The 284,801-nt window shown below is 51.1% G+C and overlaps 10 protein-coding genes and 1 pseudogene across 10 annotated transcripts; 5 read left to right on the top strand and 6 right to left on the bottom strand.

Annotated features, from left to right (window-relative positions):
* Positions 1 to 25,823: 25,823 nt before the first annotated feature.
* Positions 25,824 to 32,827, bottom strand: LOC135998337 (olfactory receptor 14A16-like). Its single transcript, XM_065651481.1, has 2 exons — positions 31,897 to 32,827; positions 25,824 to 26,437 (listed from the first exon to the last, which is right to left on the bottom strand). The coding sequence occupies exons 1-2, from the start codon at positions 32,825 to 32,827 to the stop codon at positions 25,824 to 25,826; spliced, it is 1,545 nt and encodes a 514-aa protein (XP_065507553.1).
* Positions 32,828 to 45,027: 12,200 nt separating this feature from the next.
* Positions 45,028 to 45,975, top strand: LOC135998571 (olfactory receptor 6E1-like). The gene has a single exon (XM_065651809.1). It carries the CDS (start codon positions 45,028 to 45,030, stop codon positions 45,973 to 45,975), a length of 948 nt encoding a protein of 315 aa, XP_065507881.1.
* Positions 45,976 to 58,304: 12,329 nt separating this feature from the next.
* LOC135998336 (ciliary microtubule associated protein 1A-like) lies at positions 58,305 to 61,265 on the bottom strand. Its single transcript, XM_065651480.1, has 3 exons — positions 61,163 to 61,265; positions 60,203 to 60,304; positions 58,305 to 58,465 (listed from the first exon to the last, which is right to left on the bottom strand). Exons 1-3 carry the CDS (start codon positions 61,212 to 61,214, stop codon positions 58,305 to 58,307), a joined length of 315 nt encoding a protein of 104 aa, XP_065507552.1. The 5' UTR covers positions 61,215 to 61,265.
* A 15,260-nt stretch (positions 61,266 to 76,525) lies between these two features.
* LOC135998385 (ciliary microtubule associated protein 1A-like) lies at positions 76,526 to 252,143 on the bottom strand (annotated as a pseudogene).
* LOC135998328 (olfactory receptor 6E1-like) lies at positions 100,462 to 101,055 on the bottom strand. Its single transcript, XM_065651472.1, has one exon. It carries the CDS (start codon positions 101,053 to 101,055, stop codon positions 100,462 to 100,464), a length of 594 nt encoding a protein of 197 aa, XP_065507544.1.
* On the bottom strand, positions 119,029 to 121,778 carry LOC135998382 (olfactory receptor 14A16-like). Its single transcript, XM_065651550.1, has 2 exons — positions 120,985 to 121,778; positions 119,029 to 119,191 (listed from the first exon to the last, which is right to left on the bottom strand). Exons 1-2 carry the CDS (start codon positions 121,776 to 121,778, stop codon positions 119,029 to 119,031), a joined length of 957 nt encoding a protein of 318 aa, XP_065507622.1.
* Positions 141,500 to 142,426, top strand: LOC135998383 (olfactory receptor 14A16-like). Its single transcript, XM_065651551.1, has one exon. It carries the CDS (start codon positions 141,500 to 141,502, stop codon positions 142,424 to 142,426), a length of 927 nt encoding a protein of 308 aa, XP_065507623.1.
* On the top strand, positions 174,336 to 175,298 carry LOC135998380 (olfactory receptor 14A16-like). The gene has a single exon (XM_065651548.1). It carries the CDS (start codon positions 174,336 to 174,338, stop codon positions 175,296 to 175,298), a length of 963 nt encoding a protein of 320 aa, XP_065507620.1.
* On the top strand, positions 210,502 to 211,416 carry LOC135998327 (olfactory receptor 14J1-like). The gene has a single exon (XM_065651470.1). It carries the CDS (start codon positions 210,502 to 210,504, stop codon positions 211,414 to 211,416), a length of 915 nt encoding a protein of 304 aa, XP_065507542.1.
* Positions 214,325 to 224,720, bottom strand: LOC135998553 (olfactory receptor 14A16-like). Its single transcript, XM_065651781.1, has 3 exons — positions 223,790 to 224,720; positions 217,690 to 218,327; positions 214,325 to 214,453 (listed from the first exon to the last, which is right to left on the bottom strand). The coding sequence occupies exons 1-3, from the start codon at positions 224,718 to 224,720 to the stop codon at positions 214,325 to 214,327; spliced, it is 1,698 nt and encodes a 565-aa protein (XP_065507853.1).
* Positions 235,897 to 236,844, top strand: LOC135998381 (olfactory receptor 6E1-like). Its single transcript, XM_065651549.1, has one exon. The coding sequence runs from the start codon at positions 235,897 to 235,899 to the stop codon at positions 236,842 to 236,844; it is 948 nt and encodes a 315-aa protein (XP_065507621.1).
* Positions 252,144 to 284,801: the final 32,658 nt, after the last annotated feature.

Raw genomic sequence — 284,801 nt, 5'->3', positions numbered from 1 at the left:
CAAAGGGCATCAATGGGGACAATAGTCATCAATGGGGACAATGCGCATCAATGGGCACCAATGGGGACAGTGGACATCAATGGACATCAATGGGGACAATGGACATCAATGGGGACAATGAGAATCAATGGGGACAGTGGACATCAATGGACATCAATGGGGACAATGGGAATCAATGGGGAAAATTGGCATCAATGGGGACAGTGGACATCAGTGGACATCAATGGGGACAATGGATATCAATGGACATCAATGGGGACAGTGGGCATCAATGATTATCAATGGGCATCAATGGAGATCAATGGGGACAAGGGACATCAATGGCGAAAATGGGCATCAATGGGCAACAATAGACATCATTGGAGATTAATGGGGAAAATGGACATCAATGGGGACAATGGGCATCAAAGGGGACAATGAGTATCAATGGACATCAATGGGCATCAATGGGCATCAATGGACATCCATGGGGACAATGGACATCAATGGCCATCAGTGGAGACAAGAGACATCAATGGGGACAATGGGCATCACTGGGGCAATGTGCATCAGTGGGGACATTGGGCACCAATGGGCATCCAATGGGCATCAATGGACATCAATGAGGACAATGGGTATCAATGGGCATCAATGGGGACAATGTGGTCACTGGGCATCAATGGGCCTCAACAAACATCAATGGGTATCAATGGGGACAATGGGCATCGATGGGGACAATAGGCATTAATGGGCATCAATGGGGACAAGGGACATCAATGGGCATTAATGGACATCGATGGGCATCAATGGAGACAAGGGCATCAATGGGCATCATTGGCCACAATAGTCATCAATGGGGACATTGGGCATCAATGGGGACAATTGGCATCAAGGTGCAAATGGACATCAATGGACTTCATTGGGGACAATGGACATCAGTGGGCATCAATGGACATCAATGGGGACAATGGACATGAATGGGGACAATGGGCATCAATGGGAATCAATGGGGACAAGGGACATGAATGGGCATCAATGGACATCAATGGGCATCAATGGCTACAAGGGACATCAATGGGCATCAGTGGGCATGAATGGACATCAATGGACATCAATGGGCATCAATGGGCATCAATGGAGATCAATGGGGACAATGGGGACAATGGGCATCAGTGGGGACAACGGGCATCAATGGGGAAAATGGCCATCAATGGGAAAATGGGCATCAATGGGGACAATAAGCATCAATGGGGAATATGGGCACCAATGGGCATCAATGGGCATTAATGAACATCAATGGGGATAATTGGCATCACTGGGCATCAATGGGCATCAATGGAGATCAATGGGGACAATGGACATCAACGGGCATCAATGGACATCAATGGGGACAGTGGGGACAAGGGGCATTAATGGGCATCCTTGGTTACAATAGACATCAATGGAGTCAATGGGCATCAATGGGGACAATTGGCATCAGGGGGGCAATAAACATCAATGGACATCACTGGGGACAATGGGCATCAATGGGGAAACCTGGCATCAAAGGGGACAATGGAGATCAATGGACATCAATTGGCATCAATGGAGGTCAATGGACATCAATGGAGACAATGGACATCAATGGGCATCAATGGACACCTATGGGGTAAATGGTCATCAATGGGGAATATGGGCATCAATGGGGACAATCAGCATCGATGGGGACAATGGATATCACTGGACATCAATGGGGACAATGGGCATCAATGGGCATCAATGGGCATCTAATGGGGAGACTGGATATCAATGGGCATCAATGGGCATCAATGGACATCAATGGGCATCAATGGGGACGATTGGCATTAAGGGACATCAATGGGGACGATTTGCATTAAGGGACATCAATGGGGACAATGGACATCTCTGGGGACAATGGGCAGCAATAGGCTTCAATGGGCATCAGTGGGCATGAATGGACATCAATGGGGACAATGGACATCAATGAGCATCAATGAGCAGCTGTGGGCATGAATGGACTTCAATGGGCACAATGGGGATCAATGGGGACGATGGACATCAATGGGGACAATGGGCATCAATGGGCATCAAGGGACAACAATGGAGATCAAAGGGCATCAACGGACATCTAATGGGGACAATGGACATCAATGGGCATCAATGAGCATCAATGGACATCAATGGGGAAAATTGGCATTGATGGGGACAATGGGCATCAATGGGAATCAATGGGGACAAGGGACATGAATGGGCATCAATGAACATCAATGGGCATCAATAGGGACAAAGAGACATCAATGGGGACGATGGGCATCAATGGACATCAATGGGGACAATGGGCATCTAATGGGGACACTGGATATCAACGGGCATCATTGGGCATCAATGGGCATCAATGGGCACCAGTAGACATGAATGGGGACAATGAACATCAATTGGGACAATGGGCATCAATGGATATTAATGGGGAAAATGGGCCTCAATGTGAAAATGGGCATCAGTGGGGACGATAGGCATTAATGGGAATCAGTGGAGACAATGGGCATCAATGGGCATCAATGGACATCAATAGGGACAATGGGCATCAATGGGGACAATGGGCACCAGTGGGCATCAGTGGGCATGAATGGACATCAATGGACATCAATGGACATCAGTGGGCTTCAATGGGGACATTGGGCATCATTGCCATCAATGGACATCAATGGGGACAATAGGCATCAATGGACATCAATGGGGACAGTGGGCATCAATGGGCATCAATGGGCGTCAATGAACATCAATGGGGACAATGGAGACATTGGACATCAATGGGCATCAATGGACATTAATGTCGACAATGGGCATCAATGGGGACACTGGACATCAGCGGGCATCGATGGGCATCGATGGGCATCAGTGGACATCAATGGGGACAATGGACAGCAATGGGGACAATGGGCATCAATGGACATCAATGGGGACAATAGGCCTCAATGGGGACAATTGGCGTCAATGGGGACAATGGGCATCAACGGACATCAATGGGGGACAATGGGCATCCATGGACATCAATGGCGATAATGGACATCAATGGGCATCATGGACGTCAGTGGACATCAATGGGAACAATGGGCATCAATGGCACATCAATGGCACATTGTTGGGGACAATGGGCATCAATGGAACAAGGGACATCAATGGACATCAACGGACATCAACGGGAACATTGGACATCACTGGCACATCATTGGGCACAATGGGTCTCATTGGGCCTCAATGGACATCAGTGGACATAAATGGGGACAATGGACATTAATGGGGGATGGGAGGGACCCAGGAGTCTGCGAGGAACCCAGGTATGCCCCAAGGGAGCAGGAGTTCTGGTGGGACCCAGGAGTGCCCCAAGGCATCAGGAGTTAGGGGGGGAGCCAGGAGTGTCCCAAGAAACCCAGGAGCGTGGGAGAGACCCCGGAGTTCGGGAAGGTCCCAGGAGTGCCCCAAGGGATGCAGAAGTTCACGAAGGACCCAGCTGTGCCTCAAGGGACCAAGGAGTTCAGGGGTGACTCAGGAATACTCCAGGGACCCAGGAATGCCCCAAGGGACAAAGGAGTCCGGGAGTGACCCAGGAATGCCCCAAGGGACCCAGGAGTCCAGGAGGGATCCAGCAGTGCCCCAGGGGACCCAGGAGTTTGGGGGCGACCCAGGAGTTCCCCAAGGGACCGAGGAATGTCCCAAGGGACCCAGGAGTGCCCCAAGGCACCCAGGAGTGCGGGGGGGGGGGACCCAGGAGTGCCCCAGGGACCCAGGAGTGCCCCAAGGGACCCAGGAATTCAGGGGAACCCAGGAGTTCGGGGGGGACCCAGGAGTACCCTAAGGGACCCAGGAGTCCGGGAGGGAACCAGGAGTTAATGGAGGGACCCAGGGGTTTGGGAGGGAACCAGGAATTCGGGAGAGACCCAGGAGTGCCCCCGGGACCCAGGAGTTTAGGAGGGAACCAGGAGTTCGGGAGGGACCCAGGAGTCCCCCAGGGACCCAGGAGTTCAGGAGGGGACCCAGGAGCTTGGGAGGGGACCCAGGAGTTCCAGAAGGGACCCAGGAGTTAGAGAAGGGACCCAGGAGTTCGGGAGGGACCCAGGAGTGCCCCCGGGACACAGGAGTTCAGGAAGGACCCAGGAGTTCGGGAGGGATCCAAGAGTTCGGGAGGGACCCAGGAGTTTAGGAGGGAACCAGGAGTTTGGGAGGGACCCAGGAGTTTGGGAGGGGACCCAGGAGTTCGGGAGGGACCTAGGAGTTTGGGAAGGGACCCAGGAGTGCCCCACGGACCCAGGAGTGCCTCAGGGACCCAGGAGTTCAGGAGGGACCCAGGAGTGCCCCAGGGACCCAGGAGTTCAGGAGGGGACCCAGGAGTTCCAGAAGGGACCCAGGAGTTCAGGAAGGGACCTAGGAGTTCTGGCAGGACCCAGGAGTTCAGGAGGGACCCAGGAGTTCGGGAAGGACCCAGGAGTTTAGGAGGGAACCAGGAGTTCGGGAAGGGACCCAGGAGTTCAGGGGGGCACCCAGGCGTCCAAGGGTAACCCAGATAGGGGACCCAGGCATCTGGTAAGGTCTCAAATAAGAGGACCCAGGAATCCGGGAGGGACCGAAATAGGGGACCCAGGCATCCGGAGGTGATCTATATAGGGGACCCAGGCATCTGGGGGTGACCCATTTACAGGACCCAGGTGTCTGGGAGGAACCCAAATAGGGGACCCAGGAGTCCGGGAGGACCTGAAATGGTCGACCCAGGCGTCTGGGGGGACCCAAACAGGGGACCCAGGTGTCCGGGACAGATCAGAATATGGGACCCAGGCGTCTGGGAGAGACCCAAATAGGGGAGCCAAATAGAGCACCCAGGCATCCAGGAGGCACCCAAAGAGGGGACCCAGGCGTCCGGGAGGGACCCAAATAGGGGACTCAGGTGTCCTGGCGGGACCCAGATAGGGGACCCAGGCACTTGGGAGAGACCCAAATAGGGGACCCAGGCATCTGGGGGAACCCCAATCATGGCACCCACACGTCCGGGAGGAACCGAAGTAGGGGACCCAGGCATCCAGGGAGAAACAAAATAGGTGACCCAGGTGCCCAGGAGGGACCCAAACAGGGGACCCAGGCGTCTGGGAGGGACAGAAATAGGGGACCCAGGTGTCCTGTGGGAACCCGAATAGGGGACCCAGGCGTCCGGGGGGACACAAAGAGGGGACCCAGGTGTCCGGGAGGGACTGAAATAGGGGACCCAGGTGCCTGGGGTAAAAACAAAATAGGGGACCCAGGCGTCCAGGGGAGACCCGAATAGGGGACCCAGGCATCTGGGGGGGAATCAAATAGGGGACCCAGGTGTCTGGGGGGATCCCAATTATGGGACCCGGGTGTCCGGGAGGGGTCAGAATAGGGGACCCAGGTGCCTGGGGGGACCCAAATCTGGGACCCAGGCGTCCGGGAGGGATTCATGCACAGAAGCTTGTCTGTTTATACGCGACCACGTAAACACGTCCGCTCACCCAGACTAAAACAAACCACTTTGCCTGTGTGTGAACACACAAGTTTATCCCCAGACATTTGCACACGCAGACACATGAGCATTCACACGTGTAGCCACAGAACCGTCAAATAAAGCTCCCTGTTCAGCTTTGGGGTTGGGGTCCAGAATCAGGGCTCGGGTTGGCGTTGGGGTTTGGGTTCAACTTCATGTTCTGGTTCTGGTTCAAGTTCAGGTTGGTGTTGGGGTTTGGGTTCAGGGTACGGGATATGGACGGACTCTGCCGGGCCTTTCTGGGCTTTGTCGTGCCCTTGTCAGGCTTTGTGGAGCTCAGTCGATCTGTGTCAGGCTTGTCTGGCTTTGTGGAGATCTGTCAGCCCTTGTTGGGCTCCGTCGGTTCCTGTTGGGCTTTGTTGGGCTTAGTCGGGCCCTGTTGGGCTTAGTCCGGCTCTGTTGGGATCTGTCGGGCTTTGTCAGGACCTGACAGGCTTTTTCGGGATTCGCAGAGTTCTGTTGGGCTGTGTCGAGCTCTGTTGGGCCCTGTTGGGCCTTTTCAAGCTCTGTTGAGCTCTGTTGGACCTTGTCAGGCTCTGTTTGGCCTTGCTGGGCCCTGTTGGGCTTTTCTGGTCTTTGTTGGGATGTGTCGGACTCTGTGGGGCCCTGTCGGGCTTTTCTGGGCTTTGTTGGGGTTTGTTGGGCTCTGTCTAGCCTTGACGGGCTCTGTAAATGATTGGCTTCGGGACTGGTGCTACAGACAGGGCTTTGAGTTCTTTGATAACGGCTGGTTTTATAAGACACCAGTCCAGTCAGTGATATGTGGGAAAGGTTTATCCCACAGGGGTAAAAGGATGCTGGGACAGGAATTAGCAGGGCTCATTTGGAGGGCTTTAAACTAGATTTGAAGGGGGATGGGGTTGTAGCTGGGCTTGCATCAGTGGGGCAGCATGCTGGAATCAATAAAGACCAGGAGGGCCCCCACACCCCTAGGGTGAAATCGGTGTACTCGGCTCGCTCCCTGAAGTGCCTGTACACCAATGCGCGCAGCATGGGGAATAAGCAGGAGGAGTTAGAAACCTGCGTTCAGTCAGGAGATTATGATCTGGTGGCATTAACAGAGACATGGTGGGCCTGCTCACATGACTGGAATGTGGTCATGGATGGCTATGTCCTTTTCAGGAAAGACAGGCCAGCCAAGCGTGGTGGTGGAGTTGCTCTTTATGTGAGAGAGCAACTACAATGTATAGAGTACTGTCCAGGTGCGGTTGAGGAGCAAGTTGAGAGTCTGTGGGTGAGAATTAAGGAGCAGGCTGGCAGGGGTGACACTGTTGTGGGAGTCTATTACAGGCCACCAGATCAGAGTGAGTATGTTGATGAGGCCTTCTACAGGCAGCTGAGCGTGGCCTCACAGTCACAGGCTCTGGTTGTTATGGGGGATTTTAACTACCCTGATGTTTGCTGGAAGGACTACTCAGCCAGCCAGCCTCAGTCTAGGAGGTTCCTCCAGTGCATTGACGATAACTTTCTGATGCAAATGGTGGAGGAGCCGACTAGGAGAGGTGCGCTGCTGGATCTCGTCCTCACTAACAAGGAGGGTCTGGTTGAAGCAGTAAAGGTTGGGGGCTGCCTTGGTTGCAGTGACCATGAGATGGTGGAGTTCAGAATCTCATGTGGTGGGAGCAGAATACCGAGCAGAATTGCAACCCTGGACTTCAGCAGGGCCAACTTTGGCCTTTTCAAACAATTGCTGGAGGAAATCCCGTGGGCAAGGCTGCTGGAAGGTAAAGGGGCCCAAGATAGTTGGTTAACATTCAGGGACTGCTTCTACCAAGCTCAAGATCAGAGCATCCCGACACATAGGAAGTCAAGGAGGGGAGCCAGGAGACCTGTGTGGTTAAACAGGGAACTGCTGGGCAAGCTCAAGTGGAAGAGGAGGGTTTACAAATCATGGAAGGAGGGGCTGGCCACTTGGGAAGAATATAAGGCTGTTGTCAGAGGATGTAGGGAGGCAACTAGGAAAGCTAAGGCCTCCTTAGAGTTAAACCTGGCGAGAGGGGTCAAGGACAACAGGAAGAGCTTCTTCAAATACATGGCAGATAAAACTAACACCAGAGGCAATGTAGGCCCACTGATGAACGGGGTGGGTGCCCTGGTGACAGAAGATACAGAGAAGGCAGAATTACTGAATGCCTTCTTTGTCTCTGTCTACTCTGCTGGAGGCTGTCCTGAGGAGCCCCATACCCCTGAGGCCCCAGAGGAAGTCAGGGCAATGGAGGAGTCTGCCTCAGTTGATGAGGACTGGGTTAGGGAGCAGTTGAGCAATCTGGACATCCATAAATCCATGGGTCCAGATGGGATGCACCCGTGGGTGCTGAGGGAGCTGGCTGAAGTCATTGCTGGACCACTCTCCATCATCTTTGCCAGGTCTTGGGAAACGGGAGAGGTGCCTGAGGACTGGAGGAAAGCAAATGTCACTCCGGTCTTCAAAAAGGGCAAGAAGGAGGACCCGGGCAACTATAGACCGGTCAGCCTCACCTCCATCCCTGGGAAAGTGATGGAACACCTTATCCTTGGTGCCATCTTAAGACATATCAAGGCTAAGAGGGTCATCAGGGGCAGTCAACATGGCTTCACCAAGGGGAAGTCGTGTTTGACCAACCACATAGCCTTTTATGAAGACGTAACAAGGTGGATTGACGATGGCAGAGCAGTGGATGTGGTCTACCTTGACTTCAGCAAAGCATTTGACACCGTCTCCCACAGCATCCTCACGGCAAAACTGAGGAAGTGTGGTCTGGATGATCGGGTAGTGAGGTGGACTGCAAACTGGCTGAAGGAGAGAAGCCAGAGAGTTGTGATCAATGGAGCAGAGTCTGGTTGGAGGCCTGTATCTAGTGGAGTGCCTCAAGGGTCAGTTCTGGGACCAATACTATTCAATATATTCATCAATGACTTGGATGAGGGAATTGAGTGTACTATCAGTAAGTTTGCTGATGACACCAAGCTGGGAGGGGTGGCTGACACGCCAGAGAGCTGTGCTGCCATCCAGCGAGATCTGGACATGCTGGAGAGTTGGGCGGGGAAAAATTTAATGAAATATAACAAGGGAAAATGTAGAGTCTTGCATCTGGGCAGGAACAACCCCAGGTTCCAGTACAGGTTGGGGAATGACCTATTAGAGAGCAGTGTAGAGGAAAGGGACCTGGGGGTCCTGGTGGGCAGCAGGATGACCATGAGCCAGCACTGTGCCCTTGTGGCCAAGAAGGCCAATGGCATTCTGGGGTGTATTAGAAGGGGGGTGGTTAGTAGGTCGAGAGAGGTTCTCCCTCCCCTCTACTCTGCCCTGGTGAGACCTCATCTGGAATATTGTGTCCAGTTCTGGGCCCCTCAGTTCAAGAAGGATAGGGAACTGCTGGAGAGAGTCCAGCGCAGGGCCACAAAGATGATTAAGGGAGTGGAGCATCTCCCTTATGAGGAAAGGCTGAGGGAGCTGGGGCTCTTTAGCTTGGAGAAGAGGAGACTGAGGGGTGACCTCATCAATGTTTATAAATTTATAAAGGTTGGGTGTCACGAGGATGGAGCCAGGCTCTTCTCGGTGACAACCAACAGTAAGACAAGGGGTAATGGGTTCAAGCTGGAACACAAGAGGTTCCACTTAAATTTGAGAAGAAACTTCTTCTCAGTGAGGGTGACGGAACACTGGAACAGGTTGCCCAGGGAGGTTGTGGAGTCTCCTTCTCTGGAGACATTCAAAACCCGCCTGGACGCCTTCCTGTGTAACCTCACCTAGGTGTTCCTGCCCTGGCAGGAGGATTGGACTAGATGATCTTTCGAGGTCCCTTCCAATCCCTAACATTCTGTGATTCTGTTACCTTCGCCAGTCATGATCCCTAAAGATTGGAACTTATTGATAATTGACCAGAAGGATTGCTTTTTCACGATTCCATTACATCCTGAAGATCATGAAAAATTTGCGTTTACAGTACCCTCTATCAATAAAACAGAGCCAGCGAAACGTTATCATTGGGTAGTTCTACCTCAAGGTATGAAAAATTCACCAACAATGTGTCAGCCATTTGTTGCTTGGGTTTTAGAACCCGTATGGAAACAGTTGAAACAGTTACTGATATATCGTTATATGGATGAAATACTGATAGCCGGAAAGGACATGAATGCTGAAGAAATCTTGAAAACTCTATTGCCATGCTTAGAGGCTAAGGGGCGTAAGACTGCACTCAAAAAGAGTCAAAAAATTGCTCCATGGAATTACCTGGGATGGGTTATCACTGTGCCTCAAGTAAAATCACAAAAAATTACCCTGAACGCAGAAATTAAAACACTGAATGACGCTCAAAAGTTGATAGGAGACATCCAATGGATAAGAAATCTCTGTGGGATTACCAATGAGGATTTAGATCCGTTAATCCCACTCCTCTCAACTAGCAATAATGCAGAGGAGAAACGGCAATTAACAGATAGTCAAAATTTAGCGTTGCAACACATACTAGACAAGACTTCGATGTCCAAGGCACATTGCTATATTCCAGAACTAGATATTCAGCTCATAATAATCCAGGGAGAAAGGGGTAAGAATCATTCATTTGCCATAATGGCCCAAAGGAATACAAAAGAAAAGGATCCTTTAAAGATACTCGAATGGATATTCCTACTCTTCAGACAAAAGAAATCTATTGTTACCCGACTTGAACTTTATGCTCAGATAATCATGAAAGGTCATTCACAATTGCTAGAGATAGCAGATCAAGACCCGAGCTCTATCACCTTTCCACTAGTACAGTCCTACTTGGAATGGGCATTAAGGCATTCACAGGCCATACAGGTGGCACTATCTGAATTTGCAGGACTAATTAACGATGTATATCCAGCACACAAACTATTCTCCTTTTTATGTAATAATGTTTTTAATACCTTTCCAACCAGGTCTGAAACGCCAGTGCCTGGGTTGATGGTTTTTACGGATGCTAGCAGAAATAGCAAGAGAGCTGCTATAACCTGGAGAGAAAATGATAAATGGGTTGACAAAATTACTCCTGGTAATGTAAATGACTCCTTACAAACATTAGAGCTGAAAGCTGTAGTATGGGTGTTTGCGAAATGGTCTTCTAGTCCTGTAAATATCGTATCAGATTCCTTGTATGTTGTAGGCATAGTACAACGCATAGAAAGTTCAGTCTTAAAGGAAGTTAGTAATCCAGTTCTATTTTCACTGTTCCAGGAGTTATTACAGTATTTGAATCTAAGCCACTCAATATTACCAGGAGGTCTAACGGAAGGTAATGACAGCGCAGATAGGCTTGTTGCTCCACTATGGACTGGGCCTCCGATAAATCACTTTGAACAGGCTAAGTTATCTCATGCTTTCTTTCACCAGCGTTCCAAAGTGCTTTCACAGGAATTCTCAATTTCCATTACGGATGCTCAGGGAATTGTACAATCCTGTCCTGATTGCCAAAAAATAGTATTTGGTGTATGTCTCGGAGTCAATCCCCGAGGTTTATTACCTCTCCAATTATGGCAGATGGATGTCACTTATGTCCCAGAGTTTCGAAGACTAAAATACGTGCATGTAACTATCGATACTTATTCTTTAGCCATGTGGGCGACTCCTCTGACAGGAGAAACTGCTTTGCAGTCTTGGGTGTACCTCATGTAATAAAAACTGGCAATGGACCTGCCTGTACTTCCCATACTTCTGCAGACTTCTGTAAGTTATGGGGTATTAGGCATCACACTGGTATTCCACACTCACCAACTGGTCAGGCAATTGTAGAACGTGCACACCGGACACTTAAGAATCTCCTTATCAAACAAAAACCAGGGGAAATTGGCATATCCCCACCAGAGAGAATATGGAAAGCACTATATGTTCTTAATTTTTTGCGATTGGCAGGAAATGCTGATAACCCTCCTATGGTCATTCACAACAGTGCATTAGGTAATGAATTGTCTGTATGAAAAGCTGCAAGAATCAAGGTCATGTGCAAAGATCTAAATACAGGTCAATGGAGTGGACCTGCTGACGTACAAGTAACTGGCAGAGGATATATGTGTGTCATCACAGAATCTGGCCCTAAGTGGATTCCTGCCTGCTGGGTAGAGCCGTGGAAGCCTCCTACAGAAGTGAATGGGAGGAATATCATACTTGACAACTCAGAAGATTGCGGTAACAAGAGCAAGTAGTCAAGTTTGTCCTATCTGTTATGCTTGTAGTCTGTTTTCACAGGTAGTCAACATGTTTATCTAAATCACTCGATTGTAACAGCTGTAGTGCTTGTTATTGTACTTTGTATTTTTAAGTGTTTCTCCTATATGATAAATAGTGTCATCAAAAGAGTGTGGACAGTCCAAGGGAAGAAAGGGGGAATTGTGGCAATGTACTTGTCCGAACAAGGACATTACAACAGCCTCGTGGACTATCCACCAAGCCTTGCTGCTCGAGGAGACACAAAGGCGGGAGCTGGCAGAAAGCAGGTAACTGCTACAATGCAAAGCAGTTAACTGCAACCATGTATAGATGGGGACAACAGACAGGAGGAGCTGGAAACCATTGTGCAGCACAAAAACTACCATCTAGCTGCCATCACAGAAACATGGTGGAATGACTCTCACATCTGGAGTGCTCTCACAATTGGATGGCTATAAACACTTTAGAGGGGACAGGTGAGGAAGGAGAGGAGGTGGGGTAGCCATGTATGTTAGGGACTGTTTTGATCGTCTGGAGCATGATGAGGGTAAAAATAGGGTTGAATGTTTATGGGTTAGAATCAGGGGAGGGCATCCTGGTGGGAGTCTGTTACAGGCCAGCCAACCACCCCACCAGGATGAAGAGGCAGGTGAAATATTCTGCAGGGGCTGGGAGAAGTCTCCTGATCACAAGCCCTTGTTCTTACTGGAGACTTCAACCTACCAGATGTCTTCTGGAAATACAGCACAACAGAGAGGAAGCAGTCTAGGAGGCTCTTGCAGTGCATGGAAGGCAATTCCTGACATGGCTGGTCAGTGAGCCAACTAGGGAAGGCATCCAGTGCAACTGTGGTTTGTGAGCAGAGAGGGACTCACTGGCAACATGTCGACTGGAGGTCGCCTTGGGCATAGTAACCATGAAAAGACCAACTTTTCCATCCTTGGAGCAAGTAGAAGGGTGGTCAGCAGAACCGCTACCTTGGACTTCCAAAGGGCAGACTTGGACCTGTTCAGAAGGCTGGTTGGCAGAGTTCCCTTGGAGACAGTCCTGAAGGACAAAGTAGGCCAGAAAAGCTGCTCTCTGTTCAAGGTGATCTTAGAGGTGCAGGAGCAGCTGTACTGGAAGGCAAGATGGTGGGGAAGAAGGCCGGCCTGGCTGAATAGAGAGCTGAGGCTGGAACTTAGGAGTAAAAACAGAACTTCTAACATTTGGAAGGAGGGGCAGGCTACTCCACAGGAATGTGGAACAGGCTGCCCAGGGCAGTGGTGGAGCTGCCATCCCTGGAGGTGATTAAAAGGCGTGTGTTGCCAGTTGCACTTTCCCCCCCCATGCCCTGAAAACTGATGTGGCAGTTGCACATCCCCCTCTCAGAACTGGGGCCTTCAATGGGGCAGCTAATGTCTCTCTTGGTGGAGACCCAGAGTTGGTGGGCAGGGCAATCAGCAGAGGAGGAGCCAAGAGCGCCCACAGCCCAGAGAAGCTGAGAAGCTTCTCAAATGCCCACAGTCAGGGGCGGGGGGGCACAGAGAAGCTTCTGGAATGCCCACAGCCAGATCTAAACAGACTATAAATGTGGTTCCCGTGGGAGATCCCCTTTGTGTGGTCTGCTCGGAGCTGCAGGTCTGCCATGCTGCCCGAGTCCCTCCCCTTAGACCGAGAAGCCGACTAAGGTAACCTCCCGGGATGGGGAGCGCCTCACCTCCGCGTGTGGGTGAGTGACAAACTACTGTATATATGCTTTAATAAGTCCTCGCCTGGTAGGCAACTGTAAATTCCTCGTCTGGGACAGACGAGTGTAAATTCCTTGCCTGGCAGGCAAGTGTAAGTCCTGGCTGCAATAGGCTAGTGTTTATCTCTTATGGGCAAAACGGGGCAGAGAGGGCTCTGGTTTTGTTTTCTTGTGAGTGCATGTATGCACGCTGTGGATCCTCATTACTCTTAGTTCGCTGCACCCCAAATAATCTCCTAACCTAATATCCGAACCTGTATCTTATGTTATTGGAGTGCCAACTAATTGTATTAGCCCTGTTTCTAATCAGTTTATCAGCGGTACTTTTCTGGCCAGAATAAAGTTTGTTTTGGACCTTGTTGGCCGCCTAAACTTATTTTGGGGTGCCTCTGTGACAAGGCATTTAGACGAGGTTCATAGGGACATCAATGAGTCCTAGAGTTAGGTTATGGTTGGACTTAATAATTCTGAGGGTCTCTTCCAGCTGAAATTATTCTATAATTCTATTAACGAATCAAATTCAGGGCAGTTATTCCCTTTAATGCCAATTACAGGCCTGTATTGTTACGTGAAGTGCCAAGCTCTCACACACCCCTACATGCATTTGGCAGGGACAGCGATGGTCCTGTCCGGGGCAGCCATCCCCATTCACAGTGAGTGTGGGACAGACACCCCAGACAGCACTGCAGACAGATTCGGTGCCTTTGCTCAAGAAACTCCTTGCCACCTCTGAAGCGTCACAAGATCTGTCCCTTTTCTATCCAGTAGATGTAGGGCAGCCCATGAATAGGAAGCACATCGCACTAGGACGTCCATGCGCATAGCTACACTTCCAAATTTCCATTTATTCTTTTCGCCAACCTGTACTCACTCCCTTGATAATACCATCAAGGAAAAGACAAACCATTTTCACATTGGGCCTGTCAGCAGCACCTTGTCTTTCCTAGAGATCAGTGACACGTCTGCCCAAGTACCTCAGGGGCAGTAGAGACACAACTGACAAAACACACATTTCCTTCCAGGTCTGTCATTCCCAGCCCTGTTTCTCTCTGGCCTTGGGGACAGCAGGGCTTGCTCACTCTCCTGTTGCCCAGTTTCAGCCCTAACTTTCCATTTGTCAAGCACTGTGACATTTCTCTGCTCTGAAGTCAAACCTTTGCACACATGGGGACCTGGATTCTTGGTACCAACCAGATTTCCCTAAGACAAGTCAGAGCTTGGCCAGGTGCTACAGCTGAGGTGCCACAGCCCAACTGTGCACTGATGCCCTCAGCCAAGGGCACAGCCAGGACAAGCTGCAGCCTGTGCTGTTTGACACCCATGGAGTCACCGCCAAGGCATGGTGGGACAAGTCACACAGCTTGGGGTGCTGCAATGGGTGGGTACAGGCTTTTCAGGAGAGATGAGCTGGAAGGGTCAGCAGTGGGATTCCCTCAGAGTGAAGAAGTTGCTTGGATGTATGGAGCTCCTTTATGTGGCGAGTGACAAGATGAGTTTTCCCTTGTGAGTGAGGGCACTAATGACAAAGCCCTGGGGCTGTGGGGGCACATGGCCATGCCCCCAGCAATCTGGTGCCAGCACAAGTGGGGCACTGCAGTCAGGGAGAGGCACCAGGGTAAGGAGGAGAAAGCAGCACTGAAAGACTGTGCTAGGGAAATTGGAAATTATTTCCTTTTTCTTGAATAAACTCTTGATGGAACCCTGCTACTGCTGCCATTTTAGTGGCCTCTTTCTGGGCTCAGGAGAGTTCCTGGAGGCTGAGGCCCCTTTTCTTTAGGGGGCAGCGGGGGCTCCCCGGGCAAGTGGTGTCTGACCTCGTTGGAATTGGAGGGACTGCGGCTGCAGCAGTGCAGGGAGAGTCCAGACCTGGAGAAACTTTGGGGTTCCACCATCAGGAATCTCTTAAATTTTAAAAGGAGAAGTGGCCAGTCCTATATCAGGCCAGGAGAATAACCCCATCCATCAGGACAGAGCAGGACCTGACACGCTGAGCAGTGACCCTGAGGAGAAGGGCCTGGGCACTACAAGGGCCGCCACACAAGCCCGTCCTGCACGCTCACCATGAACAAGGCAGCTGCACACGGGGCTGCATGAGGAGGAGCGTGGGGACCCAGACACCTGGAGTTCTCATCCCATTCGGTTCAGCACTGGTGTGACCCCACACACACGGGTGTGTGCCAGTGTGCGGCTCCCAGTTGGAGTAGTGGGGAGGAACTGGAGAGTGTAGGGCTCTGCCAAGGCAGGCTTCAGGACCTTGTGCACATGGTGTGGGATGCTGAGGGACCTGGGCTGCTTTGGCCGAGCAGCACTGGGGAGGCTGCAGCAGTGTAGGAGTAGCCTGAAGGTGCTCCAATGGTGGTTTCAGAGATGGTGGAGGTTTTCTTCATAGTGGGAAAGAGCATGAGAAAGAAATAACGCAACAAAGTGCAGCTGGGGAGGTCCAGGCTGGACATGAGCAGAAAGGAACGTGACTGGAAGGGAAGTGCTGTGGTGGAGCAGGTCACCCAGAGGGAGTCTGCATCAGCCCGAGGCTTTGTGCTTCAAGGAACAGCTGGGGAGGACAGAGAGACATCAGCAAAGGAAGGAAGATGCTCAGACAAGAGCAAGGTGGAGTAGCAGGGGGAATGTCTCCAGCCTGCAGGGAAAGAGGTGCAGGGGATGCCACAGCATAGGACAGGCTGTCGTGGAGATGATCAAGGGATGTAAAGAGGCTGAAAGCCCCACCAGACATGAGCTCCTTCTCCCCTTGGCTATGGCTGTTGTCTCCCGCTCTGATGCCCATGAGGAGACAGCTTGTCCTTACAGCACAGGGGCCTCATGGCCTCCTTGTCCCCAGCCAGGAACCTGGGAGGTGTCAGACCATACTCCTGCCCTTGGCCTTGCACAGCCTCACATCACACTGTCCCAGGAAGAGCCCTGGGCAACGTGGGAAGGACAGGATCTGCCTTCCCAGGGCTGGGGATCAGGGCTTCGCCCTTTGGTTAATGAAACACATCCAGGTTTACTGATCGTCAGAGAGACCTTCACCTTGCTTTTCCTGACCTGTCATCTCTAATCAGACCTTGGGGTCAGTTCCTCAGTAGTGTTCCTCAGGGGGACCCAGTAACATTACAAGAAACTTTGGAGTTTGAATATGACTTGGACTTCTTGAGAGGTTTCTTCAACTTCCTCCAGGGTCTGAGGTTCATGGACTCAGCACCAAACCCACCAGAGGGGTCATTAAAGTGCCTTGGGCTGCTCCTGCGCTGCTGAGCTGGGCTGGGCTCCTGGGACAGAGGGAGCTCATGGCAAGCGGCAGCGCTGCAGAGAGACAGCTCTGCCCAGGAGCAGCTCCTCTGCAAAGCGCAGCAGGGCTGAGGGCTCTGCCTGGGGATCTCAGGGAGACCAGCAAGGCAGAGAGAGCTTAAAGGTGGTCAGGATTGGGAGCATGACTGAGAGCTCACTGGAGGAGAAATCTTTGCAGCCCTTCACCCGGTAAGTCTCTGGGTGCAGGGCAATGCAGCTGTAGCTCGTGGAGACATCTCCTAGAGTTTGCACAGGCACAGCTTGTGGGATCTGGAAGGAGGGGGCTCTTGTCAGGCAATTTTGAACAGCTGTGAAGCCATGTGAGCACCCAGGGGTGCCCAGGGCTGTCCTGCAGAGCAGGGTCCCTGCACCCCAGGGCTGTGCTGGGACAGGGACTCTGCCGCCTGCCAGGGTCAGCGCTCAGCCTGCCCGGGAGATCCCCACGGTGCTGTGGGGAGAAGCTGTGGGGGGAAGGAGCCACCCCTATGCGGGTAGGAAAGGTGCTTCTGCTGTGGAGAGGGTGCTGTGTGGGTCAGGGCTGCTCACAGCTCCAGATCACCCCCAGGATTTTTCCAAGTGGATGCCTCAAGGAGAAGATCAATGCAAGGATTAGCAGACAGATAAGGAGCTTTCCTGAGCCTGTCTTTTCAGTTTCCTGTCTCAAGGGGCTGGGGGTGCAGGAAAGGATAAAATGAAAATGAGCCCTCCTGCTCAAACAAGTCACTGATACTGCTGAACTGCAACTCTGAGTGATCAGTGCATCTGACAGAAGCCTCATAACATTCCTTCGGCGACTCCTCTGCCTGTGGACAGCACATGCATCACCTTTGCCGGACCCATCAGCCTTAGTCTGACCTGTCCTGTTTTCCAACCTGCAAACAGGAAGGTGCCCCCAGGCAGTGCCCTGTGAACAGGCAGGATCTGTAGTGCCAGGGTGAGGGCACAGACGGTGGGATGGCGTCTGTGAGTGCTGACAGGGAAGAGACATGGACAGGGAAACATCATTAGGACACTTGGCTGTCTGCTTGAGGTTTCCTTGCAAGCTGTGAGCTGCCCACCAGGATGCAAACCTGTCCTACGGCATCCTTGTGTTATCTGAAATCCCCATGGAGAAGTTCAGAGCTGCTGTGACCGAGAAAATGCTGTTCGGTTTGTGAAATGTGTCAAGTGTATCCTGGGCTAAATGTGGGGACCTGAGACCTTGGGAAAAGGTGAGACATGTCGTGGTCTGAGGTGGGTCCCCCTGTTCTCAGCAGTGCCCGGTGGCTTTTCAGGGTAACATGGCAGTGTGATCAGCCTCCATCTCAGAAAGGTGCCAGCCCAGGGCAGCTGGAGCAAGACAGAGGGACAGAGCAGCTGCCCTCACTCTGCACTGACCCACAGGCATCCTCTGGTCTCGCAGGACTCGCTCTGTTCTCCCTGAGTGCAGTAGAAATGCTGAGGGTTTCTGACACCCAACAACACTCTCCAGGGCAGTTGCAGGAGTGGACTAGATGATCTTTCGAGGTCCCTTCCGATCCCTGACATTCTGTGATTCTGTGAAGCTGTAAAAATCCCAAACATTTCAAACTTCATTCTACCGTCCTGTTTCATTCTGGTGACGGTGCAGATGCTGACAGGCCCTTCTTCACCAGCAGCAGTTTCAGATGGCAACTTTGAACCCCAGGATGGCCCCTGCCCCCCGTTCCCATGACCCCCTGCTGCAGAGCAGGGCTGACTCCTGGGCAGCCAGTGGGCACAGGCCCTGCTCCTCACGGCACCTCCAGCCAGCACCACCCGGGGCTCAGCCACGGACCCGAAGGAAGGTCTGGAAAAGGACAAGGGGGTGTGGAGCAGGGGAGGGTGTATGCGAAATAGCTTTGATTTTGCTCACAGAAATCTCCCCCATCTTGTCACTGCCTTTTCTTCTTGTGACAGTGCCCCATGCCCATGGGCAGCAAATGTCCAACAGGAGCTCCATCACCCAGTTCCTCCTCCTGGCGTTCACAGACACACGGGAGCTGCAGCTCTTGCACTTCTGGCTCTTCCTGGGCATCTACCTGGCTGCCCTCCTGGGCAACGGCCTCATCATCACCACCATAGCCTGTGACCAGCACCTCCACACCCCCATGTACTTCTTTCTCCTCAACCCCTCCCTCCTCGACCTGGGCTCCATCTCCACCACTGTTCCTAAATCTACGACCAATTGCCTCTGGGACACCAGGGCCATCTCATATCCAGCATGTGCTGTACAGCTCTTTCTGTTTCTCTTATTAACTTCAGCAGAGTATTTTCTTCTCACCATCATGTCCTATGACCGTTAGGTTGCCATCTGCAAACCCCTGCACTACGGGACCCTCCTGGGCAGCAGAGCTTCTGTCCACATGGCAGCAGCTGCCTGGGCCAGTGGGTTTCTCAATGCTCTGCTGCACACGGCCAATACATTTTCACTGCCACTGTGCCAGGGCAATGCCCTGGACCAGTTCTGTGAAATCCCCCAGATCCTCAAGCTCTCCTGCTCAGGTGCCTACCTCAGGGAATCTGGGCTTATTGTTGTTGGTGTCTGTTTCTTCTTTTCATGTTTTGTTTTCATTGTGCTGTCCTATGTGCAGATCTTCAGGGCCATGCTGAGGATCCCCTCTGAGCAGGGCCGGCACAAAGTCTTTTCCACGTGCCTCCCTCACCTGGCCGTGGTCACTCTGTTTTTGATCACTGCCATTTTTTCCCACCTGAAGCCCCCCTCCATTTCCTCCCCATCCCTGAACCTGGTGGTGTCTGTTCTGTACTCGGTGGTCCCTCCAGCAGTGAACCCCCTCATCTACAGCATGAGGAACCAGGAGCTCAAGGATGCTCTGTGGAACCTATTTGCATAGTCACTACTTCAGATTAATTAGGTGCCCATTATCCCACTAGAGCACCCACAGTATCTCAGAACTATCCAGGAATGACTGTTCTTCATGTGTGTCTTTATTTTTCCTTAGTGCTCTTCTTCAGATGTTTGTTTTTTGGTTTATACCTATGGTAACATTATTGTTGCCCTCCTGCTTGTCTTTTCTTGACACAAAGACGATGTGTACATATGGAGCCAGACTCCCTGTTCAGATAAAATCTATTAATAAACCAGTAGAAAATTGTCTGTCTCAGCTCCCAGATCTTCACATGTCCTCTGGATGCAGGAGGGCTTCAGGAGGCAAATGTCCAGCTACCCTGTGGAGGAGCAGCCCCATTGGCCCTTGGGGTATCCCCTGGCTTCCTCAGTGCTCGCTCTCACTCTCTGGCACCTGTGAGTCAGGGCTGCTGCTTCCCTGGAGCCATGGCCAAAGACAGCAGCAGGATGCAGCCTTTTCAGTGCTGGTCTCTCCCCACATGCACATTGTCCTGCCAGGCCCTTGGATTTGTGCCACGCCTGAGGTCCAGTGGAACTTGTGACAGGCCTGTTTTCCCTACAGTGGCATCCCTGTGGCTGCAGGCGGGAGCAGGCCATGGGAACCACTTTGTCAGATCTCATCTCTGTGCAAGAACCAACATAACTAAAAGGACTCCTCAGGACAGGGCCAGAAGGCTGGACGCCTCTTCCAAAGCTGGCATCAGGAATACACCCAAGTCCCTCAAAAGGACTTATGCTTTTTTGCTCTTCTTGATCAATTGGTCATGACAATTTGAGAGCTCCACCCTCCTTGGTCATGTGGCCACTCAGACTGCAACTGCTTCTCTGCTTGTTGCTCTCTAACCTTCAGGGGGGCTTGATACAGGGAATTAACTGATTAACACTTAACTAATTAATACTTAGACAACTAACACTTAGAACCCTTAACCCACATTACAAATGCCTAGCTTTTATTAGACTTGTGTAAGAGAAACAAAAGTTTATTGACGACTTTACAGGCCTTGCAGGGAGACAAAATCTTGGGTGCATCCTTGGGTGAATTAGATAACCGAAACTTGGGCACAGGACAGGAGATATGTCAGTTCTAACCAACTCAGCAGTCTGAGTTCCAGCCAACTCATCACACCAGGCCAGAGGTGAATGTGTACAAAGAAGATGACCCCGGTTCATGATCACTGCGCAGGCGCAACCAGGAGGGGCCAAAGGTGGAGACTGTGGAAATGATTTCCCGGAACTCATTGTAATAAGAACCGCCTTCTTGGGGACAGATTATGAATATGTATAGGCGTTCCTAGAACTTTCATGAATATGTAACACTTTACAGTATTTAACTAAGCTCACAGCTACTGGGAATTTGCACTCATCTTTGGTGAAAATTATTTCCCCGTGTGTCCAGCGCTGAAATAAACATACCTGCTTTACAATCTTACAGGTTGTAAGGTCATTCTCCGCACATCAGGCTGATGGCAGATGCCATCCTGGAGAGGAATTGGGAGCTGCCAGGAGAGCTCATGGGACCTCCAGGGACATTGTCTGAATCTGGGTGGGCAGTGAGTGGCATTTCCTAAAATGAGTGAGCATTCAAGGTAATGTCTCCCAGAGGAAAAGGTGAACCTGAAGAGCCCATGGGCTAACAAGGATCTGCAATGTCAGGAGAGGCTGTGATACACAACAGACAAAGTGACATTAGAGTGGACAATGGTTGAGAACACTGTATTTGAAAGCCCAAAGGCTGGATCTAGTGCAGCCTCCCCTGCCCTTTGTGCCATTAGAGTCACCCCATGATCCTGCCCAGCCTTGTCCTTGGCTCCTGAGCCCTCTGGGAAGATGGAAAGGGCTCAGCAGCAGTGATCCTGATCCAGCTGGGTCTGCTTCCCACCCCGACCAGCATGGCCAGTGCAGAGTCACCCCATGGCCCCAGGGCACCACAGCCCCTCACTGTGCAGAGCAGCATCACCAGCCCAGGGCTCTGCAGGGAGCACAGGGAGGGAACCAAGACCAGCCAGGCCAGCCTGGACACCCTCACCTGGGGAAGGGGATGTCCCTGGAGAAGAGCAAGGGAGCATTTCTGTGCCTGCAGGGAGGAGTCCAGGAGAAAGAGAAACCTCTTTCTGCAGACAGTCTTTTGGGGCTGGCTGCTCTGCTGCTGGAGCAGGACTCTTGTTCTGGCCTGGGGAGAGGGGCTGGCACTGAGGGGCACAGGCCGTCTGTGCTGGGAATCTCCTGGAGATGACACCAGGAGTGCTGGATTTTCACTGGTCTCCATGTCCTTGTGCCATGTCCAGCTCCAGCCCTGGGGCTGTGGGGGAGGCTGAGACCCGTCTGTGCCCCCCGCAGCTGCTGTGCCCTTCAGAGGGCCTGGGGCTGTGGGGTGAATGCCCAGAGCTCTGCAGCCCCCTGCACTGGGCACGGCTGAGCACACAAAGATGCTGAAGGGAGTGGAGCATCTCCCGTGTGAGGAAAGGCTGAGGGAGCTGGGGCTCTTGAGCTTGGAGAGGAGGAGTCTGAGGGGTGACTCATTCATGGTGATCAATATGGAAAGGGTGAGTGTCAGGAGGATGGAGCCAGGCTCTTCTTGGTGACAACCAATAAGACAAGGGGCCACGGGTACAAACTGGAACACAGGAGGTTCCACTTAAGGATGAGAAGAAATTTCTTCCCAGTGAGGGTGCCAGAGCCTGGACCAGGCTGGCCAGGGAGGTTGTGGAGTCTCCTTCTCTGCAGACATTCCAACCTGCCTGGACACCTTCCTGTGTAACCTCATCTGGGTGTTCCTGCTCCGGCGGGGGATTGGACTGGATGAGCTTTCAAGGTCCCTTCCAATCCCTGACATTCCACATGCAAGTGGAATGAAGCTGCATCGGGGGAAGTTCTGGTTGGACATCAGGAAAGGTCTACTCACTGAGAGGGTGGTCAGTCACTGGAACAGGCTCCCCAGGGAAGTGGTCATGGCACCAACTCTGGCAGAGTTCAAGAAGCACCTGCAGGATGCTCTTAATTTCGTGGGTTAGTTTTAAGTCTTCCTGCAAGTATCAGGGAGTTGGACTCAGTGATCATTATGGGTCCCTTCCAACTGGAGATGTTCTAGGATTCTGTGATCTTCAAGCTCAAGAGCAGTCCATGCCAGACCCATTTGTGTGTGTGTGTTTGCCTGTTTCTGGGGTGAACGGGAAGATGAGCAGATCCAAGATAAACTTCTGGATAGACTGCAAATCCAAGACCTGCTCTGGGAGGAATCTAAACCCTATATGTGTCATATGGATGTATATTTTCCACTAAAACAGCCAACCATAGAGAGACATGACAGAGTTGGGGAGGTGAGGAGCAAGGTTGTCCATACAGTGAAGGAGCACAAGGACACTGCTTTTCCTACTAGTCCTCACAGCGTTAGGAGACACTCTGCATCAATAGTTTTTCATCAAATGCGATAATTCAATAGTTCCAATAAAATGTCTGTGGAATTTCTATCCTGCCAAAGTATGAATTTTCAGAATGTGTAGGAACTGTGGGAGATGAAACATTGACATTTCCCTCTGCTCGCATTGCCAGAACTATGTTCATCATGCTGTGTGTTTAATCTCCCTGATCTTCCAGAATCTACCTGTCCTTTTTCAACCCACCATGTCTGAACTCCTCTCTTCAGAAGCCTGTCTGGACATTTGCAATTTCCATTATTCTCCAGAGGTTCTTCCTCCTCTTTGCTCATTCAGAGCCTCTCACCCTGCTTTGAGCTTCAGGCAGGTAAAGCTGAATTGTCTTTCAGCCATCACTCTCATACTCCCTGTAGGCAACTCTTCAATTGTGGTGATGGACCTCACTGGACACTACTTAATTTAACCATAGAACTGAGAAAGATCGTTAAGTTCTATTGTGCTTTTGGGGTTTTTTCCCCCCTTTTTTGTTTCCTCTAATTAAAAAAGTCCCTCTGTGCCTGTCTACATCCAGTTCTCTAAGGAAAGCATGAAGTAATTCCTGCAAAGAAGCTGTAACAATCAGGTGCAAACTTCAGTGGAGAATCTGATGTAAAGAAATGTGATGCAAATCCCAGGGGGCCAATGAGCAAAAACAGGGAGTTTATGGAGCTGATTATAGATTTCCTAACTAACAATTTGAGTAGAGAAACATTCTTCACAGGAACTGCTCTGTTTATGTTGACACCTGTTATGTCTCCTCATCTGCCTCTTTTTTTTCTTTCTTTTTCTCTTTTTTTTTTTTCCTTGTTCCTCCACCTATTCTGTCTTCCAAAACCTTTCCAAGGGAAAGAGTATAGAGTAACTCAGGTTTAAAGAGAGCCCTGAACATCATCTTGTCTCACTCTCCTACTCAGGGCAGGGTGAACCAGGTGAGGTTGTCCAAGGCCTCTGCTCAGCTTTGCACCATCCACAAAGGAGCTGAAGGTTCACTGCGTCACATCATACAGGGGGAGAACCAAGACATTCAACAGTGCTGGCCCAAGTGCTGGTCACTGAGGGATTCCACTGGCAACTGGTTCTATGGGGCACTTTGTACCACTGCTGACATTTGGGCTTCATCATCCAGCCAGCTTCCCAGCCAGCATCCACTTCTTTAACCCAGAGAGCAGTGATCAGATTATAAGGACATCACGAGGTCTAAGGCTTTGCAGAATTCCACATACACAACATTCCCTTCTTTCCCTGCCCATTTGGGTTCAGCAATCCCTTCCTTGTTTTCTAAGTGCTTGGACACAGCTGCAGGAAGACTTGTCCCATCCCCTTCCCAGGGATGGAGGTCGGCTGGCCAGCCCCTAATTCTCCCAATACTTGTTCCTGCCCTTCTCGAAGACAGGTTTGACAACTGCCTCTTCCAAGGACCTCAGAACCTCTCTGATTGCTCTGGCACATTCGAGACCACAGCCCAGGATCATTGGTAAGGATGACGTAGCAGACAGGAGCATGTGAGATTAATCTGCCTGGGCCAGTGGGGTTTGTTCCTGGAGTCACACACAGAAATGTCACAGTTCTGTCAGGTGTCCACATCTGAGCTGGCCTCATGGACTCCTTATGCACCAAGGGATCTTCAGAGACGGAGTCTGTCCCTTTTATGCACAGGGCCAGGAGTCACAGTGTCCCTCTGGCCTCCTGTTGCCACTCCAAAGGGACGGGAGGCACCTCAGCACTGTGATGTGTCACCCTGCTCTGCACTCATCTGAGATGTCCCATGTCATGAGGAATGGACACAGGGACATCATTGGTTAAAGGAAGCACATCCCAGTGCTGCATTTAGGCAGTTTCCACGGGATGTTACTCCCAACGAGAAATGACCTTGAGACCCTGTCTGTCCCACAGGCCATCATGGAACCTCCAGGAATAACTGATGGTGTTTGTGCTCACTCAGGTTCATCTCATCTCATGTACACGATGTGTGTGCTCACATCTCATCTGTACAATGAAACATGGACTGCTGACCTGCGCCTTCAGTGTCTTTCCATGGAGGGACAAAGAACCTCTCTGAGCTGGGGTGAGAGGCCAGGGCTGGAAATGGAGATTGTGAGGGATTAGTCCATGATGATTGGGGCAAATTCCACAGGGTGTCCAGTGCACAGGGGCACAGCCCAGACCCTGCTCTGCTGTACGTGCAGGTCTCTGGCAGGAGGCCTGGCTGTGAGAGGACACTGCTGTGTGCTCAGCCCTGTACACACACACTGTTTAGCTGTACCCTGGTGTTTGCATCTGTGGCCACTTTCATGGGCATATTCTTGAGGGAAGCCTTGTGAGAAGACCTAAACCATCAGGCCCTGCCCTGAGGAGATCACCTTTCTTTCTGGAAAGGCTGTTCTGAGGCCAGCTCTGTCACACAAGTGCCCATTGCCTGGCCCTGCCTGTGCTCACAGGACTGACACACAGCAGGACGGTGACCAAGCTGCCAGAGCACTCAGGCCTTGCACCAACACAAGGGATGAGAAGGAGAGTGTGGGAGTGGAACGAGAACAGCTCTGGAAGACCAAGAGCTGGTGCTCCATGGCAGTGCTGCCAGGCTGGACTCTTTTCCCCTCCTCCCACGCACACGGGAACTGCAGGTCCAAACAGGCCTTGGAGGAAAGATGTCATGAGTTGCTGCAGAGTCCTTTATTTTGGTTAAACACATAGACAGCACAGCTCTTCATTTACAAATCCACTCCATGAAAAAAACTGGACAGAGAAATAGAAATGAGATTAAAATATTTAAAAAATTTTGAAACAAAAACAACGAAGGAAGAGAGCCAGAGCATGCAATGAGTTACATTGTAACTGTTATGCACAAGAAGCTAATCAGTTTGTTGCTTCAGAAAAGCTCCAGTCATGAGTTTCCACAGGGAATCCTTGAGTTCCTTGTTCCTCATGCTGTAGATAAGGGGATTCACAAATGGAGGCACCACCGAGTACAGAACAGACACCAGCAGATCCAGGGATGGGGAGGAGATGGAGGGAGGCTTTAGGTTGTTAAATATTGCAGTGGTCAAAACCAAGGAGACCACGGCCAGGTGAAGGAGGCACATGGAAAAGGCTTTGTGCTGTCCCTGCTCAGAGGGGATCTTCAGCACGGCCCTGAAGATCTGCACATAGGACAGCACAATGAACACAAAACATATAAAGAATACAGAGGCACCAAATATAACAAGCCAAACTTCCCTGAGGTAGGCATCTGAGCAGGAGAGCTTGAGGATCTGGGGGATTTCACAGAAGAACTGGTCCGGGGCATTGCCTTTGCACAGTGGCAGTGAAAATGTATTGGCCGTGTGCAGCAGAGCAGTGAGAAACCCAGTGCCCCAGGCAGCTGCTGCCATGTGGACACAAGTTCTGCTGCCCAGGAGGGACCCGTAGTGCAGGGGTTTGCAAGTGGCATAGGACATGACGGTGAGAAGACAGTACTCTGCAGAAGCTAAAAAGAGAAACAAAGATCTGTGCAGCACATCCTGCAGAGGAGATGGCCCTAGTATCCCAGAGGGAATTGGCCATGGACTTGGGGACAATGGTGGAGATGGAGCCCAGGTCGAGGAGGGAGAGGTTGAGGAGGAAGAAGTACATGGGGGTGTGGAGGTGCTGGTCACAGGCTATGGTGGTGATGATGAGGCCGTTGCCCAGGAGGGCAGCCAGGTAGATGCCCAGGAAGAGCCAGAAGTGCAAGAGCTGCAGCTCCCGTGTGTCTGTGAACGCCAGGAGGAGGAACTGGGTGATGGAGCTCCTGTTGGACATTTGCTGCCCATGGGCGTGGGCACTGTCACAAGAAGAAAAGACAGTGACAAGTTAGGGGAGACTACTCTGGGTAAAATCAAAGCCATTTCTCATACACCCTCCCCTGCTCCACACCACCTTGTCCTTTTCCAGACCTTCCTTCGGGTCTGTGGCTGAGCCCTGGGTGGCGCTGGCTGCAAATAGCTGGAAACATTTGAGTTGCCACAGGTGGTGCAAGGTACATACAGGTAACTTCAGGCTCTAATTGAGAAGTTCATAAAGAGGGCAACAGCTTGGAGATCATACATGAGCCTGGTAAGAAATTCCACTGGACAAGTGAAATAACAACTGATTTCCAAACTAAGGCCAAAGGAACCTTTTCCTACTCGTTATGTTCATGGCAGTTGATAGAGTTATTCATAAGAACAATTGCTGTCCTATACCATAGGGACAGCTTGATCTCTCTCTTGTCCACCAAATGAATTTACAAGCTCTGCAGTGACTACACTGGCAGTTGTCCCATGTTCAGCCCCACATGGCCTCACAGAATTCAGGGCAGGTGCTCAATTTCATGTTCAAATTGAAGCCCACAGAGCTACATGAGATGCCAAGGCTGGCATGGACCACACAGGACCTATAGGAAAGCAGTTCTCATTCATGGTGGCTGAGTCACAGGTGCTCCAGCTGCATTGCAGAGAGTACAGTTTGCTGCTTTTGGGCTGTTGCCTGATGCCTTCAGAGGCATCAGGCATCAACTGCCATCATAGAATCATTTTGTTTGGAAAAGACCCTCAAGATCATTGAGTCTAACCATAGAGGCAAGGCCTGTCCCTCCTCTGCTCAATAGCTTCAGGCATTGCATGCACAAGCAGCACATCAACAGGGATCTTTACTCACTCTCTTGATGATACAATCAATGAAAAGAGCAATAATTTTCACAGTGTGCCTGGATACATCTTCTCTTCAAGGGCAACAACCTCCAGGCCCAGCAATGGTGCATATCACAACTCAACTGAAAGGCAAATGCAACCATAACTAAGATGAGCTGCTGCTGCATCATGAACAGTTAAAGAGGAAAAAGAGAGAAGTAGGACCACTGCTGAATTTAGTAGGAATAGGTGTAGATAGACTATGAACTCTTTGCCTCAGTTACCATCAGCAAGGTCTCCCAGGTCTTTGAGGTTTCAGGCAGGACTCTGGAGGACAACAACCAGCAGCAGATGACGGTGAAGCCAGGTGTTACGTGAGCAAACTACACCCTTACCAGTCCATGGGACTGAAGGGTTTGTAGTCAAGGGTGTTTATCCCCAGGAGGTGCTGGTCTGTTATGATTCCAGTAAGGAAGACAGTCAGACTCTGTGAGGTATCTTTTAAATTGTTGTGCATTAGGTATGACACTATAAGGTGAGTATCACCAAGGCAATCTTATGTCCTTTTAGTTGGTGGGAACCCCAGGAGGTGTCCCATCGAATGGGCTTTTCACTTGAATGCAGTAAACCGTGCACACCCCATCCATAGAAGACAGTCTCCTTTTTTGGTAGTTCAAGCTCCTGTAGGACTTTCTTACAGTACGTAGTGGGAGCTGCCTGCAGGGTCTTGTGTGACAAGGAGTTGCTGAGCTTGTCCTGTGGCCAGGTGACCTGTGCATTCAGCACAGGTGTGAAGGCCATGCTGTACGTGCAGCCCAGGACTAACTGATGTATGATGTTGTTCTGGTCAGGATCACTGCCCAGGTTTCCTTGTGAGGCGTCTGCGCTCCACCCTGGTGCCACAGCTGAGGTGCTGCAGCCAACATGTGCACTGCCTGGAGGAGCCCCATGCCTTGTCACAGCACTGTGATGTTTTGGATTAAATGACATGTGGTAGGACAGCTTGTTGAGCTGGGATGCTGCAGTGGAGGGATACAGGCTCTGCTGGAGGGAGTGCAGGGAGGATGAGGACAGCGGATGCCCCATGTGTGAAGAGGCAGCTCAGTTATATGGAGTTCCTCAATGAGATGGGTAACACGTTAAGTTAGCTTGATGTGAGTGAGGCAAGGAGGAGAACTCCGTAATGGTGACACTGTCTCAGCAGTTATAAACTACTTGATCAGAGAGAGCAGGCAGAAAAAGTCTTGTGTTGGCAACCAGAAGAAGTCTCCAGGTTAATGAACGGGCTCCTGTGGGTGACTGTAAGTGGCCTGGGACTCACTGGCCAGGGAAAGCAACAGGATGACAATGGTGTGGAGGATTTTGAGGGGACTCCTTAGCAGAGCTGCCAGGTGGGCCAACAAGGGTGGTGCTCACCTGGACCTGGCCCTGGCCAACAAGGAAGAGGTGGTCAGGGATGTGATGACCAGAGTCAGCCTTGGTTGTCATAACCAGGACATAGTGGGGTCCCAGGTGCCAAAGGGCAGTGAGTGAGGCCAGCCGCAGAGCACAGGTCAGTGGACTCATGGGGAGGAGTCTTTGATGTACTTGGGAGACACATACAAGTAATAAAGGAGATCTATCAGGAGATCGGATAGACCTTATAGGACAGCTTCCTTCAAGGACAAGAATGACCTCTCCAAATACCTTTGAAAAGAAGGAACCATCTCAGGAGGCTGCTTGTCTGAACTGACTGAGCTCTGGGGCAAAAAGGCAACATGCAGCAGGTGGAAGCAGTGGAAGCTGCAAAGGAGGAATTTAGAAACCTTGCCCCAGAACATAGGGACAATGCCAAAGCTCCCACAGTCTCGATCGTTGCAGGGGTGGGTAGTGGAAGCAAAATGAGCTGATAGAGGCTTGAAGGGTGATGCAGAATGAGTCACACCCTGCCTGGAGGCCTGTAAGCAGTGGGCGCTGCAGAGGTTTGCATCTTGACTGCGTGGCTCAGCCTAAGAGATGGGGAATGCTCCCTGCTGGGGGTGACTGTGCCAGTCCATCCGCATGGGTCTAGGAGGTGCAGACTCTACTGGAAGACATTCCTGTAACCCAAATAGGTTGGGATTCATGCAGAACTGGCTAGTAAAAATCACGCCTTTTATTCACTTTGCCTCTTTGCTTTGACATCTTCCGACTTTGACTTTTTGTGGTTTAACTCCAACTGGCAACTAAGCCCCACACAGCCGCTCACTCACTTCCCCAAGTAAGATGGGGGAGAGAATCAGAGGGATGAAAGTGAGAAAAATCATGGGTTATGATAAAGGCAGTTTAACAGGTATGGCAAAGTATAAGTGTGTGTGGGGTGACTGGGAGTTTGCTGTTGCGGGAACCGGGAGATGCCCAGAGAGGTGTCATGGCTGGGAGGCTGATTTCGAGGTCACTTGTTTTGCAACCTGACTGAATTGCACCAGTCAGGTGCTGTGACATCACCAAGCATGTCACAAACCCCAACATGACACAGATGACAGCTCAGGGATGGGGGAGCTGGGTAAAACCAACAGTGTGGCTGTTGCTTGGAGGTCACCTCGTGACAGCAATCTGATTGGCTAGGAGCAGGCTGGCATCATGAGGCCATCAAAAACACCAGATGTGAAGGCTGCAGGCCCTGGTCAGGCCCTGCCTTGGAGTGGAGACACCTGCATATCAAATGGGAACACATGGGACATGGCATGAGAAACTGGGATGTGACAGAGAACCGTGAGAGAAGGGACGAGGAGTACTGGCAGCACTACGTCTCCCCACTGAGTCTCACCAGTGGCTGAAGAGCAGAGATGTGAGAAGAGGCCAAAATGCATGCAGAACTGAAGGGGAGCACTGGGGAGCTTCTGGGTCATCAAGTCTTGCAAGGCAGCAGCACCAGCAGAATCCCTCAGTGATGCCATTGAAGGCCCAGATGACCTTGACAATGGCATCCCAACTACCACATGATGGTACAAATGAAACAAACCTGGGACCATTGAAGAAAAAGTAATTGGTGGCAGTTGTTAATTGGGGAGGGGACTGGGGCACGGAAAGGGATGGACCCGGGTGGACTGGCAGGAAGAAGCCTGTGAATGGGGAGAGAAGAGGGGTGCAAGGGGCCAGCTGCAGCTGGGAAGGGGCTGCTTGGTGCTGATCTGTCCAAATCCTGGGCCTGATCAACATGGTGTGTCCTGCCCTTTTAGTACACTCTGCTCCTCTATTAGCTGTGTGAGCTCATTAGTGTGTGTGTGACTGTATGTCCATGCTTTTCTGTCCAGCTGCAAGGGGGGCTGGCTGGAAGAGGAGGACACCAGGATGGGGAGAGACCCAAAGCTGAAGGTGCCAAGTGGGGAACAGCTCCAAGAGTGGGTAGGACACCTGGGCAGAGCCAAAACTCAGTCCCACACTGGAGGGACCGTGGGGGTGTGTGCCCATGGGTAAGTGTGGCAGAGGATGAACAGACCATTCATGACCTTCCCACCAGATCAGCCTGAGAAAGGAACCAGATGGGGACAGGATGTGGTCCCTGGGGCTGTGTGTTCTGTGTTTGGTGTGGTGGCTGCAAAGGTGCTGTTCTCTGTTGGTCTGTGTGTGGTTGGGGACGTCCATCTATTTTTCCTTGCAAATACTGGTATTTAGCACTTTCCATCTGGGTGATTCCACCTTTGATGATCTCTCCCTTAGTGGGGCTTCAGTCACCGCTTGCCCTAGGCACACACTGTCCCCATAGAACCCTCCAAAGCTCACCAGGAAGTTCCAGGTTACATTTCTGGAGAACTTCTTCTGCACTGTCATATCTGAGAAAGCCCTCAGGATGTACCTCACTGACCATTCACCATCTCCACAGTCACCACACACCAATGGGTGACTCCAAAATCCAACGCCCTTGGTTGCCAAGACATACCAAAGGGACCATGAGATTTTCTCGTTGAATTCCAAGGGCAAATTGGCCCATTTGGGGTGAAATTCCTTGGGTCTGTTGTTGACATCAGCTTTGGAAGAAGAGACCAAACATCAGTCAGTGCACTGGTGGGATCCCACTTTATTTCAGAGATGCTAGAAGAGTGTCAGCTCTGGCCCAGGAAAAAGCACACTTTTAGATCAGATCCTGGTTAGACAGAGCATGTACATTTCTCAAGATAAGTAAGAAGGATTCAAACATTATGTAGAAAAATAATTAAAATTAAAATGAACACCAAGATTAACTAAAAAGAAAAATAAAAGATAAAATGGCAAACAAAGGACAAACCTTCAATAGGGCACCATGGGATTCATTCCTAAGGAGCGATGGAAAACTTACCACTATTGAGAACCACCTGTGCAGTGACTTTGCTGATGGACTCCTTCAGCTCCTGGTTCCTCATGCTGTAGATGAGGGGGTTCACTGCTGAAGGCACCAAAGAGTACAGAACTGCCACCCCCAGATCCATGGAAGGAGAGGAGATGGAGGGGGGCTTCAGGTGGGCAAACATACCAGTGCTGACAAACAGGGAGACCACGGCCAGGTGAGGGAGGCACGTGGAAAAGGCTTTGTGCCGTCCCTGCTCAGAGGGGATCCTCAGCACGGCCCTGAAGATCTGCACATAGGACAGCACAATGAACACAAAACACCCAAATCCTATTAAGAGACTAAACACAAGAAAGACAACCTCAGTGAGGTAGGCATCTAAGCAGGAGAGCTTGAGGATCTGGGGGATTTCACAGAAGAACTGGTCCAGGGCATTGCCCTTGCACAGTGGTAGTGAAAATGTATTGGCCATGTGCAGCAGAGCATTGAGAAACCCAGTGGCCCAGGCAGCTGCTGCCATGTGGACACAAGTTCTGCTGCCCAGGAGGGACCCGTAGTGCAGAGGTTTGCAGATGGCAATGTAGCGGTCGTAGGACATGACTGTGAGGAGACAATACTCTGCTGAAATGAAAAAGAAAAACAGAAAGACTTGGGCAGCACATCCCATATAGGAAATGGCCCTGGTGTCCCAGAGGGAATTTGCCATGGACTTGGGGACAATGGTGGAGATGGAGCCCAGGTCGAGGAGGGAGAGGTTGAGGAGGAAGAAGTACATGGGGGTGTGGAGGTGCTGGTCACAGGCTATGGTGGTGATGATGAGGCCGTTGCCCAGGAGGGCAGCCAGATAGATGCCCAGGAAGAGCCAGAAGTGCAAGAGCTGCAGCTCCCGTGTGTCTGTGAACGCCAGGAGGAGGAACTGGGTGATGGAGCTCCTGTTGGACATTTGCTGCCCATGGGCGTGGGCACTGTCACAAGAAGAAAAGACAGTGACAAGTTAGGGGAGACTACTCTGGGTAAAATCAAAGCCATTTCTCATACACCCTCCCCTGCTCCACACCCCTTCTCCTTTTCCAGACCTTCCTTCGGGTCTGTGGCTGAGCCCTGGGTGGCGCTGGCTGGAGGTGCCGTGAGGAGCAGGGCCTGTGCCCACTGGCTGCCCAGGAGTCAGCCCCGCTCTGCAGCAGGGGTCATGGGAACGGGGGGCAGGGGACGGACCTGGGGTTCAAAGTTGCCATCTGAAACTGCTGCTGGTGAAGAAGGGCCTGTCAGCATCTGCACCGTCACCAGAATGAAACAGGATGGTAAAATGAAATTTGAAATGTTTGGGATTTTTACAGCTTCACAGAATCACAGAATGTCAGGGATCGGAAGGGACCTCGAAAGATCATCTAGTCCACTCCTGCAACTGCCCTGGAGAGTGTTGTTGGGTGTCAGAAACCCTCAGCATTTCTGCTGCACTCAGGGAGAACAGAGCGAGTCCTGCGAGACCAGAGGAGGCCTGTGGGTCAGTGCAGAGTGAGGGCAGCTGCTCTGTCCCTCTGTCTTGCTCCAGCTGCCCTGGGCTGGCACCTTCCTGAGATGGAGGCTGATTACACTGCCACATTACCCTGAAAAACCACCGGGCACTGCTGAGAACAGGGGGACCCACCTCAGACCACAACATGTCTCACCTTTTCCCAAGGTCTCAGTACCTCACGTTTAGCCCAGGACACACTTGACACATTTCACAAACCCAACAGCATTTTCTTGGTCACAGCAGCTCTGCACTTCTCCATGGGTCTTTCAGATACACAAAGATGCTGTAGGACAGGTTTGCATCCTGGTGGGCAGCTCACAGCTTGGAAGGAAACTCCCAGGAGATATCCAAGTGTCCTAATGCTGGCATTTGTTTCAGGGAGACTCAGCTCATTCCCCAGCCCCACAGACTGCATTGCCCGCAGCCCCACAGGGCAGAGGAAAGATGGGACACGTGTTCCCATGGACACAGCTGCAGGAAAGGACCCACAAGATCAGGCTGTGACTCTGCAGCTGAAACTCCCATCCCCAGAGAGCCTGACAGCAAGAACCAGATCACAACAACAGTGACCCAGAGCAGTGCAGCAAGAAGGAAACTGCGGTGAGGGTGGGTGTGAGAGAGGTCAGGGCAGAGGCAGCCGGGCACTCAGACAGTGTCACCCTTCCCCAGCTGTGCAGCCACCTCCCACACACCAACATTGCCGGGCAGCTGCTCTCAGCCCCTGTGCTCTGCAGAGGGAACTGGAGCTCTGGCTGCACAGGAGCTGGTTCATGCCTTGGAGCCCCCAGCCCTGAGGGCGGAGGCTTTGCTGGGTGGGAGAGGAGGCGAGGGGGCTGCTCAGAGGAGGGATCTGCACTGGGGGGATCATACAGAGATTTCTGATTTCTCCCTTTCACAACATTTCGGGTTTTATTTTCCTCTCCTTCCCAGATCATATCCTTGCTGCCAGGAGATTTTCCTCCTGGGAGGTGTTTCCCTGTCCATGTCTCTTCCCTGTCAGCACTCACAGACCCCATCCCACCCTCTGTGCCTGCACCCTGGCCCTACAGATCCTGCCTGTTCATAGGGCACTGCCTGGGAGCATCTTCCTGTTTGCAGGTTGGAAAACAGGACAGGTCAGACTAAGGCTGATGGGTCCGGCAAAGGTGATGCAGGTGCTGTCCACAGGCAGAGTCGTCACCGAAGGAATGTTATGAGACTTCTGGCAGATGCACTGATCACTCAGAGTTGCAGTTCAGCAGTATCAGTGACTTGTTTGAGCAGGAGGGCTCATTTTCATTTTATCCTTTCCTGCACCCCCACCCCCTTGGGACAGGAAACTGAAAAGACAGGCTTAGGAAAGCTCCTTAACTGTCTGCTAATCCTTGCATTGATCTTTTCCTTGAGGCATCCACTTGCAAAAATCCTGGGGGTGATCTGGAGCTGTAAGCAGCCCTGACGCACAGAGCACCCACTCCACAGCAGAAGCACCTTTCCTAGCCACATAGGGGTGGCTCCTTCCCCCCACAGCTTCTCCCCACAGCACCGTGGGGATCTCCCGGGCAGGCTGAGCACTGACCCTGGCAGGCGGCAGAGTCCCTGCCCCGGCACAGCCCTGGGGTGCAGGGACCCTGCTCTGCAGGACAGCCCTGGGCACCCCTGGGTGCTCACCCGGCTTCACAGCTGTTCAAAATTGCCTGACAAGAGCCCCCTCCTTCCAGATCCCACAAGCTGTGCCTGTCCAAGCTCTAGGAGATGCCTCCACGAGCTACAGCTGCATTGCCCTGCACCCAGAGACTTACCGGGTGAAGGGCTGCAAAGATTTCTCCTCCAGTGAGCTCTCAGTCATGCTCCCAATCCTGACCACCTTTAAGCTCTCTCTGCCTTGCTGGTCTCCCTGAGATCCCCAGGCAGAGCCCTCTGCCCTGCTGTGCTTTGCAGAGGAGCTGCTCCTGGGCAGAGCTGTCTCTCTGCAGCGCTGCCGCTTGCCATGAGCTCCCTCTGTCCCAGGAGCCCAGCCCAGCTCAGCAGCACAGGAGCAGCCCAAGGCACTTTAATGAACCCTCTGGTGGGTTTGGTGCTGAGTCCATGAACCTCAGACCGTGGAGGAAGTTGAAGAAAGCTGTCAAGAAGTCCAAGTCAGATTCAAACTCCAAAGTTTCTTGTAATGTTACTACTGAGGAACTGACCCCAGGGTCTGGTTAGAGATGACAGGTCAGGAAAAGCAAGGTGAAGGTCTCTCTGACGATCAGTAAACCTGGATGTGTTTCATTAACCAAAGGGCCAAGCCCTGACCCACAGCCCTGGGAAGGCAGATCCTGTCCCCTTCACGTTGCCCAGGGCTCTTCCTGGGACAGTGTGATGTGGGGCTGTGCAAGGCCAAGGACAGGACTATGGTCCAACACCTGCCAGGTTCCTGGCTGGGGACAAGGAGGCCATGAGGCCCCTGTGCTGTAAGGACAAGCTGTCTCCTCATGGGCATCAGAGCGGGAGACAACAGCCATAGCCAAGGGGAGAAGGAGCTCCAGCTGTTAGTGTTCACATGCAGATGGTTTATCCTGATGAGAGTGTCTATCCCAAGATAACAGCATGAGGAGTTACAGGACACTACGAATATCACCTGCAGGAGAAACTGTGGGGTCTTGGGGCTCTGGTGCTCATGATGCCAGAGGTCTGGACTTAGAGGCGAAGTTTCCCTTCATGTGGGACAGCAGCAGGAATACGTGGAGCTCTGCCTGGGGACAGAGAATATCAGCTGAAAGTTGAGGAGTCAGCATGAGACGGCAGAACAACATGGGCAGTGTTCTGGTGGGTGGACATCAGCTACTGACTCACTGATGAGGAAGAGGAATTAGATGAGGCCTCCTTCAGACAAATGAAAGAAGCCTCATGTTTCCAGGGCTGTGTCCTCATGGCAGACCTAAGATATCCCAATATTTGCAAGGTACCAGCCATCCAGGAGGGGTCTGGAGCTCATTGACAACATCTTCCTGACACAGGTGGCTGAGGAGTCAGTGAGGTGAGGTGCCCTGTGGGACTTCACACTTGCAAACCAGAAAGAGTTGGTCAGGAATGTTACAGTCAGGGATGAGAATACACCCAATACAGGGTGACAATGTGTCGGGTGTTACAAACTACTTGATCATGGAGAAGAAATGGAAAAGATCTTCTGTCAGCAACCTGAGGAAGTCTCAAGTCAATGAGCAGGTTCCTATGCTGAACTGTATTGCCCTGGCATTCACTGGCCAGGGAAAGCAGCAGGTGCCAACAGTCCAGAGGATCTTGGGTCAACTTCTTAACATGGCTGCCTGGTGGGCAAACAAGGGTGAGGCTCACCTGGATCTGGAACTGGCAAATAAGAAAGAGCTGGTGAGGAATGTGAACATCAATGTCCACCTTGGCTGTTGTGACCAGGAAACAGTGGGGTCCCAGGTACCAGAGGGGAGGGAGGAAGGCCAGCAGCAGAGCACAGGCTGGTGGGCTCCAGAGGAGAAGACACTGATGTAACTGGGGGGGCTGATAGATGTGGTGCCATGGGAAGCAGCTCTGTAGGGTGAAGGAGCTCAGGAAATCTGACAGGCCTTACTGGACAGCCTGCTCCAAGCACAAGAATGATCTCTCCGAGTACCCATGAAAAGAAGCATTTATTTTGTGAGGAATTTAGAAGCCTTGGCCATGGATGTGGGGATGATGCCAAATATGCCCTGGACTTGATACCTGCAGGGGAGGCTGAGGGCAGCAAGATGAGCTGACACAGATTCCTTACAGTAAAGAATAGACAGGGTGAACATCAGAATCAGACAGGACTGAGGTACTTCATGGCTTCTTTGCCTCCACCTTCACCAGCAAGGTCTCATAGGCCGTTGTTCCTGAAGGAGTCTGGAGAACACCCAGGAGTGGATGGGGCTCAAGTCAGGGGTTACATTAGCAAACTCGGACACCACTACAGAAAAGGAGGTGGGTCACTTGACCAGCTCCCTGAACACAAGTATGGCTGTGCTGTGGCACCTGAAAATCCCAGGAACATCCACTTCCTGGTCCAGAGGAATGTGATTCCTCTTGAGGTGTCCTGGCCTGTCTCCTCACTCAAGTGGTGCTTTAGGCACCACTTCTCTGACACGTTCAGTCTTTATCAGGAGATGCTCCAGATCCATATGAATCGGAGACTGCTAATACCAGTGAGGGTGAGCAGGGAAGGAAATAGAGGAAATTTGGCTTTATTGCTCTATATTATGGAAATGCTCCCTGTTTTTCTACAGTCCTGAAATCTCTCTAATCATCCACATCAGACTTGAAGACTATAGGAAAGTGATGCACAGAGGCTTGGCTTCTCAGGGCGTTTTAGATGTTGATGAGCCCTCTGCTGCCATGTTCCTGAACCGCAGCTACTGAAAGAGTGAAGAAAAGAAGTGAAAGGAAGAGGCAAACCCCAAGTCATGAGAGAGTTTGGGGTCCCACGAAGAGCCATCACTGACAGAGCTGCGAAGGAAACAACCGGTCGAGGTCCCTGTCCCTGGAGGATGGTGAGGCAAAAACTTGGAGACGCTGGTTACAGGTGATGAAGTCAATGTGGAGCTTGCTCTGATGCCATGTCAGCCCCTCATGTTTGTTCATCATCAGAATGGCTGAGCCTCAACCCCCAAGGTTAGGCAAAGGAGACCTTTTCTCTCCAATGTTTCTCAAGGCTCTGCCTGTGGTCATTGTGAGTGTATTTGTGTTTTGGGTGGTGGGTTTGGTGCCAAGTGCTCTTACTTAAACCATAAGGCTCTGGTTTTCTGGCGAGCTGGTAATGCCTGCCAGTTCCTCCAAACCTCTCCACCTTCTTTCATAGACCTGGCAATGGTCCTCAATCACCTGAGCTCTCCCAGTCCCAAACTTGCTTGAATCCTCAATTTGGGTCCATACCCTGGCACTCCAGGAGGTTGATGCATCCTCCAGGCTCATGGATGTTTCCTGAGGTTCATCCAAGTGTGAAGGGTGAAAAGCTGGAAGTGTGCAAGCTCAGCTCATGGGCCATGACTGAGTACAGCCCCCCCCCAGCAGCAGCCATTCCTCATCTCTCAGGCACAGCCATGCCCACAGCATGCAAATGTCACGGCCATATATGATCAGCCCAAGAGAGACCTGCCTTCCCTCCATATTCCCAGGAAAATCTTCCTCCTATTCCTCCTCCACCTGCAGACATCAACTGTTTTACATTTCTGGGCTCAGACGTGGTTTTAAGGATTCACTAAAACCATCAGCCAGAACCTTGTTTCTCCCTGTCATCCCCTGACTGTCTCCCACACCCACACATGGCCAGTCACTGCTGCTCAGGACCTCCCACTCTTCAGAGTGGTTCTTCCTGGTGTTTATTGTAAACTTCCTCGCTCCACACAGCTTGTGGGATCTGTATGGAGGGGGCTCTTCTCAGGCAATGTTGAACAGCTGTGAAGCTGGGTGAGCACCCAGGGGTGCCCAGGGCTGTCCTGCAGAGCAGCGTCCCTGCACCCCAGGGCTGTGCCGGGGCAGGGACTCTGCCGCCTGCCAGGGGAGATCCCCACGGTGCTGTGGGGAGAAGCTGTGGGGGGAAGGAGCCACCCCTATCAGGGCAGGAACGGAGCTTCTGCTGTGGAGAGGGTGCTGTGTGCGTCAGGGCTGCTCACAGCTCCAGATCACCCCCAGGATTTTTGCAAGTGGATGCCGCAAGGAGAAGACCAATATAAGGATTACCAGACAGATAAGGAGCTTTCCTGAGCCTGTCTTTTCAGTTTCCTATCCCAAGGGTTGGGGATTGCAGGAGAGGATGAAATGAAAATGAGGTCTCATGCTTATACAAGTCACTGAGACTCCTGAACTGCAACTCTGAGTGGTCAGTGTGTCTGCCAGAAGCCTCATACCATCCCTTCAGCCGCTCCTCTGCCTGTGGACAGCACCTGCATCACCTTTGCCGGACCCATCAGCCTTAGTCTGACCTGTCCTGTTTTCCAACCTGCAAACAGGAAGATGCTCCCAGGCAGTGCCCTATGAACAGGCAGGATCTGTAGGGCCAGGGTGCAGGCACAGAGGGTGGGATGGGGTCTGTGAGTGCTGACAGGGAAGAGACATGGACAGGGAAACACCTCCCAGGAGAAAAATCTCCTGGCAGCAAGGATATGATCTGGGAAGGAGAGGAAAATAAAACCCGAAATGTTGTGAAAGGGAGAAATCAGAAATCTCTGTATGATCCCCCCAGTGCAGATCCCTCCTCGGAGCAGCCCCCTCGCCTCCTCTCCCACCCAGCAAAGCCTCTGCCCTCAGGGCTGGGGGCTCCAAGGCATGAAGCAGCTCCTGTGCAGCCAGAGCTCCAGTTCCCTCTGCAGAGCACAGGGGCTGAGAGCAGCTGCCCGGCAATGTTGGTGTGTGGGAGGTGGCTGCACAGCTGGGGAAGGGTGACACTGTCTGAGTGCCCGGCTGCCTCTGCCCTGACCTCTCTCACACCCACCCTCACCGCAGTTTCCTTCTTGCTGCACTGCTCTGGGTCACTGTTGTGATCTGGTTCTTGCTGTCAGGCTCTCTGGGGATGGGAGTTTCAGCTGCAGAGTCACAGCCTGATCTTGTGGGTCCTTTCCTGCAGCTGTGTCCATGGGAACGTGTGTCCCATCTTTCCTCTGACCTGTAGGGCTGCGGGCAATGCAGTCTGTGGGGCTGGGGAATGAGCTGAGTCTCCCTGAAACAAATGCCAGCATTAGGACACTTGACGATCTCCTTGAGGTTTCCTTCCAAGCTGTGAGCTGCCCACCAGGATGCAAACCTGTCCTACAGCATCTTTGTGTATCTGAAAGCCCCATGGAGAAGTGCAGAGCTGCTGTGACCAAGAAAATGCTGTTAGGTTTGTGAAATGTGTCAAGTGTGTCCTGGGCTAAACGTGAGGTGCTGAGACCTTGGGAAAGGGTGAAACATGTTGTTGTCTAAGGTGGGTCGCTCTGCTCTCAGTAGTGCCTGGTGGCTTTTCAGGGTAACGTGGCAGTGTGATCAGCCTCCATCTCAGAAAGGTGCCAGCCCAGGGCAGCTGGAGCAACACAGAGGGACAGAGCAGCTGCCCTCACTCTGCACTGACCCACAGGCATCCTCTGGTCTCGCAGGACTCGCTCTGTTCTCCCTGAGTGCAACAGAAATGCTGAGGGTTTCTGACACCCAACAACACTCTCCAGGGGAGATGGGGGACGGATGTAAAAAACACAGAACTCTTAAACTGCCTTGCCGCTTCCCATTCCGTTGCACTGGCAGTGCAGATGCTGACAGGCCTTTCTGTATTGGCAGTGGTTTCATCTGAGAAAGCTGAACACCAGGACTGATCCGTGCCCCTACTCAGGTCTGCAGGGTCAGATTGATTTATCAAGAGCCCATGGGCAAAGGCCTTGCATCTTGCATCAAAGAAGGCTCTGGCCATGGAGCTGAAGGAATATGCCCTGGAAAAAGAAAAGGGTCTGTGACAGGTGGAGAGTCTGTGCAAAATGGCTTTCATTTTATTTGGACAAGTCTCACCTAACTTGTCACTGCCTTTTCCTCCTATGACAGTGCCCCATGTGAGAGGAAGCAAATGTCCAACAGCAGCTCCATCACCCAGTTCCTCCTCCTGCCGTTCACAGACACACGGGAGCTGCAGCTCTTGCACTTCTGGCTCTTCCTGGGCATCTACCTGGCTGCCCTGCTGGGCAACGGCCTCATCATCACCACCGTAGCCTGTGACCAGCACCTCCACACCCCCATGTACTTCTTCCTGCTCAACCTCGCCCTCCTCGACCTGGGCTCCATCTCCACCATTGTCCCCAAATCCATGGCCAGTTCCCTCTGGGACATCAGGGCCATGTCCTACCCAGGATGTGCTGCCCAGCTCTTTTTTTTTTTCCTCTTTGATCACAGCAGAGTTTTCTCTCCTTACCATCGTGGCCTACGACCGCTATGTTGTCATCTGCAAACCCCTACACTACGGGACCCTCCTGGGCAGCAGAGCTTGTGTCCACATGGCAGCAGCTGCCTGGGGCACTGGGTTTCTCAGTGCTCTGCTGCACATGGGCAATATATTTTCACTGCCACTGTGCAGGGGTAATGCCTTGGACCAGTTCTTCTGTGAAATCCCCCAGATCCTCAAGCTCTCCTGCTCAGAAGCCTACCTCAGGGAAGTCAGACATCTTGTGATTTGTGTCTGTTTAGTATTTGGGTGTTTTGTGTTCATTGTGCTGTCCTATGTGCAGATCTTCAGGGCCGTGCTGAGGATCCCCTCTGAGCAGGGACAGCACAAAGCCTTTTCCACATGTGTCCCTCACCTGGCTGTGGTCTCCCTGTTTGTCAACACTGGTGTGTTTGCCTACCTGAAGCCCCCCTCCATTTCCTCACCAAGCCTGGACCTGCTGGTGTCTGTTCTGTACTCGGTGGTGCCTCCAGCAGTGAACCCCGTCATCTACAGCATGAGGAACCAGGAGCTGAAGGATGCTGTGTGGAAAATGATAACTGGAAGCTTTTCTGAAGCAATAAACTGATTATCTTCTTATGCATAACAGATATAATGCAACTCATTGCATGCTCTGGCTCTCTTCCTTTGTTGTTTTTAACTTTTTAAAATATTTTAATCTCATTTCTATTTCTCCGTCCGTTTTTCTCATGGAGTGGATGTGTAAAGGAAGAGCTGCGCTCTCTGTGTGATTAACCAAAATAAAGGGCCCTGCAGCAACGTTTTGTTTTATTTTCATAAGATCTTTCCTCCAAGGCCTGTTTGGAGCTGCATGGACAGTTCCTGTGCATGGGTGGAGGGAAAGGAGTCCAGAACAGCAGCAGTGCCAGGGAGCACCAGTGCTTGGCCTTCCAGAGCTGTTCTCATTTCACTTCTCCACCCTCCTTCTGATCCCTTGTGTTGGTGCAAGGCCTGAGTGCTCTGGCAGCTTGGTCACCGTCCTGCTGTGTGTCAGTCCTGTGAGCGCAGGCAGGGACAGGCAATGGGCACTTGTGTGACAGAGCTGGCCTCAGAACAGCCTTTCCAGAAAGAAAGGTGTTCTCCTATGGGCAGGGCCTGATGGTTTATATCTTCTTGCAAAGTTTCTCTCAAGCATATGCCTACAAAAGTGGCCTGCAGTTGCAAACACCAGGGTACAGCTGAACAGTGTGTGTGTGCAGGGCTGGGCACACAGCAATGTCCTCTCACAGCCAGGCCTCCTGCCAGAGACCTGCAGGACCAGCAGAGCAGGGTGTGGGCTGTGCCCCTGTGCACTGGACACCCTGTGGAAGCTGCCCCAGGGCAATTGTCATGAACTGGCCCCTCACAACCTCCATTTCCAGCCCTGGCCTCTCACCCCAGCTCAGAGAGGTTCTTTGTCCCTCCATGGAATGACACTGAATGACTAGGTCAGCAGTCCATGTTTCATTGTACAGATAAGATATGAGCACTCACATCATGTACGTGAGGTGAGATGAACTCGAGTGAGCACAAACACTATCAGGTATTCCTGGAGGTTCCATGATGGCCCGTGGGGCAGACAGGGTCTCGAGGTCATTTCTCGTTGGGAGTAACATCCCATGGAAACTGCCTAAATGCAGCACTGGGATGTGCTTCCTTTAACCAATGTCCCTGTGTCCATTCCTCATGACGTGGGACATCTCAGATGAGTGCAGAGCAGGGTGACACACCACAGGGCTGAGGTGCCTCCTGTTCCTTTGGAGTGGCAACAGGAGGCCAGAGGGACACTGTGACTCCTGGCCCTGTGCATAAAAGGGACAGACTCCGTCTCTGAAGATCCCTGGGTGCATAAGGAGTCCATGAGGCCAGCTCAGATGTGGACACCTGACAGAACCGTGACATTTCTGTGTGTGACTCCAGGAACTAACCCCACTGGCCCAGGCAGATTAATCTCACATGCTCCTGTCTGCTATGTCATCCTTACCAATGATTCTGGACTGTGGTCTCGAATGTGCCAGAGCAATCAGAGAGGTTCTGAGGTCCTTGGAAAAGTCAGTTGTCAAACCTGTCTTCGAGAAAGGCAGGAACAAGTACTGGGAGAATTAGCGGCTGGCCAGCCGACCTCCATCCCTGGGAAGGGGATGGGACAAGTCTTCCTGCAGCCGTGTCCAGGCACTTGGAAAACAAGGAAGGGATTGCTGAACCCAAATGGGCAGGGAAAGAAGGGAATGTTGTGTACCTGGAATTTTGCAAAGCCTTTGACCTGGTTTCTCATTATGTCCTTATAATCCGATTAATGCTCTCTGGGCTAAAGAAGTGGATGCTGGCTGGGAAGCTGGCTGGATGATGAAGTCCAAATGTCAGCAGTGGTACAAAGTGCCCCATAGAACCAGTTACCAGTGGAATCCCTCAGTGACCAGCACTTGGGCCAGCACTGTTGAATGTCTTTGTTCTCCCCCTGTATGATGTGACGCAGTGAACCTTCAGCTCCTTTGTGGATGACAGCAGAGGCTGGGCAGAGGCCTTGGACAACCTCACCTGGTTCACCCTGCCCTGAGCAGGAGAATGAGACAAGGTGGTGTTCAAGGCTCACTTCAAACCTGACTTACTCTATTATTCTTTTCCTTGGAGAGGTTTTGGAAGACAGAATTGGTGGAGGGACGAAAGAAAACCAAAAAAAACCCCAAAACATGCAGACGAGGAGACATAAAAGGTGACAACATAAACAGAGCAGTGCCGGTGAATAATGTTTCTTTACTCAAATTTTTCGGAGAAAATCTATAATCAGCTCCCCAAATTCCCTGTTCTGCTCTTTGGCCCCCAGAGAGTTACATCACATTTCTTTACATCTGATTCTACGCTGAAGTTTGCACCTGATTGTTACAGCTTCTTTGCAGGAATTACTTCATGCTTTCCTTAGAGATCTGGATGTAAACAGGCACAGAGGGACTTTTTTAATTAGAGGGAAAAAAAAAAGGAGAAAAAAAAGGGTCAGGCCATTTGATAGTAATAACAATGAGCAACTGTTTGGAAGCAGCTGCATTTCAGTGCAGATGGGTGTCAGATGAGACTGTGTGGAACCATAACAAATTTCAGTCATTATTTAGAGTACTAAAGAAGATGAGTTATACTTGGTCCCTATTCCAGCCTCCTCTCCCCTTTCCTGAAGAAACAGAGAGCACGAAGCTGTGGAAGAAAGCAGGGGACTACGAAAGAGAGGCTTGATACTGCTTATTCTGAAATCGATAGTTACTCAGGGATTCCTAATCAAAAAAGGCAAGTACTGAAAAGCAGAAAGAAAAGCTTTCAACCTGCATTTGATTTGATTTGACTTGATTTGATTTGATAGTTTAGCATTTGTGCAATAGAAGGGATGACTTAGCCACATAGGTGTGACAGATGTTTGCAACAGGTCTGAACGAATTTGGAATTTGCCAGGAATGGGATAAAATAGCTAACAGACTTTAAAATCCCCTGTTATGAAGAAAGAATTCTTTATGAGTGCTTGAAAAATGTTGAAAGACGACAACAAATTCTCTGAGAACTCCAACTGAAATTTGATACAGAAAAATCAGGGTATGAGAAATGCTTGAAGTCCTCTATCTGTGTACTAGAGGAAGACTGCAAGAAAGGAAAGAAGCAGAGAAGGTTTTGGAGGGCTTTTCTCCCAGACTGTGAATTATCACACTTGGTTTTTGCCGTGTTCCTGTCTCGGCATGACAAAACAAAATTCAACATGGGACCAGAAAATAGAACTGAAGTTACTGAGTTCATCCTGGAGGGTTTCTCAGGGCTTGACCAAAGACTACAGCTCGTACTCTCCCTGATCTTTCTGCTCATATACCTGACAACAGTGATGGGGAACGCTACCATCATTTTCCTCGTGTATGCAGATCACCGCCTTCAAACCCCCATGTACTTTTTCATTGGCAATCTGGCCTTCCTGGAAATCTGGTTTACATCCTCCACAAGCATCAAGTTGGTTGTGATCCTGGGTTCTGGTAGGAGAACAATCTCACTAAGCAGCTGCTTTGCCCAATCCTATTTCTATTTTGCCCTGGGCTGTACAGAGTGTGTTCTACTTGTTGTCATGTCCTTTGACCGCTATGTTGCCATCTGCCAACCTTTGCATTATACTGCCATCATGAAGCCTCAGCTCTGCATCCACCTGGTTGTTGCTGCTTGGGTCACAGGCTTCGCATTCTTGAGTTACCGCCTGGTCATCCTCTCCCAGCTGACCTTCTGTGGCTCAAATGAGATCCATCACTTTTTCTGTGACAACTCCCCCTTATTCAAACTGTCCTGCTCTGACACCAGCCTGCTTTGGAAAATAGACTCTGTTTTCTTATCCTTTGTCATTCTGGGTTCCTTATGTTTAACTCTGGCATTTTACCTGTGCATCCTTTTCTGTATTCTACATCTTCCAGCAGCCTCTGGGAGGAAAAAAGCTTTTTCTACGTGTTCTTCCCATCTCACCACCTTGGGAATTGCATATGGGAGCTGCATTGCTCTCTACCTGTGTCCTTCGAAAGATGTTTCCTTGGAGAACAGCAGAATTGTAGCGTTGCTGAACACCGTCTTGTACCCATTCTTAAATCCCTTCATCTACAGTCTCAGAAACAAGACTGTGATACTGGCCCTGAATGAAGCCATTGCCTGTATAACAACACAGCTTTTCCCTTAATCATGAGGCATTTCTGGACAGAAATTCCAGTGATCTGCTATCATATGTTAAATAATACCAATGCATATGTATGTAACCTCCAGAGATACCTCAGGAGATTTATAGAATCACAGAATCCTTTCAGTTGGAAGAGACCCTCAGGATCATCGAGTACAACCATAACCCAACTCTAGCACTAACCCATGTCCCTAAGAACCTTGTCTAAACACCTTTTAAACCCCTCCAGGGATGGTGACTCCACCACTGCCCTGGGCAGCCTGTTCCAATGCCCGACAACCCTTTCCAGGAAGAATTTTTTCCTAATATCCAATCTAAACCTCCCCTGGCACAACTTGAGGCCATTTCCTCTTGTCCTATCTCATTGGATTGTGTTAAGTGATAAGAAGCTCCTCTGCACACACAAAGAAGGCACTAACAATGGCAGTAGGAGTAAGTCAGCTAATATCCTGCCCCGACTGCTCCCAGCACCATCACTCGGGAGCCACCAGCTCATGACGAGCCCATCTCCAAAACCAAGAAGAGCACAGAGGCTCATTGGCAAGTGGGAAACCAAATTACAGGCTCCTGAGGACTAAACATCTTGTCCCAAGGCTGCCCTGGGAGAGCCATCAGCCTTGTTGTCCAGGTGTGAAGCCCATCAAGTGGATTACCTGAGAGTAGCTCTCTGGATCACCATTTAGACTAACGGGATTGTTGCCTAGAGGTGCAGGACACATTAGGAGATGCAGGGGAAGAACGTTTTTGGATTACACAGGACTTATCATGGGAAGTTTGGGGAAGGACCCCAACCAGTGCAATCTGTCCTGTCTTCTCATTAAACTTAATTTCTAAGTCTTTGCTATGTGAGTAAATCTCTTCTTTGCGTGAATGTGTAAGTGTAGCAACTGGAGCAGGACCAGGGGTCAGACAGCCCGTATGTCATTGGTGCCAGCAACTGAGAGACCAGAGTGACTGGACATAAGATTGTGTGTGCATGTGTGTGACTGGGGGGGTCTGTACCAGTATCTGGAATGGGGCTGCAGCCCTGGGGGCTCATGGGTCCTGGTATCTGCAACTGGCAAGGCCGGTGTCCTGGGGAGGCTACTGAGCAGACTGAGTGTTTGAGCCCAGGATCAACCCTGTACAGGTATATGTGTAAAACAGACTAGACTAGACTAGACTAGAAGAGTTCAGTCGGAAGGGACCTACAATGATCATCTAGTTCAAATACCTGACCCATTCAGGGCTGACCAAAAGATAAATCATGGTACCAAGGGCACTGTCCAAGTGTCTCTTAAACACTGACAGGCTTGGGGCATTGACCACCCCTCTAGGAAGCTTGTTCCAGTTTTTGACCAGCCTTGATAAAGAGATGTTTCCTAATAACCAGTCTAAACCTCCCCTGGCCAAGCTTTGAACCATTCCCACATGTCCTATCACTGGACACCAGGGAGAAGATCTCAGCACCTCTCTGTCCATGTCCCCTCCTCAGGAAGCTGTAGAAAGCAATGAGGTCACTCCTCAGCCTCCTTTTCCCCAAACTAGAGAAGCCCAGAGTCCTCAGCTGCTCGTCAGAGGACAATCCTTCCAGCCCTTTCACCAATTTTGTTGCTCTGCTCTGGATGCATTCAAGGGCCTTCACATCCTTGTTGTAATAACATGTGAGGCCCAGAACCGCACACAGCCCTCAAGGTGAGGCCGCACCAACACTGAATACAGCAGCATAGTCACCTCTTTTGACCACATGGCCATGCTGTGTTTGATGCACCCCAGGATGTGGTTTACCATCTTGGCTGCTGGGGGACAGTGTTGGCTCCTATTGACCCTGTGGCCAACCATCATCACACCAGATCCCTCTCTGCAGAGCTGCTCTCCAGCCACTCTCTCCCAATCTACACTTGCACTCAGTGTTACTCTATCCCAGGTGAACGATCCAGCACTTAGACTTGTTCAATTTCATGCCAAGTGCCGGCTCCTGCAGTTGGGTCACAACAGCCCCATGCAACGCTACAGGCTCAAGGAAGAGTGGCTGGAAATCTGCCCAATGGAAAAGGACCTGGACGTATTGATTGACAGCCATCTGAACATGAGTCAGCATGTGCCCAGGTGGCCAAGAAGGCCAGCAACATCCTGGCGTGCAACAGCAATAGTCTGGGCAGCAGGACCAGGCAAGTGATCATACTCCTGTTCTCGGAACTGGTGAGGCTGCACCTCAAATCCTGTGTGTGGTTTTGGGCCCCACACTACAAGACAGACCTTGAGATGCTGGAGTGAGTTCAGAGAAGGGCAACAAAGCTGTTGAGGGGTCTGGAGAACAAGTCAGATAGGGAGCAGTTGAGGGAACTGGGACTGTGTAGCCTGGAGAACAGGAGGCTGAAGGGAGACCTTACCACTGTCTACAACTGCCTGAAAAGAGGTTGTAGCATAGAGGGTGTTGGTCTCTTTTCCTAAGTAGAAAGTGATAGGACAAGAGGAAATGGCCTCAAGTTGCACCCAGGAAGGTTCAGTTTGCATATTAGGAAAAATTTTTTCACGGAATAGATTGTCAGGCATTGGAACAGGCTGTCCAAGTATTGGTTGAGTCACCATCCCTGAAGGTGTTTAAAAGACATATATATGAGGTTCTTAGGGACATGCTTTAGTGCCAGAGTTGGGTTAATGGCTGGATAAGATGATCTTGAGGGTCTCTTCCAACCTAAATGATTATATGATCTCATTGGGATGAGAAACATCATGGGGCAGCTCACCCATACAGAGTACCAGTATGGATGTACGGATGGATGGATGGATGGATGGATGCACGGATGCACAGGTGCGTGGTAGGATGGTCAGATAGATGGATTGGGACAGAGAGGAGGATCAGACTCCCTATCAGCCCAAGGGCTGGGACCAGCTATGGCATGAGGGAACCCAGGACAGTCCCCCTTTGTCCCCTGCTCTTGTTTCCAAGAGATCCTTTACACCCATTGCTGGCAGCCCTCCTGTGCCAGCCCCTCTCACCAGCACAAGACTCCTGGCACAGGAGCTCTTCATGCTGCTCCTGCTACCGCAGTGACAGAGCCGCCAGCCCTGAGCTGTGGAATGCAGAAATAGGTTTCTGTTGGTCATTTATTCCCCTGTTGAAGCACAGAGCACTGGGAGCAGGCTGTGGTGCCTGAAAACCACAGCAAGGCAGTCCAAGGCAGATCACTGAAGGTCCTTCACCATTTCCAGGAACACTGGGCACCCACAGATGAACACTCGAACCAGCACCATGACATAACGTGTTGCCTCATGTCCTCCCCTGAGCACATGAAAAACCCAAGCACAGCAGCATGGCCTTGTGGGGGAAATTTATTCAGGCTGACCACAACTTTGGAAGAAGAGCCCAAGCTCCAAATACAGAAAGTGAGGAAATCCCCTTTTACGGGGTGTTTCAAAAAGATGGACCCAATTTCAGAGATACAGTGATTTCAAAATGGGTCCATCTTTTTGAATCACTCTGTATTACAGAGATGTGACACAGAACGTCGTGGTCTCAGAAACAGGTAAACAGGCCTCTGAATCTGAGAGGCTGGCTTCATGCCTCTGGAGAAGTGCCACGGATGAAGAAATTCCTTGACAAACATGGCTATCACAGATAAAATGCTCAACACAAAGGAGGTTCCTGAGATGAACTGGAAATCACTTCTGAAGAGACATGGGTAACTTATTGCTGCTGACAGAAGAATGATTGAATCACCTTCTTCAGTGCCACTTTCAGCTCCTGGTTCCTCATGCTGTAGATGAGGGGGTTCACTGCTGGAGGTACCAGTGAGTACAGAAAAGAGACCACCAGGTCCAGGCTTGGTGAGGAAATGGAGAGGGGCTTCAGGTAGGCAAACACACCAGTGTTGACAAACAGGGAGACCACAGCCAGGTGAGGGACACATGTGGAAAAGGCTTTGTGCTGTCCCTGCTCAGAGGGGATCCTCAGCACCGCCCTGAAGATCTGCACATAGGACAGCACAATGAACACAAAACACCCAAATGCTAAAGAGACACTAAGCACAATAAGCCCAGCTTCCCTGAAGTAAGAGAAGCAGGAGAGCTTGAGGATCTGGGGGATTTCACAGAAGGTCCACAGCATTGCCCTTGCACAGTGGCAGTGAAAATGTATTGGCCGTGTGCAGCAGAGCATTAAGAAACTCAGTGACCCAGGCAGCTGCTGCCATGTGGACACAAGCTCTGCTGCCCAGGAGGGTCCCGTAGTGCAGCGGTTTGCAGATGGCAAAGTAGCGGTTGTAGGACATGATGGTGAAAAGGGCACACTCTGCTGAAATCGCAAAGAGAAAGACCTGGGCAGCACATCCTGCATAGGAGATGGCCCTGGTGTCCCAGAGGGAACTGGCCATGGATTTGGGGACAATGGTGGAGATGGAGCCCAGGTCAAGGAGGGAAAGGTTGGGGAGGAAGAAGTACATGGGGGTGTGGAGGTGCTGGTCACAGGCTATGGTGGTGATGACGAGGCCGTTGCCCAGGAGGGCAGCCAGGTAGATGCCCAGGAAGAGCCAGAAGTGCAAGAGCTGCAGCTCCCGTGTGTCTGTGAACGCCAGGAGGAGGAACTGGGTGATGGAGCTTCTGTTGGACATTTGGTTCCTCTGGGCATGGGGCACTGTCCAAGGAGTACCTCAAGGGCCAGGGCTTTTGTGCTGGTCTGGGGAGATGGGATGGCATGGAGGGGCTGAGGACCCCTCAGGATATCCCGGAAAGGAGAGCAAAGGACACAGGTGCCTCCTTTTCCTTTTGCCATGCGTGTTCACCCACCTCCAGGGCTGACCGCTTTCTGACCCCCAGGAGCTGCTGTGCCCTTCAGAAGGGCAGAGGCTGTGGTGTGACTGCCCAGAGCACCTGAAATGGGCACTGGTGTGGGACCAGCCCCGACTGGGCTTTGCTGGGGAGAGGGTGTTGATGGTGGAGAGAGGGCAGGGGAGGTGGGAGAGACTCCAGGGAGCTGGGCTGGGCTGGAAAGTACCTGGGAGAGAAAAACATCAGCCTGTATCTCGTGCTGCATGGCCATGCAGCGTGAAGACTCACACCAGGGGTTGCGGTGCAGAGCCAGGGCTTGTGGGAGGGATCAATATCATGCAGGTGCAGGAGAGAGGAGGCTGCTCTGTGACCTTGGTGGCATGGACAGACCAGGAAGGTGGCCCAGGGCCTTCGTCACCCCCCAGCCACTGGCCACCTCTCATGGGCCATTTCCAGCACTGGCTGCTCAGCCCAGGTTTACGGGTGAGGTTCCCTGTGAGGCCATCTCCATCCTCCTGCTGCGCTCAGGGCCCGTCTCAGGGAATGGCCAGCCCTGCCCAGCCTCTCTCCTGGCCCACACCCTGGCAGACCCTGGAGCAGGGCTGTCTGTGAACCCCACAGCTGGCACGGCCTCTCCAGGAGCTTGGAGAGGCTGCCACACAGGAAGGCCATGGGGTGAGAAAGCACCAAGGACTATGTGGGCATCACACTGGGAGACAGTTCCCCACCCCAAATGCACCCTGTCCTGTGCTGTGCCTGCACCGTGGGGCTGTGGGACCATGTGTGGGGCAGCAGGGCTGGGCTGTCACAGCACAGGGTGCAGACAGGGGCCACAAAGCAGCTGCCAGGGGTGACAGCAAGGACAAGTACAGACAAGGAGTTCATGTGCATCACCTTTGCTGTGCAGGGATGACTTTGGGAAGGGCAAAGCTCACCTGGAGTTGGTGGCTGCAAGAAAAGAGACCACTGCATCAGAGACCAAGGCAGAACAAGGGAAATGCGGGGCTGTTACTGGGTGGGGAGGGAAATTTAATAACAGCAGAGAGTGATGCTGGTACTGAGGGACTCAACATCTTCTGTGCCTGGGGCTTTACTGGAACACCCACCCAGGCCTCTGTGCTCAGTGAAGGGGTTCAAGGAGGAGAGCACATCTTGGCAGGAACCTCAGGAAGCCCCAGTAGGACAAACAGCAGTGTCTGCCCCTGCAGGGGGCTCACCCTGGCAATGGCACAGGCTGGGGCTGCCTGGCTGCGAGCAGCTCTGTGGGAAAGGTCTGGGTGGGCAGGGAGCTGGGCAGGAGGCAGCGTGTGCCCTGGTGCAAGGGAGGCCAGGAGCACCCTGGGCTGTGCCACCAGGAGCACGGCCAGGAGATGGAGGGAAGGGATTCTCTGGAATACTCCATCCAGATCTCAGATCCCAATTCAGGAAAGATATTGGCAAGCTGGAGTGGGTTGAGCAAAGGGCCCTGAGGACAGCCAGAGACTGGAGCACTTTGCCTGTGGGGAGAGGCTGAGGGAGCCGGGCTTGTCCATGCCAGAGAAGGGAAGGCTGACAGGGACCTCATCACAGCCTGCCAGTGCCAACGAGGAGGTGATGGAGAATGCAGAGCCAGGCTCTTCACTCTAGCGCATTGCAGAAGGACAAAAAACAATGGGTGGAAGGTGAAAGAGGTGAGGTTCAGCCAGGACATAAGGAAAAGTTTTTTCCCTAGAACGGGGGTGTCAAATTCACTTTCACCGGGGGCCACATCTGCCTCACGGTTGCCTTGAAAGGGACGAATGTAATTTTAGGACTGTATATATACAACTATTCCTACATTTATAGAGTCTTAAAATTACAGTTGGCTCTTTGAAGGCAACCGTGAGGCTGATGTAGTCCCGGTGTAAATGAGTTTGACACCCTTGCCCTAGGAGCTCAGCCAAGTGCTGCCTCGGGTCACCCAGAGAGGCTGAGCAGCCTCTGTCCTTGCAGGTTTTCAATCTCTGATTGAATCAGGGCTTGAACACCTTGGTGTGACCCAGTTTGTGACAGGTTGGACTGCAGACTCCCGAGGGCCCTTCAACCTCACTTCTCATGTGATCCCATTGTGATGTTGGGCTCTGCTTCTAACTGGTCAGTGCAGATGATTATGGGCCATGAATCCACCTGTGCTGTAGGTGACCATCTAAACCAACATCTCAACCAGTGAACCAGTCAACGCCTCAGTGTGACTCGCTCTGGGCAAAGTGTGAAGAGTCCTTGGCAGGGAGGGTTTAGAGGGCATGGGGCGCTATACAAGACATAAAATGATCTTGGCTTAATGCCTGTAGGCCCATCAGATGTCGGCTGATGTCAATGAAAATTAAAATAAGAACTGAAGACAAAGATTCAAAGCAAAGAAAGATGTCAACATACTTTTTTTTTAAAAAAAAATCTTTGAGAGGTTTTTTTTTCTTCAAAAAGGAAAGTGTTTTCCAGAAATAGAAATGGATATGACACACATGTCTTCAGCTACACGGATAAGCTTTTTACGTATTACTTTTTTACATATAAAAAAAAAATGTCAAAAAGTGAATTACCGGGAAGCGTACTAAGGGGAGGAGAACATCGGTCTTCCCCTGTACTTCTATTACCAACACTCTATTATTTCATCTCCCTTGTCATTCAGGAGTTTCCAACACTCCTGATTCAAGGTCCATGCCAAAGGAAAAATTTCAGCAGACTGTCTGCACACACACCCTTCCCAGCACTCTCAGGTTTTCTCCTCCGCTTCCTCTTTGGTCATTCAGTTGCCTCTCAACTGTTTGGTTTCTGCTTTGAGCTTCAGGGAGTTACAAACTTGCCCCATCCTTCAGAGCTCTAATTAACATGGCAGTCAGCACATTATTTGTGTTTATATCTATCCTTTCCTAACTCTGCCTAAAACAATTCTTGTGTGGACATCCCTTGTGGATGGTGGACCTCATCAGATCCAGCTTAGACAGTTGTGGAAAGTGTTTTACTCTATTAAATTGTGTTGTGTTTACTTGTTGGCATTGAAGAGAAACCTTTCTGTGCCTGAGTGCAGCCAGGTCTCTAAGGCGAGCAGGTGGGAGCTGGTGCAGAGGAGCTGCACCATCCACCTGCAGCCCTCAGTGGAGAAGTCTGATGTGAGGAAAAGTGATGCAAGTCCCACGTGGCCAAGGAGGGAACTGGCAGACTGGGGGGGGAGGGATGAGGAGCAAGGTTGTCCATACAGTGTCCGACCTTAAGGGACAGCTTCTCCTGCCTGTCCCGGTGTATTCAGGTGACCTTCTGGATCAATGCCCAGTGTAGAATGCTGCTGTCACTTCTTCTATGAAATCAAGAATGATAGAAAGTACCACTGAAAGAAAAAACCCTCCCTTATGAAATCTTCTTTGAAATCTTCATCACGAAGTAACCCACTGAAACCTCTCCAATTAGTTGTACAAGTCTTGAAGACTTGAAGAAAATGACAGGAAAAGACATGGCTCATTAGGGCTTTTTGTATTTTAATGAGCCCCATGGCGTATTTGGTGCTGAGTCCATGAACCTCAGATACCAAGAGTAGACTGAAGAATCTCCTCAAGAAGTCCAAGTCAGAAGCAAACTCCAAAGTTACTTGAAGCATTAATGGGTCCCACTGAGGCCATTACTGACAAAGCCTCCCCAAGGACTCGTTGGAGCAGATAATTGGAGACTGTGATTACATCAGGCAAAGGCAAAGTGCAGCAGCTCTGATGCTGAGAAAACCCTTGGTTTGTTTGATGAAGGAGGATGGTCAAACCTTGAACTCCTGCCCCTACAAAGGGAGATCCTGTCCCTCACGTGTGTCTCAGGGCTCTTCCTGGGGATGTGGGGAGTGTGATGACAAGTGAAGGACAATGGTGTGACACCTCCCAACCTCTCTTGGGGAGGCGCAAGGAGCAATGAGGCCCCATGGCCATGACAATGATGAGTCTTCTCTTAGGCCTCAGTGGCAGGGACATCAGCCATAGCCAAGGGGACAAAGACCTTGGGCCGTCCAGGGACATTCAGCCTCACCCTTGGCCATCTCCACCACAGGCCGTTCTACACTGTCCCAGGCCTGTGGCTGTTTCCCCGCAGGCTGCAGACACTCCATGTGCTTCCCCACCTTGTTCTCACCCCAGTATTTCCCCTCCTGTGCTGCTGTCTCTCCATCCTCCCCAGCTGCTCCTTGAAACACAAAGCCATGGCTGATCCAGACTCCTCTGAATGACCACAGCACTATGCTCACAATGACATTTCTTTATCCTCAGCTCCACTCTGGACCTCCAGAGCTGCAGTTTTTTATGGCTTTCCTTTCTCATGCTGTTTCCCACCACCAAAAAGAGTGTCAGCATCTTGGAAAGTGATTTTCAAGATTTCCCGAGCTACTACTATTCTTCCCTGCCATGCTTTTACCCCAGCCAGCAACTAAGACCATGATAGTTGGTCACATACTTCCTCCACCCCTCCAAAGGGGGACAGGGGAGAGAAGTGAAAGGGAAGGGACAAACTTGTGGGTTGAGAAAAAACAGTTTAATAAGACAACAATGTAATAATAAACTACTACTACTAATATACTAATACTAGAGTGCCTTTCTTATGTGAAGGGACTGAGAGAGCTGGGTCTGTTCAGTGTGGAGAAGGCTGAGAGATGATCTCATCAATGTTTATAAATATCTTAAGGATGGATGTCAAGAGCATGGGACCAGACTCATTTCAGTGATGCCCAACGACAGGATGACAGGCAACAGGCACTGAAACACAGGAGGTTCCATCTGAATATGAGGAAAAATTTCTCTGCTTTGAGGGTGACAGACAATGGAGCAGGCTGCCCAGAGAGGTTCTGGAGTCTCCTTCTCTAGAGACATTCAAACCCACTTGGACACTTCCTGTGAAATCCACTCTAGATGATCCTACTTTAGCAGGTGGGTTGGATTAGATGATCTCCAGAGGTCCCTTCCAACTGAAACCATTCTGTGATTCTGAGTACAAACCCACAGTGAGATGCCCCAATTTACTCAGTTGGATGCCTTCCCTTGGCAGAACTAAAGGAGATCCATTCCTGACCCTCCCTGGGTGTCCTGACTAATGATGGGACAATGAAACGGTGATTTCTGGACCTAACTCTAGTTTTGACAGGTGAAATGATATAGCTGGAAAGAAGTGGAATGCCTTCTTTGCCTCAGTCTTTTACAGTCAAACCAGTTGTGCTCCAGGTACACTTCCCCCTGAGCCAGAAAACAGGGACAGGGAGCAGAATGTAGTCCAATAATCCGAGGGGAAATGGTTGGTGACCTGTTACACCACTTAGACACACACAAGTCTATGGGGGCAGATGGGATCCATCCAAGGCTGCTGAGGGAGACTGCAGACGTGATCACTAAGCCACTTTCAATTGTGTATCAGCAAGCCTGGCTAACCAAGGAGGTCCCAGTTGACTGGAAGTTGGTGAATGTGATGCCCGTCTACAAGAAGGGTCAGAAGGAGGATCCAGTGAATTACAGGCCTGTCAATCTGCCCTCGGTGCCAGGGAAGGTCATGGAACAGACCATTCTGAGTGACATCACATGGCACACACAGGACAACCAAGCGATCAGGCCCAGTCAGCATGGGTTTATGAAAGGCAGGTCCTGCTTGACCAACCTGATCTCCTGTGACAAGGTGACCTGCTTACTCGATGAGGGAGAGGCTGAGGATGCTGTGTACTTGGACTTCAGTAAAACCTTTGACACCATATCCCACAGCATCTCCTAGAGAAGCTGCAGCTCATGGCCTGGATGGTGTACCGGCGATGGATAAAGAACTGGCTGGAGGGCTGGGCCCAAAGAGTTGTGGTGAACGGAGCCAAATCCAGTCGGTGGCCGGACACAAGTGGTGTCCCCAGGGCTCAATATTGAGGCCAGTTCTGTTTAATCTCTTTATCAATGATCTGGATGAGGGGATTGAGTGCACCCTCAATATGTTTGCAGATGACACCATGCTGGGTGTGAGCGTTGATCTGCTGGACGGTAGGAAGGCTCTAAAAAGGGATCTGGACTGGCTGGATGGTTGGGCTGAGGCCAGTTGTCTGAGGTTCAACAAGGCCAATCGCAGGGTCCTGCACTTGGGTCGCAACAACCCCAGGCAGCGCTACAGGCTTGGGGAAGAGCAGCTGGAAAGCTGCCCAGCAGAAAAGGACCTGGGGGTGTTGATTGACAGCAGCTGAATATGAGCCAGGGTGTGCCCAGGTGGAAAAAAGGCCACCAGCATCCTGGCTTGTATCAGGAATAGAGTGGGCAGCAGGACCAGGGCAGTGATCATCCCCCTGTGCTGGGCACCGGTGAAGCCAAACCTTGAGCCCTGGGGTCAGTTTTGGGCCCCTCACTATAGGAAAGACCTTGAGGTGCTAGAGAGAGTTCAGAGAAGGGCAATGGAGCTGCTGAAGACCCTGGAGCACAAGTGTGATGGGAGCGGCTGAGGGACCTGGGGCTGTTCAGCCTGGAGAACAGGAGGCTGCGGGGAGACCTTATCGCTCCCTGAACTGCCTGAAAGGAGGTTGGAGCATGGAGGGTGTTCGTCTCTTCTCCCAGGTAGCAAGTTATAGGACAAGAGGAAAAGGCCTCAAGTTGCACCAGGGGAGGTTTAGATTGGATATTAGGAAAAAAATTATTCACAGAAAGGGTTGTCAGGCATTGGAAGAGGCTGCCCAGGGAAGTGGGGGAGTCACCATCTCTGGAGGGGTTTAAAAGACATACAGATGAGGCTCTTACGGATATGGGTTAGTGCCAGACCTAGGCTATGGATGGAATTGATGATCTTGAGGGTCCTTTCCAACCAAAATGATTCTATGAATCTGTGATGGCAGATTTCAACTTTTCATTGCAACAGCTCAGCCTTGCAGCCGCTGTGACCTCCTAGCAGAGATTCCCTGGAGCTGGTCCCATCAGTTCTCGCCAGCTCTTCACACTGCCAGGTTGCCAAGGGACCAATCTCGAGCGCGATGGGAGTTCATGTGTAGAGCAGCAGAGCACCAGGGGGTTGTGATCATCACTGGGTATTCCCCAAGGGTTTTTAAATTCTGCAGGAATGTAAAGGATTTGGAAATGCCACAGCCCTTCTATTGCAAGTTGGTGGAGGTGTGGGCAGCCATTTTCCTCTGTGTGTTTTTATGACAACTGGATGTGAAATCCTGATCCTAAGTCGCTCAGAGCAGATGCCTGAAAGAAGGCGTTTGTTTTTCTGCCAGAAATATGTTTCAGGAATTGCTCTGAGGATTTTTCTCCTTCACCTTCATCTCCATTGCCAGCTCTCCACAATGACAATCAAGCCAAGTGAATTCAACCCGCAAGGACTAGGAGCAGAGATGAGGCTTATCCCAGAGCAGGAGGGAGATTCCCATGAGAGCTGATGCATCAGCAACACTGTAACTGTTAGAAAGCAAGGGACCGCGGTGGAGGCAGAGACTCCTGTCTCCTGCTGGAATGGCAGGAGAATCCTGTGGCCCTGACAGAAGGCACGGGCACTCTTGGGTTCTGCTCCTACTGCAGCCAAGGATGTGCTAAGAAAGGATCCTGCAGGCTTTGCAGCTCTTCTGCCATGAGGAGAGCAGAGCAGCTTCAGCTGCTGTTACAAAAAGGCGGAGAAGCAGAGCTCACCGTGGCGAAATCGGCACCGTAGTGATTCTGCTGATTCTTCCACCTCATGGAATCGCACGGGCTGGCAGCTGTGTGCACCGTGCTGGGGCCCAGCACCCTGGGCAACGTGTAGGTGCCTGGACCTGCAAGAGGAATGGGAAGAGAAGAAACCTCTGGGGCAGAGACAGGCACCCTGCAAAGGCTGCTGTGGCAGCTGCACGTCCCCCGGAGATCTGGAGCCTTCACTGGGGCAGTTGATGGCTCTTTAGCACCTTCTGTGCCCCACTGTGCCTGTCCCCGCATACGCACCAGAGTGGTACCAAGGTGCTGTCAGTCACATCCTCCCCTGCCCTGGGCAGGGTCACTTCACCTCCACCAGCTGGGGGGGCAGGAAGGGTGGGACCCTCAGTCAATTGACCGGGTTCTTAACGGGACCCTGAGTCGGTTGACAGGGTCCTCAACAAAGGAGGTGCCCAGAGTAGCTGCAAAGCTTCTGGACCATGTTGTAATGCCCACAGCCACATCTGACCACACTATAAAACGGGGTTCCCACAGAAGACCCCTTTGAGTGGTCTTCTCGGAGCTGCGGGTCTGTGAACTGAAGCCCTTTCCTTAGACTGGGATGCTGTCTAAGGAGACCTCCTGGGATTGAGAGTGCCTCAGCTCCTCGTTTGGTGAGTGGTTATTTACTGGATAGATCCTTGAATGAGTCCTTGTCTAACCAGGCAAGTGAGAGCCCTCGCCTAACCCAGGCGAGTGATTATTTCTTGTGGGTTCCCTGGAGTCAGAGGCCTCTGGTTTTGTTTCTTGTGACTGAATGCGTGCACGTTGTGCATCTTCATTATTCTTATGTTGTTGTAGCCCAACAATCCCCTCAACTGATATCTGAACCTGTATTTTATGTTGTTGCAGTGCTAACTAATTGTATAAACCCTGTTTCTATTTGGTGTATTTGCTACACTTTTCCGGCCAGAATAAAGTCTGGTTTGAACTTGTTGTCCGCCTAAAACTGACTTTGAGGTGCCTCTGTGACAGCTGCTCAGAGGAGCAGGAAGGATGTCTGCCCCCTTTCCCAATCCTTCCACCTTCAGCCACGCTGGGGCACTGTTGGCAGCTCCGAAACTGAGCTGTCAATGCTTCTGTGGGATGAGGTGAGTTTGGGCTGAAACTGCAAGAACCAGGGAGAAAAAATCCCTGAGGGGTTCACTGGAACTTCACAGCTCTGGTAAAACCATCCGCCCTCTGTACCCCTATTTCCTCAGAGCCAGCAGCACAGCTTGGGTGGGGGGAAAGGCACAGATCAGACCTTGGGGCTGAGACATGAGCACAAGCACCTGCCAAAGCAGCTGCAGCCAACCAGGAGCACTCCCCACTGCCTTCTACTGCACATGCAGGAAGCTTGTCAGGAAACAGCTGTGTCCTGCAGTGGAGGCTTTGAACTGGCCATGGTTAACAATCTGAGCAGCAGATTGTCAGTAGAGGATGCTTGAGCTGCAAGGGTGTGGCAGTGTTCTGACACTGGGCCTGTGAGAAACTACAAGAGTCAACGGTGGGGGAACAAGCGTTGGTGGAAAAACAAGAAGCAAGGACTGTACTGATTGATACATTAAGACCAGAGGGATTGATACAGGACTGATACATCAAGGACTTGGGGTAACTTGTGATAGATCAAGAAATGCTTTTCTGGTAGCAACTTTGGTAGGAACGCAAAATGTATCGCTTATGTAATGCCTAACTTAGCAAATCAGCAATGCCTGAGCAAGCATCCTAGCAAGTCTAAATACAAGCCTGAATTTGTCATAAATGTCTCTCATCGCACCTCACTGAGAGTCCGTGCCTCATACGCTACGCAAGGGTAGGCGTCTCCCTGCATCACTTACCTGGAGGGAGGTCGGTTTTGATGCCCCTGTGCCGGAAGGACATGGACTGCACAGGAGGGCACTTAAGGACGTGACTGTTGGACTTCTCAGGGCAGTAATCGCCTAGGGCAGAGGACAACAGCACAAAAGCAGTGAAGTTGTGGCCTTTTCTCTCAAGCCAAGGAGGCAATTTCAACACAGGCTGCTCTCCTTAACAGCTGCAGAAGTGCCGGCTGCTGGAAAACATCCACAGCTCATTGAAGGGGTGAGCTGAGCCTTTTGCACCCATCTAACTTTTGTGCCACTGTCGCAGGGAAAGGTGAAAACATCCTTGTCTTGTCTGAACAAACAGCTGGGCAAATGTTACTCACTTGGCCCAGGCATGAGCTCGGTGTTTATCTCGGGAAGTCCACCCATGGGAGAGGCTGGAGCCACGTACTCCCCATTCCTGGCCATGGAAGCTCCACGCAATATCGAGGACCTGGCGAGCAGCTGCCTTCTGCAGGAGGTTCTGCCCCTTGACAGGGGTAAGTGGGGGCTTTGAGGGGTTGTGGTTCAGGTAACCTATGAAGAACAGCATGTGAAAGGCCACCTGCAGGCCACTGCGTTCAAAGCTCCTTTGAAGCTGCAGGAGACTGAGCTGCCGAGCTCACAAAATTCCCGTCCTTTTTCCTCCAAGAGTAATAAAGGTGAGCTGTACTGTGCCTTGTAGTAACAAACAGTAAATCTCTAAGTATAAATGCTTCTACAACTGCATTGCTGAATTATCTTAAAAAGAAACGGGACCTCTTGACAGTCTGGTTCCAGTGATAATCATGGAGAAATAAAAACTAACAAACAAACAAACCTCACATGTACTGGGTTTGCGTGGGAAGGTTTTAGGAGCAGGGGGCTTCTGTGAGGAGGGGGAAAAAGGGAAACGGGTTTGTAGCTGATTTTACCATGGGTGTGCTCAACACACCACTCGGATCCTTGTTTTACCTGTTGTTCCTCGGACTGAGTATTTGGGTCCAGGGCTGGTGAACTGGGCCATGATGGGGACCAATGGGCCATGAGGTCTCCAAGTCCCCACCTGGGCTCCATCCATGCTGTGAGATGCTGATAAAGCCTGAGGAAAGAGCAGAAGAGCATCTTGGTACTTTGACCTGTGCCTTAGGAGTTTTCAATCACTCTTCAAATGATTGTGCCGTACAGTAATAGATTGAGCCTTGCATCGAACTTGGTTAACTCACGCTTTTACAACATCATATTAAAACCACTTTTGCTACTATCTTTGACAGGGGTTCTCTAAGCCATCTCAGTCACCCATTGGTGACATCCTGGTCCTGTACCATGTGAGTCCTGTCTCACCAGGGAATACCAATGCTCTTGATAAAGAACATTTTTTACTATGAGGTTGGTGAGACCCTGGAACAGGTTGCCCAGAGCAGTTGTGGATTCCTCATCACTGGATTCGCTCAAGGCCTGGGGATGCAAATCCCCTCAGGCACAACGGAGCTCACCCCTGATGCTGAACTAGGGCAGGGAAGGAGCAGTCTCAGGACTCCACCTGTCTCAGCCGTGGCCGTCGAAAGAGATGAGGATGACGATGTCTGCATCTGCTTCGTCTCTGTGGCACAGAGCGTGGCGAGCAGTGAGGGCAGCCAGAGATCTGGCAAGAAAGGTTGTGGTGTCAGCGGCCAGGGGACCCTGGGGACAGCCTGGGAGTGTCATGGAAACGCACTATGACATCGGGAGGCTGTGCTATTGCATCACCTGGCTGATCCAGGGCTGGGAATGTCCAGCCTGCAGGGCCAGACCTTCCTGAGATCTGCTTTCCTGCCTCAATGTGTATTTTCAGGGTGCACGTGACACACATCTGGAACGTCAGCAGAGAGCAGGGGAGCTTTCCAAAACCACCTGGTTTTTACGCTGTGCTTGCACTCAGTGACGGTGTTGACAAGTGACACAGTGGTCACAGAGCTCCGCTGGGGAGCAGAGGCTTTGCCTGCTGAGGCAAACCAACACTTCCAGATTCACTGCTCTAAGACTGTTAGAGGCGATTTGGGCTTCAATACCAGAACAAAAGCATTTCCATCACAGAACCTCAGCCACCACCTCTGTGATCGTCTTGGCGGGGACCCACAAACACCGTGTTGCAAAACACGTGACGGCTATAAGAAGTGTCCTGTCCTCCCGAAATAATTCTTTCCCTCATACCCTCAGGTTACTGCAGTAATAATTATATAACTGCATGAAGAAAATTAAGTCGCTTTCAGCCAAACCAAATGTGGACAGGCTGGAGAGGGTCCAGAGAAGGGCCACAGAGATGATCAAAGGACTGGGCAGCCGCCATACGAGCAAAGGCTGAGAGAACCGGGCTTGTTCAGCCTGGAGAAAAGGCGGCTCAGGGAGAGCTCAGCACCATGTTCCAGTGTTTGCAGGGTGGCTACAAAGATGGACACGCCCTTTGTACAAGGAGTCCCAGGGAAAAGACAAGGGCTGATGGGCACAAGCTACTCCTGGGGAGATCCGGACTGGACACAAGAAGGAAATTTTTCACCAGGAGAGCCATCAGCCATTGGAATAATCTCCCCAGGGAAGTGGTGAATTCCCCAAAATTGGACACTTTAAAGATTCAGGTGGACGGGATGCTGGGCCAGCTTGTCTAGACCGGGCTTGTGCCAGGAAAGGTTGGACCAGGTGATCCTTGTCCCTTCCAGCCTGGGCTTCTGTGATTCTATGAGACTGTCTGCACAGGTGTGCGTGTGTGTGCACGTCTGCAGGTATGTGAGCGTGTATGTGCACCTGTGTGTGTGTAGACATGCATGTGCATACACATCTGGTGCACGCAGATGTGTGTGTGGCTGCATCTGTATACACGTGTGGGTGTGTGTGAACATGCGTGTGTATGTGGACACGTGTGTGTGTACGTGGATGTGTACGTGCACCGGTGTGTGCGCCTGTGTGGGTGTGTGTGTATACCTGTGTGCATGTGTGCAGGAGGCTGTGTGTGCACACACGTGACTGTGTGTGGAACCAGGTCCCAGGAGCTGGGCTGGCACGGTGGTCTGTCACGGGGCATCCCACTGACCGGCATCCACATGTGGGACGGACACATCTGGGATGGACCACACCCGGGGGTTACAGGCTTCTCCAAAATCAGATTTCTCATTGACCCAAAACATGTCAGTGACTCGTTCACCTGAATAAAAGGCATTTGGGGTAGAGAAAACATGGGGTTCAACTCCTTTCAAAACACAGCACCTCCACGCTGACATGATGTCTCCAGCCAGATCCCTGTGTCCACCTACAAAGCAAACCCCCACTCCACGACCTGTAATGCTGTAATCTAAAAATAGTATGCTGTAGAAGTATAAATGCTGCAGTCTAAAAATAGTATGTTCAAGAAGTATAAAGGTTTCTGTGTGACTAACAATAAACGGCTCTCACGATGATCATATTGATCGTGTCATGAAGCCCATGCCCTCGCGTCAGTTGGCGCCCGAACAGGGACCCTCAGATGATCAATTCCAGTCTTGGGAGATAACGCTCGTCTAGGGGATCGAGGAAGCCGGCCGAATTTTCCTCACTGCCCCGGTGGGAAGCCTCGCCTCGGCCAGACGCCGTCAGAGGTGGGAAGTTGTGGCGGAGCTCTACACTGCTGGCGGTGAGAAGTTTTGCTTAACTGTGGAACGAGGAGCTGCCGCATGAAAAAAAAAAAGGTGCACACCGAATCTTCCGTTTTCGTTCAAGAAAGCGAAGCCGTTCAGTAGAACGAAGTCGCTCACGGAAGGCGTCCTGGGGAGCGAGAAAAGAAAAAAGAAAAGAAGAAGAATCTCGCCTATGTATTTCAGGTGAGCAGTCGGGGAGGAGATGGGGTTGAACAAAGAGCAGGAATCGGTTCTAAATCTCCTCCAACATATTCTCTCTAAGAGAGGACTTAAAATAGACTCCTCTGTTTTAAGAAAGGGTCTGGAAAAAAGGCCTGATTTCTGGTGTCGGTGTGGCTTTTGAACTGACTACTTGGGAAGCAATCAGGAAATCATTCTGGGAGGTAATTAGCTCTGGTGGCAAAGATGCTCGAGAGGCGAGTAAGTATGAGACGTTTTGGCGGCAGTTGTCTAACACGCTGCAAACTATGAAAGAGGAACAGAAAGCTGCTTTAGCTGTGTGTGCTGCTCTCAAACCCGAGCTGAAACCTCCCGTAGCATACCTCATCACCACGTCAATATTTTCAACTGATTTAAATCTCCCTCTGATCGGGCCAGTTCCTCTACCGAAAGTTAAAAAAGAGGGTGATTCGCAAGAAGGTGAGAGATGCCCGCCGCCTGAAATTGTGTTATCATCCGCGCCAGAGACAGAGGTTGGGGCGGCGGGGGGGGAGAATGTTGAATCTGTTGAAAGAAAAGACTTGCCTGCTGCAGCTGCACCAAAGGCAAAGGTTGCTCCTATTGTAGAAAAGGACTCAAAAGATTAAATTGGTGCCGTGACAGTGAGTTCAGATAGAGACTTGGGAAAAGGTGAAAGGTATTTTAGAACAGTAAAAAAACAGACAAACAAAAACAACAAAAAACCACCACCAACAAAAAACAAACAAACAAACAAACAAACCAAACCACCAACAAACCAAAAATGTGCACTGTTCCGAACCATTTTCTTGAAAAGTTAAAAGGAAAAGAAATATGTGTATGCGTTGCCCCGAGATCAGATAAAAATCCTGAAAGACTCAAGCAACATTAGACCTATGCAATGTAACAGCTATAGATAATTTAAAACCTTCTCCCCACTTTTCCCACTCGCGCTGCAAGCAGCCCTGTGCTTCCCGCCCTCCCTCCCTCTTCTCATGGTTTTTTACTTATGAGATGGGGTCAGAAATGACTGTTTGCAGTCGTGTTCCTAAGAAATCGGTACTGGGAGGTGTTTTAGAACATAGGAAAGCACTTGGAAATATGAGGAAGGAAGATCTTGTGAATTATTATAATCAGTGGTGGTTGCTGTGTAAGTTAGGTGAATGGGAAAAGTGGCCAGAGAATAGAACCTTGAAGTATAATACTTTGTTGCAAATAATGTTGTTTTTAAAGCAAGAAGAGCAGTTTTAAAAAAAAAAAAAAAAACACACACAAAAAACCAAAACAACAACAACAACAAAAACACTCTACAAGAGATCATTAAATCATTTCAGACAGTTTTACAGGTGGAATGCTTTGAACTTCAACAAGCTGGGAGAGAATTAACTGATAACACACAAGTCATAGAAAACTTATTGAGGTCTGCAAGACGTTTGCCTTATTAACCTGTTTTCTTTGTAGGTATCTGTTTAAGCATATTACAGTTTAATAAGTCTTTGCCTGTTGTATAATGGAGCAAGTTCACAGACTCATGAGAATCCGTTGACTCAAAATATGCATTTTTTGATTATACAGAAAACCGTGAGTAATTCAGGTTTTTTTACTGTGTGAATGTGAGGATAAGATTTTGTGTGTAACAGTTGTTACTTTTCTTTCTACCATGCTAGCTTTATTCCAACATCCAGACTTGCGCAACTCTGTGATAGGCTGTGTCTCATCTCGGTGTACTAAATTTGGCTCTTTTGTATGCACACCAAGTAAAGAATCCTGTTTTGGGATAACAGTTGTAGCACCTCAGATGAGACGCATATAAAAGCCTTGCCCAGTCCAGCTTGCTAGGGCAGCAGGGGGGCAGGTGCCGATTGGGCTCCAGCGCGCACTGACCTGTTTTGTCAGGGAGATCCAGCGGCAACCTCCACCTAGCTGAGCTGCAAGCAGTCCAAAGGTGCAATATTAAAATTGAGATATTGTCTTGAATAAGTGTAACTGTGATCCATCTGCATATTTGAACTTAGTGTTTGGTTTTCATATCTGAGCTCAGTATTTTAGTTTGTGTATATATATATTTAGTACCAAAGTAATTTTGTTTGGGGAGATAATTACAAAATGGGAACTGGTTCCGCTACTAAAATACAACCTTGATCCCCCTTAGGATGCATCCTTACACATTAGAGTAACTTTTGGGGAAATATTCTGATAAGAGAGAACTTGAAAGGGTATTGTACTCAAATGTGGCTTAAATGTGGAATTCTGGGTTTTAGTGCTACATAATGCAAAATATCCCAGGCCTGTGCTGTGTCAAGCTGCAAGATAAACTCAGCTCATTGTAACCCAGCAGTCCGGCAACTCCTCCTTAGCACCAGCGATTACACCACCTGCGCGGCCTTGGCTACACTGCTAAGCAGAGAAAGGGGGGCTTTATTCCCCCTCCTTGTTGTGGCACTGCGTTGCTTTTCGGCTTTGAATCAGGGGTTGTCGGTGCTGTTTCTTTTTGCTTCTGTCTTGCTTCTTAGGTTCTGGCACATCTGGGGAAAGAGCTCATCATTTTACCTCCTCGCATCCCCCCGCTACAGCAATGTTACTGTTTGAGAATTGTAATACTGCATGAAGCAGTCTGAGAGTGAAATTTAAAAGCCTCTCCAGCAGATCCATAGTTCTAATGAAGCTGGGAAATTAAACAAAAAACCTTTTTAATAGACTTTCTCTGTGGCAACTAGTTGTAAGAGACTTCTTATTAAATTCACCGTGATAGTTTTTGAAATTGTGAGAAAGAAAGAAAGGCCATTTTTTGAAACCAATAGAATGCCAAATTTGGAACAAAGTTTTTAACAGAAGAATTCTCATATTTGCCAGGAAGTCCTATACCTCAAGATTCGTTAAGTAAATTGTAAACTTAAATAATGTTTTCTGAGAATTCTGTTTAGTTGCATGTCCTACAAGAAGCTGCTTGGATGGTGCAGATCTGCTTGCTGCAAGTGAGAAATCTCCAAGGAAATTCTAGATGCTGTATTTCCACTACTATCGGCAGCCGAAGTATCGGTAAGGCCAAGACTACGCTGATAGAACTTAAACAGGACTTCGATCTGGTAGGGAAAAACAATATCCAGTAAATATGAAAGCCAAAATGGAGCTAGAGGCTTTGATGAACAAATTTATGACAACCTTATAAGCTAACTGCATTCGATTGGACTTGCATATTTGTCTATTTGTAGTTACAACACAAAAACAACCTGTGGCTATTGTGGGACAGTACGATGAGAATGCTAACAGCCTGATATACTGATTGTTACTAATAAAAAAAAAAAAAACACCAACAAAAAAACCCCAAAACAAATCACAAACTTTCAGTGCATTTGTTTTCCGTAATTGTTGTAATTTGTATTATTCTATTTTATTGTAAGTTGATTTGTAATGATAATTTATAACAGGAAAATGGCACATAGGGTATGATGATCCACAATGGACCAACAGAATGCCCCCTTTTGACTTTGGAGGCAAGAGGTGACTGCACCACCACTCCAAAGTAGCCTGTCAGATCATGACTCTGGTCGCAGGGTGGACTGTGTGGCAGTTGCACGTTCCCCTAAGATTTAGAGCCTTCAATGGGGCCGTTGATGGCTCTTTATTACCTGTCCCCAGGTCACATTCTCCCCGGTCTTGGGGCAGGGTGACTTCACCTCTACCGGCTGGTGGGACAGAAGGGGTGGGATCCTCGGTCAATTGACAGGGTCCTCAATAAGACGTGCCCAGAGCTATTTTGTAATACCCACAGCCACATCTGACTAGACTAGAAAACGGGGTTCCCGCCGAAGACGCCCTTTGAGTGATCTTCTCGGAGCTGCGGGTCTGTGAACTAGAGTCCTTCCCTTAGACAGGAACACCGTCTAAGGAGACTTCCTGGGGCCTCACCGCCTCATTTGGCTGGGCGATTATTTACTAGATATATCCTTGAATGAGCCCTTGCCTAATTTAGGCAAGTGATTGTTTATTGTGAGTACCCTGAAGTGAGAGGCCTCTAGTTTTGTTTCTTGTGAGTGACTACGTGCATGTTGTGGATCCTCATTATTCTTATGTTATTGTATTCAAATAATCTCCTTAACTGATATCTGAACCTGTATTTTATGTTATCAGAGTGCTAAATATATGTAATACCACTGAAATTGAATTCTAGTGCTTATGAGCAAAATCAAGTAAAACAACACTTCCAAAGAACAGTCTCAGATCATGTACAAGGCCTGCTTTAGGATTTAGCCGATGCCCTGAAAAACAAGTGCATAATTTAAGAACTAGTACTGTAAGACATAATGGTTAACATTATCTAATAGCATAAAATGACTAGACCCAAAAACTTGGGTTTTCAGGCCTCAATCTGCACATATGGATTTCTGTGGGAATTAGGACGGCTGAGAAATCTACTTTTACATGGATTAATAATAATGTCTGTGATTGTTGCTATATTGTTAAATGTGCGCTTGGTTTGCGCAAAAACAAAAAGGGGGAACTCTGGGAGATTTGAAGGATTTTTTAAGGATTTTCTTGAAAAGGATGGACATTATAGGGAACTGAACTGAACAGGCCTGTGAGGCCTATGTGAACAAGAGCTAAACAGCCTACGTGCCTTACTTGACTCCTCTGCAGCCTTGAGCGAGAACAAGATAAAGTGTGTCCAGTGAAGAAATCGAGTCAGCAAATCAACAATTTTGTATTGAAGTAATGCTGAATTTTAGAGTTCGTGCTAACTGTTAAGATCCAATCCCTTGTTAGTTTGCGGCACGTGAACAATAGCTATTAACCAATTACAGTCTATATATTCCCTGAAACCTCTTTTGGGGAGAAAAGCAATTTAACCTTACATCTGAAATGTTAGATGAATTAGTTACTGATGTTGATAGTATAAGGCATGCTACACTGCAAAATAGGGCTGCTGTTGATTTTTTGTTATTAGCTCAAGGACATGGGTGCAAAGATTTTGAAGGAATGTGCTGTTTGAACCTATCTGATCACTCCGAGTCCATTCACAAAAAATTACAAGACTTGCGAGACAACCTTCGAAAGATTACTATTGGTCACAGCTGGTTAGATTCACTCTTTCAAAATTGGGGCATCGGAGGATGGCTACTTGATCTAATTAAATCAATAGGTGTTGTGCTTCTAATGCTACTGGTACTCTTGATCACAATAACTTGTGTCATACAAATAGTATGCAAGTCAATTATGAACCTGATGAATTTGGCCTAGGTTGCTCAAAAACAAAAAGGGGGAAATGTTGCTGAGTTTTTACAGGACTTTGGTCATCCTAATGTGAACAACCCAGTGTTTCATAAATAGTAATTGTGTACTGTAAGCCAGGAATGTAGAAAAACAGCAGGAGGAGAGAAACTCCCTCACGCAGATGCACGGAGGAAAGCACCCAGGTCTGTGTGACCGCAATTATGTAACTGCAAGTTGCTTCCTGAACCACTTGCTTTTGCCAAATGGATAAGACTTCTACTGCTTGCTTTTGCTAAATAGATAAGGACCTGTTTTCTTGTAATTGACAATAATAATAATTGAGTAATGCTGTAATCTAAAAATAGTATGCTGTAGAAGTATAAATGCTGTAGTCTAAAAATAGTATGTTCAAGGAGTATAAAGGTTTCTGTGTGACTAACAATAAATGGCTCTCATGATGATCATATTGATCGTGTCATGAAGTCCATGCCCTCGCGCCAATGAGCCACCCAGCTGCCCACAACCCAGCGCTTCCGGACTCTGATCTTCTCCTTTCACCGCCTCCCCAAACCATTCCCTGGTTCCTTTGCCCAGACCGGGGGTACCGGCCCCACGCGTGTGCCACTCGTGCTGCTCTCACCTCTGCAGCTCCCGCAGCCGCTCCAGCTGGTGCTGCTGCTCCAGCGCACTCAGGCGCTGCTGGTGACGCGCCAGCAGCTCTGCCCGCTCCTGCTCCGCGTCCTGCCGCGGCCGCAGCAGCCGAGCCGCCCGCTGCTCCTTCTCCCGCCGCAGCAGCTGCTCCCGCTGCCCGGGGGTCTCCTGCACCTTCACAGAATCACAGAATCACAGAATGTCAGGGATTGGAAGGGACCTCGAAAGCTCATCCAGTGCAACCCCCCCGCCGGAGCAGGAACACCCAGATGAGGTTACACAGGAAGGTGTCCAGGCGGGTTTGAATGTCTGCAGAGAAGAAGACTCCACAACCTCCCTGGGCAGCCTGGGCCAGGGTTCTGTCACTCTCACTGAGAAGTTTCTTCTCAAATTTAAGTGGAACCTCCTGTGTTCCAGTTTGAACCCACTACCCCTTGTCTTACCACTGGCTGCCACCGAGAAGAGCCTGGCTCCATCCTCCTGACACCTTCGCCGAGGTCCTGCCCGGAGAGAGCCCCTGAGGGGTGACGGCACAGAGCTGTTGCTGTCATCACAACACCCGCACGCTGCACCCCGAGTGCGCAGAGGATCTGGGAACAGGACGCTGAGCTCGGGCTGCTCTGCAGTCGCAGCCCTGACCCCTCTGCTGCCGCCCAGTGCTGCCCTGGCTGGGGACGTGCTGGCCACGGCACCGGCCCCTCCTCCCGCTCACCCGCGGGACAGTGCTGGTGACAGCGGAGCCCACCCCGGCTCACCCCTGGGGCTCCTCTGCCCCACCAGCCCCAGCCCGCCCGCCCCAGGGATGGATGCGGGAAGCGCCTCACAGCTCCCAGCCCAGCTCCTCCCTGAGCCCGCCCCGACAGCCGCGCTCGGGGAATCCAGGGGCCGAGAGCTTCCCCCCCTGCACCTCCACCGGCTCCCACCGCCCGCCCGGGGGAACCGGGGCTGCTCGGCCCGTCACCCCCCGGCCGTGCCGAACTCCCGCCCGGCCCCGCCGCCGCACGGCGCGGCGCTCAGCCAGCCCGCCGCCCGCGTGAAGCGCGCCGCGCTCGGGGAAGGACCCGTTCCCATAGCGACAGGGGCTGCGCCGCGCGGGGCCGGCCTTGGAGAGCCCCAGCTGCCATAGCAACGGGGGTGTCCGCTGCGCGGCCTGACTAGAAATGGCCCCAGAGCCGCTCGGGCCGCTCCTGCCCGTGTCGCCCTCGCTCCTCTGTCCCCAGAGCGAATCCCCCTGAAGGGACCAGAGCGGCCCCGCTGTCCCTGCGGGGCTGGAGCAGCCGTGCAGCCCCTCTGCAAGCCGCTTGCTTACATCCGCATCCGGCTTTCATTTGGCTATTAAGCTTTCACGGGATGCACACCAATGGATCAGTTTGCGGATGGTTGCTGTAGGAAACAATTATTTTGCAAATACAATATGCTCCGGCAGGATCTCCCAGCAAAGCATATTTTAATAACGATTTTGCAAGACCGGGTGTTCTACCTAAAGGCAGGCACACCCAACAGGGCAGAAAGCCCCTGCTCATATCCCCCCAAAATCCCGGCCGCAGTTTCCCTCCCCTGCTCCCCATGGGTTGGTACTGCAGGGTTTACAGACCACCCCGACGCGTACAATACCCTTCCCCTTATCACCAGCTGCAAAGACACCGGGGACCCCAGACACCCCTGATGGAGACTCTGGAATAGCAAAGGTGGAATTCCGGCAAAGGGCGGGGTTATGGAAATGATTTAATGCATTAACTAAGCGCTAGAAACAAATGACTATGCAACAGGTATTTGTAATATATAACAAGAAGTGCAAAGCACGCGCACGCTCAATTAGAGGAGCAATCCTCCAAGCATCTGGCGCGCTGTAATAAAAGAGCTGCATCTAACACTTTCAAACCAGTGTTCAAGAGTCTTTTTGCTGAATTTTCGATATCAATACACACCGTCCTAAGTGAATAGCAGAACGTATCAGGGGATCACGTAAGGACACAGCACAACGCAGGTCCGTATTCTCACACTTGCGAGAGATGTCTCACCCCACTTTGGGCTCTGAGCTGGCAGCTGAAGGAAGGAAGGAAGGAAGTAAAAAGCCATGACGTACCCATGCGATGGCCCCAACTTTCAGCCCTGGAACCCAGCCGGAAAGCTGGGTACGCATCACGTCCAGCCACGTCTGCAAACAGACAGAACAGAGAAGCTCCCATGAAATAGTTCAATATACTTCTTTAGATCTGAATGGCAGTGAATGCAGTTCAACCACGGGATTGCTCCATGGCATCGGTGTCTCCCTTCCACTCCGGAGCGCTGTGAGGTTCCCGGGTGCCTGGGCCATGCCGGTCTAAAGCAAAGTAGGCATGGAGCTGCTAGGAGAAAGGACTCCCTGGAGCCCACACCAGGTCTCAACTCAAGCCCAACAAGCCCGCTGGCTTTGCAGCAGGCACTGGAAGCAGCGCAGGGTCAGAGAGGCTGGGAAAGAGCTTTGCAAGGCAGAGTGCCCCGGGGCACATCACTGCGCCTCACCCATTCCTTCTCTGCCCTTCCACACGTCTGAGCATAGGCCAAGAAAATATTAAGTTAAATTTCATATGAACAGCATATTTAAACCTGAAGGCTCACTCATTCAAGCGACAGACCTGGGGGATTGCCCTGAGGCTCCCAGACAAGATCCGGCTGGGAAGTCGGGTGGCCCTTTGCTCCAGGCACAGCTGTAATCAAGCACATTTCCATTAGATCTTGTCATCTACTTCTTTCTCAGTGACCTGCAGTGACTGGAGGGGGGGGTCAGGTAATGACATGGCACCCAGACGTGGGTGGAGATTCCCAAAGCTGCAGAGGAGCTGGGGTGACCTGTTTGCTGGCAGCTCTCAAAATGCTGTTTCCAGGCCATGTGCAACACCCTTCAAGGACAATCGTATGACCCCTCAGGGATTTCTGGCTGGGAGATCTCTACTGTGCACGAAAGAAGCCCACACGAAAGCACGGGAAGAAAAAACACTCATTCCCACATCTCATGGAGAAGAACCCGCTGGCCAGCGAGAGGCTGCAGCAGCCCCCTCTGTTCCCCAGGCTGTGTGTCCCACGGGGACCTGGGTTGCCCCAAGGAGAGCACTGCAGGGCAAGAGCAGGAGTGCTCCTGTTTTCCTAAGCAGACATCTCCCAAGGACAGACATCCCCGGGGCTGAAAGGCAGGATCCAGCTGGGAAGCGTCAGAGCCGCAGCCCCGAGCACGGCTGTGACCAGCCCGGGGATGAAGTGCTCCCGCAGGCTCTTGCCTGGCCCTGCGGTGCCGCTCCAGCCCCAACATGCAAGCTGGGGGAAGGCTGCCCCAGGGCAGGGTGGCACAGGGACAGCTCTAGGGACAGTTTCTCTCCTGGCAGCGTTGCTCCCGGCCCCACCTTTCAGCTGGAAAATGCCCCCACAGCAGCTGCAGCCCACTGGACCCCTCTGCGGGGCATCTGCCTCCCACTGCCCACGGAGCTGCCACGGCTCACCTGGCCCAGCCCGGCCCATGTTCTCCCAGCCCAGCCCCACCACAGCCCAGCCCCACTGTCACCCCCAGCTGCTGCCAGGCCTGGGTGCTGACCCTTGCTGCCCCCTACCTAATCCCCGTCCTGGCCACGGAGCAGCCCCGACGTCCTGGACTTGCAGGGCCACCAGGAGGAGGAAAAAGAGCAGAGTGGGGGTTACGGCCCCCTGTGCCTGGACCATGGCACTGCTGCTCCTGCTGCTGCTGCTGCCTCCGATGTTTCAGCCACTGCCACCAGTGCTGCCGCCGCCACCGCCAGCACTGCCGGAGCGGTGCCACGGCACAGCGCTGCACATCAGGACGTGACGCAGCACAGCTCTGTGGCCTCATAGCCCAAGGTGCAGCCCAAGATACAACAAGCCTTCTGGGCTGCAAGCACGCATTGCCGGCTCATGTCCAATCTTTCATCCCCCAGGGCTATTCCCTGGTTTGAGAATTTATCCTCCATGCACTCCAGGATGCTCCTGGATTGACTACAGCTCGCCATGCTACTTTTCCAGCAGGTGGCGGGGTGGTTGAAGTCCCCCAGCAGGACAAGAGCCTGCAGGCACAATGCCTCCTGCAGCTGGACTAAGAGGCTTCATCAATAGTCTCCCCCTGGTCAGGCGGCCTGTCGTACACACCATCCACATGGTTTCCTTTGTTGACTTGCTCTCTGATTCTTACCCACAAGAAGCTTTAACCTGCTCGTGGCTGTTCTTCAGAGACCAGCACCAGCGCTGATCTGCTGGGCAGCAGCATGGGGTGCCTCAGCCTGGTGTAGAGTCCATGCTCCAGTGCCAGCTCTGCTGGCCAAAGGTGTCGTTAGCTCCCCCACGTTGCACCACAGCTACAGGACAAGGAGAACTGCTGAGCTTCTCACCTCGCCAGCCAGAGAAACCTCCCTCCCTGACATGGAGCCACTCTGGCTCTGCCATTCCTGCTTCCAGCCTGCTTGGCCCCTTCTCATCCTCCATGAGGAGAGCTGAGGAGCTTCAGTTGCTGTTGCAAAAAAGCAGAGAAGCAGAGCTTCCCTGGTCACAAATTACCACCGCCGAGTGGTTACAACTGGAATTTCTCCTTCACATCAAAGCAAACATGCAGCTGAGCAGAGCCATCTGGGCTGAGCACCAGGACAGTGGAGGGGAGTGGAGCAGAGCTGCTTTGGCCAGGACAGAGTCCTTGTGCCCTTCTTTCCTTGGCTGTTTGGAACAGGCTTTTCCATGCAGCTCAGCTGCTGCAGGGAAGGGAAACAGCCTTCAGCATCTGGATGTGTTGGTCTGGGCTCTGAACAGTTTCCCCCTTCATCCAGGCTTGAGTGGCCTTTCCCCTTTCTTTGCAAAGGCAACTTTCAGGAATCCTTTTCCAATTTGTAATTCTTCTTTTTCCCTGACCATCTGAATTTGTCCAGGTCTTACATATCTGTTCTATATAAACATGTTTAAATATTTCCTATTAAGCTCTGGGGTTTAAAACTGAAACATGGAAGCCACAGGCACTTCAACCTCAGGTGAGATGTCTGGACTCCAGAGGTGCCTGAGGCACCGGATGTTCTCAAATGTCTTGAGCTTGGACCCGGACTTTGCTCTTCCCTTGGCCTGTGAATGCTGCCCTGTCCCATGGCCACCCCTGCCCTCTGGCCACCAGCAGAAGCCTGTGGGCACCGAGCCCCCTCCTCCTGCTCTGGGCAGTTCTCCACGCTCGTGTCTTGGGCTCCTGCTGCCTGTGTTTCCAGCTCGTGCCTGTGTTCCCAGGTTGTTCCTGTGTTTCCAGCTCCTGCCCGTGTTTCCAGGTTGTTCCTGTGTTTCCAACTCCTGCCCGTGTTTCCAGGTTGTTCCTGTGTTTCCAGGTTGTTTCCGTGTTTCCAGGTTGTTTCCATGTTCCCAGGTTTTTCCTGTGTTCCCAGGTTGTTTCCGTGTTTCCAGATTGTTCCTGTGTTTCCAGGTTGTTCCTGTGTTCCCAGGTTGTTTCCGTGTTTCCAGGTTGTGTGTTTCCAGGTTGTTCCTGTGTTTCCAGGTTGTTCCTGTGTTTCCAGGCTGTTCTTTGGTTCCCAGGTTGTTTCTGTGTTCCCATGTTGTGCCTGTGTTTCCAGGTTGTTTCTGTGTTCCCAGGTTGTTTCTGTGTTCCCAGGTTGTGCCTGTGTTTCCAGGTTGTTTCTGTGTTCCCAGATTGTTTCTGTGTTCCCAGATTGTTCCTGTTTTTCCAGGTTTTTCCTATGTTCTCAGGTTGTTCCTGTGTTTCCAGGTTGTTCCTGTGTTCCCAGGTTGTTCCTGTTTTTCCAGGTTGTTCCTGTGTTCCCAGATTGTGCCGGTGTTTCCAGGTTTGTGCAGGGTTTCTGGCGTTGGATGTTTTTGTGGGGCTGGAACAAAGGCTCCAAGGCACAAATCACCAATTTCCCCTGCAGACACTTGTCTGCATCTCCCAGCATGTATCCCAAGAGAAAGGTCCAACGAATGCAAACATGCTGCCTTTGACGAGCTGGTTCAGAGCAAGAGTACTTTGGGCAGCGTGTTGATTGAGCCTGGTCTGACATCTGAAACGTGGTGAAATGTTAAAGAACAGGCTAAAACGACATAAGATAAGCAACAAAAATAGAAGCGTTACTGTCCAACGTCAGAACTATCTAATTGTGGATCTGAGCCACATCATTGCAAACTTGCCTGTCAAAACATCCCTTGCCACCCAGGATAAATCCTTTCTGCATCACTATTTATCACCTTTTCCCATATGAATTAATGATTATTTTTCCTGAACTGTCCCCAGGATGCTCTGCTCTCTGCTGAGAGCATGCAGGGAAGGACCCAGCTGCTTTCGCGGTGCAGCGTTCACCTCCGATCGCTCTGTGTGGATTGTATCTGTCCTCAGCCAGGTACGCAGTGGGTTTCAGACGAGGAACAAGACTCCTCCAAGGAAAAGTGAGCAATCAGGATCCCAAGCCGGTTTTGCTGAAGGCAATTGGGAGAAAATGTGCAGGTCGAGCTTTCTGTGTTGCTTCCCCTTCCGATTTCAGTGCTCTCCTCTAGTCTGAATCTTGTAGGGGTTTTCCTGAGGCATAAAGACTAAACAGAGAAATCAGGTCTTCCTCACCCACAGAAACCCCCTCCCCATGTCTCAAGGGGAAGAAAAAAATCTTTGGGAGCACCTTGTTTTATTAAACGTGTATCAGACATCCAGTATCAGTGGAGTCGTGTCCAGTGAACAGCGCAGTCCAAACGTGGCTGCAGGTGCCTCAGGCTTGATCAGCATCCCCTGTGAGCAATAAAGGAGAAAACGGTGACCCCAGGCACTTGTTATCACTTGTCTGGGTGCCTGTTGCCCTGCATGTCTCCCTGGGCCCAGTGCCATTTCTGGACAGTCGCTCTGTGTCTCTCTCTGTCCCCTTTTGGTCAGGGCTGGCTGTGGGTGCAGCGGAGTTCAGCGTCCTGACCCAGCAGACTTGTCCTCAGCAACGGCCGTCTGCCAGAACAAGGGTGCCGATGTGCACTGGCCGCTTCTCATCGCACACCGCTGTATGTGTGCCTTGCAGCCTCCAGCTCGCTGCACCTATTACCGTGGCACGCTGCTGGAAACCTCAATTAGCAGAGCATTCAAGATGTCCCGATGCTGTTATTTATTGACATTCCCTTCTCGTTTTGGGGAGGAATGTGAACAAAGGAGAATAACAGCTTAGTAAGAGGTAAAAGACATCCCTTGAGTTTTTAGTTTTTTGGGTATTTTTGAGGACAGTAAATAAAAAATCTTGTTTTCAGCAGCAAATAGACTGAAAAGCTCATCAGAGCTGGTGTGAACAGCTTGTCACGCCAGTCCGACACTCTGCAGCTCTCAGCAGTGCCAGCGGAAGAGGACATGATTCGGGGCGGCTTTGGCAAAGCAGCGCAGGAGGAGAAGGCGGCTGCCTTACCCTTCCTGTGCCGTCCTCTGCCGGCCCTGGTTTGACAGTCTTGTCTGCAAGGTGAGTTCAGGTCCCCATGGAGTACCTGGGAGCTCTGCTTTTGAAAACATCCAATTCTGTCTTTGAGAACTGTGATGGCCTTGAGGCCTCCCTATTCTTTGCAAAACAAAGGCCTTATTAACAGTATATGTTATGCCTTAAACAGCTGGTTTTTTGCAATTTCTGACAGGAATAGATAAATGCTGCGGTAACGGAACTTCTGTTTGTTCCTCAAGGTCTTTGCAAAAAGAAGGAATAAATTTTTGAGATAAAAGCATGAATGGTGTTTTTTCCTTGAGACTTATCAAGGAAAAAGTCCTCATTCCTGATTGAGCTGGAATCAAGGCAGGTCATTCAGCGATCACTGAGAAATAACAATTCAACAGCTATCTGTAGAGCACAAAACGACTCACTTTTAGGCACTTTTGAGACCACCAAGCTATTTGCTGAAACACCCAACCTATTTCTGGAAAAATCTCCTTAATTAGCATGAAGAGCGAGCAGAGGGAAGAGACGAGCTGCCCTCTCCTGTCTCACAAGCAAATGGACCAAAGCATAACAGCTCCTCACTTGGGACACCGGCGTGTGTGCGGCATTATCGAAGTTTCATCGCATCCACCATCAAGAGAACTACAGAGATCACTGATGGATCAACTGACCTTTGGAGTGCTGAAATCTTACTTTTCCTCTGTTATCTTAATCTATCTCTCTTTCTCTCTTTCTAACTTTATTATGGGCACCTAAGAGTAATGTTGTTGTGAGTTTTGTTGTTGAAGTCTTGCTAAGATTTATGATATAGTTACAAACTTTTGCCAAGCCACTATTTGCTGTAATTTTTAGTAAATTTGTGATTTAATTGAATGCCTCGAGTAATTGTCATTATTCCAACTAACCGCAGAAATTATTCAAAAGTTAACACTGCCCTCACCTCACTGAGTCAGACGGGACGAGAGGGAGAGCCTGTTTGAAAGTTTTCACAGTTTGGGGACAGAGGCCAGCTGGGGGCTGGGGGCTGTTTGTGCCCCATGCCCTTGGCCTGGTGCTCACAGCTGGGAAGGGACTTTCCAAAATCCTGCCGGGAGGAGCCAGATGTGGCCACCCCCAGCACAGCCTCAGGGTCTGCTGCCAACCTGCCCTCAAATCATCTCTTCCCATTGCCCAGGAGTGACTGCGAGTGTTGCTGTTCTCCTTTGGGCAGTGTGGTGCTCACCAGGCACAGCCAGAGCTGTTCCTGTGCCAGGAGGAGACTTCACACAGAGCCTTGGCTGATGGTGACAGTTCCCACCAGCCGTCCAGCTCTGGAAGGTCCAGATGCCACAGAGGAGACACGGACCGGTTGTCACTTCTCTGGCAGGAACAGGATTGAACAGCAGTAGGGAGGCAGGACAAGAGGGTCCATGAGGTCAGAAAGCACATCAGACAGCTGGTACAGTCATGATGGCAGCAGAGGGAGAAGAGAAAGAGATGCAGTGACCTGGCTGGGACAATGCTTCTGACGTGACACCTGCCACACAAACACAGAGACAGGTACCTCACCACGTAATGCCGAGAGCAGAAGTTAGAACACATGAAGCACCATGGATCAGCTAGGAACCATCCAAATGATATGTGGGAAGGATGATATACCTGGTGACAGGAACATCATCTGCCAAAGGATGCAACAGGACAGCACTCGAAAATGAAAGATTAGATGATATGGAGCAGAAGCTGACCTAACAATATCAAAACTAAATACAAATTCTGGATGGTTGCCCGTGGATGTAACATGACACGCATAGAAGGCAACTGGACAGGGAGAATGAATAAATTGGCATAGTATGTGTGAAATGTCAACGATACATAGAATACACCCTCACAGTAGAAACAAAAGCTACACTATTTTTTTTAAAAATGCAGGACATTTATTATAAACATTCAGACAGCGAAAAGTTAGGGTTACCCTTCCCCTTAAAAATGTTCTTATTTCATGCAGGTATTTGATGGCATCAGTGTGGAAAGTTTTACTTTCCTTTTAGTCTCTATGGAGACAGACAGAAGCCTTGGTGGGTCCTGGAGCAGGTGGGAAAGGTGCCTGGGAGGGAGGAGAGCACGGGGAGATGGGGACAGAGGTGCAGACACAGCAAAGAGCCGGTGTTGGCAGTGAGGACACTCCTGCTGTGCAGGTGCTGCTGAGGTCACAGCCCCAGAGCAGTGACAGACATGAACGGGCCACTGGCTTGTGCTGGTCCCCGGTGGAGCAGAAATCCCCCTGCAGCCTCTGGAGCTCCACACGGGAGCAGTGTCGCCACCACAACGGTCCTTTCTCCTTCCCTTGTTCCACCCCATGGGCGTCAGGCTCAGGTCCCACACGATCCAACACATCCTCACCAACCACCGCTCCCCTGCCCACCCTTTGATGTCACACACACACAGTTGCCCTCAGTCCATGGGCCGCCCCTGTGAAACATCCATGAAATGTCACAACTCCCCGTTGAGCTCATGGAGTCCGTGGCTTTGGGCTCCGTCTGTTCCGTGGCCACTCCGGACAGCACAGCTGTCCGTTCCGTAGGGTCACGGGCACCAAACCCAGCTCGGGTGGGAACCAAGAGGGTCCCCTCGTGTTCAGGGCCCAAAGCGCCATCTGTAGCATCTGCCCGTCCTTTTGAGTGCCCAGAGCCTCCTTTTCGGGGCCCAAATCCTCACGTTTAGGGTCCCAATACCTTTTATCACCCATGGCCTCTGATCAGGGCCCACAGTTCCATTTTGAGGTGGAGCTCATTGCCTGGCAACAACCAACCAGAAGTCTATGGGGAGTCAGTGGACCCAGGACAGCCAATGGCATTTGAGGAGGCAGGGCAAGTCATGTGATTGATATGTAACCAGCCAATCAGACTTTGAGGCCTGCAGGAAAGGTGGCGAGAGCTGAACGAGCTGCGCAGCGTTCAGGGGCGGGCTGTGCTGGCTGAACCAATCATTACTAGCTGGAGAGGGGCACACAGATGATTGATAAGCAGACTGTCCAATCACTTGATGGGAGGAGCCAGGCGGAAATCCCAGACAGACAATCAGAGAAAACAGCGCCTCAGGGCAGGGTGGGTCCCAAACCAGGGCAGAGTGACAGCCCAGGCAGCCAATCCCAGGAAGCATCAGCCCAGGGCAGGAGACTGACAGCCCTCCCGACCAATGGCAGTGAAGAGTGACGTGAGCAGGAGGCGGCTCCGCGGGCGGCCAGGCCGAGCTCTGACATGGCGCCCGTCAGGCCTGCCCCGAGCTCGAGCAGCCCTGGCCCAGCCCCGGGGCCCCTTCCTCTCTGCCGCCCTCCCCGTCCCTCCTGTCCCCCTGGCCACCCCCATGTTCTAGACCCTGCGTCTCCATGGCAGCTACCCACTCACACAGTGAGTAACCCGGGCCATGCCGCTGGAACACAGCCATGGGCAATGCGGCTTCTCGCCACCACCGCCGACCTTGTCCGACCATTGTGGCCTCTGCTGTAGAGGCCCCACCAGACCCAGCACCCGCCATCCTGACAGGGGCTGAAGAGGCCCCAGCATCTAAGAAGCTTCATCTCTGCTCTGCCTCATGGATGGTGGGAAATGCCCCGTGGCGCTGGTTACAGCAATGGAAGTGGAGCCACTGGCAGCGCAGAGCCCAACGCATCGGGGCTGCTGAATCCTGGCAAGATATCGCTGCCCAGCTGGAGAACCTGCCTGTGAGAGTGCGCCACATAGAAGCTCATGTGCCCAAGAGTCGGTCACTGAAGAACCCGATCCAAACAACCAACGAGGGGATCGAGCTGCCCAGATTAAAGTGGCTGAGGTAGATCTGCACTGGCAAGATGAAGGTGAATTCTTTATGGCCCATTGGGCACACGGTGCCTCAGGTCGTCGAGGAAGGGATGCAACATATGGACGGGCTCGTGATTGAAGGGTGGACTCGACCATGGGCGCTGTTGCACAGGTTATTCACCATTGTGAAACATGCGCTACCATCAAGCAAGCCAAGAGGTCAAAGCCTGTGTGGTATGGGGGGCGATGACTGAAGTGTAAATACGGAGAGGCCTGGCAAATTGACTATATCACACTGCCACAAATCCGCCACGGCAAGAGCTCTGTGCTTACAAAGGTGGAACCACCACCGGATGGCTGGAAACATATGCCGTGCCCCACGGCACTGCCCGCAACACTGTCCTGGGCCTTGAAAAGCAAGTCCTGTGGCAACACAGCAGCCTGGAGAGAACTGAGCCAGACAGCGGGACTCATTTCTGGAACATCCTCATAGACCTTGGGCCAAGGAGCACGGCATTGAGTGGGTCTATAACATCCCTGTCATGCACCAGCCTCCGGGACAATGGAGCGGTGCAATGGACTGTTAGAGACTATGCTCAGAGCAATGTGTGGTGGAACTTTTAGAAACCGGGATTCAAATTTAGCACCCAGGTGCCCAGGGCTGAGCTGACCCTGTGATTACCAAAGGGACACCCTGCGTCTCTCTGCCCAAGCGCAGGATCACAGCGGGGCCCTTTGTGACCTCACATCATGACACCCACTGCCCTGCATGTGCTCAGCGCAGCTGTGGCCCCAGCCCACACTGTCCGACAGGACGGCGACTGGACAGGGCAGGAGCACGGAGCTGGCGAGAGACCCCGAGCGTAGTCCACGTCTTTCAGAGATTTAGCTAATCTTTTTGGTTGGAAGCGACCCTTAAGACCATCGAGTCCAGCCATATCCTAACTCTAGCTGCCCCTGGCAGACTCCCCTCTGCCCCTGGCAGACTTGTGCTGAAGACTCCCCAAGTGGAGCCCAGGTCTTTCCTGACTGCCACTGGCAGACCCCTGGCATTTCACCAAAGCTTCCCCCTTCCCCACCTATAACTCTCTGCTTGGACCCACAAAATGGCAGAGAAACATCTTAGCACCCCCAGGGTGGCCCTGGAGGAGGACAGGGCTCCTCAGGAGAGCAGATCTCCAGCGCAGCCCCAGGAGCTGTGCATGGCCCAGCAACTGGAGATGGGTGAGTGAGGGCCCCTGATTGGCTGGGCAGGGTGGGGGCCACCGAGCGCTCCCTGCTTGACACCAGGATCACGTTTCCCCACGGGCTGGCACGGGGGGTCCCACGGGTGGTGGTCATGATGCTGCCTGAATGCCAGGGCTGCTCCGAGCTGGGAGCCGGCCCCAGCACAGCCTCTGTGGGCAGAGGGGACCCAGCTCCTGCTCCAGGGCACGGGCAGCGAGAGGCAGCTGGGCAGGCAGGAGGCAGCCGCGTTGTGCGACAGGGACCTTTCCTGCCCGTCTGAAGTGAGTTCCTCACCCGCTGCACTGGGGGCTTTCCCCGTCCTGCCTGGGGTCCGCTGCGCACCCTCCAGCCCTGACACGCTGGGAGATGATCCAGTTCAAGACTCCTGAGGGAAAGGAAGGTTGCCCAAGCACAGAAGTCAGAGTGTGCATTTGTTACACTTTCGGCAAAGTGAGCAGGGGAACACACTATTTTCCAAAACTGTTCTTTGACCAGGAAATTTCAAGGGCAGCGTGAGGCTTCCCCCAGTGTTTCTGTGTTGGAGGATAGAGCTCATTTTCCTGGGTGCTCCTGTACAGAACTCCACTTTTAAATATGCTTTTGTGCAATAACATGGTCTCATCTCTCTTCCAATGTGGTTTCTTGGCAGTTGTGGCTGAGGGAATGGCTCCACCACAGAGGATCCTCTTTCCCCCGCAGAAGATTTGCATGGGCTGGCAGCACAGCCAGAGAGCTGGAGCAGGACTGCACAACCTGGGCAACACGTGCTTCCTCAACTCCGTCCTGCAGTGCCTGACATACACCCCCCCTCTGGCCAACCACCTGCTCTCTGGGGAGCACAGCCGGGCCTGTCAGTACTTTTGGGAACTTTTCCTTGTACATCTGTTGGGCACTGCCCAAGGGCTCCCAGAATCTGGAAGCTGATCAGCTGCCTGAGTTGGTGTTCTTTGAACACTCAAGCCTAGAAGCGGTTTGTACCTGGATGTGTTCATCTTCAGAAAGGCACCTGTTTCTAGCTGGGGCTCTTGGTCCCTATTCCTGCCAGTTAATCTCCTTTGCTTATTGCAGAGAAAGCTTCTGTCAGTTCAGCATCCCTCTGAAGAAAGTTTTCTGTGCACTTAAATGTCCCGGGCTTGTTGGGACATGGGCCCCTTGGGAGGAGTAGAGAATTCTTAGAACTTCTTAGGTTTCCCGTTGCTGCAGATATTTTGGAAACCTGAGGAGCTTCCCTCTCTCCCTCCCCATCTCCCTCCCTCTCCAGGTGGCCAGGAAGGCTTCTGCATGATGTGCAGAATGGAAGCGCATGTTAGACAGGTCCTGCGTTCCTCAGCCAGTGCCATCGAGCCTTGGGCTGTTGTTGATGTTCTCACACGTAAGTCAGTCCAGCTGCTGTGATATGTTTTACGTCATTCTTGTAGGAGAGTAGTAACTAGTCACTTCTTCTTTCTTAGAAATAGGAGAAAATTTCCAGCATGGCAGGCAGGAGGACGCCCACGAGTTCTTACGCTGCACCGTGGATGCCATGCAGAGAGCTTGTCTGAGCGGAAGCAGCAAGTAAGCACAAGCAAATTGTCTTTCCAGCATTCCCAAGCCCTTTGGACTCCTTGATGTCCTCCCCTCAAGGAAAACTATGCCCAGGGCTTCCAGACAAAGCCAGGCTCTTGGAGGAGATAACTCTCTGCCTTCCCATTGGTTTGCAGCTTGGACATCTCCTCTCAAGCAACTACGATCATCCATCAGATCTTTGAGGGCTTTCTGAGATCCAGAGGTACTTTTCCACAGCTATCGCTCTCCTTGGAATCGTCTGTGCCCTCCTGTCTGCCTGCGATAGCAGCTGATCGTGTGATTGGCGCAGGGGGTGTGAAGAGCGTAACCCGGCACAGTCCGTTGACTTCCCCTCTTGCTGAGCATTTCCATTTGCCTTCCAGTCACGTGCTGGAGCTGCCAAGCGGTTTCCAATTCCTACGAGGCCTTCCTGGATGTTCCTCTGGATATCAAAGTAAGAGGGTTTGTAATTGTGTTTCAAGATGTCCCAAGGCCACTGGAGCTTTCCAGAATCCACACAGTTGGCTTAAAAATGTATCCGACAAACACGAGAGAGCTTGGTGGTGGGCAGGAGGTGGAATGGACTGTGTTCTCCTGCAGAGGCCGTGGCAGCTGCACAGGCGCCCATGACCACCTCTGCACTGTGACGTACCCTCCTCCTTCTTCCCTTGCCCTCCCTCAACACCCATCTGGCTCCCAGTCTCATGGGGGGTGTTGCTTCTGTCACTGGTGACCCGCACACCATCATAGCTGAACTGTGCGGTGCCATGAAGAGGTGGCTCTAGACAGCGCCGGGAATCCCTGGGAAATGAGGGAGATGTTCATCATCACACCCTCTTTCTGCCTCCTTCTGGACACTGCTTGTGGGTTCACAGTGGGTCTCCTGAGTGTCATCAAGCTGTTTTTTTGCGTAAACTCCTCCTAAGTGTTTGGGCGAGGGCATTTCCCAGAGCTCAGGGCTCTCCCTTCTCACTCCTCCAGGCAGCCGCATCTGTCACTGCAGCTCTGGAGGACTTTGTGAAACCCGAGCACCTGGATGGTGAAAACTGCTTTAAATGTAGCAAGTAAGACGATTACTAATGACATATTAATACTAGATGCTGCGTGAAGGTGTCATCGAGCAGAAGTCATGTTTTCACATTGGTTTAAGGCACAGTAATGAGAGGCAGGGCTTTTAACATGGTCTCATGGTACTGAATAGCCTTAAAATAGCATCGGGATGTGTGAGACAGGAAAGGCTGTCTGGCCTTCGGGGGAAAAAATGGTACGTTTCAGCCCTTGGCTCTGTACTTGCTTGCAAGGTGTGACAAGATGACTGCCGCCTCCAAGAGGTTCACGGTCCATCGCGCACCCAAGGTTCTCACGGTGTGTTTGAAGAGGTTTGAAGCTTTCACCGGCAACAAGATCAGCAAGGTGTGTACACAACTGGAGGGCAATGTTCTCTTCCTGGAGCAGGATTCCCAAAGCCAGACGTTTTGTTCACAAGCTGCTCGTGTTGAGATTTTCATGTTCCCTTCTGGGGACAGTTCCCATGGGAAGACAAGCGTGTCCTCTGCTCCCACAGAGCTGCTTTGGCCCAGATCTGTTTCCTGCCACCCAGACCATGACTTCGGGAAGACCAAGTGTTGATGATTCCAAACGATGCATTTCTACACCTCTGGCCTTTAGCCTTGGAAGGCTGTGTCCTCAAGTGTTTCTGGATCATTGCTGAGCCCTCCTGGTCTCTCCGTAGGTTGTGGAGTATCCCCAGTACCTGGATCTTCGCCCGTACATGTCTCAGGCAGCCGGAGAACCACTCCTCTACTCCTTATATGCCGTCCTGGTGCATGGAGGTGGCAGCTGCCGTGCAGGACACTACTTCTGCTACATAAAGGTGAAAAGCAGCTTCCTTCTGAACAAGGGAAAAATGTATCCTGGGGAAAACCAACTTTCCCAGCTGTGTTACTGGCAGCCAAGGATCTGAGAGGAGAAGGTTTCCCCAGGGTCTGGATTGGATTTGTTTTGGAACACTCGTGGTTTGGCAGGTTTTGGCTTGTGTTTTTGTGGAGAAGCTGTGCCGTTCATCTCCAGATATCAACACTTCTCTTTGCAGGCCAGTGATGGACTGTGGTACCAGATGAACGACGAGACTGTGGTTCTTTGCGACATCGACATGGTTCTCAGGCAGCAAGCGTATTTACTGTTTTACATCAGGTAATCACAAGTTTTAAGCTGTGTTCAGAATACGTTTCCTTTTCCCGGCTTTGCTATTTTTCTTTTCATCCTCAGGAGTGTTTCTGTCATAGCTGACAATTACCACCTGCATCGTTCAGCCCAATCGAATTTCCCATTCGTGGTCTTAGTTACATATTCTCTCTGTCATATAAAGTGCTCCAAGAAAATGCCTGAACCCAGAGGAGGCTGCAAGAACAGCCCTCAGCAGAGATCCCTCTTTTTTCCCCAGGTGCTCTGATTTGAAAGCTGGACAAAGGGCTTCTTCCTCACCGGCACCATCACACGCCCGTTCCCTCCTCAGTCAGTGGGCAGCCGGCAGCAAGCAGGTGGGTTCTGTGGGACCACAGTGTCTGCCCTGTAGGACTAAGGTGGCTGTGGGGAGGTGGTCAGGGCACCAGATGGACAGTGGGTTTCTTTCAGGGATCTTGGCAGCGCTCTCTTTTCTCTCCCCCACAGCAGCTTTCTGCACAGTTGCAACACGGCTCCCTCTCCCAGCATCCCACCTGCATCCATCCCATTTGTCCTCCTTGGCCCCTCTGCAGCCTCCAGGAGCCTTTGGGAGGCCCTTAGTTGTCCCCTCACAGCTTCTGGAGGTTCCGCACTGGTGGGTCCTGTCAGGAGGAAAGGGCAGGAGCTTCTCACAGCTCTCTTTGCAGGACATGGCGGGGGGCATGGAGGACTCTGCAGAGGACAGCAGCTCCTCCGCACCAGCCAGCAGCAGCCAGCAAAGCCGGGCAGGTGCCCGGGAGGCAGCTGCGGGCCGGCTGTGGCCCATCTGGCCAGGCAGGATCACCAGCAGCTCCTCCGTGGGCTCCTGCTTGCGTCGCTTCTTCCACGGCTGTGTCAGGCTGGTGTCCAGAAGGAAAGCTGCGTGCCCGCTGCGCTGTCAACCCCACGACCGTGTGCCCCACACTGCGCGAGAGGACAGCAGCAAAGAGGAGCAGGGATTCAGCCCTTCTGCCCACTGCCAGGAGAACGGTGCCAGGGAGAGGGCCCGGAGCAGATCCCCGCAGTGGGGCAACGATCTCCGCAGCTGGGTTGTGGACACCGCGGACTACGAACATTCAGACGGGAGGAGGGGGAGAACCAGTCCCCTGAGCTGTGACCACACTCACAGGGATGAGGCAGCTCCAAGACCCTCCAGCAGCAGCTCCCAGTCTGTTCCTGCCCCCAGAGCTGCTCAGGAGCAAACCCGGCCAAGGCAGAGAGATCGGAGCAGATCCCCGCAGCGGGGCTATGATCTCCGCAGCCGGTTTGTGGAGATCACGGAGCAGCATCGCTCGGTGAGGAGGACACGGAGCTGGAGAACAAGTCCTCCATGCTGTGACCGAGCCCTAAGGGATGATGCAGCTCCAGGGCCCTCCAACAGCAGCTCCCAGTGTCCTTCCGCACCCAAAGCTGCTCAGGAACAAACTCAGCCAAGGCAGAGAGGTCGGAGCAGATCCCCACAGCGGTGCTATGATGTCCACAGCCAGTTTGTGGAGATCACGGACTGTGACCCCTCGGCACACAGGGGGAGGAGGAGGAGGAGAAGAAAGGCTTCAGTGCCCTGGAGTTACAAATCAGAAAAACAGCCAGTGGTGACTGAGGCAGATTGCAACCTGGGATGAGGGAGGACACAGTATGTGACACCTGCGATGCTGGAGAGGAGGAGGAAGAGTCCAGGAAGCGCCAAAGCTGCCCCAGCAGGGACCAAGCTGCCCCAAGGGCACCAGCAGCCAGTGCTGCCTCTGGCCAGGAAGATCTCAGAGAGCCCTTCCAGAGCCAGGGGCAGCTCTGCCGGCCGGCCCGCCTGCCCACAGGCCCCTCGAGGAGGAATTGCAACCTGCGTCCCACGGCTGGGATCGCTTCTCAGAAACACTCACTGGGCACCAGCAGGCAGAAAAGCCAAAGCCACAATTAAAATCAAACTCTTGTTGGCCTTACGTGTGTCATTTATGGGGTGTTTGCTTCTCTGTGGGTTTTGCATCAATTGGTGAAATCCCCATTGTGAGAAGTCTCTGTGATGGGGTTTTGAGAGCTGTGTGCTGCGTGTGCCCATCTTGCCGTCTCTTCTGTTTCAATGTGGAGATTGAGTTGTAAGGAGTCATTGAAGGAGGAATGTTGTTTTTGCAACTGATCTGGCACCTGACCCCAGCGGGGGGAGGACTGAGAGACATCAGATTATGAATCCTTAATGTAAAACAAAGTCTCTTTGAAATAATCCTGGAATGCAAACTGATTACTGTATTTAAAAAGTTAAGCTAAGTGATAGGGTAACTAAAGAGCTAGGAATCCATATTTTAATTAAATCAATAAGGTTAGAGGGTTGTTAGAATTAGGTAAACTGAGGCAGGTGTCGGGTAGTCTGTAAACCCTGCAGTACCCAACCAATGGGGAACAGGGGAGGGAATCTGCAGCCAGGATTTGGGGGGATATAAGCGGAGGCTTTTTGCCCTATTCTGTGTACCTACTTTTGGGTAGAACACCCGGTCTTGCAAAATCGTTAATAAAATATGCTTTGCTGAGACATCCTGCCCAGGTCTATTCTATTGGCAAGGTGATTGTTTCCTACAACAGGATGCAGCAGCAGAAGGGATGCAGGACAAGAGGGTCCATGAGGTCAGAAAGCACAGCAGACAGCTGGTACGTGGGGTCACGGGCACCAAACGCAGCTCGGGTTGGAACGGCCTGGGAGAACTTGCTGGTGAGGATGGAGGACAAGAGGACACAGAAATTCTCACTTCTTTCCTGATTGAATTCATCCGTGGCCACCCAGTGTCTTTGTTTCTTCTTTAACTGTTGCTGATGTAGTAACAGCTCATTATGGGGCCCTTGAATTGCCTTACAGATCTAGACTGAGTTTTGATCTGGCCTGTTGCTGTGCTTGGAGGCTGCTGTCCTTGAAGACCAGATGAACTAACTTCTGCCACCCTGCCTTGGCAGTTTATTCCATCCGTGTCACAGCTCTGTCTGCAACACTGACACCTCCAGCTCACCCAGTCAGGTCCCTGGCTGAGGACATTGCCTCACATCTGGGCTGAACCACCCCAGCTGTGGCACCAGGAAACCTCTGACCTGCCCCAAGGAAACCAGGTACCAAGTGTCCAAGAGCCCATGTGTGCAAAGGCTTTGCCTCAGAGCACAGACATGACATAGCCAAAGATTGCTGAATGTCTCTCTGGCCCTAGGAGTATAAACCCAGAACTCTCACTGGGAGAGAAATCTTCTCAGATATGAAGCCTGTGGCCACTGACCATTGCATCTGCAAACCGTGGTAGTATCTCAGAAAGCTAGGAAATCACAGAGCCTGCAAGAGATGTAAGTACAGCTCTCAGAGATTGTCTGATCAGAGGAGGAGGATGTGCTGCAGAGCAGGGATTGACTTCTGCACTGTCAGAGTGACAATATGTGAATGCTGCATTCTCCCAAGGATGGCTGTGGGGTGTAAATGTCAATGTGCAGACAGGGGTGCCCAGGGCTGTCCTGCAGAGCAGGGTCCCTGCACCCCAGGGCTGTGCCAGGGCAGGGACTCTGCCGCCTGCCAGGGTCAGCGCTCAGCCTGCCCGGGGAGATCCCTACAACACTGAGGAGAGAAGCTGTGGGGGGAAGGAGCGACCCCCGGGCAGGGCAGGGTCCTTCTGCTGCTTGGGTACACATTACTTTAAAGACAAAGAGCTTTCCCAAATCTGTCCTTTCAGTTTCCTGTTCCAAGACTGGGGGGAGTGAAGGGAGCGTAGGAAAGGATAAATGCAAAAGGAGCTTTCCAGTTTTAACAAGTCACTGAGACTCCTGAACTGCAAGTCTGAGTGACCAGCACATCTGCCAGAAGCCTCATAACATCCCCTCAGCCACTCCTCTGCCCATGGACAGCAGCAGCATCACATCTGCTGAACCCATCAGCCTTAGTCTGACCTGTCCTTTTTTCCAACCTGCAAACCTCTGCTCTCAGCAGTGCCTGGTGGCTTTTCAGGGTAACATGGGAGTGTGATCAGCCTCCATCTCAGAAGGGTGCCAGCCCAGGGCAGCTGGAGCAAGACAGAGGGACAAACCAGCTGCCCTCACTCTGCACTGACCCACAGGCATTCTCTTGCCTCATAGGACTTTCTCTGTTCTCCCTGAGTGCAGCAGAAATGCTGAGGGTTTCTGACACCCAGGAACACTCTCCAGGGGAATTGCAGGATTGGACTAGATGATCTTTCAAGGTCCGTTCCAATCCCTAACATTCTGTGATTCTGTGAAGCTGTAAAAAACCCAAACATTTCAAATTTCATTTTACCATCCTATTTCATTCTCGGTGATAGTGCAGATGCTGATGGGCCCTTCTTCACCAGCAGCAGTTTCAGATGGCAACTTTGAACCCCAGGATGGCCCCTGCCCCCCGTTCCCATGACCCCCTGCTGCAGAGCAGGGCTGACTCCTGGGCAGCCAGCGGGCACAGGCCCTGCTCCTCACGGCACCTCCAGCCAGCACCACCCAGGGCTCAGCCACGGAGCTGAAGGAAGGTCTGGAAAAGGACAAGGGGTGTGCAGCAGGGGAGGGTGTATGTGAAACAGCTTTGATTTTGCTCAGTCTCTCCTAACTTGTCACTGTCTTTTCCTCCTGTGACAGTCTCCATGCCCAGAGACAGCAAATGTCCAACAGCAGCTCCTTCGCCCAGTTCCTCCTCCTGCCGTTCACAGACACATGGGAGCTGCAGCTCTTGCACTTCTGGCTCTTCCTGGGCATCTACCTGGCTGCCCTCCTGGGCAACGGCCTCATCATCACCACCATAGCCTGTGACCAGCACCTCCACTCCCCCATGTACTTCTTCTTATTCAGTCTCTCCCTCCTCGACCTGGGCTCCATCTCCACCACTGTCCCCAAATCCATGGCAAATTCCCTCTGGGGTACCAGGGCCATTTCTTATATGGGATGTGCTGCCCAGGTCTTCTTTGTATGTTTCTTGATTGGTGCAGAGTATTCTCTTCTCACCATCATGTCCTACGACCGCTACGTTGCCATCTGCAAACCCCTGCACTACGGGACCCTCCTGGGCAGCAGAGCTTGTGTCCACATGGCAGCAGCTGCCTGGGCCAGTGGGTTTCTCAATGCTCTGCTGCACACGGACAAAACATTTTCACTGCCACTGTGCAAGGGCAATGCCCTGGACCAGTTCTTCTGTGAAATCCCCCAGATCCTCAAGCTCTCCTGTTCCAACACCTACCTCAGGGAAATTGGGCTTCTTGTTGTTGGTGCCTGTTTAATTTTTATGTCTTTTGTTTTCATTGTGCTGTCCTATGTGCAGATCTTCAGGGCTGTGCTGAGGATCCCCTCTGAGCAGGAACGGCACAAAGCCTTTTCTACCTGCCTTCCTCACCTGGCTGTGGTCTCCCTGTTTGTCACCACTGGTGCATTTGCCTACCTGAAGCCCCCCTCCATCTCCTCCCCATCCCTGGATCTGGTGGTGTCTGTTCTGTACTCTTTGGTGCCTCCAGCAGTGAACCCCCTCATCTACAGCATGAGGAACCAGGAGCTCAAGGATGCACTCAAGAAGCTGATTCAATCCGTCTTTCTGCAGCAATAAGCTGCCCATGTCTCTTCACAAGTGATTTCCCATCTATCTGGGGAACCTCCTGTGCCTTGGGAATTTCACCTGTGGTAATTCCATTGCTTTGGTAATATCTGCATGCACTCCACTTGTCCAGAGCTATGAATCCAGTCTGTGTGACACAAGGGTCTTGCACATGTGTTTGGTGTGATGGTACAGCTGGCCTATCATGTCACATCTCTGTAAGAAAAGGGGATTTTTTCGGTGCAATGTCTGGAGTTGGGCTCTTCTTCCAAAGCTGAGGTCAGGAACAGGCTGAAGAGATTGTCCCCGTGAGGCCGTGCTGCAGTGCTGGGGTTCTCCATGGGCTGAGGGGAGGAGGGCATGGGGTGATGTGTTCAGGAACAGACCTGAAGTGAGATTTCACTGGTGGCCTCTATGATCAGCCACTTCCAGCACAGGCTGCTCACTGCTGGTTCGTGGGTGAATTTTGCTGCTCGGCCGTTTTCATCCTCCTGCTGGGCCAGTGCCTGCACTGGGGGAGCTGATGGCCCTGCTCAATCTCTCTCCTCTTCCAGACTCTGGAGAAAGAATGTCTGCAAAATCCCACGTGGGAGGCAGATAGAGCTGGGTAGGTTCCAGGAGCTGGAAAAGGCTGTCTCAAGTAGAAGGAACAGAAGGAGGACAGAACACAAAGGGATGTCATGGAGATCATCCAAGGGAAACTGTTCCTCATGCCAAATACACCCTTTCCACTCCGCGCCTGCACGGTGGGTCCGTGGGACCATGTGTGGGCCAGCGGTGCTCGGCTGGCACAGAACAGGGCAGTGACAGAGGCCAGGAAGCAGCTGCCAGGGGGCGACCACCTGGTGTCTGCAAGAAAAGAGAAAGAGCTTCAGTTGCTATGTTAGAGCCTAAGACTGAACAAGGAAAATGCAGAGCTGCTGTTCAACGAGGACAGTGATCTAATAATAAACAGCAGACACCACTGGGACTGAGGGACTCAATGCCTTCTGTGCATGAGGCTTTGCTGAAAAGGACTCCCAGGCCCAATGAAGGGCTTCAAGGAGGAGAGCACGTCTTGGCAGGAACCTCAGGAAATCCCACAAGGACAAGTGCCAGTTTCTCCCCCTTTAGAGGACTCATGCTGGCAATGGCACAGGCTGGGGGCTGCCTGGCTGGGAGCAGCCCTGTGGGAAAGGTCTGTTTATGGTCAGACAATCAATGTCACCTGGATAGGTGCACTTTTTTGTATTTTTTATATATTAAAAAACATGGCAAAAGGGGCATGTCCAGGAAGTGTACTGGTGGCTGGAGAAGAAATATCTTCCCCTGTACTTGTATTACCACTACTTTATTATTTAATCTCCCTCGTATTCATCAGTTCCCACATCTCCCGATTAAAAGGCCATGTCTAAGGACATCTTTTCAGCAGACTGTCTGGACATAAGCCCTTCCCATTGCTCTCAGCCTTCCTCCTCTACTTGCTCTTTGCGCATTCAGTTACCATTCAACTGTTTGGTTTCTGCTTCGAGCTTCAGAGAGTTAGAAATTTTCAGATGTCTAATTAACTCTTCACTCAACACCTTAGTTATGTCTATAGTTAATCTTTCCTTTCTTTGTCTAAAACTGTTCTTGTACAGAGAAGTCTGATGTGAGGAAAGGTGATGCAAGTCTCTGGTGGCCAATGAGGGAACTGGCAGACTGGGGGTGGGGGGTGAGGAGCAAGGTTGTCCATACAGTGTCCAGCCTCAAGGGACTGTTCTCCTGCCTGTCCAGACGTCTTCAGGAGACCCTCTGGATCAATGTCCATTGTAGAATGCTGTTGTAACTTCTTCTATACGCTGAAAAATGATAGAAAATACCCTTGAAAGAAAAAACCCTCCTTTATGAAATCTTCTTTGAAATCTTCATCAGTAAGTGTCCCATTGAAACTTCTCCAATTAGTTCTACAAGTCTTGAATATTTGAAGAAAATTATGGAAAGAAACATGGCTTGTTAGGGCTTTCTGTGTTTTAATGAGCCCCATGGCATATTTGGTGCTGAGTCCATGAACCTCAGATAGCAAGGACAGACTGAAGAATCTCCTCAAGGAGTCCAAGTCAGAAGCAAACTCCAAAGTACCTTGAAGCATTAATGGGTCCCACTGACTGTTACTGACAAAGCTTCCCCAGGGGCTCGTTAGAGCAGATAATTGGAGGCTGTGGTTCCATCAGGCAAAGGCAAAGTGCAGCAGCTTTGATGCCGAGGAAACCCTTGATTTGTTTGATGAAGGAGAATGGCCAAGCCTTGAGCCCCTGCCCCTAGGAAGGGAGATCTTGTCCCTCACGTGTGTCTCAGGGCTCTTCCTGGGGACTTGGAGAGTGCAATACCCAGTGAAGGACAATGGCGTGACACTTCCTGGCCTCCCTGGGGGGTGCAAGGAGGCGATGGGGTGCCATGGCCATGACAACCATGTGTCTCCTCTTAGGCCTCAGTTGGCCGGGACACTAGCCATAGCCAAGGGGACAAAGACCTTGGGTCTTTCAGGGACATCCAGCATCATCCTGGGCCATCCCCACCACAGTCCATCCTACGCTCTCCCAGGCCTATGGCTGTTTCCCCACAGGCTGCAGACACCCCATGCGCTTCCCCACCTTGTTCTCACCCCAGTGTGTCCCCACCTGTGCTGCTGTCTCTCCATCCCCACCAGCTGTTCCTTGAAACACAAAGCCATGGCTGATCCAGAGTCACGTACTCCCCCAACTGACTGAGTGGGGTAAGGAAGATAACTGAAGGGGAGGGAGAAACCCATGGGTTCAGAAAAAGCATTTTAATAAGACAATAAAAATAGTATAATATAATATACTACTACTACTACTAACATACTACTACTACTACTACTATGTATAAAATAAAATAATAAAATAAAATAAAATAAAATAAAATAAAATAAAATAAAATAAATTTAAATTAAATTAAATTAAATTAAAAAATTAAGAGGAAATATAAAAAAAATCAAATTAAATTAAATTATGAAAACATACTCAGTACAATCCCTCATGTAACTCCAGTCACACAGAACAGCCAGTCCTGGAGAAGGGAGCACCTTAGTCCCAAACAGCCCATCTCAGCAAGACAGAGCAAAACGGCCCAAGGGCCAACTGCAAAATGGCAGAACAGCAAAAGGCTGAACTCACTCAAAACTCCCAACAGATCGAAACTTCCAAACAAAACTAAACAAAGTAGCTGGAAAACCTGAACTAGTGGAAGTAATTAGCCAGAAAAGTCAGCTCCAGCTTTATACTGAGCACGACACTAATTGTAGGTGTGGGAAGATAACAGAAGATTGGCAAGGAAGAGATCTGTAAATACACTTAAGTGACTGTACCTGGGGTATAGAAAAACGCAAATCACGCTCAACTTTGTTTAGCCTTGTGTGCTTCGCAAGTTGAACCTCTGCCTTTATATACTGAAGAACTGTGAAAGTCTTAAAAGCACCTTCTCAAACGTCCTTGAAATTCCTGCTCTATTGCAGGTCAATATCAAAGCAGTGTGGTGAACCGCACCTGCATGAATCCCTGAGATACAGGTGAAACCAGAAGGTCCAGGGATCCAGCCAGGACTGAGCTCTGCAGCACCTGCGCTCTTGCTGGTGTCACGTCTGCCCAGGTGCTTTTTTGGGGATCCCATAGTTAGCGAGGTAAAGAAAATAAATTACACTTCGCATTTCATCTGCGGTTTGTGGTTGTTCCTGTGACCTGCCTGTGTCAGCTCACACATTTGGCACGGTCAGCATCACCAGAAACAGCCATGCCATGGTTTGCAAAAAGGTCGGGGACTGGGACAGTCGTACTGGTGACTCCCTGTGTTCAGGGATGGCCCAGCACTGAGCGCTGGGCCCCCGTGGCCACTTTTCTGGATCAATTGGCTCTGCCACAGGCACAGCCTGAGATTGATGACGGGGCAGTGGTTACCCCGCAGGCAACTGAAATGGCTCTGCATGTGTTGCCATGGAAAGTAGCATTGGATTCTTCTCACGAGTTAGCCAGCAAATGGGTATGGTAATTATTTACCCATCTTAGAGCTCCTGAATGTGAAGTTCTCGCATAAAAACGTATCAAGGGTTGTGTGCAGGAGTTTTACCACCGTATGCTGAACCTGTCAAATCAGTGTCATCCCTCAGAACCTGGTGTGCAATGCAAAAAGGTATTAATTTGATGTGGCAGATGGGGATGGCTCATGCATTGCTTTTAGGATCCAGTCTGGACAGTGTAGCAGTAACAAGTGTCAAAATGCAGTTTTTGAGAGGAGCACCTGCCTCACTAAAACCCTGGACTACAGCAGCAGTGACAAATGCTACGAGTAATGTGGGTGCTCTAATAAATTCCTTGGGGGACATTTGGGCTGTAATTTTGGGACTCTCTGTTTGGGTAGTAAATCAAGGCAAGGTAGCAAAACCAAAAGGAATTACAGCATGGGTTATGGGGACACAAATGTAGAATGATCTTGTACAAGCTAGTATCCCACAGTCAGAAATAGATGGGATCAGAACATCAGAAATGCTTTGCCAACAGCAAAATTAATGCTTACGCAAAAAAGCTGAGCACACCTCGCCCCGTCACCAGCACTGTGCCCACTCCCACCTGCCAGCTCAATACAAGACCAGTTTGCCTTTACCTGGCAACAAAAGCAATATACTTTTCAAGTATTGCCTCAGCGATACACAGAATCATAGAATGTCTTGATTTGGAAAGGACCGACAGGATCATCGAGTCCAACTCCTGTTCCTGCACAGGACACCCAACAGTTCACACTGTGTGTCTGAGGACGTTGTCCAGTCTCTTCTTGAACACTGTCAGGTTGGGGCCGTGACACCTCCCTGGGGAGCCTGTTCCAGTGTCCAGCACCCTCTGGGTGAAGAACCTTTTCCTCATGTCCAGCTGACCCTCCCCTGGCACATCCTCCTGACATTCCCTCAGGTTCTGTCATGACATCCCCAGCTCTTCAAGCAATCTTGGATGAATCCCATCAGGCCTCATCGACTTGTAGGGATCCAGCTGGAGTAGCAGATCCAGTACAAGTTCCGGATCGTTTGGGAGTTTATCGCTCTTGCAGACGTGGTTTTCCAGCCCAGGTTTATAGGGGCCCACAAGTCCATCATCACTGTTGAAGACCAAGGTGAAGAAAGCATTAAACATCTCAGCTTCGTCTATGTCCCTGTTAATAAGGTGACCATGCTCATCAAGTAATGGGCCCAAGTTATTTCTAGTTTGCTTTTTGCCATTAATCTATTTTAAAAAGCTTTTTTATTGCCCTTCTCACTATTGAACAGCTTCAATTCTAATTGAACTTTGGCAGCATGAATTTCCTCCCTACAATAGCGAGCAGCATCTCTGTAGTCCCCCCACATTGCCTGACAAACCCAGTCAGTCCATTTGCCACCAAATGATAGTAGCCAATGTCGCACTCTGGTCAGGTACCATTTCTGTTTGCCATTATATTGCCGATCATGGCAGTGTCACAATAAGAAGCTGAAGTAGCTGTCAAATCACTGAAATTTCATTTACAGGACCAAGGCTGGGCAACTAATCCAATGAAAACACAGGGCCCTAGTGCTACTGTACTATTTTTAGGAATAGTTTGGCATGGACAGCTCAGAGAAATACCAAACAGTCCAGCAGTTTTCTGTACCAGCCACAGTAAAACAATTGCATGCCTTTGGGGGATTTTTAAGGTGTTGCAAAACTTTTATCCCCACATCTTCTGTGGAGGTGGATTCCACTTGTGAAGCGTTAATAGAAAAGCACAACAAAGTTGATACATTTAAGTCACAAAACACTAGGGAAGTAAATAATATGTCCTCTGCCGAGCTGCATGCTCAAGATCTAAATGTGCATATAGCTTGTGGACATCAATCAGCTTGTACTGCACGTGCAGGGAACATGGCTCACAATCAAACCCCTTTGCTATTATAGACTTGTAAAACCTGCGTGCATCTTTGTGCTACTTGTACTCAGGTACATTTAAGGGCATTATGTAGGCCATGGGGAAGGATAAAACGGGGTCAGTGGGCCTTGCATACCTGTCAGGTTGATTATATCGGCCTCCTACCCCCATCTAGGGGGTGGCAATATGTACACACTGCTGTGGATACAGTGTCAGGACTAACTACAGGGGAAATGGAATTATTCACACCAATGGATTGGAAAGTGGGACTGCAGCCTATTGACCTAGAAGTAAAAATTCCTATAACTCCAGAGAATGCTGTACAGTTCTGTACCCTGACTTCCGCTCTTATGTTACATCCTTCGCTAATATCACATTCTCGAGTTCTTGTATTTCAGGTATCTTCGGTGAACACCTGGGTTTTATCTAGAGGTGACAGCATTGGAACAATGTTATTGGTGTCACAGACCCAAGGTCTTACTGAAGTCCAATCTGAAAAAGTGCAGGCCATGACTTTCCAATATGTGTGGACAATTAACCCACAGCAGGTTGTTAAACCCAGAGTGATACCAGCTGAAGGAGCTGGAGCAGCAGCGTATGTACTACTGGAAGGTGACAACACTCCTGTTGATTAACTGAGATTTGTCCTGGTAAACTTAGATTTGTTCAGCCTCTACAGTATCCAAATCATTTGCCTTTAATGTTTAGGAGAAACTAACAGCTGCAGATCTCTTAATGATGTGCTTCATTGGCATGACAACCCTGGTAGCTGTATTACAGAATTGTGTTATGCTAAGGGATTATGACATTAATTTTCTTATTGTTGAGTAGGTAGTGGCTGCAAATGCTGCTTTGATTTTGAAGCCATGTGTTGCCTCAACATAGATGATGAACTAGCCAGGATGGAAGATGACATTTCACATCTTTGGGACTAATGCATTAAGTAGCGAGACGTGGACAGGCTGGAGAGTTGGGCAGGGAAAAGTTTAATGAAATGTAATGAGGGCAAGTGTAGAGTACTGCATCTGGGCAGGAACAGCCCCAGGTTGTGGTATAAGTTGGGAAACGACCTGTTAGAGAGCAGCGTAGGGGAAAGGGACCTGGGGGTCCTGGGGACAGCAGGATGACCATGAGCCAGCCCTGGGCCCTTGCGGCCAAGAAGGCCAATGGTACCTGGGGGGATTAGAAGGGGGGTGGTCAGTAGGTCAGAGAGGTTCTCCTGCCCCTCTACTCTGCCCTGGTGAGGCCGCATCTGGAATATTATGTCCAGTTCTGGGCCCCTCAGTCCAAGGACAGGGAACTGCTGGAGAGAGTCCAGCGCAGCCACGAAGATGCTGAAGGGAGTGGAGCATCTCCCGTGTGAGGAAAGGCTGAGGAGCTGGGGCTCTTTAGCTTGGAGAAGAGGAGACCGAAGGGTGACCTCATTAATGGTTATCAATATGGAAAGGGTGAGTGTCATGAGGATGGAGCCAGGCTCTTCTCAGTGACAACCAATGATAGGACAAGGGGCAATGGGTGCAAACCGGGACATAGGAGGTTCTACTTAAATATGAGAAGAAACTTCTTCACAGTGAGGGTGACAGAGCCTGGAATAGGCTGCCCAGGGAGGCTGTGGATTCTCCTTCTCTGCAGACATTCAAACCCGACTGGACGCCTTCTGTGTAACCTCATCTGGGTGTTCCTGCTCCGGCAGGGGGATTGGAGTGGATAATCTTTTGAGGTCCCTTCCAATCCCTGACAATCTTTGATTCTGTGATTCTGTGAAGTGAAACTATCTACTGATAATGCCTGGTCGAATGACTCATTTAATTCCTTGACAAGATGAATGGGACACCTGATTCAAAGCAGTATTGTAGCAAATTGTATGTTTTTCCCTTTTTCTGTATATGTTTATTGTGTTCCCCTGTAAATTGTTCTGTGCTACACCTCACAAGCCCAGATGAACAACTCTGGCTTTGCTGTCCCCAGCAGGAGCTGTCTCTTGAGTGAGGGGGTGGAATATGTGGGAATAATGCAAGAATGGGAAGGAGGAGAATTGTAAATATGCTCAAGCGACTGCAGCTGTGGTGTAGAAAAACACATAAATCACAAGTAGAACCTCAGTGTTTAGACAACAGGCCTGTGAAAAGAGTCATAAAGGCACCTTATCGTACATCCTTGAGATTCCTGCAGGCAAAGATCAAAGCAGTGTGGTAAACTGTGCCTGCATGAATCCTTATATGAAATTAGCAGGCTGGTTGATCTTCTACCGGGGCTGAATTCTGCAACACTCGCATCTCCAGTTGTCTGACCTTTGCCCAGGAGCTTAAGTGCTGTTTCAGGGATCCCCTGGTAGCGAGGTATCAAAAATAAATTTGCTCTTGGCAATTGCATTTGTGGCCTCTGGTTGTTCTTGTGACCTGCCTGCGTTGGCTCACACAGACAGGACAGACTGCAATGGTTGGGGTCCTTCCCCAAACTTCCCATTATAAGTCCTGTGCAATCCAAAAATATTCTTCCCCTGCATCGCATAATGTGTCCTACACCCCCAGGCAACTATTCTCCTAGTCCAAGTGATGATCCAGAGAGCTGCTCTCAGTGACTCTTCTTGATGGGTTTCACTCCTGGACGACGAGGCTGATGGCTCTCCCAGGATGGCCCCGGGACAAGAAGTTCATTCCTCAGAGCCTGTAATTTGGGTTCTCACTTGCCAATGAGCCTCTGTGCTCTTCTTGGTTTTGGAGATGGGCTCTTGATGAGCTGGTGGCTCTCCAGTGATGGGGCTGAGAGCAGCTGGGGCAGGGTATTAACTGAGTTACTTCTCCTGCCATTGTTAGTGCCTTCTTTGTGTGTGCAGGTGAGCTTCTTATCACTTAACACAATCGAACAAGAACATAAATCTCCTGAAGTATCTCTGTCTGGAGGTTACATACATATGCATTGGTATTATTTAACATATGATAGCAGATCACTGGAAGTGCTGTCCAGAAATGCCTCATGATTAGGGGAAAAGCTGTGCTCTTGTACGGGCAATGGCTTCATTCAGGGCCAGTATCACAGTCTTGTTCCTAAGACTGTAGATGAATGGATTTAAGAAGGGGTACAGAACGGTGTTCAGCAATGCTACAATGCTCTTAGTCTCCAAGGAAACATATTCTGAAGGACATGCATAGAGAACAATACAGCTCCCATATGCCATTGCCAAGGTGGTGAGATGGGAAGAACATACAGAAAAAGCTTTTTTCCTCCCAGAGGCTGTTGGAAGATGTAGAATACAGAAAAGGATGCACAGGTAAAATGCCAGAGTTAAATATAAGGAACCCAGAATGACAAAGGATAAGAAAACAGAGTCTGTTTTCCAAAGCATGCTAGTGTCAGAGCAGGACAGTTTGAATAAGGGGGAGTTGTCACAGAAAAAGTGGTGGATCTCATTTGAGCTACAGAAGGTCAGCTGGGAGAGGATGACCAGGTGGTAACTCAAGAATGTGAAGCCTGTGACCCAAGTAGCAACAACCAGGTGGATGCAGAGCTGAGGCTTCATGATGGCAGCATAACGCAAAGGTTGGCAGATGGCAACATAGCGGTCAAAGGACATGACAACAAGTAGAACACACTCTGTACAGCCCAGGGCAAAATAGAAATAGGATTGGGCAAAGCAGCTGCTTAGTGAGATTGTTCTCCTACCAGAACCCAGGATCACAACCAACTTGATGCTTGTGGAGGATGTAAACCAGATTTCCAGGAAGGCCAGATTGCCAATGAAAAAGTACATGGGGGTTTGAAGGCGGTGATCCGCATACACAAGGAAAATGATGATAGTGTTCCCCATCACTGTTGTCAGGTACATGAGCGCAAAGACCAAAGAGAGTAAGAGCTGTAGTCTTTGGTCAAGGCCTGAGAAACCCTCTAGGATGAACTCAGTAACTGCAGTTTCATTTTCTGGTCCCACGTTGAATTTCGGTTCGTCATGCCAAGACAGGAACATGGCAAAAAACAAGTGTGATAATTCCACAGTCTGGGAGAAAGGGTCTCCAAAACCTTCTCTGCTTCTTTCCTTTCTTGCAGTCTTCCTCTAGTACACAGATAGAGTACTTCAAGCATTTCTCATACCCTGATTTTTCTGTATCAAATTTCAGTTGGAGTTCTCAGAGAATTTGTTGTCTTCTTTCTACCTTTTTTAAACACTCGTAAAGAATTCTTCCTTCATGACAGAGGATTTTAAAGTCTGTTAGCTATTTTATCCCATTCCTGGCAAATTCCAAATTCATGCCGGTCTGTTGCAAACACCTGTCACACCTATGTGCCTAACTCATCTCTTCTATTGCACAAATGCCAAACTATTACAGCAAATCAAATCAAATCAAATCAAATCAAATCAAATCAAATCAAATCAAATCAAATGTATGTTGAAAGCTTTTCTTTCTACTTTTCAGTACTTGCCTTTTTGGACTAGGAATCCCTGAGTATCTATTGATTTCAGAATAGGCAGTATCAAGCATCTCTTTCGTAATCCCGTGCTTTCTTCCACAGCTTTGTGCTGTCTGTTTCTTCAGGAGAGGGGAGGGGAGGGCAGAATAGGGACCAAGTATAACTCATCTTCTTTAGCACTCTAAATAATGACTGAAATTTGTTATAGTTCCACACAGTCTCGTCTGACATCCATCTGCACCGAAATGCAGTTACTTCCAAACAGTTGCTCATTGCTATTACTATCAAATGTCCTGACTTAAACACAGACCAGGAAAATAGTGACTGGAAGAGATTCGTACCTTTTCTTTTGCGTGCCAGCTATAGTTTGGGAGGACCCAGCCTTGAGAGATTTCTCCTCTCTCCATTGATTATACAGGGAGCCTTGGGAAAACAAATTCTCACAGGCACCTGTTGTGAAGCAGGTGAAACTCACTATTCAAGTCTCAAATCTCCAATTCCTTAAGTTATTTTGTTTTTTAAATCAAACTACACATCTAGGAGAAAGAAAGACAAAAAACCCCCCACATATACAATAAAGACTGGTGTTTTTCCCTTCATCTTTACATTTGTTTTCAGACATAGAAAGGAGTAGAGCAGACGGCTCCAAAAACAGAATAATTCAAAATGCAAGGGGAGAAGAGGGAGAAGAGGAGATGGTGGGTTTGAGGTGATGAAACAAAGTTGTGTGGGTGTGCAACCAGAGCTCTTCAGTCATTAGTCACCTGGGTGGTCCAAGGACTTTCCCATCTCATTGTCCACAGAGACAACAGCAGAAACTGGTCTGAGACAATGGATCAACTTGAAACCAAGTGATTGAGTTCAGTCAACCTCCTTCAATATCAACCACCTCCAAAATAAGCAAAAATTAGTCACCTTCAAATTAAATGTTGGCCTGACTTGTGCGGGATTTCTCCAGGTGGGATTCCAGATAGTGCTGGAGACAGGCAGATCCTGCTGTGCCTGGGCCTGTTTCCTGTGCATAAAGGTAGTTTTTAACATCCTGGATGAAGAACCTGACTGTTTCAGAGATCCCTGTAGCAGTTTCTGCTGCAAAACTGAATAAAATTGAGTAAACAGTAATTACTTAACTTGCTTGCACATGCCAGAGAGGATGTGCAGGACAACAGGCTGGCTGAATTGTAAGAACTCAGCAGAACAGTTGTAAGGGGAGCCTCACTTGATCCAATTGAAGACACTCTTGCAAAGATCCTTGCAAAGGAGTCTCTTCCGATCTATGGTATTCCATAATTCAATTAATCTTTTCCTTAGAGAGCTCTTCAAAGAACAGGCAAGGAAGTAAAAGAGACAGAGGGAAAGAAGTAGAGATATAAAATGTGCCAATACAAATTGAGAAGATCCTCTGAACAGTGTTTCTCAACTCAAACCATTGGTAGGCAATGTGTTTTGGGAAATGGCTGCATAAAAACATTCACATAGAGATACAGTGTTTAATCAGCTTGCTGACACTTGCCCATGGTACTGTCAAAACAAACAAACTAACTAACTAACTGACTACGAAGAGTTTCATGAAAATTGGTTTAAAAATACTAGCAGTTGTGGAAAGGAAGACTTTTTCAGCTATTACACAGAAGCCTTTTCTGCAGAGGGCTCAACTATTTCCTAAAATCTACGTTCAGGGATTGATTCAGTTGTTTGCACAGAGGTGGCCACTACCACCAACATACCCTGGGGTAGCTGAAGCACCATGTGGGACTGGGAGAAGTCTCCCTGGACCTGTGGGAGCTGTGCTGGAGCATGAGCTGGTAGGCGTGAGCTGAGGTAGGGGACCTTAGGGGTGGTGCAGGGCTGCTGGGTGGGCTGAGCAGTGACCTCAGCAGCACAGCAGCCCATTGTGTCCCGTTGGATGCTGCTGTGAGGTCACTTCTGTCACAGAAACTGACTGACCAGCAGTGGGAAGGCAAATACGCAGAGGTCATGAAGGCCATCAGAAAGCTGCTCCCAAGATGATGACAGATTTGGGAAGGTCAAGGGGAACTGGGACAAGAAGGACTGGAGATTTGCGGGAGGAAAGAATGGCTTGGCCAACAGAGATAAAAGATTTGGAGGGTTTCAGGTAACGGTGATGCCGCCGTGACATTGACTGTGAAAACATTCATGTTAGGCACTTACCTGTGTTCTAAGCAGTAATCTTAAACTCTAAACTTACCCCTAAATGCTAGTCCTCATCCTGACAGTAATGCACTACTTTAAACCCAAAGCTCAAAATTTACCTCTAAGCCAAATCCCAAGCCTATAACCCCTTATTCTTAGTCTTACCCTTTTACTCACTTTAATCCCTACCCTGTATCCCTAGCCTTAAGATACCAGCCTTAACCTTAGGCCTCACCACAACCCTAAAAAAAAATATACCTCACAAAGCTAGCGCATACCCTTGACACTAACCACACACCTAAGCAGATTACCAGGTGCCTAAATCTTAACCCTGAACAGCGAGCTCTAATCCTTAATCCCTAAATTGAACACCTCATCCTCAAAGCTCTCATTGCCATGCTCAACCCCCATCACCTCCAACCCCTCTCCCTACCCTACTTAAGCAGTTTGGCCCCTTGGGGCAACCCAGGGTTATTCTGGAGCAGCCACGGGGCATCTGAAGAGGGATGTGAGGTTACAGGTGCCTGACCAGCTGTCAGGCCCAAGGAGGAGATGGATAGGATTGCTGGGACGAGGTCTATGGTGCTTCAGAGATTCATGGGCATGTGAGAGGCACATGGCTGTGATGGTGGCTGTGAGGTCACTTCCATCTGAGTACCTGGTAGGCCAGCTTCAGGCACATGACTGGTCTATGTGTGTGTCCTTGAAGCTGTGCCTAAGGAACTGATAGGCCACCAACATGTACCTAGCTTGAATGTTGTTTGCAAGGTCACTGCTGCGGTAGCATCTTGCAAGACTGGCATGGAGATGCATCTGGCAGTCAGAGAAAGACAACCAGCAGGTGCATGGGATTGGAGGGTGACAATCATTTTACTTTTATCTGCAGCAAGCACATGCCTTTGGTCTTTCCAGGATGCTGAAAGGCCAACAGCAGGCATGTGGCTTGGAAGATCATGGTGAGGATACTTCTTTCTGGTCAGCTGAGAGACCACGAGCAGGCGGATGGTCTGGGTCAAATACTTTAAGGGTGGATTCTGAGATCATGGAACTTTGCTTGACAATGGGAAAGAGCAGAAGAAAGAGAGAAACTGCTGCAAAGTGCTGCTTGAAATGTGGAGACGGGGCATGATGAGCTAAAAATGTCACTTGAAGGTTGCACTGTGGTGCAAGAGGTCACCCAGAGGGAGTCTGCAATCAGCCCATGGCTTTGTGTTTCACAGAACAGCCAGGGAGGGTGGAAAGACATCAGGGCAGTATGGAAATGCCATGGCGAGAGCAAGGTGGGGAAGAGATGGGTGTCTACAGCCATGGGGAAAGAGGGGCAGGTGTGGGACAGTGTAAGCCAGTCAGTGGTGGAGATGGCCAAGGGCTCTGGTGGGGCTGGAAGGCACCCACAGAACAGAGATGTTTGTCCACTTGGCCATGGCAGTTGTCTCTGCCACAGACCTGTGAGGAGACACGTCCTCATGGCACAGGGGCCTCATTGCAGCCTCACAGGGAAGTGTCAGGCTGTTGTTCTTCACTCAGTATCACACCCACATCCCAGTGCCCCAGGAAGAGCCACGCATGAGGGACAGGATCTGCCCTCCCAGGGGCTGGGCTGAGGACTTGGCCTTTCTGCCTCATAAATCAAACCAAAGGTTTTCTCAGCATCAGAACTGTCTGTATGTGACCTTTGCCTATCTGCCATCATGGCCTCCAAGTATCTGCTCAAACGACTCCATCAGGAGAGTTTGTTGGTAATTGCCATCAGTTGGGCCAGTTAATGCTCCGTGACACTTCGGCATTTGCTTCTGACTTTACGTCCTTGAGAGGTTTTTTCAGTCTCCTCTCAGTATCTGAGGTTCGTGGACTCAGCACCAAATGCACCATGGGGCTCATAAAAGTGAAGAAAGTCCTAAGGATCCGTGTGTGTGATTCATGATTCTTGAAAAGTCTTCAAGACTTGTACAGTAAATTAGAGAGGTTTTAGAAGTCTAGTTGAAGATTTCTATAAGCATTTAATATTTTTATTTTCATATTTAAGGATTTTTTTCATTACTTTTCAATTTATGGAAGAGGTGATACCAGCATTTTCTAATTGATATTGATCCAGACTGTCTCCTAAGGAGGTCTAGACAGATTGGAAAAGTGGTCCCTTGAGGTCTGACACTGTATGGACAATGTTGCTCCTCACCTCCCAACTCCACTATTCCTGTCATCGCACATCTGGGACTTACATCACTTTCCTTACATCAGACTTCTCTACTGAAGGCTGCAACTGGATGTTAAAGCCTCTTTCCACAAATTTTCACCTGCTCTCCTTAGAGAACTGGCTGCAAAAAGGCACAAAAAGGTTTTCCATGGTTTTGAACACACAAATTCAAATGTGATAAGATCATCAAAAAGATAAAACACAGGCCTCAGCTCTATGCCAAGTCCAAGCTGGCTCCAATGAGTTCCACCTTCCAGAAGGGAGAACTATGCAATAAATATTTTTGAGAGATAGATAGGAAATTATAAATATAAACACAATTAAAAGACATGGTGAATTTCTTCAGGCCAGGAGGAAATAACTGGAATGTGAGGGAGATGAAACACACAGAGTAAGAAGTAGAGTACTGGTGATGCAAAGACAAGGAAAAATCAATATTTCTTCTCCTGCTGTTAATACACATCCTGAAAAATTCTCAGTTAGAAATCACGGGAAAAGCTCAGACGTTTTACTGAATGTATTCAATAATTTCAGTTCATTTACAGATACATTTTTGAAAGTTCTCAGGATTGCAGTCACTGTCCAACCATGCACATGGAACCTGCAGTGAACCCCCTCATCTACAGCATGAGGAACCAGGAGCTCAAGGATGACCTGAGGAAACTGATTACTGGATTATTTTCTGAAGCTATAAACTGCCCATCATCTTCTGCAAATTGTTACAGGCCCAGCCTGTCTTCTGTATTTTTTGTCACTCCTTGTGGTTTTTCACATGTGATAATATTGTCATCCCCTTTCTACTTCACTGTATTCTTACTGAGAGGCTGTGTAAATGAGGAGCTGTGCTCTATGTGTGTTTAAACAAATTAAAAGGCCTTGCGGTAACTGTTTTTTCCTGAGATCCTTTCACCAAGGCCTGTTTGGAGCTGCAGGGACAGTTCCTGTGTGCACGGGAGGAGGGGAAGAGAGTCCAGCCTGGCAGCACTGCCAGGGAGCAGCAGCGCTTGGCCTTCCAGAGCTGTTCTCGTTCCACTGCCACACTCTCCTTCTCATCCCTTGTGTTGGTGCAAGACCTGAGAGCTCTGGCAGCTTGGTCACCATCCTGCTGTGTGTCAGTCCTGTGAGCGCAGGCAGGGACAGGCAATGGGAGGGGGATGGATGGGTGTGGTATTATGAGGTCAGTTGTGTCTCAGAAACTCATAATCCAGTAAGCAGCATGTGGCTGTGAAGGGGACCGTGAGGTCAGTTCTGTCTCTGGAGGTGACAGCCCAGCAGCAGGGACATGGCTGGGAAAGAACCTCTGCCAAAGTACCCACAGGCCCTACCCAGGAAGAGGCCTTGGAGACAGGTTGTCATGTCCATTCTGCCTGAGAACATGATGGGACAGCAGCAGGAACATGGTCATGTCTATCAGAGAAGCTGGAAGACCAGCAGCAGTCACGGGATTTAGATGATCATGGTGACGCTATTTCTCTCCAGTCAGGTAGAAGACCACAAGAAGCCTAACAGGTTGGGTTCCCTGCTTGAAGGGCTGTTTCTGAGATGGTTGAGCTTTCCTTGGTAGAGCAAAAAAGCAGGAGAAAGAAAAAAAAAAGTCACGAAGTGCAATTTTAAAGGTGGAGACAGGATATCAGGAGGAAGAAATGTCACTGGAAGGGCAGTGCTGTGGTGCAAGTGGTCACCCAGAGGGAGCTGGATCAGCCCACGGTTTGTGTTCCAAAGAACAGGCAGTGAGGGTGCAGACACATCAGTGAAGGGACAGAAATGCTGGCGTGAGAGCAGGTGGGGAGGCGAGATGGGTGTCTGCAGCCTGTAGGGAAAGAGGGGCAGGTGTAGGACCGTGTAGAACAGCCTGTGATGGAGATGGCAAAGGGCGCTGGCAAGGCTGGAAGGCACCAACAGAACCCAGGTCTCTGTCCCCTTGGCCATGGCAGTTGTCTCTGCCACTGAGGCCTAGGAGAAGACATGTCCTCATGGCACTGGTGCCTCGTTGCCTCCTTGCAGCCCCATGGGGAAGCTGGAAGTTGTTGTACCAGTGTTGTCCTTCCCTCTGCTTTGCACACCCACATCCCACAGTCCCAGGAAGAGCCCTGAGCCGTGTGTGAGGGACAGGATCCCCCTTCCCATTGCCTGGAGGTCATGGCTTGTCCTTTCTGCTTCAGAAAGCAAACCAAGGGGTTTCTCAGCATCAGAGCTGAAGATTAAAAGGAGACCTCATGGTGGCTACAGCCTCCTCACAAGGGGAGAAGGAAGGATAGGTACTGATGTCTTCTCTCTGGTGACCAGTGACAGAATCCGAGGGAATGGCAGGAAGATGTGCCAGGGGAGGGTCAGTTGGACATGAGGAAAAGGTTCACCCAGAGGGTGCTGGACACTGGAACAGGCTCCCCAGGGAGGTGTCATGGCCCCAAGCCTGATAGTGTTCAAGAAGAGACTGGACAACATCTTCAGACACACGGTGTGAACTGTGAGGTTGTCCTGTGCAGGGGCTGGAGTTGGACTCAATGATTCTGGAACACAGGAGGTTCCACTTAAATATGAGAAGAAAGTTCTTCACACTGAGGGTGACAGGGCCTGGACCAGGCTGCCCAGGGAGGTTGAGGAGTCTCCTTCTCTGCAGACATTCAAACCCGCCTGGTTCCTGCGTAACCTCATCTGGGTGTTCCTGCTCCAGCACAGGAATTGGACAGGATGATCTTTTGAGGTCCCTTCCAATCCCCAACATTCTGTGATTCTGTGATCCTTGTGGGTCCCTTCCAACTCAGGACATTCTATGATTCTATGAAATACTAGGTCAAAAGTCCACGTTTTCATTGTACAGATGAGGTGTAAACAGACACATCATGTGCATGTCCAATCTGTGCGTGTGGTGAGATGAACCCAAGGCAGTACAAATGCTCTCAGCTATTCCTTGGGGTGCCATAAAGGTCAGTGGGACAGAGATGGTGTTCAGGGCTCTCTTCCAACCTGCATTATTGTAGCATTCCATGAATCTTTTCCTTGGAGAGCTCTTTCAAGACAGAATAGACAGAGGAAGAAGGAAAAAAGAGACAGAAGCAGAGATATAAAATGCACCAGTGTAAATACAGCAGCTCCTCTGAGGAACGTTTCTCCACTCAAACCCTTGATAGGAAATCTATTAGATAAATAAGATGAAACCAGCTCAGTTTTACCTGCTTACACACTGGACCACAAGGAGGGTGATGGCTGGGTCTGATGTCATGTGCTCAGCTGTGTCTCAGGAACTTATAGTCCAGTAGCAAGCCAATGCCTGTGGAGGAGACTGTGAGGTCACTTGTGCCTCTGCAGGGGATAGGCCAACAGCAGGAACATGGCTGGGAAAGGACTGTGAGGTCACACATATGAGACGAGCAATCCGGGCCCAATCAGCATGGCTTTATGAAAGGCAAATCCTGCTTGACCAACCTGATCTCCTTCTATGACAAGGTGACCAGCTTAGCAGATGAGGGAAAGTCTGTCGTGGGGGAGTGAATCCACCACACAGGCTGTGGATGTTGTGTACTTAGACTTCAGTAAAGTCTTTGACACCGTATCCCACAGCATCTCCTGGAGAAGCTGCAGCTCATGGCCTGGATGGGTGTATCTGTGATGGGTAAAGAACTGGCTGGAGGGCCGGGCCCAAAGAGTTGTGGTGAACGGAGCCAAATGCATTTGGTGGCTGGTCATGAGTCGTGTTCCCCAGGTCTCAGTATTGGCGCCAGTTCTGTTTAATCTCTTTATCAGTGATCTGGATGAGGGGATTGAGGGCACCCTCAGTAAGTTTGCAAATGACACCAAATTGGGTGGGAGTGTTGATCTGCTGGAAGGTGGGAAGGCCATACAGAGGTATCTTGGCTGACTGAGGCCAATTGTATGAGGTTCAAGAAGGGCAAGTGCTGGGTGAGGCACTTGGTTCACAACAACCTCCTGTAACACTACAGGCTCAGGGAAGAGTGGCTGGAAAGCTGCTTGTTGGAAAAAAAAACCTGAGGGTGTTGATTGACAGTAGCTGAACATGAACCAGCGTGTGCCCAGGTGGCCAAAAAGGCCAATGTCCTCCTGGTGTCCACGAAGAATAGTGTAGTGCGCAGAACCGGGGCAGCGATCACCCCCTTGTACTTGGTGCTGGTGAGGCCACAACTCGAATCCTCAGTTCAGTTTTGGGTTCCTCACTGTAGGAAAGACCTTAAGGTGCTGGAGTGAGTGCAGAGGAGGGGACAAGGCTGTTGAGGGTCTGGAGCACAAGTCTTCTGAGGAGCAGCTGCGGGACCCAGGGGTGTTGAGCCTGGAGAAAATGAGACTGAGGGGAGACCTTTTCACTCTCTACAACTATCTGGAAAGAGGTTGTTGCATGGAGGGTGTTGTTCTTCTCCTGATTAGCAAGTGATAGGATGAGAGGAAATGGCCTCAAGTTGTGCCCGAGAAGGTTCAGATTGGATATTAGGAAACTTTTCTTCACGGAAAGGGTTGTCAGGCATTGGAACAGGATGCCAAGGGCAGTGGTGGAGTCACCATCCCTGGAGGTGTCTAAAAGATGTGTAGATGAGGTTCTTAGGGACATGGTTTAGTGCTAGAGTTAGGTTATGGTTGGACTCAATGATCTTAATGGTCTCTTCCAACTCAAATGATTCTATGATTCTATGCTTGAAGGGTTATTTCCCAAATGGTGGAGCTTTCCTTGGAGGTAGGAATCATAGAATCATAGAGAGTCTTGGAAGGGAGCTTCGAAGTTCATCTAGTCCAACCATCCTTCCATGAGCAGTGACATCTTCAACCAGATCAGGCTGCTCAGAGCCCCATGCAGCCTGGCCTGGGATGTCTCCAGGATGGGGCATCCACCACCTCTCAGGGCAAATGGTGCTGTTGTTTCATCACCCTCATTGTAAAAAATTTCTTTCTCCTGTCTGGCCTGAATCTCCCCTCTTTTACTTGAAAATCATCACCTCTTGTGCTATCACAACACGCCCGGCTAAAAAGTCTGTCCCCATCATTCTTATCGGTCTCTTTTCAGTACAGAAAGGTTGCAATAAGGTCTCCCTGGAGCCTTCTCTTCTCCAGGCTGAACTACACCAACTCTCCCAGCCTGTCCTCCCAGCAGAGCTGTTCCATCCCTCTGATCATCTTGGTGGCCCTGCTCTGGACCCTCTCCAACAGGTCCATATCTGTCCTGTACTGAGGGCTCCAGAGCTGGATGCAGGACTCCAGGTGGGCTCTCACCAGAGCAAGGCAGAGGGGCAGAATCCCCTGCCTTGACCTGCTGGTCATGCTCCTTTGGATGCAGCCCAAGATGTGTTTGGCCTTCTGGGCTGCAAGCACATCTTGCCGGCTCCTGTCCAGTCTTTCACCCACCAGTATCCACAAGTCCTCCTCGTCAGGGCTGCTCTACATCCCTTCATCCCCCAGCCTGTACTGATAGCAGGGGTTGCCCCAACCCAGGTGCAGTACCTTTCGTTTGGCCCTGTTGAACCTCTGGAGATTCACATGAACCCACTTCTCGAGCTTATCCAGGTCCCTCTGGATGGCCTTCTGTCCCACAGGCATGTCAGCAACACCGCTCAGTTTGGTATAAATCTACGAACTTGCTGAGGGTGCACTTGGTCCCACCATGTCATTGATGAAGATATTAAACAGTACTGATCCCACTATGGACCCCTGAGGGACACCACTTGTCACCAGTGGCCATCCAGACATTGTGCCATTGTGCTCTCTTGGTGTGAACAATGAGCCAGTTCCTCACCCATCAAACAGTCCAGCCATCAGATCAATATCTCTCCAATTCAGAGAGAAGGGTGTTGTGAGGGACCATGTCAAAGGCTTTACAGAAGTCCAGATAGATCTGACATCCATAGCCCTTGCTTTGTCCACTGATGTAGTTACCCCATCGTAGAAGGCCACTGGGTTAGTCAGGCAGGACTTGCCCTTGCTGAAGCCATGCTGGCTGTCTCAAATCACCTCCCTGTCCTCCTTGTGCCTCAGCAGAGCTTCTAGGAGGATCTGTTCCATGATCTTCCCAGGCACAGGTAAAAGGGTGACAGGTCAGTACTTTTCAGGGTCCTCCTTTCTACAGCAGAGAGAAACACTGCCACACAGCACAGCTTGGAACGTGGAGACTGGACATGAGGAGGAAGAAATGTCACTCAAAGGGTAGTGCTGTGGCATGAGAAATCATTCAGAAGGAGCATGAGATCAGTCTACCTCCTTGTGTTTCGAGGAACAGACCATGAGAGTGGAGACACATCAGTCAATGTATGGAAATACCAGGGTGAGAGCAAGGGGAGGAAGCGAGATGGGTATCTACAGCCTGCAGGGAAACAGAAGCAGCTGTGGGACAGTGTAGGACAACCTGTGGTGGAGATGGCAAAGGGCACTGGCAAGGCTGGATGTCGCCAAGAGAACCCAAGTCTTTGTCCCCTTGGCTACGGCAATCATCTCTGCCACCAAGGCCTATGAGGAGACATGTTGTCCTCAGGCACTGGGGGCACCTCATGGCCTCCTTGCACACCCCAGTAAGGCTGGGAACTGTCACACCATTGTCCTTCACTCAGCATCACACAGCCCACATCCCCCTGCCCCAGGAAGAGCCCTGGGCAATGTGTGAGGGACAGGATCTGCCTTCCCAGGGGCTGGGGGTCAGGCCTTGGCCTCTCTGCTTCATCAGACAAAACCAGGGTTTTCTCAGCACCTCAGCTGCCTGCACATTACCCTTTGTTTATCCGCCATCATGGCCTCCAATTCTCTGCTCTAACGAGTCCCTGGGGCGGCTTTGCTGGTAGTTGCCCTCAGTGGAACTCATTAATACTTCAAGGGACTTAGTACTTTTTTCTTCTGACTTTGACTTCTGGAGAGGTTTGTGCAATCTCCTCTCAGCACCTGAGGTTCAAGGACTCAGCACCAAATGCACCATGGGGCTCATTACACAGAAGAAAGCTCTAAGAAACTGTGTGTCTTCTTGTAATTTCCTTCTAGTCTTGTACAGTTAATTAGAGTGGTTTCCTAGTGTAGTTGCAGAGAATGATTTCAAAAACCTTCTAATAAAAATTACTTCTTTTTTTTTTTTATTTCGTAAAGGATATAGTTTATTTTTTTTCAGTGTGCAGAAGAGGTGATTGCAGCATTACCTGATATTGATCCAGGGCCTCTCCTAAGGAAGTCTGGACTGGTCAGAGAAGCTGTCCCTTGAGCTCTGACACAGTGTGGACAACCTTGCTCCTCGCCTCCCCAACCCCATCATTTCTCTCATTGGCCACCTGGGACTTGCATCCCTTTTCCTTACACCAGACTTCTCCACTGCAGTCTGACGCTGGATTCTCCAGCTCCTTTGCACCAGCTCCCACCTCCTCTCCTTGGAGACCTGGCTGCACACAGGCAAAGAGAGACTTTTCTTTACTTTTGAACAAACAAAACAAAACTGATAAGATTCATCATTAAAAGAAAACACACTCCTCAACTCTATGCCAAGGACAAACTGCCACTAATGAGGTTCACCTTCTCCGAGGCATAACCATGCAAGCAATGTTTTAGACAGAAAGGAAATTATAAAATAAACACAATAAAAGAGTTGGCTAAAGACAGAATTAGACAGACTACTGAAAGACAAGGAAGCTTTTAACTCCTTGAAGCTGAAAGCAGCAACTGGATTGTTGACAAATGTCTGAGTGATCAAACAGTAAGCGGAAGGGAAATCCAGAGAGCAATCGCAAGTACTTGTGTGCAGATCAGCTGCTGGAAATGTGGCTTCAGACATGGTCAGTTTAGTTAGGGCAGGAGAAAATACATGAAGGATGAGGGAGATCAGATGCACAGCCTAACAGAGAATACTGAGAAGGCAAATCTAGTGGAAGATCAGTAGTTCTCCTCTTGCTCTTAATGCACATCCTGAAAAGTCTCATTTTGATCTCATGGGAAAACACTGGTATTTAAAGTATTCAAAACAAAGAAAGGAGAATTACAACACCAACAAAGTTTGATGCTTAAAGTTGCAAGAAGACATTTCCTTCACTCTACATCTTTCACTTGTTTTCTTTTTCCGTCCAGTTTTAGAAAATGTTCTCTAGATTTCTATCCTATCAAAGCCTACAGCATTAAGAAACATAATCCTTGTGTCTTGCACAGAGTCGAAGGCACCAGAAAATCCACTGCCATGGACTGTCAATGCCACTTTTTACTCTTGGCACAGAGTCATGCTCGAAGCTGTTGGCCACTCTTGCCTGATGGAGGAAAGAAGGATGAAAAGCTTAATTGAACTGTTCTCTTTGTAGATGGTCATGTTGACAGTGATCTCAACAGATCTGTGTTATCTGTCTTTCTATGTGAGTATAAGGAAACATAAATATTTATGTAGAGGTATAGTAAAATGTATAATATATATAATATATATTATATATATATAATATATATAATATATATAATATATAATATAATATAATATAATATATAAAATGTATAGTAAAATGCATAGGTGCATCCAGTTACTCAGCAAAACACATTTCCTACCAGCACTCACAAAGGAAGAATCTTTCTTCTGAGAAATTGCAGTTTCGATACTGTCTTTGTCACTCCGTCCCCTGCCCCACTGGCCACTGGGACCAGGGTTCCCTCAGCTGCCTTCCTTGTGCTGACAATATCTTTGGAGAAGCCCTCCTGGGTGCCCCTGCCTTGCATGGCCGTTTCAGGCACTGCTCAGCATTGGCTTTGCTGGCTCCATCCCTGCACCCCCAGGCCAGGTGTCTGTCTGTCTCCTGGGCAGCCTGTTCTTCTCCAGCCTCCCTGCACGTCCTTCTGCTGTTTGGTCTCCTAAGTCAGAGGGTCCCTGTTCACCCATGCTGACCTCTTGCCAGGCCCTGCTCGACTCCCTGACCATCAGATTGGTTTCTTCCTGGGCTTTGAGGATGTTGTCCCTGAAGATCCAAGAGAGTTTATTTAACAGCCCCTTTGTTCTCCAGGAGAGCCCAAGGAGATCCTCAGCTAACTGAAATCAGCTCTCCTGCAGGACTGCACTGTTGTTCTGCAGTTGTCGTACTTCTCCACCATCTCATGGTCACTGCAGCCATGGCTGCCCTCATCCTTCAGATCCCCAGCCTGATCCACCTTGTCTGTGTGTTGGCAGTCGCACTTTCCTCCCACACATGCCCTGAGAACTGGTGTGGCAGTTGCACATCCCCCTCGAGTGAACTGGGGCCTTCAATGGGGCACTTAATGGCTCTCTTTGTGGAGACCCAGAGTCGCTGGGCAGGGTCATTAGCAGAGGAGGGGCCAAGAGTGCCCACAGCCCGGAGAAGCTGAGAAGCTTCTCGAAGGCCCATACTCGAGGGGGCGGGGTGTAGAGAAGCCGAGAAGCTTCTGGAATGCCCACAGTCAGATCTGAGCAGACTATAAATGGGGTTCCCGCCGGCAACTCCCTTTGTGTGGTCTCCTCGGAGCTGCGGGTCTGCCATGCTGCCGGAGTCCCTCCCCTTAGACGGAGAAGCTGTCTGAGGTAACCTCCCGGGATGGGGAGCGCCTCACCCCCGCATGTGGGTGAGTGAGAAGTTACTGAATATATGCTTTAGTAAGTCCTTGCCTGGTAGGCAAGTGTACCTTCCTCATCTGGGGCAGACGAGTGTAAATTCCTGGCTGCAGTAAGCTGGTGTTTATCTATTATAGGCAAAACGGGGCAAAGAGGGCTCTGGTTTGTTTTTCTTGTGAGTGCGTATATGCACGCTGTGGATCCTCATTCTTATTTTGCTGCACCCCAAATAATTTCCTAACCTAATATCCGAACCTTTATCTTATGTTATCGGAGTGCTAGTCTGCCTAAACTTATATTTGGGATGCCTCCATGACAGTCTGTCAGTAAGAGACCAGCCCTAGTCAGCTCGTCCAGTGTTTGTCTCAAAATGCTGTCTTCCACACCCTGCAGGAATCTCCTGGGTTTCTTGTGCCCAGCCCTGCTGCCCTCCCAGCAGACCAAGAGATGGTCCAACTTGCCATGTAATCCAGGACCTGTGACCATGAAGCTCCCTCCAAGGCAAGGCTCTGTGCACACCAGGCTCCCCTCTGCACAGAGCTCATCTCCACCTCCTCATCCACCCGCCTGCCTTCCTGAGGAGCCCTGCCCATGCATGACTGCCCTCCCACCACTGAGCTGTCCCACCAGGGCTCTGCAGTCCCCATGGGGAGTACATTGCTGCCTGCCCAGCAGAAAGGGCAGTGCTGGGTAGGAAAGAGGAGAGGCAGGCAAAGGGGCAATGTCTGGGAGGCTGGCTGTGAGGTGACCCCTGGTGCCAGAAGAGGATGATGCAAGGTGAGGCATCATGGGAGGGAGGTAGATTTTGAAGTCACATCTTTGGAAACAACCCAACTGGGCATGTGGTGAGACAGGCCTGGTGATGTTACCTGGATGCTGGAAAACACACCCAGCAGTGCTGAGAGCTTGGGAGACGGGAGATGCAGGAGAAGGGGAAGATGACATGGCTGGAGGTGGGTTGTGATGCCACTTCTATTGCGCTTACTTGGGGTAGATGTAGGCAAATCCAACATGTCTGGATTATTACTTGTGAGGTCACCCCATGACAGCAATGTGATTGGCCAGAGGTAGGCAGGTATCATGCGGTCATCAAGGACACCAGACAGGAAGGCTGCAGAAAGATGAGTGAGGCCCTGTGCTGGGGTGAAACCACCTGTACATGCCATGTGAAACTGTGGGACATGCATGAGAAGCCGAGGGATGTAAGAAGAGACCAGCAGTATGGGCAGCTCCGTGTGTCCCAGTTGGGCCTCACAGGTGGCTGCAGATGTGACCAGGTTGGCCAAACTGCACAGAGGGGAGCACTGGGGACTGTCTGGGCAGTCAAGTCTTGCAAGGCCATCAGTGCCTGGAGGAGCAACCAGTGATGCCACTGAAGTCCCAGAGGACCAAGGCAAAGGAATCCAAAGTATCAAATTTGAGTGCAAGTGGAGAAAACCTGAGCCCACTGGGGAAAAAGTAACTGATGATGGTTGGTTATGAATTGGGGAGGAGACTGGGGCAGAGAAATTTGGATCGTCGAAGAAGCAGCCTGTGGAATAGTGGGGAGGAGGGGGATTCAAGGGACCAGCTGCCCGTGGGGAGGTGACTGGTCAGTGCTGGTCTGGCCAAACGCCTGCCTGATCACCATGGTCTGTCCTGCTTATTAGACTGGTTTCATTAGGGGTAGAGTTACTTATCTTCATAGCAAGCTGTATGAGTCCATTTTACATTTGTGATGGAAACAGTGTTGGTCCCACCCCAATGTTTCAGTTATTGCTGAGCAGTGCTTGCACAGTATCAAGGGTTTTTCTGCTTCTCACACCAAACCCACCAGCATGTGGGTTGGAGGTGCACAAGAAATTGGGAGGGGACATGGCTGGGACAGGTGAACCAAATGGACCAAAGGTGTGTTCCACAACATATGATACCATGGTCAACAATAAAATCTGGGAGAAGAAAGGAGGGGAGGACATTTGGAGTGATGGCATTTGTCTTCCCAAGTAACTGTTATATGTGATGGAGCCCGGCTTTTCTGAGGATAGTTGAACATCCTCCTCCTGATTCCTTGGTTTTCTTTGATTACATGCATAGATTTTGCTTTACCTGTAAAACTGTCTTTATCTCAACCCACAAAGTTTTCTTTTGTGTTTCTGATCCTCCACGTCATCCTGCTGTGGGGCAGTGAGTGACAGACTATGTGGTGCTGAGCTGTCTGTCAGGGTTAAACTACAAAACTAATTAAACTCTGCTCCTGGCTCCTTGCTGTGTGAGTGGGCTCACTATTGTGTGTGCGTTTGGGTGTGATGGCACGTACACACCTTCTTGGTCAATTCTAAGTGAGGCTAGCAAGGAGGAGGAGGACCCAAGGATCTGGAGAAACCCAGGGTTGGAATGTCCAAGTGGGTAATATCTCTGAGTCTGGGCTGACCCAAACCCCAGGTCCACACTGGAGGGACCACAGGGGTGTGTGAAACTGCAAGTAAGTTCTACCTGGGATGTACAGACCACTCACTCAACCTTCACACCAGATCAGTCTGAGAGGGGGAACAGGACAGGGTCAGTTCTGTTGCTCATGGTTGTTTAAGTGCTGCTGTTGGTGTGGTGGCTGTGAAGGTGCTGTTGCCTGTTGGAGCTGGTCAGTGTCAGATGGTCTGTGTCCATCTTTGTTTCCCTGCAGATACCTGCATTTAGTGCTTTCCCTTTGCTTGACTCCACCTTGGGCGATGTCTCACTCTGTGGGGTCCTGTCACTGCCCACCTCAGGCAAACCCGGTCCGTGTGTATCTCATGGGCTCTCCAGGCGGCTCCAGATTCCTCTCCGGGAGTATTGTCCTCTGGCCCATCATGCACTGGGACAGCCCAGTCTGACTGTATCTCATGACCACTCCCCATCTCCACTGTCAACAGACAACAAGGGTTGTGTCTTAAATCACACCTTTGTTGTCTGTCAGCTACCAACATGACAACGAGCTTTTTCCTCAGGCCCTTTTGAGTGAAAATCCCGGGTCTGTTGTTGAAAGCAGCTTTGGAAGAACAACCAAATCTTGAGGAACTGCACTCTGGACATGTAATTTTATTACAGAAATGCTAGGAGAGAGTCAGCGCTGACATGGTGTTAGAAAAGTACTTACAGAGGTTTCAGGTGTTTTCAAATCATGCTGGGTTCATTTCTCATGACAGTAAGCTGAATACAAATAATTATACAGAAAAATAATAACTACAAATAACAATACAGTTAATGCTAAAAAAAAAAAAAAGGATAAAATAATAAATGGGGTACAGGCCTGCAGTGGGATATATCAGATATTATTTGTGGAGAGTGATGGGAAGTTTTTCAGTATTGACAGACACCCATGAAATCCCTTTCCTAATGGAGTCCTTGAGCTCCTGGGTCCTCATGCTGTAGATGAGGGGGTTCACTGCTGGAGGCACCACTGAGTACAGAACAGACACCACCAGGTCCAGGGAAGGAGAGGAGATGGAATGGGGCTTCAGGTGGGAAAACGTGGCAGTGCTGACATACAGGGAGAACACGGCCAGGTGAGGGAGGCAGGTAGAAAAGGCTTTGTGCCGTCCCTGCTCAGAGGGGATCCTCAGCACGGCCCTGAAGATCTGCACAATGAACACATTAGCAAAGATTTTAAACCTGATGCTTCGTGGTCGCTGTGGCCAAGGGAGCCACCAGCTGCCACTTCTCCCACAAGACCCTCTCTGTTAGTGAGAATCAAATGTAGGAAGGCACCTTTCCTGGTCGGCTCCCTTAGTACCTGCAAAAAGAAGTTATCGTCCAGATGCTTTAGGAATCTTCTGGACCTGTTGGTGCCAGCTGTGTGATATTCCTACTTGACATCTGGCAAGTTGAAATCCCCCATAAGGACAAGGGCAGATGACTTGGAGGCTTCGCTTAGTTCCTTGAAGAATATCTCATCAGTGTCGTCATTGTGGCTGGATGGCCTGTAGTCGACTTCCATTACGACATCTGCTTTATTTGTCTGACCCTTAGTCCTTACCCAGCCAGAGGCTCTCAGCTTTGCCATCGCCAACTGCCAGCTCCATGCATTCCAACCCCTCCACTGCATACAGTGCCAGCCCCTGGCCTCAAGCTATACACTGTTTATTTTCCTCTCCCGGGCACTTTCCAGCTCAGCACAGCCCCTCCCCAGCTCTCCCCACAGCCCATTTCTCTCCAGCCCAGCCCAGCAGAGCAGCCCAGTCTGGGCTGGCCCCACGGCCGTGCCCAGCCCAGGGGGCTGCAGAGCTCTGGGCACTCAGCCCACAGCCCCAGCCCCTCTGAAGGGCACAGCAGCTGCTGGGGGCAGAGAAGAGGGTCATTCTCCCCATCAGCCCCAGGGCTGGGCTCAGCCATGGCATGAGGAGAGGGAGGCCATTGTCTCCCTGTGTCTGCTGCTCTTGTTTCAGAGGGATCCTTATTGCCCAATTGTGGCAGCCTCACTGTGTCAGTCACTCACCTGAGCACAAGACTTGTGACCTGGAGGCTCTCCAGGACTCTCCTGCTGCACCAGTGACAGAACAGCCTGCTTGAACTCATGCATGCAGAAACAGGTCTGCTCTCCTCCAGGGATGTCATCTTGGGGATGGCCCTGAGGTGGCGATGCTGCTCTGCCAGGCAGTTGTGCCCAAAAGCCACAGAGAGACAGTCCCAGTTATACCCCTGCCGATCGTGCACCATTTCCATTGGCACTGGGCACCCACACGTGAAGGCTCATTCCAGGCCCATTCCCGAACACATCTTCCCATGTCCTCCTGCCCTGAGCCCAGGCCGAAATCCAGCACATCAGAAGGCTCAGAGGGGCTATTTCTTAAGCCTGTTCCTGACCTTCACTTTTGAAGAAGAGCCCAACCTGCAGACACCAGCACCGAGTAAGTCCATTTTATTGCACATATGTGACACAGGAGGCCATCTGTAACATCATCCCAGAAAAAAAAAAAACCAAAAACAAAACAGAGGACGTGGCTCAGACAAGGGTGGGTTCATGCTTCTGGGAAACTGGAGTGGATGTAGACAACCCTGGACAAAAAGAAGTATCATAGATAAAATTTAAACAACATAGGAAGTTCAAAAATAAATTGGAAATAATTTCTGAAAAGACACAAACAGCTTATACGTGCTGAGAAAAAAATTATTGAATCAACATCCTCAGTGCATCTTTGAGCTCCTGGTTCCTCATGCTGTAGATGAGGGGATTCACTGCTGGAGGTACCACTGAGTACAGAACAGACACCAACAGGTCGAGCAATGGGAAGGAGATGGAGCGGGGCTTCAGGTAGGCAAACATGATAGTGCTGACAAACAGGGAGACCACGGCCAGGTGAGGGAGGCACGTGGAAAAGGCTTTGTGCCGCCCCTGCTCAGAGGGGATCCTCAGTACGGCCCTGAAGATCTGCACATAGGATAGCACAATGAACACAAAACACCCAAATGCTAAACAGACACTAACCACAATAAACCCATCTTCCCTGAGGTAGGCATCTGAGCAGGAGAGCTTGAGGATCTGGGGGATTTCACAGAAGAACTGGTCCAGGGCATTGCCATTGCACAGTGGCAGTGAAAATGTATTGGCCGTGTGCAGCAGAGCATGGAGAAACCCAGTGGCCCAGGCAGCTGCTGCCATGTGGACACAAGTTCTGCTGCCCAAGAGGGTCCTGTAGTGCAGGGGTTTGCAGATGGCAACGTAGCGGTCGTAGGACATGACTGTGAGGAGACAATACTCTGCTACTACCAAGAAGGTAAAGAGAAAAAGCTGTGCAACACATCCTGTATAGGAGATGGCCCTGGTGTCCCAGAGGGAGTTGGCCATGGACTTGGGCACAGTGGTGGAGATGGAGCCCAGGTCGAGGAGGGAGAGGTTGAGCAGGAAGAAGTACATGGGGGTGTGGAGGTGCTGGTCACAGGCTACGGTGGTGATGATGAGGCTGTTGCCCAGGAAGGCAGCCAGGTAGATGCCCAGGAAGAGCCAGAAGTGCAAGAGCTGCAGCTCCCGTGTGTCTGTGAACGCCAGGAGGAGGAACTGGGTGATGGAGCTGCTGTTGAACATTTGCTGCCTCTGGGCATGGCGCACTGTCACAGGAGGAGAAGACAGTGACAAGTTAGGAGAGACTTCTCTGAGCAAAATCAAAGCCATTTCACATACACCCTCCCCTGCTCCACACCCCCTTGTCCTTTTCCAGACCTTCCTTCAGCTCTGTGGCTGAGCCCTGGGTGGTGCTGGCTGGAGGTGCCGTGAGGAGCAGGGCCTGTGCCCGCTGGCTGCCCAGGAGTCAGCCCTGCTCTGCAGCAGGGGTCATGGGAACGGGGGGCGAGGGACAGACCTGGGGTTCAAAGTTGTCATCTGAAACTGCTTCTGGTGAAGAAGGGCCCATCAGCATCTGCAGTATCACTGAGAATGAAAAATGACGGTAAAATGAAGTTTGAAATATTTGGGTTTTTTACAGCTTCACAGAATCACAGAATGTTAGGGATTGGAATGGACCTCGAAAGATCATCTAGTCCAATCCTGCAACTCCCCTGGAGAGTGTTGTTGGGTGTCAGAAACCCTCACCGTTTCTGCTGCAGGGAGTACAGAGCAAGTCCTGCGAGACTAGAGGATGCCTGTGGGTCAGTGCAGAGTGAGGGAAGCTGGTCTGTCCCTCTGGCTTGCCCTGGGCTGGCACCTTTCTGAGATGGAAGCTGATCACAGTCCCATGTTGCCCTGAAAAGCCACCAGGCACTGCTGAGAGCAGAGGTTTGCAGGCTGGAAAAAAGGACAGGTCAGACTAAGGCTGATGGGTTCAGCAGATGTGATGCTGCTGCTGTCCATGGGCAGAGGAGTGCCTGAAGGGATGTTATGAGGCTTCTGGCAGATGTGCTGATCACTCAGAGTTCCTTCTTCATTTATTCTTTCCTCCATCCCCCCCTCTCCAAGTCTTGGAATAGGAAACAGACTCGGGAAAGCTCCTTATCTTTATAGTAATACCTGTATAGATCTTCTCCTTGAAACCTCCAATTGGAAGCAGTCTGGAGTGAGCTGGAGCTGTGAGCAGCCCTGACCCACGGAGAATCCAGCAGTAGAAGGACCCTGCCCTGCTGGGGGGTCGCTCCTTCCCCCCACAGCTTCTCCCCTCAGTGTTGCTGGGATCACCCCGGGCAGGCTGAGCCGCTGACCCTGGCAGGCAGCAGAGTCCCTGCCCTGGCACAGCCCTGGGGTGCAGGGACCCTGCTCTGCAGGACAGCCCTGGGTAGCCCTGGTTCCTCACCCAGCTTCACAGCTGTTCAAAACTGTGCCTGTGCTAACTTTAGGAGATGCCTCCAGGAGCTACAGCTGCATTGCCCTGCACACAGAGACTTACCAGGTCAAGGGCTGCAAAGACTTCTTCTCCAGTGAGCTCTCAGTCATCCTCCCAGTCCTGACCACCTTTAATCTCTCTCTGCCTTGCTCGTCTCCCTGAGATCCCCAGACAGAGCCCTCAGCCCTGCTGCACTTTGCAGAGGAGCTGCTCCTGGCCAGAGCTGTCTCTCTGCAGCGCTGCCGCTTGCCATGACCTCCCTCTGTCCCAGGAGCCCAGCCCAGCTCAGCAGCGCAGGAGCAGCCCATGATGTCCCTTTCAGCTTCCCCTCTGGGCTCCCTCCAGCTGTCCCTGGGGCTCCAGGGGCACATCCTTTGAAACAACCTCAAGTAATCAGTGATGCTGATTCTCTCTCTTCAGTAGTGACACTTCTTGCCAGCATGGTGTTATTTGTATTGAAAAATAAATTGTTATGAGAACCACCTTTTCTTGTCCCATCATTAGGCAGGACACCAGGAATGTTACAGCAAAGGATCTAATTTTTCCAAACTGGGGAAGGAATATGTTCACTGGAATGAATTTAGGCATTATATTCTGGGTTTATACTCCTAGGGCTTGAGAGACATTCAGCAATCTTTTGGCCATGTCACGTCTCTGCTACGAAGCAAAGCCTTTGCATGCATGGGCTCTTGGACACTTGGTACCTGGTTTCCATGCGGCGACTCAGAGGTTTCCTGGTGCCACAGCTGGGGTGGTTCAGCCCAGATGTGAGGCAATGTCCTCAGTCAGGGACCTGACTAGGTGAGCTGGAGGTGTCAATGTTGCAGACAGAGCTGTGACACGGATGGAATAAACTGCCAAGGCAGGGTGGCAGAAGTTAGTTCATCTGGTCTTCAAGGACAGCAGCCTCCAAGCACAGCAACAGGCCAGATCAAAACTCAGTCTAGACCTGTAAGGCAATTCAAGGGCCCCATTATGAGCTGTTACTACTTCAGGAACTGTTAAAGGAGAAACAAAGACACTGTGTGGCCACTGATGAATTCAGTAAGGGAAAGAAGTGATATTCTCTGAATCTCTTGTCCTCCATCTTCACCAGCAAGGTCTTCCAGGCCTCGGTGACTGGAGGCAGAACAACCAGCAGTGGATGGGGATCAAGTCAGGGGTCTCTGGAACTAACACAATCCTTTCCAGTCTATGGGACAGGAGGGGCAGCATCCCAGGAGCTGAGACAGCAGGACCATGTCACAGTAAGGACACTCTCCACCATCTTGGAAAGCTCATGGAGACTGGGGGGACTCCCTGAACACTGGCAGCTCTCATACATTGTGTGCACTTTTCAAAAATGGCCAGTGGGTGAGCAGGGGAACTAAGGGCTGTGCCCCAGAACATGTCCACTGGGACCCCATTTCTGGGTGTGTGAAAGAGAAGGTGACGGGGTTTACCCAGGGTAGATTGTGCCTGTCCATCCTCTTTGCTTTCTGTGAGGAAAGGACAGGGTTGCAGGATATGGGGACAGCAGTGGTGGTCTGTTACCTGCAAGTCAGCAAGGCATTCAGCATCATCCCCCACAATATTCTTGTGTCCACGGAAGGATAATAGGGTCTGCATCAGTGTGCAAGTAGATGGGTAAAAAACAATCTAGATGGTTTGGCTTGGAAAGGCTCTAGATAAAGGGAGAAACTTTCCAATCGTGAGGACAGTCAAGCACTGGAAGCTGTTCCCCAGGAGTGCGCATCCAGTCTGCCCCAGAAGGTGACCAAGATGTGTTTGGAGAAAGCCCTGAGTTATCTGGTCTGACCCTGCTTTGATCATGAGGTTGGTCAAGACACCTCCCGAGGTCCCATCCAGCCTGAATGATGCTGTCCTTTCATCCCCTTCACGTTTTCAATTTAGGGACAGCTCTCAAGTTTTCCCTGACCACAGGAATAATTCATAGAAGGCGCGGGGCTGCTTTACATGTGCCCCCAAGCAGCCCTGAGCGCAACATCCCTTTTCATTTGTCCCCACCCAGGCTCTTGTTTTTTGCTGTCCTCATGCCCACCTTGTTCATCCTTTCAGAGCAGGTTGCTCAACAGGTGTCAGCATCCACGTACAGAGTCTGCACACCAGCCAGGCAGCAAAGCCATCGTTACAGAAATGGAGACGAGGCTCTTGCCCAGCTCCTTGCACCCAGGAATCAGCACAACTTGTCTGCTGAGATTCCTGGGAACACCTGAACTTGAAGTGCAGAGCATGTGAGTCCTCGTTGGGTATCCTGGCCTGTCTCCTGACCCATGTGGGGCCTCAGGCTGTGAAGAGAATCAAAACCAACTCTTTGGCTGGGGTAGTTTCATTTTACATGTGCCACACAGGGCAGATGAAGGGAGCTCAGAACTCCAGTCTCTGCTGCACTGTTGGAACTTGAGAGACTGGAAATGCAGGTGACGGTGTGTGTCAGTGTGCACCACCTCAACACTCTGGATTCCTTTGTGCCTTTGCACTGACCTGAGATCTGTTCCTTGGTTTTCTTTGGCTAAAAAAGAAACAACTCTCCTATGCCACCTCCCCCTCACACTAGAAAAAAAGGAAAACAGGTATGGAAGGGGGAGGATTTGGGGCCAATTCTGCCCAAGAGGTGTACACTTTCAATGATAAACAATGTAGAAGAGAGAAAAAAACCACAGGTCTAAGAACTTCATGCAGGAGGTCAGCTGCCAAGACATAGCAGCACTTTTGAGAAGCAAGAATGACTGTTGGGAATGAAGTTAAAAAGCTTTTAGTTCATCATCATGACTGAGAATAAGGAGTTCCCTGCAACTGTTATTAGTGATTGTACCACTAGTGAAAAACATCCTTGAGAGCACCTCTGTCGTCCCTCAGCTCCAAAGCTCAGCCTGCTCCGATTTTGAAAGGACAACTTCAGACCTCTGCCCCCAAAATGTCTACAACCATCTCTCATCGAAGGTCTTTTACCCAAGGAAGGGGAAAACTGCCAGTGCAGACACCAAACCAGTGCCCAACCTGCCTGGAGAGCCAGGACAGTTGTGCCACATAACAGCTGCCCTCCAGGGAAGCTGAAGCTCATGGGAATCAATGTGGTTTTGACTGAAATCATAGAATCAGAGAATCATTTAAGTTGGAAAAGACCCTGAAGAGCATCGAGTCCAACCATAAATCTAGCACTGCCAAGTCCAAAAGTAAACCATATCCCTTAGCACCACATCTGCACATCTTTTAAATACCTCCAGGGATGGAAGCTCCAAACCTGAGCTGGCAGGACAACATGGGCTGCAGGCTGGTTGGCAGAGTTTCTCACACCCTTCACTGAGCAGGGCAGGGTGTTGGGAGATGGGCGCACACTTGAGTTTCCCACATCCCAGGATGGTGCCAGGCCCATCCTTCCCTTAGGCTTTGGCCTCCCGTTTCTTGAGATGCAAAGCTGCTGGGCCTTCTGTGGATAATCCTGTTAAAATGCATCAATAATCCTCTAAGTATTTGTGTAATTTCTCTAATACTATCAATATTTTTTTTAATAAAAATCAAAAAGGAAACAAAAGATTAATCTGCCTAAATATAAATCTCTGCAGCACAAAAGTCTGCGTCTGTTGTAGCCATTCTGGGCAGTGCCAATTATACAAGAGTTTACACTCTAAGACTTGATAGCCCATCCACAAGTACATACCTAAGTGGTTCAGATGAAGGGTGGTCTTGCACAAGTCACCCTTTGTGTGCCCCGGTGCCATGGACACAGGGTTTGTCTCTCCAGAGAGTGGCAGAGGCTGGATTCCCTTCTCAGGACAGACCCCTTGCCAGAAAGACACAGACACGGGGATAACTCCGGGTTACTCATTCAGATGAAAAACATCTGAACAACGACACAGTCATTGGTCCCAGTCAGCGCTGGTTCATGAGGGGAAAGTCTTGCCTGACCAACTTAATTTCATTCTAGGATGAGGTTACCCACCTAGTTGACCAAGGGAAGCCTGTCGATGTGATCTTTTTGGATTTCAGTAAAGCCTTTTATAGTGTCTCTCATGGACAAGATGTCCAGCACACAGCTGGGTAAACACACAGTGTAGTGGGTGAGCAATTGGGTGATGGGCTGGGCTCAGAGGGTTCTAGTAAATGGGGTCATGTTGGGCTGGCGACCTGTCAGTAGTGGGTTCCACAGGGATCCATCTTAGGGCCAGCACTCCTCAATGTCTTTATAAATGACGTAGACTTAGGACTTGATGGATCACTTGGTAAGTTTGCCAAAGACACAAAATTGGGGGGGAAGCTGTCTAGGCTTGAGGGCAGAGAGGCCCTGCAGAGGGATCTGGACAAACTGGAGAACTGGGCAATCACCAACTGCATGAAGTTGGACAAGAGCAAGTGCTGGATTCTGCACCTGGGACATGGCAACCCTGGCTGTACAGACAGACTGGGGGACGAGATGCTGGAGAGAAGCTCTGCAGAGAGGGATCTGGGGGTTCTGGTCAACATCAGGTTGAACATGAGCCACCAGTGTCCCTGGCACCAAGAGGGACCCGTGTCCTGGTGCATCCAGCACAGCACGGCCAGCTGGGCAGGGAGGGGATTGTCCCGTTCTGCTCTGCGCTGGGGCGGCCTCACCTGGAGCATTCACTGTGTGCAGGGCTGGGGACACAGGATCAAAAGGAGATAAAGCTGCTGGAGAGTGTCCAGAAGAGGGACATCAAGATGGTGAAGGGTTTGGGGTGGAAGCCGCATGAGGAGCTCCTGAAGTCACTGGGTTTGTTCAGCCTGCAGGAGACTGAGAGGAGATCCCTTGGTGGTCTACAGCGTCCACACAAGGGGAGTAGAAGGGGTTGATGCCCATCTCTTCTCTTTAGGAACCAATGACAGAACCCGAGAGAATGGCAGAAGATGTGCCAGGGGAGGGTCAGTTGGACATGAGGAAAAGGTTCTTCACCCAGAGGGTGCTGGACACTGGAACAGGCTCCCCAGGCAGGTGTCACGGCCCCAAGCCTGACAGTGTTCAAGAAAAAATTGGGCAACCTCCTCAGACACATGGTGCGACCTGTGGGGTTGTCCTGTGCAGAGACAGGAGTTGGACTCCATGATCCTGGTGGGTCCTTCCAACTCAGGACATTTTATGATTCCATGATCTTTTCTCTTTGGTATTTTCCTTTTCATTATCATAGGTATAATTTTAATTATTGCATATTTATTTTCATTTTTTTAAATGTAATTTTAAAAATTTTAGTCTATTTTTTTTTAATTCCAATTATTAAACTGTTTTTAACTCAATGCACGAGTGTTCTCACTGTATACCCTTCTGGTTCTCTCCTCCATCCCGCTGTGGGGAGGGAGCGAGCGGCTGCGTGGGGCTCAGTTACCGTCTGGGGTTCAGCCACGACGGTCCTTTCTCCACCCCTTGTTCCACCCCATGGACGTCAGGCTCAGGTCCCACACGATCCAACACGTCCTCACCAACCACCGCTCCCCTGCCCACCCGTTGATGTCACACACACACAGTTGCCCTCAGTCCATGGGCCACCCCTGTGAAACGTCCATGAAATGTCACAACTCCCCGTTGAGCTCATGGAGTCCGTGGCTTTGGGCTCCGTCTGTTCCGTGGCCACTCCGGACAGCACAGGTGTCTGTTCCGTGGGGTCACAGGCACCAAACCCAGCTCGGGTGGGAACCAAGAGGGTCCCCTCATGTTCAGGGCCCAAAGCGCCATCTGTAGCATCTGCCCGTCCTTTTGAGTGCCCAGAGCCTCCTTTTCGGGGCCCAAATCATCATGTTTAGGGTCCCAACACCTTTTATCACCCATGGCCTCTGATCAGGGCCCACAGTTTCATTTTGAGGTGGAGCTCATTGCCTGGCAACAACCAACCAGAAGTCTATGGGGAGCCAGTGGACCCAGGACAGCCAATCACATTTGAGGAGGTGGGGCAAGTCATGTGATTGATATGTAACCAGCCAATCAAGCCTTGAGTCCTGCAGGAAAGGTGGTGAGAGCTGAACGAGCTGCGCAGCATTCAGGGGCGGGCTGTGCTGGCTGAACCAATCATTACTAGCTGGAGAGGGGCACACAGATGATTGATAAACAGACTGTCCAACAACTTGATGGGAGGAGCCAGGGGGAAATCCCAGACAGCCAATCAGAGGAAACAGCGCCTCAGGGCAGGGTGGGCCCTGAACCAAGGCAGAGTGACAGCCCAGGTAGCCAATCCCAGACAGCATCACCTCAAGGCAGAAGACTGACAGCCCTCCCAACCAATGGTGGCGAAGAGTGATGTGAGCAGGAGGCGGCTCCACGGGCGGCCAGGCCGAGCTCTGACATGGCGCCCGTCAGGCCTGCCCCGAGCTTGAGCAGCCCCGGCCCAGCCCCGGGGCCCCTTCTTCTCTGCCACCCTCCTCGTCCCTCCTGTCCCCCCGGCCACCCCCATGTTCCAGACCCCGTGTCTCCGTGGCACCACCCGCTCACACAGTCAGTCTTCTGGGCCGTGCCGCTGGAACGCAGCCATGGGCCATCTGGCTTCTCGCCGCCACCGCCGACCGCGTGCGACCGTTGTGGACCCTGCTGTCCCCTGGGCCACAGCCAATGGAAGTGGAGCCGCTGGCAGCGCAGAGCCCAACGCATCAGGGCTGCTGAATCCTGGCAAGATATCGCTGCCCGGCTGGAGAACCTGCCTGTGAGAGTGCGCCACGTAGAAGCTCCTGTGCCCGAGAGTCGGTCACTGAAGAACCCGATCTGAACAAGCAGGGGGGGATCGAGCTGCCCAGATTAAAGTGGCTGAGGTAGATTTGCACTGGCAAGATGAAGGCGAATTCTTTATGGCCCATTGGGCCCACGGTGCCTTAGGTCATCGAGGAAGGGATGCAACATATGGATGGGCTCGTGATCGAGGGGTGGACTTGACCATGGATGCTCTTGCACAGGTTATTCATTATTGTGAAACGCGCTACCATCAAGCAAGCCAAGCAGTCAAAGCCTGTGTGGTACGGGGGGTGATGACTGAAGTGTAAATACAGAGAGGCCTGGCAGATTGACTATATCACACTGCCACAAACCCGCCACGGCAAGAGCTCTGTGCTTACAAAGGTGGAACCACCACCGGATGGCTGGAAACATATGCCGTGCCCCATGGCACTGCCCGCAACACTGTCCTGGGCCTTGAAAAGCAAGTCCTGTGGTGACACAGCAGCCCAGAGACAAGTGAGCCAGACAGCGGGACTCCTTTCTGGAACCTCCTCATAGACGCCTTGGCCAAGGAGCCCGTCATTGAGTGGGTCTGTCACATCCCCATCATGCATCAGCCTCCGGGAAAATCGAGTGGTGCAACGGACTGTTAAAGACTATACTGAGAGCAGTGGGTGGTAAAACTTGAAGAAACTGGGATTCAAATTTAGCCAAGGCCACCACAAGAGCACCTGGGTGCCCAGGGCTGAGCTGGCCCTGAGCCTCCCAATGGGACACCCTGACCTCCCTCTCCAGGTGCAGGGTCACAGTGGGGCCCTTTGTGACCTCACTTGGTGACACCCTCTTGCGGGGGAGTAATGGAGGGGTTTTGCTTGCTGCAGAACAATGTTTAGATTTCTTAAAGAGAAGTGCGACTTAAAAGAGTTCGGTGGCAGGTTCACTGTATTATTTACTGCATGGGGGAAATATGTCAAACCTAATGCTTCTGACCTTCTCTCCAGGTACCTGTACCCGTTCACGAAGCAAACCTTCAGGCGTCTTCCCTTCCTGATAACCGTTCACTCCAGGGGGCCGTGTCTTGGAGCTCCAGAGACAAACTTTCAGGTGAGGCCGTATCTGTCACGGTGCAAACTGTCAGGATTCCTCTTTCCCTGATAACCGTTCGCTCCAGAGTTTGTATTTTAGAACTTCAGCAGGAAACTTAGAGGCGAGGCCTTATGACCATATGCAGAGCAGACTTTCAGGAGACAAAATTCTCAGAAAATAAAAAATTTAATGGAGTAGAATAGCAGAAGGGCTGGCTCAAGCTGGGTACCTGCGCAGAGGTCCGCCCCAGCATAGAAAACTACAAACTTTTATATCTTTACAGACCATTCACACCAAGATCCCGTCCAATAGTAAAATTTTACCACCAGGTCCTTTCACAGAATCACATAATCACAGAATGTTAGGGATTGGAAGGGACCTCGAAAGATCATCTAGTCCAATCCCCCTGCCGGAGCAGGAACACCTAGGTGAGGTTGCACAGGAAGGCGTCCAGGCGGGTTTTGAATGTCTCCAGAGAAGGAGAATCCACAATGTCCCTGGGCAGCCTGTTCCAGTGTTCCGTCACCCTCACTGAGAAGAAGTTTCTTCTCAAATTTAAGTGGAACCTCTTGTGTTCCAGCTTGAACCCATTACCCCTTGTCTTACTGTTGGTTGTCACCGAGAAGAGCCTGGCTGCATCCTCGTGACACCCACCCTTTATATATTTATAAACATTGATAAGGTCACCCCTCAGTCTCCTCTTCTCCAAGCTAAAGAGACCCAGCTCCCTCAGCCTTTCCTCATAAGGGAGATGCTCCACTCCCTTAATCATCTTTGTGGCCCTGCGCTGGACTCTCTCCAGCAGTTCCCTGTCCTTCTTGAACTGAGGGGCCCAGAACTGGACACATTATTCCAGATAAGGTCTCACCAGGGCAGAGTAGAGGGGAAGGAGAACCTCTCTCGACCTACTAACCACCCCCCTTCTAATCCACCCCAGGATGCCATTGGCCTTCTTGGCCACAAGGGCACAGTTCTGGCTCATGGTCATCTTGCTGTCCACCAGGACTCCCAGGTCCTTTTCCTCTACACTGCTCTCTAATAGGTCATTCCCCAACCTGTAGTGGAACCTGGGGTTGTTCCTGCCCAGATGCAAGACTCTACATTTTCCCTTGTTATATTTCATTAAATTTTTCCCCGCCCAACTCTCTAGCCTGTCCAGATCTCGCTGGATGGCAGCACAGCCCTCTGGCGTGTCAGCCACTCCTCCCAGCTTGGTGTCATCAGCAAACTTGCTGATAGTACACTCAATTCCCTCATCCAAGTCATTGATGAATACATTGAACAGTATTGGTCCCAGAACTGACCCTTGAGGCACTCCACTAGATACAGGCCTCCAACCAGACTCTGCCCCATTGATCACGACTCTCTGGCTTCTCTCCTTCAGCCAGTTTGCAGTCCACCTCACTACCCGATCATCCAGTCCACACTTCCTCAGTTTTGCCGTGAGGATGCTGTGGGAGACAGTGTCAAATGCTTTGCTGAAGTCAAGGTAGACCACATCCACTGCTCTGCCATCATCAATCCACCTTGTTACGTCTTCATAAAAGGCTATGAGGTTGGTCAAACACGACTTCCCCTTGGTGAAGCCATGTTGACTGCCCCTGATGACCCTCTTAGCCTTGATATGTCTTAAGATGGCACCAAGGATAAGGTGTTCCATCACTTTCCCAGGGATGGAGGTGAGGCTGACCGGTCTATAGTTGCCCGGGTCCTCCTTCTTGCCCTTTTTGAAGACCGGAGTGACATTTGCTTTCCTCCAGTCCTCAGGCACCTCTCCCGTTTCCCAAGACTTGGCAAAGATGATGGAGAGTGGTCCAGCAATGACTTCAGCCAGCTCCCTCAGCACCCGTGGGTGCATCCCATCTGGACCCATGGATTTATGGATGTCCAGATTGCTTAATTGCTCCCTAACCCCGTCCTCATCAACTGAGGCAAACTCCTCCACTGCCCTGCCTTCCTCTGGGGCCTCAGGGGTACGGGGCTCCTCAGGACAGCCTCCGGCAGAGTAGACAGAGACAAAGAACGCATTCAGTAATTCTGCCTTCTCTGTATCTTCTGTCACCAGGGCACCCACCCCGTTCATCAGTGGGCCTACATTGCCTCTGGTGTTAGTTTTATCTGCCATGTATTTGAAGAAGCTCTTCCTGTTGTCCTTGACCCCTCTCGCCAGGTTTAACTCTAAGGAGGCCTTAGCTTTCCAAGCTGCCTCTCTACATCCTCTAACAACAGCCTTATATTCTTCCCAAGTGGCCAGCCCCTCCTTCCATGATTTGTAAACCCTCCTCTTCCACTTGAGTTTGCCCAGCAGTTCCCTGTTTAACCACGCAGGTCTCCTGGCTCCCCTCCTTGACTTCCTGCGCATCGGGATGCTCTGATCTTGAGCTTGGTAGAAGCAGTCCCTGAATGTTAACCAACTATCTTGGGCCCCTTTACCTTCTAGCAGCCTTGCCCACGGGATTTCCTCCAGCAATTGTTTGAAAAGGCCAAAGTCGGCCCTGCTGAAGTCCAGGGTTGCAATTCTGCTCGGTATTCTGCTCCCACCACAGGAGATTCTGAACTCCACCATCTCATGGTCACTGCAACCAAGGCAGCCCCCCACCTTTACTGCTTCAACCAGACCCTCCTTGTTAGCGAGGACGAGATCCAGCAGCGCACCTCTCCTAGTCGGCTCCTCCACCATTTGTGTCAGAAAGTTATCGTCAATGCACTGGAGGAACCTCCTAGACTGAGGTTGGCTGGCTGAGTAGTCCTTCCAGCAAACATCAGGGTAGTTAAAATCCCCCATAACAACCAGAGCCTGTGACTGTGAGGCCACGCTCAGCTGCCTGTAGAAGGCCTCATCAACATACTCACTCTGATCTGGTGGCCTGTAATAGACTCCCACAACAGTGTCACCCCTGCCAGCCTGCCCCTTAATTCTCACCCACAGACTCTCAACTTGCTCCTCAACCGCACCTGGACAGTACTCTATACATTGTAGTTGCTCTCTCACATAAAGAGCAACTCCACCACCATGCTTGGCTGGCCCATCTTTCCTGAAAACAACATAGCCATCCATGACCACATTCCAGTCATGTGAGCTGTCCCACCATGTCTCTGTAATTGCCACCAGATCATAATCTCCTGACCGAACGCAGGTTTCTAACTCCTCCTGCTTATTTCCCATGCTGCGCGCATTGGTGTACAGGCACTTCAGGGAGCGAGCTGAGTACACCGATTTCACCCTGAGGGGCCTCCCGGTCTTTATGTATTCCAGCATGCTGCCCCACTGATGCAAGCCCAGCTACAACCCCATCCCCCTTCGAATCTAGTTTAAAGCCCTGCTAATTCCTGTCCCAGCATCCTTTTACCCCTGTGGGATAAACCTTTTCCACATATCACTGACCGGACTGGTGTCTTATAAAACCAGCCGTTATCAAAGAACCCAAAGCCCTGCCTGTAGCACCAGTCCCGAAGCCAATCATTTACAGACTCAATTTTTCTATTCCGTCCCACATCATCATCCAAAAATGGAAGGAGGGAAGAGAAGATAACTTGAGCCCCAGACTCTTTCACCATTCGTCCCAAGGCCTTGAAGTCTCTCTTCATTCCCCTCAGACTACGGGATGCCGCTTCCTCCCCATCTGTCTGGAAGATCAGTAGGGGGTAATAGTCCGTTGGGCGCACCAGGTTGGGGAGCGCCTTGGCGATGTCCCTGATCCGAGCTCCAGGTAGGCTACAAACTTCCCGATGCTGAGGGTCAGCTCTGCATATCGGGCCCTCCGTCCTTCTCAGAAGGGAATTGCCTACCACAATTACCCTTCTTTCCTTTTTCTCGGAGGCAGTCTTGAGGCGTGGAGTCAATTGCTTCTTCCTATGTGACCTTGTAGGTGGCCCTTGCACCACGTCCCCACCTACATCTTCTTCAATATCCAGGGCCTCAAACCTATTACGGAGGGACACCCGGGGAAGCAAAGCAGGTAGGGAGGGGGGTTGCCCGCGACGCCTAACTGGAACTCGCTTCCGACCCTCCTCAGCTGTTTGGCCCCCTACTTCTGCCCGACAGTGACAGGGCAGGGGCTCTCTCAGATCTTCCCTCTCTGTCCGACAGGGCAGGGGGTCCATCACCTTTTGGGGGGTTCCCCCTTGGGGCCTTTCTGCCTGGCACGCCAGGGAGTTACTCCACCAGTCGATCTCCCTTTCACACTCTCTGATGGACCTCAGTGTCTCAATCTCCTCCTTAAGTTTTGCAACCATGCCGAGCAGATCTTGCACCTGCTCGCACCTCACACAGGCTGAATGCTGGCCTCCATCCCTCGGCAGCAGCAGGCTCTGGCACTCCCTGCAGCCGGACACCTGGACAGCCACGGTTCGAGGCAGTAGCTCCGTCTGAGTCAACACAGTCTTCTTTAGGCAAGCCCTCTTCCTGGAGGAGACCATGGTCGGCACAGTCAGGGACACTAGCGGTAGGTGAGAGGGTCTAACAAGCGAGGAGAGAGGGTCTAACAAGCGAGGCCCCATTGGGCCCTTTTTCCCTGACTCCACATGGGCCTCTGTTTTGTTCAGTTGTAGACATTGGTTTTGGTCCATATCCTTGAAGCTGCAGCTGTCGGTCTTCCCTTAATGCAAAAGGCAGATGAGTTAGTTACAGTAGAGGCAAACCAAATCTAAGTATTTACATATTGGTCTTGTGGAAACATATCCAGGGCATATGCTTGTAGTACGAGATTGCAAAGTACGATGAGCCAGCCTGTGATAGGGAAGGAAAACAGGAGTGCCATCACCTTCCAGTAATAGATACATGTTGCTCCAGCTCCTGCAGCTGATGTTACTCTGGGTCTGATAACCTGATGTGAGATAATTACCCACACGGTTTGGAGAACTCTGGCTTGTACCTTTTCAGATAGAACTTCAATGCAGTGTTGTGTTCTTGACACCAATCACACTGTTCCAATGCTGCGTCCTCTAGATAAAGTACAGGTATTCATTGAAGATACCTGAAACACAAGAATTTGAGAATCTGACATTAGCAGAGGATGTACATCTAGATCAGTAGGCTGCAGTCCCACTTCACAATCCATCGGTGTGAATAATTCAATTTCTTCTGAAATTAGTCCTGACACTGTATCCACAGCAGTGTGTACATACTGCCACCCCCTAGACCAGGGCGGAGGGCCCACACAATCAACCTGACAGGTAATCAAGGCCCACTGGCCATGTCTTATCTTTCCCCATGGCCTACATAATGCCCTTAAGTGTAACTGTGTACAAGTAGCACAATGATGTGAGCACATTTTACAAATATATAATAGAAAAGGGGTTTGAATGTGAGCAATGTCCCATGTGTGTGCAGAATAAGCTGATCCACGTCCACGAGCTATATGCATATTTAGAGCTTGAGCTTGGAGCACAGCAGAGGTCATATTATCTGCTTGCCTGTTGTTTTGTAATTTAAGTGTATCAACCTTATAGTGTTCTTCTATTAACCCTTCACAAGGGGAATCCTTCTCCACAGAAGATGTGGGGATAAAAGTTCTCCAGTGCCCTAAAAATCCCCAAAAGGCATGTAGTTGTGTTACTGCAGCTGGTACAGAAAACTGCTGGACTGTGTGCTCTATCTTATCTGGTGTTTCTCTAAGCTGTCCATACCAAACTCTTCCTAAAAATAGGACCCTGCATTTTAGTCAGATTAATTGTCCAGCCTTGGTCCTGCAAATGCACTTCCAGAAATCCGGTAGCGACTTCAGTTTCTTGATGTGTCAGTGTTAAAATTTGTGCTCCTGTGTCTATTAAAAATGTCACCAATTGTCCTCGAGGGACATCTGGAATTAAAATGTATGGGCCATCATCACTTGTCCACTGATAAGCTTCTACCTTCCAGACAGGCAGACCCAGTTGCTGTCTGGACCTTACTCAGTTTTTTGGATTCGTGCCCTGTGGTACTTCCCTCGGAGGGAGGAAAGGGTTAACACTCCTTGGAGCAGGCACTGGAGAAGTTGGAATGTGTTCCTTCTTCTCACTACTATCTCGCTTCAGAAATGCTTCAATGAGACCTAAGATAACACTGGGAGGCTGTTTCTGAATTGCAGCTTCAGGAATGTCTAGTTCCAGCGCCTTTCTCCACAGCTTATTTCTCAGTTCCCAAGACTCTGCTTGAAACTCTTTAAATGCCTTTTCTCTTAATTCAGTTTCTGTCTTAATAACAGACCTAGCTTCATAGTCAGGAGGATACGAGAGAGACAAGGAATCATCTTCCCCAAAATCATCATCATCAGGCTCACCCCATAAATTTCCATCCCATTCAGGAGGGGACGCAGTAAATTTCCTAATCTGTAGAAGATTAGGGGGATGAGGAGCCTGCATAAGTATCATTCCAATTTTTTTCCTCTAATTTTTTGTTCCTTTCCCTTTCTTCTTGTAGTTTTCTCTGCAGTTCTGTTTTGTTCAGTTGTTAACATTGTTTTTGGTCCATATCCTTGAAGATGCCATTTTGTCTGGATAAATCCTTTCTTCTCAGCGAAGTGCAAACAGGCCCCACTTTGCAGATGTCTCTGCGTTAGCCTTGGATCGTCGTTTTCCCTGTCAGTTCCAGATTTCCCAGCAAAATGCAAGCTAGACTTTATCTTGCAGGCATTTAGTGTAGTCTGCAGTTGCTTTTAGTAAATACGAGCTTAAAAATTTAGCAAATCTAGTCTACTAAGTAACATGAATCGAAGAGTATATTAAAAAAAAATCATACAACCTTATATTTCTAAATAATCCATTACATTTGGTGTGCATCTACTTAAGCTAAATGACTAATATTGAACTTGAACTGGGCTCATCCACTGACCTGTGAGTAGTAAAACCATTGCCATACAGCTCGCTTATTTAGCAGGGAGCACTCAAAGTGGCCTCATCTAGGCTGTCATATTTATAGAATAAAGTGGTTGACTCATAGTCAAATTGCATAGAGTAGGAAAAGTCTGCACGAGACTCCCTGCACCCACAAGTTACCAGCATTCAGTTGCCGTTCTGCTTCCCTGTGGGTCTCCTGGAAGGAGTTCTTGGCCTGGCTGTGGCTCAGGCCCTTCCCTCCTCTGCAGCCTGGACCAAACTACTGCGGGTTTGGCTGGGGGGTGGTCGAGTGCACCTGCCACACTCCACCCCCTTGACCACAGTCAATCCCCTTCATTCTCTCATAGGGTGGTAGTGTGGTTACCTCTTGCCTCTATGTCATAAATACATGCCATGTTGTAGTTCAGTGGTAAGAGTCCAATTGTTTGATAAACTATTTGGTTTAAATGCTAATATCATCTATATACAGTGTTAGCGTGCATGTGAACTTTTGTTTGAGCAGATAGCTTCAATAATATAGAATATCACTATAAATTTTATTATCAGGGTGTTTGTCACAACAAATAGAGATCCTTTGCTTATATGTGTACTGGGCTTTTATACATAAAATTATTGTAAGTAACAAGCACAATAATGTTAGAGTTAACAGAATTACAACTGGATGAAGCATCACATTCAAAGTTCCTGTTGTGGTCGGTGACCATCCAAATAGAGTCTTCCGCTTTAGTCCCAACAGGACATGATGTGCCTTCAGCAGCAATAGGATGATATATTGTACTTTGATCTTACAGGAAGCTGCAAGACAAAAAGATGAAATAGACTGGTCTCGGCAGCATTTGCCGGACAGGTTATGCCATTAGACATATGGGAAAATCCATTGTGCACTAATTCTGCATTTTGTAGCATCGCTTTTATCTTTGTCTGTAGGAATCTTAAGGATATCTGGTAAGGTGTCTTTATGATTCTTCACAGGCCTATTATCTAAACACAGAGGTTCTACTTGTGGTTCATGTGCTTTTCTACATCCCAGCTACAGTGGCTTGAGTGTCCTCACAATACTCCTCCTCGCCATTCTTGCACCATTCCCATGTATTCCACTCCCCTCAGTCAAGAAACTGCTTCTGTTGGGGCCAGCAAAGCCCGAGATGTTCACTTGGATTTGTGAGGTGTAGTACAGAGCAATTTATAGAGGTACATAATAAACACATACAGGAAGAGGAATAAACATATCTGTACAGTGATGCTTTAAATCAGGTGTTCCATTCATTTTATCAAGGAATTAAATGACCCGTTCATCCAGGCATCATCAGTAGATTGCTCCATTTGATGCACGAAGTCTTGGAGATGTTAAATGTTGTCTTTCATGTTGGCTGATTCGTCACTTACGTTGAAGCAACAGATGTTTTTAAAATTGAAGCAGCTTTTTCAGCCATTACCTGCTGAGGGAAAACAATAATATAAAACATTAATACCAAAAATCACTTAAGATGGTATAACTCAATAATACAGGTACCAGGGTTGTCATGCTGGTAAAACATATTGTCAAAAGATCTGCAGCTGTCGGTCTTCCCTTAATGCAAAAGTCAGATGAGTTAGTTACAGTAGAGGCAAACCAAATCTAAATATTTACATGGAGAGATATCAGCAAAGGAAGGAAGATGCTCAGACAAGAGCAAGGTGGGGCAGCAGGGGGGATGTCTCCAGCCTGCAGGGAAAGAGGTGCAGGGGATGCCACAGCATAGCACAGGCTGTCATGGAGATGATCAAGGGATGTAAAGAGGCTGAAAGCCCCCAACAGACATGAGCTCTTTCTGCCCTTGGCGATGGCTGTTGTCTCCACCTCCGATGCCTGTGAGGAGACACCTTGTCCTTAACAGCACAGGGGCCTCATGGCCTCTTTGTCCCCAGCCAGGAACCTGGGAGGTGTCGGACCATAGTCCTGCCCTTGGCCCTGTACAGTCCCACATCACACTGTCCCAGGAAGAGCCCTGGGCAACGTGGGAGGGACAGGATGTGCCTTCCCAGGGCTGGGGGTCAGGGCTTGGCCTTTTGGTTAATGAAACACATCCAGGTTTACTCAGTGTCTGAGGTCCACGGACTCAGCACCAAACCCACCAGAGGGGTCATTAAAGTGCTTTGGGCTGCTCCTGTGCTGCTGAGCTGGGCTGGGCTCCTGGGACAGAGGGAGCTCATGGCAAGCGGCAGTGCTGCAGAGAGACAGCTCTGCCGAGGAGCAGCTCCTCTGCAAAGCGCAGCAGGGCTGAGGGCTCTGCCTGGGGATCTCAGGGAGACCAGCAAGGCAGAGAGAGATGAAAGGTGGTCAGGATTGGTAGGATGACTGAGGGCTCACTGGAGGAGAAATCTTTGCAGCCTTTGACATGGTAAGTCTCTGTGTGCAGGGCAATGCAGCTGTAGCTCCTGGAGATATCTCCTAAAGCTGGAACAGCCACAGCTTGTGGGATCCCTATGGAGGGGACTCTTGTTCCAAAATTTTGAAAATCAAAGCAGACGGTTTTCCAGCAAAGGGTGCCCAGGGCTGTCCTGCAGGGCAGGGTCCCTGCACCCCAGGGCTGTGCCGGGGCAGGGACTCTGCTGCCTGCCAGGGTCAGAGCTCAGCCTGCCCGGGAGATCCCCACGGTGCTGTGGGGAGAAGCTGTGGGTGGAAGCAGCAACCTCTGGCTGGACAGGCTCCTGCTATGGAGTGGGTGTTGTGTGTGTCAGGGCTGTTCACAGCTCCAGATCACTGCAGGACATTCCCAGGAGGCTTTTAAAGAAGCACAGCAAGACAGGGGCTGTGTGAAAACGACGGATCTTATTCTATCATTCTCATACTCTGGGTTGTCTATGTGGCCAAAGGGACACAGAAATAAATGTCTCAGCTCAGGAGGATGCACTGAAATTCCAAATCTGTTACTCTTAGCAGTGAATAAACCTGTGAGTATCAGAAATCAACACATCCTGGCTTCCAGACAGCATCAGAATGACTCCTTTGCTCCTTCTCTGCAGATGGCTGCTGGGTGTTGTCTGCTGGGCAATGATCGGACTGTCCCTTTAGCACATCCCATCTTCAGGAGCCCTGACTCTGCTCTGCCTGTCCTGCTGGGCTCACCAGCTGCCTCCAGAAAGGCCCAGCTCTGCTGTAGGATGCCAGGAGTGCTGAGCCTTTCCTTGGGGTCCGCACTGTCCTGCCAGAGTCCTTTGCTTCTGTCTGTGAGGGGTTGTGTCCTGCTCTCTCCATCGCATCTCCACCTCTGGGCTGGGACAGAGAAGAGTTCTCAGATGTGCCCTTTCAGACAGGGCTCCCCTGCTCCAGAGTCCAGTTGTTTGGATCAATTAGAGTAATTTGTGTGTAATGTAATTTTCAAGGCAGCACAAGCCGAAGCACAGACAGATGAGTAAAATCCTGATGCACACTTCTGCTGTCTTACTCCATAATGAACCAGATAAAGCTGAGCCTTTTTGCCTCTCCTGTATCTAGATTCATCACATTTTCAATCACAGAAATGAGGATTTCTACCCCTAAAAATACCCCGCTCACCTGATGTGGTGATGGAAAATAAGAAAACCACAGATAAAATATTTATTAAAATATGCTAATTGTCTCCTCTGTAGCCCAAGCCCTTGACAGTCATGAGCACAGATATTAAATGTTTTTATTGAAGGTGGATTACATCTGCCACTCCTTGTGAATGTCAGAGCTGTCACAAACCAGCTCCCATGACACCACTGCAGCAGAGCAAAGCTGGCTGCTTGGCAGCACACGGGCACAGGTCCTGCTCCTCACAGCACACTCTGCCAGCACACCCCAGAGAAAGGAAATGTATTTCAGTTTGGATGATATCTTTAAAAAATGGTGTGGCTTTGCTAAGAGGAGTCTGTCCTAATCTTATGTTGCTTTTTCTTTTTTTTGAACAGAGCCCACATTCCAACAAACAGCAAATGTCCAACAGCAGCTCCATCACCCAGTTCCTCCTCCTGGCATTCACAAACACACGGGAGCTGCAGCTCTTGCACTTCTGGCTCTTCCTGGGCATCTACCTGGCTGCCCTCCTGGGCAATGGCCTCATCATCACCACCATAGCCTGTGACCAGCACCTGCACACGCCCATGTACTTCTTCCTCCTCAACCTCTCCCTCCTCGACCTGGGCTCCATCTCCACCACTGTCCCCAAATCCATGGCCAATTCCCTCCAGGACACCAGGGCCATCTCCTTTTTGGGATGTGCTGCACAAGTCTTTATGTCTCTCTTTTTCATTTCAGCAGAATATTCTCTCCTCACAGTCATGTCCTACGACCGCTATGTTGCCATCTGCAAACCCCTGCACTACGGGACCCTCCTGGGCAGCAGAGCTTGTGTCCACATGGCAGCAGCTGCCTGGGCCACTGGGTTTCTCCATGCTCTGCTGCACACGGCCAATACTTTTTCACTACCACTGTGCAAGAGCAATGCCCTGGACCAATTCTTCTGTGAAATCCCCCAGATCCTCAAGCTCTCCTGCTCAAACTCCTACCTCAGGGAAGCTGGGCTTCTTGTGGTCACTGCCTGTTTAGCGTTTGGGTGTTTTATTTTCATTTTTTTCTCCTATGTGCAGATCTTCAGGGCTGTACTGAGGAATCCCTCTGAGCAGGGACGGCACAAAGCTTTTTCCACATGCCTCCCTCACCTGGCCGTGGTTTCCCTTTTCATCAGCACTGGCATTTTTGCCTGCCTGAAACCTCCCTCCATCTCATCACCTTCACTGGACCTGGTGGTGGCAGTTCTATACTCAGTGGTTCCTCCAGCAGTGAACCCCCTCATCTACAGCATGAGGAACAAGGAGCTCCAGGATTCAGTGTGGAAACTGATAACTGGACATTTTCAATAACAAACAGCCATAAACTCTCATCCTCTGCATAGCACTTATAGTGTAACTCATTGCAGGCTCAACCATTCTTGTTTTGTTGGTGTTGTGTTGGTGCTTTGTGATTATGTTGTCATTCCTTTCCTAATTCAATGTCTGCCTTTTTTTCTCAACAAGTGTCTATGGAAATGAGGAGCCCTTTTCTCTCTGTTTTTAAAAAGAATATACGGCCCTGCAGTGTTTTGTTTTGTTTTATTTTTCCCCTGAGATCTTCTTTTAAGGCCTTTTTGGAGCTGCAGGATCCATTTCTTCCCTTCTGGTGGAAGGGAAGAGAGTCCCATCCTGGCAGCACTGCCAGGGAGCAGCAACACTTGGTCTTCCAGAGATGTTCTCGTTCCACTCCCACACTCTCCTTCTCATCCCTTTTGTTGGTGCAAGACCTGAGTGCTCTGGCAGCTTGGTCACCGTCCTGCTGTGTGTCAGTCCTGTGAGCGCAGGCAGGGACAGGCAATGGGCACTGCTGTGACAGAGCTGGCCTCAGAACAGCCTTTCCAGAAAGAAAAGTCATCTCCTATGGGCAGGGCCGGAAGGTTTAGCTCTTCTTCAAAGCTTCTCTGTAGAACATGCTGAAGTGACATGCAGATGCAAACACCAGTGTACAGCTGAACAGTGTGTGTGCGGGTCTGGGCACACAGCAGTGTCCTCTCACAGCCAGGCGTCCTGCCAGAGACCTGCAGGACCAGCAGAGCAGGGTCTGGGCTGTGCCCCTGTGCACTGGACACCCCATGGAAGCTGCCCTAGGACATCGTCATGGACTGGCCCCTTAAAAGCACCATTTCCAGCACTGGCCTCTCACCCCAGCTCACAGAGGTTGTTCTTCCCTCCATGGATGGACACTGAATGAGTAGGTCAGCAGTCCGTGCTTGTGTTGTATAGATGAAATGTAAGCACGCACATCACGTACGTGAGGTGACATGAACACAAGTGAGCACAGACAACCATCAGTCCTTGGGATTCCATGAAGGCCTGTGGCACAGACAAGGTCCTGAAGTCACTTCATGTTGGGAGGAACACCCCATGGGAAATCACCTGAATGCAGCACTGGGATGTGCTTCCTTGAACTGAGGTCCCCGTGTCCATTCCTCATGACATGGGACATCTCAGATGAGTGCAGAGCAGGGTGACACACCACAGGGCTGAGGTGTCTCTCGTCCCTTTGGAGTGGCAACAGGAGGCCAGAGGGACACTGTGACTCCTGCCTCTGTGAGTAAAAGGGACAGACTCTGTCTCTGATCATCCCTGGGTGCATAAGGAGTTCGCAAGGCTGGCTCAGATGACAGAACCTGACAGAACCTGACATTTCTGTGTGTGACTCCAGGAACAACCCCTCCTGGGTCAGTGAGATTCATCTCAGCTGCCTTGGACAGGCTCATTGGAAGTCCTCCAGTCTGCTGTGTCACCCTTGCCTGTGATTCTGGATTGTGCTGTCCTAACTACCATAGAAACCAGAATGGATCTGGGGTCCTTAGAAAATGCAGACCTCCAACCCATCTTCAAGAAGAGCACGAACAGGAACTGGGAGAATAACAGGCTGGCCACCCTATCTCCCTCCCTTGGAAGGAGATGGGACACGTCCTCCTGCAGCCATTTCCAGGAATGTGAAGGACAAGGAAGGGATTGCTGAACCCAAATGGACACGAGAAAGAAAGGCATGTTCTGTACAGGGTGTTTGCAAGGCCTCAGACATGGTCTCCTCTGGGCAGAGTGGTGCTGATGGGACTCAAGAAGTGGATGCTGGGTGGGAAGTTGGCTGAACCATTAAGCCTAAATATCATCAGTTGTACAAAGTCCTCCGTGCAGCCAGTTACCAGTGTCATCTCTCAGTGACCAGCACTTGGGCCAACGCTGTTGAACGTCTTTATTCTCCCCTTCTATGATGTAACAGAGTGTACTTTCAGTGCCTTTGTGGATGATACAAACCTGGGAGGAGGCCTTGAGCAACCTCCCCTGGTTCACCCTGCCCTGAGCAGGTGAGTGAGACAAGATGAGTGTGACAAGGGCTCTCTTCAAACCTGAGTTATTCTGTGATTTGAAATAATTTTTGACTTGGAGATGTTTCTGGAGAGATAATAGGTAGAAGAATAGTAAAAAAATAAAAAAAGGCAGAAGAGGAGATATAGGAGATGTTAATATAAATACAGTAGTTCCAGTGAGGAGTGCTTTTCACCCACATTGTTAGTAGGAAATATATTTGACAAATTTGAACAAGGAGAGGAAGCGAAATGGGTGTCTACAGCCTGCAGGAAAAGAGGGGGACCATGTAGGAATGTGTAGAGCACACTTCAGTCTTGGTCAGGTGCTGGGTGCTAAGGAGGGGGATGGATGGGTGTGGTATTATGAGGTCGGTTGTGTCTCAGAAACTCACAATCCAGTAAGCAGCATGTGGCTGTGAAGGGGACTGTGGGGTCAGTTCTGTCTCTGGAGGTGACAGCCCAGCAGCAGGGACATGGCTGGGAAGGAACCTCCGCATAAGTACCTACAGGCCCTACCCAGGAAGAGGCCTTTGAGATGGACTGTCATGTCCATTCTGCCTGAGAACATGACGGGACAGCAGCAGGGACATGGTCGTGTCTGTCAGAGAAGCTGAAAGGCCAGCAGCAGTCCTGGGATTTAGGAGATCATGGTGAGGTGACTTCTCTCTGGTCAAGTGGAAGACCGCAAGAAGACTAGCAGGTTGGGTTCTGTGCTTGAAGAGCAATTTTTGAGATGGTTGAGTTTTCCTTAATAGCAGAAAAAAGCAGGAGAGAGGAAAAAAAGTCACAAAGTGCAACTTGGAAGATGGAGACTGGATATGAGGAGGAAGAAATGTCACTGGAAGGACAGCGCTGTGGTGCAAGTGGTCACCCAGAGGGAGCTGGATCAGCCCATGGTTTTGTGCTCCAAAGAACAGCTAGTCAGGGTGCAGACACATCAGTGAAGGGAAAGAAATGCTGGGGTGAGAGCAGGTGGGGAGGCGAGATGGGTGTCTGCAGCCTGTAGGGAAAGAGGGGCAGGTGTAGGACCATGTAGAACAGCCTGTGATGGAGACGGCAAAGGGCACTGGCGAGGCTGGAAGGGACCAACAGAACCCAGGTCTCTGTCCCCTTGGCCATGGCAGTTGTCTCTGCCACTGAGGCCTAGGAGAAGACAAGTTGTCCTCATGGCACTGGTGCCTCGTTGCCTCCTTGCAGCCCCATGGGGAAGCTGGAAGTTGTTGTACAAGTGTTGTCCTTCTCTCGGCCTTGCACACCCGCATCCCACGGTCCCAGGAAGAGCCCTGAGCCGTGTGTGAGGGACAGGATCCCCCTTCCCATTGCCTGGAGGTCATGGCTTCTCCTTTCTGTTTCAGAAAGCAAACCAAGCAAACTCTCCCTGGGAGTTACATCACTTTTCTTTACATCAGATTCACCCCTGAACTTTGCACCTGGTTGTTACAAGTTTTCTGCAGTTGACAAATGTGACACCCATCTACAGGAAGGGCTGGAAGGAGGATCCGGGGACCTACAAATCTGTCAGTCTGACCTCAATGCTGGGGAAGGTCATGGAGCAGATGATGTTGAGTAACATCACACAACACTTACAATAGAACCATGTGATCAGGCCCAGTCAACATGGGTTTATGAAAGGCAGGTCTTGATTGACCAACCTGATCTCCCTCCATGACTAGGTGACCCAGCCAGTAGATGAGGGAAAGGCTGTGGATGTTGTGTATTTAGACTTCAGTAAAGCCTTTGACACCGTATCCCACAGCATTCTCCCGGAGAAGCTGCAGCTCATGGCCTGGATGGTGTATCTGTGATGGATGAAGAACTGGCTAGAGGCCTGGGCCCAAAGAGTTGTGGTGAATGGAGCCAAATCCAGTTGGTGGCCAGTCACAAGTGGAGTTCCCAGGGCTCAGTAGTGGGACCAGTTCTATTTAATCTTTATCAATATTCTGGACGAGGTGATCGAGGGCACCCTTAGTAAGTTTGCAGATGACCCCAGTTGGGTGGGAGTGTTGATGTGCTGAAGGGTGTGAAGGCCACACAGAGGGATCTGGACCAGCTGGATCATTGGGCTGAGACCCAGTGTCTGAGGTTTAACCACACTAAGTGCCAGGTCCTGCACTTGGGTCACAACAACTCGAGTCAGCGCTACAGGCTTGGGGAAGATTGGCTGGAAAATTTCCTGGTGGAGAGGGTTATGGAGATGTTGATCAACAGCAACTGAACATGAGTCAGTGTGTGCCCAGGTGGCCAAAAAGGCCACAAACAGTATCCTGGCTTGTATCAGGAATAGTGTGGCCAGTGGGACTAGAGAAGTGATTGTGCCACTGTACTCAGCAATGGTGAGGCCCCACCTTGAATCCTGTGTTCAGTTTTGGACCCCACATCATAAGAAGGACATTGAAGCACTAGAGAGAGTGAAGAGGAGGCAACGAAGCTGGTGAGGGGCTGGAGCACAAGTGTGACGGGAGTGGCTGAAGGAGCTGGGGTTGTTCATACTGGAGAACAGGAGGCTGAGGGAAGGGAGACCTTCTCGCTGTCTGCAACTGCCTGAAAGGAGGTTGGAGCATGGAGGGTGTTGGTCTCTTCTCCCAAGTAACAAGTGATAGGAGAAGAGAAAATGATCCCAAGTTGCGCCAGGGAAGGTTCAGATTGGATATTTGGAAAAAATTCTTCCTGGAAAGGGTTGTCGGGCATTGGAACAAGCTACCTAGGGCAGTGTGGAGTCACTATCCCTAGAAGGGTTTAAAAGGCATTTAGACGAACTTCTTAGGGACATGGTTTTGTGATAGAGTTAGGTTATGGTTGGACTCAATGATCCTGAGGGTCTCATCCGACTGAAATAATTCTATGATTCTATGATATAACTGGAAAATTCTTCTATCACTTCTTCGAAGTGCTCTTTACATACCTGCTTCTTTACCTACAGTCCTGAAACTAATCTAATTAAGTGCACAAGTCTTGAACACTAGTTGTAAATGACAAAAGTGACATGGGTCTATCATTCTTGTCTGATACCTGCCAGTCCCAGGCAAATATCTCAGGTACACGGGGGCCTCTCGAGATTTGCGCTGGGTGCTTATAGTGAGATCATGGAGCTCAGCCCAAACACCTGAGAACTGCCCTCAGAACTGAAAAACCAAACCATCACCGTGCTCACATGTCCCCTCAGCGCAAACCTGGACTTCTGACCTAGTCATCTGGTGTCCTTCCATGGGGTGAAGAACAAGCTCTCTGAGCCGTGGTGAGAGGACAATGATCAAAATGGTGGCTGCAAGAGGCAACAGCTCCAAGCTGGCACCCAGCAGCATGACACACTGTTTCCGTGTCTCTCTTGCACACACACTGTGTTCTGCTCTTCTCCTGGGACATCCCATCTCCCCACAAAGACTTTTCCTAGGGAGAGCACACCTGCACTGGCCTGGCTGCCATTCCTGCACCCTGTCCCCGTGCTGCCCACAGCCCCCGAGCTGGGGGTTTTGCTCTGTAGATCAAGTGGGCTGTGGTGCCCGGGCTGTGGTGACTCTGCGGGGCCGTACTGGTCAGACTGGGAGGCAGCCCCAGCTGATGGTGGTCAGTGCCACTGACCGCATCCCACACAAAATCTTGGGTGGCCATGGAGGGTGCTCAGAGGGACCCTGCCTTATTCACCATGCGCGTGGGTGCTGACCACCAACAAGCAACACCTGAACAACCAGCCCGAAGTCCCTCGAAAGCCACACTGGGACCCTGATCTCATCACACTGAGCCCACAGAGAAACAAGCCAAACAATGAGCCTCTTGAGAGTCTATTCCTTAGGCCTGTTCTTTAAAACAACTCTGGAAAAAGACCTAAACCCTCAGGCACTGTGCTAAGGAGATCCCCTTGCTGCTGGAGATGCTGTTCTGAGGCCAGCTCTGTCACAGAACTGCCCATTGCCTGTCCTGGTCACAGGACCAACACACAGTACGACTGTGACCAAGCCCTGGAAGCCCTCAGGCCTTACAGCAGCACAAGAGCTGAGAAACAGAGTGGGGAAGTGGAAAGAGGAGGACTCTGGAAAGAACAAGGCTGGTGCTCCCTTGCAGAGCTGCTCTGCTGGGACTGTTTCCTCCATCTTTGCCCACAGACAGCTTGTATTGAGCTTCACAAAGGTTGCAGAGGAAAGATCTCAGACAAACTGTTCACTGCAGGGTAATTTATTTTGTTTAAATACAGAGGGAGCACGACTTCTCATTTACAAGGTCTATGACTTGAACTATAAAGGTGGACAGAGAATTAGAAGTGGGATGAATAATAACATTTCTTTGTGGGCAATATTATCATAGTTAAAAAAGCAAAATGAAACAAGCCTTCCCTGAACTCCAAACAATCATCCACAACTACAAAATATAACAAAGACAGGCTGGACCTGTCATGAGTTGTATCATGAGTGATATGCAGAAGATGAGAAGTTTAATGACTTTGAAAGGAATCCAGCCATCAGTTTCCTCAGGGCATCCTTGAGCTCCTGGTTCCTCATGCTGTAGATGAGGGGATTCACCGCTGGAGGCACCACCGAGTACAGAACTGTCACCAGCAGGTCTAGGGAAGGGGAGGAGATGGAGGGGGGCTTCAGATGGGAAAACATGGCAGTGCTGACATACAGGGAGACAACAGCCTGGTGAGGGAGGCACGTGGAAAAGGCTTTGTGCTGTCCCTGCTCAGAGGGGATCCTCAGCACGGCCCTCAAGATCTGCACATAGGACAGGAGGATGAACACAAAACATACAAAGAATCCAGAGGCACCAAGTATAACAAGCCCAACTTCCCTGAGGTAGGCATCTGAGCAGGAGAGCTTGAGGATCTGGGGGATTTCACAGAAGAACTGGTCCAGGGCATTGCCCTTGCCCAGTGGCAGTGAAAATGTATTGGCCGTGTGCAGCAGAGCATTAAGAAACCCAGTGGCCCAGGCAACTGCTGCCAAGTGGACACAAGCTCTGCTGCCCAGGAGGGTCCCGTAGTGCAGGGGTTTGCAAATGGCAACGTAGCAGTCGTGGGACATGATGGTGAGAAGAAAATACTCTGCTGAAGTTAATAGGACAAAGAGAAAGAGCTGTGCAGCACATCCAATGTCGGAAATGGCCCTGGTGTCCCAGAGGGAATTGGCCATGGACTTGGGCACAGTGGTGGAGATGGAGCCCAGGTCGAGGAGGGCGAGGTTGAGCAGGAAGAAGTACATGGGCGTGTGCAGGTGCTGGTCACAGGCTATGGTGGTGATGATGAGGCCGTTGCCCAGGAGGGCAGCCAGGTAGATGCCCAGGAAGAGCCAGAAGTGCAAGAGCTGCAGCTCCCATGTGTCTGTGAACGCCAGGAGGAGGAACTGGGTGATGGAGCTGCTGTTGGACATTTGCTCTTTCTTGATATGGAGGCACTGTTCAAAAACATAAAATGAGAACTTAAAATGCGGGAAGACTCCTCTTGGAAGGCCACTGCATCTTCTCATAGTAATCACCCCACTTCAAAGGCATTTCCTTCCTCTGGTCTGTGCTGGCTGAGTGTTCTGTGAGGAGCAGGACCTCTGCCGGTCTGAGGCCAAGCAGCCAGGTTTGCTCTGCTGTAGTGGGGACATGGGAGCTGGTTGGTGAGAGATCTGACATTCACAAGCAATGTCAGATTTTATGCACCATTAATGGAATAGTTCAATATCTACACTCGTGACATTTAAGAGCATGGGCTGCAGAGTGGAGGCTTAGCATGTCATTATTATGATTTTCTGTTTGTGTTTTTAATTTTCCACCATCACATCTCATGACTGGATTTTTGTAGGGGTTGAATTCCTCATAGATATGACTGAAAATGTGAAGTCTTGAGACAGGACAGGCAAAAGGGCCCATCTCTCTGTGTCTCAGTGCAGACTTAGGAGAGCAGCTTTTGCCCATTTGCCCTGTGCTTTCACTTGTGCTGCCTTGAAAATGACTTCATAAACAAATCTGTCTTTAAAAGAAAACCCAAACCTGCACTCACACTGAAGCAGGGGAGCCCTGTTTGAAAGGGCAGATCTGCAAACTCTTCTCTGTCCCAGCCCAGAGGTGGAGACGTGATGGAGAGAACAGGACATGACCCCTCACCCAGAGAAGCAAAGGACTCTGGCAGGAGAGTGCGGACCCCAAGGAAAGGCTCAGCACTCCTGGCATCCTACAGCAGAGCTGGGCCTTTCTGGAGGCAGCTGGTGAGCCCAGCAGGACAGGCAGAGCAGAGTCAGGGCTCCTGGAGATGGGATGTGCTAAAGGGACAGCCAGATCATTGCCCAGCAGACAACACCTAGCAGCCATCTACAGAGAAGGAGCAAAAGAGCTCCTGAACAGCCCCTGCTCTGCTGCCTGGAGCTGTCCCTGCCTGCAGCTGTGTCTCTGTCCCCAGGTCTCCTCCTGTCAGTGTCACAGACCCCATCCCAGCTGCTGTGTGCTCAGCTCTGCCCTGCAGACTCCTCCCAGCAGCCGGGCACTGCCCAGGGGCAGCTCTGTGTGGGCTGGCTCTGATGGGAACATCAGACCAGCCCTGATGAGGCTGGAAAAGTCATGCTGATGCTGTCTGGAAGCCAGAGTGTGTCCATTTCTGATACTCCCAGGTTTATTCACCTCAAAGAGTAACAGATTTCAGTGCCTTCTGCTGAACTGAGGCACTTGTAGTGCCCAGGCCCTTCTCCTCAGGGTCACTGCTCAGCATGTCAGGTCCTGGTCTGTGCTCATGGATGGGGTTATTCTCCTGCCCTGATACAGAATTGGCCAGTTCTCTTTGTGCAACTTAAGAGCTTTCCAATGTATGAATCCCAGATTTTCTCAAACTCTGGACTCTCCCTGGACTGAAGCTCCATTTGCTCAGCTGTTAATGATTGCATGCTGATGGTTTTTCCTGATGAGAGCGTCTCTCCCAAGGTAGCAGGTGCAGGGCCCAAACATGCCCCTGGCTGGGGCTCGGACCACTGGTCCAGGGATCCTCGGTGCCCCCCAAAGAGGAGGGGTCCCAGCCCCCAAGACTCTCCCCAGCCCTGCAAGAGGCTGCTCAGCCAGACGCAGTAGCAGGGCTCCATCAACAGTTTACTCAAGAAAAAGGAAATAAATTCCTATTTCCTGACACAGCCTCTCGGTGCTGCTTTCTCCCCCTTCTCCTGGTGCCTTTCCCTACCCACCACCATGGGTGGCACCAGTCTGATGGGGGGCATGGCCATGGGCCCCCTGAGCCCCAGGGCCATTTTGTTGGTGCCTCCTCCTGCAGAAAATCCTGCTGCAGGCAAGCACAATTTAGTGCATTTCTCTGACCAGTCTTTCAGCACAGACAATCAGAAAAAGGCAACTGTTTCCGAAGAGGTGGTCAAGACAAGCCTGTTACAACCAGGAAAGCTCACCATGAGCTCTGGAGGAAGAGAAAAACTTTATAGTAAGTAACAGGGAAAGCAGAAACTGGTTTCTTGACCAACAGTGTTGCTTCAGCATGCAATGAACTGGTTCATTCTAAAGTGGTCATAGTTGTTGACGACAAAAGGCTTTGTATTTGAATATGGCATATATTTTGGTCCATGTGAAAACAAGTTTGAATGTTAAATATTTTCTTATAAATAAATAAATAAATAAGTATATATATATAAGACACGTGGGTATGGAGGAAGAGAGTGTTGTATGTGTGGCAGTGTGTGTGTGTTTGTGTGTTAAAGACTGGAAGAAGCTGTGAAATAGAGGGGGATGGTAGGGTGTCATGCTGAAATGAACCAAGTTGAGTTTTGATTTTTAGGCAGCAGAAGAAGGATGTGCTGTTAAGTCCTGGGACAGGGAGCAAAAAGAGGATTCAAGGGAGTCTGGGAGCTGGGACATCTGTGCTTAAGGAGCATTAGCTGGGCTTTGGAAGAAGTTGCAAAGCTTATTGGGAACTCACAACCATTGGCAAAACCTCTGAAAATGACAGCTTGCACTAATTGTCAGTGAGGAAAAAACTCATCAATAAGCTGGGGACATGATGGGGCCAGAGCGGGGTGAGGGAGCAGGAGTGGTGGTTAAAAATCTGCAGAGACGGAGGCACAGGCATAGCACAGTGTAGGACAGCCTGTGGTGGGGACAGTCCCTTTGTGGGGGCTGGGAGCCCGCAACAGAACTGAAATCCTTGTCCTTTCGGCTATGGCTGCTGTGACTTCCACTGAGACCCCTGAGAGGACACGAGGTCCTTGCAGCTCCAGTGCTTTGTTGCCTCCTCACCCACTCTCCACAGAGCCTGGGAGGAGTCCTACCACTGTCCTGCCCTCAGCATCACATACCCCAACATGTCACTGCTCCCAGGAGGAGCCCTGAGCATCCCATCAGGGAAAGGTTCCCTATTCCTGGAGTATGGGGGTCAGAGCTTGAATATCCTGCTTGGTGAACCACACCAAATGTCTTCATAGAATCTCCACTTGGGATTTTCAACCTGTAACCAGTCCCTCTGACTTCAATTAGCTCAAATGATTGGCAGCCTTGTCTGCTCATTCCTTCCATGGTCTCTTCTGTGTTGGCCCTTGGTGGGGCTCACTAACTCCCTCAGAAACTTGGAGTTCTGCTGCTGCCTTTTCCCACTGTAGAGGCTCGTTCAGTCCACTGTCAGGACCTGCAGTCCAGCGACTTGGCACCAGAGGGGTCATGAACATGCAAAATACACAATAAGCCAAATCTCTCAGCAGAGTTTTCTTAACTCCTCAGTTCTTATCTGGTTAATTAGAGAGATTTCAGAAGTGCACACAGTGTTGGCAGTAAGAGCTGTGAGGTCACTGTCACTGGCCAATGAGCACATAGCAGGAGCGTGTCCTCTAGGGAGGACAGTGGATCTCAGGGGAGCCCCAGAGAGATGAGACGATAGCTGGGGAGGGTCCAGAGAGCCCTGGAAGATGAGGGGAGTCCTGGGGAGGCAAAGGAAGCCCTGGGTTATTTTATAGAAGAGATTCTTGTGGAATCTAATTATGCTTTGCCATTCAGTCCTACCCAGAATATACGCCTGGTAGAAGTCAGGTAGTATCTGTGGTCTTGCTAGAAATTTAGTGTAACACAATAGCATCCTAATTTTTTAATCTGAAATTTCAATACACAATTTTATTAATAATATAGTTATTGTATTTAATTTTCTATCTACATCCTAGAAAAAACTAAGTTGAAATCTGTACTCAGTCCCATTGCACTTGCAATAGAGGTAGAAAAGTGCAGGTGCTGTCATTTCCAGTGATGGTCCAGGTGCTTTGGTCCCTTGGTGGGCGGGGCCTGGGGTGATTGACCCCTCCCCTTCCCCAGGTGGTTTGGTAAGGGTGGTGGGCGGGGCCTGGGGCAATTGACCCCGCCCCTTCCCCAGGTGGTTTGGTAAGGGTGGTGGGCGGGGTCCAGGATGATTCTCCCCTCCCCTTCCCCAGGTGATTGTGGGAAGGGGGTGGGTGGGGCCCGGGGTATCTGAGCCCCAGCCCCTGGGCAAGGAGCTCATTGTACTCTAGGGCTGCTTTGGTGCTGGTTCTCTGCTGCTCCTTCAGCAGTTGGCAGCTTTTGGGCTGTTTAAACTACATGGACAGACGTGCTTGGAGAAGTGGAGGTGTCTGTTTGAGGTAAGAGCTTATGGAGCAGCGAAGGTTCAACAGCAGCTGTAGTAGACAGTATGTTTGTAACTATGCTTAATTTATTGATTCAATTCTAGGTGCTTTGCATTTTCCCGCAACTTCTGACTGCAATGAAAATGCAGTGTTGTTTTTTGTTTTTTTTACCGCTCTATACCAAGCTGCTGATATAATCTCCTCTCCTAGGACTGACGCTCAGGTTATCTAGTGGGGGTTAGAGTGAGCGTCTTGTGTCTGTAGATGGAGTTCTAGCATTTTTGAAGGAAGCAGCAGGGCCATAAGGCAGAGTGTCTTTCAGGATACGGGGTGGCTCATCGCCTCCCTCATCACCCACAGAACACCGTGTTGTCCCCAGAACCCTTGCAGCGTGCAGTGGCCTCTGGTGTATCATTTAAATGTACTTCCTAGAACTCAGCCAAGGTGAGCAATGGCTAGTGGACTAGTACTGGTAAATATTATCCTGGTGCTCAATAGTGTGCATGTGTGGTGTTTTTTTTTTTCTTATTACAGGTGATGAAGGGGAAAATGGCAACTGTAGGAAGATGCCCGTTAGCCCATATGGTGTTTTCCTATATTGACGATGAATTCAGTCCCTTGGCCCTCTGAAAGCTGAGTGGAGGCGCAGGGGCTGGGAATTGCAGGGGGCGGGGGAGAGTTAAAGTTCTCAGAGGGGAAAGGGCCATCCAGGAACAGTCCCCTTTGAGTGGGTGAAGGGTTCAGGGAACCTTACAGTGTGATGCCAGCTTGGGCAGGGCAGCTCCAGCCTGTGTCTGCGTTGTTGTGTACTTTGGGAAGCCTGCCTTGTGCCGTTCAGATGATCCTGGGGTCTCGTTGTGCCCGAGGGGCACGACGGGCATCTCAGGTGCCATCCTGGGGTCTGCAATTCCAGTGGCAATTGGCCTAGTGCCAATTGGGTGCTGGTTTTCTTGGATCAGCAGCTGAAAGCATGGATGGTTCTTCTGCCTCGGATATTTTTGGTCAGTTGTTTTATGGTGTTGTTGTTCCAGGCTGTGTTGGCAGCTCTGCTCTCTACCCATCCAGTCTAAGGGACCAGCACTTCAGGATGCTGGGAAGAAGTTCTTAGGTCTTGCAGGACTTTCTCGTGCTTGTGCTGTCTCTGTTTGCTGTGCCAGTGCCGCCATCTCGTAAGGGGCTGTGACGTTCAGCTCGTTTTTCCTCTGGGGTTGCAGTAGAGGTTCCTCACCTCACCACTGCCTCCCCACCGGTTGTTTTGATGGATGCAGTCTCTGGTCTTGGAGTCGTTCTCATTGTTGTGCGTTTTTGGTGCTATTGCAGTCGTGCTGTTTGTTGCGTTCTGTGGAGCATCAGTCTGCGCATGTGCGTGTTTGTCTTGGAGCTGCTCTACCCGGAGGCGTAGTGTCATGGGTGGGTGGACTGAGCTCTCGGAGTCTACGGTTAATTTCTTGACGTATTAAATAGTGTAGGCAAAGGTTGTACAGTCATCTAGGATGGAGCAGCTGTGGGCAGGGGGAATGGATGGTCCCTTCACCAGTGTTTTAGGGACTTGATTAGAGCTTCAGGTGTTATTTGTGAATAGGAAGCAGACCTGTGGAATGGTCAAGCTGTTGATCAGCACCTGGGTGACTTGTTGAATGGTTTGATTTCAGATGCAGAGGGACAGCTTGGCCCAAAAGAGCAACGGAAGAGGCAAGCAGAGCGCCGTAAGCAGGTGAGCCGGTGCGTGGTCTCAGAGGGAAGGTGTACCGTGTGCCTCTATGTAAGTTTGGTTGTTTCTCTATTTTATAGGTGTGAAGCCAAGAGGAAAGCCGAGTATCAGCACCGCAGCTCCTCGGGCAAGGTGAGCAAGGAGTGCTGGGCTGAACAGCAGCTCATTTCACATCTTGTGTTTGTGGTGCAGGTCTGAGCATTCTTTGCTTGTGTTTTACAGGTGGTAGCTGAGCCTCAATGTGGTCAACAGCGTGGCAGTTGAAAGTGACGGAGGCCAGGTGGGCGAGCAGCCAAGGTAAAGGAGTGGGAGATGGGACTGTCTGCAGGCAGGCTGTGCTTTTGGGCAGTATCTGAGCATGTGCCTTTGTTTTAGCAGGTGCTACAGGCAAGCTCGGAGGGGCGAAGCTGCATGTCGACCAGCAGCCAAGAAGGTGAGGTGGTGGTTGGTGTTCAGGAGCATAGTAGCGCCTGGTGACTCGGTTCAGCGTTTCCTCCTTGTTTTGCAGGTGCTTTGTGGACCGCTTTGGACTCAGAGGACTGTTTGCGGTGAGCAGGGGTAGGGGCAAGGAGCAGCGTGGGGCTGGGGACTTGTCCCAAGCACTAGAGTTCTTTTGTTTCCTGCTGTCTTAGGTGCCACGAGTGATGAGGGGTTTCTGCCTGTGCCCATGGCACGAGAGGCTGAATGGAATGCCTGGGAACTTAGGAGGAGGTGGGTGTTGTGGAAGGGGTCGGTGTTGACCTCATGATACTTTGTGCTGGCACCCCTTAGTGAGCGTGTGTTTTCTTGTGTTATTGAAGATGTTGAAGAGGAACCCGGCAATGCAAGAAGATCCCCGTGAGCCCATGTGGTGTTTTCATCTGTGGATGGATTCAGTCCCTTGGCCCTCTGAAAGCTAAGTGGAGGCACAGGGGCTGGGGAGGGGCTGGGAATTGCAGGGGGCGGGGGAGAGTTAAAGTTCTCAGAGGGGAAAGGGCCATCCAGGAACAGTCCCCTTTGGGTGGGTAAAGGGCGCAGGGAACCTTACAGTGCGATGCCAGCTTGGGCAGGGCAGCTGCAGCCTGTGTCTGCGTTTGTTGTGTACTTTGGGAAGCTTGTCTTGCACTGTTCAGATGATCCTGGGGTCTCATTGTGCCCGAGAGGCACGACAGGCATCTCAGGTGCCGTCCCAGGGTCTGGAATGCCAATGCTGGTTGGCCTATTGCCAAATGGGTGCTGGCTTTCTTGTATCAGCAGCTAAAAGCGTGGATGGTTCTTGCGCTTCAGATGTTTCTGGTCAGTTGTGTTTTACGGCGTTGTTCCGGGCTGCGCCGGCAGCTCTGCTCTCTACCCATCCAGTCTAATGGACTGGCAATTCTTCCCAGCATCTGGAAGTCTTTAGGTCTTGCAGTACCTTCCTGTGCCAGTGCTGCCGTTTTGGTTTGGTTGTGCCAGTGCCGCCGTCTCGTAAGGAGCCGTGATGTTCAGCTCCTTTTTGGTTTGGGGTTGCAGTAGAGGCTCCTTGCCTCACCACTGCCTCCTTGTAGTTTGTTTTGGTGCCGTCTCTGTTGTTGTTGTTGTTCTCATTGTTGAACATTTTTGGTGCTGTTGCAGTGGTGGTGTTTGTAGTGTTCTGTGGAGTGTCAGTCTGCGCATGTGAGTGTTTGTCTTTGGAGCTGCTCTGCCCCGAGGCGTAGAGTCAGGGGTGGGTTGACTGAGGCCTAGGAGTCCATGGTTAATTTCTTGACCTATTAAGTTCTATAGGCAAAGGCTGTACCATCATCCGGGATGGAGTAGCCATGGGCAGGGGGAGTGGACGCTCCCTTCACTGGTGTTTTACAGTTGATACCCAAGATCAATATTTACAGTTGCACAAAGCGAAGGCCTGTCTGAGGTCAGTGCAAAGGATCCACTAAGAAGCAAGAAGACTCTAGACTCAACTATTGCTATTGGACTGAATCATGGTGTGAGGGGTGGGTAAATAGTCTGTAAGGGTATAAATACCCAGGGATTTCTATGCTTGGCTGGGACCTCAGCAAAGGCAGCAGCTCGAGTCAGCCCTCCTGCCGTACTGCTCTGTTTGGTTACTTTTTTACATGGACTTTGCCTGAGAGTTTGCCTCAAGAGACCAAGGATCCAGACTGCGATCCACCTGACCCCGGGCCCCTGGAGGGGAGGTAAGGATGTTGAGGTGCAGAATGATGAAACTCTGAAATCCCAGCTAAGTGATATAAGGTATCGAGTGAGCACATGCAATCCTTTAGCCATATATAAATATAATCCCTTAGGTGTTTCCCCTACCCTCTGTGTCTCGTAGACATGAGCTGTAGGTCCAGTCTGGGGCTAAGTTTGGATCCAGCCGCACCTAGACTCTTCTCTGAGGAGGAGTTTAGAAAGGGAGGGGGTCCATTCTGAACTTTGACTCAACCGGAGGGCCTCCCTTTACCCTTTGGCATTTCCTGTCCAGGTAGAAATCACTCTGACTCGAGTCTCACCTGATTAGGCCTGGCATATTTTTGTCCATGTAGTAATAGTCACCCTTGCCATCACACTAACGTTGAACTGTAAGTGATGTAAAACTGTGCTCAGCTAGGGGTGCCCTGAGTCACTCACCTGACAGCAACTGATGTTGGCAGGATGGCAGGTGCTGTCACTGATTACTTATGGAGGCACAGGGTGAGTTAGAGTTCCACATTGGCAGAGGAATGAGATTGTGGTAATTGCCATGATTGGCAAGCTGTGGAAGAACAGCTCACCATGCTCAAGAGCCCTAGGAAGGATGGAAAAGGAATTAATAGCAAACTGTAAATACCTGCCTGCAACCCAGTTGTCAAGAGAGGAGAATCCTGAACTGAGAAAAGCAAAATCCAAGGGGGGAGATGGGGTCTCCAGGCAGGAGACATCTTCGATCCAGGCATGGGACAGCTCCCTCCAGTGTGGGGAACCTTCCACTGGGACACCCCGCTCCAGATGTGACCACACCAGTGCTGAGTAAAGATGGACAATAACTGCCCTTGTCTGGGTGGCCACGCTCCTCCCAGTGCAGCCCAATGTGCTCATGGGCATATTCCTGTTTAGCACCACTGAGAACTGACTGAACAGCCAGGCTCAGAGGGTTGTGACCAGCAGCACAAAGCCCAGCAGGAGGTACCATGAGGAGCACTGAAGGACACCGTATCCCTACCCAACATCTCCTCCCCACAGGTGTCTCTTGGGTCCCTGGAACCACCTCAGTGACAAGGGGGAGAGTGCTGCCTGTATGGGGTGGAGGAGATGGGGTCTGGAATGAGCGTCCTGGGGCAGTTTCTCCTGGTTGTTCATGCAGCAACAAGCTGCGCTGGATATTTGGAGAGAGGAACTCTTCCTAAGGGCCTCCACTGGGCGTGGGGATAGTCTACAGTTTCCTGCATGCTGCCTTTTCTGGTGGAGATCACAGAGGCTGCCAGCCCTTTAGAGGACCCAGGACAGGCCTTGTCCTTCCTCTGGTCACAGCTGGCCCCCAGTTTTCCAGCTCGGCCTCAGCTCAGGAGCCTTGTCTAGGGGTGACTTTTGGGGCAAGGTTGACAAGAGGGGTGGATAAGTTCGTCTTAAGGACAGGTGATGAGCACCAGGACTGAAGTACCAGAGCAAAATGATGTGGCTTCTGCGTGAATACTTTCTTCAGTGCAAGTCCTGACACAGGGTCCCAGACTTGCTTTCCATGCCACCCTTCATGAGGGATGATGCACTAAGAGATGGCAAGTGGGGGACACCAATCCTTCTCCAGCTACTTCCAGGGCCTGGTGAAGCACCAGGACAGCAAGGACTTCTGCCCCTGCACCCTGAACTGTGCATATTATCTTGGGGCAGCTGAACACCAGCGTTTTTCTCTCCAAAGCAATTTCCAGCCCTGGTCAGCTCCTGTCTGATCTCCCCCCATCCCTCCTCTGATCTGGTCTGGTGCTCCTGGCCCCTTCCCTGTGCTCCCCACAGGGCCCCAACCTGGCACTGATGCTCTACAGAGCAGGTTGGCTGCAGGACCATGGGGTGACTCCACACTGGTTGTGCTGCTCAGTGAGGGACACAGATGCAACTGGATGGGCTGCACGGTCACTGAGCTCTTTCCTGGGGGTCTAAAGCTCTGGAATGGGTTCAGAGCGTTTCTTGGGACTCATTGGGTTTTCCACTCATTTTGGTTCAGCAATCCCTTCCTTGTCCTTCAGGTGCTTGGAGATTGGTGCAGGAAGATGCGGCCTGTGCCCTTCCCAAGGATGGAGGTAGGCTGACCAGCCTGTAATTCTTCAAATTCTCCTTCCTGCCCTTCTTGAATATGGGTTTGACATCTTCCTTTCCCAAGGACCTCAGAACTTCTCTGATTCTGCTGTCACTTTTGAAAGCACAATCCAGAATCATGGGCAAGGGTGATGTAGCAGAGATGAGCACTTGCAATGAGCCTGTCCCAGCAGCTGAGATGAATCTCACTGGGTCACTGAGTTTTATTTCTGCAGTCACACACGGAAATGCCAGGGTTCCATCGGGCATCCATGTCTGAGCTGATCTCAGGACTCCCTATGCACCCAGAGATGTTGAGAGACAGAGTCTGTCCCTTTTACACACAGAGGCAAGAGTCACAGTGTCCGTATGGCCTCCTGTTGCCACTCCAAAACAACAGGAGGCACCTCAGCCCTGTGGTGTGTCACCCTGCTCTGCACTCCTCTGAGATGTCCCATGTCATGAGGAGTGGACACAGGGACCTCAGTCCAAGGAAGAAGATCCCAGTGGGTGTTTTCCCATGGCTGTTACTCCCAATGTGAAGTGACCTCGAGACACTGTCTGTCCCACAGGCGTTCATGGAGCTCCCAGGAATAGCTGATGGTGTTTGTCCTCACTTGGTTTCATCTTACCTCATGTACATGATGCGTGTGCTCACATCTCATCTGTAAAATGCAAACATGGACTTCTGACCTACTCATTCGGTGTCCATCCATTTAGGGAAGAGCAACCTCTGTGAGCTGGGAAGAGAGGCCAGGGCTGGAAATGGTGTTTGTGAAGGGGCCAGTCCATGACGATGCCCTGGGGCAGCTTCTGCAGGGTGTCCAGTGCACATGGGCACAGCCCAGACCCTGCTCTGCTGTACCTGCAGGTCTCTGGCAGGAGGCCTGGCTGTGAGAGGACACTGCTGTGTGCCCAGCCCTGCACACACACTGTTCAGCTGCACCCTGGTGTTTACATCTGTGGCCATTTTCTTGGACATGTTATTGAGAAAAGCTTTGGAAGAAGACCTAAACCTTCATGCCCTGCCCATAGGAGATGACCTTTCTTTTTGGTAAGGCTGCTCTGAGGCCAGCTCTGTCACAGCAGTGCCCGTTGCCTGTTTCTGCCTGCGCTCACAGGACCAACACACAGCAGGACGGTGACCAAGCTGCCAGAGCACTCAGGCCTTGCATCAACACAAGGGATGAGAAGGAGAGTTGTGGGAGTGGAACGAGAACAGCTCTGGAAGACCAAACGCTGGTGCTCCCTGGCAGTGCTGCCATGCCGGACTCTTCTCCCCTCCTCCCATGCACACAGGAATGGTCCCTACAGCTCCAAACACGCCTTGTGGGATGGATATAGTGAAAAACACATCACTATGGGACCCTTTATTTTGTTTAAATACACACAGATCATGGCTCCTTATTTACACAGCCAGTGGTTATAAAAGAAAAGCAGACAGTGATTAGAAAGGGGATGATAATGTTATCACAATAAAAAAACTGTCAATAACAACAAAAAATACAGATGAGAGGCTGGACCTGTAACTAGTTACATTAAAACTGCAATGTAGAAGCAGAAGAGCAGTTTATTGCTTCAGAAAACACTAAGATATGAGCATCCACAGGGCATCCTTGAGCTCCTGGTTCCTCATGCTGTAGATGAGGGGATTCACTGCTGGAGGCACCACTGAGTGCAGAACAGACACCACGAGATCGAGCAATGGGGAGGAGAAGGAGCAGAGCTTCAGGTAGGCAAACATAGCAGTGCTGACAAACAGGGAGACCATGGCCAGGTGAGGGAGGCATGTGGAAAAGGCTTTGTGCCATCCCTGCTCAGAGGGGATCCTCAGCACAGCCCTGAGGATCTGCACATAGGAGAAAAGAATGAAAATAAAACACTCAAATATTACTAAAAGACTAACCACAAGAAGCCCAAGTTCCCTGAGGTAGGAGTTTGAGCAGGAGAGCTTGAGGATCTGGGGGATTTCACAGAAGAACTGGTCCACAGTATTACCATGTCAGAGTGGCAGTGAAAATGTATTGGCCATGTGCAGCAGAGCATGGAGAAACCCAGTGGCCCAGGCAGCTGCTGCCATGTGGACACAAGCTCTGCTGCCCAGGAGGGTCCCGTAGTGCAGGGGTTTGCAGATGCCAACGTAGTGGTCATAAGACATGATGGTGGGAAGAGAATACTCTGCACCAAACAAGAAACATACAAAGAAGACCTGGGCAGCACATCCTGCAAAGGAAATGACCCTGGTATCCCACAGAGAACTGGCCATGGACTTGGGGACAGTGATGGAGATGGAGCCCAGGTCGAGGAGGGCGAGGTTGAGCAGGAAGAAGTACATGGGGGTGTGGAGGTGCTGGTCACAGGCTATGGTGGTGATGATGAGGCCGTTGCCCAGGAGGGCAGCCAGGTAGATGCCCAGGAAGAGCCAGAAGTGCAAGAGCTGCAGCTCCCATGTGTCTGTGAACGCCAGGAGGAGGAACTGGGTGATGGAACTGCTGTTGGACATTTGCTGCCTATGGGCATGAGGACCTGAGCAAGGAGGAAAAGACAGTGACGGTTTAGATGAGACTTCTCTGCGAAAAACCAAAGCCATTTCCCACAGAACTTCTCACCCCATCACACAAAGACACCACTTTTTTTCCAGGAGAACATCCTGGCTGGAGCCCTCGTCGGTGCTTGATGAGTGTGCAATGAAGAGCAGGGTCTCTGTCCAGGGGCTCTTGAGGAGTCAGCCTGACCCTGTGTGATTGGGTAGGGCAGGGGCCAGTCCTGGGGTTCAGCTTTGTCAGATGGAACCGCTCCTGCTGCAGAAGGGACTGTCAGCATCTGTATCCTCAGACCTGAGAAACTGAGTTTGAGAGGTTTAGCGTTTCTACAGCTCCTTCTCCCCTCACAGCCTGGGGAGTGTTCTTGGGTGTTAGAAACCCTCAGCATTTCTGCTGCACTCAGGGAGAACAGAGTGAATCCTGTGAGACCAGAGGATGCCTGTGGGTCAGTGCAGAGTGAGGGCAGCTGGTCTGTCCCTCTGTCTTGCTCCCAGCTGCCCTGGGCTGGCACCTTTCTGAGATGGAGGCTGATCACACCCCCATGTTACCCTGAAAAGCCACCAGGCCCTGCTGAGAGCAGAGGCTTCCACCTCAGACCATGGCATGTCTCACCCTTTCCTAAGGTCTCAGCACCCCACGTTCAGCCCCGGACACACTCAGCCCATTTCAAAAACCCAACAGCATTTTCTCTGTCACAGCATCTCTGTGCTCCTCCATGGGGCTTTCACATAAGAAACAGATGCTGCAGGACTGGTTTGCATCCTGGAGGGTAGTTCAGAGCTTCTAAGGAAACTCCTAGGAGATATCCAAGTGTCCTAATGCTGGCATTTGTTTCAGGGAGACAGCTCATTCCCCAGCCCCACAGACTGCATTGTCCACAGCCCCACAGGGCAGAGGAAAGCTGGGACACATGTTCCCATGGACACAGCTGCAGGAAAGGACTCACAAGATCAGGCTGTGACTCTGCAGCTGCAACTCCCATCCCCAGAGAGCCTGACAGCAAGAACCAGATCACAACAGCAGTGACCCAGAGCAGTGGAGCAAGAAGGAAAATCCTGTGAGGGTGGGTGTGAGAGAGGCCAGGGCAGAGGCAGCCGGGCACTCAGACAGCGTCACCCTTCCCCAGCTGTGCAGCCACCTTCTACACACCAGCATTGCCGGGCAGCTGCTCTCAGCCCCTGTGCTCTGCAGAGGGAACTGGAGCTCTGGCTGCACAGGAGCTGCTTCATGCCTTGGAGCCCCCGGCCCTGAGGGCAGAGGCTTTGCTGGGTGGGAGAGGAGGCGAGGGGGCTGCTCACAGGAGGGATCTGCACTGCGGGGATCATATGGAGTTTTCTCTGTTCTCCCTCCCATAACAATTCCGGGTTTAGTTTCCTCTCATTTCTGATCATTTCCCTGCTGCCTGGAGATTTTCCTCCTGAAAGGTGTTTCCCTGTCCATGTGTCTTCCCTGTCAGTGCTCACAGACCATCCCACTCTCTGTGCCCTCACCGTGGCCCTACAGACTCTGCCTGTTCACAGGGCACTGCCTGCAGGCATCTTCCTGTTTGCAGGTTGGAAAACAGGACAGGTCAGACAATGTAGCGGTCGTAGGACATGATGGTGAGAAGAGAATACTCTGCTGTGATCAAGAAGACAAAGTGAAAGATGTGAGCAGCACATCCTGTGCAGGAGATATCCTTGGTGTCCCAGAGGGAGTTCGACATTTATTTGGGCACAATGGTGGAGATACAGCCCAGGTCAAGGAGGGCGAGGTTGAGGAGGAAGAAGTACATGGGGGTGTGGAGGTGCTGGTTACAGGCCATGGTGGTGATGATGAGGCCGTTGCCCAGGAGGGCAGCCAGGTAGATGCCCAGGAAGAGCCAGAAGTGCAAGAGCTGCAGCTCCCGTGTGTCTGTGAATGCCAGGAGGAGGAACTGGGTGATGGAGCTGCTGTTGGACATTTGCTCTTTCTTGGTATGGAGGCACTGTTCAAAAAAATGAAATGAGAACTTAAAATGCGGGAAGACTCCTCTTGGAAGGCCATTGCATCTTCTCATAGTAATCACCCCACTTGAAAGGCATTTCCTTCCTCTGGTCTGTGCTGGCTGAGTGTTCTGTGAGGAGCAGGACCTCTGCCGGTCTGAGGCCAAGCAGCCAGCTTTGCTCTGCTGCAGTGGGGACATGGGAGCTGGTTTGTGAGAGGTCTGATGTTCACAAGCAATGTCAGATTTTATGCACCACTAATGGAAAAGTTCAATGTCTGCACTCATGACACTTAAGAGTGTGGGCTGCAGAGCAGAGGCTTAGCATGTCATTATTATGATTTTCTGTTTGTGTTTTTAATTTTCCACCATCACATCTCATGACTGGATTTTTGTAGGGGTTGAATTCCTCATAGATATGACTGAAAATCTGAGGAGTCTTGAGACAGGACAGGCAAAAGGGCTGTGGCTCAGTGCAGCGTTAAGAGAGCAGCTTTTATCCATTTGCCGTGTGGTTTCACTTGTGCTGCCTTGAAAACGATTTCATAAACAAATCTCTCTTTAAAGGAAAACCCAAAATTGGACTCACACTGGAGCAGGGGAACCCTGTTTGAAAGGGAAGATCTGCAAACTCTTCTCTGTCCCAGCCCAGAGGTGGAGATGTGATGGAGAGAGAAGGACACGACCCCTCACCAAGAGAAGCGAAGGACTCTGGCAGGAGAGTGCGGACCCCAAGGAAAGGCTCAGCACTCCTGGCATCCTACAGCAGAGCTGGGCCTTTCTGGGGGCAGCTGGTGAGCCCAGCAGGACAGGCAGAGCAGAGTCAGGGCTCCTGGAGATGGGATGTGCTAAAGGGACAGTCAGATCATTGCCCAGCAGACAACACCCAGCAGCCATCTGCAGAGAAGGAGCAGAAGAGCTCCTGAACAGCCCCTGCTCTGCTGCCTAGAGCTGTCCCTGCCTGCAGCTGTGTCTCTGTCCCCAGGTCTCCTCCTGTCAGTGTCACAGACCCCATCCCAGCCACTGTGTGCTCAGCTCTGTCCTGCAGACCCCTCCCAGAAGCCGGGCACTGCCCAGGGGCAGCTCTGTGTGGGCCGGCTCTGATGGGAACATCAGACCAGCCCTGATGAGGCTGGAAAAGTCATCCTGATGCTGTCTGGAAGCCCCGGTGTGCTGATTTCTGATCATCACAGGTTTATTCACTGCTAAGAGTAACAGATTTGGAATTTCAGTCCCTCCTCTTGAACAGAGACATTAATTTCTGTGTCCCTTTGGCCACATAGACAATTCAGAGTATGAGACTGATAGAGCAGGATCCTTCCCTTTCACAGAGCCCCTGTCTTGCTGTGTTTCTTAACAGCCTCCTGGGAATGTCCTGCAGTGATCTGGAGCTGTGGGAAGCCCTGAGCCATGCAGCACCCTCTCCATGGCAGGAGCCTGTCCAGCCAGAGGTTGCTGCTTCCATGCAGAGCTTCTCCCCATAGCACCGTGGGGATCTCCCTGGGCAGGCTGAGCACTGACTCTGGCAGGCGGCAGAGTCCCTGCCCCAGGACAGCCCTGGGGTGCAGGGACCCTGCCCTGCAGGACAGCCCTGGGCACCCCTGGGTGCTCAGCTGGCTTCACAGCTGTTCAAAATCGCCTGAGAAGATCCCTGTCCTTACAGATCCCAGCAGCTGTGGCTGTGCCAGTTTTAGGAGATGCCTCCATGAATTCCAGCTGCACTGCCCTACACCCAGAGACTTACCATGTCAAGGGCTGCAAAGATTTCTCCTCCACTGAGCTCTAAGTCATCCTTTCAATCCTGACCACCTTCCAGGCCTCTCTGCCTTGCTCGTCTCCCTGAGATATTCTGAGATGCCCTAAGCCCTGCTGCGCTTTGCAGAGGAGCTGCTCCTGGGCAGAGCTGCCTCTCTGCAGCGCTGCCGCTTGCCATGAGCTCCCTCTGTCCCAGGAGCCCAGCCCAGCTCAGCAGCAGAGGAACAGCCCAAGGCGCTTTAATGACCCCTCTGGTGGGTTTGGTGCTGAGTCCATGAACCTCAGACCCTGAGAGGAAGTTGAAGACACCTCTCAAGAAGTCCAAGTCAGATTCAAACTCCAAAGTTTCCTGTAATGTTAATGGCTCCCACTGAGGAACACTACTGAGGAACTGACCCCAGGGTCTGGTTAGAGAAGGAAACTGGAGGCAGAGATGACAGGTCAGGAAAAGCAAGGTGAAGGTCTCTCTGACGATCAGTAAACATGGATGTGTTTCATTAACCAAAGGGCCAATCCCTGACCCCCAACCCTGGGAAGTCAGATCCTGTCCCCTTCATGTTGCTCAGGGCTCTTCCTGGAACGGTGTGATGTGGGGCTGTGCAGGGCCAAGGGCAGGACTATGGTCCGACACCTTCCAGGTTCCTGACTGGGGACAAAGAGGCCATGAGGCCCCTGTGCTGTTAAGGACAAGGTGTCTCCTCACAGGCATCAGAGGTGGAGACAACAGCCATCGCTAAGGGGAGAAGGAGCTCATGTCTGTTGGGGGCTTTCAGCCTCTTTACATCCCTTCATCATCTCCACGACAGCCTGTCCTGTGCTGTGGCATCCCCTGCACCTCTTTCCCTGCAGGCTGGAGACATCCCCCCTGCTACCCCACCTTGCTCTTGTCTGAGCATCCTCCTTCCTTTGCTGATGTCTCTCTGTCCTCCCCAGCTGTTCCTTGAAGCACAAAGCCTTGGGCTGATGCAGACTCCCTCTGGGTGACCTGCTCCACCACAGCACTGCCCTTCCACTCACATTCCTTCCTGCTCATGTCCAGCCTGGACCTCCCCAGCTGCACTGTGTGCCATTATTTCCTTCTCATGCTCTTTCCCACTATGAAGAAAACCTCCACCATCTCAGAAACCACCCTTCCAGCACTCTCAGGCTACTCCTACACTGCTGCAGCCTCCCCAGCGCTGCTGGGCCAAAGCAGCCCAGGTCCCTCAGCATCCCACACCATGTGCACAGGGTCCTGAAGCCTGCCTTGGCAGAGCTCTACACTCTCCAGTTCCTCCCTGCTTCTCCAAACTGCGAAGCCACACACTGGCACACACCCGTGTGTGTGGGGTCACACCAGTGCTGAACCGAAGAGGATGAGAACTCCAGGTGTCTGGGTCCCCACGCTCCTCCTCATGCAGCCCCGTGTGCAGCTGCCGTGCTCATGGTGAGCGTGCAGCACGGGCTTGTGTGGTGGCCCTTGTAGTGCCCAGGCCCTTCTCCTCAGGGCATACCGGGCAAAAGATGCCTTTTGGTCTGGAGGAGTGTGATTCCTCTTGAGGTGTCTTGGCCTATCTCCTCGCTCAAGTGGTGCTTTAGGCACCCACTTTTCTGACACATTCAGTCTTTATCAGGAGATTCTCTGGATTGATAGTTATTGGAGATTGTTGATACCAGCTGTTCTGGCAATGAGGGCACTTCAGTAAAGCATTTGACACTGTCTCCCACAGCATCCTCACGGCTAAACTGAGGAAATGTGGACTGGACGATCGGGTAGTGAGGTGGACTGCAAACTGGCTGAAGGAAAGAAGCCAGAGAGTCGTGGTCAATGGGGTGGAGTCTGGTTGGAGGCCTGTATCTAGTGGAGTGCCTCAAGGGTCAGTACTGGGACCAGTATTATTCAATATATTCATCAATGACTTGGATGAGGGAATTGAGTGCACTATCAGCAAGTTTGCTGATGATACCAAGCTGGGAGGAGGAGTGGCTGACATGCCAGAAGGCTGTGCTGCCATCCAGCGAGATCTGGACATGCTGGAGAGTTGGGCGGGGCAAAATTTAATGAAATATAACAAGGGAAAATGTAGAGTCTTACATCTGGGCAGGAACAACCCCAGGTTCCAGTATAGGTTGGGGAATTACCTGTTGGAAAGCAGTGTAGGGGAAAGGGACCTGGGGGTCCTGGTGGACAGCAGGATGACCATGAGCCAGCACTGTGCCCTTGTGGCCAAGAAGGCCAATGGCATCCTGGGGCGTATTAGAAGGGGGGTGGTTAGTAGTTTGAGAGAGGTTCCAGTTCTCCTTCCCCTCTGCTCTGCCCTGGTGAGACCTTATCTGGAATATTGTGTCCAGTTCTGGGCCCCTCAGTTCAAGAAAGATAGGGAACTGCTGGAGAGAGTCCAGCGCAGGGCAACAAAGATGATTAAGGGAGTGGAGCATCTCCCTTATGAGGAAAGGCTGAGGGAGCTGGGGCTCTTTAGCTTGGAGGAGACTGAGAGGTGACCTCATGAATGTTTATAAATATATAAAGGGTGGGTGTCATGAGGATGCAGCCAGGCTCTTCTCGGTGACAACCAACAGTAAGACAAGGGGTAATGGGTTCAAGCTGGAACACAAGAGGTTCCACTCAAATTTGAGAAGAAACTTCTTCTCAGTGAGCGTGACGGAACACTGGAACAGGCTGCCCAGGGATGTTGTGGAGTCTCCTTCTCTGGAGATATTCAAAACCCGCCTGGGTTTTTTTTTACACCTTCCTGTGTAACCTCATCTAGGTGTTCCTGCTCTGGCAGGGGGATTGGACTAGATGATCTTTGGAGGTCCCTTCCAATCCCTAACATTCTGTGATTCTATGATTCTGTGACCCTCTCTCCCACACTACACATGGCCACTCACTGCTGCTCAGGGTCTCTCACTCTTCAGAAGAGGCTTTGAGTTTTGTGGTTCTTCCTGGTGCTTGTTATAATCTTCCTCACTCCCTCCAGAGCTCATGGTGAGATTTCTTTTCCATAACAGTGCCTTTATGACCATGTCTTACTAAATGGGTGTCTTTTTGTGAGCATTTGTGCACAAAGAGTAGTCACAGGAAAGCACCAAATACATAAAAACTGATGCCGAGTGAAATGCCAGGAAGACCTGATGAGTTACCCCAATTGCTGTGTCTTTCCTGAAGGAGTCTGTCCCAAGAAGGGCATCCAGCTTCTGCCGCTCTCTGGAGAGGCACATGAGCAGTGTCCATGCACCTGGGGAGGAACAGGGTGATTTTTGCCAGACCACCCTTCATCTGAACCACTTAGATATGTACTTATGGATGGGGTGTCATGCCTTATACTGCAAATACCTATTTGATTGGCACCGGCAGTGGGGCTACCACAGATGCAGACTGCTGTGTTGCAGATATTTATATGTAGGCAGATGAACCCTTTTCTATTTTTTAAATTATTATTATTTTTAATACTGACACTCTTAGAGAAGTTACACAAACACTTGAATGATTATTGATGCATTTTAACATGATTATCCACAGAAGGCCCAGCAGCTTTGCATCTCAAGAAATGGGATGCCAGAGGCCAAGGGAGGATGGCTTGGGCTCTGTCCTGGGATCTGGAAACTGAAGTGTGCGCCCATCTCCCAACACCTGCCCAGCTCAGTGAAGGGTGTGAGAAACTCTGCCAATGAGCTCTGAAATCACAGTCATGACAGGTATCTTATGTCTAGCAGCAGACAGTGTTGTCCTGCCAGCTCAGGATTGGAGCTTCCATCCCTGAAGGTATTTAAAATATATGTAGACATGATGCTTAGGGATATGGTGTAATGGGTGGACTTGGCAGTGTCGTATTTACGACTGGACTTTATGACCTTAAAGGTCTTTTCCAACCTAATTTGAGATAAAACCATTTCAATTCCCATCACCCTCAGCTTCCCCCAAGGTCGGCTGTTGTGTGGCACAAGTGGCCCGGCTCTCCAGGCAGGTTGGGCACTGGTTTGGTGCCTGCACTGGAAGTTTTCCCCTTCCTGGGGTAAAAGACCTTCAATGAGAGACAGTTGTAGAGATTTGGGTTGCAGAGATTTGAAGCAGTCCTTACAAAGTCTGAGCAGGCTCAGTTTTGGAGCCATCGAAAGACAGAGACAATCTCAAGGATATTTTTGAAGAGTGGTACTATCACTAATAAGAATAACAGGGAATTCCTGGGTCCTACTATTTTTATCAATTTAAAAGTATTTCTTCCGACAGAATTGCCCTGAAATCACCCCTTTCATACTTTTCCCCCTTTTTTTCTGGTGTGAGGGGAGGTGACATAGGGCAGTTTTATTTCTTTTTTAGCCAAAGAAGGCCAAGGAACAGATCTCAGGTCAGTGCAAAGGCACAAAGGAATCCAGAGTGTTGAGGTGGTGCACACTGACACACACAATCACCTGCATTTCCAGACTCTGAATTCCCAACAGTGCAGCAGAAACTGGAGTTCTGAGATCACTCCGTCTGCCCTGTGTGACACATGTAAAATGAAACTACTCCAGCCAAAGAGTTGATTTTGATTCTCTTCACAGCCTGAAGTACCATATGGGTCAGGAGACAAGCCAGGATACCCAACGAGGACTCTCATGCTCTGCACTTAAATTTCATGTGTTCCCGAGAATCTCAGCAGACAAGTTGTGCTGATTCCTGGGTGCAAGGAGCTGGGCAAGAGCCTCATCTCCATTTCTGTAACGATGGCTTTGCTGCCTGGCTGATGTGCAGACTCTGTACATGGATGCTGACACCTGTTGAGTAACCCGCTCTGTAAGGATGAACAAGGTGGGCATGAGGACAGCAAAAAGGAAGAACCTGTGTGGGGGCAAATGAAAAGAGATGCATAAGATGTCGTCAGGGCTATTTGGGGGCACTTGTAAAGCAGCCCTGCACCTCATGTGAATTATTCCTGTGGTCAGAGAGAACCTGAGAGCTGTCCCTAAATTGAAAACGTGAAGGGGATGAAAGGACAGCATCATTCAGGCTGGATGGGACCTCAGCAGGTGTCTTGACCAACCTCCTGCTCAAAGCAGGGTCGGACCAGATAACTCAGGGCTCTATCCAAACACATCTTGGACACTTTCTGGGACAGAGTGGTTGCACACTCCTGGGAAACAGCTTCCAGTGCTTAACTGTCCTCATGATTAGAAAGTTTCTCCCTTTCTATGGCACCTTTCCAAGCCAAACCATCCAGATTGTTTTTCACCCATCTACTTGTATACTGATGCAGACCCTATTATCCTTTCTTGGACACAAGAATATTGTGGGGGATGATGCTGAATGCCTTGCTGACTTGCAGGTAACAGACCACCACTGCTGTCCCCATATCCTGCAACCCTGTCCTTTCCTCACAGAAAGCAAAGAGGATGGAAAGGCACAACCTGCCCTGGGTAAACCCCGTCACCTTCTCTTTCACACACCCAGAAATGGGGTCCCAGTGGACATGGTCTAGGGCACAGCCCTTAGTTCCCCTGCTCACCCATTGGCCATTTTTGAAAAGTGCACATGATCTGTGAGAGCTGCCAGTGTTCAGGGAGTCCCCTCAGTCTCCATGAGCTTCCAAAGATGGTGGAGAGTGTCCTCACTGTGACATGGTCTTGCTGTCTCAACTCCTGGGATGCTGCCCCTCCTGCCCCATAGACTGGAAAGGATTGTGTTAGTTCCAGGGACCTCTGACTTGATCCCCATCCACTGCTGGTTGTTCTACCTCCAGTCACAGAGGCCTGGGAGACATTGCTGGTGAAGACAGAGGACAAGAGACACCGAGAATAATTCATCCTTTCCCTTACTAAATTCATCAGTAGCCACACAGTGTCTTTGTTTCTCCTTTAACAGTTCCTGAAGTAGTAACAGCTCATAATGGGGCCCTTGAATTGCCTTACAGGTCTAGACTGAGTTTTGCTCTGGACTGTTGCTGTGCTTGGAGGCTGCTGTCCTTGAAGACCAGATGAACTAACTTCTGCCACCCTACCTTGGCAGTTTATTCCATCCATGTCACAGCTCTGTCTGCAACACTGACAGCTCCAGCTCCCCCAGTCAGGTCCCTGGCTGAGGGCATTGCCTCACATCTGGGCTGAACCACCCCAGCTGTGGCACCAGGAAACCTCTGAGTCACCCCATGGAAACGTGGTACCAAGTGTCAAGACTGCATTTGTGCAAAGGCTTTGCTTCAGAGCACAGACATGAGATGGTCAAAAGATTGATGAATGTCTCTGTAGATCTAGGAGTACAACCCAGAACAAAATGCCTGAATTCATTCAACTGAAGAGATTCCTCTCCCAGCTTGGAGAAATTAGATCCATTGCTGTAACCTTCCTGGTGTCCTGTCTAATGATGGGACAAGAAAAGATGATTCTCACACCAATTTATTCTTTAATACAAAGAACATAATGCTGGAAAGAAGTGTCTGTGCAGAGGAGAGAGAATCAACATCACTGATTACTTCGTGTGGTTTCACAGGATGTGCCTCTGGAGCCCCAGGGACAGCTGAAGGGAGCCCAGAGGGGACAGAGAAAGGGACAACATGGGCTGCTCCTGTGCTGCTGAGCTGGGCTGGGCTCCTGGGACAGAGGGAGCTCATGGCAAGCGGCAGCGCTGCAGAGAGACAGCTCTGCCCAGGAGCAGCTCCTCTGCAAAGTGCAGCAGGGCTGAGGGCTCTGCCTGCAGCACCGAGGGCAAAGGAGCCAGGCAGAGAGAGGGCAAATGCAGTCTGGGGTGGGAGGAGTCTGAGAGATCGAAGGGAAATCTTCAACACAGTAAGTCTCTGAGTGCAGGGTGGTGCAGATGTGGATCCTGGAATTATCTCCCAGACTTGGCACATCCCATGGCTGGCGTGGAGGAGAAGGATCTCCTCCTTCGCAGGGATTCCCTGCATGGACAGGGCATGACAGCTGCCTTCTCCCAGCTGCAGGGTGTGAAGCCGGATGAGCACCCCGGGGTGCCCAGGGCTGTCCTGCAGAGCAGGGTCCCTGCAGGGACTCTGCCAGCTGCCAGGGTCACCGCTCAGCCTGCCCGGGGAGATCCCAACAACACCGAGGGAGAAGCTGTGGGGGGAAGGAGCGACTCCCGGCAGGGCAGGGTCCTTCTGCTGTTGAGAGGGAACTGTGTGGGTCAGGACAGCTCACTGCTCCAGCTCACCCCCAGGACATTTGCAGAGATTCCTTCTGAAGGACACTGAGGAAGTATTTCTCTGATGGGGGTAATATTAAGTTTTGAGTCTTTTCCACTCTTGGTTGGCTGGGTGGGCAGTGGGACATGGGAATTTATTTCTCTGCCCTGGAGAAGGTGCTAAGACCCCAGTTCTTGTTAGGATTTGTCAGAGCTGCTCCTGAGCCCCTGCACACACAGAGCTGCCCCTGGGCAGTGGCCGGTGCCAGCAGGTGTGAGCAGGACAGAGCTGAGCATGGGGGATGGGCTCTGTGACACTGACAGGGAGCAGACCCAGGGACAGAGAAACAGCTCCCAGCAGGGACAGCTCCAGGCAGCAGAGACATGGGCAGGGAGAGGGAGCTGCAACCAGAAATGCTGGGGAGGGGATTCAGGAACCCCCCTGCCATTCCCTACAGTGCAGACACATTTCCCAGTGCAACCCTCTGGTCTCGTCCCCTCTCCAGCAGAGTCTCTGCCCCAAAGCCCTGAGGTCCAGGTAATGAGTCTCCACCTCAGCAGCTGGACGTCCAGGTGAAGGGTTTCTGGAACGTGGTACACAAAAAAGGTGCTAAAAGTATCTATTATACAGTGTCATCATGTGAGTGGCAGCAGCACAGCGAGATAAGGAGAAGGTTTCACATCATTCCCGTCTGCCTTTCTGTCCTTGCTTTATTTTTCAGGAGCACTGCAGTGTTCTTCCCTGTTTCTCCACCTGTCCCTGGTGCTCTTACTCTCTGGGGTTGGGGTGGGAATGTGGGTCCATTTCAGTTCTGACACCAACCCAGGGGGTATTGCCGCAGAGGTGCATTCATGGAAACTAGGTGCCCAAGCTGCATTTCAAGCTGTGATGACCCGTGTTTGTCATTTGGTAGAAAAGGAGAATTAGCTGACACAGGCCTCCTTCAGGGATGAGGTTTTTCATGAGAAATGGCATGTTTATTTTGCTCAGAGAAGTCTCCCCTAACTTGTCACTGTCTTTTCTTCCTTGCACAGGTCCTCATGTTCACAGGCAGAGCAAATGTCCAACAGCAGCTCCATCACCCAGTTCCTCCTCCTGGCGTTCACAGACACACGGGAGCTGCAGCTCTTGCACTTCTGGCTCTTCCTGGGCATCTACCTGGCTGCCCTCCTGGGCAACGGCCTCATCATCACCACCATAGCCTGTGACCAGCACCTGCACACGCCCATGTACTTCTTCCGGCTCAACCTCTCCCTCCTTGACCTGGGCTCCATCTCCACCACTGTCCCCAAGTCCATGGCCAATTCCTTCTGGGACACCAGGGCCATTTCCTTTCAAGGGTGTGTGGCACAGCTCTTTTTGTTTCTCTTCTTGGCCACAGCAGAGTATTTTCTTCTCACCATCATGTCCTATGACCGCTACATTGCCATCTCCAAACCCCTGCACTACGGGACCCTCCTGGGCAGCAGAGCTTGTGTCCACTTGGCAGCAGCTGCCTGGGCCACTGGGTTTCTCATTGCTCTGCTGCACACAGCCAATACGTTTTCACTGCCACTGTGCAAGGGCAATGCCCTGGACCAGTTCTTCTGTGAAATCCCCCAGATCCTCAAGCTCTCCTGCTCAGATGCCTACCTCAGGGAAGTTGGGCTTGTTATACTTGGTGCCTCTGGATTCTTTGTATGTTTTGTGTTCATCCTCCTGTCCTACGTGCAGATCTTGAAGGCCGTGCTGAGGATCCCCTCTGAGCAGGGACGGCACAAAGCCTTTTCCACGTGCCTCCCTCACCTGGCCGTGGTCTCTCTGTATGTCAGCACTGCCGTGTTTGCCTACTTGAAGCCCCCCTCCATCTCCTCCCCATCCCTGGACCTGGTGGTGTCTGTTCTATACTCAGTGTTTCCTCCAGCAGTGAACCCCCTCATCTACAGCATGAGGAACCTGGAGCTCAGGGATGCCCTGAGGAAACTGATGGCTGGATTCCTTTCAAAGGCATTAAACTTCTCATCTTCTGCATATCACTCATGACATAACTCATGACAGGTCCAGCCTGTCTTTGTTATATTTTGTAGTTTTAGATGATTGTTTGGAGTTGGGGGAAGTCTTGTTTGGTTTTGCTTTTTTAGCTATGATAATATTGCCCACAAAGAAATGTTATTATTCATCCCACTTCTAATTCTCTGTCCACCTTTATAGTTCAAGTCATAGACCTTGTAAATGAGAAGTCGTGCTCCCTCTGTATTTAAACAAAATAAATGACCCGCAGTGAACAGTTTGTCTGAGATCTTTCCTCTGCAACCTTTGTGAAGCTCAATACAAGCTGTCTGTGGGCAAAGATGGAGGAAACAGTCCCAGCAGAGCAGCTCTGCCAGGGAGCACCAGCCTTGCTCTTTCCAGAGTCCTTCTCTTTCCACTTCCCCAATCTCCTTCTCAGCTCTTGTGCTGGTGCAAGGCCTGAGTGCTCCCAGGGCTTGGTCGCAGTTGAACTGTGTGTCGGTCCTGTGACCAGGACAGGCAATGGGCAGTTCTGTGACAGAGCTGGCCTCAGAACAGCATCTCCAGCAGCAAGGGGATCTCCTTAGCACAGTGCCCAAAGGTTTAAATCTTCTTCCAGAGTTGTTTTAAAGAACAGGCCTAAGGAATAGACTCTCAAGAGGCTCATTGTTTGGCTTGTTTCTCTGTGGGCTCAGTGTGATGAGATCAGGGTCCCAGTGTGGCTTTCGAGGGACTTCGGGCTGGTTGTTCAGGTGTTGCTTGTTGGTGGCCAGCACCCACGCGCATGGTGAATAAGGCAAGGTCCCTCTGAGCACCCTCCATGGCCACCCAAGAGTTTGTGTGGGACACAGTCAGTGGCAGTGACCACCATCAGCTGGGGCTGCCTCCCAGCCTGACCAGTATGGCCCTGCAGAGTCACCACAGCCCGGGCACCACAGCCCACTTGATCTACAGAGCAAAACCCCCAGCTCGGGGGCTGTGGGCAGCACGGGGACAGGGTGCAGGAATGGCAGTCAGGCCAGTGCAGGTGTGCTCTCCCTAGAAAAAGGCTTTGTGGGGAGATGGGATGTCCCAGGAGAAAAGCAGGACACAGTGTGTGTGCAAGAGAGACATGGAAACAGTCTGTCATGCTGCTGGGTGCCAGCTTGGGGCTGTTGCCTCTTGCGGCCACCATTTTGATCATTGTCCTCTCACCACAGCTGAGTGAGGTTGTTCCTTCCTCTATGGAAGGACACCGAATGACTAGGTCAGAAATCCAGGTTTGCACTGAAGGTAGATGTGAGCATGCACATCCTGTGCGGGGGCAGATGTACCCTAATAAGCACAAATGCCATCAGCTGTTCCTGTGGGTGCCATGGAGGCCTGTGGGACAGCATATCAAGGTCGCTTCATGTTGAGAGTAACTTCTCCAAGAAATCACCTGAATGCAGCATTGGGAAGTGCTTCCTTGAACTGAGGTCATTGTGACCTCCCTGGAGACCTGCTACAGCTCCACCACTCAGACCCAGTTGCTGCCCAGTTTTGTGGCTGACAACAGCAGCATCTCTGCTCACAGATGTGTTAGGACTATTTTCTGCAACTCTTGCATGTGCTGAAAATTTACATTTCAGAGCCATTTCTCCCCTTTCTGTTCACATGGGCATCCCATGAATGAATCACTGCTCTCTACCCCAGTGTAGACAGGCACAAGGCCTTCTCCACCAGCTCCTCTCACCAGTGCCCCTGCTTTCTACAGCACCCTCAACCTTGACTGTGGGATGCCCGGAACAGCTGTCCCAAGACAGTTTGATAAAGCCTTTTTTCTTCACCATCCCTACATCCCTGCTCAATCCCCTCATCCACAGCTTGAGGACCAGAAAGGTTGGGCAGAAGTGGGGCCCTGAGAAAAATGGTTAGGAAAGCTCTGAGGCGCACAGAGAGCCCATCAACGTGTTCGCCTGCTGCTCTCTTCTGAACAGGCCCAGAGGACCTGGAGAGCATTTGCTCTGTCCCAGAAACTCGCCTGGAAGGTTGGGTTATGGAGAAAATTTTTGGTGCAGGAAGGGGCAGACGGGTGCTGGTGGAACTGGCTGGTGTGACCGTGAGACATCTCTCAAACACCTCGGAAAAGTCATGCCTCTCAGGGAAGTTGCATGGTCCTCTGAGAAAGAAAATATCAAAAATGACTTATCATAGAATCCTAGAATAACTGTGGCTGGAAGACACCCTAAAGATCATCAAGTCCAACCATAACCTAAATCTGGCACTAAACCATGTCCCTAACAGCTTTGTCTATCTGTCTTTTAAACACCTTCAGAGATAGTGACTGCAGCACCTCACTGGACAGTCTGTTCTGTTGCTTCAAAACCCTCTATGTGAAGAAATATTTCCTAATATCCAATCTGAACCTTTCATGGCACAACTTGAGGCCATTTCCTCTTGTCCTGTCTCTTGGTACTTGGGAGAAGAGACCAACACCCTCCATGCTACAACCTCTTTTCAGATAGCTGTAGAGAGTGATAAGGTCTCTCCTCAGCCTCCTTTTCTCCAGACTGAATTCCCCAAGCTCCCTCAGCTGCTGCTGATAAGACTTGTGCTCCAGACCCTCACCAGCCTTGTCACCCTCCTTTGATCTCTTTCCAGCACCTCAATGTCTTCCTTGTCATGAGGGACCTAAAACTGTCCCCAGAATACAAGATGTGGCCTCACTAGACTGAGTGCAAGGGAATGATCGCTTCTCTAGTCCTGCTGGCCACACTATTCCTCATACAAGCCAGCATGCTGGTGGCCTTTTTGGCCACTTGGAAACACGCTGGATCATGTTGAGCCACTGTCAATCAACATCGCCAGATCCTTTTCCAGCAGGCATCTTTCCAGCCGCTTTTCCTCGAGTCTGTTCATGGGGTTGTTATGACACAAGTGCAGGACCCAGCACTTGGCCTTGTTAAACCTCAGACAACTGGCCTCAGCCCAACCATCCAGCCGGTCCAGATCCTGCTGTAGAGCCTTCCTACCCTCCAGCAGATCAACACTCCTACCCAACTTGGTGTCATCTGAAAACTTACTAATGGTGCACTCAATCCCCTCATCCAGATCACTGATGATGAGATTAAACACAACTGGCCTCAATACCAAGCCTGGGGAACACCACTTGTGACCGGCCACCAACTGGATTTGTCTCGGTTCACCATGACTCTTTGGGCCTGGCCAAAGCATCCTTGTATTCCTCTTGAGTCTCCTACCTCTCCTTCCAAAGCTTATAAATTCTCCTTTTATTTCTAAGTTCCAGCCACAGCTCTCTGTTCAGCCAGGCCAGCCTTCTTCCCTGCCAGATCGCCCTCAGGCACACAGGGACAGCTGCTCCTGTGCCTCTGAGATCACCTTGAAGAGAGACCAGCCTTCCTGGACTCCTTTGTCCTTCAGAACTGCCTCCCAAGGGACTCGGCCAACCAGCCTCCTAAACAGATCCAAGTCTGCCTTTCAGAAGGCCAAAGTAGCAATTCTGCTGACCACCACCCTCAAGTCCAGCTCCTGTCCCTGCACAGGACAACCCCACAGTTCACACCGTGTGTTTGAGGACGTTGTCCAGTCTCTTCTTGAACACTGTCAGGTTGGGGCCGTGACACCTCCCTGGGGAGCCTGTTCCAGTGTCCAGCACCCTCTGGGTGAAGAACCTTTTCCTCATGTCCAACTGACCCTCCCCTGGTTTATTTTCCTGCCATTCCCTCAGGTTCTGTCATTGGTCACCAAAGAGAAGAGCTCATTGCCTGCCCATCCTCCTCCTCTTGTGAGGAAGCTGTAGACCGCAATGAGGTCTCCTATCAGTCCTGTCTTCTCCAAAATGAAGAAACCCAGTGACTTCAGCCACTCCTCCAAACCCTTCACCAACTTTGTAGCCTCTTCTGGACACTCTCTAGCAGTTTAATATATTTTTATCCTGTGGCATGCAGAACTTCTAACAGTGCTCCTGGTGAGGCTGCAGGACTTGACCCTAGACTGCAGGAGAGACCCGAGATCAGCATCAATGAGATAATGCTGCAATCACCTCTTCCCCAAACTGAAAAATAATAAACTATATCCTTTACCAAAAAAAAAGTCATTTTTATTACAAGGTTTTAAAAATTGTTCTCTATAACTACAGTAGGAGATCTCTCTAATTAACTGTAAAAACTAGAAGGAAATTACAAGAAGAGACATGGTTTCTTAGAGCTTTCTTCAGTGTAATGAGCCCCAATGGTGCATTTGGTGCTGAGTCCTTGAACCTCAGGTGCTGAGAGGAGATTGCACAAACCTTCCCAGAAGTCAAAGTCAGAAGAAAAAAGTACTAAGTCCCTTGAAGTATTAATGAGTTCCACTGAGGGCAACTACCAGCAAAGCCTCCCCAGGGACTCGTTAGAGCAGAGAATTGGAGGCCATGATGGCAGATAAACAAAGGGTAATGTGCAGGCAGCTGAGGTGCTGAGAAAACCCTGGTTTTGTTGGATGAAGCAGAGAGGCCAAGGCCTGACCCCCAGCCCCTGGGAAGGCAGATCCTGTCCCTCACACATTGCCCAGGGCTCTTCCTGGGGCAGGGGGATGTGGGCTGTGTGATGCTGAGTGAAGGACAATGGTGTGACAGTTCCCAGCCTTACTGGGGGTGTGCAAGGAGGCCATGAGTTGCCCCCAGTGCCTGAGGACAACATGTCTCCTCACAGGCCTTGGTGACAGAGATGATTGCCATAGCCAAGGGGACAAAGACTTGGGTTCTCTTGGTGACATCCAGCCTTGCCAGTGCCCTTTGCCATCTCCACCACAGGTTGTCCTACACTGTCCCACAGCTGCTTCTGTTTCTGTGCAGGCTGTAGACACCCATCTCACTTCCTCCCCTTGCTCTCACCCTGGTAGTTCCATACATTGACTGATGTGTCTCCACTCTCATGGTCTGTTCCTCGAAACACAAGGAGGTGGACTGATCTCATGCTCCTTCTGGATGATTTCTTGTACGACAGCACTACCCTTTGAGTGACATTTCTTCCTCCTCATGTCCAGTCTCCACGTTCCAAGCTGTGCTGTGTGGCAGTGTTTGTCTCCTCTGCTGTAGAAAGGAGGACCCTGAAAGCTACTGACCTGTACTCCTCTGACCTGTGCCTGGGAAGACCATGGAACAGATCCTCCTAGAAGCTGTGCTAAGGCACAAGGAGGCCAGGGAGGTGATTTGACAGAGCCAGCATGGCTTCACCAAGGGCAAGTCCTGCCTGGCTAACCCAGTGGCCTTCTACGATGGAGTAACTACATCAGTGGACAAAGACGGGCTATGGATGTCATATTTATCTGAACTTCTGTAAAGCCTTTGACATGGTCCCTCACAACACCCTTCTCTCTGAATTGGAGAGATATGGATTTGATGGCTGGACTGTTTGGTGGGTGAGGAACTGGCTCATTGTTCACACCCAGATAGCAGTGGTCAATGGCACAATGTCTGGATGGCCACTGGTGACAAGTGGTGTCCCTCAGGGGTCCATAGTGGGATCAGTACTGTTTAATATCTTCATCAATGACATAGTGGGATCAAGTGCACCCTCAGCAAGTTTGCAGATGTCACCAAACTGAGTGGTTTGCTGACACACTTGAGGAAGAGCAGGCCATCCAGAGGGACCTGGATAAGCTCGAGAAGTGGGTTCATGTGAGTCTCCTGAGGTTCAATGGGGCCAAACACAAGGTCCTGCACTGGGGTTGGGGCAACCCCCACTATCAGTACAGGCTGGGGGGTGAGGGGATAGAGAGCAGCCCTGACGAGGAGGACTTGGGGGTATTGGTGGGTGAAAGACTGGACAGGAGCCGGCAATGTGCGCTTGCAGCCAGAAGGCCAAACATCTTGGGCTGCATCCAAAGGAGCATGACCAGCAGGTCAAGGGAGGGGATTCTGCCCCTCTGCCCCACTCTGGTGAGAGCCCACCTGTAGTCCTGTATCCAGCTCTGGAGCCCTCAGTACAGCAAAGACATGGACCTGTTGGAGAGGGTCCAGAGCAGGGCCACCAAGATGATCAGAGGGATGGAACAGCTCTGCTGGGAGGACAGGCTGGGAGAGTTGGTGCAGTTCAGCCTGGAGAAGAGAAGACTCCAGGGAGATATTACTGCGACCTTTCTGTGTTTAAAAGAGGCTGATAAGAAGGATGGGAAAAGACTTTTTAGCAGAGCATGTTGTGATAGGACAAGGGGTGATGGTTTTGAATGAGAAGAGGAGAGATTCAGCTCAGACAGGAGGAAGACATTTTTTACAATGCGGGTGATGGAACACGACCAATGGTTGCCCAGAAAAGTGGTGGATGCCCCATCTCTGGAGATATTCAAGGCCAGGCTGCATGGGACTCTGAGACTCTGAGCAACCTGATCTGGGTGAAGATGTCCCTGCTTATGGCAGAGGGGTTGGACTGGATGACCTTTGAAGCTCCCCTCCAAGACTTTCTATGATTCTATGATTCCTACCTCCAAGGAAAGCTCCACCGTATGGGAACCTCCTTTCAGGTAGTTGTAGACAGCAATAAGGTCTCCCCTCAGCTTCCTTTTCTCCCTTCAAGCATAGAATCATAGGATCATAGAATCATTTCAGTTGGAAGAAACCAATAAGATCATAGAGTCCAGCCATAACCTAACTCTAGCACTAAACCATTTCCCAAAGAAACTCATCTGTACATCTTTTAGACACCTCCAGGAATGGTGACTCAACCACTTCCCCAGAGAGCCTGTTCCACTGCTTCACAACCTTTTCCATGAAGAAATGTTTCCTAATATCAATTCTGAACCTTCTCTGGCAGAAGCTGAGGCTGTTTCCTCTCATCCTATCACTTGCTACTCAGGAGAAGAACAACAACCTCCATGCTACAACCTCTTTTCAGATAGTTGTAGGGAGCAAAAAGGTCTCTCCTCAGCCTCCTTTTCTCCAGGCTAAACATCCCTTGGTCCCTCAGCTGCTGCTCAGATGACTTGTGCTCCAGACCCTCAACAGCCTTGTCTCCTCCTCTGCCCTCACTCCAGCACCTCAAGGTCTTTCCTACAGTAAGTAGCCCAAAACTGAACTGAGGATTCAAGTTGTGGCCTCACCAGCACCGAATACAAGGAGATGATTGCTGCCCCGGCTCTACCCACTACACTATTCTTGATGCACACCAGGAGGCCATTGGCCTTTTTGGCCACCTGGGCACATGCTGGCTCATGTTCAGCTGCTATCGATCAACACCCCCAGGCTTTTTTCTGCCAGGCAGCTTTCCAGCTGCTCTTCCCCAAGCCTGTATTGTTGCAGGGGGTTGTTATGACACAAGTGCAGGACCCAGCACTTGGCCTTGTTGAATCTCAGACAATTGGCCTCAGTCAGCCAAGATCCCTCTATATGGCCTTCCTACCCTCCAGCAGATCAACACTCTCACCCACTTTGGTGTCATCTGCAGACTTACTGAGGGTGCACTTGATCCCTTCATATGGATCATTGGTAAAGAGATTAAACAGAACTCGCCGCAATACTGAGCCCTGGGGACACCACTCATGACGGGCCACCAACTGGATTTGGCTCCATTCACCACAACTCTTTGGGCTCGGCCCTCCAGCCAGTTCTTTATCCATCGCAGATATACCCATCCAGGCCACGAGCTGCAGCTTCTCCAGGAGATGCTGTGGGATACGGTGTCAAAGGCTTTAATGAAGTCGAAGTGCACAACATCCACACAGCCTGTGTGGCGGATTCACTCCCCCACGACAGACTTTCCCTCATCTGCTAAGCTGGTCACCTTGTCATAGAAGGAGATCAGGTTGGTCAAGCAGGACCTGCCTTTCATAAAGCCATGCTGATTGGGCCCGATTGCTCATCTCGTATGTGTGACCTCACAGTCCCTTTCCCAGCCCTGTTCCTGCTGTTGGCCTACCCCTGCAGAGGCACAAGTGACCTCACAGTCTCCTCCACAGCCATTGGCTTCCTACTGGACTATGAGTTCCTGAGACACAGCTGAGCACATGACATCGTACCCAGCCATCACCCTCCTTGTGCTCCAGTGTGTGAGCAGGTAAAACTAAGCTGGTTTCATCAAATGTATCTAATAGATTTCCTATCAAGGGTTTGAGTGGAGAAACGTTCCTCAGAGGAGCTGCTGTATTTACACTGGTGCATTTTATATCTCTGCTTCTGCCTCTTTTTTTTTCTTCTTCCTCTTCCTCTGTGTATTCTGATGTGAAAGAGCTTTCCAAGGAAAAGATTCATGGAACCCTACAATAAGGCAGGTTGGAAGAGATCCCTGAACACCATCTCTGTCCCACTGACCTTTATGGCACCCCAAGGAATAGCTGAGAGCATTTGTGCTCCCTTGGGTTCATCTCACCACATGCACACAGTGGACATGCACATGATGTGTCTGTTTACACCTCATCTGTACAAAAAAAAACATGGACTTTTGACCTCGTATTTCAAAGAATCATAGAATGTCCTGAGTTGGAAGGGAACCACAAGGATCATTGAGTCCAACTCCTGCCCCTGCACAGAACAACCCCACAGTTCACACCATGTATCTGTGAATGTTGCCCAGTTTTTTCTTGAACACTATCAGGCTTGGGGCCGTGACACCTCCCTGGGGAGCCTGTTCCAGTGTCCAGCACCCTCTGGGTGAAGAACCTTTTTCCTCATGTCCAACCTGACCCTCCTCTGGCACATCTTCCTGCCATTGGTTCTGTCATTGGTCACCACAGAGAAGAGATCAGTACCGTCCCTTCCTTCTCCCCTTGTGAGGAAGCTGTAGCCACCATGAGGTCTCCTTTTAGTCTTTTCTTCAGCTCTGATGCTCAGAAAGCCCTTGGTTTGCTTTCTGAAGCAGAAAGGAGAAGCCATGACCTCCAGGCAATGGGAAGAGGGATCCCATCCCTCACACACGGCTCAGGGCTCTTCCTGGGACTGTGGGATGTGGGTGTGCAAGGCTGAGGGAAGGACAACACTGGTACAACAAATTCCAGCTTCCCCATGGGGCTGCAAGGAGGCAACGAGGCCCCAGTGCCATGAGGATGACATGTCTTCTCCTAGGCCTCAGTGGCAGAGACAACTGCCATGGCCAAGGGGACAGAGACCTGGGTTCTGTGGGTGCCTTCCAGCCTTGCCAGCGCCCTTTGCCATCTCCATCACAGGCTGTTCTACACGGTCCTACACCTGCCCCTCTTTCCCTGCAGGCTGCAGACACCCATCTCGCTTCCCCACCTGCTCTCACCCCAGCATTTCTGTCCCTTCACTGATGTGTCTGCACCCTCACTGGCTGTTCTTTGGAACACAAGCCGTGGGCTGATCCAGCTCCCTCAGGGTGACCTCTTGCACCGCAGCACTACCTTTTCAGTGACATTTCTTCCTCTTGATATCCTGTCTCCATTTTTCACATTGCACTTTGTGACTTTTTTTTCTCTCTCCTGCTTTTTTGTTCTACCAAGGAAAGCTCAACCATCTCAGAAACTGCCCTTCAAGCAGGGAACCCAACCCCTTAGGCTTCTTGTGGTCTTTTACTTGACCAGAGAGAAGTACCCTCACCATGATCTCCTCAATCCTAGGACTGCTGCTGGCCTTTCAGCTTCTCTGATAGACATGGCCATGTTCCTGCTGCTGTCCCATCATGTTCTCAGGTGGGATGGACATGACAACCCGTTTCCAAGGCCTCTTCCTGGGCAAAGCCTGTGGGTACTTTGGCAGAGGTTCTTTCCCAGCCACGTTCCTGCTGCTGGGCTGTCACCTCCAGAGACAGAACTGACCCCACAGTCCCTTTCACAGCCACGTGCTGCTTGCTGGATTATGAGTTACCGAGACACAACTGACCTCATAATACCACACCTATCCATCCCTCTCCTTAGCACCCAGGACCCAACCAAGACTGAAGTGTGTTCTACATGGTCCTACACCTGCCCTTCCTTCCCACAGGCCCTAGACACCCATCTCACTTCCTCACATTTTTTCAAATTTGTTAAATACATTTCCTACTAACAATGTGAGTGAAAAGCACTCCTCACTGGAACTGCTATATTTACATTAACACTTCTATATCTCCACTTCTGCCTTTTTGTTTTTACGATTCTTCTACCTATTCTCTCTCCAGAAACCTCTCCAAGTCAAAAATTATTTCAAATCACAGAATAACTCAGGTTTGAAGAGAACCCTTGTCTCACTCATCTTCTCTCACTCTCCTGCTCAGGGCAGGGTGAACCTGGGGAGGTTGCTCAATGCCTCCACCCAGGTTTGCATCATCCACAAAGGCACTGAAAGTGCACTCTGTTACATCACAGAAGGGGAGAATAAAGACGTTCAGCAGTGTTGGCCCAAATGCTGGTCACAGAGAGATGACACTAGTAACTGACTTCATGGAGGACTTTGTTCCACTGATGATATTTGGGCTTGATGGTTCAGCCAACTTCCCACCCAGCATCCACTTCTTGAGTTCCATCAGCACCACTCTGCCCACAAGGAGACCATGTCTCAGCCCTGTTGTGTGTCACCCTGCTCTGCACTCATCTGAGATGTCCCACATCATGAGGAATGGACACGGGGAATCTCAGTCCAGGGAAGAACATTCCAGTGCTACATTCAGGGGCTTTCCCATGGGGTGTTCCTCCCAACATGAAGTGACCTCAAGACCTTGTCTGTGCCTTAGGCCTTCATGGAACCAGAAGGACTAGTTCATGGTGTTTGTGCTCACTCGCGTTCATGTCACCTCATGTACATGATGTGCGTGCTTACATCTCATCTGTACAATACAAACTTGGACTGCTGAACTACTCATTCAGTGTCCATCCATGCACGGAAAAACAACCTCTGTGGGTGAGAGGCCAGGGCTGGAAATGGTGGTTGTGAGGAGCCAGTCCCTGACGATGCCCTGGGGCAGCTTCCATTGGGTGTCCAGTGCACATGGGCACAGCCCAGATCCTGCTCTGCTGGTCCTGCAGGTCTCTGGCAGGACGCCTGGCTGTGAGAGGACACTGCTGAGTTCCCAGCCCTTCACACACACACTGTTCAGCTGTGCCCTGCTGTTTTGATCTTCAGGCCACATTCTCAGATGGTTCTTGAGAAAAAGTTTGAATGAAGACCTAAGCCTTTCACCTTTCTTTCTGGAAAGGCTGTTCTGAGGCCAGCTCTGTCACAGCAGTGCCCATTGCCTGTCCCTGCCTGCGCTCACAGGACTGACACACAGCAGGACGGTGACCAAGCTGCCAGAGCACTCAGGCCTTGCACCAACACAAGGGATGAGAAGGAGAGTGTGGGAGTGGAACGAGAACAGCTCTGGAAGACCAAGCGCTGGTGCTCCCTGGCAGTGCTGCCAGGCTGGACTCTTTTCCCCTCCTCCCATGCACACAGGAACTATCCCTGCAGCTCCAAAAGCATCTTAAAAGAAGATCTCAGGGGAAAAAAAAAACCCAGAACACTGCAGGGCTCTATATTTCTTTTAAAAACAGAGAGAAAATGGCTCCTCATTTACATAGACACTTGGTCAGAAAAAAGGCAGACAGTGAATTAGGAAAGGGATGACAATATTATTACAAAACACCATCAACACAACACCAACAAAACAAGGAAGGCTGAGCCTGCAATGAGTTACACTATAACTGCCATGCAGAGGATGACAGTTTGCTGCTGCTGGTTACAGAAAATGTCCAGTTATCATTTTCCACACTGAAACCTGGAGCTCCTTGTTCCTCATGCTGTAGATGAGGGGGTTCAATGCTGGAGGAACCACTGAGTATAGAACTGCCATGACCAGGTCCAGCCATGGGGAAGAGATGGAGGCGGGTTTCAGGTAGTCGAATACGCCAGTGCTGACAAACAGGGAGACCACAGCCAGGTGAGGGAGGCATGTGGAAAAGGATTTGTGTCATCCCTGCTCAGAGGGGATCCTCAGCACAGCCCTCAAGACCTGCACATAGGACAGCACGATGAACACAAAACATACAAAGAATATAGAGGCACCAAATATAAGAAGCCCAACTTCCCTGAGGTAGGAGTTTGAGCAGGAGAGCTTGAGGATCTGGGGGATTTCACAGAAGAACTGGTCCAGGGCATTGCCCTTGCACAGTGGCAGTGAAAATGTATTGGCCATGTGCAGCAGAGCACTGAGAAACCCAGTGCCCCAGGCAGCTGCTGCCAAGTGGACACAAGCTCTGCTGCCCAGGAGGGTCCCGTAGTGCAGGGGTTTGCAGATGGCAACGTAGCAGTCGTAGGACATGACGGTGAGCAGATACATCTCTGCTGAAATGAAAAATATTAAGCAAAAGACTTGGGCAGCACATCCCATATAAGAAATGGTGCTGGTGTCCCAGAAGGAATTGGCCATGGACTTGAGGAGAATGGTGGAGATGGAGCCCAGGCCGAGGAGGGAGAGGTTGAGCAGGAAGAAGTACATGGGGGTGTGGAGGTGCTGGTCACAGGCCATGGTGGTGATGATGAGGCCGTTGCCCAGGAGGGCAGCCAGGTAGATGCCCAGGAAGAGCCAGAAGTGCAAGAGCTGCAGCTCCCGTGTGTCTGTGAACGCCAAGAGGAGGAACTGGGTGATGGAGCTGCTGTTGCACATTTGCTGTTTCTTGCCATGGGGGCTCTCTTCTAAAAAGGAAATGACAACTTCAAATAAGGACACACTCCTCTAAGCAAAGCCACTCCATCTCATGAAATTTTGCCCCATCAGAAATGCATTTCCTTCCTCTGGTCTGTGCTGACTGAGTGTGCTGTGAGGAGCAGGACCTCTGCCCGTCTGGGGGCAAGCAGACAGCTTTGTTCTGCTGCAATGGGGACAAGAGAGCTAATTTGTGAGAGCTCTGATGTTCGCAAGTAGTGTCTGATTTTATGCACCATTAATGGAAAAGCTCAACATCTGCACTCATGACACTCAAGACCATGGGTTGCAGAGCAGAGGCTTAGCATGTCATTACTATTATTTTGTCTGGTTTTAATTTTCCACCATCACATCACATGACTGGGTTTTTGTCAGGTTGAAATCCTCATTTATATGACTGTAAATGTGAAGAGTCTTGAGACTGGAGAGGCAAAAGCGCTCATCTCTCTGTGGCTCAGTGCAGAGTTAGGAGAGCAGCAGTGTCCACCAGACTTTTACCCATTTGCCCCATGCTTTCACTTGTGCTGGCTTAACTTCAAAAACAAGTCAGTCTTTGAAAGAAACCCCCAAACTGGACTCACACTGGAGCAGGGGAGCCCTGTTTGAAAGGGAAGATCTGCAAACCCTTCTCTGTCCCAGCCCAGAGGTGGAGACGTGATGGAGAGAACAGGACATGACCCCTCACCCAGAGAAGCAAAGGATTCTGGCAGGAGAGTGCGGACCCCAAGGAAAGGCTCAGCACTCCTGGCATCCTACAGCAGAGCTGGGCCTTTCTGGGGGCAGCTGGTGAGCCCAGCAGGACAGGCAGAGCAGAGTCAGGGCTCCTGGAGATGGGATGTGCTAAAGGGACAGTCCGATCATTGCCCAGCAGACAACACCCAGCAGCCATCTGCAGAGAAGGAGCAGAAGAGCTCCTGAACAGCCCCTGCTCTGCCGCCTGGAGCTGTCCCTGCCTGCAGCTGTGTCTCTGTCCCCAGGTCTCCTCCTGTCAGTGTCACAGACCCCATCCCAGCCACTGTGTGCTCAGCTCTGTCCTGCAGACCCCTCCCAGAAGCCGGGCACTGCCCAGGGGCAGCTCTGTGTGGGCCGACTCTGATGGGAACATCAAACCAACAATAATGAGCGAAGTCATGCTGATGCTGTCTGGAAGCCCCGGTGTGCTGATTTCTGATACTCACAGGTTTATTCACTGTTAAGAGCCACAGACTTGGAATTTCTGTGCATCCTCCTGAACTGAGACGTTAATTATTGTGTCCCATTGGCCTCATAGACAATCTAGAGTACGAGACCGATGGAACAGGATCCTTACTTTTCACAGAGCCCCTGTTTTGCTGTGCCTCTCCAAAAGCCTTGCAGGAACATCCTAAAGTGATCTGGAGCTATGAGTAGCCGCATCCCAAGCAGAACCCACTCCATACCTAGACCCTGCCCAGCCAGAGGTTGCTCCTTCCACCCACAGCTTCTCCCCACAGCACCGTGGGCATCTCCCCGGGCAGGCTGAGCACTGACCCTGGCAGGTGGCAGAGTCCCTGCCTCAGCACAGCCCTGGAGTGCAGGGACCCTGCCCTGCAGGACAGCCCTGGGCACCCCTGGGTGCTCACCCGGCTTCACAGCTGTTCAAAATTGCCTGACAAGAGCCCCCTCCTTCCAGATCCCTCAAGCTGTGCCTGTGCAAACTTTAGGAGATGCCTCCAGGAGCTACAGTTGCATTGCCCTGCACCCAGAGACTTACCATGGCAAGGGCTGCAAAGATTTCTCCTCCAGTGAGCTCTCAGTCATGCTCCCAATCCTGACCACCTTTCGTCTCTCTCTGCCTTGCTGGTCTCCCTGAGATCCCCAGGCAGAGCCCTCAGCCCTGCTGCGCTTTGCAGAGGAGCTGCTCCTGGGCAGAGCTGTCTCTCTGCAGCGCTGCCACTTGCCATGAGCTCCCTCTGTCCCAGGAGCCCAGCCCAGCTCAGCAGCACAGGAGCAGCCCAAGGCACTTTAATGACCCCTCTGGTGGGTTTGGTGCTGAGTCAATGAACCTCAGACTCTGGAGGAAGTTGAAGAAACGTCTCAAGCTGTCAAAGTCAGATTCAAACTTCAAAGTTTCTTGTACTGTTAATGGGTCCACTGAGGGAACCTACTTAGGAAATGATTGCAGGATCTGGTTAGACAAGAAAACTGGAGGCAGAGATGACGATTCAGGACAAGTAAGCTGAAGGTCTCTCTGATGCTGAGTAAACCTGGATGTGTTTCATTAACCAAAGGGCCAAGCCCTGATCCCCAGCCCTGGGAAGGCAGATCCTGTCCCTCCCACGTTGCCCAGGGCTCTTCCTGGGACAGTGTGATGTGGGGCTGTACAGGGCCAAGGGCAGGACTATGGTCTGACACCTCCCAGGTTCCTGGCTGGGGACAAAGAGGCCATGAGGCCCCTGTGCTGTAAGGACAAGGTGTCTCCTCACAGGCATCAGAGGTGGAGACAACAGCCATAGCCAAGGGGAGAAGGCGCTCATGTCTTGTGTGGGCTTTCAGCCTCTTTACATCACTTGATCATCTCCACAACAGCCTGTCCTATGCTGTGGCATCCCCTGCACCTCTTTCCCTGCAGGCTGGAGACATCGCCCCTGCTACCCCACCTTGCTCTTGTCTGAGCATCTTCCTTCCTTTGCTGATGTCTCTCTGTCCTCCCCAGCTTTTCCTTGAAGCACAAAGCCTTGGGCTGATGCAGACTCCCTCTGGGTGACCTGCTCCACCACAGCACTGCCCTTCCAGTCACGTTCCTTTCTGCTCATGTCCAGGCTGGACCTCCCCAGCTGCACTGTGTGCCATTATTTCTTTCTCTTGCTCTTTCCCACTATGAAGAAAACCTCCACCATCTCAGAAACCACCCTTCTAGCACTCTCAGGCTACTCCTACACTGCTGCAGTCTCCCCAGCACTGCTGGGCCAAAGCAGCCCACACCATGTGCACAAGGTCCTGAAGCCTGCCTTGGCAGAGCCCTACACTCTCCAGTTCCTCCCTGCTTCTCTAAACTGGGAAGCCACACACTGGCACACACCCGTGTGTGTGGGGTCACACCAGTGCTGAACCAGATGGGATGAGAACTCCAGGTGTCTGGGTCCCCACGCTCCTCCTCATGCAGCCCTGTGTGCAGCTGCCTTGTTCATGGTGAGCGTGCAGCACGGGCTTGTGTGGCGGCCCTTGTAGTGCCCAGGCCCTTCTCCTCAGGTTCACTGCTCAGCGTGTCAGGTCCTGCTCTGTCCTGATGGATGGGGTTATTCTCTTGCCCCCATACAGAACTGGCCACTTCTTTTAGAATTATGAGATTCTTGATGGTGAACCCCAAAGTTTCTCCAGGTCTGGACTCTCTCTGGACTGCTGCAGCTGCAGTCCCTCCAACTCCATCCAGGGCAGGGACCACTCGCCTGGGGAGCCCCCGGTGCCCCCTAAAGAAAAGGGGCCCCGTCCTCCAGGACTCTCCTGAGCCCAGAAAGAGGCCATTAAAATGACAGCAGTAGCAGAGTTCCATCAAGTTTATGCAAGAAAAAGGAAGAAATGTCTCCTAATATCCAATCTGAACCTTCCCTGGCACAACTTAAGACCGACAAGGTCTCCCCTCAGTCTCTCTTCTTGCAGGCTAAACAGCCTCATGTCCCTCAGCCGCTCCTCATAAGACTTCTGCTCCAGGCCTGTCATGGTCCATTTGGTGATGGGCTCGTGATGCTTCGTTTACCTTGATCTTGAAGTGCAAAATTAAGGCAACCAAAATGCCAAGGGGTTGTAACTCATTCATCAGTGTTACTTTATTATTTTGCCCATAAGGCGGCATGCGATAGAGAGAGTGGAGAAAAAGGAAAGAAAAGAAAGGGAGAAAAGGGTTGGTTACCACCATGAGTTCCAAAGGCGTCGCTATGGTCTCAGGTCCCATACAGCGTCCTGCCGGTCCTCCGTTGTGATCCGTGATGGGGTGGGGACATCTCAACGATGTTCAGCCACGAGTCATCTTTTATGCTTCTTCACCCTACCTTGCTCCCATGGATTGAGGCCAATCTCCGCCTTTGTTTCACAATCCAGGCTTAACTGCGCAGGCCCGAAGAGTCCCCGCTTCACTTGCCAGAACCCATCTGTGCCTGCGTTGCCTCGTGTTCAGGGGTCTCTTACTGGACCATTGGGTGACCTCAAGACCCTTGGTGAGCCTCTGTGCATGCTCTTCCTCATTGGCTTTAGTAGCAGGGAGGAGATAGGGGCAAGTTTGGCTGAGGCAGCAGGTAAAAATCCATCTTCTGGACAGCAGCTATTGTCCCCAGGTCAGAGAGACCTGTACAACACAACTGCTTTTAGGAGGTGGGGGCAAGTCTGGCTGAGGCAGCAGGTGGAATCCATACAGCAGTTGTTGTTACCTGTAGCCCCAGGTCGGAGAGACCTGTACAACACAATTCTTTTCCTCAGGCCTCTCTCCACGTCATTGTGCAATTCTTTCTATCAGGGCATGTGTTCTCCAAGTCCCTGATGGCAATGTTCAGGCAAATACTGGATGGATGAGGAGATAGAGACACCAAGAGAGGGAGGGTCGGGTGGGTGGTAGGCGAGGAGACGGGGATGGACAGATGGACGGAGACGCAAGGAGATGGAGACGCAAGGAGATGGAGACACCAGCAGATGGAGGGACCAGGAGATAGGTGAGAGGATGGGGATGGACAGATGGACAGATGAGGGTGGAGACACCTGGAGATGGAGAATGGGGGTCAGGTGGGTGGAGGGATGAGGAGATGGAGGGATGTGGAGGGATGGACGGATGGACAGATGGATGATGGACAAGTAAATGCCGGCCAACCAGATGCCCCCTGCTGGGCCCTCCGCCCACTCACACGTCTTGTTGGGCGGCACCAACTTCCTGGTGGCCCCAAAATGGATCCAGATGAACTTCTCTGGGAGAGCAGCAGTGGCCACTGCCACCGACAGGCCCCGCCCACAAACCCCACCCACAGGCCCTGCCCCGTCCACTCACCAACCAAGAGGAGTTGACAGGAGATGTTGGGGTCTTGGGTTTTCCATCCTCCAGATGAGCTTGGATGAAGTTGGGGAGATGTTTGGGGGTCTCAGCTGGGGTTCAACATCCTCCAGGCGGGACAAAGTTGGGGAGATCTTGGAGTCTTGGGGTTCAACGTTGTCAGCGTGAGGCGGGACAACATTGGGGGAGATGGTTCATGTCTTGGGTTCTCCATCCTCCCAGGTGAAGAGGGATGAAGTTGCGGAGATGTTTGCGGGTCTTGGTTGGGGTTCAATATCCTTCAGATGGGACAACACTGTGGGAGATGTTGGGGGTCTTGGGGTTCTCCACCCTCTAGATGAGGTGGAACAAAGTTGGAGAGATGTTTAGGGTCTTGGTTGGGGTTCAACATCCTCCATATGAGATGGGGTGAAGTTGGGAGGATGGTTTAGGGTTCTCCACCCTCTAGATGAGGTGGGACAAATTTGGAGAGAGGTTTGTGGTCTTGGGTTCTCTATTCCCCAGGTGGCACAACATTGCAGGAGATGTGGGATCTCAGCTGTAGTTCATCCTCCTCCAGGTGAGGTGGGGTGAAGTTCGGGGAGATGTTTGGTCTTGGAGTCCAACATCCTCTAGATGAGGTGCGGTGAAGTTAGGGAGGCGGTTGGGGTTGAACATCACCCAGGTGAGCAGGGGGGAAGTTTGGGGAGAAGTTTTGAGGTCTTGGAGTTCAACACCCTCCACATAAGGTGGGATGAAGTTGGGGGAGATGTTGAGGTCTTGGTTCTGGTGGGCCCAAGGGGTCCAGGCATGGGACATCTGGGTCTGGGTGGCCCAATGCAGCTGGAGATGGAACATCATAGGACTTGGTGTCCACAAAGTGTCCAGGGACATCCTGGGTCTTGATGGCTTCACAGGGTCCAGGGATGTGACATCTTGGCCTGGGTGACCCAAGGTGTCCAAGGATTGGGACATAGTAGGTCTTGGTGGCTCAACATGACTGGAGATGGTACACCCTGGTCTTGGTGGCCCAAAGAGTCCAGGGATGGGACATTTTGGGTCCAGAGATGGGACATCTTGGTCTCGGTGGCCCAAAGTTTCCAGGGATGGGACATCGGAGGTCTGAGATGGGTCATTCTGGCTCACAGTGGCCCAAGAGGTCCAGGGTTGGGACATCTTGCCCTGAGTGGCCCAAGGTATCCAGGGATGGGAAATTTTGGCTCCTGATGGCCCAAGGGGGCTGGAGATGGGACATTTCGGGTCCAGGGACGGGACATCCTTGGTCTTGGTGGACCAAGGGAGCTGGAGATGGGACATCCTGCATCTTGATGGCCCAAAGTGTCCAGGGATGGGACATCTTGGATCCAGAGATGGGACATTATAAGTCTTGGTGGCCCAAAGTGTCCAGGGATGGGACATTTTAGGTCTTGGTGGCCTAAGGGGTCCAGGGATGGGACATCCTTCTCTGAGTAGCCTAGGGGATACAGGGATGGGGAATTTTGGCTCTTGATGGCCCAAGGGGGCTGGAAATGGGACAATTTGGGTCCAGGGATGAGATATCCTGGGTCTGGGTGGCCCAAGTGGTCCAGAGATGGGGACATCCTGGGTGTTGGTGGCCTCACAGTGTCCAGGGATGGGACAGGGGTCCCAAAGTATACCAAAGTGTCCATGGATGGGACGTTTTATGTCTTGGTGGCCAAATGTGTCCAGAGTCGGGACATCCTGGGTCTTGGTGGTCCAAAGTGTCCAGGGAACTGACATCTTGGCCTGGGTGGTCCATGGGTTGGGGCATTTTAGGTATTGGTGGCCCAAGAGGGCTGGAGATATGACATCTTGGGTCCAGAGATGGGACATCCTGAGTCTGGGTTGCCTAAGGGGTCCAGGGATGGGACATCTTGGTCTGGGTGGCCTAACGGGTCCAGGGATGGGACATCTCGGACTGGGTGGCCTAAGGTGCAGGGATGGGACATCTTGCATCTGGCTGGCCCAGAATGTCCAGGGATGGGACATCTGAAGTCTGGGATGGAACACTCTTGCTCTCAGTGGCCCAAAAGGGTCCAGGGATGGGACGTTTTTAGTCTTGGTGGCCCAAGGGGCCCAGGGATGGGACATTTTAGGTCTTGATCACCCAAAGTGTCCAGGGATGGGACATCCTGAGTCTTGGTGTCCTCACAGTGTCCAGGGATGGGACATCTTGTCCTAGGTGTCCTAAAGTCTCCAGGGATTGTACATCTGGGGTCTGGGATTGGACATTTTATGTCTTGGTGGCCTAACTTGTCCAGAGATGGCACATATTGGCCTGGGTGGCCCAAGGGGGCTGGAGATGGGATATCTTAGGACTTGATGTCCCCAAAGGATCTAGGGATGAGACATCCAGGGTCTTGGTGTCCTCACAGTGTCCAGGGATGGGACATCTTGGCCTGGGTGGTCCAAGGGGTCCAAAAGTTGGGACATTAAAGGTCTTGGTGGCCCAAGATGGCTGCAGATGGGACATCTTAGGTCCTGAGATGGGACAACCTTGGTCTTGGTGGCCCCAAAGTGTCCAGGGATGGGACATCTTGGATCCAGAGATGGGAAATCCTTGGTCTTGGTGGCCTCAGAGTGTCCAGGGATGGGACATCTTGCCCTGAGTAGCCCAGGGGATACAGGGATGGGAAATTTTGGCTCTTGATGGCCCAAGGGGGCTAGAGATGGGACAGTTTGGGTCCAGGGATGAGATACCCTGGGTCTCGGTGGCCTCGCGATATCCAGAGGTGAAACAGCCTGGCTCTTGGTGGCCCAAGTGGTCCAGAGATGGGACATCTTTGTCTTGGTGGCCCAAGGTGGCTGGACATGGGACATCCTGGTCTTGGTAGCCGAAGGGGTCCAGAGATGGGATATCCTGGGTCTTGGTGGCCTCAGAGTGTCCAGGGATGGTCCATCTAGGCCTAGGTGTCCCAAAGTGTCCAGGGATGGGACAGTTTGGGTCTTGGTAGCCCAAAGAGTTCAGGGCATCTTGTTCTTAGTATCCCATAGTGTCCAGGGATGGGACATTTTATATCTTGGTGGCTTAAGGGGTCCGGAAACGTGACATCCTGGGTCTTGGTGGTCCAAAGTGTCCAGGGAACTGACATCTTGGCCTGGGTGGTCCATGGGTTGGGGCATTTTAGGTATTGGTGGCCCAAGGGGGTAGGCGATGGGACATCTTTTGTCCAGAGAAGGGACATCCTGGGTCCTGGTCATGCAAATTCTCCAGGGATGGGATATCCGGGGTCTGGCATGGAACATTCTGGCTCTCGGTGACCCAAGGGGTCCAGGGATGTGACATTTTAGGTCTTGGTGCCCTAATGGGTCCAGGGACAGGAAATTTTACCCTGAGTGGCCCAAGGTGTCCAGGGATGGGAAATTTTGGCTCTTAGCGGCCTCACAGTTTCCAGGGATGGGACATAGAGGCGGAGAAAGCGGCTCTGGTAGCGGCACTGGCCACGTCAGCGTGTCTGGCTGCGGCCACGTCTCCTCTTTCACCAGGACTGGGCCATGGTGGAGTGGCCACCTCCCTGTCCTGCCAGAGGATGCAGCTCTGCAACCCCTGCCTGCTTTTAAAGGGGTGCCCGGACAGGGCCCTTTGTGACATCACCAGTGACATCACAATGCCCCACTGTGGCAGTTGCACATCCCCCTGAGATCCAGAGTCTTCAACAGGGCAGTCGATGGCTCCTTAGCACCTTTTGTGCCCCACTGTGCCTGTCCTTTCTCCTCTAGCTGCTGCTCCCTCAGCACCCCTGTGTTTTTTAAACATTTCTCATTTAGAGTAGCTTTTAATGAGCGGTTTTCTTCCCTCTCTTTTTCTAATTGTTGTGAACAATTGGAGTTTTTTGCAAAATCTACACCAGATTTTCAAGGGATTCTATAATTTTGCTTTCATTACTACGTTGCCTGAGGCGATCTTCAATCACTGTGACTAGGCTGGCTCCTAGGACAGCACAGACTATAGCTTTGTTCTTATCTGATCTAAACTTAGACTTGGTCTGTAGAGAAATCACTCAGTCCACTACACTGTAAATCAGCCCAATTATCATGAGCCAAGTCTTCTCTGGGTATGGAGGGTCGAGCCCCATACTTTGCTAAAAGTGTGTAGAACGAGTCTCGATCTTTCCCTAACCAAAAATCTTGATTATCAGCCTTTTCAGTCGTTCTTATTACGAAGGGACCAAACCCGCTTTGAGAAGGCACAACTTAGTTACACAAAAGCACAGCAACTGCTGTGTCACCCTTCTCTTTCCCAAGTGGTTGGAGGGGCCAAAAACCTGCTATGGGCAGGCTCAACCTAGGTACACAAGACTCAGAATTGCCCATTTAGTAAAACGTGGTCATAAAGGTGCTATTACGGGCAAGAAATCTCACCCTGAGCTCTGGAGGGAACGAGGAAGTTTAGAATAAGCACCAGGAAGAAGCAAGAAGCTCAAGGCCTCTTCTGAAGAGTGAGAGGCCCTGAGCAGCCATGTGTAGGTGTGGGAGGGTCAGGGGATGTGAGGTAGAAAAGGGTGGTGGCTCATGACTTCAGCAAATCCTTACAACCATGTCTGAGCCTGCAAGTGGAATGTGGTTGATATCTGTGGGTGGAGAGGGAATAGGAGAAAGATTTTTGGTGATTCTGGAAAGAAGGCAGGCTTCTCTTGGACTAGTCATATACGGCAGTGACATTTGCATGCTGTGCCTGGGAGATGGGGAATGGCTGCTGCTGGGGGTGGCTGTGCTCAGGCATGGCCCATAACCTGACCTTGCTCTGCTCCTTTCTTATACTCCCCCCACTTGCATGGTCCTCAGAAATTATCCATGAGCCTGGTGGAAGCATGAACATCCTGGAGTGATGGGGTACAGATACAAATAGAGGACTAAAGCATGTTTGGGACTGGGACATTGAGGTGATTGGTGACCATTGCCAGGTGCATGAAAGAAGCTGGATGAGTTGTGAGGAACTCCCAGGCATTTCCAACTCCACAGAAAACTAGAGCCTTCCAGTTAAAGCAACAGCACTTGACACAAAACCCACCGCCAAATCACAAAACACTCACAATGACCACAGGCAAAGCCTTGAAAAACACTTGAGAGATATCTACCAGGGGTCAGGGCTCAGCCATTCTGGTGATAAACAAGCATCAAGGGCTGACATGGCACCAGAGCCACCTCCACATTGCCCTCACCACCTGTAACCAGTGTCTCCAAGTCTTTGCTTCACCAGCCTCCAGGGACAGGGACCTCAACTGGTCGTTTCCTTCACAGCTGTGTCAGTGATGGCCCTTCATGGGGTCTGAAGCACGCTCAGAAACTTGAATTTTGTTTCGGCCTTTCACTTCATTAGAGGTTTGTTCATTCTTTCTGGAGCTGCAGTTCAGGATCACGGCAGAAGAGGGCTCCTTAACATCTAAAATGCCCTTACATGGCGAGGCTTTGTGCATCATTTTCCTAAATGCTTCAAGTCTGGTGTGGATGATTAGATAGATTTCAAGAATAGCCAAACAGAGAGCATTTCCATAATAAATAGCAGTAAAACAGTATTTCTTCTATTTCCTTTCCTCCTCACCCTTCTCCAGACTCCTGCTTACAGGAATAAAGTCCCAGCAGACCTTGCTGGTGAAGATGGAGGCAAAGAAGCCGTGAAGCACGTCAGTCCTCTCTTACGAAGTTCAGCAGCAGGCCCGCGTTCACCCCATCTATTCTTTTACTGTAAATGAAGCAATGTCAGCTCATCTTGCTGCCCTCAGCCTCTGCTGCAGGAGTCAAGTCCAGGGGAGCTTTGGCATCATTCCCACATCCATGGACAAGGTTTCTAAATTCTTCCTTGATAGCATCCCCTGCTTCCACCTCCTGTGTGCTGCCTTTTTGCCCTGGAGCTTCACCAGCTCAGAGGAGCTGTTTCACGAGAGAAATGCTTCTTTTCATGGGTACTTGGAGAGATCATTCTTGTGCTTGGAGCAGGCTGTTCTGTAAGGCTTCTCAGATTTCCTGAGCTCCTTCACCCTTCAGACCTACTTCCATGTCACGATGTCACCGTCTCACCCGCCATCCTCCAGTACATCGAAGTCTTCTCCTCTGGAGCCTGCCAGCCTGTGCTCTGCTGCTGACCTTCCTCCCTCCCCTCTGTAAAGCAGTTGGCCCAAGATCCTCTGGACTGTTGGCCGCTGCAGCTTTGCCTGGCCAGTGAACGTTAGGACAACTAGAGTTCCCCGTAGGAACCTGCTCATTTACTGGTGACTTCCTCACATTGCTGACAGAAGATATTTTCCACTTCTTCTCCACGATCAAGTAGTTTGTAATACCCAAAACATTGTCACCATCTACCAGGTTTACACGGCAAAGTCTTGGAACTGGGGGTGAGGGTGGGTGTGCTACAGTTGTCACCTCTCTGAGAAGACAACAGGAGTTGGACCGATGTCAGACAGAGCCGATTTCAGCTGGCTCCAAGATGGACCCAATCCTTGCCAAATCTGAGCCACTCAGTGATGCTGGCAGCAGCTCTGTGATATTGTATTTGAGAAAGGGTAAAAAACGCTGCACAACAGCAGGTGGGAGAGAGGAGGGAGGAAATGTGAGAGAAAAAGCACTGCAGACACCAAGGTCATATCCCATAGAACCCAAGTAGGTCCCTCAGCAGGCCAAAGCCTGCTCTCCTGAAATCCTGCTCTTTGCCTTGTTATCATCTTCCAGGAGCCTCAACTCTACTTTCCCATCCGTGACCGTTACATCCCTGACAAACTCTTTCTGGTTTGTAGGTGTGAAGTCCCACAGGACACCTCACCGCACTGACTCCTCAGTCACCCGTGCCAGGAAGATGTTGTCAATTAGCCCCAAACCCCTCCTGGAGGGCTGGTATCTTGCAGGTATTGGGATATCTTAGGTCTGCCACAAGGACACGGCCCTGGAAACATGAGGCTTCTTTCATTTGTCTGATCAGTGAGTCGGTAGCTGATGTCCAGTAACCACAACATCGCCCATGTTGTTGGGTCCTCTCATGCTGACTCCTCAACCTTCAGCTGGGATCGTCTGTCCCCAGGCAGAGCTCCACACATACCTGCTGATCTGCCACAAAGGAAAACTTCCCCTCTAAGTCCAGACCTCGGGCATTATGAGTACCAGACTCCCAAGACCCCACAGTTTCTCCAGGAGGGGCTATTTGTGGTCTCCTGTAACTCCTCATGCTGTTGTCTTGGGAGAGACACCCTCATCAGGATAAGCTGTCTGCATGCAAACATTAACAGCTGAGCAAATGGAGCTTCAGTCCAGGGAGAGTCCAGATGTGGAGCAAATCTTGGTTTTGCCATCAGAAAGCTCTGAAGTTTGATAAGGAGAAGTGACCAGTTCTGTATCGGGGCAGGAGAATAAGCCCACCCATCAGGACACATCAGGACCTAGCACGCTGAGGAGGACCTGAAACGCTGCATCAGCCCAAGGCTTTGTGTTTCAAAGAACAGCTGGGGAGGATGGAGGGAGATCAGCAAGGGAAGGAAGATGCTCAGACAAGAGCAAGGTGGGGCAGCAGGGGGGGATGTCTCCAGCCTGTAAGGAAAGAGGTGCAGGTGATGCCAGAGCATAGAACAGGCCGTCGTGGAGATGATCAAGGCATGTGAAGTGGCTATAATCCCCCAACAGACATGAGATCCTACCCCCGCTCACCACAAACAGTCCTCTGAGTCCAAAGGGGTCCACAAAGCACCTGCAAAACAAGGAGGAAACGCTGAACTGAGTCACCAGGCACTACTACGCTCCTGAACACCAACCACCGCCTCACCTTCTTGGCTGCTGGTCAGCATACAGCTTCGCCCCTCCGAACTTGCCTGTAGCACCTGCTAAAACAAAGGCACATGCTCAGATACTGCCCAAAAGCACAGCCTGCCTGCAGACAGTCCCAACTCCCACTACTTTACCTTGGCTGCTCGCCCACCTGGCCTCCGTCACTTTCAACTGCCACGCTGTTGACCACATTGAGGTTCAGCTACCACCTGTAAAACACAAGCAAAGGATGCTCAGACCTGCACCACAAACACAAGACCTGAAACGAGCTGCTGCTTCAGCCCAGCACTCCTTGCTCACCTTGCCCGAGGAGCTGCGGTGCCGATACCTGGCTTTCCTCTTGGCTTCACACCTATAAAGTAGAGAAACAACCAAACTTAAATAGAGGCACATCTTCCCTCTGAGACCACGCACCAGCCCACCTGCTTACGGCGCTCTGCTTGCCTCTTCTGTCGCTCTTTTGGGCCAAGTTGTCCCTCTGCATCTGAAATCAAGTCCTTCGACAGGTCACCCAGATGCTAATCAACAGCTTGACCATTCCGCACGTCTGCTTCCTACTCACAAATAACACCATAAGCTCTAATCGAGTCCCTAAAACACTGGTGAAGGGACCATCCATTCCCCCTGCCCACAGCTACTCCATCCTACATGACTGTACAATCTTTGCATACATTATTTAATACGTCAAGAGATTAACCATGGACTCCTAGACCTCAGTTCACCCACCCATGACACTACGCCTCTGGGCAGAGCAGCTCCAAGCCAAACGCGCACATGCAAAGACTGATGCTCCACAGAAGGCTACAAACAACACGACTGCGACAGCACCAAAAACGCTCAACAATGAGAACGACTCCAAGACCAGAGACGGCATCGATCAAAACAACCTGTGGGGAGGCAGTGGTGAGGCAAGGAACCTCTACTGCAACCCCAAAACAAAAAGGAGCCAAACGTCACGGCTCCTTACGAGACGGCGGCACTGGCACTACCAAACGCAGGCGACAGCACTGGCACAGGAATCTGCTGCGAGACCTAAAGGCTTCAAGATGCTGGGAAGAAGTGCCAGTCCATTAGACTGGATGGGTAGAGAGCAGAGCTGCCGGCGCAGCCCGGAACACCACCATAAAACAACTGACCAGAAACATCTTAGGCACAAGAACCATCCACGCTTTTAGCTGCTGATACAAGAAAGCCAGCCCCGAATTGGCACTAGGCCAATCAGCACCGGCATTCCAGACCCCGGGACGGCACCTGAGATGCCCGCCGTGCCCCTCAGGCACAACGAGACCCCAGGATCATCTGAACGGCGCAAGACGGGCTTCCCAAAGTACACAACAACGCAGACACAGGCTGGAGCTGCCCTGCCCAAGCTGTCATCACACTGTAAGGTTCCCTGAACCCTTCACCCACCCAAAGGGTACTGTTCCTGGATGGCCCTTTCCCCTCTGAGAACTTTAACTCTCCCCCGCCCCCTGCAATTCCCAGCCCCTGCGCCTCCACTCAGCTTTCAGAGGGCCAAGGGACTGAATTCATCCTCAACATAGGAAAACACCACATGGGCTAACGGGCATCTTCCTGCAGTTGCCATTTTCCCCTTCATCACCTGCAATAAGAAAAATAAAACCACCACACATGCACACTATTAAGCACCAGGATAATATTTACCAGTACTAGTCCACTAGCCATTGCTCACCTTGGCTGAATTCTGGGAAGTACATTGAAATGATACACCAGGGGCCACTGCACGCTGCAAAGGTTCTGGGGACAACACGGTGTTCTGTGGGTGATGAGGGAGGCGATGAGCCACCCCATAGCCGGAAAGACACTCCGCCTTATAGCCCTGCTGCTTCCTTCAAAAATGCTAGAACTCCATCTACAGACACAAGACGCTCACTCTAACCCCCACTAGATAACCTGAGCGTCAGTCCTAGGAGAGGAGATTATATCAGCAGCTTGGTATAGAGCGGTAAAAAAACCAAAATACAACGCTGCATTTTCATTGCAGTCAGAAGTTGCGGGAAAATGCAAAGCACCTAGAATTGAATCAATAAATTAAGCATAGTTACAAACATACTCTCTACTACAGCTGCTGTTGAACCTTCGCTGCTCCTGAAGCTCTTACCTCAAACAGACACCTCCACTTCTCCAAGCACGTCTGTCCATGTAGTTTAAACAGCCCAAAAGCTGCCAACTGCTGAAGGAGCAGCAGAGAACCAGCACCAAAGCAACCCTGGAGTACAATGAGCTCCTTGCCCATGGGCTGGGGCTCAGATACCCCGGGCCCCACCCACCCCCTTCCCACAATCACGTGGGGAAGGGGAGGGGAGAATCATTCTGCACCCCGCCCACCACCCTTACCAAGCCACCTGGGGAAGGGGCGGGGTCAATCACTGGAAATGACAGCACCTGCACTTTTCTACCTCTCTTGCAACTGCAATGGGATTGAGTACAGATTTCAACTTAGTTTTTTCTAGGATGTAGACAGGAAATTAAATACAATAACTATATTATTAATTATTAATTAATTATTAAATTATTAATTAATTATTAAAAATTATTAATTTCAGATTAAAAAATTAGGATGCTATTGTGTTACACTAAATTTCTAGCAAGACCACAGATACTACCTGACTTCTACCAGGTGTACATTCTGGGTAGGACTGAATGACAAAGCATAGTTAGATTCCACAAGAATCTCTTCTAAAGAATAACCCAGGGCTTGCTTTGCCTCCCCAGGACCCCCCTCATCTTCCAGGGCTCTCCGGACTCTCCCCAGCTATCGCTTCATCTCCCTGGGGCTCCCCTGAGATCCACCATCCTCCCCAGGGTTCACATCGATTCCCCAAGGCTGCCAAGTTCTCCCCAGGGCTTGTCTTGGTTCCTCAGGGCTCCCCAAAACGTGTCTCGGTTCCTCAGGGCTCCCAATACCTCCCCAGGGCTCCCCAAAATGTGTCTGAGTTCCCCAGAGATCCCCATTCCTCCCCAGGGCTCCCCAAAATGTGTCTTGGTTCTTCAGGGCTCCCCATTCCTCCCCAGGGCTCCCAAAACGTGTCTTGGTTCCTCAGGGCTCCCCATTCCTCCCCAGGGCTCCCCAAAACATCCCGACTCCCCAGAGCTCCACATTCCTCCCCAGGGCTCCCCAAAAGATAACTTGACTCCCCAGAGCTCCACATTCCTCCCCAGGGCTCCCCAAAACATATCTCGACTCCCCAGAGCTCCCCATTCCTCCCCAGGGCTCCCCTATAGGCCTCTGTCAGACTCCGTCAGATTCACTCGGGCGCTGTCAGGCCCTGTTGAACCCTGTCAAGCCCTTTAAGGCTCCATCGGGCTGTGTCAGGCCTTGGCAGGCTCTGTCACTCTTTGTCAGGCTTTGTCAGGCCTTGTGGTGCTTTCTTGGGCTCTGTCAAGATCGGTTGGGCTTTGTCAGGCCCTGTCGCGCCTTGTTGGGATCTGTCAGGTCCTGCCAGGCTCTGTCGGGCCCTGTCGACCTCTGTCGGTCTTTATCGGGCTTTGACGGGCTCTGTCAGGCTCTGTAGGATGTTCTCGGGCTCTGTCAGATTTTGTCGGGCTTTGACAGACTCTGTCAAGCTGTCTTGGACTTCGTTGGGCTCTGTCAGGCTTTATCGGGCTTTGTCGGGTGCTGTCAGGATCTGTTGACTTCTGTCAGGTTCTGTGGGGCTCTGTCATGCTCTTTCAAGTTTTGTTGGGCCCTGTCAGGCTCTGTCGGCCCTTATCGGGCTCTGTTGTGCTCTATCGGGCTCTGTCGGTTTCTGTTGGGCCGTGTCAGGATATGTCGGGCCCAGGTGTGGTCTCCAAGCTGGGGCTTGGTCTGGGTTCCCCCCTGTGTCCTACAGCCCCCCCAGCCCCGGAGACCAGGACAACCCTCAGGGGATGGGAGGGGGGAACCCACTTACTCCCATTTGAGGGTGCACAAAAAGGGGGGGCAGGTGATGGTCTGACACCAGCCCGGGGGCATTGGGGGCTCCTTGCGGGGGTCACGGCAGCTCATGGGCACTGGGGAAGGGGCCGGGGGGTGTCCCCACGGCATTTGGGGGGCTCTGGAGGTGATGCCCCCACTCGGATCCAGGCGCCTTCATGATTCCCAGGGGGGTCCCCTCGGTGTCCTGGGGGAGGATCTCTGGAGGTCCCCTCAGTGTCCCTGGGGGATCCCTGCTGTGTCCTTGGTTCCCATGCAGGGGGGTCCCCCAGCCCCTATAGAGTCTGCCCATAGCCACCCTCGAGCCCCTGTGTTCAGCACTGTGGGTGGAGCTGTGTCCCCAAACGGCGTCCCGCCCCCCAGCCCCTCCCAGAGAGCAGACACAGCGGTAAAATCCATCACTTCAATGGAATGGGGGGCCCAAGGGGTGACCCCTCCAAGAAAAAACCCAAGGCCCCACGGTCCCCCCAATCCCACACACCCAGGGGGGGCAACAGGAAATAAATAACAGAGGAGGGGCCGAAGGGCAAAGGGGCGCTGGGGGCTTGGGGGTCACCAAGCACAGGGTGCCGGAGGGGGTCAGGGGTCCCCAAGGTGCCACGGGGGGAGCTCAGGGGAGCTCATGGAGGCTCTTGAGTGTGTGGAACTCGAGGCACTGCGGGGCACAGAAGCAGCGGTGGCAGGGCAGGGGTGGCCTCATCTTTCTTTCCTTTTTTTCCACTTCCTCTATCGAGTGTCACTTTACAGGCAAAACAATAAAGTAACACTGATGATTGAATTACAACCCCTTGGCGTTTTGGTTGCCTTAGTTTTGTGCTTCGAGATCAAGGTAAACGAACCATCACGAGCCCATCATCAAATGGACCGTGACAGACCTGGAGCACAAGTCTTATGCGGCTGAGGGACCTGAGGGTCTTTACCTGCAGGAAAAGAGACTGAGGGGAGACCTTATCGGCTTCAACAACTACCTGACAGGAGGTTGTAGCATGGTGGGTCTTGGTCTCTTCTCCCAAGTAGCAAGTGATAGGACAAGAGGAAATGGTCTCAAGTTGTGCCAGAGAAGGTTCAGGTTGGATATTAGGAGACATCTCTTCATGGAAAAAGTTGTGAAGCAGCGGAACAGGCTGCCCAGGGAAGTGGTGGAGTCACCATCCCTGGTGGTGTTTAAAAGACATTTAGATGGGTTTCTTAGGGACATAGTTTAGTGCTAGAGTTAGGCTAGGTTATGGTTGGACTCGATGATCCTGAGAGTCTCTTCCAGCTGAAATTATTCTATAATTCTATTGACAAATCAAATTCAGGGAGGTTATTCCCCTTAATGCCAATTACAGGCCTGCAGTGTTACGTGAGGTGCCAAGCTCTCACACACCCCTACATGCACTGGGCAGGGACAGCGATGGTCCTGTCCAGGGCAGTCATCCCCATTCACAGTGAGTGTGGGACAGACACCCCCGACAGCACTGCAGACAGATTCGGTGCCTTTGTGCAAGAAACTCCTTTCCACCTCTGAAGCATCACAAGATCTGTCCCTTCTTTATCCAGTAGATGTAGGGCAGCCCTTGAATAGGAAGTGCATCACACCCGAGTGTCCATGAGTATAGTTACCCTTCCAAATTTGCTTTTTTTCTTTTCACCAAGCTGTACTCACCCCCTTGATAACACAATCAAGAGACAGACAAACCATTGTCACATTGGGCCTGTCAGCAGCACCTTGTCATTCCTAGAGATAGTGACACGTCTGCCCAAGTACCTCAGAGGCCGCAGAGATGCCACGGACAAAACACACATTTCCTTCCAGGTCTGTCATTCCCAGCCCTGTTTCTCTCTGGCCTTGGGGACAGCAGGGCTTGCTCACTCTCCTGTTGCCCAATTTCAGCCCTAATTTTCCATCTGCCAACCACTGTGACATTTTTCTGCTCTGAAGTCAAACCTTTGCACACATGGGGACGTGGATTCTTGATACCTACCAGATTTCCCTAAGACTCTCAGAGCTTGGCCGGGTGCTACAGCTGAGGTGCCACAGCCCAACTGTGCATTGATGGCCTCAGCCAAGGGCACAGCCAGGACAAGTTGCAGCCTGTGCTGTTTGACATCCATGGAGTCACCGCCAAGGCATGGTGGGACAAGTCACACATCTTGGGGTGCTGCAATGGGTGGGTACAGGCTTTTCAGGAGAGACGGGCTGGAAGGATCAGCAGTGGGATTCCCTCAGAGTGAAGAAGTTGCTTGGATGTATGGAGCTCCTTTATGTGGCGAGTGACAAGATGAGTTTTCCCTTGTGAGTGAGGGCACTAATGACAAAGCCCTGGGGCTGTGGGGGCACATGGCCATGCCCCCAGCAATCTGGTGCCAGCGCAAGTGGGGCACTGCAGTCAGGGAGAGGCACCAGGGTAAGGAGGAGAAAGCAGCACTGAAAGACTGTGCTAGGGAAATTGGAAATTATTTCCTTTTTCTTGAATAAACTCTTGATGGAACCCTGCTACTGCTGCCATTTTAGTGGCCTCTTTCTGGGCTCAGGAGAGTTCCTGGAGGCTGAGGCCCCTTTTCTTTAGGGGGCAGCGGGGGCTCCCCAGGCAAGTGGTCCCTGACCTCGTTGGAATTGGAGGGACTGCGGCTGCAGCAGTGCAGGGAGAGTCCAGACCTGGAGAAACTTTGGGGTTCCACCATCAGGAATCTCTTAAATTTTAAAAGGAGAAGTGGCCAGTCCTATATCAGGCCAGGAGAATAACCCCATCCATCAGGACAGAGCAGGACCTGACACGCTGAGCAGTGACCCTGAGGAGAAGGGCCTGGGCACTACAAGGGCCGCCACACAAGCCCGTGCTGCACGCTCGCCATGAACAAGGCAGCTGCACATGGGGCTGCATGAGGAGGAGCGTGGGGACCCAGACACCTGGAGTTCTCATCCCATTCGGTTCAGCACTGGTGTGACCCCACACACACGGGTGTGTGCCAGTGTGCGGCTCCCAGTTGGAGTAGTGGGGAGGAACTGGAGAGTGTAGGGCTCTGCCAAGGCAGGGTTCAGGACCTTGTGCACATGGTGTGGGATGCTGAGGGACCTGGGCTGCTTTGGCCGAGCAGCACTGGGGAGACTGCAGCAGTGTAGGAGTAGCCTGAGGGTGCTCCAATGGTGGTTTCAGAGATGGTGGAGGTTTTCTTCATAGTGGGAAAGAGCATGAGAAAGAAATAACGCCACAAAGTGCAGCTGGGGAGGTCCAGACTGGACATGAGCAGAAAGGAACGTGACTGGAAGGGAAGTGCTGTGGTGGAGCAGGTCACCCAGAGGGAGTCTGCATCAGCCCAAGGCTTTGTGCTTCAAGGAACAGCTGGGGAGGACAGAGAGACATCAGCAAAGGAAGGAAGATGCTCAGAGAAGAGCAAGGTGGAGTAGCAGGGGGAATGTCTCCAGCCTGCAGGGAAAGAGGTGCAGGTGATGCCACAGCATAGGACAGGCTGTCGTGGAGATGATGAAGGGATGTAAAGAGGCTGAAAGCCCCACCAGACATGAGCTCCTTCTCCCCTTGGCTATGGCTGTTGTCTCCACCACTGATGCCCGTGAGGAGACAGCTTCTCCTTACAGCACAGGGGCCTCATGGCCTCCTTGTCCCCAGCCAGGAACCTGGGAGGTGTCGGACCATACTCCTGCCCTTGGCCCTGCACAGCCCCACATCACACTGTCCCAGGAAGAGCTCTGGGCAACGTGGGAAGGACAGGATCTGCCTTCCCAGGGCTGGGGATCAGGGCTTGGCCCTTTGGTTAATGAAACACATCCAGGTTTACTGATCGTCAGAGAGACCTTCACCTTGCTTTTCCTGACCTGTCATCTCTAACCAGACCCTGGGGTCAGTTCCTCAGTAGTGTTCCTCAGGGGGACCCAGTAACATTACAAGAAACTTTGGAGTTTGAATCTGACTTGGACTTCTTGAGAGGTTTCTTCAACTTCCTCCAGGGTCTGAGGTTCATGGACTCAGCACCAAACCCACCAGAGGGGTCATTAAAGCGCCTTGGGCTGCTCCTGCGCTGCTGAGCTGGGCTGGGCTCCTGGGACACAGGAAGCTCATGGCAAGCGGCAGCGGTACAGAGAGACAGCTCTGCCCAGGAGCAGCTCCTCTGCAAAGCGCAGCAGGGCTGAGGGCTCTGCCTGGGGATCTCAGGGAGACCAGCAAGGCAGAGAGAGCTTAAAGGTGGTCAGGATTGGGAGCATGACTGAGAGCTCACTGGAGGAGAAATCTTTGCAGCCCTTCACCCGGTAAGTCTCTGGGTGCAGGGCAATGCAGCTGTAGCTCTCCTAGAGTTTGGACAGGCACAGCTTGTGGGATCTGGAAGGAGGGGGCTCTTGTCAGGCAATTTTGAACAGCTGTGAAGCCGGGTGAGCACCCAGGGGTGCCCAGGGCTGTCCTGCAGGGCAGGGTCCCTGCACCCCAGGGCTGTGCTGGGACAGGGACTCTGCCGCCTGCCAGGGTCAGCACTCAGCCTGCCTGGGAGATCCCCACGGTGCTGTGGGGAGAAGCTGTGGGGGGAAGGAGCCACCCCTATGCGGGTAGGAAAGGTGCTTCTGCTGTGGAGAGGGTGCTGTGTGGGTCAGGGCTGCTCACAGCTCCAGATCACCCCCAGGATTTTTGCAAGTGGATGCCTCAAGGAGAAGATCAATGCAAGGATTACCAGACAGATAAGGAGCTTTCCTGAGCCTGTCTTTTCAGTTTCCTGTCCCAAGGGCTGGGGGTGCAGGAAAGGATAAAATGAAAATGAGCCCTCCTGCTTAAACAAGTCACTGATACTGCTGAACTGCAACTCTGAGTGATCAGTGCATCTGACAGAAGCCTCATAACATTCCTTCGGCGACTCCTCTGCCTGTGGACAGCACATGCATCACCTTTGCCGGACCCATCAGCCTTAGTCTGACCTGTCCTGTTTTCCAACCTGCAAACAGGAAGGTGCCCCCAGGCAGTGCCCTGTGAACAGGCAGGATCTGTAGTGCCAGGGTGCAGGCACAGACGGTGGGATGGGGTCTGTGAGTGCTGACAGGGAAGAGACATGGACAGGGAAAAATCATTAGGACACTTGGCTGTCTGCTTGAGGTTTCCTTCCAAGCTGTGAGCTGCCCACCAGGATGCAAACCTGTCCTACGGCATCCTTGTGTTATGTGAAATCCCCATGGAGAAGTGCAGAGCTGCTGTGACCGAGAAAATGCTGTTGGGTTTGTGAAATGTGTCAAGTGTATCCTGGGCTAAATGTGGGGACCTGAGACCTTGGGAAAAGGTGAGACATGTCGTGGTCTGAGGTGGGTCCCTGTGCTCTCAGCAGTGCCCGGTGGCTTTTCAGGGTAACGTGGCAGTGTGATCAGCCTCCATCTCAGAAAGGTGCCAGCCCAGGGCAGCTGGAGCAAGACAGAGGGACAGAGCAGCTGCCCTCACTCTGCACTGACCCACAGGCCTCCTCTGGTCTCGCAGGACTCGCTCTGTTCTCCCTGAGTGCAGCAGAAATGCTGAGGGTTTCTGACACCCAACAACACTCTCCAGGGCAGTTGCAGGAGTGGACTAGATGATCTTTCGAGGTCTCTTCCGATCCCTGACATTCTGTGATTCTGTGAAGCTGTAAAAAACCCAAATATTTCAAACTTCATTCTACTGTCCTATTTCATTCTGGTGACGGTGCAGATGCTGACAGGCCCTTCTTCACCAGCAGCAGTTTCAGATGGCAACTTTGAACCCCAGGATGGCCCCTGCCCCCCGTTCCCATGACCCCCTGCTGCAGAGCAGGGCTGACTCCTGGGCAGCCAGCGGGCACAGGCCCTGCTCCTCACGGCACCTCCAGCCAGCACCACCCAGGGCTCAGCCACGGAGCTGAAGGAAGGTCTGGAAAAGGACAAGGGGGTGTGGAGCAGGGGAGGGTGTATGCGAAATAGCTTTGATTTTGCTCACAGAAATCTCCCCCATCTTGTCACTGCCTTTTCTTCTTGTGACAGTGCCCCATGCCCATGGGCAGCAAATGTCCAACAGCAGCTCCATCACCCAGTTCCTCCTCCTGGCGTTCACAGACACACGGGAGCTGCAGCTCTTGCACTTCTGGCTCTTCCTGGGCATCTACCTGGCTGCCCTCCTGGACAACGGCCTCATCATCATCGCTATAGCCTGTGACCAGCACCTCCACACCCCCATGTACTTCTTTCTCCTCAACCCCTCCCTCCTCGACCTGGGCTCCATCTCCACCACTGTTCCTAAATCTATGACCAATTGCCTCTGGGACACCAGGGCCATCTCATATCCAGGATGTGCTGTACAGCTCTTTCTGTTTCTCTTATTAACTTCAGCAGAGTATTTTCTTCTCACCATCATGTCCTATGACCGCTACGTTGCCATCTGCAAACCCCTGCACTACGGGACCCTCCTGGGCAGCAGAGCTTGTGTCCACATGGCAGCAGCTGCCTGGGCCAGTGGGTTTCTCAATGCTCTGCTGCACACGGCCAATACATTTTCACTGCCACTGTGCCAGGGCAATGCCCTGGACCAGTTCTTCTGTGAAATCCCCCAGATCCTCAAGCTCTCCTGCTCAGGTGCCTACCTCAGGGAATCTGGGCTTATTGTTGTTGGTGTCTGTTTCTTCTTTTCATGTTTTGTTTTCATTGTGCTGTCCTATGTGCAGATCTTCAGGGCCATGCTGAGGATCCCCTCTGAGCAGGGCCGGCACAAAGCCTTTTCCACGTGCCTCCCTCACCTGGCCGTGGTCACTCTGTTTTTGATCACTGCCATTTTTTCCCACCTGAAGCCCCCCTCCATTTCCTCCCCATCCCTGAACCTGGTGGTGTCTGTTCTGTACTCGGTGGTCCCTCCAGCAGTGAACCCCCTCATCTACAGCATGAGGAACCAGGAGCTCAAGGATGCTCTGTGGAACCTATTTGCATAGTCACTACTTCAGATTAATTAGGTGCCCATTATCCCACTAGAGCACCCACAGTATCTCAGAACTATCCAGGAATGACTGTTCTTCATGTGTGTCTTTATTTTTCCTTAGTGCTCTTCTTCAGATGTTTGTTTTTTGGTTTATACCTATGGTAACATTATTGTTGCCCTCCTGCTTGTCTTTTCTTGACACAAAGACGATGTGTACATATGGAGCCAGACTCCCTGTTCAGATAAAATCTATTAATAAACCAGTAGAAAATTGTCTGTCTCAGCTCCCATATCTTCACATGTCCTCTGGATGCAGGAGGGCTTCAGGAGGCAAATGTCCAGCTACCCCATGGAGGAGCAGCCCCATTGGCCCTTGGGGTATCCCCTGGCTTCCTCAGTGCTCGCTCTCACTCTCTGGCACCTGTGAGTCAGGGCTGCTGCTTCCCTGGAGCCATGGCCAAAGACAGCAGCAGGATGCAGCCTTTTCAGTGCTGGTCTCTCCCCACATGCACATTGTCCTGCCAGGCCCTTGGATTTGTGCCACCCCTGAGGTCCAGTGGAACTTGTGACAGGCCTGTTTTCCCTACAGTGGCATCCCTGTGGCTGCAGGCGGGAGCAGGCCATGGGAACCACTTTGTCAGATCTCGTCTCTGTGCAAGAACCAACATAACTAAAAGGACTCCTCAGGACAGGGCCAGAAGGCTGGACGCCTCTTCCAAAGCTGGCATCAGGAATACACCCAAGTCCCTCAAAAGGACTTATGCTTTTTTGCTCTTCTTGATCAATTGGTCATGACAATTTGAGAGCTCCACCCTCCTTGGTCATGTGGCCACTCAGACTGCAACTGCTTCTCTGCTTGTTGCTCTGTAACCTTCAGGGGGGCTTGATACAGGGAATTAACTGATTAACACTTAACTAATTAATACTTAGACAACTAACACTTAGAACCCTTAACCCACATTACAAATGCCTAGCTTTTATTAGCCTTGTGTAAGAGAAACAAAAGTTTATTGACGACTTTACAGGCCTTGCAGGGAGACAAAATCTTGGGTGCATCCTTGGGTGAATTAGATAACCGAAACTTGGGCACAGGACAGGAGATATGTCAGTTCTAACCAACTCAGCAGTCTGAGTTCCAGCCAACTCATCACACCAGGCCAGAGGTGAATGTGTACAAAGAAGATGACCCCGGTTCACGATCACTGCGCAGGCGCAACCAGGAGGGGCCAAAGGTGGAGACTGTGGAAATGATTTCCCGGAACTCATTGTAATAAGAACCGCCTTCTTGGGGACAGATTATGAATATGTATAGGCATTCCTAGAACTTTCATGAATATGTAACACTTTACAGTATTTAACTAAGCTCACAGCTACTGGGAATTTGCACTCATCTTTGGTGAAAATTATTTCCCCGTGTGTCCAGCACTGAAATAAACATACCTGCTTTACAATCTTACAGGTTGTAAGGTCATTCTCCGCACATCAGGCTGATGGCAGATGCCATCCTGGAGAGGAATCGGGAGCTGCCAGGAGAGCTCATGGGACCTCCAGGGACATTGTCTGAATCTGGGTGGGCAGTGAGTGGCATTTCCTAAAATGAGTGAGCATTCAAGGTAATGTCTCCCAGAGGAAAAGGTGAACCTGAAGAGCCCATGGGCTAACAAGGATCTGCAATGTCAGGAGAGGCTGTGATACACAACAGACAAAGTGACATTAGAGTGGACAATGGTTGAGAACACTGTATTTGAAAGCCCAAAGGCTGGATCTAGTGCAGCCTCCCCTGCCCTTTGTGCCATTAGAGTCACCCCATGATCCTGCCCAGCCTTGTCCTTGGCTCCTGAGCCCTCTGGGAAGATGGAAAGGGCTCAGCAGCAGTGATCCTGATCCAGCTGGGTCTGCTTCCCACCCCGACCAGCATGGCCAGTGCAGAGTCACCCCATGGCCCCAGGGCACCACAGCCCCTCACTGTGCAGAGCAGCATCACCAGCCCAGGGCTCTGCAGGGAGCACAGGGAGGGAACCAAGACCAGCCAGGCCAGCCTGGACACCCTCACCTGGGGAAGGGGATGTCTCTGGAGAAGAGCAAGGGAGCATTTCTGTGCCTGCAGGGAGGAGTCCAGGAGAAAGAGAAACCTCTTTCTGCAGACAGTCTTTTGGGGCCGGCTGCTCTGCTGCTGGAGCAGGACTCTTGTTCTGGCCTGGGGAGAGGGGCTGGCACTGAGGGGCACAGGCCGTCTGTGCTGGGAATCTCCTGGAGATGACACCAGGAGTGCTGGATTTTCACTGGTCTCCATGTCCTTGTGCCATGTCCAGCTCCAGCCCTGGGGCTGTGGGGGAGGCTGAGACCCGTCTGTGCCCCCCGCAGCTGCTGTGCCCTTCAGAGGGCCTGGGGCTGTGGGGTGAATGCCCAGAGCTCTGCAGCCCCCTGCACTGGGCACGGCTGAGCACACAAAGATGCTGAAGGGAGTGGAGCATCTCCCGTGTGAGGAAAGGCTGAGGGAGCTGGGGCTCTTGAGCTTGGAGAAGAGGAGTCTGAGGGGTGACTCATTCATGGTGATCAATATGGAAAGGGTGAGTGTCAGGAGGATGGAGCCAGGCTCTTCTTGGTGACAACCAATAAGACAAGGGGCCACGGGTACAAACTGGAACACAGGAGGTTCCACTTAAGGATGAGAAGAAATTTCTTCCCAGTGAGGGTGCCAGAGCCTGGACCAGGCTGCCCAGGGAGGTTGTGGAGTCTCCTTCTCTGCAGACATTCCAACCTGCCTGGACACCTTCCTGTGTAACCTCATCTGGGTGTTCCTGCTCTGGCGGGGGATTGGACTGGACGAGCTTTCAAGGTCCCTTCCAATCCCTGACATTCCACATGCAAGTGGAATGAAGCTGCATCGGGGGAAGTTCTGGTTGGACATCAGGAAAGGTCTACTCACTGAGAGGGTGGTCAGTCACTGGAACAGGCTCCCCAGGGAAGTGGTCATGGCACCAACTCTGGCAGAGTTCAAGAAGCACCTGCAGGATGCTCTTAATTTCGTGGGTTAGTTTTAAGTCTTCCTGCAAGTATCAGGGAGTTGGACTCAGTGATCATTATGGGTCCCTTCCAACTGGAGATGTTCTAGGATTCTGTGATCTTCAAGCTCAAGAGCAGTCCATGCCAGACCCATTTGTGTGTGTGTGTTTGCCTGTTTCTGGGGTGAATGGGAAGATGAGCAGATCCAAGATAAACTTCTGGATAGACTGCAAATCCAAGACCTGCTCTGGGAGGAATCTAAACCCTATATGTGTCATATGGATGTATATTTTCCACTAAAACAGCCAACCATAGAGAGACATGACAGAGTTGGGGAGGTGAGGAGCAAGGTTGTCCATACAGTGAAGGAGCACAAGGACACTGCTTTTCCTACTAGTCCTCACAGCGTTAGGAGACACTCTGCATCAATAGTTTTTCATCAAATGCGATAATTCAATAGTTCCAATAAAATGTCTGTGGAATTTCTATCCTGCCAAAGTATGAATTTTCAGAATGTGTAGGAACTGTGGGAGATGAAACATTGACATTTCCCTCTGCTCGCATTGCCAGAACTATGTTCATCATGCTGTGTGTTTAATCTCCCTGATCTTCCAGAATCTACCTGTCCTTTTTCAACCCACCATGTCTGAACTCATCTCTTCAGAAGCCTGTCTGGACATTTGCAATTTCCATTATTCTCCAGAGGTTCTTCCTCCTCTTTGCTCATTCAGAGCCTCTCACCCTGCTTTGAGCTTCAGGCGGGTGAAGCTGAATTGTCTTTCAGCCATCACTCTCATACTCCCTGTAGGCAACTCTTCAATTGTGGTGATGGACCTCACTGGACACTACTTAATTTAACCATAGAACTGAGAAAGATCGTTAAGTTCTATTGTGCTTTTGGGGTTTTTTCCCCCCTTTTTTGTTTCCTCTAATTAAAAAAGTCCCTCTGTGCCTGTCTACATCCAGTTCTCTAAGGAAAGCATGAAGTAATTCCTGCAAAGAAGCTGTAACAATCAGGTGCAAACTTCAGTGGAGAATCTGATGTAAAGAAATGTGATGCAAATCCCAGGGGGCCAATGAGCAAAACAGGGAGTTTATGGAGCTGATTATAGATTTCCTAACTAACAATTTGAGTAGAGAAACATTCTTCACAGGAACTGCTCTGTTTATGTTGACACCTGTTATGTCTCCTCATCTGCCTCTTTTTTTTCTTTCTTTTTCTCTTTTTTTTTTTTTTTTCCTTGTTCCTCCACCTATCCTGTCTTCCAAAAACTTTCCAAAGGAAAAATTCTGTGAATAATAGAGTAACTCAGGTTTAAAGAGAGCCGTGAACATCATCTTGTCTCACTCTCCTACTCAGGGCAGGGTGAACCAGGTGAGGTTGTCCAAGTCCTCTGCTCAGCTTTGCACCATCCACAAAGGAGCTGAAGGTTCACTGCATCACATCATACAGGGGGAGAACAAAGACATTCAACAGTGCTGGCCCAAGTGCTGGTCACTGAGGGATTCCACTGGCAACTGGTTATATGGGGCACTTCGCACCACTGCTGACATTTGGGCTTCATCATCCAGCCAGCTTCCCAGCCAGCATCCACTTCTTTAGCCCAGAGAGCATTGATCAGATTATAAGGACATCACGAGGTCTAAGGCTTTGCAGAATTCCAGGTACACAACATTCCCTTCTTTCCCTGCCCATTTGGGTTCAGCAATCCCTTCCTTGTTTTCTAAGTGCCTGGAGATGGCTGCAGGAAGACTTGTCCCATCCCCTTCCCAGGGATGGAGGTCGGCTGGCCAGCCCCTAATTCTCCCAATACTTATTCCTGCCTTTCTCGAAGACAGGTTTGACAACTGCCTCTTCCAAGGACCTCAGAACCTCTCTGATTGCTCTGGCACATTCGAGACCACAGTCCAGAATCACGGGTAAGGATGACGTAGCAGACAGGAGCATGTGAGATTAATCTGCCTGGGCCAGTGGGGTTTGTTCCTGGAGTCACACACAGAAATGTCACGGTTCTGTCAGGTGTCCACATCTGAGCTGGCCTCATGGACTCCTTATGCACCCAAGGATCTTCAGAGACGGAGTCTGTCCCTTTTACGCACAGGGCCAGGAGTCACAGTGTCCCTCTGGCCTCCTGTTGCTACTCCAAAGGGACGGGAGGCACCTCAGCCCTGTGGTGTGTCACCCTGCTCTGCACTCATCTGAGATGTCCCACGTCATGAGGAATGGACACAGGGACATCATTGGTTAAAGGAAGCACATCCCAGTGCTGCATTTAGGCAGTTTCCACGGGATGTTACTCCCAACGAGAAATGACCTTGAGACCCTGTCTGTCCCACAGGCCATCATGGAACCTCCAGGAATAACTGATGGTGTTTGTGCTCACTCAGGTTCATCTCATCTCATGTACACGATGTGTGTGCTCACATCTCATCTATACAATGAAACATGGACTGCTGACCTGCGCCTTCAGTGTCTTTCCATGGAGGAACAAAGAACCTCTCTGAGCTGGGGTGAGAGGCCAGGGCTGGAAATGGAGATTGTGAGGGATTAGTCCATGATGATTGGGGCAAATTCCACTGGGTGTCCAGCGCCCACAAGCACAGCCCAGACCCTGCTCTGCTGGTCCTGCAGGTCTCTGGCAGGAGGCCTGGCTGTGAGAGGACACTGCTGTGTGCTCAGCCCTGTACACACACACTGTTTAGCTGTACCCTGGTGTTTGCATCTGTGGCCACTTTCATGGGCATATTCTTGAGGGAAGCCTTGTGAGAAGAGCTAAACCATCAGGCCCTGCCCTGAGGAGATCACCTTTCTTTCTGGAAAGGCCGTTCTGAGCCCAGCTCTGTCACACAAGTGCCCATTGCCTGTCCCTGCCTGTGCTCACAGGACTGACACACAGCAGGACGGTGACCAAGCTGCCAGAGCACTCAGGCCTTGCACCAACACAAGGGATGAGAAGGAGAGTGTGGGAGTGGAACGAGAACAGCTCTGGAAGACCAAGAGCTGGTGCTCCACGGCAGTGCTGCCAGGCTGGACTCTTTTCCCCTCCTCCCACGCACACGGGAACTGTCCCTGCAGGTCCAAACAGGCCTTGGAGGAAAGATGTCATGAGTTGCTGCAGAGTCCTTTATTTTGGTTAAACACATAGACAGCACAGCTCTTCATTTACAAATCCACTCCATGAAAAAAACTGGACAGAGAAATAGAAATGAGATTAAAATATTTAAAAAATTTTGAAACAAAAACAACGAAGGAAGAGAGCCAGAGCATGCAATGAGTTACATTGTAACTGTTATGGACAAGAAGATAATCAGTTTGTTGCTTCAGAAAAGCTCCAGTCATAAGTTTCCACAGGGAATCCTTGAGTTCCTTGTTCCTCATGCTGTAGATAAGGGGATTCACAAATGGAGGCACCACCGAGTACAGAACAGACACCACCAGGTCCAGGCTTGGTGAGGAAATGGAGGGGGGCTTTAGGTTGTTAAATATTGCAGTGGTCAAAACCAAGGAGACCACGGCCAGGTGAAGGAGGCACATGGAAAAGGCTTTGTGCTGTCCCTGCTCAGAGGGGATCTTCAGCACGGCCCTGAAGATCTGCACATAGGACAGCACAATGAACACAAAACATATAAAGAATACAGAGGCACCAAATATAACAAGCCCAACTTCCCTGAGGTAGGCATCTGAGCAGGAGAGCTTGAGGATCTGGGGGATTTCACAGAAGAACTGGTCCGGGGCATTGCCTTTGCACAGTGACAGTGAAAATGTATTGGCCGTGTGCAGCAGAGCACTGAGAAACCCAGTGGCCCAGGCAGCTGCTGCCATGTGGACACAAGCTCTGCTGCCCAGGAGGGTCCCGTAGTGCAGGGGTTTGCAAGTGGCATAGGACATGACGGTGAGAAGACAGTACTCTGCAGAAGCTAAAAAGAGAAACAAAGATCTGTGCAGCACATCCTGCAGAGGAGATGGCCCTAGTATCCCAGAGGGAATTGGCCATGGACTTGGGGACAATGGTGGAGATGGAGCCCAGGTCGAGGAGGGAGAGGTTGAGGAGGAAGAAGTACATGGGGGTGTGGAGGTGCTGGTCACAGGCTATGGTGGTGATGATGAGGCCGTTGCCCAGGAGGGCAGCCAGGTAGATGCCCAGGAAGAGCCAGAAGTGCAAGAGCTGCAGCTCCCGTGTGTCTGTGAACGCCAGGAGGAGGAACTGGGTGATGGAGCTCCTGTTGGACATTTGCTGCCCATGGGTGTGGGCACTGTCACAAGAAGAAAACACAGTGACAAGTTAGGGGAGACTACTCTGGGTAAAATCAAAGCCATTTCTCATACACCCTCCCCTGCTCCACACCACCTTGTCCTTTTCCAGACCTTCCTTCGGGTCTGTGGCTGAGCCCTGGGTGGCGCTGGCTGCAAATAGCTGGAAACATTTGAGTTGCCACAGGTGGTGCAAGGTACATACAGGTAACTTCAGGCTCTAATTGAGGAGTTCATAAAGAGGGCAACAGCTTGGAGATCATACGTGAGCCTGGTAAGAAATTCCATTGGACAAGTGAAATAACAATTGATTTACAAACAAAGGCCAAAGGAACCTTTTCCTACTCGTTATGTTCATGGCAGTTGATAGAGTTATTCATAAGAACAATTGCTGTCCTATACCATAGGGACAGCTTGATCTCTCTCTTGTCCACCAAATGAATTTACAAGCTCTGCAGTGACTACACTGGCAGTTGTCCCATGTTCAGCCCCACATGGCCTCACAGAATTCAGGGCAGGTGCTCAATTTCATGTTCAAATTGAAGCCCACAGAGCTACATGAGATGCCAAGGCTGGCATGGACCACACAGGACATATAGGAAAGCAGTTCTCATTCATGGTGGCTGAGTCACAGGTGCTCCAGCTGCATTGCAGAGAATACAGTTTGCTGCTTTTGGGCTGTTGCCTGATGCCTTCAGAGGCATCAGGCATCAACTGCCATCATAGAATCATTTTGTTTGGAAAAGACCCTCAAGATCATTGAGTCTAACCATAGAGGCAAGGCCTGTCCCTCCTCTGCTCAATAGCTTCAGGCATTGCATGCACAAGCAGCACATCAACAGGGATCTTTACTCACTCTCTTGATGATACAATCAATGAAAAGAGCAATAATTTTCACAGTGTGCCTGGATACATCTTCTCTTCAAGGGCAACAACCTCCAGGCCCAGCAATGGTGCATATCACAACTCAACTGAAAGGCAAATGCAACCATAACTAAGATGAGCTGCTGCTGCATCATGAACAGTTAAAGAGGAAAAAGAGAGAAGTAGGACCACTGCTGAATTTAGTAGGAATAGGTGTAGATAGACTATGAACTCTTTGCCTCAGTTACCACCAGCAAGGTCTCCCAGGTCTTTGAGGTTTCAGGCAGGACTCTGGAGGACAACAACCAGCAGCAGATGACGGTGAAGCCAGGTGTTACGTGAGCAAACTACACCCTTACTAGTCCATGGGACTGAAGGGTTTGTAGTCAAGGGTGTTTATCCCCAGGAGGTGCTGGTCTGTTATGATTCCAGTAAGGAAGACAGTCAGACTCTGTGAGGTATCTTTTAAATTGTTGTGCATTAGGTATGACACTATAAGGTGAGTATCACCAAGGCAATCTTATGTCCTTTTAGTTGGTGGGAACCCCAGGAGGTGTCCCATCGAATGGGCTTTTCACTTGAATGCAGTAAACCGTGCACACCCCATCCATAGAAGACAGTCTCCTTTTTTGGTAGTTCAAGCTCCTGTAGGACTTTCTTACAGTACATAGTGGGAGCTGCCTGCAGGGTCTTGTGTGACAAGGAGTTGCTGAGCTTGTCCTGTGGCCAGGTGACCTGTGCATTCAGCACAGGTGTGAAGGCCATGCTGTACGTGCAGCCCAGGCCTAACTGATGTATGATGTTGTTCTGGTCAGGATCACTGCCCAGGTTTCCTTGTGAGGCGTCTGCGCTCCACCCTGGTGCCACAGCTGAGGTGCTGCAGCCAACATGTGCACTGCCTGGAGGAGCCCCATGCCTTGTCACAGCACTGTGATGTTTTGGATTAAATGACATGTGGTAGGACAGCTTGCTGAGCTGGGATGCTGCAGTGGAGGGATACAGGCTCTGCTGGAGGGAGTGCAGGGAGGATGAGGACAGCGGATGCCCCATGTGTGAAGAGGCAGCTCAGTTATATGGAGTTCCTCAATGAGATGGGTAACACGTTAAGTTAGCTTGATGTGAGTGAGGCAAGGAGGAGAACTCCGTAATGGTGACACTGTCTCAGCAGTTATAAACTACTTGATCAGAGAGAGCAGGCAGAAAAAGTCTTGTGTTGGCAACCAGAAGAAGTCTCCAGGTTAATGAACGGGCTCCTGTGGGGGACTGTAAGTGGCCTGGGACTCACTGGCCAGGGAAAGCAACAGGATGACAATGGTGTGGAGGATTTTGAGGGGACTCCTTAGCAGAGCTGCCAGGTGGGCCAACAAGGGTGGTGCTCACCTGGACCTGGCCCTGGCCAACAAGGAAGAGGTGGTCAGGGATGTGATGACCAGTGTCAGCCTTGGTTGTCATAACCAGGACATAGTGGGGTCCCAGGTGCCAAAGGGCAGTGAGTGAGGCCAGCCGCAGAGCACAGGTCAGTGGACTCATGGGGAGGAGTCTTTGATGTACTTGGGAGACACATACAAGTAATAAAGGAGATCTATCAGGAGATCCGATAGACCTTATAGGACAGCTTCCTTCAAGGACAAGAATGACCTCTCCAAATACCTTTGAAAAGAAGGAACCATCTCAGGAGGCTGCTTGTCTGAACTGACTGAACTCTGGGGCAAAAAGGCAACATGCAGCAGGTGGAAGCAGTGGAAGCTGCAAAGGAGGAATTTAGAAACCTTGCCCCAGAACATAGGGACAATGCCAAAGCTCCCACAGTCTCGATCGTTGCAGGGGTGGGTAGTGGAAGCAAAATGAGCTGATAGAGGCTTGAAGGGTGATGCAGAATGAGTCACACCCTGCCTGGAGGCCTGTAAGCAGTGGGCGCTGCAGAGGTTTGCATCTTGACTGCGTGGCTCAGCCTAAGAGATGGGGAATGCTCCCTGCTGGGGGTGACTGTGCCAGTCCATCCGCATGGGTCTAGGAGGTGCAGACTCTACTGGAAGACATTCCTGTAACCCAAATAGGTTGGGATTCATGCAGAACTGGCTAGTAAAAATCACGCCTTTTATTCACTTTGCCTCTTTGCTTTGACATCTTCCGACTTTGACTTTTTGTGGTTTAACTCCAACTGGCAACTAAGCCCCACACAGCCGCTCACTCACTTCCCCAAGTAAGATGGGGGAGAGAATCAGAGGGATGAAAGTGAGAAAAATCATGGGTTATGATAAAGGCAGTTTAACAGGTATGGCAAAGTATAAGTGTGTGGGGGGTGACTGGGAGTTCACTGCTGTTGCGGGAACTGGGAGATGCCCAGAGAGGTGTCATGGCTGGGAGGCTGATTTCAAGGTCACTTGTTTTGCAACGTGACTGAATTGCACCAGTCAGGTGCTGTGACATCACCAAGCATGTCACAAACCCCAACATGACACAGATGACAGCTCAGGGATGGGGGAGCTGGGTAAAACCAACAGTGTGGCTGTTGCTTGGAGGTCACCTCGTGACAGCAATCTGATTGGCTAGGAGCAGGCTGGCATCATGAGGCCATCAAAAACACCAGATGTGAAGGCTGCAGGCCCTGGTCAGGCCCTGCCTTGGAGTGGAGACACCTGCATATCAAATGGGAACACATGGGACATGGCATGAGAAACTGGGATGTGACAGAGAACCGTGAGAGAAGGGACGAGGAGTACTGGCAGCACTACGTGTCCCCACTGAGTCTCACCAGTGGCTGAAGAGCAGAGATGTGAGAAGAGGCCAAAATGCATGCAGAACTGAAGGGGAGCACTGGGGAGCTTCTGGGTCATCAAGTCTTGCAAGGCAGCAGCACCAGCAGAATCCCTCAGTGATGCCATTGAAGGCCCAGATGACCTTGACAATGGCATCCCAACTACTACATGATGGTACAAATGAAACAAACCTGGGACCATTGAAGAAAAAGTAATTGGTGGTAGTTGTTAATTGGGGAGGGGACTGGGGCACGGAAAGGGATGGACCCGGGTGGACTGGCAGGAAGATGCCTGTGAATGGGGAGAGAAGAGGGGTGCAAGGGCCCAGCTGCAGCTGGGAAGGGGCTGCTTGGTGCTGATCTGTCCAAATCCTGGGCCTGATCAACATGGTGTGTCCTGCCCTTTTAGTACACTCTGCTCCTCTATTAGCTGTGTGAGCTCATTAGTGTGTGTGTGACTGTATGTCCATGCTTTTCTGTCCAGCTGCAAGGGGGGCTGGCTGGAAGAGGAGGACACCAGGATGGGGAGAGACCCAAAGCTGAAGGTGCCAAGTGGGGAACAGCTCCAAGAGTGGGTAGGACACCTGGGCAGAGCCAAAACTCAGTCCCACACTGGAGGGACCGTGGGGGTGTGTGCCCATGGGTAAGTGTGGCAGAGGATGAACACACCATTCATGACCTTCCCACCAGATCAGCCTGAGAAAGGAACCAGATGGGGACAGGATGTGGTCCCTGGGGCTGTGTGTTCTGTGTTTGGTGTGGTGGCTGCAAAGGTGCTGTTCTCTGTTGGTCTGTGTGTGGTTGGGGACGTCCATCTATTTTTCCTTGCAAATACTGGTATTTAGCACTTTCCATCTGGGTGATTCCACCTTTGATGATCTCTCCCTTAGTGGGGCTTCAGTCACCGCTTGCCCTAGGCACACACTGTCCCCATAGAACCCTCCAAAGCTCACCAGGAAGTTCCAGGTTACATTTCTGGAGAACTTCTTCTGCACTGTCATATCTGAGAAAGCCCTCAGGATGTACCTCACTGACCATTCACCATCTCCACAGTCACCACACACCAATGGGTGACTCCAAAATCCAACGCCCTTGGTTGCCAAGACATACCAAAGGGACCATGAGATTTTCTCGTTGAATTCCAAGGGCAAATTGGCCCATTTGGGGTGAAATTCCTTGGGTCTGTTGTTGACATCAGCTTTGGAAGAAGAGACCAAACATCAGTCAGTGCACTGGTGGGATCCCACTTTATTTCAGAGATGCTAGAAGAGTGTCAGCTCTGGCCCAGGAAAAAGCACGCTTTTAGATCAGATCCTGGTTAGACAGAGCATGTACATTTCTCAAGATAAGTAAGAAGGATTCAAACATTATGTAGAAAAATAATTAAAATTAAAATGAACACCAAGATTAACTAAAAAGAAAAATAAAAGATAAAATGGCAAACAAAGGACAAACCTTCAATAGGGCACCATGGGATTCATTCCTGAGGAGCGATGGAAAACTTACCACTATTGAGAACCATCTGTGCAGTGACTTTGCTGATGGACTCCTTCAGCTCCTGGTTCCTCATGCTGTAGATGAGGGGGTTCACTGCTGGAGGCACCAAAGAGTACAGAACTGCCACCCCCAGATCCATGGAAGGAGAGGAGATGGAGGGGGGCTTCAGGTGGGCAAACATACCAGTGCTGACAAACAGGGAGACCACGGCCAGGTGAGGGAGGCACGTGGAAAAGGCTTTGTGCCATCCCTGCTCAGAGGGGATCCTCAGCACGGCCCTGAAGATCTGCACATAGGACAGCACAATGAACACAAAACACCCAAATCCTATTAAGAGACTAAACGCAAGAAAGACAACCTCACTGAGGTAGGCATCTAAGCAGGAGAGCTTGAGGATCTGGGGGATTTCACAGAAGAACTGGTCCAGGGCATTGCCCTTGCACAGTGGTAGTGAAAATGTATTGGCCGTGTGCAGCAGAGCATTGAGAAACCCAGTGGCCCAGGCAGCTGCTGCCATGTGGACACAAGTTCTGCTGCCCAGGAGGGACCCGTAGTGCAGAGGTTTGCAGATGGCAATGTAGCGGTCGTAGGACATGACAGTGAGGAGACAATACTCTGCTGAAATGAAAAAGAAAAACAGAAAGACTTGGGCAGCACATCCCATATAGGAAATGGCCCTGGTGTCCCAGAGGGAGTTGGCCATGGACTTGGGGACAATGGTGGAGATGGAGCCCAGGTTGAGGAGGGAGAGGTTGAGCAGGAAGAAGTACATGGGGGTGTGGAGGTGCTGGTCACAGGCTATGGTGGTGATGATGAGGCCGTTGCCCAGGAGGGCAGCCAGGTAGATGCCCAGGAAGAGCCAGAAGTGCAAGAGCTGCAGCTCCCGTGTGTCTGTGAACGCCAGGAGGAGGAACTGGGTGATGGAGCTCCTGTTGGACATTTGCTGCCCATGGGCGTGGGCACTGTCACAAGAAGAAAACACAGTGACAAGTTAGGGGAGACTACTCTGGGTAAAATCAAAGCCATTTCTCATACACCCTCCCCTGCTCCACACCCCCTTGTCCTGTTCCAGACCTTCCTTCAGCTCCGTGGCTGAGCCCTGGGTGGCGCTGGCTGGAGGTGCCGTGAGGAGCAGGGCCTGTGCCCACTGGCTGCCCAGGAGTCAGCCCCGCTCTGCAGCAGGGGTCATGGGAACGGGAGGCAGGGGATGGACCTGGGGTTCAAAGTTGCCATCTGAAACTGCTGCTGGTGAAGAAGGGCCTGTCAGCATCTGCACCGTCACCAGAATGAAACAGGATGGTAAAATGAAATTTGAAATGTTTGGGATTTTTACAGCTTCACAGAATCACAGAATGTCAGGGATCGGAAGGGACCTCGAAAGATCATCTAGTCCAGTCCTACAACTGCCCTGTAGAGTGTTGTTGGGTGTCAGAAACCCTCAGCATTTCTGCTGCACTCAGGGAGAACAGAGCGAGTCCTGCGAGACCAGAGGAGGCCTGTGGGTCAGTGCAGAGTGAGGGCAGCTGCTCTGTCCCTCTGTCTTGCTCCAGCTGCCCTGGGCTGGCACCTTTCTGAGATGGAGGCTGATCACACTGCCACGTTACCCTGAAAAGCCACCGGGCACTGCTGAGAGCACAGGGACCCACCTCAGACCACGACATGTCTCACCTTTTCCCAAGGTCTCAGTACCTCATGTTTAGCCCAGGACACACTTGACACATTTCACAAACCCAACAGCATTTTCTCGGTCACAGCAGCTCTGCACTTCTCCATGGGGCTTTCAGATACACAAAGATGCTGTAGGACAGGTTTGCATCCTGGAGGGCAGCTCACAGCTTGGAAGGAAACTCCCAGGAGATATCCAAGTGTCCTAATGCTGGCATTTGTTTCAGGGAGACTCAGCTCATTCCCCAGCCCCACAGACTGCATTGCCCACAGCCCCACAGGTCAGAGGAAAGCTGGGACACATGTTCCCATGGACACAGCTGCAGGAAAGGACCCACAAGATCAGGCTGTGACTCTGCAGCTGAAACTCCCATCCCCAGAGAGCCTGACAGCAAGAACCAGATCACAACAGTGACCCAGAGCAGTGCAGCAAGAAGGAAACTGCAGTGAGGGTGGGTGTGAGAGAAGTCAGGGCAGAGGCAGCCGGGCACTCAGACAGTGTCACCCTTCCCCAGCTGTGCAGCCACCTCCCACACACCAACATTGCCGGGCAGCTGCTCTCAGCCCCTGTGCTCTGCAGAGGGAACTGGAGCTCTGGCTGCACAGGAGCTGGTTCATGCCTTGGAGCCCCCGGCCCTAGGGGCGGAGGCTTTGCTGGGTGGGAGAGGAGGCGAGGGGGCTGCTCTGAGGAGGGATCTGCACTGGGGGGATCATACAGAGATTTCTGATTTCTCCCTTTCACAACATTTTGGGGTTTATTTTCCTCTCCTTCCCAGATCATATCCTTGCTGCCAGGAGATTTTCCTCCTGGGAGGTGTTTCCCTGTCCATGTCTCTTCCCTGTCAGCACTCACAGACCCCATCCCACCCTCTGTGCCTGCACCCTGGCCCTACAGATCCTGCCTGTTCATAGGGCACTGCCTGGGAGCATCTTCCTGTTTGCAGGTTGGAAAACAGGACAGGTCAGACTAAGGCTGATGGGTCCGGCAAAGGTGATGCATGTGCTGTCCACAGGCAGAGGAGTCGCCGAAGGAATGTTATGAGGCTTCTGTCAGATGCACTGATCACTCAGAGTTGCAGTTCAGCAGTATCAGTGACTTGTTTAAGCAGGAGGGCTCATTTTCATTTTATCCTTTCCTGCACCCCCAGCCGTTGGGACAGGAAACTGAAAAGACAGGCTCAGGAAAGCTCCTTATCTGTCTGGTAATCCTTGCATTGATCTTTTCCTTGAGGCATCCACTTGCAAAAATCCTGGGGGTGATCTGGAGCTGTAAGCAGCCCTGACCCACACAGCACCCACTCCACAGCAGAAGCACCTTTCCTACCCGCATAGGGGTGGCTCCTTCCCCCCACAGCTTCTCCCCACAGCACCGTGGGGATCTCCCGGGTAGGCTGAGCACTGACCCTGGCAGGCGGCAGAGTCCCTGCCCCGGCACAGCCCTGGGGTGCAGGGACCCTGCTCTGCAGGACAGCCCTGGGCACCCCTGGGTGCTCACCCGGCTTCACAGCTGTTCAAAATTGCCTGACAAGAGCCCCCTCCTTCCAGATCCCACAAGCTGTGCCTGTCCAAACTCTAGGAGATGCCTCCACGAGCTACAGCTGCATTGCCCTGCACCCAGAGACTTACCGGGTGAAGGGCTGCAAAGATTTCTCCTCCAGTGAGCTCTCAGTCATGCTCCCAATCCTGACCACCTTTAAGCTCTCTCTGCCTTGCTGGTCTCCCTGAGATCCCCAGGCAGATCCCTCAGCCCTGCTGTGCTTTGCAGAGGAGCTGCTCCTGGGCAGAGCTGTCTCTCTGCAACGCTGCCGCTTGCCATGAGCTCCCTCTGTCCCAGGAGCCCAGCCCAGCTCAGCAGCGCAGGAGCAGCCCAAGGCACTTTAATGACCCCTCTGGTGGGTTTGGTGCTGAGTCCATGAACCTCAGACCCTGGAGGAAGTTGAAGAAACCTCTCAAGAAGTCCAAGTCAGATTCAAACTCCAAAGTTTCTTGTAATGTTACTACTGAGGAACTGACCCCAGGGTCTGGTTAGAGATGACAGGTCAGGAAAGGCAAGGTGAAGGTCTCTCTGATGATCAGTAAACCTGGATGTGTTTCATTAACCAAAGGGCCAAGCCCTGACCCACAGCCCTGGGAAGGCAGATCCTGTCCCCTTCACGTTGCCCAGGGCTCTTCCTGGGACAGTGTGATGTGGGGCTGTGCAAGGCCAAGGGCAGGACTATGGTCCAACACCTCCCAGGTTCCTGGCTGGGGACAAGGAGGCCATGAGGCCCCTGTGCTGTAAGGACAAGCTGTCTCCTCATGGGCATCAGAGCGGGAGACAACAGCCATAGCCAAGGGGAGAAGGAGCTCCAGCTGTTAGTGTTCACATGCAGATGGTTTATCCTGATGAGAGTGTCTATCCCAAGATAACAGCATGAGGAGTTACAGGACACTACAAATATCACCTACAGGAGAAACTGTGGGGTCTTGGGGCTCTGGTGCTCATGATGCCAGAGGTCTGGACTTAGAGGCGAAGTTTCCCTTCATGTGGGACAGCAGCAGGAATACGTGGAGCTCTGCCTGGGGACAGAGAATATCAGCTGAAAGTTGAGGAGTCAGCATGAGACGGCAGAACAACATGGGCAGTGTTCTGGTGGGTGGACATCAGCTACTGACTCACTGATGAGGAAGAGGAATTAGATGAGGCCTCCTTCAGACAAATGAAAGAAGCCTCATGTTTCCAGGGCTGTGTCCTCATGGCAGACCTAAGATATCCCAATATTTGCAAGGTACCAGCCATCCAGGAGGGGTCTGGAGCTCATTGACAACATCTTCCTGACACAGGTGGCTGAGGAGTCAGTGAGGTGAGGTGCCCTGTGGGACTTCACACTTGCAAACCAGAAAGAGTTGGTCAGGAATGTTACAGTCAGGGATGAGAATACACCCAATACAGGGTGACAATGTGTCGAGTGTTACAAACTACTTGATCATGGAGAAGAAACGGAAAAGATCTTCTGTCAGCAACCTGAGGAAGTCTCAAGTCAATGAGCAGGTTGCTATGCTGAACTGTATTGCCCTGGCATTCACTGGCCAGGGAAAGCAGCAGGTGCCAACAGTCCAGAGGATCTTGGGTCAACTTCTTAACATGGCTGCCTGGTGGGCAAACAAGGGTGAGGCTCACCTGGATCTGGAACTGGCAAATAAGAAAGAGCTGGTGAGGAATGTGAACATCAATGTCCACCTTGGCTGTTGTGACCAGGAAACAGTGGGGTCCCAGGTACCAGAGGGGAGGGAGGAAGGCCAGCAGCAGAGCACAGGCTGGTGGGCTCCAGAGGAGAAGACACTGATGTAACTGGTGAGGCAAAAACTTGGAGACGCTGGTTACAGGTGATGAAGTCAATGTGGAGCTTGCTCTGATGCCATGTCAGCCCCTCATGTTTGTTCATCATCAGAATGGCTGAGCCTCGACCCCCAAGGTTAGGCAAAGGAGACCTTTTCTCTCCAGTGTTTCTCAAGGCTCTGCCTGTGGTCATTGTGAGTGTATTTGTGTTTTGAGTGGTGGGTTTGGTGCCAAGTGCTCTTACTTAAACCATAAGGCTCTGGTTTTCTGGCGAGCTGGTAATGCCTGCCAGTTCCTCCAAACCTCTCCACCTTCTTTCATAGACCTGGCAATGGTCCTCAATCACCTGAGCTCTCCCAGTCCCAAACTTGCTTGAATCCTCAATTTGGGTCCATACCCTGGCACTCCAGGAGGTTGATGCATCCTCCAGGCTCATGGATGTTTCCTGAGGTTCATCCAAGTGTGAAGGGTGAAAAGCTGGAAGTGTGCAAGCTCAGCTCATGGGCCATGACTGAGTACAGCCCCCCCCCAGCAGCAGCCATTCCTCATCTCTCAGGCACAGCCATGCCCACAGCATGCAAATGTCACGGCCATATATGATCAGCCCAAGAGAGACCTGCCTTCCCTCCATATTCCCAGGAAAATCTTCCTCCTATTCCTCCTCCACCTGCAGACATCAACTGTTTTACATTTCTGGGCTCAGACGTGGTTTTAAGGATTCACTAAAACCATCAGCCAGAACCTTGTTTCTCCCTGTCATCCCCTGACTGTCTCCCACACCCACACATGGCCAGTCACTGCTGCTCAGGACCTCCCACTCTTCAGAGTGGTTCTTCCTGGTGTTTATTGTAAACTTCCTCGCTCCACACAGCTTGTGGGATCTGTATGGAGGGGGCTCTTCTCAGGCAATGTTGAACAGCTGTGAAGCTGGGTGAGCACCCAGGGGTGCCCAGGGCTGTCCTGCAGAGCAGCGTCCCTGCACCCCAGGGCTGTGCCGGGGCAGGGACTCTGTCACCTGCCAGGGGAGATCACCATGGTGCTGTGGGGAGAAACTGTGGGGGGAAGGAGCCACCCCTATCAGGGCAGGAACGGAGCTTCTGCTGTGGAGAGGGTGCTGTGTGCGTCAGGGCTGCTCACAGCTCCAGATCACCCCCAGGATCTTTGCAAGTGGATGCCGCAAGGAGAAGACCAATATAAGGATTACCAGACAGATAAGGAGCTTTCCTGAGCCTGTCTTTCAGTTTCCTATCCCAAGGGTTGGGGATTGCAGGAGAGGATGAAATGAAAATGAGGTCTCATGCTTATACAAGACACTGAGACTGCTGAACTGCAACTCTGAGTGATCAGTGCATCTGACAGAAGCCTCATAACATTCCTTCAGCCACTCCTCTGCCTGTGGACAGCACCTGCATCACCTTTGTTGGACCCATTAGCCTTAGTCTGACCTGTCCTGTTTTCCAACCTGCAAACAGGAAGATGCTCCCAGGCAGTGCCCTATGAACAGGCAGGATCTGTAGTGCCAGGGTGCAGGCACAGAGGGTGGGATGGGGTCTGTGAGTGCTGACAGGGAAGAGACATGGACAGGGAAACACCTCCCAGGAGAAAAATCTCCTGGCAGCAAGGATATGATCTGGGAAGGAGAGGAAAATAAAACCCGAAATGTTGTGAAAGGGAGAAATCAGAAATCTCTGTATGATCCCCCCAGTGCAGATCCCTCCTCGGAGCAGCCCCCTCGCCTCCTCTCCCACCCAGCAAAGCCTCCGCCCTCAGGGCCGGGGGCTCCAAGGCATGAACCAGCTCCTGTGCAGCCAGAGCTCCAGTTCCCTCTGCAGAGCACAGGGGCTGAGAGCAGCTGCCCGGCAATGTTGGTGTGTGGGAGGTGGCTGCACAGCTGGGGAAGGGTGACACTGTCTGAGTGCCCGGCTGCCTCTGCCCTGACCTCTCTCACACCCACCCTCACCACATTGTCCTTCTTGCTGCACTGCTCTGGGTCACTGTTGTGATCTGGTTCTTGCTGTCAGGCTCTCTGGGGATGGGAGTTTCAGCTGCAGAGTCACAGCCTGATCTTGTGGGTCCTTTCCTGCAGCTGTGTCCATGGGAACATGTGTCCCAGCTTTCCTCTGACCTGTGGGGCTGTGGGCAATGCAGTCTGTGGGGCTGGGGAATGAGCTGAGTCTCCCTGAAACAAATGCCAGCATTAGGACACTTGACGATCTCCTTGAGGTTTCCTTCCAAGCTGTGAGCTGCCCTCCAGGATGCAAACCTGTCCTACAGCATCTTTGTGTATCTGAAAGCCCCATGGAGAAGTGCAGAGCTGCTGTGACCAAGAAAATGCTGTTGGGTTTGTGAAATGTGTCAAGTGTGTCCTGGGCTAAACGTGAGGTGCTGAGACCTTGGGAAAGGGTGAGACATGTTGTTGTCTAAGGTGGGTCGCTCTGCTCTCAGCAGTGCTTGGTGGCTTTTCAGAGTAACGTGGCAGTGTGATCAGCCTCCATCTCAGAAAGGTGCCAGCCCAGGGCAGCTGGAGCAAGACAGAGGGACAGAGCAGCTGCCCTCACTCTGCACTGACCCACAGGCATCCTCTGGTCTCGCAGGACTCGCTCTGTTCTCCCTGAGTGCAACAGAAATGCTGAGGGTTTCTGACACCCAACAACACTCTCCAGGGGAGATGGGGGACGGATGTAAAAAACACAGAACTCCTAAACTGCCTTGCCATTTCCCATTCCGTTGCACTGGCAGTGCAGATGCTGACAGGCCTTTCTGCATTAGCAGTGGTTTCATCTGAGAAAGCTGAACACCAGGACTGATCCGTGCCCCTACTCAGTTCTGCAGAGTCGGATTGATTTATCAAGAGCCCATGGGCAGAGGCCTTGCATCTTGCATCAAAGAAGGCTCTGGCCATGGAGCTGAAGGAATATGCCCTGGAAAAAGAAAAGGGTCTGTGACAGGTGGAGAGTCTGTGCAAAATGGCTTTCATTTTATTTGGACAAGTCTCACCTAACTTGTCACTGCCTTTTCCTCCTATAACAGTGCCCCATGTGAGAGGAAGCAAATGTCCAACAGCAGCTCCATCACCCAGTTCCTCCTCCTGGCATTCACAGACACACGGGAGCTGCAGCTCTTGCACTTCTGGCTCTTCCTGGGCATCTACCTGGCTGCCCTCCTGGGCAACGGCCTCATCATCACCACCATAGCCTGTGACCAGCACCTCCACACCCCCATGTACTTCTTCCTCCCCAACCTCGCCCTCCTCGACCTGGGCTCCATCTCCACCATTGTCCCCAAATCCATGGCCAGTTCCCTCTGGGACACCAGGGCCATCTCCTACCCAGGATGTGCTGCCCAGCTCTTTTTTTTTTTCCTCTTTGATCACAGCAGAGTTTTCTCTCCTTACCATCGTGGCCTACGACCGCTATGTTGTCATCTGCAAACCCCTGCACTACGAGACCCTCCTGGGCAGCAGAGCTTGTGTCCACATGGCAGCAGCTGCCTGGGGCACTGGGTTTCTCAGTGCTCTGCTGCACATGGGCAATATATTTTCACTGCCACTGTGCAGGGGTAATGCCTTGGACCAGTTCTTCTGTGAAATCCCCCAGATCCTCAAGCTCCCCTGCTCAGAAGCCTACCTCAGGGAAGTCAGACATCTTGTGATTTGTGTCTGTTTAGCATTTGGGTGTTTTGTGTTCATTGTGCTGTCCTATGTGCAGATCTTCAGGGCCGTGCTGAGGATCCCCTCTGAGCAGGGACAGCACAAAGCCTTTTCCACATGTGTCCCTCACCTGGCTGTGGTCTCCCTGTTTGTCAACACTGGTGCGTTTGCCTACCTGAAGCCCCCCTCCATTTCCTCACCAAGCCTGGACCTGGTGGTGTCTGTTCTGTACTCGGTGGTGCCTCCAGCAGTGAACCCCGTCATCTACAGCATGAGGAACCAGGAGCTGAAGGATGCTGTGTGGAAAATGATAACTGGAAGCTTTTCTGAAGCAATAAACTGATTATCTTCTTATGCATAACAGTTATAATGCAACTCATTGCATGCTCTGGCTCTCTTCCTTTGTTGTTTTTAACTTTTTAAAATATTTTAATCTCATTTCTATTTCTCCGTCCGTTTTTCTCATGGAGTGGATGTGTAAAGGAAGAGCTGCGCTCTCTGTGTGATTAACCAAAATAAAGGGCCCTGCAGCAACGTTTTGTTTTCATGAGATCTTTCCTCCAAGGCCTTTTTGGAGCTGCATGGACAGTTCCTGTGCATGGGTGGAGGGAAAGGAGTCCAGAACAGCAGCAGTGCCAGGGAGCACCAGTGCTTGGCCTTCCAGAGCTGTTCTCATTTCACTTCTCCACCCTCCTTCTGATCCCTTGTGTTGGTGCAAGGCCTGAGTGCTCTGGCAGCTTGGTCACCATCCTGCTGTGTGTCAGTCCTGTGAGCGCAGGCAGGGACAGGCAATGGGCACTTGTGTGACAGAGCTGGCCTCAGAACAGCCTTTCCAGAAAGAAAGGTGATCTCCTCAGGGCAGGGCCTGATGGTTTATATCTTCTTCCAAAGTTTCTCTCAAGCATATGCCTACAAAAGTGGCCTGCAGTTGCAAACACCAGTGTACAGCTAAACAGTGTGTGTGCAGGGCTGGGCACACAGCAGTGTCCTCTCACAGCCAGGCCTCCTGCCAGAGACCTGCAGAACCAGCAGAGCAGGGTCTGGGCTGTGCTTGTGGGCGCTGGACACCCCACAGAATCTGCCCCAGGGCAATCGTCATGAACTGGCCCCTCACAACCTCCATTTCCAGCCCTGGCCTCTCACCCCAGCTCAGAGAGGTTCTTTGTCCCTCCATGGAATGACACTGAATGACTAGGTCAGAAGTCCATGTTTCATTGTACAGATAAGATATGAGCACTCACATCATGTACGTGAGGTGAGATGAACTCGAGTGAGCACAAACACTATCAGGTATTCCTGGAGGTTCCATGATGGCTCATGGGGCAGACAGGGTCTTGAGGTCATTTCTCGTTGGGAGTAACATCCCGTGGAAACTGCCTAAATGCAGCACTGGGATGTGCTTCCTTTAACCAATGTCCCTGTGTCCATTCCTCATGACGTGGGACATCTCAGATGAGTGCAGAGCAGGGTGACACACCACAGGGCTGAGGTGCCTCCCGTCCCTTTGGAGTAGCAACAGGAGGCCAGAGGGACACTGTGACTCCTGGCCCTGTGCGTAAAAGGGACAGACTCCGTCTCTGAAGATCCCTGGGTGCATAAGGAGTCCATGAGGCCAGCTCAGATGTGGACACCTGACAGAACCGTGACATTTCTGTGTGTGACTCCAGGAACAAACCCCACTGGCCCAGGCAGATTAATCTCACATGCTCCTGTCTGCTACGTCATCCTTACCCGTGATTCTGGACTGTGGTCTCGAATGTGCCAGAGCAATCAGAGAGGTTCTGAGGTCCTTGGAAAAGTCAGTTGTCAAACCTGTCTTCGAGAAAGGCAGGAACAAGTATTGGGAGAATTAGGGGCTGGCCAGCCAATCTCCATCCCTGGGAAGGGGATGGGACAAGTCTTTCTGAAGCCGTGTCCAGGCACTTGGAAAACAAGGAAGGGATTGCTGAACCCAAATGGGCAGGGAAAGAAGGGAATGTTGTGTACCTGGAATTTTGCAAAGCCTTTGACCTGGTTTCTCATTATGTCCTTATAATCCGATTAATGCTCTCTGGGCTAAAGAAGTGGATGCTGGCTAGGAAGCTGGCTGGATGATGAAGCCCAAATGTCAGCAGTGGTACAAAGTGCCCCATAGAACCAGTTACCAGTGGAATCCCTCAGTGACCAGCACTTGGGTCAGCACTGTTGAATGTCTTTGTTCTCCCCCTGTATGATGTGACGCAGTGAACCTTCAGCTTCTTTGTGGATGACAGCAGAGGCTGGGCAGAGGCCTTGGACAACCTCACCTGGTTCACCCTGCCCTGAGCAGGAGAATGAGACAAGGTGGCGTTCAGGGCTCACTTCAAACCTGACTTACTCTATTATTCTTTTCCTTGGAGAGGTTTTGGAAGACAGAATAGGTGGAGGGACGAAAGAAAACCAAAAAAACCCCAAAACATGCAGACGAGGAGACATAAAAGGTGACAACATAAACAGAGCAGTGCCGGTGAATAATGTTTCTTTCTCAAATTTTTTGGAGAAAATCTATAATCAGCTCCCCAAATTCCCTGTTCTGCTCATTGACCCCCAGAGAGTTACATCACATTTCTTTACATCTGATTCTACGCTGAAGTTTGCACCTGATTGTTACAGCTTCTTTGCAGGAATTACTTCATGCTTTCCTTAGAGATCTGGATGTAAACAGGCACAGAGGGACTTTTTTAATTAGAGGAAACAAAAAAAAAGGAGAAAAAAAAGGGTCAGGCCATTTGATAGTAATAACAATGAGCAACTGTTTGGAAGCAGCTGCATTTCAGTGCAGATGGATGTCAGATGAGACTGTGTGGAACCATAACAAATTTCAGTCATTATTTAGAGTACTAAAGAAGATGAGTTATACTTGGTCCCTATTCCAGCCTCCTCTCCCCTTTCCTGAAGAAACAGAGAGCACGAAGCTGTGGAAGAAAGCAGGGGACTACGAAAGAGAGGCTTGATACTGCTTATTCTGAAATCGATAGTTACTCAGGGATTCCTAGTCCAAAAAGGCAAGTACTGAAAAGTAGAAAGAAAAGCTTTCAACCTGCATTTGATTTGATTTGACTTGATTTGATTTGACAGTTTAGCATTTGTGCAAGAGAAGGGATGACTTAGCCACATAGGTGTGACAGATGTTTGCAACAGGTCTGCACGAATTTGGAATTTGCCAGGAATGGGATAAAATAGCTAACAGACTTTAAAATCCCCTGTTATGAAGAAAGAATTCTTTATGAGTGTTTGAAAAATGTTGAAAGAAGACAACAAATTCTCTGAGAACTCCAACTGAAATTTGATACAGAAAAATCAGGGTATGAGAAATGCTTGAAGTCCTCTATCTGTGTACTAGAGGAAGACTGCAAGAAAGGAAAGAAGCAGAGAAGGTTTTGGAGGGCTTTTCTCCCAGACTGTGAATTATCACACTTGGTTTTTGCCGTGTTCCTGTCTTGGCATGACAAACCAAAATTCAACATGGGACCAGAAAATAGAACTGCAGTTACTGAGTTCATCCTGGAGGGTTTCTCCGGGCTTTATCAAAGACTACAGCCCGTACTCTCCCTGATCTTTCTGCTCATATACCTGACAACAGTGATGGGGAACACTACCATCATTTTCCTCGCGTATGCAGATCACCGCCTACAAACCCCCATGTACTTTTTCATTGGCAATCTGGCCTTCCTGGAAATCTGGTTTACATCATCCACAAGCATAAAATTGGTTGTGATCCTGGGTTCTGGTAGGAGAACAATCTCACTAAGCAGCTGCTTTGCCCAATCCTATTTCTATTTTGCCCTGGGCTGTACAGAGTTTGTTCTACTTGTTGTCATGTCCTTTGACCGCTATGTTGCCATCTGCCAGCCTTTGCGTTATGCTGCCATCATGAAGCCTCAGCTCTGCATCCACCTGGTTGTTGCTGCTTGGGTCACAGGCTTCGCATTCTTGAGTTACCGCCTGGTCATCCTCTCCCAGCTGACCTTCTGTGGCTCAAATGAGATCCATCACTTTTTTTGTGACAACTCCCCCTTATTCAAACTGTCCTGCTCTGACACCAGCCTGCTTTGGAAAATAGACTCTGTTTTCTTATCCTTTGTCATTCCGGGTTCCTTATGTTTAACTCTGGCATTTTACCTGTGCATCCTTTTCTGTATTCTACATCTTCCAGCAGCCTCTGGGAGGAAAAAAGCTTTTTCTACGTGTTCTTCCCATCTCACCACCTTGGGAATTGCATATGGGAGCTGCATTGCTCTCTACCTGTGTCCTTCAAAAGATGTTTCCTTGGAGAACAGCAGAATTGTAGCGTTGCTGAACACCGTCTTGTACCCATTCTTAAATCCCTTCATCTACAGTCTCAGAAACAAGACTGTGATACTGGCCCTGAATGAAGCCATTGCCTGTATAACAACACAGCTTTTCCCTTAACCGTGAGGCATTTCTGGACAGAAATTCCAGTGATCTGCTATCATATGTTAAATAATACCAATGCATATGTATGTAACCTCCAGAGATACCTCAGGAGATTTATAGAATCACAGAATCCTTTCAGTTGGAAGAGACCCTCAGGATCATCGAGTACAACCATAACCCAACTCTAGCACTAACCCATGTCCCTAAGTACCTCGTCTAAACACCTTTTAAACCCCTCCAGGGATGGTGACTCCACCACTGCCCTGGGCAGCCTGTTCCAATGCCCGACAACCCTTTCCAGGAAGAATTTTTTCCTAATATCCAATCTAAACCTCCCCTGGCACAACTTGAGGCCATTTCCTCTTGTCCTATCTCGTTGGATTGTGTTAAGTGATAAGAAGCTCCTCTGCACACACAAAGAAGGCACTGACAATGGCAGTAGGAGTAAGTCAGTTAATATCCTGCCCCGACTGCTCCCAGCACCATCACTCGGGAGCCACCAGCTCATCACGAGCCCATCTCCAAAACCAAGAAGAGCACAGAGGCTCATTGGCAAGTGGAAACCCAAATTACAGGCTCCTGAGGACTAAACATCTTGTCCCAAGGCTGCCCTGGGAGAGCCATCAGCCTTGTTGTCCAGGTGTGAAGCCCATCAAGTGGATTACCTGAGAGTAGCTCTCTGGATCACCATTTAGACTAACGGGATTGTTGCCTAGAGGTGCAGGACACATTAGGAGATGCAGGGGAAGAACGTTTTTGGATTACACAGGACTTATCATGGGAAGTTTGGGGAAGGACCCCAACCAGTGCAATCTGTCCTGTCTTCTCATTAAACTTAATTTCTAAGTCTTTGCTATGTGAGTAAATCTCTTCTTTGCGTGAATGTGTAAGTGTAGCAACTGGAGCAGGACCAGGGGTCAGACAGCCCGTATGTCATTGGTGCCAGCAACTGAGAGACCAGAGTGACTGGACATAAGATTGTGTGTGCATGTGTGTGACTGGGGGGGTCTGTACCAGTATCTGGAATGGGGCTGCAGCCCTGGGGGCTCATGGGTCCTGGTATCTGCAACTGGCAAGGCCGGTGTCCTGGGGAGGCTACTGAGCAGACTGAGTGTTTGAGCCCAGGATCAACCCTGTACAGGTATATGTGTAAAACAGACTAGACTAGACTAGACTAGAAGAGTTCAGTCGGAAGGGACCTACAATGATCATCTAGTTCAAATACCTGACCCATTCAGGGCTGACCAAAAGATAAATCATGGTACCAAGGGCACTGTCCAACTGTCTCTTAAACACTGACAGGCTTGGGGCATTGACCACCCCTCTAGGAAGCTTGTTCCAGTTTTTGACCAGCCTTGATAAAGAGATGTTTCCTAATATCCAGTCTAAACCTCCCCTGGCCAAGCTTTGAACCATTCCCACATGTCATATCACTGGACACCAGGGAGAAGATCTCAGCACCTCTCTGTCCATGTCCCCCCCTCAGGAAGCTGTAGAAAGCAATGAGGTCACTCCTCAGCCTCCTTTTCCCCAAACTAGAGAAGCCCAGAGTCCTCAGCTGCTCGTCAGAGGACAATCCTTCCAGCCCTTTCACCAATTTTGTTGCTCTGCTCTGGATGCATTCAAGGGCCTTCACATCCTTGTTGTAATAACATGTGGGGCCCAGAACGGCACACAGCCCTCAAGGTGAGGCCGCACCAACACTGAATACAGCAGCATAGTCACCTCTTTTGACCACATGGCCATGCTGTGTTTGATGCACCCCAGGATGTGGTTTACTGTCTTGGCTGCCAGGGGACAGTGTTGGCTCCTATTGACCCTGTGGCCAACCATCATCACACCAGATCCCTCTCTGCAGAGCTGCTCTCCAGCCACTCTCTCCCAATCTACACTTGCACTCAGTGTTACTCTATCCCAGGTGAACGATCCAGCACTTAGACTTGTTCAATTTCATGCCAAGTGCCGGCTCCTGCAGTTGGGTCACAACAGCCCCATGCAACGCTACAGGCTCAAGGAAGAGCGGCTGGAAACCTGCCCAATGGAAAAGGACCTGGACGTGTTGATCGACAGCCATCTGAACATGAGTCAGCATGTGCCCAGCTGGCCAAGAAGGCCAGCAACATCCTGGCGTGCAACAGCAATAGTCTGGGCAGCAGGACCAGGCAAGTGATCATACTCCTGTTCTCGGAACTGGTGAGGCTGCACCTCAAATCCTGTGTGTGGTTTTGGGCCCCTCACTACAAGACAGACCTTGAGATGCTGGAGTGAGTTCAGAGAAGGGCAACAAAGCTGGTGAGGGGTCTGGAGAACAAGTCAGATAGGGAGCAGTTGAGGGAACTGGGACTGTGTAGCCTGGAGAACAGGAGGCTGAAGGGAGACCTTACCACTGTCTACAACTGCCTGAAAAGAGGTTGTAGCATGGAGGGTGTTGGTCTCTTTTCCTAAGTAGAAAGTGATAGGACAAGAGGAAATGGCCTCAAGTTGCACCCAGGAAGGTTCAGTTTGCATATTAGGAAAAATTTTTTCACGGAATAGATTGTCAGGCATTGGAACAGGCTGTCCAAGTATTGGTTGAGTCACCATCCCTGAAGGTGTTTAAAAGACATATATATAAGGTTCTTAGGGACATGCTTTAGTGCCAGAGTTGGGTTAATGGCTGGATAAGATGATCTTGAGGGTGTCTTCCAAGCTAATGATTATATGATCTCACTGGGATGAGAAACATCATGGGGCAGCTCACCCATATGGAGTACCAGTATGGATGTACGGATGGATGGATGGATGGATGGATGCATAGATGCACGGGTGCGTGGTAGGATGGTCAGATAGATAGATTGGGACAGAGAGGAGGATCAGACTCCCTATCAGCCCAAGGGCTGGGACCAGCTATGGCATGAGGGAACCCAGGACAGTCCCCCTTTGTCCCCTGCTCTTGTTTCCAAGAGATCCTTTACACCCATTGCTGGCAGCCCTCCTGTGCCAGCCCCTCTCACCAGCACAAGACTCCTGGCACAGGAGCTCTTCATGCTGCTCCTGCTACCGCAGTGACAGAGCCGCCAGCCCTGAGCTGTGGAATGCAGAAATAGGTTTCTGTTGGTCATTTATTCCCCTGTTGAAGCACAGAGCACTGGGAGCAGGCTGTGGTGCCTGAAAACCACAGCGAGGCAGTCCAAGGCAGATCACTGAAGGTCCTTCACCATTTCCAAGAACACTGGGCACCCACAGATGAACACTCGAACCAGCACCATGACATAACATGTTGCCTCATGTCCTCCCCTGAGCACATGAAAAACCCAAGCACAGCAGCATGGCCTTGTGGGGGAAATTTATTCAGGCTGACCACAACTTTGGAAGAAGAGCCCAAGCTCCAAATACAGAAAGTGAGGAAATCCCCTTTTACGGGGTGTTTCAAAAAGATGGACCCAATTTCAGAGATACAGTGATTTCAAAATGGGTCCATCTTTTTGAATCACTCTGTATTACAGAGATGTGACACAGAACGTTGTGGTCTCAGAAACAGGTAAACAGGCCTCTGAATCTGAGAGGCTGGCTTCATGCCTCAGGAGAAGTGCCATGGATGAAGAAATTCCTTGACAAACATGGCTATCACAGATAAAATGCTCAACACAAAGGAGGTTCCTGAGATGAACTGGAAATCACTTCTGAAGTGACACGGGTAACTTATTGCTGCTGACAGAAGAATGATTGAATCACCTTCTTCAGTGCCACTTTCAGCTCCTGGTTCCTCATGCTGTAGATGAGGGGGTTCACTGCTGGAGGTACCAGTGAGTACAGAAAAGAGACCACCAGGTCCAGGCTTGGTGAGGAAATGGAGAGGGGCTTCAGGTAGGCAAACACACCAGTGTTGACAAACAGGGAGACCACAGCCAGGTGAGGGACACATGTGGAAAAGGCTTTGTGCTGTCCCTGCTCAGAGGGGATCCTCAGCACGGCCCTGAAGATCTGCACATAGGACAGCACAATGAACACAAAACACCCAAATGCTAAAGAGACACTAAGCACAATAAGCCCAGCTTCCCTGAAGTAAGAGAAGCAGGAGAGCTTGAGGATCTGGGGGATTTCACAGAAGGTCCACAGCATTGCCCTTGCACAGTGGCAGTGAAAATGTATTGGCCGTGTGCAGCAGAGCATTAAGAAACTCAGTGCCCCAGGCAGCTGCTGCCATGTGGACACAAGCTCTGCTGCCCAGGAGGGTCCCGTAGTGCAGGGGTCTGCAGATGACAACGTAGCGGTTGTAGGACATGATGGTGAAAAGGGCACACTCTGCTGAAATCACAAAGAGAAAGACCTGGGCAGCACATCCTGGGTAGGAGATGGCCCTGGTGTCCCAGAGGGAACTGGCCATGGATTTGGGGACAATGGTGGAGATGGAGCCCAGGTCAAGGAGGGAAAGGTTGGGGAGGAAGAAGTACATGGGGGTGTGGAGGTGCTGGTCACAGGCTATGGTGGTGATGATGAGGCCGTTGCCCAGGAGGGCAGCCAGGTAGATGCCCAGGGAGAGCCAGAAGTGCAAGAGCTGCAGCTCCCGTGTGTCTGTGAATGGCAGGAGGAGGAACTGGGTGATGGAGCTGCTGTTGGACATTTGCTTCCTCTGGGCATGGGGCACTGTCCAAGGAGGACCTCAAGGGCCAGGGCTTTTGTGCTGGTCTGGGGAGATGGGATGGCATGGAGGGGCTGAGGACCCCTCAGGATATCCGGGAAAGGAGAGCAAAGGACACAGGTGTCTCCTTTTCCCTTTGCCATGCGTGTTCACCCACCTCCAGGGCTGACCGCTTTCTGACCCCCAGGAGCTGCTGTGCCCTTCAGAAGGGCAGAGGCTGTGGTGTGACTGCCCAGAGCACCTGCAATGGGCACTGGTGTGGGACCAGCCCCAACTGGGCTTTGCTGGGGAGAGGGTGTTGATGGTGGAGAGAGGGCAGGGGAGGTGGGAGAAACTCCAGGGAGCTGGGCTGGGCTGGAAAGTACCTGGGAGAGAAAAACATCAGCCTGTATCTCGTGCTGCATGGCCATGCAGCGTGAAGACTCACACCAGGGGTTGTGGTGCAGAGCCAGGGCTTGTGGGAGGGATCAATATCATGCAGGTGCAGGAGAGAGGAGGCTGCTCTGTGACCTTGGTGGCATGGACAGACCAGGAAGGTGGCCCAGGGCCTTCGTCACCCCCCAGCCACTGGCCACCTCTCATGGGCCATTTCCAGCACTGGCCGCTCAGCCCAGGTTGACGGGTGAGGTTCTCTGTGAGGCCATCTCCATCCTCCTGCTGGGCTCAGGGCCCATCTCAGGGAATGGCCAGCCCTGCCCAGCCTCTCTCCTGGCCCAGACCCTGGCAGACCCTGGAGCGGGGCTGTCTGTGAACCCCACAGCTGGCACGGCCTCTCCAGGAGCTTGGAGAGGCTGCCACACAGGAAGGCCATGGCGTGAGAAAGCACCAAGGACCATGTGGGCATCACACTGGGAGACCGTTCCCCACCCCAAATGCACCCTGTCCTGTGCTGTGCCTGCACCGTGGGGCTGTGGGACCATGCGTGGGGCAGCAGGGCTGGGCTGTCACAGCACAGGGTGCAGACAGGGGCCACAAAGCAGCTGCCAGGGGTGACAGCAAGGACAAATACAGACAAGGAGTTCATGTGCATCACCTTTGCTGTGCAGGGGTGACTTTGGGAAGGGCAAAGCTCACCTGGAGTTGGTGGCTGCAAGAAAAGAGACCACTGCATCAGAGACCAAGGCAGAACAAGGGAAATGTGGGGCTGTTACTGGGTGGGGAGGGAAATTTAATAACAGCAGAGAGTGATGCTGGTGCTGAGGGACTCAACATCTTCTGTGCCTGGGGCTTTACTGGAACACCCACCCAGGCCTCTGTGCTCAATGAAGGGGTTCAAGGAGGAGAGCACATCTTGGCAGGAACCTCAGGAAGCCCCAGCAGGACAAACAGCAGTGTCTGCCCCTGCAGGGGGCTCACCCTGGCAATGGCACAGGCTGGGGCTGCCTGGCTGCGAGCAGCTCTGTGGGAAAGGTCTGGGTGGGCAGGGAGCTGGGCAGGAGGCAGCGTGTGCCCTGGTGCAAGGGAGGCCAGGAGCACCCTGGGCTGTGCCACCAGGAGCACGGCCAGGAGATGGAGGGAAGGGATTCTCTGGAATACTCCATCCAGATCTCAGATCCCAATTCAGGAAAGATATTGGCAAGCTGGAGTGGGTTGAGCAAAGGGCCCTGAGGACAGCCAGAGACCGGAGCACTTTGCCTGTGGGGAGAGGCTGAGGGAGCCGGGCTTGTCCATGCCAGAGAAGGGAAGGCTGACAGGGACCTCATCACAGCCTACCAGTGCCAACGAGGAGGTGATGGAGAATGCAGAGCCAGGCTCTTCACTCTAGCGCATTGCAGAAGGACAAAAAACAATGGGTGGAAGGTGAAAGAGGTGAGGTTCAGCCAGGACATAAGGAAAAGTTTTTTCCCTAGAACAGGGGTGTCAAATTCACTTTCACCAGGGGCCACATCTGCCTCACGGTTGCCTTGAAAGGGACGAATGTAATTTTAGGACTGTATGTATACAACTATTCCTACATTTATAGAGTCTTAAAATTACAGTTGGCCCTTTGAAGGCAACCGTGAGGCCGATGTAGTCCTGGTGTAAATGAGTTTGACACCCTTGCCCTAGGAGCTCAGCCAAGTGCTGCCTCGGGTCACCCAGAGAGGCTGAGCAGCCTCTGTCCTTGCAGGTGTTCAATCTCTGATTGAATCAGGGCTTGAACACCTTGGTGTGATCCAGTTTCTGACAGGTTGGACTGCAGACTCCCGAGGGCCCTTCAACCTCACTTCTCATGTGATCCCATTGTGATGTTGGGCTCTGTTTCTAACTGGTCAGTGCAGACAATTATGGGCCATGAATCCACCTGTGCTGTAGGTGACCATCTAAACCAACATCTCAACCAGTGAACCAGTCAACGCCTCAGTGTGACTCGCTCTGGGCAAAGTGTGAAGAGTCCTGGGCAGGGAAGGTTTAGAGGGCATGGGGCGCTGTACAAGACATAAAATGATCTTGGCTTAATGCCTGTAGGCCCATCAGATGTCAGCTGATGTCAATGAAAATTAAAATAAGAACTGAAGACAAAGATTCAAAGCAAAGAAAGATGTCAACATACTTTTTTTTTTTTTTTTTTAAATCTTTGAGAGGTTTTTTTTTCTTCAAAAAGGAAAGTGTTTTCCAGAAATAGAAATGGATATGACACACATGTCTTCAGCTACACGGATAAGCTTTTTACGTATTACTTTTTTACATATAAAAAAAAAAAGGTCAAAAAGTTAATTACTGGGAAGCGTACTAAGGGGAGGAGAACATTGGTCTTCTCCTGTACTTTTATTAGCAACACTCTATTATTTCATCTCCCTTGCCATTCAGGAGTTTCCAACTCTCCTGATTCAAGGTCCATGCCAAAGGAAAAATTTCAGCAGACTGTCTGCACACACAACCTTCCCAGCACTCTCAGGTTTTCTCCTCTGCTTCCTCTTTGGTCATTCAGTTGCCTCTCAACTGTTTGGTTTCTGCTTTGAGCTTCAGGGAGTTACAAACTTGCCCCATCCTTCAGAGCTCTAATTAACATGGCAGTCAGCACATTATTTGTGTTTATATCTATCCTTTCCTAACTCTGCCTAAAACAGTTCTTGTGTGGACGTCCCTTGTGGATGGTGGACCTCATCAGATCCAGCTTAGACAGTTGTGGAAAGTGTTTTACTCTATTAAATCGTGTTGTCTTTACTTGTTGGCATTGAAGAGAAACCTTTCTGTGCCTGAGTGCAGCCAGGTCTCTAAGGCGAGCAGGTGGGAGCTGGTGCAGAGGAGCTGCACCATCCACCTGCAGCCCTCAGTGGAGAAGTCTGATGTGAGGAAAAGTGATGCAAGTCCCACGTGGCCAAGGAGGGAACTGGCAGACTGGGGCGGGGAGGGATGAGGAGCAAGGTTGTCCATACAGTGTCCGACCTTAAGGGACAGCTTCTCCTGCCTGTCCCGGTGTATTCAGGTGACCTTCTGGATCAATGCCCAGTGTAGAATGCTGCTGTCACTTCTTCTATGAAATCAAGAATGATAGAAAGTACCATTGAAAGAAAAAACCCTCCCTTATGAAATCTTCTTTGAAATCTTCATCACGAAGTAACCCACTGAAACCTCTCCAATTAGTTGTATAAGCCTTGCAGACTTGAAGAAAATGACAGGAAAAGACATGGCTCATTAGGGCTTTTTGTATTTTAATGAGCCCCATGGTGTATTTGGTGCTGAGTCCATGAACCTCAGATACCAAGAGTAGACTGAAGAATCTCCTCAAGAAGTCCAAGTCAGAAGCAAACTCCAAAGTTACTTGAAGCATTAATGGGTCCCACTGAGGCCATTACTGACAAAGCCTCCCCAAGGACTCGTTGGAGCAGATAATTGGAGACTGTGATTACATCAGGCAAAGGCAAAGTGCAGCAGCTCTGATGCTGAGAAAACCCTTGGTTTGTTTGATGAAGGAGGATGGTCAAACCTTGAACTCCTGCCCCTACAAAGGGAGATCCTGTCCCTCACGTGTGTCTCAGGGCTCTTCCTGGGGATGTGGGGAGTGTGATGACAAGTGAAGGACAATGGTGTGACACCTCCCAACCTCTCTTGGGGAGGCGCAAGGAGCAATGAGGCCCCATGGCCATGACAATGATGAGTCTTCTCTTAGGCCTCAGTGGCAGGGACATCAGCCATAGCCAAGGGGACAAAGACCTTGGGCCGTCCAGGGACATTCAGCCTCATCCTTGGCCATCTCCACCACAGGCCATTCTACACTGTCCCAGGCCTGTGGCTGTTTCCCCGCAGGCTGCAGACACTCCATGTGCTTCCCCACCTTGTTCTCACCCCAGTATTTCCCCTCCTGTGCTGCTGTCTCTCCATCCTCCCCAGCTGCTCCTTGAAACACAAAGCCATGGCTGATCCAGACTCCTCTGAATGACCACAGCACTATGCTCACAATGACATTTCTTTATCCTCAGCTCCACTCTGGACCTCCAGAGCTGCAGTTTTTTATGGCTTTCCTTTCTCATGCTGTTTCCCACCACCAAAAAGAGTGTCAGCATCTTGGAAAGTGATTTTCAAGATTTCCCGAGCTACTACTATTCTTCCCTGCCATGCTTTTACCCCAGCCAGCAACTAAGACCATGATAGTTGGTCACATACTTCCTCCACCCCTCCAAAGGGGGACAGGGGAGAGAAGTGAAAGGGAAGGGACAAACTTGTGGGTTGAGAAAAAACAGTTTAATAAGACAACAATGTAATAATAAACTACTACTACTAATATACTAATACTAGAGTACCTTTCTTATGTGAATGGACTGAGAGAGCTGGGTCTGTTCAGTGTGGAGAAGGCTGAGAGACAATCTCATCAATGTTTATAAATATCTTAAGGATGGATGTCAAGAGCATGGGACCAGACTCATTTCAGTGATGCCCAACGACAGGATGACAGGTAACAGGCACTGAAACACAGGAGGTTCCATCTGAATATGAGGAAAAATTTCTCTGCTTTGAGGGTGACAGACAATGGAGCAGGCTGCCCAGAGAGGTTCTGGAGTCTCCTTCTCTAGAGACATTCAAACCCACTTGGACACTTCCTGTGAAATCCACTCTAGATGATCCTACTTTAGCAGGTGGGTTGGATTAGATGATCTCCAGAGGTCCCTTCCAACTGAAACCATTCTGTGATTCTGAGTACAAACCCACAGTGAGATGCCCCAATTTACTCAGTTGGATGCCTTCCCTTGGCAGGACTAAAGGAGATCCATTCCTGACCCTCCCTGGGTGTCTTGACTAATGATGGGACAATGAAACGGTGATTTCTGGACCTAACTCTAGTTTTGACAGGTGAAATGATATAGCTGGAAAGAAGTGGAATGCCTTCTTTGCCTCAGTCTTTTACAGTCAAACCAGTTGTGCTCCAGGTACACTTCCCCCTGAGCCAGAAAACAGGGACAGGGAGCAGAATGTAGTCCAATAATTCGAGGGGAAATGGTTGGTGACCTGTTACACCACTTAGACACACACAGGTCTATGGGGGCAGATGGGATCCATCCAAGGCTGCTGAGGGAGACTGCAGACGTGATCACTAAGCCACTTTCAATTGTGTATCAGCAAGCCTGGCTAACCAAGGAGGTCCCAGTTGACTGGAAGTTGGTGAATGTGATTCCCGTCTACAAGAAGGGTCAGAAGGAGGATCCAGTGAATTACAGGCCTGTCAATCTGCCCTCGGTGCCAGGGAAGGTCATGGAACAGACCATCCTGAGTGACATCACATGGCACACACAGGACAACCAAGCGATCAGGCCCAGTCAGCATGGGTTTATGAAAGGCAGGTCCTGCTTGACCAGCCTGATCTCCTGTGACAAGGTGACCTGCTTACTCGATGAGGGAGAGGCTGAGGATGCTGTGTACTTGGACTTCAGTAAAACCTTTGACACCATATCCCACAGCATCTCCTAGAGAAGCTGCAGCTCATGGCCTGGATGGTGTACCGGCGATGGATAAAGAACTGGCTGGAGGGCTGGGCCCAAAGAGTTGTGGTGAACGGAGCCAAATCCAGTCGGTGGCCGGACACAAGTGGTGTCCCCAGGGCTCAATATTGAGGCCAGTTCTGTTTAATCTCTTTATCAATGATCTAGATGAGGGGATTGAGTGCACCCTCAATATGTTTGCAGATGACACCATGCTGGGTGTGAGCGTTGATCTGCTGGACGGTAGGAAGGCTCTAAAAAGGGATCTGGACTGGCTGGATGGTTGGGCTGAGGCCAGTTGTCTGAGGTTCAACAAGGCCAATCGCAGGGTCCTGCACTTGGGTCGCAACAACCCCAGGCAGCGCTACAGGCTTGGGGAAGAGCAGCTGGAAAGCTGCCCAGCAGAAAAGGACCTGGGGGTGTTGATTGACAGCAGCTGAATATGAGCCAGGGTGTGCCCAGGTGGAAAAAAGGCCACCAGCATCCTGGCTTGTATCAGGAATAGAGTGGGCAGCAGGACCAGGGCAGTGATCATCCCCCTGTGCTGGGCACTGGTGAAGCCAAACCTTGAGCCCTGGGGTCAGTTTTGGGCCCCTCACTATAGGAAAGACCTTGAGGTGCTAGAGAGAGTTCAGAGAAGGGCAATGGAGCTGATGAAGACCCTGGAGCACAAGTGTGATGGGAGCGGCTGAGGGACCTGGGGCTGTTCAGCCTGGAGAACAGGAGGCTGCGGGGAGACCTTATCGCTCCCTGAACTGCCTGAAAGGAGGTTGGAGCATGGAGGGTGTTTGTCTCTTCTCCCAGGTAGCAAGTTATAGGACAAGAGGAAAAGGCCTCAAGTTGCACCAGGGGAGGTTTAGATTGGATATTAGGAAAAAAATTATTCACAGAAGGGGTTGTCAGGCATTGGAAGAGGCTGCCCAGGGAAGTGGGGGAGTCACCATCTCTGGAGGGGTTTAAAAGACATACAGATGAGGCTCTTACGGATATGGGTTAGTGCCAGACCTAGGCTATGGATGGAATTGATGATCTTGAGGGTCCTTTCCAACCAAAATGATTCTATGAATCTGTGATGGCAGATTTCAACTTTTCATTGCAACAGCTCAGCCTTGCAGCCGCTGTGACCTCCTAGTGGAGATCCCCTGGAGCTGGTCCCATCATTTCTTGCCAGCTCTTCACACTGCCAGGTTGCCAAGGGACCAATCTCGAGCGCGATGGGAGTTCATGTGTAGAGCAGCAGAGCACCAGGGGGTTGTGATCATCACTGGGTATTCCCCAAGGGTTTTTAAATTCTGCAGGAATGTAAAGGATTTGGAAATGCCACAGCCCTTCTATTGCAAGTTGGTGGAGGTGTGGGCAGCCATTTTCCTCTTTGTGTGTTTTTATGGCCACTGGATGTGAAATCCTGATCCTAAGTCGCTCAGAGCAGATGCCTGAAAGAAGGCGTTTGTTTTTCTGCCAGAAATACGTTTCAGGAATTGCTCTGAGGATTTTTCTCCTTCACCTTCATCTCCATTGCCAGCTGTCCACAATGACAATCAAGCCAAGTGAATTCAACCCACAAGGACTAGGAGCAGAGATGAGGCTTATCCCAGAGCAGGAGGGAGATTCCCATGAGAGCTGATGCATCAGCAACACTGTAACTGTTAGAAAGCAAGGGACCGCGGTGGAGGCAGAGACTCCTGTCTCCTGCTGGAATGGCAGGAGAATCCTGTGGCCCTGACAGAAGGCACGGGCACTCTTGGGTTCTGCTCCTACTGCAGCCAAGGATGTGCTAAGAAAGGATCCTGCAGGCTTTGCAGCTCTTCTGCCATGAGGAGAGCAGAGCAGCTTCAGCTGCTGTTACAAAAAGGCGGAGAAGCAGAGCTCACCGTGGCGAAATCGGCACCGTAGTGATTCTGCTGATTCTTCCACCTCATGGAATCGCACGGGCTGGCAGCTGTGTGCACCGTGCTGGGGCCCAGCACCCTGGGCAACGTGTAGGTGCCTGGACCTGCAAGAGGAATGGGAAGAGAAGAAACCTCTGGGGCAGAGACAGGCACCCTGCAAAGGCTGCTGTGGCAGCTGCACGTCCCCCGGAGATCTGGAGCCTTCACTGGGGCAGTTGATGGCTCTTTAGCTCCTTCTGTGCCCCACTGTGCCTGTCCCCACATATGCACCAGAGTGGTACCAAGGTGCTGTCAGTCACATCCTCCCCTGCCCTGGGCAGGGTCACTTCACCTCCACCAGCTGGGGGGGCAGGAAGGGTGGGACCCTCAGTCAATTGACCGGGTTCTTAACGGGACCCTGAGTCGGTTGACAGGGTCCTCAACAAAGGAGGTGCCCAGAGTAGCTGCAAAGCTTCTGGACCATGTTGTAATGCCCACAGCCACATCTGACCACACTATAAAACGGGGTTCCCACAGAAGACCCCTTTGAGTGGTCTTCTCGGAGCTGCGGGTCTGTGAACTGAAGCCCTTTCCTTAGACTGGGATGCTGTCTAAGGAGACCTCCTGGGATTGAGAGTGCCTCAGCTCCTCGTTTGGTGAGTGGTTATTTACTGGATAGATCCTTGAATGAGTCCTTGTCTAACCAGGCAAGTGAGAGCCCTCGCCTAACCCAGGCGAGTGATTATTTCTTGTGGGTTCCCTGGAGTCAGAGGCCTCTGGTTTTGTTTCTTGTGACTGAATGTGTGCACGTTGTGCATCCTCATTATTCTTATGTTGTTGTAGCCCAATAATCCCCTCAACTGATATCTGAACCTGTGTTTTATGTTGTTGCAGTGCTAACTAATTGTATAAACCCTGTTTCTATATGGTGTATTTGCTACACTTTTCCGGCCAGAATAAAGTCTGGTTTGAACTTGTTGTCCGCCTAAAACTGACTTTGAGGTGCCTCTGTGACAGCTGCTCAGAGGAGCAGGAAGGATGTCTGCCCCCTTTCCCAATCCTTCCACCTTCAGCCACGCTGGGGCACTGTTGGCAGCTCCGAAACTGAGCTGTCAATGCTTCTGTGGGATGAGGTGAGTTTGGGCTGAAACTGCAAGAACCAGGGAGAAAAAATCCCCGAGGGGTTCACTGGAACTTCACAGCTCTGGTAAAACCATCCGCCCTCTGTACCCCTATTTCCTCAGAGCCAGCAGCACAGCTTGGGTGGGGGGAAAGGCACAGATCAGACCTTGGGGCTGAGACATGAGCACAAGCACCTGCCAAAGCAGCTGCAGCCAACCAGGAGCACTCCCCACTGCCTTCTACTGCACATGCAGGAAGCTTGTCAGGAAACAGCTGTGTCCTGCAGTGGAGGCTTTGAACTGGCCATGGTTAACAAGCTGAGCAGCAGATTGTCAGTAGAGGATGCTTGAGCTGCAAGGGTGTGGCAGTGTTCTGACACTGGGCCTGTGAGAAACTACAAGAGTCAACGGTGGGGGAACAAGCGTTGGTGGAAAAACAAGAAGCAAGGACTGTACTGATTGATACATTAAGACCAGAGGGATTGATACAGGACTGATACATCAAGGACTTGGGGTAACTTGTGATAGATCAAAAAATGCTTTTCTGGTAGCAACTTTGGTAGGAACGCAAAATGTATCGCTTATGTAATGCCTAACTTAGCAAATCAGCAATGCCTGAGCAAGCATCCTAGCAAGTCTAAATACAAGCCTGAATTTGTCATAAATGTCTCTCATCGCACCTCACTGAGAGTCCGTGCCTCATACGCTACGCAAGGGTAGGCGTCTCCCTGCATCACTTACCTGGAGGGAGGTCGGTTTTGATGCCCCTGTGCCGGAAGGACATGGACTGCACAGGAGGGCACTTAAGGACGTGACTGTTGGACTTCTCAGGGCAGTAATCGCCTAGGGCAGAGGACAACAGCACAAAAGCAGTGAAGTTGTGGCCTTTTCTCTCAAGCCAAGGAGGCAATTTCAACACAGGCTGCTCTCCTTAACAGCTGCAGAAGTGCCGGCTGCTGGAAAACATCCACAGCTCATTGAAGGGGTGAGCTGAGCCTTTTGCACCCATCTAACTTTTGTGCCACTGTCGCAGGGAAAGGTGAAAACATCCTTGTCTTGTCTGAACAAACAGCTGGGCAAATGTTACTCACTTGGTCCAGGCATGAGCTCGGTGTTTATCTCGGGAAGTCCACCCATGGGAGAGGCTGGAGCCACGTACTCCCCATTCCTGGCCATGGAAGCTCCACGCAATATCGAGGACCTGGCGAGCAGCTGCCTTCTGCAGGAGGTTCTGCCCCTTGACAGGGGTAAGTGGGGGCTTTGAGGGGTTGTGGTTCAGGTAACCTATGAAGAACAGCATGTGAAAGGCCACCTGCAGGCCACTGCGTTCAAAGCTCCTTTGAAGCTGCAGGAGACTGAGCTGCCGAGCTCACAAAATTCCCGTCCTTTTTCCTCCAAGAGTAATAAAGGTGAGCTGTACTGTGCCTTGTAGTAACAAACAGTAAATCTCTAAGTATAAATGCTTCTACAACTGCATTGCTGAATTATCTTAAAAAGAAACGGGACCTCTTGACAGTCTGGTTCCAGTGATAATCATGGAGAAATAAAAACTAACAAACAAACAAACCTCACATGTACTGGGTTTGCATGGGAAGGTTTTAGGAGCAGGGGGCTTCTGTGAGGAGGGGGAAAAAGGGAAACGGGTTTGTAGCTGATTTTACCACGGGTGTGCTCAACACACCACTCGGATCCTTGTTTTACCTGTTGTTCCTGGGACTGAGCATTTGGGTCCAGGGCTGGTGAACTGGGCCATGATGGGGACCAATGGGCCATGAGGTCTCCAAGTCCCCACCCGGGCTCTGTCCATGCTGTGAGATGCTGATAAAGCCTGAGGAAAGAGCAGAAGAGCATCTTGGTACTTTGACCTGTGCCTTAGGAGTTTTCAATCACTCTTCAAATGATTGTGCCGTACAGTAATAGATTGAGCCTTGCATCGAACTTGGTTAACTCACGCTTTTACAACATCATATTAAAAACACTTTTGCTACTATCTTTGACAGGGGTTCTCTAAGCCATCTCAGTCACCCATTGGTGACATCCTGGTCCTGTACCATGCGAGTCCTGTCTCACCAGGGAATACCAATGCTCTCAATAAAGAACATTTTTTACTACGAGGTTGGCGAGACCCTGGAACAGGTTGCCCAGAGCAGTTGTGGATTCCTCATCACTGGATTTGCTCAAGGCCTGGGGATGCAAATCCCCTCAGGCACAACGGAGCTCACCCCTGATGCTGAACTAGGGCAGGGAAGGAGCAGTCTCAGGACTCCACCTGTCTCAGTCATGGCCGTCGAAAGAGATGAGGATGACGATGTCTGCATCTGCTTCGTCTCTGTGGCACAGAGCGTGGCGAGCAGTGAGGGCAGCCAGAGATCTGGCAAGAAAGGTTGTGGTGTCAGCGGCCAGGGGACCCTGGGGACAGCCTGGGAGTGTCATGGAAACGCACTATGACATCGGGAGGCTGTGCTATTGCATCACCTGGCTGATCCAGGGCTGGGAATGTCCAGCCTGCAGGGCCAGACCTTCCTGAGATCTGCTTTCCTGCCTCAATGTGTATTTTCAGGGTGCATGTGACACACATCTGGAACATCAGCAGAGAGCAGGGGAGCTTTCCAAAACCACCCGGTTTTTACGCTGTGCTTGCACTCAGTGACGGTGTTGACAAGTGACACAGTGGTCACAGAGCTCCGCTGGGGAGCAGAGGCTTTGCCTGCTGAGGCAAACCAACACTTCCAGATTCACTGCTCTAAGACTGTTAGAGGCGATTTGGGCTTCAATACCAGAACAAAAGCATTTCCATCACAGAACCTCAGCCACCACCTCTGTGATCGTCTTGGCGGGGACCCACAAACACCGTGTTGCAAAACACGTGACGGCTATAAGAAGTGTCCTGTCCTCCCGAAATAATTCTTTCCCTCATACCCTCAGGTTACTGCAGTAATAATTATATAACTGCATGAAGAAAATTAAGTCGCTTTCAGCCAAACCAAATGTGGACAGGCTGGAGAGGGTCCAGAGAAGGGCCACAGAGATGATCAAAGGACTGGGCAGCCGCCATACGAGCAAAGGCTGAGAGAACCGGGCTTGTTCAGCCTGGAGAAAAGGCGGCTCAGGGAGAGCTCAGCACCATGTTCCAGTGTTTGCAGGGTGGCTACAAAGATGGACACGCCCTTTGTACAAGGAGTCCCAGGGAAAAGACAAGGGCTGATGGGCACAAGCTACTCCTGGGGAGATCCAGACTGGACACAAGAAGGAAATTTTTCACCAGGAGAGCCATCAGCCATTGGAATAATCTCCCCAGGGAAGTGGTGAATTCCCCAAAATTGGACACTTTAAAGATTCAGGTGGACGGGATGCTGGGCCAGCTTGTCTAGACCGGGCTTGTGCCAGGAAAGGTTGGACCAGGTGATCCTTGTCCCTTCCAGCCTGGGCTTCTGTGATTCTATGAGACTGTCTGCACAGGTGTGCGTGTGTGTGCACGTCTGCAGGTATGTGAGCGTGTATGTGCACCTGTGTGTGTGTAGACATGCATGTGCATACACATCTGGTGCACGCAGATGTGTGTGTGGCTGCATCTGTATACACGTGTGGGTGTGTGTGAACATGCGTGTGTATGTGGACACGTGTGTGTGTACGTGGATGTGTACGTGCACCGGTGTGTGCGCCTGTGTGGGTGTGTGTGTATACCTGTGTGCATGTGTGCAGGAGGCTGTGTGTGCACACACGTGACTGTGTGTGGAACCAGGTCCCAGGAGCTGGGCTGGCACGGTGGTCTGTCACGGGGCATCCCACTGACCGGCATCCACATGTGGGACGGACACATCTGGGATGGACCACACCCGGGGGTTACAGGCTTCTCCAAAATCAGATTTCTCATTGACCCAAAACATGTCAGTGACTCGTTCACCTGAATAAAAGGCATTTGGGGTAGAGAAAACATGGGGTTCAACTCCTTTCAAAACACAGCACCTCCACGCTGACATGATGTCTCCAGCCAGATCCCTGTGTCCACCTACAAAGCAAACCCCCACTCCACGAGCTGTTGCTGAGTTTTTACAGGACTTTGGTCATCCTAATGTGAACAACCCAGTGTTTCATAAATAGTAATTGTGTACTGTAAGCCAGGAATGTAGAAAAACAGCAGGAGGAGAGAAACTCCCTCACGCAGATGCACGGAGGAAGGCACCCAGGTCTGTGTGACCGCAATTATGTAACTGCAAGTTGCTTCCTGAACCATTTGCTTTTGCCAAATGGATAAGACTTCTACTGCTTGCTTTTGCTAAATAGATGAGGTTCTGTTTTCTTGTAATTGACAATAATAATAATTGAGTAATGCTGTAATCTAAAAATAGTATGCTGTAGAAGTATAAATGCTGCAGTCTAAAAATAGTATGTTCAAGAAGTATAAAGGTTTCTGTGTGACTAACAATAAACGGCTCTCACGATGATCATATTGATCGTGTCATGAAGCCCATGCCCTCGTGTCAGTTGGCGCCCGAACAGGGACCCTCAGATGATCAATTCCAGTCTTGGGAGATAACGCTCGTCTAGGGGATCGAGGAAGCCGGCCGAATTTTCCTCACTGCCCCGGTGGGAAGACTCGCCTCGGCCAGACGCCGTCAGAGGTGGGAAGTTGTGGTGGAGCTCTACACTGCTGGCGGTGAGAAGTTTTGCTTAACTGTGGAACGAGGAGCTGCCGCATGAAAAAAAAAAAGGTGCACACCGAATCTTCCGTTTTCGTTCAAGAAAGCGAAGCCGTTCAGTAGAACGAAGTCGCTCACGGAAGGCGTCCTGGGGAGCGAGAAAAGAAAAAAGAAAAGAAGAAGAATCTCGCCTATGTATTTCAGGTGAGCAGTCGGGGAGAAGATGGGGTTGAACAAAGAGCAGGAATCGGTTCTAAATCTCCTCCAACATATTCTCTCTAAGAGAGGACTTAAAATAGACTCCTCTGTTTTAAGAAAGGGTCTGGAAAAAAGGCCTGATTTCTGGTGTCGGTGTGGCTTTTGAACTGACTACTTGGGAAGCAATCAGGAAATCATTCTGGGAGGTAATTAGCTCTGGTGGCAAAGATGCTCGAGAGGCGAGTAAGTATGAGACGTTTTGGCGGCAGTTGTCTAACACGCTGCAAACTATGAAAGAGGAACAGAAAGCTGCTTTAGCTGTGTGTGCTGCTCTCAAACCCGAGCTGAAACCTCCCGTAGCATACCTCATCACCACGTCAATATTTTCAACTGATTTAAATCTCCCTCTGATCGGGCCAGTTCCTCTACCGAAAGTTAAAAAAGAGGGTGATTCGCAAGGAGGTGAGAGATGCCTGCCGCCTGAAATTGTGTTATCATCCGCGCCAGAGACAGAGGTTGGGGCGGCGGGGGGGGAGAATGTTGAATCTGTTGAAAGAAAAGACTTGCCTGCTGCAGCTGCACCAAAGGCAAAGGTTGCTCCTATTGTAGAAAAGGACTCAAAAGATTAAATTGGTGCCGTGACAGTGAGTTCAGATAGAGACTTGGGAAAAGGTGAAAGGTATTTTAGAACAGTAAAAAAACAAACAAACAAAAACAACAAAAAACCACCACCAACAAAAAACCACCACCAACAAAAAACAAACAAACGGAAAAAAAACCCAAAAACCAAACCACCAACAAACCAAAAATGTGCACTGTTCCGAACCATTTTCTTGAAAAGTTAAAAGGAAAAGAAATATGTGTATGCGTTGCCCCGAGATCAGATAAAAATCCTGAAAGACTCAAGCAACATTAGACCTATGCAATGTAACAGCTATAGATAATTTAAAACCTTCTCCCCACTTTTCCCACTCGCACTGCAAGCAGCCCTGTGCTTCCCGCCCTCCCTCCCTCTTCTCATGGTTTTTTACTTATGAGATGGGGTCAGACATGACTGTTTGCAGTCGTGTTCCTAAGAAATCGGTACTGGGAGGTGTTTTAGAACATAGGAAAGCACTTGGAAATATGAGGAAGGAAGATCTTGTGAATTATTATAATCAGTGGTGGTTGCTGTGTAAGTTAGGTGAATGGGAAAAGTGGCCAGAGAATAGAACCTTGAAGTATAATATTTTGTTGCAAATAATGTTGTTTTTAAAGCAAGAAGAGCAGTATTAAAAAAAAACCCCACAACAACACAAACAAAAAACCAAAAAAACAACAACAACAAAAACACTCTACAAGAGATCATTAAATCATTTCAGACAGTTTTACAGGTGGAATGCTTTGAACTTCAACAAGCTGGGAGAGAATTAACTGATAACACACAAGTCATAGAAAACTTATTGAGGTCTGCAAGACGTTTGCCTTATTAACCTGTTTTCTTTGTAGGTATCTGTTTAAGCATATTACAGTTTAATAAGTCTTTGCCTGTTGTATAATGGAGCAAGTTCACAGACTCATGAGAATCCGTTGACTCAAAATATGCATTTTTTGATTATATAGAAAACCGTGAGTAATTCAGGTTTTTTTACTGTGTGAATGTGAGGATAAGATTTTGTGTGTAACAGTTGTTACTTTTCTTTCTACCATGCTAGCTTTATTCCAACATCCAGACTTGCGCAACTCTGTGATAGGCTGTGTCTCATCTCGGTGTACTAAATTTGGCTCTTTTGTATGCACACCAAGTAAAGAATCCTGTTTTGGGATAACAGTTGTAGCACCTCAGATGAGACGCATATAAAAGCCTTGCCCAGTCCAGCTTGCTAGGGCAGCAGAGGGGCAGGTGCCGATTGGGCTCCAGCGCGCACTGACCTGTTTTGTCAGGGAGATCCAGCGGCAACCTCCACCTAGCTGAGCTGCAAGCAGTCCAAAGGTGCAATATTAAAATTGAGATATTGTCTTGAATAAGTGTAACTGTGATCCATCTGCATATTTGAACTTAGTGTTTGGTTTTCATATCTGAGCTCAGTATTTTAGTTTGCGTATATATATATTTAGTACCAAAGTAATTTTGTTTGGGGAGATAATTACAAAATGGGAACTGGTTCCGCTACTAAAATACAACCTTGATCCCCCTTAGGATGCATCCTTACACATTAGAGTAACTTTTGGGGAAATATTCTGATAAGAGAGAACTTGAAAGGGTATTGTACTCAAATGTGGCTTAAATGTGGAATTCTGGGTTTTAGTGCTACATAATGCAAAATATCCCAGGCCTGTGCTGTGTCAAGCTGCAAGATAAACTCAGCTCATTGTAACCCAGCAGTCCGACAACTCCTCCTTAGCACCAGCGATTACACCACCTGCGCGGCCTTGGCTACACTGCTAAGCAGAGAAAGGTGGGCTTTATTCCCCCTCCTTGTTGTGGCACTGCGTTGCTTTTCGGCTTTGAATCAGGGGTTGTCGGTGCTGTTTCTTTTTGCTTCTGTCTTGCTTCTTAGGTTCTGGCACATCTGGGGAAAGAGCTCATCATTTTACCTCCTCGCATCCCCCCCCTACAGCAATGTTACTGTTTGAGAATTGTAATACTGCATGAAGCAGTCTGAGGGTGAAATTTAAAAGCCTCTCCAGCAGATCCATAGTTCTAATGAAGCTGGGAAATTAAACAAAAAACCTTTTTAATAGACTTTCTCTGTGGCAACTAGTTGTAAGAGACTTCTTATTAAATTCACCGTGATAGTTTTTGAAATTGTGAGAAAGAAAGAAAGGCCATTTTTTGAAACCAATAGAATGCCAAATTTGGAACAAAGTTTTTAACAGAAGAATTCTCATATTTGCCAGGAAGTCCTATACCTCAAGATTCGTTAAGTAAATTGTAAACTTAAATAATGTTTTCTGAGAATTCTGTTTAGTTGCATGTCCTACAAGAAGCTGCTTGGATGGTGCAGATCTGCTTGCTGCAAGTGAGAAATCTCCAAGGAAATTCTAGATGCTGTATTTCCACTACTATCGGCAGCCGAAGTATCGGTAAGGCCAAGACTACGCTGATAGAACTTAAACAGGACTTCGATCTGGTAGGGAAAAACAATATCCAGTAAATATGAAAGCCAAAATGGAGCTAGAGGCTTTGATGAACAAATTTATGACAACCTTATAAGCTAACTGCATTCGATTGGACTTGCATATTTGTCTATTTGTAGTTACAACACAAAAACAACCTGTGGCTATTGTGGGACAGTATGATGAGAATGCTAACAGCCTGATATACTGATTGTTACTAATAAAAAAAAAAAAAAACACAACAAAAAAACCCCAAAACAAATCACAAACTTTCAGTGCATTTGTTTTCCGTAATTGTTGTAATTTGTATTATTCTATTTTATTGTAAGTTGATTTGTAATGATAATTTATAACAGCAAAATGGCACGTAGGGTATGATGATCCACAATGGACATTCAAACTCACCAACAGAATGCCCCCTTTTGACTTTGGAGGCAAGAGGTGACTGCACCACCACTCCAAAGTAGCCTGTCAGATCATGACTGTGGTCGCAGGGTGGACTGTGTGGCAGTTGCACGTTCCCCTAAGATTTAGAGCCTTCAATGGGGCCGTTGATGGCTCTTTATTACCTGTCCCCAGGTCACATTCTCCCCGGTCTTGGGGCAGGGTGACTTCACCTCTACCGGCTGGTGGGACAGAAGGGGTGGGACCCTCAGTCAATTGACAGGGTCCTCAATAAGATGTGCCCAGAGCTATGTTGTAATGCCCACAGCCACATCTGACTAGACTAGAAAACGGGGTTCCCGCCGAAGACGCCCCTTGAGTGATCTTCTCGGAGCTGCGGGTCTGTGAACTAGAGTCCTTCCCTTAGACAGGAATACCGTCTAAGGACACTTCCTGGGGCCTCACCGCCTCATTTGGGTGGGCGATTATTTACTAGATATATCCTTGAATGAGCCCTTGCCTAATTTAGGCAAGTGATGGTTTATTGTGAGTACCCTGAAGTGAGAGGCCTCTAGTTTTGTTTCTTGTGAGTGACTACGTGCATGTTGTGGATCCTCATTATTCTTATGTTATTGTATTCAAATAATCTCCTTAACTGATATCTGAACCTGTATTTTATGTTATCAGAGTGCTAAATATATGTAATACCATTGAAATTGAATTCTAGTGCTTATGAGCAAAATCAAGTAAAACAACACTTCCAAAGAACAGTCTCAGATCATGTACAAGGCCTGCTTTAGGATTTAGCCAATGCCCTGAAAAACAAGTGCATAATTTAAGAACTAGTACTGTAAGATATAATGGTTAACATTATCTAATAGCATAAAATGATTAGACCCAAAAACTTGGGTTTTCAGGCCTCAATCTGCACATATGGATTTCTGTGGGAATTAGGATGGCTGAGAAATCTACTTTTACATGGATTAATAATAATGTCTGTGATTGTTGCTATATTGTTAATTGTGCGCTTGGTTTGCGCAAAAACAAAAAGGGGGAACTCTGGGAGATATGAAGGATTTTTTAAGGATTTTCTTGAAAAGGATGGACATTATATGGAACTGAACTGAACAGGCCTGTGAAGCCTATGTGAACAAGAGCTAAACAGCCTACGTGCCTTACGTGACTCCTCTGCAGCCTTGAGCGAGAACAAGATAAAGTGTGTCCAGTGAAGAAATCGAGTCAGCAAATCAACAATTTTGTATTGAAGTAATGCTGAATTTTAGAGTTCGTGCTAACTGTTAAGATCCAATCCCTTGTTAGTTTACGGCGCGTGAACAATAGCTATTAACCAATTACAGTCTATATATTCCCTGAAACCTCTTTTGGGGAGAAAAGCAATTTAACCTTACATCTGAAATGTTAGATGAATTAGTTACTGATGTTGATAGTATAAGGCATGCTACACTGCAAAATAGGGCTGCTGTTGATTTTTTGTTATTAGCTCAAGGACATGGGTGCAAAGATTTTGAAGGAATGTGCTGTTTGAACCTATCTGATCACTCCGAGTCCATTCACAAAAAATTACAAGACTTGCGAGACAACCTTCAAAAGATTACTATTGGTCACAGCTGGTTAGATTCACTCTTTCAAAATTGGGGCATCGGAGGATGGCTACTTGATCTAATTAAATCAATAGGTGTTGTGCTTCTAATGCTACTGGTACTCTTGATCACAATAACTTGTGTCATACAAATAGTACGCAAGTCAATTATGAACATGATGAATTTGGCCTAGGTTGCTCAAAAACAAAAAGGGGGAAATGTTGCTGAGTTTTTACAGGACTTTGGTCATCCTAATGTGAACAACCCAGTGTTTCATAAATAGTAATTGTGTACTATATGCCAGGAATGTAGAAAAACAGCAGGAGGAGAGAAACTCCCTCACGCAGATGCACGGAGGAAAGCCCCCAGGTCTGTGTGACTGCAATTATGTAACTGCAAGTTGCTTCCTGAACCACTTGCTTTTGCCAAATGGATAAGACTTCTACTGCTTGCTTTTGCTAAATAGATGAGGTTCTGTTTTCTTGTAATTGACAATAATCATAATTGAGTAATGCTGTAATCTAAAAATAGTATGCTATAGAAGTATAAATGCTGTAGTCTAAAATTAGTATGTTCAAGAAGTATAAAGGTTTCTGTGTGACTAACAATAAACGGCTCTCACGATGATCATATTGATCGTGTCATGAAGTCCATGCCCTCGCGCCAATGAGCCACCCAGCTGCCCACAACCCAGCGCTTCCGGACTCTGATCTTCTCCTTTCACCGCCTCCCCAAACCATTCCCTGGTTCCTTTGCCCAGACCGGGGGTACCGGCCCCACGCATGTGCCACTCATGCTGCTCTCACCTCTGCAGCTCCCGCAGCTGCTCCAGCTGGTGCTGCTGCTCCAGCGCACTCAGGCGCTGCTGGTGCCGCGCCAGCAGCTCTGCCCGCTCCTGCTCCGCGTCCTGCCGCGGCCGCAGCAGCCGAGCCGCCCGCTGCCCGGGGGTCTCCTGCACCTTCACAGAATCACAGAATCACAGAATGTCAGGGATTGGAAGGGACCTCGAAAGCTCATCCAGTGCAACCCCCCTGCCGGAGCAGGAACACCCAGATGAGGTTACACAGGAAGGTGTCCAGGCGGGTTTGAATGTCTGCAGAGAAGGAGACTCCACAACCCCCCTGGGCAGCCTGGGCCAGGGTTCTGTCACTCTCACTGAGAAGTTTCTTCTCAAATTTAAGTGGAACCTCCTGTGTTCCAGTTTGAACCCACTACCGCTTGTCTTACCACTGGCTGCCACCGAGAAGAGCCTGGCTCCATCCTCCTGACACCTTCGCCGAGGTCCTGCCCGGAGAGAGCCCCTGAGGGGTGATGGCACAGAGCTGTTGCTGTCATCACAACACCCGCACGCTGCACCCCGAGTGCGCAGAGGATCTGGGAACAGGACGCTGAACTCGGGCTGCTCCGCAGTCGCAGCCCTGACCCCTCTGCTGCCGCCCAGTGCTGCCCTGGCTGGGGACGTGCTGGCCACGGCACCGGCCCCTCCTCCCGCTCACCCGCGGGACAGTGCTGGTGACAGCGGACCCCACCCCGGCTCACCCCTGGGGCTCCTCTGCCCCACCAGCCCCAGCCCGCCCGCCCCAGGGATGGATGCGGGAAGCGCCTCACAGCTCCCAGCCCAGCTCCTCCCTGAGCCCGCCCTGACAGCCGCGCTCCGGGAATCCAGGGGCCGAGAGCTTCCCTCCCTGCACCTCCACCGGCTCCCACTGCCCGCCCGGGGGAACCGGGGCTGCTCGGCCCGTCACCCCCCGGCCGTGCCGAACTCCCGCCCGGCCCCGCCGCCGCACAGCGCGGCGCTCAGCCAGCCCGCCGCCCGCGTGGAGCGCACCGCGCTCGGGGAAGGACCCGTTCCGGCCTTGGAGAGCCCCCCGCTACCATAGCAACGGGGGTGTCCGCTGCGCGGCCTGACTAGAAATGGCCCCAGAGCCGCTCGGGCCGCTCCTGCCCGTGTCGCCCTCGCTCCTCTGTCCCCAGAGCGAATCCCCCTGAAGGGACCAGAGCGGCCCCGCTGTCCCTGCGGGGCTGGAGCAGCCGTGCAGCCCCTCTGCAAGCCGCTTGCTTACATCCGCATCCGGCTTTCATTTGGCTATTAAGCTTTCACGGGATGCACACCAATGGATCAGTTTGCGGATGGTTGCCGTAGGAAACAATTATTTTGCAAATACAATAGGCTCCGGCAGGATCTCCCAGCAAAGCATATTTTAATAACGATTTTGCAAGACCGGGTGTTCTACCTAAAGGCAGGCACACCCAACAGGGCAGAAAGCCCCTGCTCATATCCCCCCAAAATCCCGGCCGCAGTTTCCCTCCCCTGCTCCCCATGGGTTGGTACTGCAGGGTTTACAGACCACCCCGACGCGTACAATACCCTTCCCCTTATCACCAGCTGCAAAGACACCGGGGACCCCAGACACCCCTGATGGAGACTCTGGAATAGCAAAGGTGGAATTCCGGCAAAGGGCGGGGTTATGGAAATGATTTAATGCATTAACTAAGCGCTAGAAACAAATGACTATGCAACAGGTATTTGTAATATATAACAAGAAGTGCAAAGCACGCGCAGGCTCAATTAGAGGAGCAATCCTCCAAGCATCTGGCGCGCTGTAATAAAAGAGCTGCATCTAACACTTTCAAACCAGTGTTCAAGAGTCTTTTTGCTGAATTTTCGATATCAATACACACCGTCCTAAGTGAATAGCAGAACGTATCAGGGGATCACGTAAGGACACAGCACAACGCAGGTCCGTATTCTCACACTTGCGAGAGATGTCTCACCCCACTTTGGGCTCTGAGCTGGCAGCTGAAGGAAGGAAGGAAGGAAGTAAAAAGCCATGACGTACCCATGCGATGGCCCCAACTTTCAGCCCTGGAACCCAGCCCGAAAGCTGGGTACGCATCACGTCCAGCCACGTCTGCAAACAGACAGAACAGAGAAGCTCCCATGAAATAGTTCAATATACTTCTTCAGATCTGAACGGCAGTGAATGCAGTTCAACCATGGGATTGCTCCATGGCATCGGTGTCTCCCTTCCACTCCGGAGCGCTGTGAGGTTCCCGGGTGCCTGGACCATGCCGGTCTAAAGCAAAGTAGGCATGGAGCTGCTAGGAGAAAGGACTCCCTGGAGCCCACACCAGGTCTCAACTCAAGCCCAACAAGCCCGCTGGCTTTGCAGCAGGCACTGGAAGCAGCGCAGGGTCAGAAAGGCTGGGAAAGAGCTTTGCAAGGCAGAGTGCCCCGGGGCACATCACTGCGCCTCACCCATTCCCTCTCTGCCCTTCCACACGTCCGAGCATAGGCCAAGAAAATATTAAGTTAAATTTCATATGAACAGCATATTTAAACCTGAAGGCTCACTCATTCAAGCGACAGACCTGGGGGATTGCCCTGAGGCTCCCAGACAAGATCCGGCTGGGAAGTCGGGTGGCCCTTTGCTCCAGGCACAGCTGTAATCAAGCACATTTCCATTAGATCTTGTCATCTACTTCTTTCTCAGTGACCTGCAGTGACTGGAGGGGGGGGTCAGGTAATGACATGGCACCCAGACGTGGGTGGAGATTCCCAAAGCTGCAGAGGAGCTGGGGTGACCTGTTTGCTGGCAGCTCTCAAAATGCTGTTTCCAGGCCATGTGCAACACCCTTCAAGGACAATCGTATGACCCCTCAGGGATTTCTGGCTGGGAGATCTCTACTGTGCACGAAAGAAGCCCACACGAAAGCACGGGAAGAAAAAACACTCATTCCCACATCTCATGGAGAAGAACCCGCTGGCCAGCGAGAGGCTGCAGCAGCCCCCTCTGTTCCCCAGGCTGTGTGTCCCACGGGGACCTGGGTTGCCCCAAGGAGAGCACTGCAGGGCAAGAGCAGGAGTGCTCCTGTTTTCCTAAGCAGACATCTCCCAAGGACAGACATCCCCGGGGCTGAAAGGCAGGATCCAGCTGGGAAGCGTCAGAGCCGCAGCCCCGAGCACGGCTGTGACCAGCCCGGGGATGAAGTGCTCCCGCAGGCTCTTGCCTGGCCCTGCGGTGCCGCTCCAGCCCCAACATGCAGGCTGGGGGAAGGCTGCCCCAGGGCAGGGTGGCACAGGGACAGCTCTAGGGACAGTTTCTCTCCTGGCAGCGTTGCTCCCGGCCCCACCTTTCAGCTGGAAAATGCCCCCACAGCAGCTGCAGCCCACTGGACCCCTCTGCGGGGCATCTGCCTCCCACTGCCCACGGAGCTGCCACGGCTCACCTGGCCTAGCCCGGCCCATGTTCTCCCAGCCCAGCCCCACCACAGCCCAGCCCCACTGTCACCCCCAGCTGCTGCCAGGCCTGGGTGCTGACCCTTGCTGCCCCCTACCTAATCCCCGTCCTGGCCACGGAGCAGCCCCGACGTCCTGGACTTGCAGGGCCACCAGGAGGAGGAAAAAGAGCAGAGTGGGGGTTACGGCCCCCTGTGCCTGGACCATGGCACTGCTGCTCCTGCTGCTGCTGCTGCCTCCGATGTTTCAGCCACTGCCACCAGTGCTGCCGCCGCCACCGCCAGCACTGCTGGAGCGGTGCCACGGCACAGCGCTGCACATCAGGACGTGACGCAGCACAGCTCTGTGGCCTCATAGCCCAAGGTGCAGCCCAAGATACAACGGGCCTTCTGGGCTGCAAGCACGCATTGCCCGCTCGTGTCCAATCTTTCATCCCCCAGGGCTATTCCCTGGTTTGAGAATTTATCCTCCATGCACTCCAGGATACTCCTGGATTGACTACAGCTCGCCATGCTACTTTTCCAGCAGGTGGCGGGGTGGTTGAAGTCCCCCAGCAGGACAAGAGCCTGCAGGCACAATGCCTCCTGCAGCTGGACTAAGAGGCTTCATCAATAGTCTCCCCCTGGTCAGGCGGCCTGTCGTACACACCATCCACATGGTTTCCTTTGTTGACTTGCTCTCTGATTCTTACCCACAAGAAGCTTTAACCTGCTCGTGGCTGTTCTTCAGAGACCAGCACCAGCGCTGATCTGCTGGGCAGCAGCATGGGGTGCCTCAGCCTGGTGTAGAGTCCATGCTCCAGTGCCAGCTCTGCTGGCCAAAGGTGTCGTTAGCTCCTCCACGTTGCACCACAGCTACAGGACAAGGAGAACTGCTGAGCTTCTCACCTCGCCAGCCAGAGAAACCTCCCTCCCTGACATGGAGCCACTCTGGCTCTGCCATTCCTGCTTCCAGCCTGCTTGGCCCCTTCTCATCCTCCATGAGGAGAGCTGAGGAGCTTCAGTTGCTGTTGCAAAAAAGCAGAGAAGCAGAGCTTCCCTGGTCACAAATTACCACCGCCGAGCGGTTACAACTGGAATTTCTCCTTCACATCAAAGCAAACATGCAGCTGAGCAGAGCCATCTGGGCTGAGCACCAGGACAGTGGAGGGGAGTGGAGCAGAGCTGCTTTGGCCAGGACAGAGTCCTTGTGCCCTTCTTTCCTTGGCTGTTTGGAACAGGCTTTTCCATGCAGCTCAGCTGCTGCAGGGAAGGGAAACAGCCTTCAGCATCTGGATGTGTTGGTCTGGGCTCTGAACAGTTTCCCCCTTCATCCAGGCTTGAGTGGCCTTTCCCCTTTCTTTGCAAAGGCAACTTTCAGGAATCCTTTTCCAATTTGTAATTCTTCTTTTTCCCTGACCATCTGAATTTGTCCAGGTCTTACATATCTGTTCTATATAAACATGTTTAAATATTTCCTATTAAGCTCTGGGGTTTAAAACTGAAACATGGAAGCCACAGGCACTTCAACCTCAGGTGAGATGTCTGGACTCCAGAGGTGCCTGAGGCACCGGATGTTCTCAAATGTCTTGAGCTTGGACCCGGACTTTGCTCTTCCCTTGGCCTGTGAATGCTGCCCTGTCCCATGGCCACCCCTGCCCTCTGGCCACCAGCAGAAGCCTGTGGGCACCGAGCCCCCTCCTCCTGCTCTGGGCAGTTCTCCACGCTCGTGTCTTGGGCTCCTGCTGCCTGTGTTTCCAGCTCGTGCCTGTGTTCCCAGGTTGTTCCTGTGTTTCCAGCTCCTGCCCGTGTTTCCAGGTTGTTCCTGTGTTTCCAACTCCTGCCCGTGTTTCCAGGTTGTTCCTGTGTTTCCAGGTTGTTTCCGTGTTTCCAGGTTGTTTCCGTGTTTCCATGTTGTTTCCATGTTCCCAGGTTTTTCCTGTGTTCCCAGGTTGTTTCCGTGTTTCCAGGTTGTTTCCGTGTTTCCATGTTGTTTCCATGTTCCCAGGTTTTTCCTGTGTTCCCAGGTTGTTTCCGTGTTTCCAGATTGTTCCTGTGTTTCCAGGTTGTTCCTGTGTTCCCAGGTTGTTTCCGTGTTTCCAGGTTGTGTGTTTCCAGGTTGTTCCTGTGTTTCCAGGTTGTTCCTGTGTTTCCAGGCTGTTCTTTGGTTCCCAGGTTGTTTCTGTGTTCCCAGGTTGTGCCTGTGTTTCCAGGTTGTTTCTGTGTTCCCAGGTTGTTTCTGTGTTCCCAGGTTGTGCCTGTGTTTCCAGGTTGTTTCTGTGTTCCCAGATTGTTCCTGTGTTCCCAGATTGTTCCTGTTTTTCCAGGTTTTTCCTATGTTCTCAGGTTGTTCCTGTGTTTCCAGGTTGTTCCTGTGTTCCCAGGTTGTTCCTGTTTTTCCAGGTTGTTCCTGTGTTCCCAGATTGTGCCGGTGTTTCCAGGTTTGTGCAGGGTTTCTGGCGTTGGATGTTTTTGTGGGGCTGGAACAAAGGCTCCAAGGCACAAATCACCAATTTCCCCTGCAGACACTTGTCTGCATCTCCCAGCATGTATCCCAAGAGAAAGGTCCAACGAATGCAAACATGCTGCCTTTGACGAGCTGGTTCGGAGCAAGAGTACTTTGGGCAGCATGTTGATTGAGCCTGGTCTGACATCTGAAACGTGGTGAAATGTTAAAGAACAGGCTAAAACGACATAAGATAAGCAACAAAAATAGAAGCGTTACTGTCCAACGTCAGAACTATCTAATTGTGGATCTGAGCCACATCATTGCAAACTTGCCTGTCAAAACATCCCTTGCCACCCAGGATAAATCCTTTCTGCATCACTATTTATCACCTTTTCCCATACGAATTAATGATTATTTTTCCTGAACTGTCCCCAGGATGCTCTGCTCTCTGCTGAGAGCATGCAGGGAAGGACCCAGCTGCTTTCGCGGTGCAGCGTTCACCTCCGATCGCTCTGTGTGGATTGTATCTGTCCTCAGCCAGGTGCGCAGTGGGTTTCAGACGAGGAACAAGACTCCTCCAAGGAAAAGTGAGCAATCAGGATCCCAAGCCGGTTTTGCTGAAGGCAATTGGGAGAAAATGTGCAGGTCGAGCTTTCTGTGTTGCTTCCCCTTCCGATTTCAGTGCTCTCCTCTAGTCTGAATCTTGTAGGGGTTTTCCTGAGGCATAAAGACTAAACAGAGAAATCAGGTCTTCCTCACCCACAGAAACCCCCTCCCCATGTCTCAAGGGGAAGAAAAAAATCTTTGGGAGCACCTTGTTTTATTAAACGTGTATCAGACATCCAGTATCAGTGGAGTCGTGTCCAGTGAACAGCGCAGTCCAAACGTGGCTGCAGGTGCCTCAGGCTTGATCAGCATCCCCTGTGAGCAATAAAGGAGAAAACGGTGACCCCAGGCACTTGTTATCACTTGTCTGGGTGCCTGTTGCCCTGCATGTCTCCCTGGGCCCAGTGCCATTTCTGGACAGTCGCTCTGTGTCTCTCTCTGTCCCCTTTTGGTCAGGGCTGGCTGTGGGTGCAGCGGAGTTCAGCGTCCTGACCCAGCAGACTTGTCCTCAGCGACGGCCGTCTGCCAGAACAAGGGTGCCGATGTGCACTGGCCGCTTCTCATCGCACACCGCTGTATGTGTGCCTTGCAGCCTCCAGCTCGCTGCACCTATTACCGTGGCACGCTGCTGGAAACCTCAATTAGCAGAGCATTCAAGATGTCCCGATGCTGTTATTTATTGACATTCCCTTCTCGTTTTGGGGAGGAATGTGAACAAAAGAGAATAACAGCTTAGTAAGAGGTAAAAGACATCCCTTGAGTTTTTAGTTTTTTGGGTATTTTTGAGGACAGTAAATAAAAAATCTTGTTTTCAGCAGCAAATAGACTGAAAAGCTCATCAGAGCTGGTGTGAACAGCTTGTCACGCCAGTCCGACACTCTGCAGCTCTCAGCAGTGCCAGCGGAAGAGGACATGATTCGGGGCGGCTTTGGCAAAGCAGCGCAGGAGCAGAAGGCGGCTGCCTTACCCTTCCTGTGCCGTCCTCTGCCGGCCCTGGTTTGACAGTCTTGTCTGCAAGGTGAGTTCAGGTCCCCATGGAGTACCTGGGAGCTCTGCTTTTGAAAACGTCCAATTCTGTCTTTGAGAACTGTGATGGCCTTGAGGCCTCCCTATTCTTTGCAAAACAAAGGCCTTATTAACAGTATATGTTATGCTGGTTTTTTGCAATTTCTGACAGGAATAGATAAATGCTGCGGTAACGGAACTTCTGTTTGTTCCTCAAGGTCTTTGCAAAAAGAAGGAATAAATTTTTGAGATAAAAGCATGAATGGTGTTTTTTCCTTGAGACTTATCAAGGAAAAAGTCCTCATTCCTGATTGAGCTGGAATCAAGGCAGGTCATTCAGCGATCACTGAGAAATAACAATTCAACAGCTATCTGTAGAGCACAAAACGACTCACTTTTAGGCACTTTTGAGACCACCAAGCTATTTACTGAAACACCCAACCTATTTCTGGAAAAATCTCCTTAATTAGCATGAAAAGTGAGCAGAGGGAAGAGACAAGCTGCCCTCTCCTGTCTCACAAGCAAATGGACCAAAGCATAACAGCTCCTCACTTGGGACACCGGCGTGTGTGCGGCATTATCGAAGTTTCATCGCACCCACCATCAAGAGAACTACAGAGATCACTGATGGATCAACTGACCTTTGGAGTGCTGAAATCTTACTTTTCCTCTGTTATCTTAATCTATCTCTCTTTTTCTCTCTTTCTAACTTTATTATGGGCACCTAAGAGTAATGTTGTTGTGAGTTTTGTTGTTGAAGTCTTGCTAAGATTTATGATATAGTTACAAACTTTTGCCAAGCCACTATTTGCTGTAATTTTTAGTAAATTTGTGATTTAATTGAATGCCTTGAGTAATTGTCATTATTCTGACTAACTGCAGAAATTATTCAAAAGTTAACACTGCCCTCACCGCACTGAGTCAGACGGGACGAGAGGGAGAGCCTGTTTGGAAGTTTTCACAGTTTGGGGACAGAGGCCAGCTGGGGGCTGGGGGCTGTTTGTGCCCCGTGCCCTTGGCCTGGTGCTCACAGCTGGGAAGGGACTTTCCAAAATCCCACCGGGAGGAGCCAGATGTGGCCACCCCCAGCACAGCCTCAGGGTCTGCTGCCAACCTGCCCTCAAATCATCTCTTCCCATTGCCCAGGAGTGACTGCGTGTGTTGCTGTTCTCCTTTGGGCAGTGTGGTGCTCACCAGGCACAGCCAGAGCTGTTCCTGTGCCAGGAGGAGACTTCACACAGAGCCTTGGCTGATGGTGACAGTTCCCACCAGCCGTCCAGCTCTGGAAGGTCCAGATGCCACAGAGGAGACACGGACCGGTTGTCACTTCTCTGGCAGGAACAGGATTGAACAGCAGTAGGGAGGCAGGACAAGAGGGTCCATGAGGTCAGAAAGCACATCAGACAGCTGGTACAGTCATGATGGCAGCAGAGGGAGAAGAGAAAGAGATGCAGTGACCTGGCTGGGACAATGCTTCTGACGTGACACCTGCCACACAAACACAGAGACAGGTACATCACCACGTAATGCCGAGAGCAGAAGTTAGAACACATGAAGCACCATGGATCAGCTAGGAACCATCCAAATGATATGTGGGAAGGATGATATACCTGGTGACAGGAACATCATCTGCCAAATGATGCAACAGGACAGCACTCGAAAATGAAAGATTAGATGATATGGAGCAGAAGCTGACCTAACAATATCAAAACTAAATACAAATTCTGGATGGTTGCCCGTGGATGTAACACGACACGCATAGAAGGCAACTGGACAGGGAGAATGAATAAATTGGCATATTATGTGTGAAATGTCAACGATACATAGAATACACCCTCACAGTAGAAACAAAAGCTACACTATTTTTTTTAAAAAATGCAGGACATTTATTATAAACATTCAGACAGCGAAAAGTTAGGGTTACCCTTCCCCTTAAAAATGTTCTTATTTCATGCAGGTATTTGATGGCATCAGTGTGGAAAGTTTTACTTTCCTTTTAGTCTCTATGGAGACAGACAGAAGTCTTGGTGGGTCCTGGAGCAGGTGGGAAAGGTGCCTGGGAGGGAGGAGAGCACGGGGAGATGGGGACAGAGGTGCAGACACAGCAAAGAGCCGGTGTTGGCAGTGAGGACACTCCTGCTGTGCAGGTGCTGCTGAGGTCACAGCCCCAGAGCAGTGACAGACATGAACGGTCCACTGGCTTGTGCTGGTCCCCGGTGGAGCAGAAATCCCTCTGCAGCCTCTGGAGCTCCACACGGGAGCAGTGTCGCCACCACAACGGTCCTTTCTCCTTCCCTTGTTCCACCCCATGGGCGTCAGGCTCAGGTCCCACACGATCCAACACATCCTCACCAACCACCGCTCCCCTGCCCACCCTTTGATGTCACACACACACAGTTGCCCTCAGTCCATGGGCCGCCCCTGTGAAACATCCATGAAATGTCACAACTCCCCGTTGAGCTCATGGAGTCCGTGGCTTTGGGCTCCGTCTGTTCCGTGGCCACTCCGGACAGCACAGGTGTCCGTTCCGTGGGGTCACGGGCACCAAACCCAGCTCGGGTGGGAACCAAGAGGATTCCCTCGTGTTCAGGGCCCAAAGCGCCATCTGTAGCACCTGCCCGTCCTTTTGAGTGCCCAGAGCCTCCTTTTCGGGGCCCAAATCCTCATGTTTAGGGTCCCAACACCTTTTATCACCCATGGCCTCTGATCAGGGCCCACAGTTTCATTTTGAGGTAGAGCTCGTTGCCTGGCAACAACCAACCAGAAGTCTATGGGGAGTCAGTGGACCCAGGACAGCCAATGGCATTTGAGGAGGCAGGGCAAGTCATGTGATTGATATGTAACCAGCCAATCAGACTTTGAGGCCTGCAGGAAAGGTGGCGAGAGCTGAACAAGCTGTGCAGCGTTCAGGGGCGGGCTGTGCTGGCTGAACCAATCATTACTAGCTGGAGAGTGGCACACAGATGATTGATAAGCAGACTGTCCAATCACTTGATGGGAGGAGCCAGGCGGAAATCCCAGACAGACAATCAGAGAAAACAGCGCCTCAGGGCAGGGTGGGTCCCAAACCAGGGCAGAGTGACAGCCCAGGCAGCCAATCCCAGGAAGCATCAGCCCAGGGCAGGAGACTGACAGCCCTCCCGACCAATGGCAGTGAAGAGTGACGTGAGCAGGAGGCGGCTCCGCGGGCGGCCAGGCCGAGCTCTGACATGGCGCCCGTCAGGCCTGCCCCGAGCTCGAGTAGCCCTGGCCCAGCCCCGGGGCCCCTTCCTCTCTGCCGCCCTCCCCGTCCCTCCTGTCCCCCCGGCCACCCTCTCAAGGTTTGATTGCAGGGCAACAATAACCCGTGGCAGATGCTGTTAACCCCCTCTCGCTCCCAGGCCTGACCCCCGCCCCTTTCCACTAAGGAGAGGCGATAGGAGGAAAAGAGAGCCAGACTTGCAAGTTGGAAAAAAGTTAAAAATGTTTTACTAATTCTACTAATAAAGTAGAGAAAATAATACAAAATATACAAACCAAATCCTGAATTCCCCGGCAAAGCTCAGAGCTGCTCCCATAACTGCAGGGCAGGCAGCCAGAAGTCCTGGGTTGGACTCTGCAGCAAACCAAACTGGATTCCAGGAGGCAGGGTCTGTCACTAGGCCTCAGATTTGCAGGGACGGCAGGCAGGGTGATAGAGGGAACTAACGCTTAAAGGGTTAAACACATAGCAAGTGCCTACCTTAGGGCTTTGTGTAACCTATTTTGTGACAAATAGCATTTTGCTGAACAGAGCAAACTCTGCAAAGATAAGAGGCCCAGCAGCATCCTTGGGTAGACGAGATAACGACAAGGGGGCACGACAATCCGGTTATAACCAACCCAGCAGTTTGAGCCTCGGCCAACCCAGCATACAAGGCCAAAGGTTATAAAGTTCACAGTGAGCCTTCATCCCCAGACCCTGGCCCACGACCACCAGGTGGTGCTGCGCAGGCGCAACAGGGAGGAGCCGAGGGTGGAGACTATGGAAATGATTTCCCGGAACTTGTTTTAATAAGAGCCGCCTTTTCGGGGAAAGGTTATGAATATGTATAGGCGTTCCTGGGATTACCATGAATATGTAACACCTTGCTACATTTAAACACACTTCCTGCTGATCCCACGCATGCCCATGGTGGAGTGATCCCCCATGCGCCCAGCGCTGAATAAACCTACCTTCTTTGTAACCTTACAGGTTGGAAAGATTTTTCCGCGCATCAACAGACTTGCAAGTTGGAAAAAAGGTTAAAAATGTTTTATTAATTCTACTAATAAAATAGAAAAAATAATACAAAATATACAAAACCAATCCTGAATTTCCTGGCAAAGCTTAGGACTGCTCCAATAACTGCAGGCAGGCACCCAGAAGTCCTGGTTGGACTCTGCAGCAAACCAGAACTGGATTCAAGGATGTGAAGTCTGTCACTAGGCCTCAGATTTGCAGAGACGGCAGGCAGGGTCCTTCCCAGATGCCAGCCATAGTCAAAGAAGAACGAGACTCTCATGATCTCCCATTTTCATATGAAGTATCATGCGAATGGGATGGAATACTTAGTTGATCAGTTTTAGCCACCTGTTCAGTTCTCTTCTCCTTACCCCTCTCACTTACTGGATGTGCATCCTCATCAGTGACCTTGCATTCCATTGCTATGTCTACCAAAACACGTATCCAACTCCAGAAAAGTGCAGTTACTAAGAAGAACTTAACGGAAAGAAAAATTTGCTAAAAGAGAAACTTGTCTTGTTTTTAACAAAACCAGGATACACTCCCATGTTCTAGACCCTGCGTCTCCATGGCAGCTACCCACTCACACAGTGAGTAACCCGGGCCATGCCGCTGGAACACAGCCATGGGCAATGCGGCTTCTCGCCACCACCGCCGACCTTGTCCGACCATTGTGGCCTCTGCTGTAGAGGCCCCACCAGACCCAGCACCCGCCATCCTGACAGGGGCTGAAGAGGCCCCAGCATCTAAGAAGCTTCATCTCTGCTCTGCCTCATGGATGGTGGGAAATGCCCCGTGGCGCTGGTTACAGCAATGGAAGTGGAGCCACTGGCAGCGCAGAGCCCAACACATCGGGGCTGCTGAATCCTGGCAAGATATCGCTGCCCAGCTGGAGAACCTGCCTGTGAGAGTGCGCCACATAGAAGCTCATGTGCCCAAGAGTCGGTCACTGAAGAACCCGATCCAAACAACCAACGAGGGGATCGAGCTGCCCAGATTAAAGTGGCTGAGGTAGATCTGCACTGGCAAGGTGAAGGTGAATTCTTTATGGCCCATTGGGCCCACGGTGCCTCAGGTCGTCGAGGAAGGGATGCAACATATGGACGGGCTCGTGATTGAGGGGTGGACTCGACCATGGGCGCTGTTGCACAGGTTATTCACCATTGTGAAACATGCGCTACCATCAAGCAAGCCAAGAGGTCAAAGCCTGTGTGGTATGGGGGGCGATGACTGAAGTGTAAATACGGAGAGGCCTGGCAAATTGACTATATCACACTGCCACAAATCCGCCACGGCAAGAGCTCTGTGCTTACAATGGTGGAACCACCACCGGATGGCTGGAAACATACGCCGTGCCCCACGGCACTGTCGGCAACACTGTCCTGGGCCTTGAAAAGCAAGTCCTGTGGCAACACAGCAGCCTGGAGAGAACTGAGCCAGACAGCGGGACTCATTTCTGGAACATCCTCATAGACCTTGGGCCAAGGAGCACGGCATTGAGTGGGTCTATAACATCCCTGTCATGCACCAGCATCCGGGACAATGGAGCGGTGCAATGGACTGTTAGAGACTATGCTCAGAGCAATGTGTGGTGGAACTTTTAGAAACCGGGATTCAAATTTAGCACCCAGGTGCCCAGGGCTGAGCTGACCCTGTGATTACCAAAGGGACACCCTGCGTCTCTCTGCCCAAGCGCAGGATCACAGCGGGGCCCTTTGTGACCTCACATCATGACACCCACTGCCCTGCATGTGCTCAGCGCAGCTGTGGCCCCAGCCCACACTGTCCGACAGGACGGCGACTGGACAGGGCAGGAGCACGGAGCTGGCGAGAGCCCCCGAGTGTAGCCCACGTCTTTCAGAGATTTAGCTAATCTTTTTGGTTGGAAGCGACCCTTAAGACCATCGAGTCCAGCCATATCCTAACTCTAGCTGCCCCTAGCAGACTCCCCTCTGCCCCTGGCAGACTTGTGCTGAAGACTCCCCAAGTGGAGCCCAAGTCTTTCCTGACTGCCACTGGCAGACCCCTGGCATTTCACCAAAGCTTCCCCCTTCCCCACCTATAACTCTCTGCTTGGACCCACAAAATGGCAGAGAAACATCTTAGCACCCCCAGGGTGGCCCTGGAGGAGGACAGGGCTCCTCAGGAGAGCAGATCTCCAGCGCAGCCCCAGGAGCTGTGCATGGCCCAGCAACTGGAGATGGGTGAGTGAGGGCCCCTGATTGGCTGGGCAGGGTGGGGGCCACCGAGCGCTCCCTGCTTGACACCAGGATCACGTTTCCCCACGGGCTGGCACGGGGGGTCCCACGGGTGGTGGTCATGATGCTGCCTGAATGCCAGGGCTGCTCCGAGCTGGGAGCCGGCCCCAGCACAGCCTCTGCGGGCAGAGGGGATCCAGCTCCTGCTCCAGGGCACGGGCAGCGAGAGGCAGCTGGGCAGGTAGGAGGCAGCCGCGTTGTGCGACAGGGACCTTTCCTGCCCGTCTGAAGTGAGTTCTTCACCCGCTGCACTGGGGGCTTTCCCCGTCCTGCCTGGGGTCCGCTGCGCACCCTCCAGCCCTGACACGCTGGGAGATGATCCAGTTCAAGACTCCTGAGGGAAAGGAAAGTTGCCCAAGCACAGAAGTCAGAGTGTGCGTTTGTTACACTTTCGGCAAAGTGAGCAGGAGAACACACTATTTTCCAAAACTGTTCTTTGACCAGGAAATTTCAAGGGCTGCGTGAGGCTTCCCCCAGTGTTTCTGTGTTGGAGGATAGAGCTCATTTTCCTGGGTGCTCCTGTACAGAACTCCACTTTTAAATATGCTTTTGTGCAATAACATGGTCTCATCTCTCTTCCAATGTGGTTTCTTGGCAGTTGTGGCTGAGGGAATGGCTCCACCGCAGAGGATCCTCTTTCCCCCGCAGAAGATTTGCATGGGCTGGCAGCACAGCCAGAGAGCTGGAGCAGGACTGCACAACCTGGGCAACACGTGCTTCCTCAACTCCGTCCTGCAGTGCCTGACATACACCCCCCCTCTGGCCAACCACCTGCTCCCTGGGGAGCACAGCCGGGCCTGTCAGTACTTTTGGGAACTTTTCCTTGTACATCTGTTGGGCACTGCCCAAGGGCTCCCAGAATCTGGAAGCTGATCAGCTGCCTGAGTTGGTGTTCTTTGAACACTCAAGCCTAGAAGCGGTTTGTACCTGGATGTGTTCATCTTCAGAAAGGCACCTGTTTCTAGCTGGGGCTGTTGGTCCCTATTCCTGCAAGTTAATCTCCTTTGCTTATCGCAGAGAAAGCTTCCGTCAGTTCAGCATCCCTCTGAAGAAAGTTTTCTGTGCACTTAAATGTCCCGGGCTTGTTGGGACATGGGGCCCTTGGGAGGAGTAGAGAATTCTTAGAACTTCTTAGGTTTCCCGTTGCTGCAGATATTTTGGAAACCTGAGGAGCTTCCCTCTCTCCCTCCCCATCTCCCTCCCTCTCCAGGTGGCCAGGAAGGCTTCTGCATGATGTGCAGAATGGAAGCGCATGTTAGACAGGTCCTGCGTTCCTCAGCCAGTGCCATCGAGCCTTGGGCTGTTGTTGATGTTCTCACACGTAAGTCAGTCCAGCTGCTGTGATATGTTTTATGTCATTCTTGTAGGAGAGTAGTAACTAGTCACTTCTTCTTTCTTAGAAATAGGAGAAAATTTCCAGCATGGCAGGCAGGAGGACGCCCACGAGTTCTTACGCTGCACCGTGGATGCCATGCAGAGAGCTTGTCTGAGCGGAAGCAGCGAGTAAGCACAAGCAAATTGTCTTTCCAGCATTCCCAAGCCCTTTGGACTCCTTGATATCCTCCCCTCAAGGAAAACTATGCCCAGGGCTTCCAGACAAAGCCAGGCTCTTGGAGGAGATAGCTCTCTGCCTTCCCATTGGTTTGCAGCTTGGACATCTCCTCTCAAGCAACTACGATCATCCATCAGATCTTTGAGGGCTTTCTGAGATCCAGTGGTACTTTTCCACAGCTATCGCTCTCCTTGGAATCGTCTGTGCCCTCCTGTCTGCCTGCGATAGCAGTTGATCGTGTGATTGGCGCAGTGAGTGTGAAGAGCGTAACCCGGCACAGTCCATTGACTTCCCCTCTTGCTGAGCATTTCCATTTGCCTTCCAGTCACGTGCTGGAGCTGCCAAGCGGTTTCCGATTCCTACGAGGCCTTCCTGGATGTTCCTCTGGATATCAAAGTAAGAGGGTTTGTAATTGTGTTTCAAGATGTCCCAAGGCCACCGGAGCTTTCCAGAATCCACACAGTTGGCTTAAAAATGTATCCGACAAACACGAGAGAGCTTGGTGGTGGGCAGGAGGTGGAATGGACTGTGTTCTCCTGCAGAGGCCGTGGCAGCTGCACAGGCGCCCATGACCACCTCTGCACTGTGACGTACCCTCCTCCTTCTTCCCTTGCCCTCCCTCAACACCCATCTGGCTCCCAGTCTCATGGGGGGTGTTGCTTCTGTCACTGGTGACCCGCACACCATCATAGCTGAACTGTGCGGTGCCATGAAGAGGTGGCTCTAGACAGCGCCGGGAATCCCTGGGAAATGAGGGAGATGTTCATCATCACACCCTCTTTCTGCCTCCTTCTGGACACTGCTTGCGGGTTCACAGTGGGTCTCCTGAGTGTCATCAAGCTGGTTTTTTTGCGTAAACTCCTCCTAAGTGTTTGGGCGAGGGCATTTCCCAGAGCTCAGGGCTTTCCCTTCTCACTCCTCCAGGCAGCCGCATCTGTCACTGCAGCTCTGGAGGACTTTGTCAAACCCGAGCACCTGGATGGTGAAAACTGCTTTAAATGTAGCAAGTAAGACGATTACTAATGACATATTAATACTAGATGCTGCGTGAAGGTGTCATCGAGCAGAAGTCATGTTTTCACATTGGTTTAAGGCACAGTAATGAGAGGCAGGTTTTTTAACATGGTCTCATGGTACTGAATAGCCTTAAAATAGCATCGGGATGTGTGAGACAGGAAAGGCTGTCTGGCCTTCGGGGGAAAAAATGGTACGTTTCAGCCCTTGGCTCTGTACTTGCTTGCAAGGTGTGACAAGATGACTGCTGCCTCCAAGAGGTTCACGGTCCATCGCGCACCCAAGGTTCTCACGGTGTGTATGAAGAGGTTTGAAGCTTTCACCGGCGACAAGATCAGCAAGGTGTGTACACAACTGGAGGGCAATGTTCTCTTCCTGGAGCAGGATTCCCAAAGCCAGACGTTTTGTTCACAAGCTGCTCGTGTTGAGATTTTCATGTTCCCTTCTGGGGACAGTTCCCATGGGAAGACAAGCGTGTCCTCTGCTCCCACAGAGCTGCTTTGGCCCAGATCTGTTTCCTGCCACCCAGACCATGACTTCGGGAAGACCAAGTGTTGATGATTCTAAACGATGCATTTCTACACCTCTGGCCTTTAGCCTTGGAAGGCTGTGTCCTCAAGTGTTTCTGGATCATTGCTGAGCCCTCCTGGTCTCTCCGTAGGTTGTGGAGTATCCCCAGTACCTGGATCTTCGCCCGTACATGTCTCAGGCAGCTGGAGAACCACTCCTCTACTCCTTATACGCCGTCCTGGTGCATGGAGGTGGCAGCTGCCGTGCAGGACACTACTTCTGCTACATAAAGGTGAAAAGCAGCTTCCTTCTGAACAAGGGAAAAATGTATCCTGGGGAAAACCAACTTTCCCAGCTGTGTTACTGGCAGCCAAGGATCTGAGAGGAGAAGGTTTCCCCAGGGTCTGGATCGGATTTGTTTTGGAACACTCGTGGTTTGGCAGGTTTTGGCTTGTGTTTTTGTGGAGAAGCTGTGCCGTTCATCTCCAGATATCAACGCTTCTCTTTGCAGGCCAGTGATGGACTGTGGTACCAGATGAACGACGAGACTGTGGTTCTTTGCGACATCGACGTGGTTCTCAGGCAGCAAGCGTATTTACTGTTTTACATCAGGTAATCGCAAGTTTTAAGCTGTGTTCAGAATACGTTTCCTTTTCCTGGCTTTGCTATTTTTCTTTTCATCCTCAGGAGTGTTTCTGTCATAGCTGACAATTACCACCTGCATCGTTCAGCCCAATCGAATTTCCCATTTGTGGTCTTAGTTACATATTCTCTCTGTCATATAAAGTGCTCCAAGAAAATGCCTGAACCCAGAGGAGGCTGCAAGAACAGCCCTCAGCAGAGATCCCTCTTTTTTCCCCAGGTGCTCTGATTTGAAAGTTGGACAAAGGGCTTCTTCCTCACCGGCACCATCACACGCCCGTTCCCTCCTCAGTCAGTGGGCAGCCGGCAGCAAGCAGGTGGGTTCTGTGGGACCACAGTGTCTGCCCTGTAGGACTAAGGTGGCTGCGGGGAGGTGGTCAGGGCACCAGATGGACAGCGGGTTTCTTTCAGGGATCTTGGCAGTGCTCTCTTTTCTCTCCCCCACAGCAGCTTTCTGCACAGTTGCAGCACGGCTCCCTCTCCCAGCATCCCACCTGCATCCATCCCATTTGCCCTCCTTGGCCCCTCTGCAGCCTCCAGGAGCCTTTGGGAGGCCCTTAGTTGTCCCCTCACAGCTTCTGGGGGTTCCCCACTGGTGGGTCCTGTCAGGAGGAAAGGGCAGGAGCTTCTCACAGCTCTCTTTGCAGGACATGGCGGGGGGCATGGAGGACTCTGCAGAGGACAGCAGCTCCTCCACACCAGCCAGCAGCAGCCAGCAAAGCCGGGCAGGTGCCTGGGAGGCAGCTGCAGGCCGGCTGTGGCCCATCTGGCCAGGCAGGATCAACAGCAGCTCCTCCGTGGGCTCCTGCTTGCGTCGCTTCTTCCACGGCTGTGTCAGGCTGGTGTCCAGAAGGAAAGCTGCGTGCCTGCTGCGCTGTCACCCCCGCGACCGTGTGCCCCACACTGCGTGAGAGGACAGCAGCAAAGAGGAGCAGGGATTCAGCCCTTCTGCCCACTGCCAGGAGAACAGTGCCAGGGAGAGGGCCCGGAGCAGATCCCCGCAGTGGGGCAACGATCTCCGCAGCTGGGTTGTGGACACCGCGGACTACGAACATTCAGACGGGAGGAGGGGGAGAACCAGTCCCCTGAGCTGTGACCGCACTCACAGGGATGATGCAGCTCCAAGACCCTCCAGCAGCAGCTCCCAGTCGGCACCAGCACGTCCAGTGCCCTGCAGCAGCAGCTCCCAGTCTGTTCCTGCCCCCAGAGCTGCTCAGGAGCAAACCCGCCCAAGGCAGAGAGGTCGGAGCAGATCCCCGCAGCGGGGCTATGATCTCCGCAGCCGGTTTGTGGAGATCACGGAGCAGCATCGCTCAGTGAGGAGGACACAGAGCTGGAGAACAAGTCCTCCATGCTGTGACCAAGCCCTAAGGGATGATGCAGCTCCAGGGCCCTCCAATAGCAGCTCCCAGTGTCCTTCCGCACCCAAAGCTGCTCAGGAACAAACTCAGCCAAGGCAGAGAGGTCGGAGCAGATCCCCGCAGCGGTGCTATGATGTTCACAGCCAGTTTGTGGAGATCACGGACTGTGACCCCTCGGCACACAGGGGGAGGAGGAGGAGGAGAAGAAAGGCTTCAGTGCCCTGGAGTTACAAATCAGAAAAACAGCCAGTGGTGACTGAGGCAGATTGCAACCTGGGATGAGGGAGGACACAGTATGTGACACCTGCGATGCTGGAGAGGAGGAGGAAGAGTCCAGGAAGCGCCAAAGCTGCCCCAGCAGGGACCAAGCTGCCCCAAGGGCACCAGCAGCCAGTGCTGCCTCTGGCCAGGAAGAGCTCAGAGAGCCCTTCCAGAGCCAGGGGCAGCTCTGCCGGCCGGCCCGCCTGCCCACAGGCCCCTCGAGGAGGAACTGCAACCTGCGTCCCACGGCTGGGATCGCTTCTCAGAAACACTCACTGAGCACCAGCAGGCAGAAAAGCCAAAGCCACAATTAAAATCAAACTCTTGTTGGCCTTACGTGTGTCATTTATGGGGTGTTTGCTTCTCTGTGGGTTTTGCATCAATTGGTGAAATCCCCATTGTGAGAAGTCTCTGTGATGGGGTTTTGAGAGCTGTGTGCTGCGTGTGCCCATCTTGCCATCTCTTCTGTTTCAATGTGGAGATTGAGTTGTAAGGAGTCATTGAAGGAGGAATGTTGTTTTTGCAAATGATCTGGCACCTGACCCCAGCGGGGGGAGGACTGAGAGACATCAGATTATGAATCCTTAATGTAAAACAAAGTCTCTTTGAAATAATCCTGGAATGCAAACTGATTACTGTATTTAAAAAGTTAAGCTAAGTGATAGGGTAACTAAAGAGCCAGGAATCCATATTTTAATTAAATCAATAAGGTTAGAGGGTTGTTAGAATTAGGTAAACTGAGGCAGGTGTCGGGTAGTCTGTAAACCCTGCAGTACCCAACCAATGGGGAACAGGGGAGGGAATCTGCAGCCAGGATTTGGGGGGATATAAGCGGAGGCTTTTTGCCCTATTCTGTGTACCTACTTTTGGGTAGAACACCCGGTCTTGCAAAATCGTTAATAAAATATGCTTTGCTGAGACATCCTGCCCAGGTCTATTCTATTGGCAAGGTGATTGTTTCCTACAACAGGATGCAGCAGCAGAAGGGATGCAGGACAAGAGGGTCCATGAGGTCAGAAAGCACAGCAGACAGCTGGTACGTGGGGTCACGGGCACCAAACACAGCTCGGGTTGGAACGGCCTGGGAGAACTTGCTGGTGAGGATGGAGGACAAGAGGACACAGAAATTCTCACTTCTTTCCTGATTGAATTCATCCGTGGCCACCCAGTGTCTTTGTTTCTTCTTTAACTGTTGCTGATGTAGTAACAGCTCATAATGGGGCCCTTGAATTGCCTTACAGATCTAGACTGAGTTTTGATCTGGCCTGTTGCTGTACTTGGAGGCTGCTGTCCTTGAAGACCAGATGAACTAACTTCTGCCACCCTGCCTTGGCAGTTTATTCCATCCGTGTCACAGCTCTGTCTGCAACACTGACACCTCCAGCTCACCCAGTCAGGTCCCTGGCTGAGGACATTGCCTCACATCTGGGCTGAACCACCCCAGCTGTGGCGCCAGGAAACCTCTGACCTGCCCCAAGGAAACCAGGTACCAAGTGTCCAAGAGCCCATGTGTGCAAAGGCTTTGCCTCAGAGCACAGACATGACATAGCCAAAGATTGCTGAATGTCTCTCTGGCCCTAGGAGTATAAAACCAGAATAAAATGCCTAAATTCCTTCAACTGAAAATATTCCTCCCCAGCTTGGAAAAATTGGATCCTTTGCTATGATCTTCCTGATGTCCTGTCTAATGATGAGACAAGAAAAAATGTTTCTCATGCCCAAATTCTTTTCTAATATGAAAAATGCAACTGCATTAAAGAAGCGTCTCTGTAGAGGTGAGAGAAGAAACATCACTGGTTACTTCACACTGTTTCGTGGGACATTTCTCTGGAGATCCAGGAACACAACAAGGGAACCAGGAGGGGACAGAGAAAGGGACATCATGGGCTGCTCCTGTGCTGCTGAGCTGGGCTGGGCTCCTGGAACAGAGGGAGCTCATGGCAAGTGGCAGCGCTGCAGAGAGACAGCTCTGCCCAGGAGCAGCTCCTCTGCAAAGCGCAGCAGGGCTGAGGGCTCTGCCTGCAGCACCGAGGGGAGAGGAGCCAGGGAGAGAGAGGGAAATGCAGTCTGGAGTGGGAGGATGCTGAGAGATCACTGGGAGAGAAATCTTCTCAGATATGAAGCCTGTGGCCACTGACCATTGCATCTGCAAACCGTGGTAGTATCTCAGAAAGCTAGGAAATCACAGAGCCTGCAAGAGATGTAAGTACAGCTCTCAGAGATTGTCTGATCAGAGGAGGAGGATGTACTGCAGAGCAGGGATTGACTTCTGCACTGTCAGAGTGACAATATGTGAATGCTGCATTCTCCCAAGGATGGCTGTGGGGTGTAAATGTCAATGTGCAGACAGGGGTGCCCAGGGCTGTCCTGCAGAGCAGGGTCCCTGCACCCCAGGGCTGTGCCAGGGCAGGGACTCTGCCGCCTGCCAGGGTCAGCGCTCAGCCTGCCCGGGGAGATCCCTACAACACTGAGGAGAGAAGCTGTGGGGGGAAGGAGCGACCCCCGGGCAGGGCAGGGTCCTTCTGCTGCTTGGGTACACATTACTTTAAAGACAAGGAGCTTTCCCAAATCTGTCCTTTCAGTTTCCTGTTCCAAGACTGGGGGGAGTGAAGGGAGCGTAGGAAAGGATAAATGCAAAAGGAGCTTTCCAGTTTTAACAAGTCACTGAGACTCCTGAACTGCAAGTCTGAGTGACCAGCACATCTGCCAGAAGCCTCATAACATCCCCTCAGCCACTCCTCTGCCCATGGACAGCAGCAGCATCACATCTGCTGAACCCATCAGCCTTAGGCTGACCTGTCCTTTTTTCCAACCTGCAAACCTCTGCTCTCAGCAGTGCCTGGTGGCTTTTCAGGGTAACATGGGAGTGTGATCAGCCTCCACCTCAGAAGGGTGCCAGCCCAGGGCAGCTGGAGCAAGACAGAGGGACAAACCAGCTGCCCTCACTCTGCACTGACCCACAGGCATTCTCTTGCATCATAGGAATTCCTCTGTTCTCCCTGAGTGCAGCAGAAATGCTGAGGGTTTCTGACACCCAGGAACACTCTCCAGGGGAATTGCAGGATTGGACTAGATGATCTTTCAAGGTCCGTTCCAATCCCTAACATTATGTGATTCTGTGAAGCTGTAAAAAACCCGAACATTTCAAATTTCATTTTACCATCCTATTTCATTCTCGGTGATAGTGCAGATGCTGACAGGCCCTTCTTCACCAGCAGCAGTTTCAGATGGCAACTTTGAACCCCAGGATGGCCCCTGCCCCCCGTTCCCATGACCCCCTGCTGCAGAGCAGGGCTGACTCCTGGGCAGCCAGCGGGCACAGGCCCTGCTCCTCACGGCACCTCCAGCCAGCACCACCCAGGGCTCAGCCACGGAGCTGAAGGAAGGTCTGGAAAAGGACAAGGGGTGTGCAGCAGGGGAGGGTGTATGTGAAACAGCTTTGATTTTGCTCAGTCTCTCCTAACTTGTCACTGTCTTTTCCTCCTGTGACAGTCTCCATGACCAGAGACAGCAAATGTCCAACAGCAGCTCCATCACCCAGTTCCTCCTCCTGGCGTTCACAGACGCATGGGAGCTGCAGCTCTTGCACTTCTGGCTCTTCCTGGGCATCTACCTGGCTGCCCTCCTGGGCAACGGCCTCATCATCACCACCATAGCCTGTGACCAGCACCTCCACTCCCCCATGTACTTCTTCTTACTCAATCTCTCCCTCCTCGACCTGGGCTCCATCTCCACCACTGTCCCCAAATCCATGGCAAATTCCCTCTGGGGTACTAGGGCCATTTCTTATAGGGGATGTGCTGCCCAGGTCTTCTTTGTATGTTTCTTGATTGGTGCAGAGTATTCTCTTCTCACCATCATGTCCTACGACCGCTACGTTGCCACCTGCAAACCCCTGCACTACGGGACCCTCCTGGGCAGCAGAGCTTGTGTCCACATGGCAGCAGCTGCCTGGGCCACTGGGTTTCTCAATGCTCTGCTGCACACGGACAAAACATTTTCACTGCCACTGTGCAAGGGCAATGCCCTGGACCAGTTCTTCTGTGAAATCCCCCAGATCCTCAAGCTCTCCTGTTCCAACACCTACCTCAGGGAAATTGGGCTTCTTGTTGTTGGTGCCTGTTTAATTTTTATGTCTTTTGTTTTCATTGTGCTGTCCTATGTGCAGATCTTCAGGGCTGTGCTGAGGATCCCCTCTGAGCAGGAACGGCACAAAGCCTTTTCTACCTGCCTTCCTCACCTGGCTGTGGTCTCCCTGTTTGTCACCACTGGTGCATTTGCCTACCTGAAGCCCCCCTCCATCTCCTCCCCATCCCTGGATCTGGTGGTGTCTGTTCTGTACTCTTTGGTGCCTCCAGCAGTGAACCCCCTCATCTACAGCATGAGGAACCAGGAGCTCAAGGATGCACTTAAGAAGCTGATTC

Source organism: Caloenas nicobarica, chromosome 25 (genome assembly GCF_036013445.1).
Source record: "Caloenas nicobarica isolate bCalNic1 chromosome 25, bCalNic1.hap1, whole genome shotgun sequence".
Taxonomy (NCBI): Eukaryota; Metazoa; Chordata; class Aves; order Columbiformes; family Columbidae; genus Caloenas; species Caloenas nicobarica.
Note: the sequence above shows the minus strand (reverse complement) of the source record. Positions and strands in the feature narration are given on the sequence as shown.

Bases quoted from the DNA above. Each gene is read 5' to 3' on its own strand.
- LOC135998328 (XM_065651472.1), bottom strand. From the start codon at position 101,055: ATGTCCTTTGACCGCTATGTTGCCATCTGCCAACCTTTGCGTTATGCT.
- LOC135998336 (XM_065651480.1), bottom strand. From the start codon at position 61,214: ATGGCCCAGTTCACCAGCCCTGGACCCAAATACTCAGTCCGAGGAACA. The intron at 60,305-61,162 runs GTAAAACAAGGA...CCTCTGCCCTAG, and splicing joins CTCAGTCCGAGGAACAACAG to GCGATTACTGCCCTGAGAAG. The intron at 58,466-60,202 runs GTAAGTGATGCA...TTCCTCTTGCAG, and splicing joins CAAAACCGACCTCCCTCCAG to GTCCAGGCACCTACACGTTG.
- LOC135998380 (XM_065651548.1), top strand. From the start codon at position 174,336: ATGTCCAACAGCAGCTCCATCACCCAGTTCCTCCTCCTGGCGTTCACA.
- LOC135998571 (XM_065651809.1), top strand. From the start codon at position 45,028: ATGGGACCAGAAAATAGAACTGAAGTTACTGAGTTCATCCTGGAGGGT.
- LOC135998337 (XM_065651481.1), bottom strand. From the start codon at position 32,827: ATGTCCAACAGGAGCTCCATCACCCAGTTCCTCCTCCTGGCGTTCACA. The intron at 26,438-31,896 runs GTAAGTTTTCCA...TTCTCTTTTTAG, and splicing joins ACAGGTGGTTCTCAATAGTG to CTTCTGCAGAGTACTGTCTT.
- LOC135998381 (XM_065651549.1), top strand. From the start codon at position 235,897: ATGGGACCAGAAAATAGAACTGCAGTTACTGAGTTCATCCTGGAGGGT.
- LOC135998327 (XM_065651470.1), top strand. From the start codon at position 210,502: ATGTCCAACAGCAGCTCCATCACCCAGTTCCTCCTCCTGGCGTTCACA.
- LOC135998553 (XM_065651781.1), bottom strand. From the start codon at position 224,720: ATGTCCAACAGGAGCTCCATCACCCAGTTCCTCCTCCTGGCGTTCACA. The intron at 218,328-223,789 runs GTAAGTTTTCCA...TTCTCTTTTTAG, and splicing joins ACAGATGGTTCTCAATAGTG to CTTCTGCAGAGTACTGTCTT. The intron at 214,454-217,689 runs GTAACTCATTGC...TGATACTTGCAG, and splicing joins TTGTCCATAACAGTTACAAT to GAAGACTTAAAACTAACCCA.
- LOC135998382 (XM_065651550.1), bottom strand. From the start codon at position 121,778: ATGTTCAACAGCAGCTCCATCACCCAGTTCCTCCTCCTGGCGTTCACA. The intron at 119,192-120,984 runs CCCATTGCTCGA...CATCTCCTCTCC, and splicing joins AAGCCCCGCTCCATCTCCTT to TTCCCTGGACCTGGTGGTGT.
- LOC135998383 (XM_065651551.1), top strand. From the start codon at position 141,500: ATGTCCAACAGCAGCTCCATCACCCAGTTCCTCCTCCTGGCATTCACA.